Raw genomic sequence first — 266,499 nt, forward strand, 5'->3', positions numbered from 1 at the left:
TTGTTCAGCCTGGAGAAGAGAAGGCTCCGGGGAGACCTTACTATGGCCTTTCAATACTTAAAGGGGGCTTATAAGAAAGATGGGGATAAACTGTTTAGCAGGGCCTGTAGCTATAGGACGAGGGGTAATGGTTTTAAACTAAAAAAGGGTAGATTTCAACTAGATGTAAGGAAGAAATTTTTTGTACTGAGGGTGGTAAAACACTGGCATAGGTTGTCCAGGGAGGTGGTAGATGTGCCATCCCTGGAGACATTCAGGGTCAGGTTAGACAGGGCTCTGAACAACCTGATCTAGTTGAAGATGTCCCTGCTCATGGCAGGGAAGGTGGACTAGATGACCTTTAAAGGTCAAACTATCCTATGATTCTATGATATATACATATTCCCACTAGTGGACTATATGATATATATATTCCCAACTAGAGGCTGTTGGTGCCGTCTGTGTTCATGTGAGTGCTCTGAGTGTCTGTGATTTGTGCGACTCGCCATGTGTCTGTGTTTGTATGTGGTGCGTGCATGTTGCCTGTGTGCCTGTGCCTGCTGGGAATACGTTTTCAGCCTTGCTACTAGTTGGACCTGGGGACAGGGAGCCGCAGCAGCCTCACCTCTCTCAGGCTGTTGCCTCTGGGGCAACATGAGATGTTTTCCTCTACCAGAAAAAATTCCACTGGTTTTAGCTTCCAGAGATTACTGTAGAGGCTTTTGTTCCTATGGGTTTTAAATCTGTGCTGGGGAAATGACTTCCCTTAAAACCAGAATGGCACTCTGACGTTTAACCTCATAACATGAATGTATTCCTAGCAGGTTTTTATTTTTTCTGAGAAGTTACTTCTCTACAGAGGAAAAATAAGCTCTGTGCATAAGGCTGGTTGTGACTTTCTATTAAAGCTGTACCAGCATAGGGTTTTAAAACAGAAATACACAGATTGATATGAATGCAGCATGAATGGAACTACGTGCATGTGAAAGCACCAGAAGAAACAGCAGAATGGCCTGTATTGCCAATGCAGATCCGTGTTCCCAGGATACAGCTCCTGTGACTGTCCTGCGACAGACAATCCTGTCCAGTTTGACTTCACAGAACACGAGCTCCTGTAACAAGCCTCTGCTCTTTGTTTTCTTCATTAGCAAAAGGGTCTTTCCTGAAGCCCAAACCCTCTTTCCCCCTCTGTTCTGTAGCCCCCCAGCTGTCTTCCCATAACCATGGCAAAGGGAACAAGAGCTACAAAGACAGATTACAAGCCACCTAGGACAGTAGCTGGAAAGAAAATGTAAGGCAGACCCTAATCCTGCTCATCCTGGTTGACATGGAATCTCTCTTCCAAATATGTTTAAAGTGGTAAAGGTGGTTGTCACTTTGTAAGCAATTGTTGATTTTCCTGCAGTTACATATCTATAAGGATATCAATAAATAAATATAGGCACTTAATAACTCTCTACAAATAAACGTGTCACTTGTGAGCTTCATGCAGTCATTTGCAGAGGTGGCAGAGAAATGTATTGTTTTCCTGCTGCTCAGCTAGCTAAATGTATTCTGTTACGTGGCATTTTCCATCTTCTTCAGAAGCACCAGTGTATGGCAGCAACTAGACCTCAAGGTTACCGCACCCCAAAGAGAAGTGGGAGCACAAGGGTCACAGTGAGTGTGTTTGGGGAACAGCACAGCAGAGGAGGCTCTGTCACTTCCTCTGTAGAAGCAGCACAGTTTGGGGCTGAGCTCTAATGCCTGTACACAAGTGCACGCAGCATGGGGAACAAACAGGAGGAGTCAGAAGTCCACGAGTAGTTGCAGAGTTGATGTCATTGAGATTACAGAGTCATGGTGGGATGGCTCTCCTGACTGGAGCATTGCAACCAGTGGATAGAAGCGTTTTGGAAAAGACAGAGTAGGAAAGCAAAGAGGAGGTTATACACCTACTGTCCACCAACATGGAAGAACTGATTGAAGATGTGAAGGTCAAGAGCAGCCTTTTCTGCACTGTGGAGTTCAAGATCCTGAGAGGAATGAGCAATACAAACAGCAGAATTATAACCCTGGACTTCCCAAGGGTCCCAGTTCCGAGGATTTTGGCCTGTTCAGGGACCTGCTTGGCAGAATCCCGTGTGAAAGTGGCCTGGAAGGGGAAGGAGCCCAGTGGAACTGGTTGATCATCAAGGACAACAACCTCAGAGCCCAAGAGCGGCCCATTACAGTGTGCAGAAAGTTGAGCAGGCATGGCAGAAAGCCAGTGTGGGTGAATGTGGAGCTCCAGACTGAGCCAAAACACAAAAAGGAAGGAAACAGAAGGTGGAAGCAGGGACAGGTTGGGAGTAATACAAGCATTTAGAAATGTGGTGATGAATGCCAAAGCTTAGCTGGAGCTGGAATTAGCAAGGGAGGTGAAGGGCAGCAAGAAGGGTTTCTGTAAAGACGTTGATAGCAAAAGGAAGGCCAAGAAGAGTGTGTACATACTGGTCAATGGGGAAGGAGACCTAGTGAAAAGTGGTATGGAAAAGGCTGAGATTCACAATGCCTTTTTTTTTGCCTCAATTTGCACTGGTAGGGTTTGCCCTAAGGTCTCTCAAGTCTCTGAGCCTCTTATCGGAGTCCATGGGCATGAAGCAGTACCCGCAGCAGAGGAAGATGACGTTAGGGGTCACTTAGACCACTTGGACATACAGGACACCATGGACCAGAGCAGATGGGTCCAAGGGTGGTGAAAGAGCCGCCTGATGTCATTGCAAGACTGCTCTCTGTCGTCTTCAAAAGGTCATGGCAGCTGGGGGAGATTCCTGATCACTGGCAAAAGGCAAATACCACACCCATCTGCAAGAAGGTAGCAAGGCAGATAATCCAGATCAATCAGCCTCACCGTGGTCCCTAGGAGGGTTGTAGAGCAAATCCTCATAGAAGCCATTTCCAGGCACGAGAAGGGCAAGAAGGTAACTGAGAGCCGTCCACATAGTTTTACTAAGGGCAAAGCATGCTCACCAACCTCATTGCTTTCTCTGACAAGGTAACTGTCCCTATGGACAAGGGGAAGGCAATGAATGTTGTATACCTTGCCTTTAGCAACGCCTTCGACATATTCTCCCATAGTTTCTGTTTAAACAAATATGGGCTGGGTAAGGGAATGATAAGATGGGTGGGGACTTGGCTGATCTGCTAATGACAGAAGTGTAATCAGTGCAAAGTCCAGCTGGCAACCAGCTGGACCGCAAGCCCAGCTTCTCAGCATCTTTTTGTGTTAGTATTGAAATTTGTGCTCCCGTATCTATTAAAAACTTCACCGATTGTCCTCGAGGACCAACTGGAATTAATAATATGTATTGGCCATCATCATTATCCACTGATAAGCCTCCACTTTCTGGACAGGCAGGCCCAATTGCCTTCCGGACATCATTCATTTTTTTTACTTCATGTCCTGCAATTCCTCCCTAGCTGCGAGAAAGGAATTATTCTCCCTTTAAAGCATTTGAAATACAGTTCTTGCTTTAACCGTTATCTTGTTTCTGGAATGCTTTAGTCAGACTCAAGATAATGCCAGTAGGCTGACCTTGAATCGCGGCTCTGGGAATGCCTGGGGCTAATGCTTTCCTCCATAACTCATTCCTCCATTCTCGAGACTCTGTTTGCGAGTTTTAAATTTTTTTCCCTTTGTTTTAATTTCTGTTCCCTGTTTCATGGGTCTTGCTTTGTGATCTCCTCCCCGGGATTTCTGGTTTTGTTTTTCAGCTGGTGCATCGTCCCAGCCCATTTCATGGCTGTAGTTAACAATGCCGTGCATGAATTCTGCCCATGCAGGGAGTTGCTTGGGAGCATTATTGCCCTGTTTATTATAATATTCAGTATCTCTTTTAATCTCATCCCGTTTCGCAACAAGATGGGGTTTCAGAATTGCTGGGGCTCCACTAATCAGTGGTTTTAACATTGCAAAATCTACTGTAACAGATAGTGAAACATCATGGCATCCTCATTCATGCGTGGCTTGTATACAAGCAGCTTTTGTGATGGCTGTAGATAGCTCACTTAGAGATTTAATGGGAATTATGGAGGGTTCACCCCGCTCCATGGTGTCGATTTCTCCATCCCAATAAGCTACTCGGCTGGTGATAGAATGGGGTGTATCTGTTGGGTCTAGTCCTAAATTTAAGAAAACTCCCAGACCCCCAATAGCCATTTGCTTCATCCTCACTCAACATTGTTCGGCATACTCTCCACAAGTATTCAGTTTCAGTTTCACCTGGGTTTCTGCCATACCTCTCTTGCAAACTGCCAATTGACAAGGATCATCGTCTTCTGGCTTGCTATCATTGGGATCACCCCAAATGTCTCCATCCCACTCTTCAGGGCATACCATTAGTTTCCTGATCCATTCAATGTCAGGGTGGTGGGGAGCCTGTATAAGCATTATTTCGACCTCATCTCCCAACTTTTGTCTTTTTCCCTTTTCTTCCTGGAATTGTTTTGCAGATGATAAATTTTTAAAGACGTCAGTAACTCAGTTGCCTTCCTACTCTCTGTTTCCTTCCCTAGGACTTTCTCCTTCCTATTTCTATTCTCCCTTTCTTGGTAAGTGGCTTCTAAACATCTTGCAGATAACTCCTTTCCCTTTTCCATCCTTTGCGTGGCCCCTAATTGCTTTTAAGTGCTCTTCAACGACTTTCCAATTGTGGCAATTGTCATGAGCCCATTCCCCTGAAAATTTGGGATTCGATTCACTCCATGCTTCTGTAAATAACCGGTGATACTACTTGCCATCCTGTTGAATATGCCAATCTGTCTCGGGTGGAGTGATTCACTTCACTCGTAAGAAAGAAGCAGCAAAATATTTCTTGATATAAAACAGTGATTGAACAAATTTTCTTAGTAAATGCAACAGTGTTTTAGCAAGATTTGATAGCAAGGCACACTTGGTTATTTACTGCATAGAGGACACGGTCAGACAAAACTGTCAGGGAGACCCTCCCATTGAGTAGAGGTTGAGAAAGGACCCCCTTGCTTTCTAAACCCCTTCTCAGAGAGGAGTCTAGGTGCAGCTGGATCCAGTCCTGGTCCCAGACTTGGTCAGTGGTTTATGTCTAAAGGATTATGTATGTGCAATCGATCCTTTATATCACTTTTAGCTATAAACTGAGTTTAGCATGTTATAAACCACTTACCAAGGATCTGTTGCGGCAAGGAATTTCTTAACCTCAAGGAGTAACCTTGAGTGGCATCCCTACTCAAGGGGACATCCTGACGTACAGCCCACTGCCATTCAGGAGAGCTCCAAAGCCTCTTGGGCTGCTCACTGTTTGTGAGGGTACAATGATTGATTTATAGTCATATTTGCATCTTGACCACAGTACCAGTATTGCTTAAGTTAGCCCTTGGCTATTGTGCTGTTAGCTGTCTCCCCAAAACCACCTGTGAGCCCCGGGTGCTGCCATCATGACTAGATGCACCCATTATGACCACCACGGGTGGTTATCACTTAGGCAGGGTTACGGGAGAAAAAGGTAAGGTTGGGGCCCGGGGGGAGCACACAATCACAACTTGCAGAATAAAATAATGGGACATAAGCTTAACACAGTTTCTAATCATCATGAAAGATTTCATGAAAAACCAAACCCTTAGCAGATCTTCTAACCACTCCTTCAGAATTGGCAAATATAAGAGATAGGATATATGTTTGAGCTTTCTCCTAAGGAAAGGAGATTCTCTCTTTAAGCATGTTTTATGCATGTGCATTTTTAAACAAAATCCAGCAGCTAGTTCCTTCACACTAGACTCGTAAATCTTTTTCTGTGGGAATACAGTAACTTCGGAGCATTGCACTTCAGTTATTATATCACTAGAGGCATAGTGTTGTCAAAGACCAAACCTTTAGATATATTGGAAAACGCTCCCTATTGTGCTATTGCTTTTGAAGAACACTTGATGTTAAAACATCTCCAGAACCTATTGTACATACTCTACAAGGTTGGCTGCTCTTATTACTCCATTAATAGGGACTGTATAACCTTTCTTACCTTAAACCATTACATGCTTACTTCGCTCTCAGTTTGGTTGCTCTCAGTTCAGAACCCAGCTGTCCAACTTAACAACGGTAACTTGCTGACTGTTGACCCCTGCAGATCCTTCAGCTCAACTTCTCTCAAACAAAACTGGTTTCTGCTTGTGTAGCTGTTCATAAGTGGTATAAGCGAGAGTACCTTAATGCGTTCCCTAGACTAAGGGATCTAACCATGCCCTCCCTCCGTTACACAGTACTCTTCCTGCAGCTGTGACTGCAGGGTTATAAGTAACCATCAGAGCCCTGGCAGCATTCACTCCCCACCCCATGGCTGCCTGGACTCTAGGCCAGTGCTGATAAGCAGCTGCCTGGCCTTGAACAGAGCTCCTGAGACAAAGCTGGCCGGCATTTCTGTGGGGGCTGCCCTTGCTTCTTTTGGGAACCATGTTTAACCCAAGCGTCTCGTCCCTCACCCCTACCTGTGAATGGGCTGCAGCTGCATTGGCAGTCATGCCTGTGCCTGGCCACTGGCAAGTGGTGTGCAGTGGTGGCGACTTGTATGGCTACGGCTTCTCTCGCTCTCTGGCTGCTGCGTTGCACCGCAGGCATCAGGGAGTCAAGGGAAGGGGAGCCAGCAGCATGGTGTGGCAGCGAGGGGAGCCAGCCATGAACAATCCACCGACAGGGAGCCCCAGTGCAGAACGGCAAGTCCAGGTTGGGATCAGGGCTGGAGACAGCAGTCAGGGTCAGACACAGCTCAGGGCAAGTGACGGGGTAGGTCCCAGGTCAAGCAAGGAAGCAGAGCTCCTGGGTCTGGGTCAGGGCCAGACCAGTGAAGGTCTGTACCAAGCATGGATGTAGCTTCTGCCCAGCTGCAATGTAATGCAGGCAGGGGCCAGCGGTAAAGCCTGAGCTTAAAATCAGTTCCCAAGGGAAAGGCCCTCACTTCCAGCTTTCTTCACAGCAGCTCTGGTCAGCGAAGGAGCTGGCCTTGGACTCGGCCAGCTAAACTGTTTCCTGTGACCAATTAAATGACTAGAAGGGGGATGACATCAGGATGTTGTGGCTAGTAACGCTGTCTGTAGCAGTTCTGTGCCAGCAGTCTGTGCTGTTGCCGTGAGGGGTTTGTTTGTGCCCTTCCTTACTAGGAGTAGAAGAAAAATTATGACCAATAAGGTGAAGCGATAGTGCACTCCTATTCAGGTGTATTCGTGTAGTGTGGCCTCATGCTAGCCCATGACATGAGAATGTTGCTGACACTTGTTTCTTACTCCAAAGCTACTTTAATTCCTTTGGCACTGTTCATGGCTGATGTTTGCCTGAAGGTCTTGCTTCACATTGCCTGGATTTTCTTGAATAACTTTCCAGAAAGCTCAGATACCCCTTCTTTCTGTAGTCAGTGACATGACCAAGCTTCCAGCCTGAAGCAACCCAACTGCCACCCCTCTTGCGCGTGCTGTAGTGTGGTGGTTTGTGGGAGCGAGAACGGGACGCGTCTGGCTAGTGCTGATGCCTCAAGAACAACACAGTGGGGCGGGTATTCTTAGTCACTGCGGCTTTTGTGGGTTGGTCCCAACAGTCAGCAATGAAAATAAACCACAATGTTAGGACTGGTGGATCACCATTGAGCCATTCAGGGAGATTCTTCCATGGTGAAGACCAAACCTACCCTGCTGACAGCTCCCAGGCTGGATTTGGTCCATGGATACTTCTATCAAATCCCCTTTTTTCTTGAAAAAGCTTACTCTCCCTCTCCCCCATGCTTTGGGACATCTCCTGTGCCTGTCAGGGCCCTGTCACTGTGCCTGTGCTACACTAGGAGCCATCGTGTCTAACATGGCACCCCAGCAAGGAAAAAAGGAAGTTGTAGCACATGCAAAACAAAGTCCCAATGAAAAATCCACCAAAAGAGGAAAATTTAACCATATGGCCCCAAGTCACCAGGCTGATCAGATGCTGTGGCAGACATACCTGTTTTTTTGGTTTTCAGTACCCTTTTTTTAATAGAAGAGACGACTTCTTTTCAGCCATAAGACTTATTTTGCACAAAAATAAGCATGCTGTCATGCAAAGCATACACTTTTTGAAAAGGTTAGCTGAGTCAGAAACTACCAAAGCCAATTTTGACAGAGTTTTCAGCCACCCCCCTGTTTTTACTAGGAGGAAGACCCAGATTAGAAACTTCTTTTGTAGAGCAGCCAAGTCTGGCACTAAATCACTCCAGCCTTTCCCTAGTGGGTGGGGGATTACCCTTACTCAGAGTTAGTTATAAAATATTATCCCTTTGCCATGTGGACCATTCCTACAACCTCTGCAGAATCTAGAGTCACTGTAGCTAAAACTGCTTTGTCAGCAAAGACTGTGCAAATTTAAGCCTACGATTCATGGGGAAGTCTGTTCAGAAACCTCTGGCTTGCTTTTGAACTATTTCCAGTCACTGTTTTTGTTGGCTTCATGGTGGAAGTGAATTTTAATATCTGTCTTTAGCGACCTTTATTTTGTGCATTGCATACCAACCGGTCTTTTCATTCATCTGTTCAGTTCTTTCTGGACTAGCAGCTCTCTACAAATTTTCTAGTTCAGAAAGTTAATTTTTTCTGTTTATTGACATTTAGAAAATCTGAATTCCTTTGCAATCACTAATGAGGAAAAGTTTTTTCTCTAGTGCTGCTCACTACGGGGAATACTTGTATTGGAGAAGCTTTTCTGGAGGAACTCATGTTGTCCAGGGGATGTATTAATTACACAGGCAATGGACTTTCTACAGCTTCAACTGATGTTCTGCCCATAGGTTCGACAGGGCATGACAGACAATGCCACAGCTTATAAATATGAGTCCTTTTCCTTTTGTCAGCTGTGTGCTATTCCAGTCTTTGTAATAGATGACCCAGTTATGGGTAGAGCTATCAGCCATTAATATGTTAAACAAGCAGACATTTAAGGAGATATTCACACCATCTAAAGTAAAGCATCTTTCTTAGACAGTGCTTCAGCTGGACACTCCGGGACTACACAAGGAGCTTGGGAGAGCTGACTGAAGCACCCTGTTCTGTGTAGTTAGGCAGATAAAAGCTGGTGATGCAAAGACAGTGCCAAACAGCCAAGGGGCCAGAATCATTTTCTTGGCTTTCTCCCTGGACACTTGGAAGCTCAGGGGGCAGACGATAGCGTAGAATCGATCCATGCATACTAAGAGGAGCACGTATATCTGGACTCCAGGGGTGAGGTACTGTATGTTCCTTACCAGCTTGCACAACATGTTCCCTAGCATCCACCTGCCTCAGGTAAACTGGAGCAGCATGAAGGGCACGCTTGCAACACTGATGAGAAGGTCTGCACAAGCCATGGAGACAACAAAATAGTTGCTGGTGGATTGTGTCCTCCTGCTTCTGTGGATCACTAAGCAAATGAGGGAGTTTCCAAAGACAGAAACCAGCCACAACACTCCCAAAACCATGGCGAAATGAGCTGTTGGATGAAGTTCCTCATCTCTGCAACCTCTACCATAACTGTTTCACTGTATTTGGTTTCTAGTGTTATTATTTTGGGGTTTTCACTTTCCTCTTTCAGCCTAAGATAGAGCCACAGAGGCCCAGCAGCAATGTACATCACCACATTTACTAAATGCATAGTGACATTCATGGCCTGACCTCTGCTTGAGATGCCCTCTATCATAGAAGGCAGAGATCATTGTTAGAAGGTTGATGCAACTGGGCTAATCCTTGCTGTGAGCGTTGTCTCAGGGAAGAAGTGCTCAGTTCAAATAATTTAAATAAAAATTAGGATCAAAGTATTACTAATTTCAAGAAATTATAGTTGCACACACAGAGTGTTACACAGGTATATGCACAAACCTCTCCTCTCACAGGACAAGCCACCTCCCTGCCCCCATCCTTCTGGAAGTAAGGGTTCTCCTACTTGCACTTACATTTCTCCAGCTTTATGGGTACCCATGCCACCTCCTACCACCTCCTGGTCCCCAGGCCAGTGAGAAAGCTCCCCACAGGCTCACATACACAGACCCAGGTGTCATCCCCACTGGCTGCATCGTGTGGTGACTCTGCTGTCTGGGTGCAGGCTCCTCATGGCGCCCGAGAGGGATGCTGCTCTCTCTGGCCAAAGCAGGAGTTGGGATGCCGATTGGGTGACTTCTGGGAGTGCCAAACTTCCAGATTTTGGCTCCTGTGGTTTCCAGTACAAGTTGTCTCCCTCTTGTCACAAATTTTCATGCTTCTCTTTTACGTCTTTTCATGCTGCTTCTTTGTTTCAAAAAAGATCCTTGAAATTCCCTGATTACTCTTTGATCTGGGTGATGATCACATTCCCCTTTAACATAATCAGTTTTGGGCACCTACATTCTAGATAATTTTTATATTTGATCCATGCACTCCCTGTATGCACTCATATTTTTGTTCTAACAACAGGTGAGTTTCTTCAGGTCATTTGCCAAGGCTTGGCCATGAGCCTCCCAAAATGGGTCTTGCTGTCATAGTTACAACTGCAAATCCTCCAGGTAAGCTTATGTCAGCCAAGGAAGACTTTGTGCCAGTTAAACCAAAAAGCAATTTTTCCAATATAAATGACATTGTCATGGTTGGTGGTAGTAGTAAAAGAGGGGGGAAATTTCATCCCTGGATCCCGTTTTTCTCAACCTTTCTGAGGAAAGAGGTACTAGGGAAAACTTCACAGTGCAAGCCCTTAAATGAAGCAATGTTGAAACACCCTGCATGTAGAAATAATCTCAGCTCAAGCTGCAGTCTCCTGGATGGTTGTGGAACAAATCCTCCTGGAAATTCATTTCACATGGTGTTTAATGTTTTATTAAATAATGAACACACCATTATCAAGCTCACAGGTCACTGGGAGGAGCAATTGCTACACTGAGAAGTAGGTCTGCTACCCAGAGGGCTCTTGACAGGCTGGAGAAATGGGCTGACGGGAACCTCATGAAGTTCAAGAAGACCAAACGCAAAGTCCTGCACAGGGAAGGGAGTAACCATTTGCCCCATTTAGGCGGAGGCTGACTGTCTAGCAAGCAGATCTACAGAAAAGAACCTGGGGGTCCTAGTGGACAAGCAGTTGACCATGAGCCAGCGATATGACCTTGAGGCAAAGAAGCCCATCAGCACCTGGGCTGTGTTACTAAAACTGTAGCTAGCAGGCCCAGGGAAGTGGTCTTTCTCCTCTGCCTGGCGCATGTGAGACCATGTTTGGTGTTCTGTGCCCAGTTTTGGGCTCCCCAGGACAAGAAGGATAGTGACATACTGGCACAAGAGTAATGGGAGACCACCAAGGTGGTTGAGGCTCTAGCATGTGATGTGTGAGGAAAGGCTGAAAGAGCTTGGACTGTCCAGCCTGGAGCAGAGAAGGCAAAGCTGAGACCTTATTGTATACTCTACTATGATAAGCGTGGAGGGAGATGGTTAGACAGAAGAAGGATCCAGACTCTCAAGATGCACACGGAAAGGACAAGAGCCAACAGACATGAATAAGAGATATTCCAATTAGGTATCAGGAAAAAACTCTTCCCAGTGAGGGTGATCAAACACAGGGACAGGTGTCCAGAGAGGATGTTGGATCTCCATCCTTGGAGTTATTCAAAGCTTGACTAAGAAAGGCCCTGAGCAAAATCCATCTAATCTTGAAGGTGGCTCTGCTGTGAACAGAAGGCTGGGTGAGCAGACCCCCAGAGGTCCCCTCCAGCCTGAATTATTCTGTGATTCTATAAGGAGGGGAGGATGTTGGTAATAGCTCCCACCCCCCATTAAAGATTTTGGCTTGAAACCTCAGATAGTTTACTAACAACTGTTACGCTGCAGTCATACAAAGACTAGACAGCAGGACAGTGTGGAAAGGATGTGTGGTTCTCATCAGCCCTGTCTGGTAAAGCACATTCCGTGTTCTGTTACAGGGGCTAATCCTTCTAGCGCTGCCTATTGCCTCCTCCAACACCATACCCACACCTGGGCCCCGCTGTACTGCATTGCCTCGGGCCTCCGCGTAGCTTTCTATGACCTGCCTTGTTACAGATGCCCGTTTTTCTGGGCTTCCGGGTTCTCTTGCTTTCTTGAAAAGGTCCTCTTTCAAGGCCAGCTGACCTTGTGTCCTGCTCTATCTATCTATCTATCTATCTATCTATCTACACGCCTACCTACCTGTCTTTGAACTTCTGAAGGACAAACAGACTGTCCTTTATATTCCAGTGTTCCCATTAGCCAGGTCCCTTTTGTCTGCATTGTCCAAGATTACAATTTCCTCCTAGTGCTCTAGTTCTGCACAGGCCAAAACCCTCCAGCCATCAGCTAAAGGTGCTTGTTACAGTGGCCAGCATGCTCTGCTGCTGCCATTTTATCCCAGTTGCTCATTTGCTCCGTTAGTAGTCTTTAAAAGCTTTACCTAATATTTACTAGTTGGTAGCATGAGCCTGAATTCACAAGAGTTAACAGTACACTGAAGGCAGCATGGCGAATCTCTTGAGCTCCTCAGTCTCTCTTCAGTAATCCCCCTTGCTGTCAGACAGTGGGATGCTGGAAATCTGCAGGAGTTGCTTGCAACTCTTTGGGCTAGATGAAAGATTGCTATGAGTTAGAGACTATGGACTAAGCAATAGTAGAGGAATATGATAAGAATTTAAAGAAAAGGAAAAATTAAGGTAATGAAAATGAAGCTAAGCTCCAACCCAAACCAAATATTTAGATTGTAAGAAAAAAAAAAAATCCACAAAATTTCCAGTCGTAAAGGATGTAAACTGAATGAAAAAAACCCCATCAGCAATAACAGGGCAATTTGCAGACTAGATTGTTCTCTGCTTAATATCAGACCCATCAAATCTCATGCTTTCAGTGCAAAGTACAAGAATTTTTCACTTAAGTCTTCCTAATCTCTTTTTCCAGCAGCAGAACCAGGATCTGGCACAGCTGTGGTACCAGGCTGGAGCTTTTCTCCTCACTGTAGGCCTCCTGGCCCACGAGCGGGGACAGAGCTAAAGCAGTGTCTGGGAGGCAGAAGGCCTGTGGGTGTCAATGGGTCAGAAAGCCAAGGGGTCAAAGACTGGTCATAAATTAAGTTAGGGACCAAACATGCAGTGATGACATAGCAAAAATTGTGTTATGTCACAGCTACATGGCTGCTCCTGAGTGAGAGGGATGGAATAAAAGCAGCCCATTGGAGACATGGCTGATGGTGAGTTTATAACCACCAGATGGAGCCCAAAGTCTTCGCATTAATTCCTTCATCAGCTGTAGGGAGTCAGTCCTGATTCTAGGTGAGGTTGTGGCTCTGCAGCAGAGTGTCAACACCTGTGCTCTGTAGCATAAGGCAGTTATGGAAATACAGTGAGTGCTCCGAAAATACGGGTAATTCATTTACTCCGGTGGGCAAGGGCACTGAACGTTTTACGTCCAAACCATGGAAATGTTACTGGTTCCTAGTGGCTGGCACAAAAGCCTCTGATGATTTGATGACAGAGCGCTGGGATACATCCTCTGTTAGACAAACCACCAGTACATGATTTTGGGTAAGTCGGCAAACCTGACTGCAGCTTGGTTCCCCCTTTGCTAAAGTGAGTTTTGGAACTATCTGCATTGAAGTGTGCCGAGTGTCCAATGCGTTATTCTTGAAATGATTTAATACTCTTAGGTGGGGTACCTCATGCCAACACAGTGGCAGACAAAAACGTTGTCATCTAGAAACTGCTGATCTACCACAAATCCTGCACTCTGCTGTCTTACAGGGTCTGGGCTGAGGAAGAGGAGATTCCAGACTTATTTTCTGATACCCTGCTAAATAAAAAAAAAAAAAAAAAGGAGACTGACCACTCATTTCTGAAAAGCTTATAATGTTTAATTATTATTAAAGAATAACCAATATAACAAAGTCTGGAGGCCTCAGGCGAGATCAGGTCTCTGTTGTACTGTGTCTTGTACAAACACAGAGTAAGAGGAATTCCTTCCCTTAAGCAGCTTACAGTCTTCATAGAAAAAAAGTACCTGGGGACAAAGAAAGCAAGCAGTGCCCTAGTAAATGCAAACAAGCCATCGCTTTATGTAAGGGAATTCAGAGGAAAAAGAGTAGCTCAGCAGCTGGTGTGAAGCTGACAGAGCACCACTGATGCTGTGAGTTTACAGCAATTTATGCCAGCTGAGGGTATGCCTAAGGTAGTCGAAGTGACTTTCTTAATGTCACATTCAAAGCCTCGCCTGGAGTTCAGAATCCTAATCACAAGGCTTTCCTTGTCATGTGCTTGCTTTCCCACCGGCCAGCTCCTGGAAGAGCGGCTTGCTTGTCTCAGATTGCGGTCCTCGAGGACTCAGACAAAACATCAGTGCGCACAGCTTGTAGGAACCCAGTTGGGACTTTAGATGGGCACACAGTATCGCGGAGAAAGACTGGTTCGGATCTAAAAAAAAGAGACTGAAAAATTCTAATTCGTGGTTTTAAAGGAGTGTCAGGTGGAAGACAAGTAGAATTCTCGCTATTACCAAGCAACCTTTAAAGATAAATGCGTATTTTATTCGATGTTTGATTATTAAATGTTGTCTTTTTTTCACTGAATACGGTGTGATATATTGCTTTCTAACCTTTTATCAGACAATTGAGTTGTGTATTAATTGAATATATTGTTCCAGATGAATTAGGAGCCTGTAAAAGTCAGAAAAGATTATTTTGCCTTACCTGCATTGGGGTGATATTGTGACTATATTAGTAGCAGCCGTGCAACACAGTGCAGTATGGAGATACCTGGTTTCTCAAGACACTTGGGAGGCAGATGGCTCCAAAATATTGCTTGACAGTTACTTTGCATTTCAAATAAAATAAAATAATACACCACCACCACCCCCCAGGAATAACTGGTAGTTATTCTGAGAAATGTTTATAAGGTATCCAGCTGAAGAGTAAAAAGAGATCATTTTTATCAATTTGTATGTATAAATAAAAGGCACACCACGAAACCAGCGAAAACCACCAGAATATTGAAAATGGAGCAGAAAAACCTACTCCCTTAGTAGGAGACTAAGGATCCCTCTAGTATACTGTCCTACAGGGAAAGAAAAGCCAAACCTCCCACAAGTACGTTTTGCTGTGCAGGGGAAGTCACGGGGAAGTTAGTTCCCAATTTAGTTTGTCGATTAATTGGTAGCTTATATAAAATGCATTCATTGATAGTGGAGCAGTCTAAAACTCTAACTTAAGCGTTTGTAGAGCGCTTGGTCTTTTAGAGTTGCAAATTCAGCCAGTGGGTTTAACAGGAACAGTTTACAGAACCTAATTCGAAGCTGGTGCAGTTTCCTTTGGAGGGGGTTCAACTAGGAGGGTAAAACTCCAGATCAGAAGTTACCAAGCAGAGTTGCACCAGTCACACAAAAAAGGTATAGAAGAAGACAGAGGATGAGCACTATGCAAGCCGCAAGCCAGTCCTCCTGATTCACAGGCCAAGCAAAGGACGTTACTTTCCCACTTTTGTCATTTCTTCCTGTCTGTGTGGTGTTATTAAAGCAAGACGCCAAACTTTCGCTTTGCAATGCTAGTGACTGGAGGAAGATGAGTCAAATGAGATACTTGAATTGAGAATAGGTTGAACAAGGTTTGGATTTTTTTTTTCTTTTAATTGAAGTTTTGCTCCGCACATGAATTCTGAATTTCTTGGCTTTGGTGAGTGCTCTTCTTCTGTTTCACAAATGCTAATAACAGAACAACTCCATCCTCCAGCTCTTGGAAAAAAGCAGTTTGCCTCAGAGACTTTCTGCAGTATCCTCGGAATTAAGGGCAGAAATTAAATGAAGCAAGCAAATGGCTTGTGGAAAGGGAGTAGCAGGGTGGTTGTAGCAGTCTCAGCATATAAAAGCTTGTAATGATACATTTTATTAATCTGATATAAAGTGTCAAAATTCTAAAACAGTAACGAACATTTTAACGACGCATTGCTGATCCTCCTAAGAGAGTAAATAATAAACGCCCATTGAGCTCTTTTTTCACTTTCATAAAACTGTTTTTTACACTGACCACGCAGAAATATTGTCTTCCAGATTGAGACTACTGACACGCATTCACAAGTTGTGCTTAATTATGAAATCCCTGTGGTCTTGGCTGGAGACAGTTTTCCTAGACTTTGGGCTTGATTATCTTCTGTGATATGCAGGCATCTGTTTATTGGAGGGCACAAGTCCGTATTAAGAAAGCCTGTTACTGATGTGCAACATTCGCAAGTGATTAAGGCTTTAAATTTAGTTTAATCCTGTTTCTATTCTGGAATAGTTTTGCCTCCAGGAAGGGCCAGATAGCTGATTTTAGTTTTCCAAATAATAGTTTAACAACAATTTTAAAAATTAAATATAGGATCATGTGTTTCTCCAAGTGCACTGTACTCTCATGCTTGGGAAGAAATTGGAAATTGCATGGGGGTTACATACTACTAAAGTGTGATCTTGCTAGCTCCAGGATGCTTTCAGTTCCAGCTCTGAATGCCTGCAAAGACAAAGTGAGAAGATGGTGAGTGCTGGATCAGAAACAGAAAGGGGAGCGAGACGAGTTAGTTTTGGTGATTCCAACAAAAAAACCCAAATGGTGTGGATTTTGTGAAGTTTTTTTTCTATTTAGCCATCAGTTGTGATTATAAGCCAGAATTTACAACACGAGTTGACACAGTCCCTTTATGTATTGTGCAGCTCCATCCCACTAGAGTAGGACCAGTGACAAGGTTCTGTAGGTGGGACTGAGTTCAAGGAGTTGTGCATGATGCCTGTGCTCCCCTGGTCTCCATAGTCAACTTAGTTCTAGATGATGTAACTGAAGCATCCCAGAGGGTGACTCATCTGACGAGCCCATGAAGTGACTTCTTTAGGGTGAGGTGAACTGTTCTTTAGTCTCCCTTGACCATATTGACTAGGAGAACAATTCAGTGTCTCGATCCCAGATACCGAGGGCCATCTGAGATGTCATGCCATATGTGTCAGCTTTCCAGCCAACGCTAAAGGAGGTCACTGAGCCTCCCACAGACCTTGTGTCACATCCAGCAGTCCCAATACCCTGTTATCTCAGCTTGCTTAGGTCACACGTACAAACTGACAGATGCGTATAGGTGTGTGTCTTTATCTGGAGGCAAATTTCCACCGTTTTTCACATTAATGTTATGAGGCCAACACCACCTTGAAAGTCCAACCTTTGCATGCAGAGCAGTGACACTTCAAGTCAAAAGCATTGTGCATTTGGTGTGCATTTGGGCCACAGTGTGACAATATCACAGAGGAGCTCTGTACTTCCCTAAATGTTGAATGAACAGAAAGATGAATAGAAAGAACTACCTTAGACCACTGACTCAAGCCAAAAAAACCTTAAAGCCCCAAATCTTCATTTCATAAAATACGAAGTATGGTTGACTAATAAAGGCAAAACTGGAAGCTTTGGTCTGAATCAGGTGTCATAAAAAATGAAAGGTGGCTCAAAACTTTTCCTATGCCATGGTGACTGATGGAGAACAAGAGCGCGGTAATCATTTGCAAACCAGTCCTGGAAACCTCTTGACTGTTCTGAGGTGCAGAAACTTGACCTGAGGATGATGCAATAGTAATCAACATTTTACCTGAAAAATATTACCAACAGTCTCTTCTTTGGAGGCTGAAATGATAGGAAATATAAATATGGCAAACTCATGTATGTTAGAATGGACAAAAAGCTGAAAATGAAGAGGAAAATATCAAGCTGATGGCAGCATTTACTCTGGATTAAAAGGCATTGGTGTTTTTCAGGCTCATAGGAAATCACCAAGCCACTGTAGTGTAGGACAGATTAAAGTTGTGGCAAAAAACTGGAATCAGCATTTGAAGTTTTTCGTTTTCCTGCAATATTCCTTTAGATTTGGTCATCGCTTGGACAGGTTTTTACCTATATTTATATACCTAAATATCTAAAGACACACTTAGAGTTGTTTATGAGAGTTTTTAGGGGTTTTTTTTTGGCAAATCTGGCACACTTTCCTGCGGCTGTGAGCATCCTGTGGCTAAGTGGAAAGGTGTCCTTTCTTGTTGTTTGTCATGTGTTGTGCCAAAGCAGCAGGGCTGTTCAGGATCAGAGCCTCAGTGGTTATGCCAGTTCACAGAATCATGGAATGGTTCGGGTTGGAAGGGACCTTAAAGACCATCTAGTTCCAACCCCCCTGCCATGGGCAGGGTCACCTCCCACTAGACCAGGCTGCTCAGTTCAGTGCCTGTAAGCACTACGCAGACTAGCCACTGTGGCTGCGCCTGTACTAGCCGTTTAAACAGTGCCAGGGAACATCCCCAGCTATGGGAACAGAGTCACCTACCCCGTTCAGTCGTTAGAGAAGTCCTTGGTGGCACCTGTTGGTTTGTGCCAACCAGCAGGCTCCTGAGCAAAGCCCGGGCATGGTTCAGGAGTTAGCGTGGGACAGGGACCATTCCTCAAAGGAGGTTTGGGTGCAACCAGACTGATTTTGAGGGGTGAGCTTAACAGTGGGGCTGTCAGCTGTCCCGTGACAGTTGGCAGCAGGGCCAAAGAACTGTCTCGGGGACACTATGTTTACTGGTATACACGTTAGCTGAGAGTACCAGATACAGTCTGGATGCACTGGCTAATTAACCTTGCTGGGAAAGGGAAGATATTATCCCAATTAAATCGCCACACTAACAAGGTTGCAGCACCTCCATTACCTGCAGTGCCCTCAGCATCTCTAGATGTCCCATCATGACAGGCACTGTCCAGACACAGATCGTTTCTGCCTGTCAGTGGGCAGGAAGGCTTTGCATCCAGCAGCTTCCCTCAAGACTGGCGCCATGTGCCAAGGTAGCATATTTTTTAGCATCCCATCTGTGGACGAACATAGACTTTTGCAGCACTGAATGTGTATGATATGATCGACTGGAGTTCTTTGTCAACATTTGCAGGAATGAAGGAAACAAACCCTCCTGTCCCATAAGCTATATCACCCTTAAGCTCCTGGTGACACTCGCCAGCTTTCTCTGCTCTCAGACAGAGCACACAGGGCTTTCTCCAGGGCTCAGGCTTTCTCCTACGCTGTCGACAGGCCAGCAAATTAGCCCCTAGACATCTCTCTTGGCTTTCATCCCTTTCTAGCTTAGGCGAAACTAACAGATGTGCCCTTTTGCTGTTCTGCTCTGAGCTCATTACAGGTTTCCAGGCAGGGGAAATTAGCAAAGTCTCCTTAGCATCTGCCTTTTCCAGCCAAAGAGGAGTCAACACACAGACAAGCTCCTCAGCCCTGGCTATCTGATCTTATTTGGGCACAGATCCCTGTAAGTTCGCCACCCAAACCGTCCCTTTCCTTTGTGACTTGTGCCAGCCCCAGCTGGTCCTCCCGGATGTGTGTGCCTTTTGTCTCACGGGGAAAACGAAGTTGCTGTGCTTCAAGAAGTCAGGGCCTTTGTGGCGCTGCTCCGGAGAATTTGCAACTGGTTTAGATGAGGAGTCAGAAAACTGGAAAAAAACCTCTAAGGCTTTAGGTATATTTCTTTAACAGTGGTAAAAGAAACCATGAACCTGTTGTCAATCTGTTGCCATGGTTATTTATTTTTCTTAAAGCCTCAGGTCCTACAGCCCAGTAATTACCTGAGAAACTTGGTTCTTGCTTTAAAAGAAATAATAATAACAGCTGTGGATAAAGGCATGGAAATATTCTAACAGGCAAAGCAAGAAAGTTAAAAAAACCAAAACAACAGGACAACAGGGGCAGATGCATGCATGTAAAGGAGGGAGGATGGCAGCTGACTGGGCCACATGCTGGGTGGCATGTCCACACACCAGATCGTCTGATGAGGAACAACCTCAGTGTCAATTCATGCAACAAGGGCCCATGCCAGACCCAGCCCTATGACAGAGAAGGGGAACACCATCCTCTCTGCCAGGCCACACGCCGAAGGCCAGGCCATCCAGTTACGCAAAGAGGAAGGTCTCGTCCTCCTCCTCCCCTCTGGCTGCGTCGCCTATTCTGGCTCCTGCAGAGGCAGGCTGTCATGTCGGGCTTTGACCCGGAGACTTATGAGCACTTACACCAGGGAGCAGTAGGCAGGGGAGGGCAGGTTAATCACAGACCCCTCATCTGGGAAGGAAACATCATGAAGTAAATTTTGCTGGTGATATTTTCGAGCTTGCTGGTTTTAAGTAAGCGTCTACCTGGGGAGAAAACCCTTCATCATTGATCAACCATTATCATGACTGATAATCACAGGGACCGTTAACACTGTTAACATCATGGCGGTGCCTTAGCAAAACGTATGTTCTGTAATGTGAGACAACACCTTTGCAGTTCTTGTTCACTTGTAGCAACTTCAATGTTAACAATGAATTCTAGAAAAAAGCTTTACACCTGTATCTTTCACCAGCAGAATCACTGGGAATCAAGATGGTATTATGACAGTGTCTGATAATGGGGCAATGAGCTATAGGAGGTTCTTCCTAGGATGTGGAAGAGTTAACTCACAATGCGGGGGGCAGCGGGGGGCAGGCTTTGAACCAAGAAAAGATATTAATTTTCTGAAGGAGTTGGTCTTATTGAGCCTCAAACTGTTAAAGCTCGGTGTAGGAGTTATCAAGGGAAGTCTATACATCCTGTAAAATGCATTGGGGTGGACAAGATAATCATAACAGAAGTAGGGGCTGATGAAGTCACTGGAGCTTACTCCAGTTTTATGTCGATATAAATCCTCCTATGCTAAGCCACTGGCCTTATTACAAGAGATGCCGTGATCCTGTAACTGTTTGCGCCTCAGAGGGAGCCAGACAGCACCGCTTCCTCTGCTAGATATATTTTTAGCCTTGGAGCAGTGACGGACCTGCCACGGTAATATGAAGCAAAGGCGAATACCCTGCAAGCACAAATGGGACAGCCTGGAATATATGTTTGCATGATGCTGGCTAACTGCTTAAACTCCTGCTATAGTCAGTGGCGACAAAGAGATAACTCGCCCGTTCCTCTGACCCATTTCAGACACCTGTGGTAGGATGAGATGAACTTCCAGTCACTAAAGTAGGATCTTTCCCTCTCAGTGCCACAAAGTGACAGGGGTACAACTGACGTGGACCCCCAGCTCTATTGAGCGCAATGGGTGTTTGCTTTTTTTCTTGGTATCCATCGGTAAAGGTGACAGCAGAATTAAACCCCATTCGAGGAAGGAAAGGGCATCGGAATTTGGTATGTTCTTTTTCTACTTTGAATTCTGCTTGGTCATATTAAGAACTGATCATTACTGAATGAGTCAACAGAGGTAGGAAATTCAGGAAATATTCAGGTATCAGAACAAACAGATAAGAATATTAATATTGCAATTAACCATTCAGATTGTGTGAGTGGGAAATTATATAAACTGAAATCTGGAAAGACAAGATAAACGTGGTAAATTTGACATTACAACAGTGATCGCTGCACTGGGTCAGTGGCTGCTCCATGAGCTGTGCCAACGGCGACTCCATATGGGCTACTTCTGAAATGCTAGACGACAGACTTTGGCCTTTTTGAGGCAAATTGAAAAAAATATCCAACAAATTGTAATTAATCAAATTATATGATGGTCAAAACAAAGAAAAGATGAAACTCTCCCATTTAAAATTAAATCAAATGCCTTGTAATATGACACTGATAAATACTTCACAATTACGGGATGCAACATCCGTGCCCGTAGGGAAATACAGAACAATATATTTCCAATGCCAGACACTCGAGAGACTAGTTATTTAAATTGCATGAAGATTTACACTCCACTAATCTCATTACGAACCATACATAGGAAACATGGGTTGAAGCACATTATACAATGAAATTGGACCTTATAAGATTATCACATTTGTAAGGATCTTCTCCTAAATAAAGGTAGCAAGACACTTCATATTTTGCAACACCTGGCTCCAGAGAGTAATGCTGTTAGAAAACACTAATGCTGTTAGACTTGTTTAACGAGCAATTTCTCTACCAGGATTCCTTTTTCAATTGAAAGCCATCATTAACACCTGTCAGATCCATATAAACATGTTCACCTTTCAAATCATGTGACCTAGCTGTATTATAGCTTACGTGCGTTCTGAATTCGTGTCTCTGAGGGCAGTAAATTAGTGACAAAATAAACCTTTTCTCCTATGCAACGATAGTATCTAGCTCCTGTGCTGTCTTTTTCCTCGTATGTGCTCAGCTGCTTTCCTGCTATTCTCATTTATGTTTTGTGACAAAGCTGTAACAGCCAGGTGAACTCCCATGCACAAATTTCCCCCAGCAAGGTAGTAAACCCCAAACTGTTGTGTTCTCTGGCACCCTGGAGGTGAGGGTGGCACTGTAGTACCACACTGCTGATGACACCGTGACAGTTGTACGATCTGGCGCTCTGGGGCTGACCAATGCCTCCAGGCACATTGGAAAATGTAAGATCAGCAGTGGGCAAAGTGGCAGCTTTGGTTTAAAATCATGCGCCTATTTGAAACGACCGAGCAGCTGTTCCCATCTTGTTTTATCAGCTGTCCCATTGGCATTGCCCAGCGGGGCACTTCACCCACTGTGGCTCACTGCGTCCAGGTAATAATATTTTTTTACAGAATTGTCAGACACGTGGATCTGTCTATTCTCATCAGGCCGCATCAGCACATGCTCTGCACAGGCATCTCAAACTGCTTCAGCTCCTGGAGCCCAGATCAAAGCTTTGTATTTTCCACCTGGTGCAAAGAGGCCAAGGAGATCCTCCCACAGATAGGCATGTTTCAGCATAAACACTGCTGGAACATGAAACGTGCACATGCCTGATCTATCTCCTAATTATCTTATCTATAGAATCAGGGTATGTGTACATCCATCATGTTGCAATGCAGTTTGGGCCTCGGTAAATACCAAAGTAAGCGTTGGGAGAGCCATGGCAATTAATTCAAGGTTCTGGCCTGGTTCAAGGACAGAGAGCTGCCAAGTCTCACAAGGAGAGCGTGAAATTCATGCCCCTGTTTTATCAGCCCCTCTTGCAGCCTTTGCTGCCGCTTCTTTGCTTTTTGCCCAGGGGCCACCGACCTGCTGGTGGTGTGCTGGTGACCACCGACCTGCTGACCCACCACACGTGGCCTGCAGGCTCTGAAGCTGTGTCCGGCAGTTGCAGACCCACGTCGGGGAGAGGATGATAAGAAACCTCCCTCAGGTCCAAAGTGACCCGCTATGGAGGGACTCAGCTCCTGTCCTGTCAGGTGGCCAGGAACGTGACTTTGGTGACCATAGGCTCATGAGATCAGAAGATATGGTTAGTGAAGGACATCACCTCTAGAGCCATTATGCCTGTGGCTCTTGCCTGCACATTTATTCCCATTTGTACCTGTGCCTTTGCCTCAGGAAATCTTATGTCACATCGACTGGGAGTTTAGAGTGTAGACAGGCAAGGACCATGATTTGAATGACTGAATAATAATACTAAATTTATTAAAGGAGGTCCATTGAATTAGACTCACTCATATGCAAAATAGATTAAAATACCTTGACAAGATCAGCTGTTTCAGTTTTTCTTCTCTAGAAAATAACATAAGATTGCAGCATTTTCCTTCGTAAACTATCTCTGGTTCCCAAAGACAAATTAAATTCATAAAAGTCTCAGTGCGCGGAGAAATCGCCTCTTGTACACCTTAAGAGAGTCTTCATGGATCCATGTAACTTACTTTTTTACAAACAGCTTGAGGTAACTTCTTTTCTATTTGCTGTAACTGAACCATCTATAAACTGAGGATTTATAGACAATTTGTATTTTAAAACACCAAATTATGAAACAAGCTGCTTCTATATTTCCATCTCCCTGGGAGTCCAATAGGACTCTGCTGGTCTTGCTGCCAGCCATTTAGCCTCTGGAAGAAGTTGAAGTGTTATTTCATAAAGGAGCAGCTAAACTTTATTCTGATATTATTACTTTTTTGAAAATATTGGCAGATTTTTCACAACTGATTTAGGTCACTTGATGCTTTTAGTTAAATTAAAGCAATAAATACTCTTAAGTTTGGGCTTTTCCTGCCCACTTTTTTGCTTTCATCTTTTTTGATTGGGAAAAGAGATGAAAAATCTCATAAAAGTCAGCTTCTGATTTTTATTTTCATTTGGAGTGAATGTTTTTTTCTCACTTGAGCACATACACATCTCCATAAAAGCAAACTGCAGAAAGTCTTGTCACTCATCAAGCACTCATGGCACTGACCTCTGGAGTTTTGCATGATTTGAGTTCTGTCTCACGCAAACGAGGAAGCCACCTTTCAATCAGCTTCTTTTTTTGTATAATAATGTGGCAGTTGGCATCAAACAAGGCATTTTAAATAGAGCCAGCTGGTGGAAAGTATTTTCAGGGAGGAAGCCTTGGACTTGTGATTTTCCTCACTTTCCTCATTACAGATTTGATATCTTTAAACTGTAATGCTTATCGATTTTCTCCATCCTTCCCTCTATGCCGTGTTGGTCAGACTTGCTGGCTGGTGAGTACCTAGAAGGGTTTGGGGCTCAATAAACAATATAGGAGCCAGCCTATTGATTTGGGATCTTCGGAGACAAAGGTATTGTAGAAATTATACAAGCTGCTGGGGGAGGGGGGGGGGAGAAAAAAGTTATTTCTGTTGCAAAGACATTCTGAAGTTTTCCAGCTTGTAAGGAAGTTTGAGAAAGGACTCTCTACATCTTGGGAGATTCGTTTGTGGGAAGGTGTATCTAGGAGGGGCATCTAGGACATGCCCTCTTCACCTCTGCTCTCTGGGCAAGTTTTGATGAAAGACATCTATCTACCTGTGAAGCACGAGGTTGTGTCATTCAGCCTTGTACATGTTTTTATCCACTCAGCTAGTGAGAGATTTAGAGTAATAGAGCAAGAGAAACCAATCCCTTATCTTGGTTACAAATAGGTGGTGTAATTTCCATCAAATGTAATAAATGAAGTAGAGCACCCGTCTCCCAAAAGGAACAGACATCATCTGAGAAAATAAGCTGCAGCATGGGAAATCCTTTACTGATGAACTTAATCTTCTTTACTGGATGATTAAGTTGTGTTATTTTGGGGTTTTATTATTTAAGGCATCATGTCATCAGCATTAGAAAGTGGCTTAAGCAGCAGTGCCCCCAAAGTCAAACTATGGCATAGAGAGCCAATAGATTTACTTGCCTGAAAGGGATTTATCATCACCTGAAGATACACACTTGCTGTTGGTCCCCGGAGAGGAACCAAAGTTAAAGTACAGTCTTTGTAGAAAGTTCCTTCACCTTTGAAATTTGTTCCTTTCCACAGCCTGTGACATGCCAGTTTTGGTCATTGAAAATCGTGATGCAGGATGCCTCAGTTTGCCATGGCTCCCTCTTCATCTGGGCAGGTAGCCAGTATCTCTCTTGTGGGTGGAGGTGAAAAAGGGAACGATGAGTTCTGATGTGTCAAGAGCTGCTGCTTTGAAAGTTGTTTGGTTTTAATTTTGTGAAGCCCATTTCCATAGCAAAAAGATGTGGTTTGTTTTCTATTTGTTTTTGTTCTTTAAATAAATGAGCACTTGGTTATGGACAGATGGGTAGATGAGAGGAAAATAAGGGGTAGTTTATTTTTGAGAAGTGTTAGAGATGCTACTGGACTTTTCTCTTTTTTTTTTCAAAGGGGAAAAGTCTGTGAGTTGCTTAGTATTCAGATATGGACAGAGATTAATTTATATACATTTGTCTCCTGAATTTTACTAATGTCAGCCTAGCACACAAAATTTACACCTCTATACAAGGGCCCTCCTCTAGAAGAGAAGGAAAGAGATAAAAGAAAGAAAGAAAGAAATAATTTATGTCTTTACGTGTCACAGGTGGCCAGAGTCTCTGGGCAGTGATTGGGAGTGATCCGAATTTGTGAAAAATGAGCCTGGTGTTGATCTCAGTATATCCACATCCACCTGTTGGAAACTATGGACCTACTCGGCTATACGCTGTTATATATGAGATAATATATGTGTGGTACAGTGGCCTTGGTATAGTGAATAGCAACTGTGCATAAAACTACCGTTGCATTTGGATAGGTTTGCTTCCCACAGTGCAAGTGGCTGCCCAGTGGGGAATCGACAACACATGACGAGCTGATGTTTGTGTTTATGTCTCTTCAGCTCAGCAAGCTATGGTAATGAGACCTGCTCCTGACAGACTGGGATGCTGAAGTACCTCTGGTTTCCCTGGGAAGGGCAGGGGGATATAACAGAGGTCTATACTAACCATGAATACCATTGACAGAGTGAATAAATCTACTCTTTTTTACCTTTTCCATTACAAGAGCCAGGGGCCACCGGATGACGCTTTTAGGAGCCAGGCTGGGAACAAACAAATGGAGGTCATGTGGGTGTTGGTAAACCTCTGGCACTCCTTGCTAAAGCATGTAGTGCATGCAAAAACCTTACAGGAGCTCAAGAAGCAATTAGTCAACTACTTGGAAGAAAACTCCATTAAGGGCTGCTGACAAATGACATGAGGTTCAGAAGATGCTCTGAGCTAAAAATAGTCAAAGCTTGGGAAGCAACTCAGGGGAAGCATCACATGTACTTCTCCTGTTATTACTCTTCCCTAGGTGTCTGCTTATGGACCCTCTTGGAAATAAGATGCTGCACTAGGTGGATCCTTGTTCTGAGCCAGTACAGTTGTTCTTATGTTTTTATATTCCTCTTGAGGCAGCCTTGGAGTGCCGCACCACCTGCAAGTGTGGTGTCTGAATGGAAATTGGCTGCTTGGGAACTTTTGCTTTCTGAGACTTTCCTGTGTCTGGAAGGGGAAGAATGTAACAAACCGGTCTCCATTTCCATTGCTTTCTAGTGCCAGGCCCACAGGACTACCCAGAGGCTCTCTAAACAAAGAGATTCCTGATCAGTGAGAACTTATGGTACTAGCAACCCCAGACAGGATCTTTTTTTTTCGGTCAGCTGTTTGGATCAGACCCGTTTCTGGTGGGAAATCCAGGGTGGGGAACACAGAATAGTTCCCTTTCCCAAGGACATGTCAACTGCTACAAATGGAGACACTGTTCATAAGATACAATGGAAATTGAGAGTCCTCCCACTTTGAACCTAAGAAGTGAAATAGCATTTCACTTCTATTCAGTTCATTTCACTTCTATTCACTTCTATTCAATAGCATTGCTGGTACTCAGGGGTTGTCTACACGTAGAAATTGTAGGACTTCAACTGTCCTGCCCTTGGGACAGTAGTTTTAAACTTCTAATATGGATTTGTGAACATGTGTATAAAAATACTAATGCCTATATAGCCGTTATCAGGCAAAAAATAGACCATACACTATGGATACACTTTCGTTGGAATATTGGTGTCCACACAGAGAGTTGTACCATAATATTATTGCACCAAAAAAAAAAAAAACCAAACAACCAAACAAACCACTTCCAGCATGAATTGCTCTGCCAATAGAAAAATCTATGCACAGGTTTAAATGACTTACCGGGGCAGCTAAAATCTTACCTGATTGAAATAGCCATTCCTGACATCTTACTGAACCAGGTTCTTTACAGGGTCACTGAGATGTGGCCCTGTGTGCTTCCACTTGGCTCCCACCTGTATGCTGCTCTCACAAACCTAATAGTGTCTTTAAAGAGATTTTGGAGAGCCAAGTGAGGAGTCTGGGTGAAGCTGCAGTGACCACTAGACAGTCGAAGCCCTCCTTGTAGCCTTACCCTCAATGCTGGTAGGAAAGGGTGTGCAGACCTGTCACCTGTAAGGAGGGGCTGTAACAAGGACATGATAAAGAACAATGGATGCTTTCACTGCTCCTTCAAACAAACATGGCCAGAGCGATCCTCCATCACTCCTAAAGACCTGTAAAGCTGGTATGATTCTGAAGGAAAGCACTTTGTCACAAAGCTCCCCACGCTTCCTTGTCCTATAATGTTTGAAAACAGACCTACGGTTTGTTTGCCACCATAAAAACATCATGCTGGAATTTGCCCTTTGAATTTTGAAGCGATCTTTTTGCTTCTGTGCCTGTTTTTCCCTCTATGTCTGCTTCCATTGCATAAATGCATAAAATAGGAAAAGTCGGGATTTTTTCAGCAAAATAAGTTCAGTCTTCTGACATAGTAGCAGTAAGCAAAATAGCTTTCATATTCTAAGTACTTCGGGCTTTGGTCACAAATTCTTTTGTAATCTTCCAGTCCTTCCCACCCTGTAACTTCTTGCTGCTCTTTGGGAAATGAGCTAGTGGTCTCAGTGCAGCTTCTGGTGGGCAGAAGGTGCCCCCACTGACAAATACCTCTCCAAGGAGTCTCAGTGTTGGTAGTGCCAGTTCGGCTTACCAGTGTAGGCACGGACAGGCTGCTCCACAACTTGGCATTTTTATATCTTCATGCCCATGCAATCAAAACCACTAATGAATTCATTGCGGCAACATCCATGTACAAGAGCTAAGGTGTACAATCTTTGTTTTACAGCTGTGCAGCTCAGGTGCTGAAAGACAAAGTGTCTTGCTCGGAGTACGATGGGAAGTACCATTCTAACACTTTAAGCTCAAAATAACCCTGGAACGTCTCATCCCACAAGAGACACTCTCTAAGTAGGAACCAGCCACCATTCTAATATGGATGGTGGGTCCTTACAAGGAGTCATGAGGAAATTAACCCACCGGCCACGTGCACTGGACCATGGAGGACCCACACATTTGTAAGTGTCGACCTTTGCATCCTTCACCCAGATGAAATCTCTTTACAGAAGCAAGTGGCCAAAACAGGTGTTGTGTAGAGCTGCATCGGAAACCGTAAATCACTGTCACTCTTTACTGGGTGCACGGAAAGGCAGTTTTTATCTCACAGAGAAGATGTTTGAGGCAGATGATTGAGTGCAGGGCACTCCTGCAGATGGAGGACTGTGGTGTTGACGGTGGCCAGAGGGTGGTAGCACTGCACAGCTGAAGTGCCACAGCTCTCTGCACCAGGAGGAAGGAGGGGTGGGGTGAGGGAGCCTCTGATGCTCCTGAGGAGCTAAGGAAGAAGAAGAGGTGATGAAGCTGGAATAGACGGTGGAAACTTTAATACCAAAAAAGTGTTACTAAAAACAGGCCTTATCTTTTACAGTCCTTTTTCCTAATTCCTTCGGTATATGTGTTACACTGGTTTCTTCTCTTACTTTATACTGGAGGATGCTTCTCTGCCCCCCTCAAGCTAAGGTAAAAATAGCTGTGGCTTCTTCAATTCTTGTGACGAAAAGGAGGAAGAAGAGGTGAGTAAAGGTGCTTTTTGAAATGAAGAGGAACTTTTCCAAAAGCATCTCACTTCCTTATGCCCTAAAAAACCTGTGCTACCTCAGACAGTACAATCCACCAGTAATGCCGGTGGCTCTTTTCTGGGGTTTTGCTTTTTGAGATGACATTCCTTCTGGTGTGGCAGCCACAGGCTGTCAGACATATAGTTTCTGTCCTGTGGCACATAACGACCACAAACAAATGACCCCACCAGGATGGTGGACATGTGCGGCTTCTGGACAAGGAATCTCAAAGCACTTTCAGAACCTACTTGGCGTTGTGAAAGTCTCCTGGAGTACAGGTGTGTCTCCATTTTGTAGGTAAGAATCGTTACCTTAATTTTGCTGAAAGGAGGAACCTGAGGAAATAACTTGTCTAAGAGCACAGACCACACCAACGCCAGCGTCAGGGCTATTGTGCGCATGCCTATTTGTGCGCGACTGCATCTATCAGCGTGTCTGCCTGTTGGTATTCCCTAGCTTGTAGTTTAAAGCACAGAGGATCCAAATGTCACAGCCTCCACCTGTAATTTTACTTGTCTTTATGTATTCCAAAGCTATAAAAAATAGATCTGGGCTGCTGACATCTCTTCTCTTTTTCTCTCCTATGCCACTGAGAAATGTGTGTCCCTGTCTGTCCCACTTGTATTTCAAGTTGCATTTATCATAATAGTTTAAACTGGGATAATGCGTTGGCCTCGCTGTGTGACCATAGGCAAGTGCCTTCACTGCTCCTCACCTTGGTTCTCCCATAGGTGAAATGAAAGTAGTGATGCTTACCCGCCTCTGTGGAGGGCTCCGAGGGCTCCAGCTGCTGTGCAAGCGACAATAGTGTGGTTATAATTGCCCAGGCACTGTAAGACCCCACACTCAGTGGCATTTCTTTGTCTGTCTCTTAACACAACAGATTTCAAATGCCGCCGTGCACATTCTCATTGGATTTTTTTCTTCTTCCCCATCCCCTTATTGCTCTTTCCTTTCCTGATGCCTCCCCTCCTCTCCCCTAGGCCCCTCTCAAGAAAATCTACCTTCTTTGTTGACCCATTTTCCTCCCCTGGTTTGTTGGCTGCCTTCCCTTCGTAGCCACTCGTACCAATAGTTACTTCACCACCATCCCCTTTCCCGCTCCCCTCCTCCAAAATTCTCCCTCAGCCCTGACGCTTTCTCTAGAAAAAGCCGGAGGCTATTCCTAACCTTCCTTCTCTCATCAAAGCGCTTGAGAAATCAGCTCGCTTTCATCTCTCAGCAGGGAGGCTGCCATGCCGCTGCGGTTGCCGGGCTGGGCTGGGAACTGGGAGCTCCTCGTTGGTGATGGCAGCACCGCCACTGACTCACCCCCCGGCCCCTGGCAAGCCGCTTGGCCTCTCTCCTCTCCTAGCTTTAAAACAGGAGTGATAATCACGCACTTACCTCACATGGGTGTTGCAAAAATTTAATTGCCGCTTGTAAGATGCTATCTGAGAGTTAAATGTGTCTTTATCTCTCGTGGTGGTAGCTGTGACCACCGCAATCTGCACTTAGTTCAGGCCCTGGCATATAAAACTGTCTTCCCCGGGCAACCAAAGCCTTCCCTTCTTCTGGTCACAAAGGTCCCGGTGCCATAGTCCTCTGACACAGAGGAGTCTCCCTGGCCATGGGCCATTCTCCCTGGATAACAGGCAGAGAGGCTGAATTCCCCTCCAGTCAAGGTCACCTATCCAGCCACTCCTCCGATCACCCTGTCCCTCTGTCTCCCCTTGAAACAGCTGGTGAGGCCTCTCCTGAGCCAAGATCCCAGTCCTCCTCTCCTCTTGACTGCCTTTTCCATCCTCACCCATTGCCTCAGTCTTCCTCTCCCCTCTGCTATGGCTGACAGGACCTGTCCAAGCTGCCCTCCCTGCTCGTGGGACTCCTCCTTCCTGGCTGCCCTCTCAGCCTGTCTCAACCGGTAGAGCCCAAGATCTGTCTAGTGAGATGCTGTCCACCTGTGAGGGTGGGAAGGGGCGGTGGACCACGTGCCGAGTGCACAGCAGCGGTGGTGCTGCCATCCCACCGCTGTCGGAGTGACGAACCATAGGTTGTGAGGACAGTGTAAGGCAGTGAGCAACACTTCAGAGGCCAACACCTCTGTCCTTCTATGCACGCGCATGGGCGGTCCACAGTCTGGTCCTCCAGCACCACCCATGCCCAACATTAAGTAGGAGCAGAGGCATCCTCAGATACTACCCCCTGCTTGTTGCACAGAAAAAGGACACAAAACCCACTAAGGTTGAAGTTGCCAAGAACAGTCCTCAAGCTGAAATCCAGAGGAAGGGGCTGGGGACCCTCTGTAACCACCAGAGACCTGTGCAGAGTTGGCCCCAATAAGGTCAGGCCTTGGCACCCAGGTCCACCCACCTCTGCGCCTCTTCTCAGTCATCTCCTGAGCTAATATTGGGGTCAGCTTGAATTTCTGGTCTTAATTACACCACTCGCTACAGGTACCAAAAAAAAATCGTCAGCAATTTGGGCTGATTACCACCTCTTTTCTGTGAGAGGGCTATCTGTTTGCGGTGATGGAGACTGCAGAATATGCAGCGCCTGACGAAGCTGCAGTTAACCCTTCTGGGTGCCGACTGGCTTTTTTGGGAATGGAAGACAACAACAGAAATAAAGGCCACTCTAGATCAGGGCAATCTGAATGAACTGTAACTCAACAGGAATAAAAAAGTTGTTTCTTTTTTGTATTCTTGGCCAAAATCTTTGTCTTTGTGGTGTATTTGGCAGTTTCTGAGCTAAAGGTCGTGAGGATGGAGTAAGACCTGTGAGTGAAAACTGCTGCTTAGCTATAGAGAGGCTACTGCCTATCCATAATGCATGCACTCTAAACTATATCCATAAACGTCAGGCATGATTTAATAGGCTATAAAATCCTACATCATGATGCCACTGGAACTATTGAAAATAAAAGCAGATAAATCACAATTCTGCGCAACAAGCCGTACTCACGCTGCTTTTTTTCATTTGCTGGGGTTTCATTCTGCTGTTTACTGAGCACTCACTGGTCTCACTCAACCCTGTTAAGTTTCCGTTTCCTTTTCCTTTTCCTTTTCCATTTCTGAGCTTGAGTTTCCATTTCAGCCCACTGGCTTTGCAGCTGTGTGGTCACGCCGCTGTAAGCCCCTGCCCCAGGGGGTGCAGAATTGGGCAGAAAGGTGCTGAGCTTCCACAGGATTGGAGCAGCAGTACCCAATTTTTTTTTCCCCCAGCAGTACCGGGCCATCGTTGTAAGCAGATTGACTGCTGTTGCTCATATAATGTTATTCCTCACATTAGATTATGAGCATTAAATCTACTAGACAATGTTTATCTGGCAGGAAAACAATTTGTGTCACTCTTTTACTGCCAGCAAGATATAGAGTTACAATGACATGGATGACAGAGTGTGCACCACAACTCGGAACAGGCACGACAGCTGTAATCCTGTCACCCCGTGGAGAAAATGATGCTGAAAAAGGAAGAAGGGAGGCAATCCTGTGAAAATATTACTAATAGGGAGGATTGGGTTTTGAGAAAAGTTTGCTTCACTTCTGCAGCTGAGGTGAGTGAACCGGAGAAGTAAAAACCAACCATAGTACATGCAAAATGTAAGTGAATTTGGACTTACCTGACACAGAATTTGAGCTCTGCTCCTTCAGCTTCTATTTCTTTGTTTATTTTTGTTTAGAATGCTTTGCAGAAACAGCAGCTTGATGGGGTTTTTGACTTTTACCTTAAGTTTCATCATATATGTTATTACTCCTTAATTTTCCTGGTCTGAATCATGTAATTACACACGAAATAGGAAGGCAGGTGGGAAGGCAAGAAGGGAGGGATGGAGGGAGGGAGGGAGGAAAGGACAGAGAAAAATAAACAGAAGAAAGAAGAAAAGAAGGAAAGAAAGAGAAGAAAGAAGTTTTCTGGCATTCAAAATTTGGGGGAAAAGTTTGAAAACTTGTACTTTACAAGACAAAATCCAGAGACAAGATAAGAAAATGCAGACACATAAAATTCACATAATTCTTGGAAATAATTTTTCCCCTCAAAGTCTTGTAGTTTTGGGGTGAGAGACAACTAACTCATTATTTTGAATTCCTGAGGTTGTCAATATTGTCAGGCACTTCACTGTTCTGGCCTAGGCAAGAACAATGAATGAAGGTATAGCTTATGTCTGAAATTGATAGCTGGGGATCTAGTGCTTTGCAGAATTTTCTTCCAGAAATCCTATTTTTGGTAACCTTTTTTGCTTTCCCTCATTTACCGGTGGTTTTGCGCACCCTGCAGAGCCCTGCCTGCTCAAGAAATGAGCCCATGTCCACAGTAATCTCTCTGTGGCATTGAGGACCTTGGTCCTTGGCTACACAAATGCTTGGCTGGTGTAGCCCTGCCCCTGTCACTACGTGTCTTCAGGTGATGCCAGGAAGTTCCTCACATATCTGCAGAGATTTAAATTCCATTTAAACAAACACCCCTGCTAAAGTAGGTCGAGCAGGGAAGTTTCGCCCGGGACAGGCCAGCCTCTTACCCCAGCTCCTCTGCAGACCCTTGCTACCAATCTTCCCCCAGAAGACTTCCCTCCGTTCCTCTCAGCCCTCCCAGGCTCAGGAGCCGCTCTCCCTCCTCCGGCGAGACTCCGACACAGCCTGCCTGGCCTTGCCCATCTCCAGCCACAGGCAGAGGTCCCCTGCTTTTAGTCCTTGGCCCTTGCATGCCTGGCAACCCTTCCACACTTTCTGTCGGGGCAAGATTTTATAGGGTCAGGGCAAGGAGTGGTGCCTGGCCAAGCCTCTCGTCTCTTTGGTGGTGAGCAAGAGAGCTACAGGCATGAGCTGAGCTGCATCCGTGACTTTGAGGGACCACAAGATTCCAGTTCAAGGTATCCCTGCCAGTCTCCATCTGCTTGCACCACAGCAAAGGGAACTGAGCTGGCTTTAAACACAGGGGCACGCACACACACAGGCACACAGACGATATATTCCTTGTGCCTTTTCGCAGGGCTAAAGGCAGCTGCTGGCACGGCCAAAGGAGAGTGTGCCGCGACCTGCGCAGCACAGCAGTGTGGGATGGGGCACTTCTACAGGGTGCTAGCCCTGGCAACTTTTCTTTGTGGCACCACACTGTAGCTACAACACTAGAAGAGGTAGGCAAGGACTTGGCTGTAGCAGCCTCCTGGTGCCACGGTGTTGCTCCAGAGTGGTATGAGAGGGGCCCATGGTCCCATGCAGCTTAGCCCAACCTGATAGTCAGGTTTAGCTATTGCCAGGTTGGTATCACTGGCGTTAGCGCTCTCAGGAGCTCTGTCAGGGCCACTCACTGCCTCATTTTTACGTGCTGCAACATGAAAGTACGTACCAGGAGTAGCACTGTCAACATGTGCCTAAGCAGTCACTTGTGCAATGAAATCTGCTTCTCAAACGTGACTCTAAACTTGTCTCTCAGGAGACGCTGCACTGCTTTGAACAACAAAGGGGTTAAATCAGCACAGTCCTCGATCCCCCTTCCCCTTTCTCCCAGCAGAATAGTTACACTTACAGCAGTAGAAAAACATTTCTCTTATTTACAGAAGCAATATACTAAGTGATTCAAAACAATCCAGTATATGACAATGTGTGAGGATGATATAGCTTAGAGCATCAAGCATGTTCAGGGTTACTTTTTTATGTATATTTGCTGCTGGATGAATAGGTGTCATACTGGGATTTTTGTGTTTCCATTCTGACTGTTGTGGGTTTCTGAAATGGGAAAGGTATGTATGTGAGTGCCTATTTAAATTGTACAAGCATCTTTATATCAAAATGCCTGCAGCGTTAGGGAATGCACTAGTATTACTATTTTGATTTAAAAAAACAAATAAACAAACACTAAACAAACCTTTTACCAAAATCATTATACTGGTGCAAATCCTATTCATAGAGCCACCCCTGAGCACTTAGAAGACCATTGAATCTCAAAGAAGATTAGGCTCTTAGGTGAACATACAACAACGCAGATAATATGCATATAGCAATTCTCACTCTTACACCTTCCTAAAAAGCCAAGGATCTGGGACTTCTACCACAAGAAACATTAACTTGTCTGAATCTTGGAAAAAGGACTTGCCTGAGAACACGAAGTGAAAGCTGATCTTACTGGTAATGATAAGAAGCATCATGACTGATGCACACTATGGCCATAAAATGCAATTAGGTTTCAGAAACCAGTTTGGTAAGGGGAAAAGAACTGCAGTGCTAAATGTGCAATGGGGATCACTGACACAGAACCTCTGTGCATCAGCTCTCATGAATTTCCTGGTGTGTCCTCAGGACTAAAAACTCTGTTGCACGCTAACATCAATGTATCCTTGCATGTTCTTGGAAATTACTACTGTCTCCTACCGCATTTTGTTCCTTAAAAGCTTGATCCTGTCCTTCAATCTGGAAGAGCCATCTCTGTGGAGGCTCAGTATTGTCAGCAGGCCCATCAAGTCACGTTGACTATTTGTATCTGCTCAAACATTGGAAGACAAAAATAAAACTAGTAATACAAATGAAGCAAAGAAGCGAGCACTAAATAAGTGAGTCAGTTAAGTTGTGCTGGGGAAAGATAAAGGGAAGGAAAAGATAACAGTGGAGAAAGAGTAGAATGAGTTAATGATAACTGGGCAGTGGAAACTAATGAGTGCCTTTGCAAATATAAAGAGGAAAGAAAAAATACTACCATGAACAAAGTCTCCCTAATAAAAGTGAGGCGAAGTCAATGATTATTGCAAACATCTGAGGTACTGCTCTACACTGCTGAAACCAGACAACCAGTACAAAAAAGAAGAAATTAAAATCTTGGTTTTCAGCTGGATGTAAGTTCCCAAGTTGTCTAACTCCTTTGGGAAAAAGGCTCCAATATCCTCTAGGGACAAATGAAAAAAACTAGCCTAGCTGTTGAGAAAGCGCAGGTAGGAAGACATTGGGAGTCTCATGGCTGTAGAAGAGGCCCCAGGTGACAGATGACCAGTGGAAGCTGGTATGCGGATGCACCACAGTGGACAGAAAGTGAAAAGTCACAATGAAAGGTTGGTTTGTCTCCTTTTTTTCAGGGCTTGCTCTGTTTTCAGGGACAAACTCTAGACCAGAAAATACAAACATCCAAAGACAGATTTTCAGGCTGCTACGAGGAGAAAGAACATACTTCTGCCTATGGGTTTTCTCATCCTACTGCTGTCCCCCAAATGCGCCACCCACCTCCCTTTCCTGGGAGCGCCCTAAGCAAGGCAGGAACTTGGCCTCACTTCACAGGCCAGAGTATGGTTACAGGTTTTGCCATATCAGTATTGCTGCCATCTATCCGAGCAAAAAGTTAGGGTATTTCTGGCTAGGGTGCTGATGAAAGGTGGCTCTGCAGGATCATAAATCCTGCTGTTAACTAAAGGGTCCTCCCTGGAGATAAGCTAAGCAGTAGCCTCTAGGTGAGAGGGAAGGAAACTAACTGGGAGCCTGTTCAAGGTTTAATATGAGATAATGGACTTCCTTTCCGCTCTGTGCAATCTCCACGCGGAGCAGAGCTAAAGGGGAGCTGACAGCTGGAGAAGCTTTCTCCTCACATTTCCAGAGCAACTGCCCCACAACCACAGGCCATCCTGCTCATCAGGAGATTTGGTAGCGTTTTCTGTCTCCTGCAAGAGCAGCAGCTCGGACCACATAGTTTGAGGTCTCCAGAGATGCAAGTAATGAGAGGAACTGTGGGAAATCAGGTCAGAGAAATAAGGGCAGAACAAAGAGCTAACAAAGCACAAGGATGTTCTTCAGTCACTATGCTAGCACCCGGCTAGCATGGTTGCGGCGTATTTACTTCTCGAAGTATGGGCAGACTACAGGCGGTGTGGCATGTGTTTCGTCCAGCCATGTTTCCTTTCCCAGATTTCTTACAGCAGCTTCAGTGGGATTGACTTCCAGCTGGAAAGGTGCTGCACTCACCATTTCTCTCCCTACCTTTTCTCATTACCATCCACCACACTCACATGAGTAGTGGGAAAAAAAGAACATAAGGAGCTGGAAGAGAACAGCTCTAAACCAGGTTGTGATCTTGGACAGATACTTGCAACCTTTCATACTGGTTGAGAGGTCTGCCAAGGTGGATCAAGACCTGTATTCTTTAGGATTGTTAATCAAAGTGGAACAGCAGACATCAGTGACCCCAGAAAGAGCAGATGTTAAAACTCCAGGCAGAAAAATGAGACTTGGGACACATAGCTTCACCACAATCTCCGTGGAGAAAAACAGATTGCAGTTGCACTGCAAGAGGGAACACTGACCAGGAGTAACAGGACCAGATCTGATTCAGGACGACGGCAGGTGACAAATTTTTTACAAGCTTCTGAGGCAACTTGGAATCAAACTAAACTGTGATGGGGTTTTGGCTGCATTCACAAAGGATCAGGCAGACACTTGTCCCTAAATGCAGGCACTCGTGGAGTGAGGAGATGATGATCAATTGGGTGGGAATCAGAGAAGACCAGCGGCAATGATAAAGTGGCTGCAGGGGCAGATTAATGAAAGGAGATAAAAAGAATGAATGGCAATGGCTAGGAAACGAAGTGATACCTGGGTGCAGGCACAAAGAGACAGAGAGGAGAAAAACGGTTCAGGGGAGTACAATACATGGTCATAATGAGGAGTAATTGGGTGAAACTGGACAAATGAAAATATAGGCCAAATATCTTCCTGACCACGGGATTTGTTGGACCGGCAAATAGTCTCGGAAAGAAAGCGGTGGAAGCCCCATAACCTGAGGCATTTAAAACAAAAGCGGACAAACCAATCAAGCATGTGCTGTAAATCCTCTGCCATCAGGGGAGCGGAGTAAATGACCTAACAGGTCTTTTCCATCTCTAATTTCTACATTTAATATAAGGAATCACAAAAACCCCCAACTTGCCATGAGATACAGAATAATGACTCAGCACTTGGGGAAAGCCAGTGGTAACTGTGCAGGTAGAAAGGGAAAATGTCACAGTGATGAAGCAGAGAGAATAATAGGGGAGAGAGCGGCATTGTAAAAGCAACAGAGATGCAACAACTCTACTCCAGCAATTCAGCCATGCTGAGGGAAGATGGCTAAATATGAAACCTTTATTATTGAGTTGGCCCTATATTAAAAAAAGGGTCATTGGTTGCTAGGCTGAGGGGGAATAGTACCTTCCCTCCTTCTTCCTTGTTTAGTTTCAGGGACTGGCCAAAACGAAGCTGTAGGAGGCTGTGGGGACCTCATCCCGGTTTGCAAAATGGGCCTGTGGTAGCCCACCAAGGGATGCCTACCGGGAGATCCCAGCAGTCTTGCCTCTTGCCCACACAGGCGAAGCGGCACCACATTCGATGCAAGCATGCCACGCTTAAGCAGACGCCACGTAACGTGAGCCAAGGCTTGCATCAAAACACCGTGGTAGCATTCCCTCTCCTTTGCTATTTTTGTTAGCACCGAAGCATTTGGTAGGAGCCTATTCTATCCCAAGGCACAGCATCCTTATGGCAGACTCCAGAGGTGGTTCTGCCTTGCAGTGACATGGGCACGGGCAGGACCAGGCTCTCAGGCCCCCTGGGGACTTGCAAGACAGCAGCCGCCTCCAAAGGCCTGCCAGGACACCCCAAACTGTCCTTAAAAACCGCAAAGACTCAGATCAAGAGGTGGCCAAGTTGCCTTTTTGCCTTCCCCCCGCCCCGTTTTTCAGCCCCTCCGTCAGGAGGGCTGAGGCTGTACCCAAGTCCTCCGGCTCTAGGAGCTGGAGAGTGAAGGACAACAGCGTCACGCCACCGCAGGTGGGGACAACCCGCGTTATACACAGGATGTCTCCCATACAGTGCGGGTGATGCAACTCCCCCCCCCCCGCCCCCGACCTCAGCGCTGCGCTCCGTGCGACCCGCTCCGGGCTCTAACCCCCGGCGGAGCGCCGGGGACTTCCCTCCCCGCCTGGCAGGAGGGGATCCCCGGGGGTGGCCGGTCCCCCGCCGGGGCAGGGGCTGGAGGGGCCGGGGGGACCACCTCCCGCCCCCCACCCCCCCCGGGGGCCCCTTTGGCTTTGCAGGCACGGAGGCGGCGGGGGGAGGTTTGTGTTCGGCGGGGTGACGGGCCGGGCCACTCTGCGCGTAGGCTCCTGGGGACACACGGGCCGGCGGTGCCCCCCCCGCCGCTCGCCCGCCCCGGACTTCCCGTGCCCCGCGGTAACCCGAGCCTCATTTCCTGGTCGGGGCTCTTAAAGGGGCAGCCCCGGCAGCGGAACAAAGGCCATTGTGCTGCCCGCGGGCCAGCGCTTCCCCCCCCCTCCGGCTCCTCGCCCACCCCCCTGCCCGGAGCTGAAGGCCGGTGCGCGGCGTTTAAAGGGCCCGGGCGACACATTCCCCCCCACCCCCCCATCCACCGCCGCCCCCCGCCAAGGCAAACGAAAACGAAATAAGCCGCCGCGGCCCGGCTGCGCCCTCCCAGCCTCCCTTCCGCTTTAGCTGGCCCGCACCGGCACCCGGGGGCGCCGGCGTCTCGCCACGCTCCCCGGGAGGGGGCACTGCCACCGCCCCGCCTTCCCCTCGTCCCTCCCCTCCGGCGGCGGAGGCAAGTTCCTGTCGGCGCAGCCCCTTTAAGGGGCGGAGCCGGCTGCCGGGAACCCACGTCAGTTTCGGCCCCCGAAACTCCCGATCAATGAGCGGCGCGGGGCGGGGCGGGGCGTAGCGCCCGGCCAGGCCCGGCCCGGCCCGGCCCCCGCCGCCGCCGCCGCCTTTCGGTTTCTCTCTTTCCAGGAAGGAAAACACCGGCGGGCAGCGGGGACCCCTCCCCCTTCCTCCCTCCTCCTCCTTCTCCCCCCCCTCCGCATCCCGGTGCCCCGCGCGCGCCCCCGGGCTCACGCGCGGGCAGAGCGCGCGCAGTTACACACGCATACACACACGCGCGCACGGAGAGCTCCAGGCGCGCGCGGAGGGACTGTTGCGGAGGGGGGGCGGGCGGGGGGAGCGATCGCGCGCGCCCCCAGAGGAGCGGCGGCGGCGGCGGCGCTGAGGAGGGGACACCGGCGGCGGGGCGCCTCCCCCCGGGCAGCTCCGCGCCCGCCGCCCGCCCGCCCGGGCGATGGTGGCGGCAGTAACTTCCCCTTGAGGGGACGGGCCGGGTCGGGCCCCGCCGCGCCGAGCGGAGCCGCCGGGCCGGGAGAGGAGCGGAAAGTGGGGAAAGCCCGAGAACTTCCCGCCCGCGCCCGCCCCGCCGGGCTTCGCCGTTTCCCTCCTGAGAGATGTCTGAGGCTCCTGCTCAGTGTTGCATCAAGGTAAAGCTCCGTCCGCCCCTCGGTCCGGCCCGCCGGCCGGCCGGCCCCTGTCAGCGCGGGACGCCTCCGGGCGCTGCGTTTCGCTCCTGGTTATTTGGGTGAAAATAACTATTTCTTCCTCTTCTTTTTATTTATTTATTTTTAATGTCCCCGCGTGAAGGGCGGTCGCGGGGTGGGGGGGGGGCGGTGTGTGTGTGTGTGGTGGGGTCAGGGTCCCCCCGCGTTGAACCCCGGCGGTGGGGGGGCCGCGGGAGGCGGGCAGCGGCTCCCGCCGGTTGTCAGCCCCGGTGGGGGTGGGATGGGGTGGGGGACGGACGGGACACCCGCACCGTAAAGCCGCCGCGGCCGGCCAGGTTTTGGCGGCGGGGGCTCTTCGATGGCAGGAGCCGGCGGCCGGCTGGGCTCTTTAAAGGCAGCCCCGGAGCCCGGCCCGGCCCGGCCTCCCGCGGCGGGTCTGGCCGCCCGCCGTCCCCCGCCGGTAACTTGGCAGAAAGTTTCCTGCCGTCGGGGAGATGCGGCCGCCGCTGCTTCCACCAACAGATTGGGCTGTGGGGCTTGCTTTTTCCTATTTTGCCCCCTTTTTATTCTTTTTTTTTTTTTTAAATATCCGTATTATTGTTGTTATTTATTTTTATTCGCTGCCCGTACTGGCACCGCTCGCCCCGTCAGCAGGTCGGGGAGCCAGGGCTGCTCTGCCGGGGCCCGGGGGAAGTGTTTCTCCCTTGCCCGTGGCCTGTCGAAGGAAGGGGTTGCCCCGTGAAGTTTCTGGATTTAAGTGGAGGCGGTATGAAGCTGAGACAATGGAAACAAAATTGAGTTTCCTTTTTTGTCCAGACCCTTCCTATCTAGCAGCCTACTAGAAGTAGGACTTTCCTCTCTCCCTCCCTCGGTTTTCTCTCAATCATGCGTTTTCCTCAGGAGTGGCTTTGCCTTCTTGCCAGCCAGGAATCTCCCTTCTGCCCGCAACTAACTCTGCCGAGTAAGAGTGCTTTAGTGGTTGTCTCTCCCTGCCTGGAAGGAAAAGGTGACTTCCAGACTCTCTCTAAGGGGAAGAGCCTGGAATAAACGCTTATATATTCAGATTAAAAGCACGATGCTTTTTTTGTTTGCTTGTCCCGTGTGTATGTGTGTACATTTACGGTGGGAGTCTTCCGATTTGTACAGTGTGACCACAATTTGAAAACTTCTGGGTGTATTTTCTCTTGCTGAGGTAAATGTGTTTAGGCCTGTGTCCCGTGAAGTCTCGTGGCTTAGAGAGTCTAGTTTGACTTTTCATAACACAGATGGACAAATTGAATAATGGGGTATTGTATGCACGTTACAGGATGGCAAAATGCTAATGCAGGCAAAATGTGTACAATTAACTAAGCAGATCCCTATATATATATATAAACTGAAATATAACTACTGTTTTTTTTTCTGGTAAAGGTAGGCTGTGTTCTTTGGACAGAAGAACACAAATGAATATCATGAAAAAATAGTACCATATAAATTGTGTTTGCTTGTTTTTGACATGTGTCATTTTGAAAATATGAAGCTGGCTTCTGCGCTTACTGAAATCAGCAACAACACAACTTTTAATTTCGGGAACAGTAAAACTGGTCCTTCCCTACCCTCACTAGGCTATGTTACAGAGTCATATTGTAAGGGATCAGCTACATAACAGGAGAGATACAAGCAAACTTCTGTTTGAGTCTTGAAATGATTAAATGCCCATTTTTCATTATGTTCAGAGAGATATTGGGAAACTGATTTTTTTTTTTTTTAAGTAACTTTCTAAACATCGTGGTCTGAACTTATTTTTATTTTTTAATGTGTGATTTGTTTACATGCTGTTATCTTACAGAAACTACTGTTGTTGGCTTCTCTGTTGCTGATTATTTTAATAGCTTCAAATATAGACAGTACATGTTTTCAAAGAGAAATGTGAATTTCAAATGATAGTATTTCTTCACCAGTCAAACCATTCCTGGTAACTTTCTCTTCAGTTTTTCTAACTACCATTGTTTTTTGGATGCTTGTTTCAACTAGGCAGAGTTAAAGGTGATTGCATTCAGCAGCTGGATTTAAGAGGGTTGATTAAATGGTAGTGTGATTGTACAGGTACGATCGATTATTTCCTCAGCATGCCAGTCCGGCTCGCAGTGTGGAGCGTGGGTTCAAGGCAAAGGAGCAAGCTCTCCTTCTTCACAGCTTCACTCCCAACTTCACGGCTAAGCTTGTTCTGAAAAGTAGCCAAGTATTGTGCTGTGAGGGTGTTGCAGAGTTTCATTAGGAGCCTGTGAACTGGAAACGGTGCTGTCGGTGGATGTATTCTGTATTTATTTATTTTTTTCTCCTTCCTCCTCCAACACGGGGCAAGGGTGCGTGCAGTAAATGCCACGGCAACTGGGGTGATGAGCCATGGAAAGCTTCAGCGGAGGGAGTGAAGGCTAGTGCTATGTTTGTGCCTGAGCTGCTCATTGCATGGTCTCTCTCTCCTTATTAGAGAAGCTCTCTAATAAGATTTAGGAAAACTTTGAGGAGGTGAAGTTTTTGGTATATATTTAACTACTGGTGATCAATATAAACTTGCAGTAATATCTTTGTTCGTGTCAAATATTTATCAGTATGTATGCATGATTGTATATTTATACGTGTTTGTTTTGCGGCAAGTATGTGTGCTTACTTACATTAACTCTTTCCCTGAGAGAGGAGAAATATAATGCCTAATATCCTGATCTTGCCAACACTTGGGTGTGTTCTTGCCTAGCTGATGGCAAGCAGACCCGTTGTGGCAAGGAAGTTAAGCGCGTGTGTAAAGTGCTCAAAGCTGTGGAGAGAAGCCATCGCTGGGTTCAGAAAATAAGATCTCGGGACATCAGAGGTGAGCATGAAGGTTGGACCCTCCATGTTCACTACAACTTAAGGTATCAGCGCACTCTCTGCATGAACTAATAGGCTTCAAGCTTGTGGCAGACTTCAGGGTGGGTTAGGAAGGGACATCTGGTGTGGTTGTCCTATTCAGGTACTTTTTTAATCTCAGCTGTTGGGAGGTCTACGTTGGTAGTAAACCCGTTCCTCTGATCCTGAGCCATAGTAGTTAGGTGATTATATTATTGTAAATACTGCTACGACATTGGCACTCATTACAGTATTGGCAAGTGATCCTCATGGCGTCACCTCTCCTCCTCCGGCTGGGAGAACTGAGGCACAGGGAGAGCGTAAATGTCTTGGCAAAGGCTTACATGAGAGCAAAAACTCAAAGGGAGACAGGACTAGAAGTTTAGACACAGGTGTGATGATTTTTGTGATTAATTAAGGTCCATAGTGTGATGAGTTCTGTTTAAAACCTCACCTGGAGCTTTCTGATTGTGAGGTACTGCCTATTTTTTTCCTGAAATTATACTACCTTGCGAATATCACTGTGGTCTCATGTGTAGGCTCAAAATTCAGCAGGCAAATAGAAGAGTCCCAAAGGGCACAGTTTTATTTTCCTTTTTATAAATCTGGCACTTGCAGTTGCTTAGTCTGATTTACCATGCCACCGTACATACAATTGTGCTGGCACGAGTGTGGAGTTGCAGGCAAACTAGAACTGGGAATATGGGGGGAAATCAGCTGATTTAGGTCTGCCAAACCAGCGCTTCTCCGCGCCCAGGCTCCCTTGCATGCTCCCATCTGATGCTTGAGACGAGAGTGCTTTCTGTGGGCAGCACTGAAGGCAGGGAATCTTCCTGCGAGTCGGGTTTCACAACTGGCTCCAGTGGAGATTTTATGCAGCTGTATGCTGGTGGATGTGAGCGCTTTCTCTCGCAGTGAGCTGTACGTAGCGGCCCTTGTGATTGCATGGGCACCGCAGGAGTCGGCACAGAACCCTCTAGCTCGAGGACTTGTCTCACTGTTGCTCATTTCAGATTCGAGGATGTACTTTGTAATCATTTAAAAAAAAAAAAAAAGGCGGAGGAAAAAAAGACTGATCACGTAAGATGAAGGGCAGAGAATCAGCATAGTGTTTGAGCTTTCTATCTTAACAGGCTTCCCCAGATTTACTTAAAAATTAAGTCATGCGTTATGTCTCCTAATACCTCACTGATGCTGTTTTTGCAAAGAGCTCTTTCCTACTGAGGGCTTCCCATGCTGAGGGACTGTTCAGCACCATGCAGACAGATCCCTGTTACCCTTAACCAAGGCTGAGTATCTGTTAGTGCAGAATACGTTCTTTAATGTTTATTAGCGAACTTGTGTACTAGGAGGAAAATCCTTCCTCTGTAATTGTCAATGACAAAACTCTCATTAAGTTCAGTGGGTGTAGGATTGAATGGGAGAAGACCAGTAGAAGTACATACTATTTAACACCTGATTAATCACTTAACTCCTTGGCACCAGCTAAATTTAATCCCTCTGAAGCAAAATTTTACTAACACTGCCCCAATTAAACACTGGTCATTACTGTTCACTGTGTCATTACAGGTCAAGTCAGTTTCCTGGGAGGCAACCCATTAAAACAGCAGCCCCAATCTGAAATGCCCCAATTAAACAGAGGATACTTTAATGATAATTTACATGCATATTGCAGCATGCATCTCAAAGTGCCTTTTGGAGGGAGGCGGCTAAGCAGCACTTTGCTGATAGAAATGATGATAAGCGGGAGATGAAGTCTTGTACAGTTACACACAAGTGAGGTTTCTGCCTTTTAGAAAAGTTATCTATCTGAGTCCTTGAGTGCTTGCCTTCTGAAGCCTTCTGATAAAAGCTTTCATAATAACCTGCTTACTGAGAGAAAGGGGAGCTAAGGCAACCTGTGGCTTTGGTCAGTAGTGTGGTTCTGACCTACAGTCCAAAAATCGGCTAATTTGGGGGTTTTTTGCATGCGTTTATTTTGGAGTGTTTGTGGTTCAGTGCCTTCAGATGGGCATCCCCAGAGCGACAGCAATTCAAAAGAAAGTGCTTTTGAAAATGTTCATGTTAGCCTTTGCTTTCCCTATGTGTGAAACGGGCATAAAAATTGCAATGTCCTTACCTCTGCAGGGCAGTAGCGAGGCTTAGTATTTGTAATGCAGCATGGAAACAAATTGTTTTTATTATAGAAATCATGACGGAGTGATCTGATTTGTTGCTGGCTTTTTAGTTTAAGGGCGGTGGGGTGGAGGAGTCTGTTGTTTTTTGGCTGTTGGCCTTTTTGGTAGGGGCCACTTGCCTCTGCTGAGTGGTTGGAGAGAGCAAGATATTACTGCTTCACTATGTCGCTGTGGCTGGATCAGCCATGCGCAGGCAGCATGGTGTTATTTTTTCCTGGGAGTGGGAGGGCATCCCTCTGTGTTAGGTCAGAAACACCTTCATCTGACCAAGGGCGGACCAGCTGGTGAAGGCAGTGGCTGGTAGCACTGTCACAACAATTAATTTTTAGGTCGTAATGTGTCCCTGTGCCTCCTGAGGTAAGGAGGCCACCCAGGACAGCCTGTGGGTGGGATGATCCTCTGAGCAATCGTGAAAAAGCCAAATTGAGCCCAGGCACATGCTCAGGTCCAGACTGAGCAAAGAGACCAGACAGGCCACTGAAACTCCTGTGCCTTTGGCAACAGAGTTGTGGCAATTGTTTGTGGGTTATCGTGGGTTATTTTTTTAGATCTACAACCCAAGCCAAATTTAAACCATATTGGTTCTGGTGTTGCTGACTTGTCTTCAGGCAGTGTTTTGTTGGACCACAGAGGACAGCTACTCTCTTTATCTACTTCTTTACTAACATATGGAACTGAAGCCTAGATTATACTGATTTTTTTTTTTTTCCCTTTTCCAAAAATGCCACAGGTGGCAGGAAAATAAATGCAGAAAACTCCAGCTGAAGTTCAACTTGTTTATGGAATGTCTGGAGCAGTGGTAAATAAAGGATTTTGAAAGGAGAGATGATATTGCTTCTCTTCTGTAATGCTACTGAGCTCCAGAGTGAACTGGATATAACAATTAAGGAAAGCTATAAATGATTCTTCATCTAAATGATTTTCCAAAGGTTATTCCTTGTTAAACTACATGCAGTTTCTTTGGTTCAGTGTTGTTCTTGTACAGTTTGCAAATACTGTTCTGGTTAAGACAGTCTGGAGAGAAAATGGGTATGAAAGAGAGAGTGTCTCTCTGCGGTATTTATGTTGGTATTCTATGGAATGTTTGCACACGGAAATAAATAGCGTCGTAAATCATTTTAAAGATGTGTATAAAGCCAAGAGTAGCATTGGGTGTGACTGCAAGAGTTAAGTGTTAGTATAATTCCACAAAAATACTTTTAATGTGACAACTGGACTTAACATGTTAAGCTATTAACAGCTAGCTAATATTAAATCCAGGGTTTGAAAGTTTGATTTTAAAATAAAATCAAATATGGTTATAAATAGGAATGATGAATCATTTCTTGGTGGTTTTTTTTTTTGAGGGAGGGCATTGTTTGGTGTTTTTTTGTCTGCTTTTGTTGTAGGTTTTTTTGTTTTGTTTTGTTTTTTCTAGCTAGCTCAGGTAGGGTCTGATCAAGCATGGAAATTATGTATTTTGAAAAGTCTTGAGAGTTTAATCTGGAGGAAACCAGCTAGCATCCAGTAAGGAGTATCCTTAAAACTGATGGAATGCAGCAGACAGTGAGATTCTTTATATAGTTTGAATTTCAACAGAGTATGGCTGAAGTGATTTTTTCCATTATGTCTTCAGTGGGATCCTCCAAAACATCTATTAACAGAAACTAGGACTGTTTTCTAAATGGTATGGGATTCTGTGGAAATCCAGGAGCTTGGAGTTCTACCAGATAAATGAAATGTTTAATAGAAGTGCCAGAGATAGTAGTACTAGAATTCAGAGACAGATTTATCCAGTTAATAGGGCTACAACAAGGCATTCAGTATCTGCAAACCACATTTTCCTTTTCTCTTTCTCTTTTTTTTCCTAAAAAGGACTTCACATAAAAGTGGCTTCTGTCATTGATGGAGCACTGTGAAGCCCTGTTGATGTGCTTGGAGGTCAAATGGAGCAAACCCAGCAATACTGGGGAGCTCTGTCCCACTTTCTAGGAACTCATCTGAGGTCTGTGTTGGGATTCCCCTCCGTGACAGAAGTAATCTTTTTTTCTTCTGGTGGATTAGGACTGGAGATTGTTGTTCCACCATGTTCCCTCTTGAACAGGGAGTTTTCATCTTCCTACTTGCCCTGTGCTTTAAAACACAGGCAAAGTTAAGCTTTCTCAGACCTGTCCAGGAGTTCAGGTTCAAGGTGGTAGGGTGTGAGGAACCAGAGGTGCTGGGGTGAGGGTGTTGGTCCCAGTTATCACTGGAGCGCTACCTGAAAAAAAGTTCCTTGGCAGATGGGTCCTCCCTGGCATGTCTGTGAGAAGCTGCTTGGATTATTTCCAGTGGGGGCACTACTGTGTGAGACTGGCTGCAACTTGAAGCCTGCAGAGCGATGGAGGTAGCGCTGATGGGCCAGAGTCGTCTGTGCTACTGCCTTTCTGCCACGGTGGCTCTGGTCCCAGCAACCTCACCCCAGCTCCAGAGGACCAGCTCCCTCTGTTTGAGCACTGTTGTGCTGGGTTGAGCATCCTGGTGGAGGCACATGTTGGTGCCAGGTGCCCGAATGGGGCTATGCTGTGACTGTGGAATGATGGACCCATGGCACATCTCCCTGGGGGTGAGGAAACGAAGGCTGAACTGTTTTTGCAGAGGGATGAGGATGCACTCCTTCTTGCTAAGTCCCAGGGTGCCAGGAAGGGCACCAGGTTGCAGGAACAGGTGCGCTGATGGGTGTAAAAGATATTTCTCAGTTGGTGGTGTGAGTGGTTGTGCCACTGTCAAATGCCTTGAGCAAATGGGTTCTCTGGAAGAGGACTCGGGGAAGACTGTGGGAGCGGCTTCCAGGCAAAGAAAGTTATGGGCTGTAAAATATTTCATGGCATGTGGCCTGAGATATGTATCGCACGTTGCACAGTAAACAGTGGGCTCAAACACACTGGAGATAGTGTCTTCGCAGGCTACCTCACACCAGCTGAGTCATCAGGGCCGTCCGTGACTGACCGTGTGCTAGCTTTTATTACCTCCCAACTGGGACAAATTACAACTTCTTTTAAACCTCAGAGTAAGAAGAGAGTGAATTAATAGTGTATACACAGCCAATTAGCACAGCCAACTGAACCATGTTGATGGGCAGTGGCTGAGTTTTGCAGGCTTGGAGAAGTGTGCAGAAAGTGCAGTATTTTATTTTTTTTTTCCCTCTTTGTAGTTTTGAGTGAGGATCTGTCACGGTGCTATTGCTTAACAGAAACAGTGAGGTCTCTTAGAGCTGTTTGGTCCTGTTTGCTGACAGATGTCCCAGAACTAGTCTGGGAGTTGGGATCATATTTTAGGAAATTATTTCGTTGGTGAATAAAAGAGAAAACTGAGCTCCGTTTTCAATTTAAAGTCAAACAGGCAAATAAAACGGTAGTGGGAAGGGAACAGGGGATAAAATAGAAATTATTGATATATTGCAGTTTGAATCCATGCTGTGTATCGGTTGGTTCTGATTACAGCGTGCTTTCCTGATTATTAGGGAGGTTTGTAGTGGCACTGAAAAATATACAGAAATGAGCAGTGAAGTTGCCTGGGGAAACTTCCACAGGAAGAGAAGCTACGTTGCCTAGAACTCTTCGGCTTGGAAAGCAGACTGCTGAGGGAGATATAATAGAAATCTGTAAAATCACACAGTAGTGTAGTATGGGGAGCAATTATTTCTGATAGTACAAAACAACAGCAGGCAACGAAATTACCAGCCAGCAAGATTAAAACAAGTACCTCTTCCATCTGTGTTAAATTACGGAACTCACTGCTGCAGGACACTGTGGAGGCCAAAAGTACAAATGGATTTTAAAAAGAGGGTAGAATAATATTTTAAAAGGCATGGATTTGATGGATGGACCACTTGGTGGATAAGGAACTGGCTAGATGGCCGCATTCAAAGGGTTGTGGTCAATGGCTCAATGTCCAAGTGGAAACGAGTGACGAGTGGCGCTCCTCAGGGGTCAGTACTGGGACTGGTGCTGTTTAACGTCTTTGTCGGTGACATGGACAGTGAGATTGAGTGCACCCTCAGCAAGTTTGCTGATCACACCAAGCTGTGTGGTGTGGTTGACACACTGGAGGGAAGGGATGCCATCCAGAGGGACCTTGACAGGCTTGAGAGGTGGGCCCGTGCAAACCTCATGAAGTTCAACCAGGGCAAGTGCAAGATCCTGCACCTGGGTCGTGGCAATCCCAGGCAAAGACAGGCTGGGCAGAGAATGGCTTGAGAGCAGCCCCGAGGAGAAGGACTTGGGGATGCTGGTGGACGAGAAGCTCAACATGAGCTGGCAATGTGCGCTCGCAGCCCAGAAAGCCAACCGCATCCTGGGCTGCATCAAAAGAAGTGTGGCCAGCAGGTCAAGGGAGGTGATTCTGCCCCCTGCTCCGCTCTGGTGAGACCCCACCTGGAGTACTGCGTCCAGCTCTGGAGTCCTCAGCACATGGACCTGTTGGAATGGGTCCAGAGGAGGGCCACAAAGATGATCAGAGGGCTGGAGCACCTATGCTATAAGGACGGGCTGAGAGAGTTGAGTTTGTTCAGCCTGGAGAAGAGGAGGCTCCAGGGAGACCTTATAGCAGCTTTCCAGTACCTAAAAGGGGGCCTACAGGAAAGATGGGGAGGGACTCTTTATCAGGGAGTGTTAATGATAGGATGAGGGATAACAGTTTCAAACTGAAAGAGGGGAGATTTAGATTGGATATTAGGAAGAAATTCTTTACTGTGAGGGTGGTGAGACACTGGCACAGGTTGCCCAGGGAAGTTGTTGATGCCCCGTCCCTGGAAGTGTTCAAGGCCAGGCTGGATGGGGCTTTGAGCAGCCTGGTCTAGTGGGAGGTGTCCCTCCCTATGTCAGGGGGGCTGGGAACTAGATGATCTTTAAGGTCCCTTCCAAGCCGAATCATTCTATGATTCTATAATATGGGGAAGATATTAAGCCGAACAACCTGTATGGGGAAAAAAAAGCCCTATAATTACACAGGGGAAAGATTGCTTTTTCTGTCTGTTAAGCCTTTCCTGAAACAGAGACTTCTTGTCTTTTGGGGACAAGATCCCAGGCAAGATAGACTTGCTCTGATGATGTATAGGCATTCAGGTGCTTCACTATAAAATTTTGCACCCTGGAAGGCTGGTCTCAAGTGTTTATTAGTCTCCTCTGGATTATTTTTTAAGTCTCAGCCCCAGCAGTCTTGATTTCAAGAACACTAATTAATTGTAAGTGGGAATAGAGCTAAAGAAGAATTTGTTTCTGTGACTTGGAGAGATTTGTGAAGTCTGGATTGCTAGGACTAGCAAGAGATTGGCTTTGTTACTTTAATTACCCAAACTCAACTGAAAGAGGGGAAAACCTTCAGGAAATACATGGAAGAGGAATTACAGATTAGCGTTTGAAAAAAGGGAAGTTTTCTGGTTACGGGGAAGAGATGTTGTTTGCTTCTAGGAGCCAAATGTGTGTTGACCTATGCTTTTCCAAAGGTCTCCCAGTTCCCATTATCACCTTTGTGAAATGTGTTCCTGAAGCATTACTTCTTTTGCACATACGTGACAAACAGTGTCCCAACCGGAGCTTGCAGCCATGGGCATGAGAGCTACTGCTTTCACTGCCTGGCCAAATGTTGCAAGCAGTTACTGAATTGTCTCAGTCGCTGAGAAATGCTGTCATCTTGCATCATACTTTGATCGTGACTTTTTTTTTTTAATGGCAAACAGAAGAATGGATGTACAAAATCAATTCCGATACCATTTTGCATGTGTGCTTTTTAGTTATTTTTCCTAAAGAGAGAGTGATTCACAGTGCTGGATAGCCATTACAACATATTGATGTGCAACTAAATATGGCCTTTAACCTAAATTTAGTTCTCCTTTCTGATAATCTATACAATGTCCACAACTATCTATTTAAGTAATTGAATAGCCTCATACAGCTGTAGTTAGGTTTTTATTTTGGAAAATAACAAATTACTTTATTTGCTGGCTGATTGATTTTTTTTTTTTTTTTTTCATTTTATGTGCTGTTTATGACAGACTGCACTTGGCTTTGCAGTAAAATGTAATTACAAATGCAGTCTCCCCCATCAAAACTCTGAGCATTAGAAGTAGTGCTTTAAAAGAAAAAAAAAAAGTTTTGATAATTGTACGTGACAAGGGAGTATCTGGTACATTCTGAGGTAATATTACTTAATAAATAACAAGGGTTTTTATTAAGCAAATGAAATAGTTGGGTTTTTTTGAATTGCACTGATTGTTTCTTGTCATATTGATCTAGTATTAGTCGATTTTTTTTTTTCCTCCCTCACCCCTCATTTTTATTTGTTGACTGGAGGAAGAAAACAAGGTTCCTGTTTCTGCAATTCTGAAGCATTTTCCAACTGGGGGTAAACTAGTCATTGTAATGAACTAATTGACTAAACTGAAAGAAGAAAATATTCTCTCTGTATCTGTTGCCAAAAGCTGGCTTGACTCTTTGGCAGGCTTGGGCTCTAGGTGTATAGTAGTGGGTTGTTCGGATGGTAGAACTTTCATGCTTTGGCACAAAGTTTTGTACTTGGGATTTACCTTTGAAATTGTTTTCTCCTTTTATAGTTATGAGTGGATCTCAATACACTTTAGTTTCACATTTTTTAGGGTTTTTTTAAAATAAAAAAAAAAACCTTAAAATTGAAATTTTAAAGAAGTGGCTTAGAAAAATTATACATGTTTAGACATAATGCCTTGGTGGATCTTGAATACAGTGCTAGTCAGAACCTCTTTCTGTCTTCTGCATGTTTTCCTCTATACTAAGTTCTCATTTGATGCTCTAGTGGTGAGACCCATCTTCTCTATCCACAGAGAGCTGAAACAATGGAAAATCAGATGACATGAGGGGTATTTGTCCAGTTTAGCTTGAAGCTTTGGCTTTGCAAAGAAGAGGGGAAGCCATCGTAGATGTAGAACAAGCGAACAAGCCTCCTGGTTCCAAATGAAACCAAAATTCTTATAGCATTAGTGCTCTTGGAAGGAAAAGACTCTGAAAAAACAGATTTTTAACTTGCGTCCGGTAGTAGAGGTGTCTGTATGCTTTCTAAGATACTCAAAAGTTTCCATTAGCTCAATGTTTTAATATGTTTGCTGTCACAGCCAGTTCCCTGTGAGGCGGGGAACTAGGATCGCCCTGCTTCACAGATGGGGAGCGTAGTGTCTTCATGTAGTCTCTCGGTAGCTATAGCTGCAGCAAAATAATGCTGTGCTTTTCCAACACGGTCTCCTTGGGCCCTTTCCCTTCCCCTGCCTGGGACTCCCCTTCACTATTTGCTTGGCAGATGATACTGTGCTTAGGTTGGCCTGTCCCATCACACATGCTTGCTTTTCCTGCTTGCTGGGGTGAGAACCTCACGGTGGTCCTGCGTATCCCTAGGAGGTGAAGAGTTATGTTACTATCCCTTCAGCTCGTCCAGTTATAAGGTGAACTTAAATATTGATGAAAGAGAGGGCTAGTTGCCTTCAGTCTAGGCTGGAGTTTCCTAATTCCGTGTCCCTTTCCCATCCATTTCCCGCTGACATATTCAAAATACTCATTCAGCTGTATTGGCCTCCTTTTTGTTGCAAAAGAGGAAAAAACCCTCCCCCAAACAACAACTGAAGCTCTGTCACTTTCTTAACCTCAATTAAATAATAAACAGAGGTAGACCCAGATTGTCAGCAGATGGTTGGTGCAGTGGTGAAGAAAGTGTGAAAGCTGTGGATTGAAGACATCGAGATTGCTCCTTGGATGATTTGTGTCCAAAGGACACGGAGCAGCTGGCCTGGAGTGGGGCTTGGTTTTAGAGCATGTTTAAATGTAAGCATTACAGTGAACACATGCATGGTTAAAATTTCATCTTCTAAAGTGAAAAAAACCAAACGAACGAAACCCAAAATGAATTAAAGGAATTAATTAGTAGAATTAGTAGAGGTGGTTGGAATGATAACTTTTGGGGACGGAGGAAGTTCCATTTTTGGCTTGCTTTCCATGTAACACCTGAGAAACAGAGCCAGCCTGAACAGTCTTGACTGGTCAGGAAGACTTTACTTGCCCACTACTCAAACTACTTGCTTGCAAACACGAATTGCTTGGTTGGTATCTACGCTTCTGGAAATGAAATAATCACTTATACTTGAAAAACAGACATTATTTGTTCAGAATTTGTCCCTGTGGGTTTTCTGAGAAAACATTTTCTTATAATCTTGAAAGCTCTGACAAACTGGTCACCTGCAGGATTTTCTAGACACACGGTGGTGGTGGTGGTAAAAGTCCAGGTGAGCAGTCCTGCACTTTAGTGTTGGAGTTTCTGTCTTGATTTCCAGTAGGGCTCCCAGAGTATGCTGCTCTCAGCCCATTTACCTTCACATCCAGACACACGGAAATTTAAAGATACTTGTCACTGCTGCAAGATGTGAGCTTTGACGTGTGTTGGCTCTTCATGCCTATGTAGATAGGGAGCTGTTTGAACCAAACAGAGATCTGGTATCTATATTTCTATACACCTACTCTAAGCTATGGGACTGGAGGTTAATGGAAGAAGTAAAACAGGAGCCAGGGAAATAGGGTGGGATTGAGAGTGAAGGAATTAAGAAATGAGGGGGAGGAGTTTTCCGTGGCAGCAACTGTAAGGAGCTGGGCCCATTGCAGACTCTGGTGGAAATCATAAAAAATTGCTTTAGAAGGTCATGAGAGGCAGAGGCAGGGAGAAGCTGAATCGGGAAGGGTTATTTCTCATTGTATGGGAACAGGGAAGATCAGATGGAAGCATCCGGCAGCTATAAATAGGGGGAAGTATGTTTTCACACAACATACAGTGAGGTTACCAAACTTACTGCCAGAAGTTGTAATGTAGGGCCCAACAGGCAATTGATTTCAAAAGATGTTTCGTAGTAGATGGATCTGTTTGGGACCATTAATTGCAAAGATACAGCTGCGGTCCTTGGCTCAGAAAGCCCCTAACCAGAGGGTTGCTGGAGGAGTGTGCAAGGGAGAGTTTATTGCTTGTGCTCTTTCCCTGAGCATTTCCTGCTGGGTGTTGCTGGAGATGTGGAACTTAAACAGACCTTTGGGCTGACCAGAACTACTGTGTTTTTCCGTTTTCATTTAGGCCTTTCATACTTTGGTGCTGGACTCCCTACAGATGCCTCTGACAAGTGGAAAAATAATAGTTGAGAAAACCTCTCATGTGGATCATAGAATCAGACCTTCTGCTCTGTGATTTTTCGTCAGCAGAGGTAACCTGACCTTCTGAAATTCATGAGACAAATGTTCTTCAGGTTATGAAGGACCTCCCAGTGAATTTTGTTCGGGAAAATTCTTGGGGATTTTCCTGTCCTTGACTCTCCTCTTGGGCTGTGATGCCATTTATTGGCATAAAGTGCCCTGACCTATTTTATTTCTCTAGGTTTTTCCAAAGATCTGGCTGTCAGAGGGTGGAAAAAATAATTAGATTCGTAGATAATTCAAAGACTACGTGCTGTGTCAGCCGCACCTCTTCTGATGGCTGATAAGAGGCAAGAGAGCACAGTTCCTTGCAGGACGAGGATGCGTTTGTTTGGATGGCACAAACACATAACCACATGACTGTGTGGCTAATGAACAGGTGTTATACAATACAGGGACAATTCCAGTCCTTCCATTAACTTATTCCATCAGCACACCTGAAACTTGCTTTGGACTGACTACCTTGATTTGATAGTTCAATCTCTTTGCCTTTCAATCCCTGACTCTTCCTTTCAAGCTCCTAATAACTGAGAAAATTGAGGAGGAAGTGTTGTTTACTGAGTGCCTGAACTTTATTTTTCTACACATAATGATTAAGAAATGAGTAAACCGGCAGACAGGACCTTCTCGTGCAACCCAGTGTACACCAAATATTTTCCTTTGGTGCAAGCTGAGCTATTTCTCAAATGACGCTTGTCCTGCGATAATGCAGTTAGTGGGCAATTAGAACTCAAAAGGTAAGCGGACTAAAAGGAAAAAAAACCAAACAAACAAAACCCCTGCAAATGATTGTGAGTCCTTTACCAAGCCCCAGATCTAGAGTGATGTACTACAGCAGGCAGATGCCATAGCAGCTTGCTCTCATGTGGTATATAGTGGTTTGTCTAGGCTGCACTTAGTTGCAATGTCCATGCTGCACAACCTGCTCACCTTTAACTGTCTCCTGAGGTCCTGTCCCCCCACACCAGCTTGGACGGTCCCTCTGGGAGTTCCCAAGTGCTGGCTATAGACCCTGAATGTCTGAAGACATTATATCCGCCACCAACACAGTAAAACAGAAGCAAAAGTTCCCAAAAGATGCTGATAGCTGAAGGAATTCTGTTTTCCCAGTGTTAAACACAAACAAGTTAATTTCATCATTCCATATAAAAGTATGTCCATGTACCACATGCAGAGTCTGGACATGCACTTTCCTAGCGCAGTGTGCAAGCACAGCAGTAACATGATCCTGTGACCAAGGACTCTATTATTTGCCCAGGTTTTGTAGATTATCTTTAATTTCTTTCTTAGTGATATCCTAGCTGTTCGCACTCAACTGCTTAACTCCTGAATTTCCTGCTCCAGCTTTGTGTATCAGTATGGTTCATGGTGCTGCAGGAGTGGGTGCTGGAATGCCATCCATGGACAAATGAACAGTGAACGATGCACTCTTGAATGCAGCCCTCGTTTTAGGCTGGCTGAAGCAGGGCTAATTTTTCTCATGCCTGCCTTTTGCAGTTCTCAGACTGCCCCTTTCTCACGTTTCCAAATGGATAGCCTATTCGTTCATGCAGTTGCCATGCTGGGTTTTCCTTCAGGTTTGTACCTCAAGTTTTACCTCACCTTTCAAACGTTTGAAACCACAGTCCTTAAAAGTGGTGGTGACAAGGCTACTGGGAAAACACAACCCTTGGAGATTGCAAAGTCCGTTTGTTCTTCAAGTCACTTGAAATAGGAGCTAAATGATATGCCTGGTTTTAGAAAGCAGCAGTATGCTATCTGATCTTGTCCTTCCAGTGGAAAAAAAGACGAGGGTTTGATAATATATATGGCAGTACAGTGGTAAACTTGGAGTGATTTAGACCATTAATGGAAAGTCCTTTAACTTTGATTTCTTAACAGTGTGTCAGATGAAAGGATAATCTTAGCCTGTCTGATTTCCCATTGCTGCTGGCTTGCATAGCGTCTGCCTAAAATGAAAAGGCAGTGCACAGATCCCAGTGTGCAGAAGTAGCAGGCTGCTCGCGTGGCCAGGTCGTTAACTTCCTTCCCTCCATTTCTTGCTCTCAAGTCTTGCTGCCGTCCATTGTTAATTATTCTGGCTGTGGGCTCGTTAAGAAGCCCTGAACACAGAGCATTTTTCCAGGCACAAGTCATTTGTGCAGAGATGTTTGTTTCTCCCGTGGCTAACTACTGTCTAGCCTCCCCATGTTTTGCCTCTGACTTCTATGCTCTGTCATTGCCCTTTTCACAGGGTAAGGGTATTCCCAAATTCTGCCCTAACTATTTGTGGGTGTAAAGTGTGCGTAGGAGATCGTGGACTATGTTTTCAAGCTATGCTATAATCTTTTTTTTTTTTTTTTTTTTTTTTTTTAAGTATAGTGGGATTTGGCATCATTTGGGGTGAGGCTCTTTAAGCATGACATGAAGGAGAGTCCTGCTCAAGATATGGTGAGGCAAGTGAAAACTGTGACTTGAGCAGGGGTCCTGGGTCTTCATCCTAGGTTGGGCCTGCTTGTTCCTGAATGGTGTGGTTGTATGATACTGTCGTAACATCCTTCCCTGCCTCTGGCAGTGTCTCTCTGAAGGCGTATTTGCTCGTATCCAACTTTGGGCTGATGTGAAGCTGGTTACTTCTCTGCAGATTTTTAACCATTCTTTAAGGCACTACAAAAGTGCATCATTGTTATTTTGCTTAAGAAATAGTTTGATGAGATTCTTAATTTCAAGATAAGGTGGTAGCACCCTGAAAGATCTTATCCCACCCTTCCCTTTCCTCCTCCCTTGGGCTGGCACAAATCCTTGGGCGGACGTGTGCTTGATAGGGCAGCAGATCTGGATTAAAATGGACACCTTGTGCTAGCGCAAGGCAGAGCACAGTGTGGAGGTGGGAATGAGCAGCTGGGAACGTGAGGAGGGCAGGGCACGTTTTTTCAGTGGCGGTGCCAGTTGATGTGGGATTAAAGCGTTGATGATACTCAGAATAAAGCTTTGGAGAGCTCTGTGTTACCTGACATCAGAACCAAAGCCTGTCTGACAAGCACTGTCCCTCTAGGCTAGATAGAGTAGCTACAGGAAAAGTGGCCACTGGTTCAGGAAAACACGGTGGTTCTTGTGCTGAGAAGCCATCTCTCCTTTTCTTATGCCAGCAGACACCAAGCATCTGAAGCAGCATGAGTTGGTCTTCTGGTCTGAAGGGTAGAGCTGTCACCTGGAGGTGTGAATGCACCTTCTGGTATCAGTGTGAAGCCCCGCTGCTGTCATCTGCAGACTTCCAACCGTGCTATGACTGGCTTTGCATTTCTGAATACACCTTGGCTGTGCCGTTTAGGTTTAATTGTAGGAGAACGCTGCTTTAATAAATGGAGGCACTTGCATGTGTTGAGTCTTCTGAGACAGACTGAGAACACTGAATGCCAACCCCCCCACTTTGATTGCAAATTTATGCTGTTCTGTACCGCTGGTGCTGACAGACAGTCTGGACCTGTTTAACCATGCAGCAAAGTGTGAAGCCTCTCTGGGTCAGGGGAGGAAGTTCGTCCCACGTGCGTAATCTAGAGGTCATTTCAGAGTTTCAATTATCTATTAAAATTGTGTCCTCGAAACATGCAAACACGGAAATGGTATGTTCAGTCCATAAATGCTGTCTCTTTATGAGCCATGTTCACCACAGCTTTCCTGGGAACTCGGTATATATGCCCTGTATTGGATTTGGCGTGAAAGGCATGGCATCCTTTCTATAGAAAACTAGGCCATGTCATAGATCTTGTTTTATTTTTCTTCTATATCTTCTATGCTGGCCTTGCAAAATGGTTATAAAAATATACCATCTTGCTGCATATACTCATTATCCTGGACAGGGAGGATAGGCTTGGGTTAAAGGTACTATATGGAGATCTAGGAGGTTTTAGTTCACCCCCTGCTCTGCCACTGCATTCTCTGTGACCTTGAAGTCATGTAATGTGATTGTCCCTCCATAAAGTGTTAACACCTAGCAAAAGGGAGTCAGATCACGTGTGGAAGCTGCTTGTGCTTCTGTAATACAAATAATTAATAATGATCTTGCCATAACCCCTTGCTGGGATGACTAATATTGTAGGATTACCAGCAGTAGGACCCAGAGTTTAACAGTACTGGGATATTTTTTTGGCTAGCTTGCTTTTTTTTTTTTTTGTAAAAAAAAAAAACAAAAAACAAACCCTTCTGTTTTGAACTCTGTCTGAAGAACTCCTAAAGATACCCCTGTGTTGGTTAATGCATAAAAGGAGGCCTGAACCATGGCTAGGATAATGAACTTAAAATGTAATGAGAATTAATATCAAAATCTGCACAGGGTAGAACTGCTGAGCTATCAGTTTGGTATTACCCCAACATTGGTGATTTGGGTAGATTTTAGTGAAATGGTTCCTTCCGGCTGATAGCAGTGTAAATGATCGTTGTGGTAAAGACTTGAGAAATTCTCCTCCCTGCTCTAAAGTTACTTGCAAAACTAAATAAACTTTTGCAGTTAAAGGAGGAAAGAAGTCACTCTTCAAGACCCAAGTATTTACCAGAGATTATAAGGCAATCATGTTTTATTGGACCTGATCTCTATGCTCCGCTGAGTTCAAGAGGATGTGTTATAACTGAGAAAGAGATAACTGATAAAGGAAAACTGATTATTAGTCAGTGGCACTGGCCATAATGAAAGCTAGTTAAGAAATGGATTTTGTCACACAGGTAACATCGCTACTTTTAATTGATTTTCTGAAAGTTCAAACATGGGAGGAAAAAAGTCTTTGGTTTTAAAAAAAACACCACCAACAAACCTTTAGAAGTCTGGTCAGATTCCTAGGGTTTTGTTAACAGCAAGGTCACTTTGTCTCTTATTTTCTTACTCTTATTTTTTATTTTGAGGTATTCTCATACAAAGTGGAATGATTCAGCATTTCAGAACTCCATTCTGCATTTGTTTTTTCCTGACTCAGCTTGAGGAAGTTGACTGAAACGCCACCTTTCCCTCAGAATACAGACAACCTGTTTTCTAATAATGATAATTTCTGATTGGCAGGTGGTGGCACCAACAGCAACAAAATAGGCCAGAGGGGCTGGTAAGAAGCCATGAGCTGAGTCCATTGTATCTCTTTAACCAGTGTTTTACATCTTACCCATCACACTTTACGGCAGGCAGATGACAAACCCTCCAGATTTTTTTGCTGTCGACTCACCCCACCCAGCTACCTGGCCATATCCCACATCCAGTCTCAAGTAACACTAGCGACTGCCTGAAACTGTGTAGATGCTGTATCTCTTGAGCCTGTGTGATGTCTCTGTCTGACAGGCAGCCTGGTTGGGGAGGAGAGCAACTCACTGACCATTCTTGCTCCCAAACAGTGGGTAGCACCGATGCTGTTGCTTTCCTGCAGCTGCAAGAGGTGACTTGCTGTCTGATTGCCTGTCTCCTCCCCTGCACCAGCTCAAGACTTTGCAACTTGAGGCTCAACAGATTTTAAGGCTGACCTTGCCCAGATGAGTCATCTCTCTGATGTGTGTGCGCTATTGATGGGAGAGAAAGGAGGCAGGGACACTCACTGGCTGTGATACAAGACTGCTTTCCAGTGCCCTGTCTCAGTGTATCAGATGGAGGCATCTTTTCCTCCCAAGCCTCTGCATTGCCTGCAAGTTGGAACTCAGATACTGAGGAAGGGTTTGTATTCTCCCCACCCCCTGCAAAACGTAAAACATTCAGGGCACCTCTAACAAGTATGGAACTGGTGCAGGAGCTACTTCATTAGTTTGGTTGACTGCTGTCCACCTGTCTTCCATTCATCTGGCTATTATTTTATTATCATTTCCTTGTGTGTACTGTGATTGGAAGAAATCTCCATTTGTTGTTAAATCCCTTTAGGATTTTTTTAAAGTTCTTGTCTGTCGTGGTTTTGTCTCTTGTCCCATCTCAGAGATGTGATTTCCTCTCTCTTCTGCCACGTCTTGCCAAACGCTTTGCACCATACATAGGTACCTAGATACCAAGGTACGCTAGTAGTACTATAGACCTTTTCAGCATGGACTGAGTGGACATCAGCCAGTGAAGAGGTTCGATGCTGAATGTTTTTGTTTTGTTTAATTTAAAAAAGGAAGGAAGCCTTAGCTAAAACACTTCCTTATGAATAGATAGCCATTAACTCTTGGAACATTGTAATTACCAAGGAGAACTCCTAAATATCTGAAAATGAGGTTTTTATATTTTTCTTTTGAGTGGAAACAAATTATGTAAGAATGGAAATCCTTGCTTTAGAAATGTAGCTTCTGCACTAGTCCTGGATAGCTGCGCATCACCCTCCCTGCTTCTCTGAAATAAGTCCTGCTGGTGCTGCTGCGTCACTGGTAGTGTGGACTCTCAGCTCTGTTACAGGACAGTGGCTCTGACCTCACAGTCAACTCCTGGGTATTACTCCCTTCCTTTTCTTTTTCTAGGCTGAAATGGTCAATGTTTGCCACCTTGTTTGTGAACAGGCACTTTCCAAGCTGCAGTAGCTGTTTGCTCAGAATCTACATCCCTCTTAGGTTATTTGAGCAGCTGGACAGAGGACTTTGGAGCTGCCCATGCTGGGCTTGCTTAAGTTTCTGAGAGTCGTTTTTGTTGGATCCATCCTTGAATTAGATCAGCTCAAGCAATGTTATTGTGCAATTTTTACTTGGGACCAATAGAGCAGACAAGGAAAGGTGTGTGTATATGTGTGGGAGGATGTTTTCAATCCTGTAAATAATAGTCTCCAGCTCTTCACAGGTCACTTCTTTCTTTCTTCTCCCCTTACTCCCAAAGATTGTTCCTGCATGTTTTACTGGTGAGATGAGGTTTGCTTTGGAAGTTAGGTGCCAATTTGAGCTTCACTCAGAAGCTTTACGTAAAGGTGGTTGAAATGCTGGGGGAGGGAGCTCCCTTTGAGCATCTTCCCTTGCCTGCGGGTTATCCCTGTGAAGAACTGCAGGTTCTTAAATGCCTTGAGAAAGGGCAGAGGGATAGGTTCCTGGAAGAGTTTTCTTTCCCTGGGGGACCCCTCAGGAATTTTGCTTGCACTTGTAGCCACTTTGTGGTGAGTACAAATGCACCTCACTCTGCACTTCTTGGAACTGGGGCTTGCTCACCACTTACATCTCAAGTAGCGATGCTGCGTGTTTTTTGTGTACCCCTCCTGACTCCCACGGTCCTGTGGTTGTGGTGGATTTTTGGCCACCTGTGGTTTGAAGCAGAGTTGCTGAGGACTCTGTGTGTGTATAGGAATAGCAGATCAGAAAATGAGAGGTTGAGAGGCTCAAAGAGCTTCCTGAAAGTGTGGGAGTACAGGCCAGAGAAAGGAAGAGAGATCTTTTTGAAGCTATATCAGTGCTTTACACGGACAAGAATAGCACACAGAGCATATTGACAGAACGGTCTGAGGATAATTGTGGCCATGTAGCACAGTGTCAGTGATGTAAAAATCACCACTGTCCACTAGCGAAACAAATTCTTCCAGCATGAGTGCAGTTTTACTGGTATGGTTGGGTCCACAGTATGTACTTTTGCTGGCCTAGCTATGTTAGTCAAACCTGATGGACATTGGTAGGTCTGCACGTGTCTGTAGTGTATGTGCAGCCCTTTTCTTTCAAAGTTATGGAGGAGGTGCGAGGAGCAACTCAGATCACATCTTGTGACATGCACTGACCCTGGGAGGAGAGAGGAGGTAGCTGGGTATTCTCCAATTGCAGATCGGTAACGTGTATGGTTCATGCTGGGTACTGGTCCATTGGTGCTTGGATCCTTCCTCCAGCTCGTTTAAGTTCCTTTCTGAGAAGGATTAAACTCCTTGCCTTAAAGCTTATAGTGGGCAGTAACCAGGTCTTGGTGGGTCCTTGGTACCCACCAAAGTAGGCCCAGCTTTTGTTTCATGTTTCAGCCACTGTTTCCAAAGGCTCTACAAAGCAAATCAGTGTAATTTTCTCTGTTTTTTCTAATAGGGAAACTGAGGCAGGGAGGAGCAGTGGTGAAAGGGGAACAGCTTATTTAGTATCTGCCATCCTAAGATAAGAATAGAAACCTGTTTTGTTCTAGCCCAGTGTTTTGGGCACTTGTTCAACAACATTTAAGCACATGCTTAATGATAAATGTGGCAATAGCTCCCTTACCATTCCCTCTTTTCAGAGCATCATGAACAGTACTGCTCACTGAACCTAAACTGCAGGGCCGTTCCCACTTATGCCAACCCATTAGCATTACCCAAGCTGTCAATCGGGAGAAAGCTGTATTTGCTGGTGTAAAGGATGTCAACATCTGGCTCATAGAATCTGTGTTATCATTAAGGATGCAGGAGATAGAGCAAAGAGTCATCTTTACACTGAAGAAGTGCTACCAATTGCGTTGCAGGAGATGGAGACAAATAAACTTGCTCTTACAGTTGGCTCTTGGATGGAGCTGACTTGAAAAGAAACTCCTGAACCTCCAGGTGGGCTCAGAACAGTCACACAAAGGCAGCACAGGGTCACCAAGCAAACACTTTCATGTAGCACTGTAATGATCCCTGTTACTCAAGCCTTGAGCATGTAAGTGATGTAGTACCTCAGTTGGGGGAAAAAAAAACAATGAACCCAACAAAACCCAACCTAAAACAGCAATAAACCCCAAACCAATTGACCAATGACTGTTCCAGTACATCCACTCGCCTGTCTTCAGAGAGAGCTTCAGTCTTTGCAATTGTCCTGGCATAAAATGATTATTCTAAAAGGCAGACTTAGGTCAGTGTTGGAAGCTGCTTTAATGAACACCAAGGTCTGACAGCCAACCTAGCTTTTGTACAAGCAGCAATTTATTGTTGCCAAGAAAATTACCTTTTCCAGGATCTCAACTCAGGAGCTGTTTGCAGGGTGGTGGGATTACAGTGCTTAGAAAGAGTGTTGCAACTCCATTTGCTGCTTGAGTTCTTCTCATATATCATGTGAGACACTGCTCATTTTTTTTCCTCTGTAGGCCAGCCTCAGTTCAGTATATCCCTCCAGGCATTTTGATCATCTTGGGGTATTTGCCACTGATTTTGGAAGGATATGATTCAGAACTTTCACCTGGCTTGGATTTTCTCAATGAGATTGTTTATGAGAGAACGAGTTTCAGGATCATATCTCAGGAATTTATGTACTTGTGTTTCTTTCCATCTATAGATCCAGGATTTTTGTGAGTGTTGCAATATTAACATCAGGACTTAATCCATTCCGATTAGAACCAATGGGAGTTTCCATTACTGATTGCCACTGACATAAATTCCAGCTCATAAATTTGGCATCAAAATGTGTGTTGTGTATGTTGTGTATGTTATTGTTATATGCTACATTAAGTGCAATATATATATATATTATGTATATCATAATGTTATGTGCAATATATCCTGTTACATTTACTTTTAAGTAATGTTATTTTCTAAAATTAGAGGCTACTGTATGCTCTCTAAAGAGGTAGTCTGAAGTGGATTTTTTGTCCAGTTCTGCAGACAGCTGGATTTTCTTATGGGTGACTCCTTGAGCTCCCTGTGTGCTCCTTGTCTGTACCTCAGTATCCCCTGTGTTTTGTGTTTTGGTTTTTTTTTTTTTTTTTTTTTTTTTTTTTAAAAGAAGGAGAAATGCTGCTGTAATGCCTTGTAGTGCTGGGAGGCTTTAACTGTGCTGCTGCCTGTACAGCATGCAGCAATCTTCAAACATCTTGTTCCACAGAATATAAGCACAAGCTAGTAGCAACGATGGACTGATGTTGTCTGTGATGTTTGAAACATGTAGATAACTCAGTTTCCACAGAGGAGAAGCAAATTCTATGAAGGACTGAAGGAGATGAATCCACGCCTAAAGATAAGTGAAAAGTGAAAGGGAAGACCGATACATGGAAGGAGAAGAGAAGTTGGTCACTGCCATAAAGGTACTACCAAATTGTGAAGCACTGGGTTAACATCTAATTCCATAGCCAGAAGGGTTAAGAATGACTTAAACAGTATCTAAATAGTGATTTATTAAATGGTTACATGATTTATTAAAAGGTTAAACTAAATTTGTTAAATGGTTAGTAAAAAGCTAGAGCCGTAATACAAGGAACGTTTTCTCATTTTTCTCTTTTGTTTTGGGAGATGCACAGGGCAGATGGAACTGACGGTTCAGGAAGGGATTGCTCATCTCTGCAACACCTCATAAGGTCAGGAATAGCAACTACCAGAGCCCGGCTGAAGAAAGAGAAAGGAACATACTCCCCCTCTTAGAAACTTGCATTTGTGATGCAAATTGAGGGGAGACACGTATACCAATTTTGAAACTTGCCCTTAGCTCACCCACATAATTGCCATACATGAAATTTGCATCAAAAATTTTGCTAAACTTTCATAACCAAATTAGCAGAATTGTGCAAAATTTGTGTGATCTAAGGCTTTGGGATTTTCAGCCTGGGTCCTGTGAATATCTAATGAGATTTTTCTGGACTTGCATTTAGTTTTGGCCAAATATAGGTTGAGCATTTTGATGGTTTGATGGTGAAATAATTGAAAACTTTTATATTTACAGTGATGATCATGGCTAAAAGACTAAAACAACAGCTCTTGATCTGAACATTCCCAAATTTGGAAGTCTGAAATCCACATCTGGTTAGAATTTTTAGATGGAAAGATTTTATCCTAAAAAAAAAAGAAATTAAAAACAAAAAATTACTGATGCTTAAACTTAAAACAACCACAAAATAAATCCCTCAGGAAAGAGAAAACATTGTATGGAGTGAATTTTTTTCATAAGGAATTGATTGCAGTGCTTGTCACCTTGATGTCCTTAATTCACACTACTAATTTCATATTGCTCAGGTTAAAAAGGGGATGGTAGATTAATGCAAGGTGTATTTCGTGGTTGAACATGCTTTGAAACTTTCTCTTGGACTGCCTCTCAGTGAGAAAGTTGAGGGTTAATAATTTGCTCAGTCTGCTCTTGATGTATAGATGTAGTCTTCACACACCAAGAACACAGTTCTACAAATGCACATGGGTCCCACTGGGTTTGGTGGGATTACTCACGTGTCTGAATGCCTGCAGGCTTGCAGCTCAGTTTTATATGATTTTTTTTTTTTTTTTTTAGAATCCTTTTTAAAAATACACAGGAATTAAGCAATTTCCTTCACACAGTGCCTCAGCCAAAGCCCACTGAAGTCATTGGGAAGACTCCCACTGTTTTTTAGCTAGCATTTGGGTCTATCCCTTATTCCCTATGGCCTAGTCTACTGAGTATGTGTATGGGGGTGTATACCCATCTTAGTTCTTCTAGAATGGCTATCCTGCTGTAATTTAGTTACCATGGAATAGATTGCCCACGTTACTAGCAGCATAATTATTCTGGAACAAAAATACTTTGATTCCAGAATTGTCTCACTGTGGGGAGCTACACCGGAATAAAAATCGAGCAATGGCTTCATCAGCAATAGCTGTGCTACTTGGTTGCTTTCTGTAGGCAAGGTGCTTTAAACAGAGGTGGAAGGCAGGAATGTGCATCCCTTTTTACATCATCACAGCCAGTCTGCTGTGAACTTTTGCTGAGTTGGAGTTATCCTAGTTTTTATAAACAAAACAAAGCATCCAGCCCCTCCAAACCCCAAGTGTGGACAAGCCCTTACTATGGACTCCAGCCAAACTCCTGATCCCGCAATCAGATCTGCGTAGGTGGACCTCTGTGCCTGTGACTTCAGTGGGACTCCCTATACGTACAGATACCCACCTACGCAGATCTGATGTCAGGATTGTGACCCCACACTGGTAGGAGAGCACAAGCGTTGCCCTTTGTTTAAGGATGAGTGCACGGGAAACGTGGGGATACAACCCAGGTGGTTAAAAGCATTGGAAGTGTGGTGTCTTTGAGATCCCTGAGCAAACCTACCCGCTCTCGCATTTTAATGGGAGCCCTATTTATGGAGAATGTTGATAAGCAATCTGGAAGAAAAGCTTTATCTGTCATTGCCTTTTTGCACTAGTACAGATGAAGCAAAACACTCAGTAAATAACTCTTTTTGCAATGTATGTATGGATCCTATGAATGGATTTGGAGCAGACTCCAAGGCTGAGATTTTAGTTTCCATGTTTGGTGCCTGAACACATGCATCTAACAAGACACGTAGGCCTACATTGAAAATTAGGCTCATTTTCAAAGCTGCTATATTACTCTTGTCTATTTAGCTGTTCCTTTAACACTGTAACTTTTCTATTAACGTGAGTACTGGCTAATACACTAAACATATGCACATATACAATATTAATTCCAGACATTTCACAAGACCGTTTTTAGAAATTCACCCACATGATGATGTGTTAACTTTAAAGCATGCACTTCAGAAATAAAGCAGGAGTTTAAATAAGAAAAAAAGAAAAGGGTTAAAGTGAGACTTATTCAGTCCGTTTCTTTGTAGTACATCAATTCATGCACAAATATGGAATTTGCAGGAGGAGATGAGTTAGTGTTTCTCTGCCTTTTTTTTTTTTTAATAAACCAAATACATTGGATGTGGTGTGTGTTCTTACATCTGTGTAGTGTGTTTATTACATAGAAATAGAACTGGTATTAAGTGGCATTTCCTATGAAAAATGTCAAAAGAAATGATTTTTTAATAGATTTTTCCTTTGTAATGAAAAATAGTTCTTTTATATCCATTTTCAGAAGAAACACATTTTTCCATAAACACACAGACTTATTTTGTTAACCACAAACAGAAAATCAGACACTTCTCTGTATTACTTCCCATCTTAAGATCTGTGCTATGAATGACTGTCCTAAAAACTGTTGAGTGTCCTCAACTCTCATTAATTAAAATAGATATGGAAGCTTATCAGCATGTCATTGGATTGGACTCGGAGAAATCTGGTTCAGGACCTGGTCAGATGTGATGTTCTGGCTGCAATTAATCCAGACTGAAGAGGTGCTGCCTCAAGTACTTAACACTATATTATTTGTCCCTTCCACCTCCACCCCACCTGCCTACAAAAAGCTCTTATTTGCTTAGCTTTGCCTCTGTAGTTGCTTCCTGACCCATTCTATCAAAATTACCAGACTTAGCGGTTTGGGTTTGTTTTTTTATTTCCTTAATGTATTCTGACTATCAGATATTATTAATTTTTAGTTAGAAAGTTGTCACTTTCTTTAAATGGTGAAATTGGGAAGAGATTACCATCTCAGTGGGATTTACCTCCCACTGGTCCTGGGGTCTGTTGTGGTTTCCTGAGCCAGATTTTCCATATATCTAAAGCCTGTTTTCTTAGCAGCATCTACATATTGAGGTAAAGATGTTGATTAAAAAGCAAAGAAGTTAAGACTGCAAAATAATTCTGTTTTAAAAATAGCAGAGAATCTATTTTTCCATTATAGAGAAATATGGAAAGCAGATGGTAGGAATTTTTGGCAGTGGGAGTTACTTTATTTGTTGGTGGAAAAGGGCTTGTTCTGGAGAGGGTGTGTGGGGAGGGGGCCGGGACTTGGTTCTCGCGCGCTGATGCTGCAGAGCCATCCCAGATATATTTTGACCCTCGCTGCGGCCAAAGCTGGAAGTGGTTCAGAGAGGCTGCCTAGATGAGGTGTGCTGGGCAGCAGCCGCCTGCCTTCTCAGGTTGTGCTTGTATAAGCAAAAGCCAGCCCAGACCTCGCTGTTTGTCGAACTTTCATCTCTGTATTTTCTTCAGAAGCTGAAGCATCTTCACTGTGAGGCTGCAGCACCCTGGAGCAGCGGCCATCCCTACAGCAGGCTGGGTGTGTTCCCCCTCTTCTGAAACACACCTGCCATGCTTTGGCATCCCTACGCGTGTCATGGCCATGCAGGGGTGAGGGTGAGAGGGAGCTGGGCCGCTTCCCTTGGCTCTGCCACTGGCCAGAGAGGTGAACTGGGAAACACACTTCGCTTGTTTGCGCCCTGGTAAGGTGGGTGTAAAATGTGGGTCTCCTGTGAAAGACACTGCATGGAGAAGGGGGCAGTGCTGCTGACGTGTTGTGCCTGAAATCTGCCCAGGACCTAATTGGTGTAAAAGGGATGTTTTGCTGAGAGTCTCCACGTTTTCACATCCACAGAGGCTGAAGCCAGCATAACAAGCTGCCGGTTGTCCTTCCATTGGCCGGGCACGTGGGGCAATTCCATGTGCCTGGCTTCATTCCGCCCCAGGCCTTGCAGGTGCAGTCTCTCAGCATTTCTAGTACAGGGTTTGCCTTGCAGCAGAGTCCCCTTGTTCTGTGGGTAGGTGGGGACAAAGAGACTCCTCTGCCTGGTAGCCTAAACCCTGCGACGAACTAACTTACCACTGGCACACGGCTTGGTTTAGGAGCTGTACAGATGAGGTGCCATTCCCGTCTGCCTGTAGGCTGGGTTTCAGGTTTGGGTAATTGAAATTATCCCCTAGCAGCTTTCATCAGCAGGTAGTTCATGGCCGTGATGTATTTTGTGATCCCAGCGTTGCTCGGGCTGACCTGCTGCCAGCTGTCTGCTGGCTTGATTGGGCAGAGTTACTGCCGGGGGTCGGGGAGGTCTTCCCTTCCAACCTGGGCTCCTCTGCCTCTCCTGCTAGTAGGCATGTACTCTGTATGTTAATGTTCATCACCCTCCATCACAAGCCTGGCAACATCTGCTCAGCTCAGTTTTTGTCCCCCTGCTAGCTAGCGCGGAAGTGACTGCGCTTTCCAGAAGGGCAGGGGAAGGAAGGGAGGGAGGAAAAGAGGTAAAGCAAACCATCTCGTGAGCCTGGTGATGCAAAGCGTCCCTTCTTTCAGGCCCTCTCTTTTGTACTAAATTTAACTGCTGTTGCGAACGAGCAGGCTTGTGCTCGGCAGCAGCGTGTAGTCTGTAAACCGTCTCTGTTTCCTGCTGATTTCATGTTTTGCTAGGAAGGACGCGGCGCAGGACTTGAGATAGGATTAAGCAATGAGCATGGGCGTTAGTGGAATGACCGTAGTGAGAGACAGGCTTGTTCTCTCTCAGCTCTGTCCAAAGGGAGGTAGCTGTGACCTATCATGTAACAACAGGCTTTTCCTTCAGTGCTGGAGCCGTTCTCTTGTGCCACGGTTTAGTTGCCTCCCAAAATTGCCTGGTGCTGAAGATTTATTAAGGGCTCCATGACCAAATGTTCGTGGTTTGACAGAAGCAGCTGACACTGGTTTAAAAGGAAATGTGTTATAATATTTCCCCCATAGAGCCACTGATGAGAAACTTCGGACAAGATTTTTACTCGACAAAATTCTGCTTTGACATAGCTGAGAGAGGCAGGAGATTTTTCCCGTGGCTTTTCATTACAAATGACACCATCACGAGAGTAGCGTCTTTCGCGTCTTTGAGAATCTGTCTGCCCTTGCTGCTAATTCCCCACCTGAAATCTTAATTTACCGTGGGTAACATTGGACACACTTCCTCAGCGGCAGGCTGTGAAGAGAAGTGTGAACAGCCATGCCCATGGTAAGGAGATTAAGAAGAGTCAAAGTTTGTTTAAGGTTCAAGTACTTTTAAAGGTACGAAACCATGTCCAAGTTTATCTGGAAGCCTGTTTTCTGCATGAAACTTGGAGAAAATGAGGCTAAAGTTCAGGTAGACTTTGGGAGTTTACAGTGGTGAAGGAGTTCTGTTGCGTCAGTGTAAGTAAAATTTAACTGAAGAAATAATTTCTGGTTTTTTCTGTAAGATTTTTTTTTCCTCCCGTTGGCTTCAGAGGTCTTTGAATAAAGATTTAGATTTCTGAATTCTAGCTGAATGACAGCAGCAAAACAGCATATGACACCCACTGTTTGTACAGTCATCCTTAAAGTGCACATATATCACACGGAATAATCAGGTAAGGATTCTTTTATATAGACCTGAAGTTTTCTGAAGTCTGAGATGGCATTTTGGCCCAAGATTGTATAGACGCCGCAGAGAATCATAACCCCAAGTGTAGCGCAAGAACAGAGAGGATTACCGAGACTGACCACTAAAGATTTGTCCTCACTGCTCTGGCAGAATACCTTATAACTCCAGTTTCCCCACTGCTCTTTCTCCTGTTTATATGTGCATCCTTACATCCACTAGAGTGTTGCTTTTTCCTTGAGCTTAAGTGGTTGAAACTCCTTGTCGCCAAAGCTCAAGTTACAAAAATAGTAGAGAGTGAGCAATCCTAGTTACATTAACTCTGCAGCAGCTGCTGATGTAGTCACTGTGTGTAGCTAATCAAATGCCTCTGTTTAACCTGAGGGTCACTTTTGCTTGGTCTTGAGCCCCCAGTGGCTTCAGGTAAGCCCCTGGACTTTGTTCTGGAGCGGATAAAGAGCACTCATGCATTCCCTTCTGCCTAGTCTGCTTCGGGATTGTAACACCTGGTGGCAGGGTGGTAAGGAACAGCAATTAAATCCCTGCAATTGTTTACTAAACCCTGAGCTTTAACTACAGGGGAATTTGTGGTCCAGTATAAATTGAAATGAAGAGATTGCAATTGACTCCCGCTAACTAACACAGTTGTAAAATTTACTAGCCAACATTTGCTTCAGGATGACTACTTTGGCTAATTTTCCTAGGCTGATATGCTACTTTTGAGACCAATGGCATGCCATGTGTTTGGTGCAGGATCTGTGTAGTGTCTGTTCTCATGAGTATTGAGACAAGTTAGTTTGTATTAATACAGGACCAAAAAAAACCTTTCGATGACCCCTAGCATAGTAATGAGTTTTATCACAAGATTAGCATTGAGTTATGTCTCTCTAAAGAATGGGGGAGGCTTTGTCTAAGTAACGTTTCAGATGCGGCTGATGCTAATGGATCTACGGTGACCAAAAGAAATCTCCCAGTTTTGGTTTAATCAGGACGACTAATTTTGCTAGTGTTTGAGGGCTGAATAAAGTGTTTTTCATTTAGAAAAAAAAAGTCTGCTTTCTTCATTGTATTAATAGGCACCTGTAGGTATTCTGAATACTGAACACACACTTACTTTGGTCTCTGTTCTCTAGGATTTGCTGAGGTATTTGGATTTGCAGTTGTTGCGTCTGAACTCTGCGCACTCAGTGCCCTTAGAACTTTGTGTTTCCATAGAGAGGGGGGGAAAAACTCACCACCTTTAATAAAAAAGATGTTTAGGCTTTTTCTGATTTTCATATCTTTTATAGATAAACCTTGTAAGAGTATTTGCTGCTTTTACAGACCAGGGAGCTCGTGGTTTTTCCTGCTACTTGCTCTCATGGGTGCCTTGTGTTTCCTTTCCATCCTCATCGATGAGGTATGATTCTTTTCCATGTTCTTTGCTATATTTGGGGCTGTCAGTGTTTCCCATTTTTATTTTCTCCCATGTGCTGGAGAATTTGTGCCCCTAAATTCTCACCTGTTTCTTAGTAACAGGCTTCCCCATTCTCTCCCCAAACTAGGAGCTCTGTGTACATCTAATCATTTCTATTGTGCTAAGGGTGCTATATGCATCTCCCAACAGGGTTGATGCATTTTTTTTCAGCTATTCTGTAATTATGGGCTTAGCTATGGCAAGAGGTATTGTCATGTTGCAGTGTATCACAGACTATGTCACCAGCCAGCTATTGCAAGTAATAGGAGCAGGTAGTTCTGCTCACTAAAGATACCAGTATCTCCATTTCCCACTTTTGCAATTTCCAGTGTACAGCAAAACCTGTAGTTCCCTGTGTCAGTAGAAATGTGCGTGCTTGCTCACAGTTTTCTTAAGATTAGTTCATGCGACACGATTAAGATCTTGCATTTATTTTTAGACATTTGCAGGTTGGGATGAGTTTCAGCACAGGATCCTGATTATTACTATAAATTTTGACATTAAGGTTAACATCGCAATGGCGATATGTAACAATATGCATATATAACATAAACGTATGTGCATGCACGCGCACATGTGTTGAAAGATAGCAGAGCTTTGCCTGGAAGCCTGTCCACTCTTCCACCTACATCAACTAATCCAACAAAAAGTTTTAGGTTTCTGTACAAACCAGCCCATTCTGCTTTTAAATGCATTAGTAGCTTTAGCATTTCCAGTCTGGGGCCCTCGATCATTGTATTTTTATTGCTAGGATTCCAGTCTGGATGGGGATAGGAAGAGGAGAAGCTTTTAGGGTAAATAAATGAAGAAGTGTAGTTTTCTGTGCCAGCTCACAAAGTTATGTAATTTTAGCACTGGGTTACCAGGCAGGAGGCAAGTGGAGTGGTTGCCGGTTGCATGATGAATGCAGTTTGTTGCGTGGATATCATCCCTTTGCGCACACAGCATGTACCATTCTGTCCAGTGCAGACTGGATTCTCCTAGGTGCAAAGAACCACACTTGCCGTCAGTGGGACATCTGGATGTCTGAGTCTAAAAGCGGCTTGAGGATGCATGCTGTAGAGGAGTAGTCTGTGTAGGATGTCTGCATTATGCCCGTAATGTCTGATCCACACAAGTTATAAGTGTCCAGGCTGTTACAAGGGATCATTTCTCACACTGCTATGTGCTTATGTTATGATATTACTATTGAACCCCTCCATGGTGGCCACAGAGGGAGCTGGACCAGCTCATACAGCTTACAACCATACAGGATGGTGTTTCTGTGGGGCTTGCAGGGTCAGGAGGACTGGCTGTTCTCATTTAAGCTGATTTTAAGGGCTCCCAAACAGCTGCCTTTCTAGTGTAACTGGAACCTGGTGAATGATTTTATTTTTTTTTTGCTTGCAGGTGTGTAAGCAGTGGTGCCCATTCACTTGTGCAGTGAGCTTGTAAATCCCTCATAAATTGTTCGTAAATCGCTTTGGGATCCTTCTGGCTGACAGGCAGATCCTGTATAAGCACATCACCCAGCCCTGCTGAGGCAGCCCTGCAAAGCGCAAGCCTTCGGGAGCAAAACCAGTTGCCAAAGAAGCAGGTGTGTCAGCTCAAAGTGGCCCGTGAGGAGCTGCTGTAAGCTCGAACTTTGCCCATTTATTTGCTCAAGGTTTTATCTCATCCTTTATTATACAGCCCAGTGAAAATGAATATTTACCGTGTCAGTTAAACCGGGGCCATCTGAGTGGCAGGCTCCCCATGTGCTAGGTGGCCTCACGGGCGAGAGAGCGGAGTATATGCGAGTGTTGGAGGGGAAGGCCGTGCCTTCTGTGCCATTGGAGAAGATAGGGACACCTGAGTAAACAGTGGGCACCCAGGGCTGTGTGGGTAGGGTGACTGATTTGGTACACTCAATTGATTTTTTTATTTCCTTCTTTTTTTTTTCTCATGCCCATAGCATTTTCATTCTGTGGGGAAATTCTGACATCGACAGAGCAAGATAAGAGCACTCCGAATGGAAAGCTAAACTTGCGTGTTATTCTTCATTTTGCTTTAGGATTTTAAATGTGGATAGTAAAATTAATACCAAAACAGAAATTTCTTCTGAATCAAAGACCAAATGTTCCACTTGGAAAGTGTAGCAGCACAGCGTGCTGCTGCACTTGAGATAAGTTATTCTGAAAAAACCCCAACAAGCCTCAACATTAAAAAAAAAACAAAACAAAACAAAAACCTATGTAGTAATTGAAAGGGCTATTTTTGGTGCAATGTTTTGAGTTTTAGCAAGATCGTGTGTATTGAGGGAAATGTTTACTATAAAATTTATTACCACTTCTGGTCTTCAGATCCCTGGCAACTGACTTACAGCCAGGCAGCAGCAATTGATGAATTATTTTTTGTGTAGCGTGTTATAGGAGGATGAAGCAGGATAATTTTCTGGGATTAGGAACTGTTTGGTGTTGGAGGTAAGGTGTCCATATGCACATACAGTAGCCCAGCCTTGGTTAGGAATTAGGCACGCATACATAGGGGAAGTGGCATGACCTAATATGCAGGGAGCTAGGTGGATGCTCAGAGGACCTCCTCTCTGTCCCTGGCTCTGCCTACCTTGAGCAGTTCATTTGGCTCCTCTATGCATTAGTTTCTCATTTTATCTGCTGCATAACTCATCTATTTAGATTTGAACAATTTGAAATGGGACTGCCTCTTGCTATTCAGAACAACTGATCTACTTCAACACAGTCTTAATAATAAATGTAAACAACATTTGGATATTCAAAATAAATTTAGGAAGATTCTGGTTAATTTTTGATTTTTCAACTGTATTACCAAGGGTTGATCTTTGGACCTATACAACCAAACTTTTTTCTTATTTGCTTTCTGTTATTCTGCCTTTCGAAGGACTTTGTGGAAAAGAAAGCAGCATAAAAATCACACAACCGGTTTGGCAGGTCCTGTATAAACAGGAGAAATGCCAGGAAAAGTCTCACGTCTTTGTTGCCAGCTTTAAAAAAAAAAAAAATTCAAAAAAATTCTGGTTAATTTTCCCCTAACAAAAACCTCAACTGTCGCTATGTGTGAGCAGGACTGTGTGGAAGGGCATGTAGTGGAAGGGGCTGGGGGATGCTTGCTAGAAGGAACATGTGTGTCCTCAAATGCTGGAAATGTTCCTATTCTTGGGCAATTGTCCCAGTCACCTTCTTGGCTGTAGGAACAGAAGAAGTGTTTTGTCATGCTTCTTGTAAGCAGGTTTGTTTTTTTTCCTTCCCCCATCTCCTCTGACAGTCTCACAGCTCAGCTCGAGTGTTAAACACACCCTGCTTGATTAGACGGGGGTGATTGATGCTCCCCTGTTTTGCTTCGCCTGTGCCAGCAGAAAGCTGTGCTGGTTTTTGAGGCCGTTTAGCTGTGAGTTGGGTCGGGTAAGGAGAGCTGCCTTCCTAACTGGATCTGTGCCGTTGTGTAACCGTGGGAAGGGTTGGAGTGCCTCTGTCCTGATTCTTGCGGCAGAGGAGGGATGTGTTTCTGGAACGGGTTCACAGCTCTTTTCTGATGCAGGCCATCTCCACTACAACTTGTGAGTCGAAAGATTTCAGTCAATGCTTTGACAAGGAGGAGCATTTAGAGATCAGAAGTGCTCATGGGGAGGGTATTGAAAATCAGTGCTAATATGCAAAGTTAAATGATGCCTTCTCGGAGCTTTTGTGTGATGTCCATGTCATTTTACTTCTCTCTTGTGGTTCATCCTTCTGTTTCCAGAGCAGCAATGTAACCCCAGAATCACGGCTACGCGGGTAGAGGGTCAAAATGGGATTTAGGCAACTTGCTGCTTCTTCATGCACCTCTGTTCCTAATTGTAAAATAGGATTTTAAAAGATCCTTCTTCTGGTGCTTCTCTGTCTTTACTATTTTGGCTTTGAGCTCTTCAGGGGTGTCCTCTGCTCGGTGTTTCTCTGGTGCTGTGGATAATGGCCCCATGGTTCAGTTTGCCCCGAGTGCTATCACTGTAGAAACATCAGATCCTAACAGTTGGGTTCAGATCCTAATGAAGTTCTTAGGAGAGAATATTATTTTCTAAGGAAGTAGGTTTTTGCTCAGCCTCTGTGCTCCTGATGGGCTGATCACCTAATCTACATATGTTTTGGTTCCTCCACTTGTAAAGGTGAGTGTAGTAACGCTTTTCTTCATTGCAGGAGAGTGGTAAAGGTATTATAGGACATATTTAAATAGTTTAATAATGAGAACCGTGAACAAGGCTTCAGATTGAGTCAAAACAGGCCCAGGACTAGTACTTTCCCCTTTTTCTTAAAGATGGCTGCAAAATTGACCATTTCAACTGGCTTGGTTCCCAAGCTTATCACTTATGTAGTGAGGCAATTATTTGCAGCTCATAAGCAGCTAAGGGTGGAGTGGCTCTCGCTACAGTGGCCATTCAGTTGGGAACCAGCAATGCTTAGCTGTGAAAACAAGCCAAAGATAACCAGAGTGAAACTTCAGCGCTTCTCTTCTGCCAGGAGCAACATCATAACCAATGCTTTGTGACTATGAGCTAAAACAAAATAATAATTTGAGGAAGAACAAAAAGCAATGCAAAGGTTGAAAGGAACAATTAAAACAATTGCTGAACTTAACGAACAGGAAAAGCTATGGCAGGAGGAGAGCAGCTAAACTGAGATTTTTGTGCTTAGCCATCCGAGGGCTTGACAGACCTGTGTGCTCAGCATTATCCCATTGCCGTGTTGGCACAACCAAGGGGACGAGGGCTGTGGTAATGTCACAGCTTGTTTTGGAGAGTCGGTAGCATGTCCGTGAACAGACTCCTGTCCTTCTCACCGTTCCTCTTCAAACCTCTTCTTGCAGAGCTTGTTTTTTTCCGGTGCTTTGTGGTGTTGCATCTGCCTCCCAGCCCCGCACAGCAGCACTATGCAGGGGGTGATCCACTTCTTGTTCCCCTTCTGCATGCTGGGAGTGCCGCTGGAATTTCCAGAGTGGAAGAATAAGGGCTGTGTGGGATGTACCCTGTCACATGGACAGGTCGTACCTGGAAGGCATTGCTTGTTTTCAGTGCAGTTGGGAAAGGATTGCTAATAGCTCTCCTTACACAACAGAATATTCACCCGCTTAGTTCATTACTTATTAGCTCCAGGCAGGGACATTGCAGATTTGTTAATGGTAATGGCCAAATCATTAGAGTGTGCAGCATTAATGGAGGAGAAAGCATTTAATAAAGAGCCATCACTCAACCCTGTCATTGTCCCTGGAATATGGACCATATTGTCGAATTCAGGCTCTGCTCTCCTTCTGTCACCTACCCGTTCTTAAAAGGATGGCTTGCTCGGGAGCTTCCAACATTCAGCTTCTTTTCAAACACATATGAAAGCTCATCTTTTCTTCTTTTGAATCAGCTATGCTGTACCATGACCAGCTGTTTCTGTACAAATATATTTTAAAATTCTTCTTAAAGGTCTGCCAATCCCAACAGTTCTGCGCTGGCAGAGAAGGAAATTTAGAGGAAATAAAAGATTTTGCTATGCCTCAAGCTATCCCCCAGGTGGTTTGTTTACTTTTTCTAAGTGAAATTTTGCGTCTGATGCATTGATCAGCAAAACATTCAGTTCTTCTAGTTTGCATTCTCATAACCATCAACTGATGACTCGAGAAACCTTCCAAAAGCTGATAAGTAGCTTGTTAGATAAATTGTAAAAAAAATAACCTGATTCTTGTACAAGTTGACCTTTCTGCAGATTTTATTTCTTTTGATGTAATGCAGCTTTGTTCAGTGGTCTCTCATTGCATCTTAACATTTTAATCACAGCTTCTTATTAGCTCATACTTCTGCAATATGTCTTCCAGATTATCTTTCCTTTCCTCCGTTTTTATTTCCTTTTGGCTGTTGGGCTGTATCTGTCATATCTCTTTCCGTCTCTGTAGCTCCTTTATTCCTTCCGTATAAGCTAGACCTTCTGACTTATTTAAAATTTGTCTGTCTTGCATATATAGATGTGTGTGTGTACATATATGATGCAGAATGAAGAGCCTGCAAGTGTGCAGGATGCAATATTCTAAGTGAAATCCTACCAGCTGTTTTTTATGTGCTCTCCTTTGTCAGCTAGAGTTTCCTTTTTCAGTCACACTGGTCTCATGTTGTTCACGTTGCAGTAAGTGGCCGGGGTAGGTGAAAGATAGTGGGAGAGGAAGATCGTAATTTGATGTTTCTTCCATATCCAGTTTCTGTATGGTAGACAAGGTCAGCACAAGTATGGTCCTTTTTAGGAACTCCCTCTGCATTTAATATGCTGGGAGTCAAATAATCTAAGTCCTTCTGGTATTTTATAGTGGCAAACATCCATTGCCACTTGTTTTTGGACTAGCTTATTAAGGCAGTCTTTGAGAATGGGTATTTTATTTGGCTGTCTTTCTCTCTTTGTGGATTCTGTTCAGTTCTCCTGAGCACCCAAGTGGATCTGCCCATTTTTTCACGAACAACTCTTATTATAGCTGTCCTCTTCCAGGGCTGACCTAGATTCCCTCTGCAAGTTGCCTTTACCTACTTAGATGTGGTGTTGAATACGGGGATATATAGTACACTCCCTGCCATGCTGTGCAGGCTGGCTTACTTTCGCACTGCTTGAACCTTTAGGACCAGCAACTGTAAGGTGTAGGGTTAGACCTCATCATGGCACCCCCAGGTTTCTCTGTGTATTTGGTATGTCCTTTTTCATGGAAAATCTGCCAGAAGTCTGAAGTGTGATGAAATGCTGACATGAAAGCATGGTGGTGCTAAGTATGACAATGGTGTTTTGTTTTGCCAATGAGGAAAGTTGTAAAGATGTCAACCTTGCAGGGTTAAACTGTTGTTTCACAAGATAATAAGTAGGTACACCAGTTCTCTGGTCTGAAATGGTCTTCCAGTGCCAGAACCCAAGCCTGCAATCAGGGTTGCCTTCTCAGTGCCTCCGGTGGTGGATAACTTTTCTTTGTAGAGGAGAGACGTTCTCATGCTTACCAGGGTAGGCACCTACGTGATCAAACATAAACAACTTTTTTCCAGTTTGTTATAGTAGCTGATTTTTGGGTGTGCCTATATTTTCAAATTGTAACAGATATAAGATAATTATAGCATATCATGATGCAATTTATTTCCAAACAGGCATATATACACACTGTTCACACTCAGGTTCAAACTGATTTCGTGTAGATAAAGAGAGAGAGTAAACTTAAGTGACTGAACTGGAGAAGATAAAGATTGAGGCCCATATGTGGATTTTACTTTCACTAATGTAAATCAGAACCAGAATAATTGTTTTTAAAAAATAGCTGGAGAATTTTGCAGGTATAGATGAGAGCAGAGTCCAGCCATGCAATGGGACCCAGAAAGGTCATTTCTTGTATTTTTAAATTGTGTTTTTACAATTTTTATTTTTTTTAAAACGTGTATTTCATTTGTTTCCAGCAGTGACTGAGGATTAAAAGAAGCTATGACTTTTATGTGAATTACTCTACCGTGATTTTTCCACTACTTAACTGATGGGCATGTAGATAATCCATGGCGGTGAATGAGTTGACCTTGTCCGTGTGACAGTTCTGACCTGTGGTTCATGCTATGGAAATATTTGATGTCCCCAGTTGTGAAGGATCCTGTTCATAGTATTTGTAGCTTCACTAAAAATGTTCAGAAAGCGACACTCATCCCTTGTACAAAGACCAGGAATGATGCTTGAATGTGTTTGAATACGTAGTAGTGTCGCAGCTTGCCAGTACAGTGACAGCTCCATAACGCAACCCCGTGAAAACACCTGTGCTGCCATGCCAGCCCTGAGACGCTGCAGAGTAGCTCTAGGATTCTCCTTTCCCATGACACGTGAGAGGGCAGCTCCCTGTACACCCCTTAGTTTTCCCATCTTAGTTTCGTGGCCTCCAGGAATTTTGCACTGAAATGAGTGCATGACTCTAATCATGGGTGTTCAGGGTGTGAATTCCCACGCGGACAGGCAGGGTTGTACAACCACCGAATGTTACGGAGATGAGGCTCACCAGCACTCCCTGTTTTAGAAAAGAGAACACAAAAAAAAGATGCAGTGAAATATCTCTTGATGTGCAGATATCTAAGCCTGGAAAGTTTTTCTCTGTTGCCCTCTCTGCTTCTCTGCAGCTTACTCACTGCCCACAATACTTCAAAGCCTCACGTGTTTTTTTTTTTTTCTAGCTGTGCAATAAACTCTCTCTCTTAGCCTTCTGTGGTGCTTTGTGCTAAATGAGTGTGCTAACAAAATCATGATGTAGGCACAAAAGGGGTTGCCCTGTGGATCAGAGTGGTGGCCCACCTTTCTCCTTGCCCTGCTTAAACAGAGGTCAGTAGCAAGTTCTTCAGAGGAACGTTGTAGTGACAACCCCATAATGCAAATTTTGGAGTTGTGTGTGGAAAGGAGCCAGGGGCAGACAGTTTCATAACATCAGGCGGTTGAATCCATGGTTGACTTCTGCTTTGAAGTAGTAGGTCAGGTGGGCCAAGTCCCAGCCTTACTGCCTCTTCTTAGAGCCTCACTGCAGAAGGGTGGGTGGAAGAGTCTCCCACTTCAAATTGGTAAGGCTTTACTCACATTTTGAAGTGCAACAGTTCCACTTCCAAATTCTGAACCAGAATCTGCCTCCCATATGTATTTTGTGCTGCCTGGCTGTGATATCTATAGATAACATTCTTTATTATTAATATAAATGACTAATCCTTTCTTGAATCTTATTAAGCTCTTTGCCTTAGTATTATCTTGTAGTTGTACCTGATATTATCTTCCCACAGCCGGTTTCTACTCTCTATTCCCCCATATTATCTGTGACTTCAGCAAAGAAATACTTTTTGAGAATGTGGTTCAGATAGATTTTTTTTTTTCCTTCATTTATATTTGCTAATTTGAGATATTTTGCAGTGCTTAGACAATAATGGAATTGTGTCGTGGCATTTTCAACAACAACATTGACCTCTGCAATCTGCTTTTTCAAAACACTTGACTGCATCAATGTTGCTGTCTGTAAGATTTTAACTTAATTAGAGCAGCGACTGTAATCATTTTGGGAGAAGCATGGACTTCCCCACTGTCTTCCTTTCCCCTTCCTTTTTCTGATGAACTGCTGCACCTCTGTGTTGGTTTTTTTTACTTGCTTGAGTAGAAATTGAGAGGTGAGAGGGTAGCCATCTCCTGCCCCTGTGCCGGGAGGTTCATCAGAAGCAGGATGAAGGGAGGAGGCAGGGAGGAACTGAACTTCATAAAGTCACTAAGGTCATGGAGACAATCTCTGCTCTCTGTGCACAGGAAATGAGATGTTAATCTTTTCCCAGTGCTGCTTTGCATAAGGTCCATTCCAGAGAGCTGTGTTTGTTTTAATTTCTCTAATTACTGATAGTGTGCTGATTATGCTGCTATAGATTTGACGTGAATTGCTATATTAATGGGATCAAAAATGAGAAGTCTGCCATGGAAATTAAGAAGATGACAGCAACTGGGGGAAGCGAGGCAAGTGGACAGTTTAATTCATACCCTGGTACTGCAGAGCTGTCCTTTGCTTTTTCTGGAGCCTGATCCTTTGTTGGTGGCAGAAGCTGAAGTATGCATTGACAAAAATCCCAAAATGTTTTAATTGTGTACCCGGTGCCATACAGTCTCTTAGGGAATCTGATTTCCCTTCTCCTCCCTATGTTAGACACTGTAACTCATCTCATAGCGATCTCTCGGACTTTTGTATCCAACTGTAGTGTTGCATACAAAACACCGGTGAACACTGCATATGTCTTCCTTCCCTTTCCTCTTGCCCCCACTTGCTTCCCTAATGATTAACTTACTCGAGTCTCCTGCTGTTGTCCGCTGTGCTACTCTGCAGCTGGTTTGCTGGCATTGCCCTGCTGAGTGTCCAGATGTGCAGGGCCTTCTGAATCTTTCCTGGAAGCACCTTATTTTCCTCAACAACTCTTTTTTCTAAGGCTGTTTTTTCCCCTCTACCGTACCCAAGGCACCTACTCCTAGGAGGATCCACAGTAGCAAAACCAGCCCTGCCCCCCACCCCCCCATTCTCCCCACAGCTACCTTGTCCCTTGGCTTGTCTTTCCACTTTCCCTGCCTCAGTGTGTTTCCTGAGAGAGATAGCAGCCCTTGGTCCTGTGTCCTTGCAGAGCTGAACATCCTCCGTGATTTGGGGTGTACACTGTTCTGTCTAGAACACCAGCTTTCCTGAGAGCTGGAAGCATACATTTCAAACCTGGATTTGCACAAGGCAAGGGCATGTTACTCAGGGGTCTTTAAGCCTAGGTCTTCCTCAAAAATCTAAGAGGGCACCAGAATGTTTGCACACCTCTCAGAGCACACGTCCCACAGGCGAGGAGTTGGAGCAGGGTGATGGGATGATACCCAGGGAGCTGGAAGCTTCCTTTAAAGCAGCATCCCACTGCCACTGTTCTGTGAGTAAGCAAGAATGGCTTGTGAGGGCAGGACAGATAACTTTCTCCCATTTTATGTTTTTGTCTTTTTTTTTTTTAAACAGTTGGGTTCCCAATAGTTACGAATGCACAGATCTCTGTATCTCCACCTTGCAGTAACACCTGCTTCTCTGGGGAGCAGGGGGAGTCTGGGCCATTTAGAGAAGTGAAGTTGAACTGCAAATACAAAAGGGAGGTGCAGAGTGGCACACATACACCAGCAGCCTGGGGGGCAAGCACATGCCAGCTTTCACTCTTGGTTAACTTCACCCAGGGTAGTATAATTACATGCAATATAGGAGTAGGTTTTTACGTAGTGATCAGAGGCAGCTGCTTTTTATGTCCAGCGTGTAGGGTATTTGCAGACCATGTTGGTCATTCTGGCTTCCTGAAAACTGCTGCATCGGTAATGTGTTTCTTTGCTTTATCAGTTAAAAAAAGTAATTTTAGCATACCATCCTATCCAACTATTGAAGTAGTCATGTAAGTGGAACAACACGAGGGCTTGCTTAGCATGCTTTATTACATATTTTACTTTCGTTTCTGCAAAACATGTATGTCCTTTGTGCCTGCCATCTGAGTGGAGTTAATAAAGGGACAAAAAGACTATGAAACTGCAAGCTGGAGAACGTTCACAATGAAGGCTGCTGCTTAGAGTTTAGAAGGGTGTAATTTTAGCGAAAGAGTGAAGCTGTTTTTACTTGCAGCCTCACTCATCCTCAACTCTTAGACTTTAATTTTTTAAAGGTGACTACAAATTTAATTTTGCAATTTTGACTTTTTAAAAAATTGTTATTATTTTAGCAATATGAATTATTTGTGTTCTAACAGAATTTTCTAACTGTTCAAGTAGATTTTGTGAGTAAAGGATCTACCCCAATTCTTCATAATGAAATCAGTGTGTGTTTTGATGTCTTTGGGAGTCTAGTCAGGTGTTACATACACTCCTACTAGATAGTCATGATCAATATACTTTTTGAGTTACCTTGCTTTTTTTAAAGACAGGATGGTTTGATCTAACGTTTTCTCAGCACCTGGATATTTAGTGTTTTGTACTTCTATAGTATAAAGAGAACAAAACCATAGCTTGTCTTGGTTCTTAACCATGTATTTCAATCTGTCCCTGCTAGATGGGGCAGGTGAAAGCATGCCCCTGTCTAAGCATACCTGGCTGGTTGTCTGGGCGGCACAGTTGGAGCACCAGCCACTACCAGAGTAAACCCCAAGGGTCTCTGTAAAAGTTGACTTAATGCATCTCTTCAGTTATTGTACTCAAGGTGAAATTTCATGGTGAAACTTTCCTGACTCACTGTGTGCTGAAGAAGCCTTTCAGAAATGATGACAGCAAACAATATGCCAACTGTTTTATCCACCTCATTGTGGCTACTGGCAAAGTACTAGGGAGCTGCTATTTTGAAGTTGCTTGTAGATGGCAGTTGTTCGGGGCTGAGCGTTTGGTCACTTGTGGGTTTAAATGTTTATAGAGTCCCCTGGCAGGCAGCGAATCTGGAATGTGGTAATGCCAAGCTCTTTCCTAGCACTCATCACCAATAATCTCGAGGGACCACACCAAATGCATATTGATTGAGTCTCTTTGGCCAGTAGACTAAGCTGCAGCAAGGCTGTTTGCTCAAGTACACACAAGATTCATGTTGGTTCTGCTACCAGCACTACCTATCCTTCCTCCCAAGCTGTTGCTTGAACAGCCCTATCATTGAGCCATCTATTCTTGGCCTTAATGCAAAGGGAAATATTAAACTGACTGGTTAGGAAACTCTTTCAGAAAAAATCCTTGTGGCAGAGCATCTGGTTGCATAACCTTAGAAGCATGGGATCCCAGACATGTTTTTGTTTGATGGATCCCATAGAGAGAAGCCCTGGCCAGTTCTGGAGTTATGAAGATTAAAGCAAATGTGTTCTCCGTGGTGCGAGCGCAACAGGTACCTCCTGGAAGCGTGACTCTAAAAAGCCTCAAAAAGCCTGGGGGAGCAAATGTGACCTTGTGCCTTCACACGTCTGTGTAGGCCAGGAGCTGCGTGTGGCTGAAGCAGGTCGGTTGCAGAACTGGACTGATGTTTGCAGTTCTGCTTCCAGCCATGTTACTGACTCATGCTGTAAACAGGGATGAAGCTCATTTTTCCATAAGCCCAGTGCCTTGACCTCCTTGTGACATTACCATTCCACACCTTTTGGAAATGTGGCCAGGACAGTTAAAAGGGCTGCTCTTTTAGGATGCACTTGTTAAATGTTTTGCCCTTGAGAGGTACAGGCTGTCCTTTTTTTGAGACAGCTTAACTCTGAAATCACTTAGCTTGTTTGAGCTTTGCTCTTTCTGTAACTCAGGTTGTCTGTGAGTCTAATAAAAAGAAAAAGACTTACCTAATGTCTGTAAATTGCTTTGATATTTGGGTTAAAGGTGCTGGAAAAAAATGCAGGATTAGTAAGAGAGGGCATTTCAAAGGCACTAATAAGAGTCAGATAGCTAACTCCCCTTTGTGCCTTGCAAAATGTGTTCTGCAAATATTACCAATTCATGCATTACTGTGGACATCCAAGACGTGTGGAAAAAGCAACTGCATTTCCACGACTTCTTTTTGGTTTTTACAGTCCTGTTCTCATGAATACTAGGAAACAATGAACCAAATGTATTAATTTATAACAGTAAATCTCAATGAAACTGTCTAGGTATAAATCAGGTTACCGTTTAGGAGGTTGCTGAGTGCGGAGAGAAAGGCAGCAAGTACTGTAAGCTTCGTGTCTTAGTTTGATACCACACCTCCTGAGTGCTGAGGGAAGAGCATGGGGTTATGGATTTAATTTTGTCTTCTGCTTGCGCTTTTCTTCTGCTGTTGGCCAGTGAGAAGGCCCTTTGAAGCCACTTAGTCCATGTCTTTGCAGCAGTGATTCAGTATTTTTGTGAGCATGAAACGTGACCTGAGGTTGGACTGTATCCTGCGTTCTGCAGGAGGGAGGAAAAGGACTTTGGGTCTCCCATCTATCCTCTGGTGCCTGTTTGCAGAGGCAGGCATCTGTGTGGCTATGTTTCAGAAGCGTTCCTCTTTTTATAAATATCTCATTCAATAAACAAAATGAGCAGCTGCAGTGTGGTTCGATTATCTGAGCTGCGGATCGCAGCAGGAAACGCTCGGAAGTATCTGGTCTCATTGCGAATCACTGGTATTTGAACCGGTGGTGCGAAGATGCAGATGGGCAGCGAGACTGCAGGATGGGCACAGAGAGCTGCACCTCACAGGAACACGAAGCGCAGTCAGCCCTTTCAGGTCAGGGAAGGAGTTGCCCAAGTTGAAAGCAGAATAAAGTTTTGTAGCTCTGCAGGTGCGTCTTTCACCACGTCTCAATGACTATTCCTGTTTGCTAACTAAGAAAAACAGAAATAAAAACATAGTGGTGGTGGACTGAATCAGGCCTGCCTTCCCGCTCCGTCTAAACCCATGATAGTTAGTGTTGAGGTGGACTACTTATTCTCCACATGTCGTCAGTCTTCTCTGACATGACTGTCAGCAGTGGTGGCTATAGCATAGCGGTGGGACTCCGGACGTGGAGGCGAAACTTCTCTTTCTGCACGAGCTCCTGAGCAGGAAGCTGATAGCAGCACCTTGTGCTAGAATGAGCTGGGCTTGCTTTGAAGTGGTGGCAGAGAGATGCAAGACTTTCTAGGTGCTCCACATCCCATTTCTTTTTGGACACGTCACCTAGTCTGCCTGAAGAGTTTTCTGCTTTGGTACATTTCGTTATTTGCGCATGTTGTACAAACCTCTCCTTCCCTTTGCTGGTAGTGAGGGTGCTAACATTATGTTCCACAGGTGCCTCTATCAGCCTCAGCCTAGTTCCCTACCGCATGGCCATGATAGCGTTGTGGTTCGTAATGGAAGTAATTACCTTCTCTTGCTCCAGCGCCGTTAGTCTTTTCCATTTGCCAGAGATCGGGGTCAGAGTGGGGAGCTGCACATGTGCTTTCCTGCAAATGCTGAGATATGAAGGTAGCTCCTTTTGTTTCTGTATGTATGTGGATGTAAATCCACGCCGTTTGTACTGCCATCATTAAATGTCAGCAGCACGGTTTTGGGGAATAACAAGCATTGCTTTCCGGGAAGCATATGATAATGATTTTTTTTATGCTCCTGTAAAATTGTGGCTATGTTTATTTACAAAGTGTGTAATTTGTGCTGTGATTGGAGTACAGGCTTAGAATATGTAAGAATTTTCCCGTCAGATCGGATGAAATTTCAGTCTTAAGTTTCTTGGCAGACGTTTTCAGGAATAAAAACCTAACACTGACAATTATGAAACTAATGCAACATTCACAAATTGCCCTTTAACTCTATTTGACTGCCCTTGCATAGCTGCTTTCTGTATGCTGGCTGATTTATTTGGTTGCAAGTTAAACTACTTCAAAGAAAGTGCTAGTAACTAGTTTAGGCAAGAAAAGAAAATACTACATTACTCAATGGTAAATAGAGTAGTTTTTAGTGATAGTATGGTTTGCTGCAGCAAAGACAAAACTATTTGTTTATTGTCTTTATAATGCTATGAAGGAATAAAATGTTAAATACTTAATAAATGTGCTCAGATAATGACTGGTTTGTTAGCATGGCACTGGTTTTTGGCACTTTGGGTAAGGGTACTCATGCATGTATCATGGAGTTGCTGTCAGATTTTCACCAACATGAAACCCTCAGAGTCTCCCCACTTGTGTGCCACTTCCCTTTCCTCCCACGGCAAATTTCTCAGAAGACCCTTGGAAACTTTCTGGACCTTCTGAAAATTAAACCTGTCACCCTAAAAAGCTGTTTGGCCTCTCTGGCCACAGCGCCAGGCAGCACGTCACCCGTGGCCAGGTTCGAAGCTCCGTGGCTCCCTGGGCAGCGGGCTCATTACTGGTGCTGTTGGCCCCCACCATGCGCGTACTTCCTTCCTTCCTTCCTTCCCACCCACTTCCCCCTCCCCTGCCTTTGGTTTCACACCTCTGTTCCAAAGTTCACGTTGTCCTCTCTCTTTCTCTCTCCCCCTCCCCTCACCCTGCTTTCTGTTCAACAGCAGGAAAGAATTTCCTACACACCTCCAGTGAGCCCGGTACCAAATTACACTTCCTCGTCACCACTACATGTCCCAGTGCCTCGAGCGATCAGGATGGAGGAAGACACGATCAGACTGCCAGCACACCTGCGTGAGTGTCAGCGCCGAGGCTTCTTATGTTCTTGGATTGAGGAGGGTGCGGGGTGGGGTGAAGAGGTGTTTCTGTTTTTATGGAACAGCCCCCTGGCTTTAGACTTCTTTTTTTTTCCTCTTTTATTTCCTTTTTTTTTCTTCTATTTTTTTTAAAGCTCTTGCTGGTTTCATTTTTGTGGATACTGTTTTAAACCTAAGGAAATTACTCTTAAATGCAGTACACTACTCCTGCCTGCTGCCCCCTATCCCCAGCACCCACTGTCAAGGATTTTGCTTATTTCCCATGACACACATAGATGTGGAGGTTTTATTTTGATGGGAAGTGCTATGTTTCTCTTCATGGTATAGGAACTGCTCAGCAATGTGCTGCAACATAAGGTCAGAGTTTCACAAACTGTGGCAAGTGGAGTGCATTTGTGCCGTGGGTATTTTTCACGTTGTTATGGGTCTCAGTATTAAATGCTCCTGGTACACAGGCTTTCTACTACAAAGCATGTGTGCTGACAAAGGCAACGGGAAAGGAGGAAGAGTGAGCTTAGCTGTGCACAAAAGGATGCTGCAAAGGAGGAAGGGCATATCACTGACATTGGAACAAAAACTGGAGCTGGGGGCAAGGCGAGAGCCAGGCACTTCCTTGCTGAGATGATTTAATGTTTGAGGAATAGGAAAGGCCAAGGGCTGTTGGCCAGCAAGAGGTGCATTTGTGAGATAGGATGGGGACAAAGTAGAGTGGAATTTTCCTTTTTGGAGGGGAAGCAGTTCTGATGTAAATCAGGACGTTTTAAGTAAACTTTTGGCAGGTGTTACATTCCTGGGGTACTTCAGCGACAATGAGCAACAGGGCCAGAAGCAAACGTAACTTTGTGCATTGCCATCTGACAAATGGGCTTGGGATTTCAGAGGGAGGAAAAAAAGGTCCATGTTTATCTCAAGACATTCTCATTCCTGTCTTCAGCTGTCTTCCAGGGACTCTCCTTTTCTGGATGCAAACTGTGCTCTCAGTGCTTCTGTAATCCCATGCTCGCTCCCTTGCTGGCTACTGAGTTGCACTTCCCAGGGTCAGTTGTTGCCTGCGCAGTCCTGTTTTTGCCTACTGCTGCCTCTAAACTCTCTTCTGCCTGTCCTGTGGTGTAGCCCAGCTTATACCTTTTCTGTGCCTTCTGACAGGAATTGGAGCTGGTGCTGCAGCATTTCTGACCGTCTGGTTGCTGCCTGAGCATCCCCGAGCTCCCAGGCCCTGCTTGCCCTTGTGGGTGCCTGCTGGCCTGTTTCTCCAGCCCAGGGAGGACTTGCTGCCACACTTACAGGGCATTTCTATGCTTTACCGAAAACTTGGACACAAACAAACCAACACAGAAGTGTTTCTTCTCAAGCAGTTCTTTTCCCCACTGTGTTTTTTAATCCCTGAGATCTTTATTTATTTTCACGGAATCACAGAATGGTAGGGGTTGGAAGGGACCTCTGGAGATCATCTAGTCCAACCCCCCTGCCAGAGCAGGGTCACCTAGAGCAGGTTGCACAGGAACGCGTCCAGGCGGGTTTTGAATATCTACAGAGACGGAGACTCCACCACCTCTACCTGGGCAGCCTGTTCCAGTGCTCTGCCACCCTCAGGGTAAAGAAGTTCCTCCTCATGTTTAGGTGGAACTTCCTATGTTCAAGTTTGTGCCCTCATTGCATCCTCATTGCATTAGTTGGTATTATCTACTTCTGGCTGGCTGGCTTTCCAATTACTTATTGCCTTCTCCACTGGGTCTGACAGATGTTCAAGGCAGGAAGGCAGAGACCCTTAATACTGACAGGGGTGGAACACTGTGTTTACTACCTGCTTCCTTCCCGTCAGCTAGCCAGCATGCTACGTAGTATGAAGCTTAGAAGGCTTCTTCTCAGTGAAAACTTTTTATCCAGTATTTTTAGGTGTGATCCAGCCTTTCATCTTGATTTTTGTTTTGGTTTTTCTTTTCTTATGATTGGCACATTTCTAAACTTGCAAGGAGTCTTCTTTGCTATTAGTATTTCCACACCAGTCTGACTTGTTGTAGTGTAAAAACACAGATGATAAATCATTAAATATCTCTGGAACAGTCTTCCACAAAGTTAGCGTCTTAGGTCAGAAACAACATGGAGCATGTTTCCATAGTCTTACTAGTTGTAGTCCCTAGCAGTATAGTATTTTGTAGCTCAGTATGCTGTCAATATTGACCCAAACACTGTCACCAACCAACTGACCCAAACACTGTTAGAACCACTGTTTAAAGTATACAGATTCATAGCTAGGCCAGGAGGGACAATTATGAATTCCTAAAACGATCTCTGGTATAACTTGAGTTACAGAACTTCACTCAGTAACTCCTGTGTTTAGGTCCAGTAACTGTTTGAGCTACAACGGGTTATGCAGAAAGATTTCTGCTCTTCATGTAAAGACTTCAGTGATGGGGAGGATATAAGGTCTTTAGACGTTCTTTCAATGCTTAATTATCCTCCTTATTTGCCTTATTTTTTTAAGTGCCCTATTTATAGTTTGAATTAGTCAAGCTTCAGTTTCCAACTATTAGATCTCATTATCTCCTTTCCTGATAAATATTGTCAAAAGACTACTCCTGATATGGGTTCTTTTAGATAAAGTCACTTCTTAACCTTTTCTTGGCTAAACTGGATAGGAAGAGAGGTTCTTAAGGCTGTCAGTCTTCCCGTAAAGCTTCCAGATTTCAAATTCTGTTTGTATCATCTCTGCGAACCATTTCCCACTTCAGACATCCTTCTTACAGTGAGAACAACAGAAGTGAAGATCATATTTCAGGAGTAGTCTTCTGAATACCAGCTATAGAAATAACCAAGTACCTTTTGGATCTCGGGTCATGAGGTTTAAGAGGTATTAACATGGGATTTTGTAATTCCTGCATGGACTCCTCTCATTTTTTACATTTATTTATTTATTTAGAGATGTGTCTGAGAGACAGCTTTGGTCCTAAATCCAAACTGCTATAGAAGTCAGGCGGAGTAGCTAATTTCTAGTTCAGGCTGTGGTACTGTGTGTTTGGGTTTATATCCACAAAGTCTGAGGGTTGTCTAGATCTGAGATTCTGTTTGGTTCCAGCCTTATTGTTGTTTTTCTTGCGCTCATTCCAGTGCAACAGGGAGCTACGTTAAGTTTCTCCAGTCATACACAGAGCTGATAGCTGGTCAGACTTCCACTCATTCTCTGTTTCCATGACATTCTGATGGCATTTACCAAAATAAAGGCAGAGTTCAGTCCTAACCCGTACATCTTCATTTCTGCTAGCTTGTAAGTTCAAGAGCTATGCTATAGGTGCAGCTGAAAACAGTAGTTGGCCCAAGTGAAGGCAGAACCAAGAGACAAACATTTCAGATGGAACATGAAGTGCACTCTGTGGATTCAGACAGTGTTTTATGCCTTCCTATTAGAAATTTCACTGTTTCTAATGTTAAAGAGCACTCTGAAGGGGCTAACAGCCAATAGTATCAGGACAATTAGAGCAATTTCCTTTGCTGCAAGAAATTATTTCTCACTGTTTGGTGGGCAAATGGGTCTCAGCTATGCTGAGCTGATTTGATCCAGATACTGGAAAAGGAAGAAGTGCAAAGTTTAGAAGGGTGGAATGCAGATCCCTCTTTGCTATAAGCACACAGAGGAGGACTCCTTCTCTCTGATCAACACAGCTAGAAATACAGAGGAACCCCTTTTCCTGGGGGTGATGTGAAGGCACTTTCCCCTTCTCACACAGTCTTTCTTGTTTTAATTAGCTGCTTTCTTCCCAGCCTGTCCTATTCCTATAGTGTAGAAGTACAATGTAGTCAGTCTTAACTTTAAAGCTCTGGGAGAGTAAGAATAATTTTCTGGTAATACACACCTATCTCTGATGCTCTGTAAGGGACTTTTGACTCATAATTCTAAACATACTTGTTTGCGTAACATCCACTTCTTACCTACTAACTGACTACGGGGGACATTGTAAACAAATGATCAGCGGGGAGCTGGAGAATATGTTCTCCTCTATTTCAGGTACGTAGTCAAAAAGTACAGTGATCTCCAGTTCGCTATCTGTCTCTGGTGTGTATGCTGTGGTAGCTTTGCAGCATATGGGATCTCCACTGGACTGCACTCATGTCAGATAGGAGTGTTTGGAAAATGGAGATGTTTACCGAGGATTCAAGAGAAGCAAGTTCAGCTCTCACACAAGGCTCTGCCCTTGGTGCCTTCTGTGACCTTGGACATCTTGTTTTAGTTTCCCCACTGTAAAATGAAAAAAACATGAGTGCAAAGACTCTTAAAGGTTGTGAAAATTAGTAGTGACTGCCCAGATAATTGTGATAATAAAGAACGCTGAGATAAGTGGAAGTCCTGAAACTATTTGCATACGCCTTATCTCTGAGGAAACGTACTCCATATTACCACAGAGAGAAAGTTCTCTCTTTTTTTTTTTTTTTTTTCTAAATTAAAACCAATCTTTTTGTCTTGTCTGGTACAATGTCATTAGTTACTCATTTTGTGCTGTGGCCAATACCTTGTGGTAAAAAGTTCTTGGAACTGAATAGAGGATACAGCATTTAAGAGATGGATATGAGAACCCTTCCCTGTGTCTATTAATATGCTCTGAATCAGAGAGAAAATAGCTTTTTCCTTTTTTGTAATATGGAAGATGAAAATAAGGTGGTTTGCCTTCTACAACGGCAACTGTAAATATGTGCTAAAGGCTTTGTGGTTTTCTTTGTCTCCTTCAACATAAAACTGCTTCAACAAGAGAAACAGAAATATCAGTGCTGAAAAAGGACTTGTTGCATGGTCTGATCCTGTGCAGCAGCATTCCCCCTTGCACGTTTCTGTTGATTTGTACACTCTGATTTTTATCTCTGAAGGGCATCTTCCTTTGGGAACGCGTGTGTGTTTGTTTAGGGAGATGGACCTCATGGGCAAAGATTTCACAGTGTTTTCTATTGATACAAGCATGAACACGAGTTCATTTCTTCCTCTGAGCTAATTACTCTTTCTTTAGTGTTGGCATCCTTCATACACCTGCAGCCCATTGTCATAGCAAGGCACACTGCACATGCTTCTCTGTACTTTTCTCTATACATGAAGCAATTATTCTTGGCAGCAACTAATTTTTCTTGCTGTTGCTTTCTTCTGAACCCCCAACAGCCTGCACCGATGTTCAGAGTAAAATGATGCTCCAGGTGCCAGGATACCTCATAAGGGAGAACTTCTATATTGGGACTGCAGTGGTGGTGGTTGTCGTCTTGGCTGCACTCACTTTTTGGGGGGTCGTGGTGCTAGGGAAAGCTAAGGACCTATTTGTAAAATCATTTGAGTACTTTTTGTTTCAAATGTAGGCTTTGCTTCTGGTCTTTGGTTTTCCACTGTGCGATATGTTCTGGGCTGCAGCTGATTTTGATGAACTTCAGAATATCCAGACCTGGTTACATATAGCTAGTGGGATCACGTTTTTTATTTCAGTGTTTCTGTGCCCCTTGTAATTACTGTCTGTTCTATAGCCTTTGTTAAGGAGTACAGAAGGGAAATTTATTTAGTTTTCTGCAATGATTATATTAAAGGCTTTAAGTTTTTAGTGAGCGTTTCATAGCAATCTTTCTGCATGCCTATTTATATTGGTGTTTGATACTCGGATTTGGTGGGCACCAGTTCAGTGGCTCTGTATTGATCCGACATCTTTGTGACCCTAGCTGTACCACATTCTCAAAAAAAGCCCTCTGTATAACCCTCAAGTATGGACATGAGAGTAGGGCAGGCCAGGCAGTTGGGCTCTCAGTTGGGCAGGCTCTTCAAACTAAGGCATTACTAAGACCTGAAAGCAGTTTATTATGAGTTTCTTGAGTTTCTTTCTCCTGATCACACATTGTTGCTTATATGCATCATTTGTGTTTTAAGGGCACCAGAGGGTTTTTCTTGTGTTTTTTTTTGGGTGTGTGTTTTGTTTTTTTTTTAAAGGAATGCAGGAAACAATTAAGAGAAGGAGGAGGAAACACCACCACTGTCAGGGTTGCCAAGGATCCATTTTTTTCTGTATAGTGTCTATTAATTATGCTGCTCCTTTTATTAATCCTTTGGCACCTGTTAATTATTCTACAATTTTGGCTAGCAGCTGGAAAGCCACTTCGAAGCATTAAGCATATTGTTATTTAGTTACTAGAATATTCAATGCATTGAACTGAAAGTATGTCGTGAGACGGGAAAAAAAGCCCTTCACCCTAAGCCACATTTAGAGCAGCAAGCAATAAAAATATTTGCTTTGGAAGGATCTTTGTGGAACAAAACTGACTGACGCACATACAGGGAAAATAAAATAAAAGCTGTATAAGACAAAAGGACTGTGAGAGGTGGCCAGAATGTCAAATTAATGACTCTGAGACTAATCCTGGTCCCACTGAAATGAGTGCTTAATTTCCAGCTGATTTTAGTGGGGTCTGGATTGGCCTTTCTCAGATGATTGGCTTCTTCCAGCCCCCTCTTTGCTCTTCTCTGACATTATGGCCACTTAAGCCTTGTTCCTCTCCCTTGCTGTCCTTTATATGCTTGCCTTTCCTCGTAGTCTCCTTTTCACTTTATACTTCATTCTCTTTCTGCATAGCTAGTCCTTTCCTAATCCCAACCCACTATTAAAAATAAATAAATAAATAAATAAAGCCAGGACAGTGGCCCTGCTTGCTACCACCTAACTGTTTGCAGCATTTCATCTTCTTAATGTTGCATCTTCCTCCTTCACCATGGGCTTTTCTTGCATGTTTATATTGCGAGCTATGCAGGGCAGGGCCCATCTACTTCCTCTGTTCAGCAGTGCCTGCTGGTCTTTCAATTCATAGCTAGTAATAATCTACTGACAGGTTGGCTGGACTGTGGACATCCCAGCCAGCCGTCCTGTGGACATCCCAGCCAGCCATCCTGTCATCCTTGGTGACCATTACTTTGGTCAACCCTAGTGAAGTGACTGGGCCTGACCCCTTCATGATCGTGAGTTACACCCAGTGGTTAGGCAAACAGGATGAAAATCATGAGCCAGGGAGACATTGGTTATGTCTGCCTCTTACCTAAGGTGGCCTCTTCCACAGGCAGCCTCAGGTGCTCATCTGAATTCAACTCATCTACTCCAGCCTTCCCCCTGGGTGTTTCTTACAGTAAATCTCAGGCCAGCTTGGAAGACAGGCAATTTGGATGGGTGGGAAGCCCGGTCTCAGGTTCTTTCTTGCACCATGGCTGGGCACAACATAGATGCTTCTGTTGTACTTGAGAGAGCTTTATTTGGAATACGTTGGGCTGGGAAGAGTGAAACCTCATCAGTGATCCAGCTGGGAATGCTGTGGCCTTTACATTTTTCTGGCATGGTCTTTGTTCATCACCTGTGGGAAACTGAGCCCCTTGTCACTGGGTTTGCATCGGGGTGACTCAGGGACACTTCACTTGTCACCCGTGATGTAAGCAGCTGGTAAGTTGAACCCTAAATCTGCTAGCTCCTTACTGCTTCCTGGTGACTGAGGCAGAGGCATCCAGGTTAAGTGTGAAAAAACTTGCTGTAAAGGGCCAGTGCTGTGAGCTGGTTTCTGCTTCTTGAGAGAGTATTTTAGAGTCAAGTGCTTTTTTTTTTTTTTTTTTTTTAATGTACCTGGTTGTTACCCAGCTGGAGTTAACACAGCAGTTCCCTGCACCGACAATTTACAGTGGAAGTGTGTAGAGGGATGAGATCCTTCCTGCCCCGGTGGGAACTCGTAAAGCAGTCCTGAGGTGGGAGGGTGAGAGACCTGTGCTTCAGGGTGCGGAGAGCCTGCAAGTGTGGGAGTCCCAGTGGTGCTAAGCCAGTCTTTTACCCTCCTGGAAAGCTTCACTTCAGGGTTTTAAATCTTCAAAACACAGACTCACCTCTGTTTGGAGGGGAAAGGGAGCCATGTCGCTTTAATCTGGGATTCAGGCCGATCCCTTGTGGAATTCCCCTGGAAAGTGTGGGGAGGAATAAGAAGCAAAAGCAGCAGGACATTTATGGTATTGCTGGGTTTGAAGCATTTTTAGCTTTGTCTTAAAGGGCCACTGTCAAGATCAGTGAACCTAAAATTAGCTTGCTTTTCTCTTTCCATCCCAAATGTGTCTCTTTAATTTTTCATGTGTGTTATGTTATAAATGCTTCCATGTTCTTTTTTTTAAAAAAAATAAAATTAACGTAAAGAACCCAGTGTTCATAAATAGGCCTACAATTAAAGAAAACACAGAAGAGAAACTGCGTGTAAGCCATGACTAACCACTCCACAATAACAAACCATTGTGTGGTGAGCGCCTTGCAACAAAACACAAGTGTGGTAGAAAACCCTGCAGAAACAACATAGCATGCATGCGATGTCCACTGCCCTAATAAAAAACAGAGCTGAGCCTCTGAATGTTGGAAGAAAGCACCACTGTCCATCATGGAGAGGGACACATAGTGTGTGAGGAGAAACCTGCTGCAGCTTCAGGGTACCAGGGAATAACGTAATAGGTTGTGTGTATATACACACACAGAGAAAACAATTATTTGATGCCCTTTATGAGAGGCTGGATTTCCTTCTGCTGTACTTATGTGTCTTCTCTCTGCTGTGCTGGCACTCCTTCTGGTGCCTAACAGATACAGCCTGACAAAATCTCCATTATACATGGGATTTTACACCCAGTTTACAACTCCCCATTTTTCTGCTGGAGCAGAAGGACTAAATGATTTCTAAGTTTGTCAAAGAAATTTTTGGGAAAATGATTCCATGCAGATTTGGAGGCCCAGTCCGACACCTCTGCCAAGAGCCTCTTCTCAAGATTGCTTTCCAAAGATGCTTGGGAGGGGGAAGCACTTGTGCATCAGCCATTCCACTGTTGTGGATGCCTGTGCGCTATCTGTCTTTTATGGGACGAATGTGCTTGTATGTGCTCACTCATGTAAAATGTTTTGTGCAGGACTAGCACGCTGCTAATTATGTAGTAGTGATCCTTGTTCAAGAAGTTATGAGTTATTTATATATTTAATAGGCACGTGGTTGGTGGTGATGTGAGTTAATAAACAGTCAGCATTGATTGGATTTTTAGAGTCAAAGCATTAGGATACTTGCTCAGCTCTGAATCTTTACTTATGAGTCTTTATGCATAAAAATCGTACCCCAGGAATAGCCTTAAGCACCCTGCTTTATTTACTGCATATGCCTGTCTGGTTTTGATCCCCATATACTGTTGTATCCCACTGTAAAAAAGTGTCCATCTGCACTGGCAGCAGGGTCAAGTAGCTCTATGGCAATTACACAGACCAGAAAATGAAAATGTTAAATTACACCGTGACAAGTTAAAATGAAATTAATGTCTCTAATGATTAACCAACATATCCTTCCTGCCTTTAGAGTCCACAGGCATTGTATGGCTTGTTCTCCAATCAGTGGAGAGGTAGGATGAGGGACTCTGCAGCAAAATCCTGTTATGGGGGTTGATTTGGAGACAGTGCAAGTCTTCCTATTTGAGATTTTACCGAGTGGATCCTTGTAGCCATAGATTTCAAGAGTTACGTGTAGGACAAGATTCCATGTGCCAGGAAAAACTGGACCTCTCCTGTGGGCAAACAATATCCTATACATGTCCTACATGGCCTTTGCCCTGTCCTGGTGCTGTGACATGCAGAAGGGGATGGTACCCCAATACAGGCTTTTGGCATTACATACTCCCTTCTCAAAGGAAGAGCGATAGTTTCACTGGCTTTTGGACTATGCACCACCGGGCATGCCATGAGGGTGGAGGAGGAAGCAGTGCATTGGGCAACAGGAGTTCAGTCGGGAGGGTCTGACAACTACCCTGACCACAATAAAGACCTGGTCTGAAGACCTGGTCTGAACAAACCAGTTGTAGTCAGCACCATGAGAGTCAGCTCTTTGCCAGAGTGATAAATTTTGCAAATGCTTTCTGGTAAGGATAAGCTCTAGGAACACGCTCATTTTGGAGGAAGATACTATAATGCTGGTAATGAAATTGCACTATCTCAGCATCCTGCAAAAAAGGTTTATTTTCTTAACTTATTAATATGTTCTCAGCATTCTCCCTCTTTCAGTTCTCTAGAAGCATATTTTTATGTTCCCCTCAGGTGTCTTAAAGCTTCTTGTTTGCAGAACAAACCTCCCAAAGGGGCTGTGACCTGGTCAGAGCACTGACATTTTATTTTAAACCCACCAGCAGCAAAAAAACACAGAATATTTTTGAAGGGAAATTTCCTTTTTGGGTTTTTGTATCCCTGAAAGAATTTCCGATGTAGGCAGACAGTAATTCCCAGCTACATACTTCCTGATAAGGAAACAGCTCCAATAAATGCAGCTATAAATAGCTACCTTTTTGTTTTTTAGAAATGTAGGGAGATTTGTTTAGCGTTTCTTTCAAACTGTTGAAAGAAAGAGACGGTGTAGAAACAGAGTCTTAGTTTTGGCACCCATTGACTCTCCAGATCAACAAATTAAGCTTTTAATCTGCATCTCTACATTTAATTCTGTAAAGTTTAGTTGTCTGTTTATGGTTGGTCATCCCTCTCACAACACTGTAAAAGAAAAAAACAGCTCCATTTTATATGGTAAACATAAATTCCATTTTGCCTTCTTCATGAGGGGAGAGTATTACCTGATTTAAGCGGAATTCACAATGCTTTTGGTATGTGCCTATATTTTAGTGCTTCTTTTTCTCTACATAGTTTAAGGTGCTTTGTCATCTCAGAGTAAGTAGCATGATCTTCAGCTACATTTTTTCATGTTTACTGTGGATGTGCTGTAGCAAATTCACAGTTAGACATAAATTCATTTTTTCTAAAAGTAACTTGCTGGGACAATTTTTTGCAGTTAGTTTATAAATCTTCTGATTTTTCTGTGTTATCAGACCCTTTTTATGGTTCTGTTTCATGTATTTTTAATTTCATGACTTTTACTTTGGACTCCTGCTAAAATTTTCCTTTGGCAGTCCTGTTTTTCTTTGTTCTTTTAACAACACCAAACACACAGTACCTTTAGAGAAACAAATAATCATTTACATACACAACAATTTATAGACATGGATAAATTTTGTGCAAGTTAGTGTGAAAATATCTTTGCAGGTTAGATTTCAGGCCAACTCTACCTGTCATTCAGATTACAATTGGAAATATATATGTATCCACTAGCTTGATTGTTTTATAGAGGATGAGCATGCTTTGTAAATCACCTTGATCAGCACTTAGACCTTAGTTAGACCCCGTTTTCTGTCCTACAGCGGGGAAGGGTCCGTGGGTCTGCTTGCAGGCTGGCGTGTCCTACCTGGCTGCTTTTGGGGCAGGTGTCTCCAGCCAAATCCTGAGGCATGTCTGGGGACAGGCTTCTTCACAGGGGGTGTTAGTGGCAGGGGCATCCTCTTTTCTTACTTGTTCCTGTCGTGAGCGCTCTCCCTAATCTTCCTGGGGGGAGCGAGGTGCCCATGGTGGGCTCCCTGCCAGGGGCTGCCAAAGCCCCTGGAAGGGCCAGGGTGCAACTTCCTCGGTGCCGAGAGTCATCAGGGAGTTGAGGGCCAGCACAGCAGAGAGGAGGTTGAATAATCTCCCTTTTCCTCCCCCTCCTCCTCCTCCTTTCTCCTTCCAGTGATTTCACAGGATCTTATGACTCGTGGCCAAATCCTACCCACAAGGGCACTGAGCTGCTGTGGGCCCCTCCTCTTGGCCCGCTGGTTGTGCTTCCAGCTGGCCCAGAGCCGAACAGATTGCACAAGGGTGCAGCTGGTGGAAGATCCCTCCTTGCCCATATCGTTTGTCGTTCGCTGGAGCGCCATGGCAGGGCTCAGCCCATGCCCCTCCTCAAACCTTGGTTGCGTGGCCCCTGAGCACATCGCTTGTACTCCGCTTTCCTTTGTAGGTGTCCAAAGGGGTTTTACCTTCTCCCTCCTGTGCTCCTCTCTTCACTGCAGCAAGGGAAGGTTGATCTGCATGTGCAGGCCTTGCCACACCTCCTCAACAGGCCTGTGGAACATGCACAATTAATACGGTATTAATTAATTATGGGGAGAAGTCGCTGCTGGCACAAGAACCAAGGCTTGCAGCTTATAAAGTGAATGCTTTGATGCTGAACTTTAAAGAACGTTTCCATCAACTTAAGCCAGCAGAGAGATTCTGTGATATTTAAACCCTCCCTCCGTGCATACTCCAGAGCTTGGGGTTCTGCCACCCTGGGCACTAACAACAAAAATAGTGGTGGCAAAGGAAGGTTCAGAAAGCAGAACTGGAGATTGGACCCTCTTGAGTCAAATTGCACAAGTCCTAGGTGGAAATGTTGGGGCTGAACCAGAAATGGTTTGTTGAGCCAGCTTAATAGATGCTTGCAGTGTGAAAAAAGAGTGACCTCCTGGACCTGCTGAAACGAATAGGCGGTGTCTCACTGTCTTCAGCGGCTCCCACAGTTTTATCCAGAATATGTGTGTGTGTGAGTAAATGTGTAGGTTTGCGCTGTGCTTCTACTTATTTGGCCAATGTTTGGGGGAAGAGAGATGAAGGAACGACTGTGCCTCTTTGGTTTTGTGCAATACTGAGAATTTCTCCCTTTCTACTTCCTCCTTCTTGGTAGTGCAGAAGGAAGTAGCCCCGGTCCCTGCTGGTCCACAAACCAGTTACTCATTTCAGTTCTGCCGCTTGAGTGGGTCCTGGTGTATTTCCTAGTGGGGGAAATCTCCCTTTATATATATAAGTTCCTCCCTCCTATTCTCTCTTTCGTTCTAATTTCTTCCAAGCAATCTGTCTCCTTCAATTTTTAACCTCCTTGCTGGCTTTCGCTTCCTCTCCGTGCTTCACTGAAGGCATTTTGTCAGAAAAACCCCTCTGTACACAGATACTTCTTTGTTCCCCTTTTTTTTTGTGTGTCATACTTCTTTATGTCTCGCTTCCTTGGAAACTTCCTTAGTAGTCTTATTACCTCTGGGCTTTTAGCTGCATTTCTCTGGGTAGTAATTACTGTGTTGCTGGGTGTATAATTGTTTAAGGCACCTTGATCTTTTTATTAGAGGTTGGTTTTTTTTTTTTTTACTGCTTTTTAAATACTAATAGGCAGTGGTGACAAATATTGTTATTAAATACACAGGGCTTGTTTCATCACTGCTCTACAGCTTGCTTGGTGGTTTTCACTTGTTGAAAGTGAGTGTAACCAAATCACAGGAGTCATTCTCTACTTCCACTTAGTGTTGTTCTCAGGGATGCAATCGTGGTGTGGGGTAGTGGTGAATGGGTCACACGTAGTAGAAGAAACTCAAGGTTCAGTGCAGGATTGAAGCCTTGGAGCTCACCAAAATAGGAACAAGGGACAGCACTCAATGTCTGTTGGAGCTGGAACACTTACAGTCCTCCTCCAAATTTTACACTCTCTCTCAGTTTTACGATCATGCAGAATGAAAAACAAGCGGAGGGACTAGGAGCAACAGCAAAGGTAACAGTGACAGTGAGCCGAGCTGTGTTTGTGATGGGCAGACCTGAAGCAGCTGGGCCGTTAAAGGAGTCAGTATTTGCTGTTGGCCTCCTGCCACACCATTATCAGCGTGTACAATTGCAATGGCTGAATCGCAAAAAGTTTGGTGGCTGATTCAGTTCAACAGAACACCCAGAAGTAAATCCAGATGTCTTTCAAATTGGTTGGATATGCAGTGTTGTGGTGAGTTCTCCGTAATTATGATTTACTTGTGAGAGTTCTGGGAGAATCCAGCTAGTCCAGAATAACCCTGAGAGCAGAGCTTTTCACCCACAGCCTTTCTGGTGCACCATCATTTGCAGTAAGAACATGTGAGATCTCAGAAAAGAGTTAACAATCAAAATTTATTTCAAAGCTGAGAAGTTTTGAATTTTTTGTAAAAGCTGACACATGTCATGTATCTCTGTGTACATGTACATATTTAGATCCTGCAGAAGGAGGCTTGCTCAAGTACTTAGGTTTTATGCACGGAGAGTGTTACTCTTCCTCTTTCTCTTGGAGCTAATTAACAATTACAACGTGTTACAACCATTTCTTTTAGGCAGAGTTGTAAAATTACTGCCTACGATCAGAAAAAATGGATGCAGAAGATAGTGGAAGGCGCCTTTCGTTCCACATGGGCTGCCCAGTAGGCCCACAATGCTGTCCTCCCCCACATATCTGCTGCATCCAACAGGCGCCAGAGAGGTAGCCTGTGTTTGAGACTAGAGGCCCAGGTTTGAACTGGTCTTTCAATCTGTTTTTACCAGGTCAAATGTACAGAGTCAGCAGTATTGTATATGGTTTGAAATCTGTAAGCTGGAAGATGAGGCTCAGTCAGCTGCATTTAATGCGTTCTTACTGAGTGCACTCCATGGGCCACTTCCCGAAGACTGCTAGTGTGAAGGCTAATCCACAAACAGTCTTGGCACCGCTTTGGAAACTGAAATAATCAATCAGAGTGGTGTAACCTATTGTGAATAAAGGTAGCTCACGCTGATAATGTTATCCTGAAATGACTGGGCTCCCACTCTGAAGCATTTTCACAGTACAATTTTATAAGTCAATGTAACATCAACAGTGTGAGGGCTGTAAAAATACAGTTAGGGATACAAAACCTGTCTCTTAACCAGCTTTAAATTACACATATGCTTTGTATAATTTGAGCCTCGGGTCAGCCACCCTTTAATAGATCCTGACAACTGGAAGAGCAGGGACATCATCTTTCCCTGTATGAATAAAATGCCCAGCGTGTCTTTACCACTTGAAGTTATGGCCATCTACTAAATTAACTGCTCTCAGTGTCACTTAGAATTGGGATGAAAGTAAATTATTCTTATTTTAATAATATTTTCTCAATTCTTCTTGAGAGACAGCAACTCATTCATATGGGACCACAGTAAAGGGAAATCTCATCCAGAAGGATGTTGTGGTTGTTCAGCAGAAAACAATTATTGATGTGAGTAGCTCGTGACTTTTTCATGTGGTTTTACAGTAAAATCTGTGAATGTCCCTTAACTGTAGAGTTAAGCAAAGATATTTGTCAAAAATCAGTCACCAGTCTCAACTTAGGCTGTGGTGGTCTCACCCACACGGTCATTTTTAATATGATAGGGGACATAGCTAGAACAGACTAATTCCCCAGTTTTCCTGTTCCCAGGAGACTAGAGTGGGGCATAGGACTCTGTAGTTTGAGGAAAAGACAGGTTTTTAAGTGAATGGGTTGGCAGGGAGAATGTTGTCATGTGGCTATGAAATCATACTTGGTATGGAGAAGGTGAACAGGGAATGATTATTCACAGTTCCTCACAGAACAGCAGATCCAGAGATCTGAGATAAATCATTAGGCAACACGTCTAAAAGAAACAAGAATGAGGATGCATCATTACATGAAAGAAATCATTGCAGGAAGATGTTTTAAGGGGTGAAAATGTAAATAGATCTCTAAAAGGAACCAAATAAACCTGTACAGAAAGGGACAAGCCATTTGGTCAGTATGAAAACAGTGGCCTGGATGCAATCACAGCTCATGACATCCTTAAACCACAGGTTACCAGAGACTGAAGCAAGCAATATATATTGTAGAAGAGATTGCTTAATGTTTCCTTATTCCTTATACTTTTTGCTTATGCAGCCACTACTGAAGACATTTGGCTGGATGGGTCGGCAGTCTTTTCTAGTATGGCAGTTTTTATGTTTTACCCCATCTCGTAATCATCTCCAGTGATTTGACAGTAGTGTGGATGCCATCCAAGCAGATATATATTCGGTATGCATATGCTACGCCAGAGGGCTCTTTTAGGTGATAACTAACTCATCAGCTAGAGGCCACGGATAAAAGTTAAGTGGGGGGATTTGCCTTTAAGCAATTCTGACAAAAGTCTCTTTACACAACAGCTGACTGAATCGCTGAATGTAATGCCAAGGGCAGCAATAGAAAAAAAGTCATGTAAATTAGCTGGCGAGAGAACAGGGTAAAGCTATCTGGTGAAGGAGGGAATGGGAGAGGAGGGCAGGCAGCCACCTGCTGGAGCTTCAGCTTCAAGGACCAGATCTCCCACATCAAGTATTTGAAAAACAAATTCTGAAGTTGAGACTGAGGGGGAAACGTGGAGGGTCTCTCTCCCTAGCCTATAGGCCTCCAGAGGATTGTGATCACCCCTGTACGCGATTCTGTTATCCCTAGCATTTGTTTCTCCCACATGCCATCAAAGGGTCGCTTTCATTTTCCTGCTGTCGTCCAGCCCAAGATCCAGTTCAGCCCATGCCCTTTCTGTGGCCCTGTCTCATCCATATAATGTGTAACATGAATTTCAGTTCTGCTTCCTCTCTTGCCCCAAACAACAGTTTGGGTTTCTGGGCGTAGTCATTAAAAAAAGTTATTATTCAGTATTACTTGTGATTTGAAATGGTAAATTAAAAACTTACTGGAAGTCTGGCAGTGCTTCTGATCTGTGTCCCCTTTGCTAAGGTGCTTCATAAAATACCGTATGTTGTTATTCACTCTGGCCTGGATGTTCTTGGCTCTCTCCCACTTAGTGATTCACAAGATGTCTGTGAGATTCATTTTTGTAAATGTGGTTCCCCCCCTTCCCTCGCTGTATTCTCCCCTCCCTTCTCCTTTGCTTGAGATTCTTCACTGCAAAAGTTCATTAAATAAAAGCCATAGTTTGTGTGAGGGATGGAGTGCAGTCTCCGGCATGCCATCAGAAGAGATCTAAGATATGATGCGAATTTTCCCCCTGATTTCCAGGGGGGAAAAATTTGGTCATTTGGGAAGCTTTTCTACAGCTTCCCCTCCTCTTCCCCTGCTCTTTCTCAGCTGTCTCTGCGTGCCCTGTGCCTCTCTCCTGAATAGGTAGATTTTTTTTGCTACTAAAAGCTCAGCAACCCGTCTCCTCCGAATGCTCCTGGCTGTCTTTGGGGAGGGGGGAGCAGGAGAAGGGCCGTGTGCGGTGGGGTCTCTGCGTGCCTGTGCAAGGGCAGTGCCGCTGATGCCGGCACGCCGGCTGCAGAGAGCAGGCAGGGGTGTTTGCGGGGCTTGCATGCCAGAGTCTCTTCAAACAGCTCTGCTCAAAGGCATGAGCTGGGCTCACTTCTGAGGGAAATTTCCTTTTTGGGGAAGTTGCTGCAAAGGAATTTCCTGTGTGGGCAGACAGAGCTTCCTGACTTGAAGGCTTCTTGGAAGGGAAACCGTTTCATAATGAAATGATAAATTAAAGACATACCAGCCTGGTTCGCTTCAAAACAGCTATTGAGAGAGCTCAGGCAGTGCACCATTATACTCCCGCGCAGAATGAAAATAAATTGCATCCTGACAGGATTCTCCGTAGTGGAGCATATCCTTCCCCGCAGCCTTCCTCCCTGTACGTCTCGCTTTCCTACCCTCCCTCCCCCTTTCCCTCTCCCTCTCCCCTGCTATTTGCTGCCCTCTCATCTATCTTTTGCAGTCCCCTTCAACCAACAGGGTGTGATGTTGGAGATGGTTTGCTAAATGGGTGAGCCATGGTACTCCTTTCCCTATGAAGTGGGCAGCTCTGGTTTAAGCCCTGCTGTGCCGGTTGCCACAGTGGGGACCCCAGATGTAGGTCCTAGAAATGGCACGTGGCTGCTGATGCGGTTGTGGTAAGGAGAAACTAGGGGTACCAGCAGAGTTTAAGTCAGTGCATATAATAAGGAATGTCTTGGTGCGGTCACGAAAATAGCTGGGAGGAAGGGCTGCAGATATCTATTTCCTGTTAAATAAGAGGAAAAAAGGACCTTTGCTCTATCCCAGCCAAGACACAATGGAGGGAGGGCATCCCCAGAGAGCTCAGGCTGTTACAGACACGAACTGGCACTGACATTATTTCCCTGCTCTGCACCATCCCAATCTATTGAAAAGTGAATGGGAGCACTTGTGGGTCTCTGTGCCCTCAGGAGTGCCTGTAGGTGCGAGCTCAGGTGAACTGGGTTGCCAAACGAGGGGTAGGGAGAACAAACAAGCAAGAGTTTAATGTCACCTTTCTCTGTCTCAACTATATTGTCTGTAAACTTGATGGGTGATTCTGCCCACAGTACCTAGTTCCACGAAGTGGTCTGACGTGCACTGCTACAAGTATGGCATCAGCATTTTCCTTTCTCCCTTTATTCCCTTCCTCCTATTCAGCTGGCAATTAAAACTGTTTTAATTCTTTGCGAGAGTGCCCTGGATTGGTGTGCGTTATGTGCCTTGTTCTGCCATGAAGGCCTTACCCCTTGCCGTTGCTTAGATAGTTTCTTAGGAGTTTTTAAACACTAAAATCTCCAGCAGAACATTGCATTATTTTATAGTGAGTGTTGCAGTTTTGGGAAGTTTTTCTTAAAAATAGATCTGCTGGAGTCACATGTAAATGACAGAATTTGAGTTTTTATTTCTATTTTTTTTTAGAGCAAGTTTCTGGCCTGCATAAAGAAAAGCTAACAAAGGTGATTCACAAGGCTCAAGTCAGATACAAAGGACCCTGAACAAAAACATGTATGAATGTGATCATATGTATATGATGTATTTTTTTTTTAGCTTTGGCAGTTTTTACCTTCTCTTTGTTGAAGGCATGTTGCCTCACTTTCAGATTCTTGGAATTGGTAGTCCTGGAGGTATTCAAGGAACAGGACTCCAGTACTAATTTGTGCAGTTATCATCTCATCAATATCTATGTGTAGTCATTCCTCATATTGTGCAGATATGCAAAGTGTAAGGTCTGAAGCGTAGAACTTTGCTTGTTTTGATTGGCGTACCACAGCACGGCACATGCCCACGATGCATGACAGCACCATGAAGGCAAATCTGACGCTGTGCTGTGGCCAGGTCTGTGTTACAGTGGTCCGAAGAGACGGTGCTGCTGCTTAAATGACAGTTAGGAAGGATCTGTCCTGAGAAGCCTGTACTAGGGACATGCCAGCCTCAGAGCTACAGCATACGGGAGGTCCTTGGAGAAACAGACTTCTGCTGTGTGGTACTGGACTCTCTTCTTCATTCAGGTGTATCATTGGGCCAGACTGGGTTGAAAACTAAACGGTTCAGAGCAGAAAGATCCTCACCATGGCTTGCATTTTGAGGTATTGTCTTTCCTAAAGTGATAAAAGTTGTGTGGAAATACTCAAATGGCAACGCTCAATATAATTTTAACTAGTACTGGTTTTAAGAAGACAGTTTCTGTAGTCAAGGTAGAGATCAGCAAAGAATAGTATGGAAATGCCTACTTTACTTTAAATCTGTTTTTGTAAGACACCTGGTAATTTTTACATTACTTCTAGAGGTAGATGAGGAGTTGAGGATGGTCTCTCAGAAACAGCCATGATTCCACGCCAGATACAGTGCCTGTTCAGCTTGAAAGGGCTAGAGGCTAAATTGTTAGCATTTGCCTAATGTGGATGACATACCTTGGATGGAGCCCTGTGTGGGACGTTGGGCAGGCTTACTAGTCAGCTTGTTTCGTTTTGAGTTGTGAGGCACCCAGAAGTGTACCGGGCAGTCTGACTACAAAGGGTGAATAAACACTGGGCTCAGGACTTTTATGCTGTCGCCACCTTTTGATAGCATTAAATTAATGATTAAAATCAACATGCCACATACTGTTTGCATTAAGTTGCTCCTCTTTCTGTCCTTGCTGATCTATTTTGTTCAGCTAACCTCCACCTAAAGAAACTTCATTGCATTGTTTTATTGCCTGCCTCTTTCTTAGGCTAGGGTGCTGTGAGCCTCTCTCTTTGTGTGCCTGACACAAGCTCAACTACTTCTGGGATTTGCCTTCCCTCCTTCCCAGACTGTGAACTCCCAATCTCTCATCGTTCCCCAAAAAGAACAGGGACCTCATTTCTGTTGCCTTTTTTTTTTTTTTAAAGTGAAAACTAAACAGAAAACTTCTAATCTACTAAGAACTAAAATCTAGGTAACATCCTGCAATGGCGGCAGCCGTAGCCACGCCAGGAGGAAATCTGAGTGGGACCACAATTGTTGAGCTGCACGTAGGACAGAACAGTTCCACCACAGCTTTTTTTTGTAACAAAGGTTTGCATTGTTAACCAGGTGCCACTCCAAGCTCACTGTTCAGCTTAATGATAGCGAGTTCCAGTAAAATGCGGGTGGGAGGACACTGGTTTTTTATTGCTTTAAACGCACACGCTGTTTGTTCTTGGCATGATATCAAAAGAGTGCTGGAAGGAAATGAGGTAGAAAAAGGACATGAAAATCACAACCGCACGACTGATCTCTAAGGGTATTGTTCTTACTTCCACGTGGAAAGCCCAGAGATTCCTAGTAGACATTCTTGTTGGGTTGGTAGAAGATGGAAATCTTATATTTCATTTCTGGCAATAGTGGGTCAATAGGGATTTCTCTGATCAGCAAAAAACTAGCAGTGATGGAGTTTAAATAAATTGTAGGTAATTATTCATATCATAGGAAAAGCTCCTACAATGCAAAGTCTTTGAGGCAAAGGAAAGACCGGAGAGCTGAGGTAGGATGCATCTTACTCCCTGCCTCTTGCAGGTGACGTTCTAGTGCCTTATCTTGAGCTCTGTCCCTCCGTGTAGTGTGTATTTCTGCTTGAAATAAGAAAGCTAGAGATGGCGAGGGGTATAGCACACGTTCCCCCTCCAGACCTGTTCATTTCATTATATGCTTGTCTGCTTTTGTGGAATTTCTGTGACTTCCCTTGTGAGACAATTCAGTCTTGCCCATAGGAGGATGGCCTTCAGCCTCCATTTTGCTTTGATTCAGCTAAGTTTCTGTCTTCTGAATTACAGCAACTCAGACCACTCTAAATCTCTGCTTGTGGGGTGATTATACCAAGTATTAGCAGGCATTTCCATCGCTACACTGCCTGCTTCTCCTACAGTGCTGCATGAAGTATGTGCAATGTTTTTGAAACTCAGAAGATTTGGTTTCAGAAAAGTTGTGGAAGGAATATATGATTCTTCAGATTCTTCTACTGCTTTGACTCGCCGGCTGTCCGAAGAGTAACTGGTATTTTATCAAGCTGGATCTCGCCCTGATCATTTGAAATGCTTCCTTTTTCACCTCAGTGTAATTTACAATCGCAGATCTATTGCAGCAAGAAAGGTTAACAGGAAAGAAATGTAAACATTCTGACTGTGTTTGACTTCCTCTAAATATCTATATGTTTGTCTTGAGGGAGTTATTCAATTAAGAATAAAATAAAGCTTTCAGTCAACCCTGGGAGAGCCTAACTTTGAGATAGGTTCATCTCTTGGGGATCTGGAGGGAGAGAGAATTACGTGTGCAGCAGTGCTAGTTGGTACGTTGCCCAGGCTGTCACTATGACAGCATTTCAACATGGCATCAGAGACAGCTCTACACCAGCTGCATTTGCTTCCCTTGAGAAAGTGGATTTGCATGGAGGACCCTGAGGTTGAAAGTGAAAATTATGGACACGAGTTTCCTCTCTTGCACAATCCCTATTTAGGGGTTTTCAATTTCTATGCCTGATTGTATATGAAAATGCTTAACTCCTTAACTGCTGAAGGGATGTAATGATTTTCTCCAGGAAGTCTGCTCTCTGTATTTGAACAAATGTTACTTGAAGGGAGAGGGTGAAAAAAGATGCAGCTCCCCACATACCTCGCTTTACTACAGCGTGGATAACATAGCGAATCAGTGCACTACTTTTTTTAAGAGTGAAATCCTGGATTAAAATTCATCATAAGGCATAGATAAGATAGACAAAGTCAGGCTCTTCGTAGTCTTTAGTAATTTGCAGGGTTTTTTCAATGCTGCTCTTTTAATTTTTTTCCAGGGCAACCAGCGTATAGCTAAGCAAGGCATATTGACAGTAGGTTTACTTTTTCAGTTATCTTTTGAAGCTTTCTTGGAAATAGTTCAAAAGACTCCCTGAAATCCACAGACTGGAATTTGAAAAGGAAGTATTTGTCCTTTTTACAGAATGTCTTCTCAGTTCAGCAGCCTTGGGACTGTAGTAGTACGGCAGGAATTGTGGCAGGCTCACCCTGAAGAGTAGTCTCAAAACATACAGACCGGGAGCTGGAGTACTTGAAACCATAGTCACCCGAATTTCCCTTGTCCGTTTTACACATGTCAGAGATTCAGCTCTGCCTAACTAGACTGCTGTGACCATAACTGACTGGTTTAAATGTTTTCTGGGGATGGACAAGTTAGCCTTTCTGAAGCAGGTGAAGAGGGGTGATCTCTCTCTTCATGCTAACGCTAATTGCTTATACCTGTGAAAAACTGTAAGAGACACAAAGTAATATTTTTCTTAGGGAAATTTCCTTTCTAAGGAAGTTAGTCATATAAAATAATTATTATTATTTTTAAATCCAGTATGAGTCGAGGGAGTGCCCTGATTACACATTTCCTGGAAAAGGCCATTTGTGACGTACCATTGACTAATGAAAACTCGCCAGTTAGAAGTAGCTCTTTTCTGTTAACTATTTGAAAAGGCAAGAGTATTTTAAAAGTACAGGTCTTCGACATTCCCTTGTTCTTTCTTTTTTAACCCACCATCACTGAGTCTGTTTACATCATTAGCAGCTACAGATTCATGGCACTGATTGGAAAATACTAAACTATTCTGATATAACAAAATAAGCAAAAGCAAAGCCTGCTTGCCATCCCATTGCCAGTAATGCAGCTATGCAGCTTAATGCTACAACCTCAAATGCAGAAAGGAAAAAGAGAAGCAAAAAAAGAGGCACAACGAGCATGACAGCAGATCGGTCAGATTTCCCATGAAAATCAGGATGATGCTTTAGCTACTAGTGAGTGGCAGCCCTTAAAAAACTCTGTCGTCCCTGGCTAGGGGTTAAGGGTGGAGTTTTGTGCCTGTATGAGAAATCCTGGGCAGGAATGAGAACAGTGGTAGAATTGAACTCCTGTATTCCATCACTACTAATTCAGATTTCTCTAGCATGTGTTAAACCAGTGTCCAGGAAATCTGGGAGCGGATGAGCCAGAACTTCTAAATACCATTTGAGCTGTTATGTCTAAGACTCTGGGAATTGTGTTGCTTATGCTCAGAAGAGCATGACTTGTGACTGCAATTTGTTCAACTCAAAATGACCTCCAAGCCTTACTGGAAGTCAACTTAAAAAAGAAAGAAAAATCCGCCCCCCCCCTGCTTCTACCAAATGAGATTTTTCAGTTTTAAAATCATCATCGTGCAACATTTTGTTTTGAGCTTAACCCCAGCAATATCAACATGGCAGAATTATGCAAACAAGGAAATTTCCATGGGCTGAATTGCACAATTTCAAGAAACAATCTTGACTTACTAAATAGACGTGAGTGCTGATGCCTTAGCATTGTAGGGCTGTGCACTCTCTGTAGCTGTTGGAGCAGAGAGAATAAATATACCTTTCTTCTTCCCTGTTCATTGACTGAACACAGAAGTGGGTATGAATAGTACCTGGCTAAGTGTTTGTGTGCGGTGCCAAACCACAGGGGTTGTTTGGAAGGCTAGTGCATGAGATTTACTGTTCAGTCAAAGTAGTAGCACAAAGAGGGAGATATGAGCAATGCTGCTATGGGTGTTAAATCTATGCAATGAGAGTCTAAAGTGTTTCCTAGTGCATTACAGATTTTCCTTTGTACTTCCATAGGATTCTGTATGGTCTGTGATGACAGCTACCTCTAGGATATAATAAGAATTTCCAGTTCCACCACAAAGATTTCTGTGAAAGATGCAACACAGGCACCAACCCGGCAATGATCTGCACTTCAGCTTTCAGCAACATGCTGTGGACTTAAATCAAATAATGTTATATTCTCACCTAGAAACCTTAAGCTTTCCCACCAGGCTATATCCTAGGTGTGCTCCCATAAATGAATTACTCGGCTGTATTGTTTTACTGGTGTTTCCACTGTATAAATTCACATCAGGCCCTGTCACGCATGTTATGCCTGTAAGGGCAGAATACCTTTTCGTCTCTCAGTACTATAGCTTTCATTATTATAAGGGTGCTCAACTATGGCAGGGATGAGTCTTAGAGAAATTAAGATAATTAAGTGATTAAGGTAAGTAAAAACTCAGTACCAACCTCTGACTTCGCATGAATGAAAACAAAAACCAGTAATGGTCATGAACAAATTGACCTAGGATATGTAAGGTGTATAGCTGTCGGAGGAGAGAGATTCTACAAGAGCCATCCAGCAGGATTAATGGCTCAAGCAGTCTAAGCAGCTGATGGAGCTGGTACTATTTTAAACAGGATTATTATAGAGAGGATTCAATTTGGGGATACTTTCTGAAGGGTGATCCACTTAGAGGTCCCTTCTAAACCAATGCCTTGTGGCCTTAAAGCTCTCTCTTTACTTGCACAAATCTGTAGTTCTTGATGAAGTCAAGGTTTACGAGGGTGCCTGAGATGTGTGCAAAACCTGAGATTTATTGACTTTCCTATGGTTATCACATACCTCAAAAATCTTTGTCCCATGCAGACTGTAGGTGTGTATATTTGTGGAGGGGATTAGAGTTGAGACTGAGAAGATGAGAGAGAGGTGAGATGAGCAAAAGGATTACATCTGGAGTTAGGGAATTATAGAGTAGGTGTTTTCTGTGAAACCAAAAGGGGAGTGTAGGCAAGATACCTCCAGTCTGCTCTATGAAAAAAAGAAAAACAGGGATCCAGGCATAAGCTACCTGCATTGGGACAGAAGAGTGGCATATTTGACATCACGTCACTTACAAACGCATGCAAAACACATTATTGCAGCATAAGTTGTTGATTTTCTGAAGGCTTAGTCAATGAATATGAATGAATCGATATACTCTTACATTTTATTGGGTGATAATCAGCTGCTGAGGCTCATCAGCAGAATGACGGATGTGGTTTCTTTATCTCACTGTCAAACAGAGAGTTTATGTGTCATTCTTCACTTACGTGAGTTTGCCCAAGGCTTGCATTATTGGTAAAAACTGTCCCATTTGCTGTGTTTAATGATCTACAGGTTATCAAGCCTCCTGCAATCCTTTACTGGCTGTGACACTTTATTGCATGATGCTACTTACTTTCCCTACCTAGAAAAAGGTCCTTTGCAAGGATAAACACATTAATTTTTAGAAAATATTCTGAAATTTGCTGATGAAAAGTGCTTCTTTCCACTATCTCCAGAGTATTAGCGATAATTCTGTCTGAAGAAGATGGAAGAATAGGGAATACGGGTCAAAAGGCATTGAAAATTAGTTGTTTATCTAACAGGCCTGCCTTCAGTGTAGAAGAGCTGCGAGGGAGGGTAACTGAATGCAGGAGCATGCCTTTGCACTGAGCAATGCTGAGAGAGCCTGGAGCCCCGTAATATCTTATCTCACCACATCTGTGTTTCCAAAGTCTGCCCTAGATGGATGGCAAGTCTGTAGCATACAACAATAACTTGGGAGAGCACAGAAAGCAAACAAACTGTGATCCAGGGAGATCTTTCCTCATTTGTAGTTATCAGGACTTTGAATTCTGTGTCTACATTGTTGTTGGCAGCTTAATTCTGCTCCATGGTCCATCCCCAAAATGGTCAAAAGAGCCTGTGTACACCGACAAAGATGATGGCTGCACTTTGGAAAATGTTCTGGCACAATTTCTGTAAGCGAGACTAGTTGGCTTGGTTTTGTACTTCTAGTGGTGAATGCGCACGCTGGGAACTTCAGAAAGAGTAGCTCTGACATTGTTTCCTGTGTGGGATTTTGTTGCAAATTTCTCTTCAAGCACGTAAAAAACAAATTCAGATCTTGTATTTTCCACAGGGTTTTTGTAGTATGAAAGGCAATATATTTGACTGTGATTTGACTACGTTTGATGTAAAGGTGATTTCGATCTTACTGATGTCCTTGCAGAAGGACAGCAATTGAACAGATCTGCAGCAATGCAGAACTTGTGTAAAAGGAAAAGGAGAATTAAGCTTTGGTATTTGAGACCAGTACCAATATTTATCTTTTGTCTTATTTTAAAGGCCTTGACATGTATTACTTTCCTTTTGTTACCTCACATTAGTTTACTGATAGTTTACTGATCTGGGTGGTTTCTATCAATCATAGACTTCCAACTGTTTACTTTCCAGGTAAACGTAAAGATGACTACTAAACGTACAAGTATAAAGAGATGACTATTAAAAGAAAGTAACTGTCTTTGAAAAGCCAAGTTCCTTGGCAGTGACACAGAGGTGTCTTCAACTTTAGAAGACTGACTGAATTAGGAAAGACATAAAGTTGTTGCTACTTGAGGGCTATCTGGTTGTTTTAAGTGAGACTCAACAGAATCGGTCCAGTAACACACAAAAATTTCCAGCTTAAGTAAGCCATAGTAAGTGGAGGACACAAGCTTTTCATAGTCAGGTATCTTCAAGAGCTTTAGAAAACAACGAAACAGTGTTGCTGGGGTTGGTTCAGAGCCCTTATTACCAGTCCGCTCTTTACCATGAGCCTCTCTGGTGTTCTTAAGGTTACAGGAAACTAGGAAGTTCCGTCTGAGTCGTCTACTCCTGTGGCCCTGGTTGTCCTGGACCAGGTCCTGCTTCATCATATTCTGTGCTTTTTGTGAGAGAAACAAGGTACTGAAACTGGAATCTCCTTTGCACAGATAATAAAGAAGATAGATGAGGGAATCTCAGGCTGCACTGAAGGAATTGTTCCAGTGAGATGATCCATGTCCTCTGACTCTAAATCTCTCATGCATCCATAGGCAGGGACACTGAACAGCTTCAGCTGGATAAGCTCTGGTTGCAAGAACTGAAGCTGCTGCTTCAACAGCTTTTTCTGACTCATCCCTTTCCCCCTTCTTCTCCTGTACCTCCAAACACACTGGAATTCAAATGTGTTTTGAAGATGGGGTTCCGTATGCCTTAGTCCTCCTATCTGTTGGGTTTTTTTAACTTTTTTATTCTGTCCTTATTGTTTAGGCTTTGTTTGATCAGCACCACACCAACTCCACTTCTCCAAAACCCAAAAGATGGCCTAGCAGATGGGGTATGAAACCCATGTACATCACAGACCCACTAAACATCAATTTTTATTCCAGTCATGGATCATCCTGGGGGGAGAAAAGGGGAGGGGGGACAGTGAGCAGAGAGTACAAGCTGGCTCAGAGGAACGCTAATAGATCTGGTTTGAGTCCAAATCATGCTAGCAGTGATCATAAATAAACACTTGATGGTGATTCAGTGGCTTCTGTTAAATGAACGGATGGTCTCTGTCCTGTCCTCAGTGAAGAACCGTCCATGCGCATCCATCCTGCATCATTACACCAACTGTAGGTGTAGCCATGAGCTCGGGGCTAATCTGCCAGGCCTGGGGGAATCAGAGAGTGAAACAGGTTCCCACAGCTCAAGATGGCCTCTCCGTGTCAGGGTTAGCCCATGGATGAGGCAAAGTCACATAAACGAGCTGTTCTAGGTGAGGCAAGGCGGGGAGCCAGCAGAACTGCCACCTTGGATTTCCGAAGGGCAGACTTTACCCTGTTTAGGAGCATGGTCGAGAGTGTCCCTTGGGAGGCAGTGTTGAAGAGCAAAGGTGCCCAGGAAGGCTGGTCATACTTCAAGCAGGTGCTCTTAGAAGCACAGGAGAAGGCCATCCCCATGTCTCGAAAAACGAGCCGACGGGGAAGAAGACCAGCCTGGCTAAATAGAGAGCTTTGGCTGGACCTCAGGAAAAAAAGGAAAGCTTACATTCTCTGGAAAAAGGGATTGGCAACTTATGAGGATTATCAAGATATAACAAAGCTATGTAGGGGGAAAATTAGAAGGGCCAAAGCTCAATCGGAACTCAGTTTGGCCACTGCACTTAAAGACAATAAGAAGAGATTCTTTCAGTATATCAATAGAAAAAGGAAGACTAGGGAAAATGTAGGCCCACTGATGAATGAGACGGGTGCCCTAGTGGTGGAAGACACAGAGAAGGCAGAGCTACTGAATGCCTTCTTTTCTTTGGTCTTCACTGATAAAGCCGCCTCTCACGAATCCCATACCCTGGAGGCAAGGGGGAAGGTCTGGAGAGAGGAAGATTTTCCTTCAGTTGAGGAGGACCGGGTCAGAGACCACTTGGCCAATCTGGACATTCATAAGTCCATGGGCCCTGATGGGATGCACCTGCGAGTGCTGAGAGAGCTGACAGGTGTTATTGCTAGACCACTCTCCATTGTTTTTGAAAGGTCATGGGGAACAGGAGAGGTGCCTGTGGACTGGAGGAAGGCTGACATCACTCCAATCTTTAAAAAAGGCAAGAAGGAGGAGCCAGGGAACTACAGACCAGTTAGTCTCACCTCTGTCCCTGGGAAGGTAATGGAGCGACTCATTCTGGATGTCATCTCCAAACACGTTGAGGAACAGGAAGTCATTGGAAGTGGTCAACATGGATTTACCAAGGGTAAATCATGCTTGACCGATCTGATAGCTTTCAGTGATGTTATAACGGGTTGGCTGGATGAGGGGAGAGCCGTAGATGTCATCTACCTTGACTTTAGCAAGGCTTTTGACACTGTCTCCCATAACATCCTCATTAGGAAGCTGAGGAAGTATGGGCTAGATGAGGTGATGGTGAGGTGGATCGAGAGCTGGCTGTGTGACAGAACTCAGAGGGTTGTGATCAGCAGCATAGAGTCTAGTTGGAGGCCTGTAACCAGTGGTGTCCCCCAGGGGTCAATACTCGGTCCAATTTTGTTCAGTATATTCATTAATGACCTGGATGATGGGACAGAGTGTATCCTCAGCAAGTTCGCTGATGATACCAAACTGGGAGGGGTGGCTGACACTCCGGAGGGCTGTGCTGCCATCCAGCGTGACCTGGACAGGCTGGAGAGCTGGGCAGAGAAGAACCCAATGAGGTTCAACAAAAGCAAGTGCAAGGTCCTCCACCTGGGGAGGAAAAATGCTAAGCACCAGTATAGGTTAGGGGTGGACCTGCTGGGAAGTAGTTCTGAGGAGAAGGATCTGGGCGTCCTGGTAGACAGTAAATTATCCATGAGCCAACAATGTGCCCTTGTTGCCAAAAAGGCCAATGGAATCCTGGGCTGCATAGGGAAGAGTGTGGCCAGTAGGTCGAAGGAGGTCATTCTCCCCCTCTACTCTGCACTGGTGAGGCCACAACTGGAATACTGCATCCAGTTTTGGGCTCCCCAGTTCAAGAGGGACAGGGAACTGCTGGAGCAGGTCCAGCGTAGGGCAACTAAGATGATTGAGGGACTGGAGCATCTCCCTTATGAGGAAAGGCTGAGAGAGCTGGGACTCTTTAGCCTGGAGAAGAGAAGGCTGAGGGGAGACCTTATTATGGCATATAAGTATCTAAAGGGAGGGTTGAAGGAGGATGGAGCCAGACTCTTTTCAATGGTTCCCAGTGACAGGACGAGGGGCAACGGGCACAAGTTAGAACATAGGAAGTTCCGTTCAAATACACGGAAAAACTTCTTTACAGTGAGGGTGACAGAGCACTGGAACAGGCTGCCCAGGGAGGTTGTGGAGTCCCCTTCTCTGGAGATTTTCAAGACCCGCCTGGATGCAGTCCTGAGTGATGTGCTCTAGGCAGTCCTGCTTTAGCAGGGGAGTTGGACTAGATGATCTCTAGAGGTCCCTTCCAACTCTGAAGTTTCTGTGATTCTGTGATTCTCTAGTCTACATGGTAGAGGCCTTATTGATCACACCACACTTCAGAATTGGTCCTTCATGCTTTCCCACAGCATTGACTTCCCTAGTGATACGGAAGTGTCATGGAAAGTGATAGAGAAAACTTAACTGAATGGTGTAGCATCAGAAGGGGGAGGGGAGCCAAGAAAAACCCCACTTGTCAGCTGAACAAATGAAAAAATTAGAAAACTCAGCATTTTGTCAGTCACTCCACCCCCCAGCATTTCCTTCACGGTTAGGACTTTAATCATCAATAAAACAATAATAACAAAACATGTACAAGGAGTCCAACTATCAACTATCATAATTTCCTTCAACACAGCAAGACGCTCTTCAACAAATAACCATTAAGAGATTAAGCCTCTTTTATGAATAAATTGTTTGGTATGCCGGTGGCAATTTGTTTGACATTATTTTTGCAGGATTAAGGAGTCGAAGACCTTGACAACATGCTAATTGTCTATACCTGGCATAGAGGCAATATTAAAACCTTGGTAATATTCCACACCATTGACAAAAGTGTCATTCACAGGAGATCATTTGCTAATGTAGTCCTTGGTTTGGCTGCTAATAAAAGCAAGTGATGATGCTGTTCATCCCAAGATCCCCAAATACCATTTTTGCTGAGGGTCTTCCAAAATTCATATAGTCCCCCTGAGGGAGGCGATATTACTGTTATTACTGTTGTCCGTTTCAGAGAAGGGGAAAATCGAGGCTGCAGCTTCCCAAAGTACTGTAAACCAGGGAAATGTAGTGCCACTGATGAAAAATGCCAGTCCTGCCCTTCCGTTGCCCTGGCTGTTCTTCTCGCCTGCATGCTGGCTGCTGGCAGAATTTCTTTTTCTGCTGTGCAAATATTCAGACTGAGAAATTCCGCTGGGTTAAAACTAATGTTGGGAGAAAATAGTTATGGTTGTTTGGGTTTTTTTTATTTATTTTCCCTGGGTCATTTCCTTGATCACGCTGCTTGTACAGCTACTTGAACGCTAACAAGGTTTCAAGGGAGCTGTATGAAAACTGGAACACGAGATGGGAGTAGGTAGGACTGATTTATTGTGACAGTGCCACTTTAAACCAACCTAAAGTGCTCATAAAACTGTGGCCCGAGGTACAGTTAAATAGCCTGTTTAGGGGCTTGCTCACACCACTCTTGTGGGCTTCCCCAAGTCAGCTTTAGTCTAGTGAGCTAGCATGCACAGGGGCCGGGTCAAATTGAGTCTTTTGCATCTGAATTGTAGCTAGCCTGGCTATCCCACACCAGCTGCAGCTGAAGCAGTGAGTGCAGAGCAGAGGTGTCATCAATAGTGCAGGATGCAGAATGCAGTAATCCTCATCTGTGTTCTCCAAAACAGTGAAAAACATACTCCCCACAACTTGATAACAGTACTTAATCAGTTATGATGTTTTTCCTTTCTTTTTAAAACAGCTGATTTACAGGCGTGAAGCCTCTACTCCTCAAAAGTAAGAGCAGCTGGGGAAAAAAAGGACAAGGAAGCAATTTTTCCTGAAGCTTATTTCCTGGCAAGGCACGGTTTTCAGCTTTAGAAGGATGTATGGGGCAGAGAGAAGTCCTGTAAACATGTTCACATTTGCTAAAGCTCCTTGAGCTGTTGCCTTAGCCTAAATCTCACAGGACACACTGACTGCGGTTCATTGTCCTCTCAGAGGAACTTGGTATTAAATTGTAAATTCCATACACACACAAAGTAGAAAAAGAGAAAAGGAGTGAGGCTGTATCAGATGTAATAAAAAGCCCTGATTCTTCATTATTTCCTCCCCCTCCTTTCTGAAACGCTTTTAATCTAAAAATCATGGAAGCTGAGATGATCCCAAGGAAAGTTAGAATAAACATGACTGCAAAAGGCCCCTTGGGAAGATGTCTCAATCTCCTGCTGCTGTGTGATTGTAAAAGCCTTCTGCCTTGTCTCCGCAGCTGGATAGGTATCAATAAAGTACACAGCTCAGAAGAATGAGACAACTTCACTTGCTTAGAAGTGTGATGGGGGATCAAAAGAAGTCAAGTGGCAATAAACTGTGTAGCAATTTGCTTTACTGTGTATCTGGGCAGCATCTTTTTTTTTTTTTTTTAAGTATACTGCAGGAAAAAAACTGCTACGTTGCTTTATTCAGGCAAGGTCCTTGTTTCGCTGCGTTATAAAAGCATTAGTTGGTGCGTGTATGAATTGTTGGTGTATGGGTGTGTGCATGGGCATGTTTAACATTGAACATTGGGTCTCAATGTTCTGACTTTTGCTGATGACACAAAGCAAATAATGTCACATCCCCCTGAGCTGGATGTAGAGGCAGGTACCACACACCTAGCCAGCATAGAAGATGTCCGCTGCAGCTTGTCAAAGGAAGCTCATCTGAAATTCAGGAGTTCATATCCCTGGTGCTGGTCATCACTGTACAGTCAGCCTCACTCAAGCTGCTGTCACGTAAATGAGGGGCATCATGGTTTTTAACTGCAAAGCTGACCCCTGTGCTTTGGATGCTGAAGGTTCTGGCCTTAACTCTTAGGTCTACTATGAGGGAGGCTGCTCACCTCCTCTACTACTGTGATTTATGGCCACTTTTTGGTTTAGATAAGAGTAACAGCTTTTAGGAAGCAGAGAATAGATAGCTGAGGTTATTAATTTTGAGATTGCAGCAAGTAACTTATTTGCAAGTGACATCCCAGGCCTGGGAGAGGCTGAAGAACGTGAACACTTTTCCTAAGCCCACCTAGGACTGTCGGAAGACCACTGCACTGAGCTCAGGTATTGCTGTGGGTGGGATGGTGTCAGGGAATAAAAGAGTAGGGCAAGGAACTCCGGTGGCACCGGGCTTCTGTAGCCGCATGCTATCCCTCTGGGTTTTACAGCTAGTGAAGGCTTCTGTTTGTCACTATCTGGAGGATGGGTCAGGAGCTGTCTCGTCCTGCTCCTTCACTCTAAAACAAATCCAAGTTCTTGGCAAAATACTGTTAGGTGCAGAGAAGAAAATACTATAGTATTTTCCTCCTGCCAGGCCTACTTCCTGGTGGTTTTCTTAGGAGGGCACGTTTTGGCAGTCACAGGCTGTAATCTCCAAGATTACTGTGCCCGGCTCTGAGAGCACTTCTTGCAACACAACCCCTGTTCACAGCTCTAAACATATTTAATCATGTCTCAGCTTTTGTTCTGTCTTTCAATTCAGGGGACTGGTCTTAGAAAGTGTTATGATTGTTAATAGTAAGCTTTGACCATTAGGACTTCACTCTAAACACCAGGAGTCTTGTTTTTCTGAAACAGGAATGAGGTGCTGAATGAGGTCACCCTACCAATAACTCTTCTCACTTATTGATTGTCTGATGTGTTCGTTTATCCGCAGCTGATAAATAAGCGAGAAGGATTTTGTTGTGATGTAGATCACAGCAGGTCTCAGAGTCAGTCAGCTATTTTTTGTCAGCGGGAAGGAGCGAAGGGTTTATCAGTATATGCACTTAATACATCCACGTTCTCGGTTTATAGCTGGATGTGCTGATGGAGTTCTTTAGGTCATTCAATGTGTGTGTGTGTATACATCTGCTTCATCAACTATTGGTGATTTGCAGAAATTTGTTGCTGCCTACCGTGGATTTTAAAAGATGGATCTTGATCAAATAGCCAGTCATCATCCTGGCTACCTGACGCATTTTATCTATTCTATGTACTATGCCCACTTTGGAAACTGCAGTCATCCCCATGCTACTTTGCACTATATTCTTCTTTCTTTCTCTGTTTTACTTGCAGACGGGTGTGTTTAAGTATATATTTAAAATTCAGTGCCTTTATGTCTCACTGTCTGAGAATGGGAGAGGAAGATAGGGAGCTGCCAATGAGGAAATAATGTCTGAAATTTAGAAGAATGGAAATAGTGAGAAGCCAGGCACATTTTTAGGGAGATGTAATGGGGAAAACAAAATCCTGTTACAAATCTAAATGTCCCTAAAAGTCTTGGAACTCCGAATGGAAACTAACCCCAGGTACTTGCATATGTAGAAACGATCCGTATATCAAATTCCAAGTCCTCTACAGATTGTACAGTGCCCATGGCAGATTTTTTTAAAAATGTGCAAGGGTAATGACTTTTACTGGATAGGGTGTAACACTGGCACTTTCAACATAACAAATTGTCTGGTCCAGGGAGCAAAATATTCCAGGAAATGGTGCAATTGTATATTCAAAGTATAATAAAGAGATCATGAAAGCTTTCATGGCATTATTAGACGTTCAGGACAATAAGAAAGCACTGAACTGACTGAAACTGTTGTCCAGCTGGCAGTCGTGGGTGCCATGGCCTGAATCTATCTTCCAGGACAGTTCTCTGTCACACTGCCTTCCTAGGAAATGGGAAACATCTTTGGTAGTACCTGCGGTTTTAACTGTCTGACACTTCTCCTTACTGCCTTGAATGGCTGAGTATATGCAGAGCAAGCTGCAGCCATCACTATGATGTGGGAGGATAGCTGAAGCCTGGGTGATGCACTGATACCTGCAAAGTCCATCAGGGCTTGCTTAGTGACTCTCCAAAGAGACTTCCTCTTGCAGGAGCAAGGTTAGCTCTAAAGTCTTGTCATTGCCTTGGGGATTTTCTGATTTTTCTTTTTTTTTCCTTTCTTTTTTTTTTCTTCTTTTTTTTTCTTTTTTTTTCTTTTTTTTTTCTTTTTTTCTGTTTCTTTTGGCAAAGACCTTCTCCAAAGCAAAACACCTCTAAAAAAATGACTTGGTCTTTATTCTTAGTGATCTAGAAAAGAAGCAGGACCCTGCATGCTGATCTTGACTGACCTGATCTAATGTTTGATATTAGGATGTAACATTTCTATTGGTAGCTTAGAAACATATCATTTGTTCTGCCTCAGTCTCCGAGATATGCCAGCAGCATCTTGGACTGCATAAGGCAGAGCCTTGCCAGCAGATCAAGGGAGGAGATCCTTCCCCTCAGCTCAGCCCTGGTGAGACCATATCTGTGGTCCAGTCTGCGGTTCCCCAGTATGAGAGGGACATAAACATTCTGGAGGAAGTCCAGTGAAGGGCCATGAAGTTGATTAAGGGACTGGAGCATCTAACAAGTGAGGAGAGGCTGAGAGAGCTGCAGCTATTTAGCCTCAAGAAAAGGAGGCTTGGAGGTAACTTATCAGTGTCTATAAATATTTGATGGGAAAGAGTAGAGAAGACAGAGTCAGACTCTTCTCAGTGGCGTGCGATGACAGTGGGGACAAACTGAAATACAAAATGTTCCATTTAAACATAAAAACTTCTTTTCTGGGAGTCTGATCAAACGTCGCAACAGGCTGCCCGGAAAGGATCTGGAATCTCTATCTTTGGAGATACTCAAAACCCACTGGATGTGGTCCTGAGCAACCTGTCTAACTGACCCTGTTTTGATCACGGGTTGAACTTGGAGGGGATCTCTGAAGGTGCTTTCCAACCTCAACTATTCTGTGATATATGCAGGCTGATGAACTCTGGGAAAGCTATAAGAACTTTGTACACCACTGTAGCATGGTACCTTGCAGGATTTATGAGACATTGCTAGTCAGCCTGTACTCTCCAGTAGAGTTTTCCAAGCTGGGAAAAGCTTACAGTAAGGAACCTCATGCTGCTGTTGACTGTTATCCTTAGTTTGCTGGAAGGTTAAAGTAAACCAAGCAAAAGCACTTGATGAAATAGGGAGGTGAGGAATGAATGGGACTGTAGTTGCTAACCGAGTTTCAGAACAGTCTTATAGTAAGAAATACTGTGGCCAGCAGGACTAGGGAAGTGGTTGTACCTCTGTACTCAGAGGTGAGGCTGCACCTCGAGTATTGTGTTACGTTTTGGGCCCCTCACTACAGGAGGGACATTGAGGTTCTGGAGTGTGTTCAGAGAAGGACAACAAAGCTGGTGAGGGGGTCTGGAGAACAAGTCTTATGAGGAGCAGCTGAGGAGGGTGTTTAGCCTGGAGAAAAGGAGGCTGAGGGGAGACCTTATTGCTCTCTACAGCCACCTGAAAGGAGGTTGTAGTGAGGTGGATGTCGGTCTCTTCTCCCAAGTAACAGGCAATAGGACAAGAGGAAATGGCCTCAAGTTGTGCCAGGGGAGGTTTAGATTGGATATTAGGAACAGTTTCTTCACAGAAAGGGTCATCAAGCATTGGAACAGGCTGCCCAGGAAAGTGGTTGAGTCGCCATCCCTAGAAGTATTTAAAAGATGTGTAGATGTCGTCCTGAGGGACATGGTTTAGTGGTGGACTTGGCAGTGCTGGGTTAACAGTTGGACTTTATGATCTTAAAGGTCTCTTCCAACCAAAACGATTCTATGATTCCATGAATTTATTTGAAGACCTAGTTCACAGGATATTATCTATTCCCTTTATGTTCCTAGTTCACTGAAGTTCATTCAAAAATTCTGTATTTTAGATGGGAAAGTAAGCTCTAACTTTCTCTCCCCTTGCCATTTAAGAAAAATTATAGGCTGAAGTAATGTCAAATTAGGACTTTAAAGGACAATGGGTCACATTTACAGAGGTATTAAGGATCACTGAATAATTTAAATTAGAAGGGACCTCAGGAGGTCTCTATTCCTACCTCCTGCTAAGACAGCAGGGACAGCTACAAGGCCAGGCAAATTCCCTCAGAGCTTTATCAAGTTGGGTCTTTTAAACCTCCAAGGATGGAGATTGCACATGATCACTGGGCAGCCTGCCCCAGTGCTTGAGTGTCCTCATGGTGAAAAAGATTTTCCAGTCCAAATCTTTTGCTCTTCAACTTTTTTTTTTCTTGGTGAATGAAGGTTACATAGGTGCCTTTTGGGTTTTTCAGAAGTGTGTAAGCAATGTAGGTCTCTTACCATCTTGGTCACTTCTAGAAGTTCCCCTAGGCCCTTACCTTTATTTTGAAGTATGAAAGCGTATCTGAAAATCTTACCCAGTGTCTCCTGGGCTTCATAACTTTAAGAATTTGGAAACTTGAAACTGAAGTCTCTTCTCTTTCCAAAATTTTGTTGATTTTCTTGTGTTTATGAGCAATGATTTAGGATTTGGAGAGGCTTTGATTACAAGAGGGTGTGTCTGGTGAAATATAACCAAAGCTTTTCTTTTTGAGCATTTCCTTCTGTTAACTTTGCTGATGTTAATAGTGATGAGGTACGTTCAGAACTAGGGCCATAATTACATGAAACTTGCAAGAAGAGGAAAGATTCAGAATTCCCTTCACACTGCCTAGCACATTTCTAGGAAACTGCATCAGTAAGATGTTTTGAAAAGGCAAAGAAAACTTGTGTGAAAAACTTATGAAAACTTAAAAACATTGCATCTGTGTGCATCAAACAGGTTTTATTTCTGAATAATGTTTTAGGTAGAAAACCCGACAAGTCAGCTCCAATAGTGTATATTTTCATGTGTGACAGAGACTAATTTGGTCATGGTTGTTACCCCAACCATAACTGCTTTTTTTTTTTTTTTTAAGGCAGTGTTTGCTTTTGCTCTGTCCGTTTCTTGTTGTTCTTAAGAACAGATATTTGCCAAAACAAATGTATGCGAGTGATAAAAGCCAAGAGGAATGTCTGTTGGACCACAGGAAATTTCCTGTGCAGGAAGAGATCTTGGGAACTTCCTGTGGTGCAGAGCATTGTGGGTGTGTTGGCAGAAGTCCCTTTACCACAGCTGCAATTAACTAGAATAGGGTGGAAAACAGTCGGTGCTGCCTTTTGCAGTCATATAGTTCAAGAGCCAAGCCTGAACTAGACAGTTAAAAAACCCACTGCATGATCAAACGTTAAATCGGAGTTGTCTACTTGCAGATGATTACTCTCATAGCCAAAAAACAAGGAAGTAAGTGTGGTGCAGAATTACAGGTCACTGATTCTCATACTGCTGTACTTTGTGCCCACCCCATAGACTAACTTGGTGTAGATGGGAGTATCCCAAGGTTTGGTGCCACTAGAAGTAGACCTCTTCAAGTTTGGTCCCACATGCCCATGTGCTTTGTCCTTGCATTTTGTACACCACTGTAGCCTGGTACCTTGCAGTATTTATGAGACATTGCTAGTCAGGCTGTACTCTCCAGCGGGGTTTTCCCATGTCAGTACTGTCCCAGACAAGTTCAAATCTTCGACTGAGCCATATGCCATGTGTTGCATTAAATCTGCCTGATGCCAGAAACTTGCATTGAATGCCAGGTGTTCAGCATGGAAGACCCTTATATTTGGGTCATTTTTACTTTTGCCTCTAGCAGACGTGCATCTCTTTCCCAACCTCTCTGAGATGACACTTGCAGGGTGCAGGGGAACTGCTTCTGGAGAGAGAAGTGAGGAGACAAAGACTGAGGAGGGATACAGGATGCTAACATAAAATGCTATAGTGAAAAAGGAGGGGAGAGACAACTGGATAATAGGAAGAAATGAGTGTAGTTCAAAGGGCAGAAAGAGTAGAGGAGAGAAAGAAAAAGATACCAGAAGCACAGATTTTATAAATAGGGAAACTGGACAGTCTGGAGAGAAATGTATTTTTTCTAATAGTATGTACAGAGCATGATTAGATCCTACATGAGGCGGGATTTGTGGGCAGGCGGTGTCAAACCCATTATTATGTGATGGCAAAACGGGCTTGATATGGACACTTGGCAATACATCCTAGACTGCAGTCCCAACTTCATCTGTAAAGACAATTGTATGCCCTCTGCCTGTACCCAGTCCTTGGCCTTGCTGGAGAAGATGCCATGGAAAAGGCCACTGAAATGGTACTTGAGGTTGTGGTCTGTGCTCTCTGCAGCCCTGTGTTAAATGGAGCGTTAAGGCTGTTGACTCTTCAGAGAGCTCAAACAGCAGCTGACCATAACATTTGAACTTCAGCCTTGCGAGCCCAACTTCAGCATAATGATCTCACCTGGTGATTTCAAAGCCCAGCCTCTCAGGTAGCATGGTTCTCCTCACAGAGTCTGGGTCCTGGAACCTAGCACCCTTACCCGCACTTCTTCAGCATTTATTTTTTTTTTCTTACAGCTGTATGCGTACCAAGGAACTCTTTGTTTGCTTACTAAGTGCTTCCCCACAGGAAATTTCCTGTGATGGAAAACTCTGGGGAAGCTTCCTGTTAGACGAGATGCTGCAGGGGCAGATAACGGAGACGCTTGAGCCCGCAAACCGCAGCAGCTGAGGAGGCGTTGTCACCTGGTGCTTTCTGCCGGAGGAGGCTGGGCGGCAGGAAGAGTCAACCACTTTCTTGAGTGATCTGGGGCGATAGGACAGGGGAACTGCTTGCTGGAAAACCCATGACTGCTGTTGACTGATGAAGTCTTTACTAAGGCTGGGCACTGCCGTTTGGTGTTGTGGAACTCAGGTCCCGGGAAGCTATGGATTAATTTTTATCACAGAGCGACTCCTTATGGGTCAGTTAGGTCAGCTTTTCTCAGGGTCTGAAGAAGGCCTGTAGTTAAATGTCCCATTGCGAGCTGGGTACCAAGTGTGGCTCTGAAGCTCACAACCAGTTGAGGAAAAAGCCATTGCCTCATGGAAGAACCCCATCTTTTGATGATGTTGCCCATCTCCTACCCATTGCTTTCCTGAAGATGGAGGTCCTGCAGCCATACTGGTTTTGAGCCCATGGCTGTCCCTGGCAGTCTGTGGAGAACCACTTTGTTTCACTTGCTGGGATTTGCTCTTAACATTGGTACAGAAAGAGTGGTCTGGCGGTCGAGTAACTGTTACTATGAATGTCACCCCACGCTCCAGCAGTGACCTCTTATCATTTCAGGTGGGAGTTATGGCTTGGCAAGACTAGAGCTTGGTGACCTCCTAGGAGCTGTGGCCTGTGACTGTGCAACAGTGGTTCAGTCAGTCCAAGGCTGGCAGTATGAAACTTACTTGAGGAAACCCATAATTAAATGTTACCCAATAACGTAACTGAAAATGACCTACACCCTTCCACAGTTCTTGCCATTTAGCCTTTCAATGCTTCAGATTCTTCATATATGATGTCATGATGCTAGTGCTTCTTTATGTCCCCATTGACATCTCCTCTGTCAAGAGCAGTGATAGCTGAGTGTATGAGGAGGTAGGACTTTAGAGTTGTCAGTCTGTCAGCACAGAGGTGTGCCTGCCCCATAGACAATGCTTTGAGCTTCTCTCTCACCAAACTACCCTTTGCTCTCCACAGTGTCCCTTTCAGCTCTTCAAAATGTTTCTTCTGCCCCTACAATACCTCAGCTTTCCATGCTGTCTGCTGTATCATACAATGATTTTTACAATTCCCCCCCCAAAGTTACTGGTTCCTGGTAACATTCCTTAAACCACATTTTTGGTAGTACTCTCGTCTCCATTTGTGATCAATTGCCTAAATATTGCCTACACAATGGGATTTGTTGTTTGCTTGCACAATGGATTTGTTGGTTGCTTGTAATTCTTCTGTATGTTGATTTGTGCCAGGAACCCATGGCAATTTTTTACCAAAAGATGGAAAAGAGAATAATCTTCCAGAAATTTTGACCTGAATGTTCCCGTTTTTCTTCAGAGCCCATCCTCTCGAATCTGGTGAAGGCACTTCCATTTGCTTCATTACTTTTCTCTTTGTCTTATTTTAGAAATTCAAGTTGAGATCATATTAAATTGAACTACGAAGTCCTGGAGGAATTTCTTTAGGTCTGCTTCCCCTAGGCTACAAAAGACAGACATTTTAAGCCTTTAGTTTTTAAGTTATTGTTAACTGTTACTGTATTGTTAACTATTGTTACTGTATAATACAGTATAATTTCAATACAACCTTCATTCAGCCAGCAGTAACTGTTTCAGTTTGATTAATAGACTAGACTCATAAATGTGTGCAGGCTGGCCCGCTGGCCCAGCCAGCCAGTCACTGGGTTGCAGAGATCGCCCAGCTGGCTGTCATTTCTTGGCTGATAGGGCACCCCAAATTACAAGTGCTGCTTCTCAGCTATGGGGCAGACAGGAATGAGGCACTGCTTTTAGTCCCCTGGTAGGGCAAAGAAACAGCTTCATGGTTATAGGTAGCCATCAGTCCCTATGTTCTGTAACCTACCATGGATCGAAGGCATCCGGGAAAAATGACAAGCTCTTTTTGTGGGGTGAATGGTTGCACCACTTGTTTTTCAGGTTTCCAGACACTTCCCATGATAAGAACTTGTTTTTGATAGTTTTACAGCTTTTCTACTTTTTTACTGCTGTGGTTGTTAATTTCTTTGTCAGGACAGAGAACAACACATCGGTGTTGAACTCTTGAAATGTCTAATGCCCTAAGATCTGGAACAGGCTTGAAGGAAGGGAGGTAGTCTCTCCTGTGCTCTGAATACCCTTCTGCTGGGCCTTGTGGATGGGAGAGGAGTTTGCCTGTTCACAGGCAAAAATGAGAAGAGCTCAAACTTGGGGGTCGAAGGAAGAGCCTGGAGCAAGGAGGCTAGTCAAAGAGACTGGTATTGCAGACTGGCACAATTAGAAGTGGAGAGAGAAGGACATGAACTTGAGGATGGATTTCTTAACCATGCCCTTCCTCTGCTGTCACATACATCTGCGGCCCAACCTGGTGGCAAAATGAGTCAGGGTTATGGCAAGGTGTCTCATGCCCTCCTACCAGTGTTGGTTCCTACAGCAAACGACGGTGTATTCCTGCTGCTGTCAGTTGCCTCCTTGGCAAAAAGTGGCAAAGGTCTGTAGGTTTGATCTAAAAGTGCTAGCCCTGCTGCTGACCCATGCAGGTTTCATTATGATGCCATGGTGGAATTTCTGAGGTTTTTTTTCACCATTACTGATACTTTAAAAACAAGGGAAAAAATTACACTCAATATATATATTCCGCGTTACAGCTACTAAGGTTGCAAAGATGAAGAAATGTCAGAATTAACATTGCCTGTATGTACATTGATCATTCAATTACACAAGCTTTGCATATGCATCAACACATTCAGCATCTAGCAAAGTGGGGACTCTGGGGACTGCATGAATGACTTTACTAAATACTGATAAAGATGAAAGGGGATGAACCTATAGCTAGCAGAGAGGATAACTGCAGGAGAATGCTATTAAATCTGCAGGGACTCTTGGTCTGCTCGTTGGTATCTGAGAGTGAATAGTGTTTTTGCAGCAGACACATGGACAACCTGTCCATAACCACATCAGCTTTGGTAACTAGAGCTGGGATGAAATGGTTGTCTTGAAGTGTGTGAGAGTTTCTTCCTGGCTGTATTCAGTATGTGTGGGTTTCCTAGGTCAGAAGTGGTTTGTACCAAATCACATAGGAGGCCTGCGGCTGAACTTGGGTTTTCCTGGTCCCTTGACCAGTGTCTTCCTTGCTAGAAGCTTCTTCCTTCTGCAGCAGCGCACAGACCTACCTTCCCTTCCATTCACATTCAGTATCCCTGTGGCAAATAACTCAGCTGTTTACGTGGGAAAGTAATCGTAGGAAAGTATTTATTATATTTTTAGCAGTCTGTAATGTAATTTAGCAGATGGAAAAAACGAGGAGGAGAGCCAGCTTTCTGCAGACCACCAATATGTGCTTTGCAGGCGGGAGCTGGACGATTGGTAAGCTAAACTAACTGAGACAGTGCAAAGGTTGCTGAACAGATGCACATACTGTCAAGCTGGAAGTGCACTCATGAGCAGACCTGCAGTTAAAATCACTCAAATCAGGACTAAGCTCTTCCACTGAGTGTAGCAGGCTTTGGGTTAAACCCCATTAGGTCCTAAGATGTTTGTTTGGGAGATCCGCATAGTATGGCATGTTTTTTTAAAATGTGTTTGTCATGCTGTGGAGGCAATACGTGAACCTCACCATGTACTTGGACAAACTGAGTAAGCGTTCTACGCAAAGTCCAGGAAAAAGCACTGTATTGTTCATTCAATAAATTTAGTTTGTATTTATAATGCTTAATAATACACTAGGAAATCTTCTGTAATATACTGTGTAAACATAATAAAGTCTTGGGAAAACTAGAGTTCAGTACAGATTGGCTATTAAATATTTTCAGTGAAGTAAAGTGAAACCGCTCAAGGCTGCAAAAAATGATCCAACTGGCAGATTAGTAAACTGAGAATTCGCACTGTTAATTTGTAAATATAAATAGTGAAGTTCAGAAGTTAAATCACTAATAGAGCTTATATGTCAGTAAACTTTCTTGACTTTAATTTTTAATAATATAAAAGCATCTGTCTTTGAAACAAAATTTTTCTTAGAAGAGGTCAACACTATAAAATTTTTACTGTTATTCCAAAATATTATAAGTTGAAAAAAAAGAGCTTTTAGCAATGATTATCAAATTGATTCTCATAACAATTATGTAAAATTTTGCTTACCCCAAAACCTGGCTTACCCCAAAACTCAAAGTAGACATTACAGTAACTGTTGTGAAACCAAAGCACCAAAAAGTGGTTGCATCTTGAATGCAGTGGATTAATGCCAACCTTGAAATATTGCACTTTTTTCCTTTTTCTTTTTTTCACTGAATCTGATTTTGTATATTCAAACGAACTTTGTTAGGAGCTCACCAGTCTCCTGGGTGCCATGCACTGCCAATGCAGTCTCCTGGGTGCTATTTTTTTGCTTTTTCCCTCACCCCATTGCCTATGGAGACAAAGATGCTGCCTCTTATAGCAAAATCTATGGTGTTACCCCATAATTTCTGTTTTCTTTAGCTTTTATGAGCTGGAGATTTGGGAAAAATACCAATAAACTACATCCTCTTGCATAGAGATTACAATCTAAGGGAACTCTGGACAAAAATATAATTTCTCTCCTGCTTGTGTGCGTTACCAAGCTCACTGGGGTCCTGGTTTATGATTGCAACTGAGACACTACAATTATGCAGAATAATAAATGCAGGCCTGTTGAATTAGATGATGAAGATCATTTGATTTCAATTAGGACAGCACCTCCTGGCCCTTCACATGGAGCAGAGCCTCATCATGTGAGCCGCTGTAGTTAGTGAAATAACTGCATTCTGTCTTTCTGTACAAACAGGCCCACTGACTGATAGATACTAGATATTTTTAAGCTGCTATGAAAAACAAGGTGAGGGCTTGTATTGTTAGTGAGAACTTCAGAATGTGTCAAAATTTCAGTGTAATCCTTTCCAGAAGAAAAAATTTGGAAATAAAGAGACACCACCTCTCAGGTTAAAAATATGTATTTAAAAAAAAAACAAACTTAAACCAAGAAAAGGACATATTTTTCAGCCCTTTCTTTCCCTGGAAGGCAGTTATCCAAGTGAGACGTCCTGCTAAAATCACCGGAACGGCTTGTGTAAGTAAATGCTCACAAGAACATGGGTTAAACTGTCCAGCCCTCAGTGTCTTGTTACTTCAATGTCATATTTACTTAAATTGATGCACTTTGGTATTCATCTTCCTTTCCACTATTTATGAGGGTTGCTTTGCAATTTTACATTTATCTCAGTTTTGACAATGCAAGTATGAATATCACCTATACTTTTGTTTAGTATTGCTTTTAGTTTGAACAAATTTAAATTGTTTAATTTAAACAAATGTCCTTAGGAAGCTTTCATTTAAAAGCGGAACGAAAACGCACAGCCATTTTGACTGAATGTGAAAGAAACCTATACAGAGAAAGCAGAATTCTTTTTGCATTAACAGCACAATTGTCTTTATTTAGCATTGTGCAAATAAGAATAGAGTTACCAAAATGTACACTGGCTCTTTACAAGATATAAAAATAAATCAATAAGTGTATAATAGAATGAATATTGGGATTAACTACAGATAAGGCCTTTCTAGGGCTTCTCTGACACAAGGAGAAATGTCTGAGAACTGATGAAGTAGAGAGAGAAGGAAAAAGAAGAGAAAAAATATATGCAAAGCCACTTGGGTAGAGTTATGCAAATGACCTTATCAGGGCAAGCAAAAGGCTCCTCCATTGTGCTTGCCAATTAGGAAAGAGCAGCCATGGACATACTCAACTCCCTCTTCCTGAGGAGGTGCAGCTTTGGCCTGTGATATTGGCAACCACACCGTGAAAGGAGATTAAAAATTGTCTCCTCTTTTATGTCTTTTTAAGAGGTTGGCAGAGATGCTAAATGAATCCTGGACAGGGCAAGCACCCTGATGGTATGCCAGTACCATTTTTAAAATTTCATACGGATTCTAGCAAACCAAGAGAGCAAAGAAACCACCAGGCTTTGACAGAGGTACAGAAATGGTCCCAGATTTCTTTGAAGGCACTGGTGTCCCTCCATCCTGACTCCCATTCTGATGAGAGAAGGGAAGATGAGCAGTCCTGCTGTTCAGCCCAACTCAGCCTGCCCGGTCCAGGTGTGCTGCTCTCTCTTTCTCTTACCTCTTATGATTAAAACCACTTGCACAGTGGGTCAAGCTGAATGGAAACACAGGAAAGCAGCATTGAATCTTATACAGTGTTTTCCAAACACCAAAGTGGTTTGATAATTAACACGAAAGGAAGACCTTATGTTCAAAATGAGTAATGTGAGCCTTCTGGTACTCTGGGAAACTTTTCTCTCCCTTTTGTTGCCTTACATACTACTCTTAGTGCTGCAGCTAAATTGTCAAGATTACCACTGATTTCCACAGGAGACGCAGACATGCTTTTCAGGATTGAAAGCCAGTGTTTTCAAAACGTAGAGCAGGCATTATCTGATCACTCGTTTAACGTTCAGCTGGGTGGAATAAGCTCATGGTCAATATGATGTGTTCAGGAGAATCTTTCATAGCTAGGATTTGACTATGCCCAAATTGTTTGGAGGCGGCTGGAGGGTATGGTGAGATGAATGGGTCGTCTGAAGTGTTACGCTCTGGACTGGGTGCACACCCTGAGGGTGCATCCAGTGTGTTAATGCTGCTTTATTCAAGTGTCTGCTTCCCAGGCTTAAAAGATAACCGTGTGAGTAGCATCACGTAAGCAAGAGGGCAAAGACTGAAAAACCAGTGTGATCTTTCTGCAGGTTAAAGTAGAGCACCATGCAAAAATAAGAACTCAAACATTTTGTCTTTCTCTCCTTATCCCCATGGTGAGAGAAGGAACGTCCTGAGTGGAAGAACAGGATTTAGTGGAGGCTAATAGTTGGCAGAAACGTACGTGCATTGGAGCTGCCAGGGTGTAGAGTTGTGGGACCAACCAACCTGGTGGGAAGCTGCAACGGGAGGCATTCCTCTGTACACAACAAAAGCTCTGAGCCTTGAAGGTCTTTCTTGTTGCATGGAGATGCAGGCTGTGCCAAAACAATATCAACTCAGGCCTTCAAAATGATCAGTGAATTGAATTAGAGAGAGAACTAGAAAGTTTGATGCAGAGGAGCTGTGCTCCTTCTTCCCCAGTCAGGGTCAACAGTGCATCTGTCACTGAACAATACAGTCTGGGGGCTGTGTTCGTGTGTTCGTTAGCTGAAAAACAAAAACAGCAGAAAAGGAACTATGTCTCAAGAAAAGCTGGTACTTCACGTGCAGCTTTGGGCTAAGTTCTCTGCTGATTTGCCCTCTGCCATGAAAATCCCTTCTCTGGACACAAAACTAAAGAGACAGCAATATGCCCAGATACACAGAAAAATCTCCGCATGCACTGTCTTGGACTCTTTGGCTTTAGTAATGCATGTCTCAGCCCGTTCTTCTAGATCCATTCTTTGTTGTTATGTTATGTTTTTCTTATTTTATTCACAGCTAGTTCCTATCTGGAGTTTTTAATGCCCCTTAGTGAGAACAACCTGTTTCCCAGTATCATTTCTCCAGGTTAGCAATTGTTATAATTGCTGCAAGAATGCTGTTTAGCAACGAAGGGGAGGCAGTGAAGCGACACTTGTTCTGCATGCCAGCCTTTCTCTTACACACAGGGTTACTTATAGTTCTGGGAGAGACGAGGGGAAAAGCTGAATAGCAGTGCTGTGATTTCTTTTTGTTCAACACACACTGCTCACTCCTTGTTTTCTTTCTGATAACACCAAGGTATTGACGTGCAAACAAAAGACTCCTCTTGCCGTATCAGCCTCCTCCTACCTGATTCCGTCAGCAGAGTTGCAAAAGCATGACTGTGACAGCACGAAATGAATAAGGGTGAGGTTGGGCTGAGAAAAGACATCTCATCTTCACACGCTGTGCACACCTCAGGGGTAGCAGGGGGAAGAAGAAACGTAGAAAAAGTTCAAAACGAGGCATCAACGAAACATCTTGTTAAAAATTAATCATAGTGCTTTCTTTTGAGAGTTAATCTGCAAGTGAAGTAGTGTTTCAGGACCGAGATTAACAAAATTGGTTAGAGGAGGGAAGAGATAATACTAAACAGGACCAACCTAACAGTTGCCCATTCCAGCTGCTTCAGAGGAAGGTATAAGAAAGAAATGCTACAATTTATTAAGGAATAAACCATCCCACAAATAACCCTTTTTCTGAATTTCCATTGTTTGGTTATCCAAACACCTGAATAACAAGAGTGTAAATCTTTTCTGAAATTGCATTCATGTCCTCAGAAATTCTACATGGTGTCAAACAGAGAACTGTGTTTTCATGAACATACAGTATTTGAGTCCATATGCTCTGTGTTTATTATCTGCCAGAGTGGTGTGAGACATCTAGAGTCTGCAGATTTTTTCAGGGCTTCACGGGAAAATTTTTGGCACTTTGCATTCCCTAATGTCATTTTGTGTGAAATTGCTGAAGAAGACTTCTCCCCCTCGCCACGCCAAATTGACAATGTGCCCATGTCTGCATTTCTGTACCATGCTGTCAGTGCTAAGCCAGTTGACCCCAGCCATGTGAAAAAATCAAAATCACATTAATAAGCAAAGCATTTCAGAAAAGTAGTTTTCCACTTGTAGCTTGTTAAGAAAAAAGGAAAGACCTGGAATGTCAACTTGCTTTGCACTGACCACGTGTATCTATTAGCTTAGTAATTTCTGTAATGTGGGAATTATAAAAACAGGCACGAAGGGAAAAGTTAGGGCAACCTGAAAAGTTAGGTTACAAGGTATCCTTTCTTCAAAACATAGTTCACTGTCCTTCCCGAATGTGCACATTTGCTTCCTACTATCTTTACTTCTCAAGTCTGTCTTTCTACTCACCCCACTCCCTGCCATCTCCCGCTCATAAACATGCACACTCTGATCCACAGCCTGAGAGGCTTATAAGCTGTGCACTCCTGTTGCGATCTGGCTTTGACTCCTGTGCTCTAGTTACCGATAAACTTCCCCTCCTCCGATCTAATACTAAACAGCATTTCCAAAAATTGCTATTGCTGGTACGGTTGGCAAAAACAGCTTTCATGGATACTTAATTTGTGACACAGTGGGCTTAACCAAAGGGGATATCCAGGCAAGTGTTTCTTAGTAGGACAGAAAATATGGCATCAGGGATGGCCAAGTTCAGACAAGTCCAGGCACATGACCAGCAGGTCCAAATGGTGAATTTTTAAAAAGATGTTCCATCTTGTGCAGGTTGGTTGTGAATCAGTCTTCCCAGAAGAGCAGAAACTTGAGATGATTTGGAAGTTGTGATGCAAAAGAATGAAGCTAAACTGGTTTGGACTTTGTAAATCAAGCAAGTCTTGAACATCGAAAGAATAGAAAGGAAATTACTACTTTATAGAGACACTTCTGTTCCTTTCCTGATTTCAACATGATTGTGATTGTCCAAGTTTTTGTGAATAGAAGTGGTGTGTGAACAGATACGCCTAGAAATCTGGATTTCTGCAAGAGATAAGATAAGTAATTTGACAAGTGTCCTTCAGAGAGCTGGATGAAATTTGCCAAAATATGGGGGAGCACTACTATGAAAATTTTAATTAGACAAGTTGATGAAAAAGTATTTCAACTACATTTTCACAGTATCCACTTATTTAAAAGTGTGGGGGCATTCCAGTAGTTTCAGTTGGTTCCCAGGGGGACCGGTATTGTAAGCACATCATCGTGCTGCTCACTTTGCTTGTACATTCAATCCCTTCCCTCTCCTGTCTGTTTATATTGTAATGTCCTCCAGGCAGGGACTCCTCCTTATTCAATGTTTTATACTGCCTGGCACAACTGTCAGCCAGGTAAAGAAGCCATTAGATATTACTAAATATTTCTGACAGGTGATATCAGTTGATTCTCTTTCACAATTCTTAAGCTAAGATAAATAAGGTTGCTAGCCCTCACCCCTTCAAGAGAGGGGCTGCTGTTAGTGAGACTGAGAGGGGTAACTTTCTCAGCCCTCCCTGCTGCCACAGCTCCACAGCCGATCCCAACTCAGCTCTGGGACTCCCAGCTGTAGCACACGATGCTCATCTCAAGAGACAGAGGTCCCCTTTCCCCAGGCACATCTGCAAGTAGTTTGTTGGCAACGGCAAGCACAGGGATGCCCATCCTTCCTGTGGGAAAGGAAGGGTGGAAAGAAGCACAGCACAAGATAGCTTCACTGATGTCGAGGTCACTAGGTGTCTATAATAGCATAATAACTTTTCAGAGTATTAAGAATTGTGAATCTGTGATGGTATCAGTTACCCATTGTTACTAGGTATGCAGTCTCTCTCACAGCACCTTTACCTTTGCAAGAAACCTGAAAAGCAGGATGAGACAGAACCTCCATGTGAATTATCTCATCCATTTGTTTTCCTTTTCATTCAAAGCTTGATCCTCTAGTGGGATGTGTAGGTAAATTATTTGCCTCTATTGACATTGCAATAATTTTTCCAGCCCTGGAAGCAAGCCTTTCTCGGTGACTTCATCAAGATTAAACTCAAGTAATACAGTGAGCCCATGCATTTTTCAGTGACATGACATGTTCTATAACAATACTAGCTGAAGCATTTCCTCCCTTCTCTGTCACCGCATCCAGCTGTTATTCTTTTTTGCAATTTGCCACCTCCCTGCCAGTTGCGTTGACCTAACTGTTACTGCAGTTGTGCTCTTAATCAGCTCAGAAAGCTGATCTGGCAGAAACCAATGTACCTATATACTTAAATACAGATTATCTCTCTCATCAAGATCACAGCATAGCCACTCCACCAATTGCATTGGCACATTGAAGGGGTGTCCATAAAACAATACTAAGTCAGCACTGTCACTGAACACTACATATTGTTGAGCTGTGGCCTGAAAGGAGCTCGTTTGGAGGACAGTATAGTGATTACAGACATCCCAGCACTGAGATAGAAATTACCATCTTTGTTCTCTCTTCTTCTTACCAGACAGAATAATAGAAAGGGATTCCAATATACCCAGTTCAGGAGGGAGAATATTTCCCTCGAGCACAGGACTCCAGCAAGACACCTGTGAAGCCAGAGGGGAGAAACTGTAAGTGTGTATTTCTGAGATCTGAGGCTCTCACAGAGAGGTAGCTATAGCCAACACAAGCTTGTATCTGCACTGCAGTCAGAGGTGAGTCGGTGTCACAGCTGCCCAAGAATTTGCCGAAGCCATAGTACCCACAGACCTCAGCATGAACTAGCTCCCACGGTGTCAGGCAGGCTGTGCTGAACATGCAGCGTATGCTTGAGCCCTTGTTGTGGTTGGCACCACAGGGAGCTAGTTCAGAGGGCACCCCGGGGATGACTGCAAGTGCTGCAGCCGTGCCTCTGACTGCAGGATGCACACGCCTTTGAGACACACAGTGCAGCATCCTAGCTCCAATCTGACAAGCTCCCAAACAGATTCTTGCCTGCCGTCCCAATTAATAAAGTTGATTTCTGATTCCTTGGGCAATGTTTTTAAGTAGCCCCAAATAGAAGAAATGCCACAACTTCATAGGACTGGCACAGAAATAAGCGGAAGCCAGTTTTTGGGTAGGCCAAATATGAGAAGTTAGTGAGTGTGCTGATTAGCTTCAGAGCAAGCAGGAGTTAAACCCTGGAGAGGAAGCAATTCTCAAGCTGCAGCAAAGATAATCATGATAATTTATCATCTGATAATCAAAGAGCATACACTTAATTTGTTCTCATTATCAATGTATTTCAAGCACAAGTACCTTAGTACAAGAAGCCTGTCTGTGTGCAAGTTGCACTGGAAGGGTAGAGATAAAGAGCCCCATGCGAATGCAATGCAGTTACTTCTTCTGTATGGGTGATGTGTTGTAGTGCAGTCTGGAGTCCATCTCAGTGGCCTCCTTGGCCCCCTGGATGTGGAAAAGGACCCCCGGCATCTAGAGCTGTTGTTTTAAGCACTTGACCTTTCTCTAGGACAGCAGTGTCTTCTTGGAGAAATGACTGACAGTTTGTAAGAGCTGCAGGGATTTGGTTCATTAAGGAACCATCAAGAAATGAAGCTAAATCTTGAGTTTTAAGCATGTCAGAACTCTGGTTTGCAACATCTTGGGAGCAGGAAATGTCTGCAGCATGCTAAGAGTGGTCTTTTACCTTCAAAGCCCAAGATGCGGTTCAGAACTGAACACAGCATGCAGTCTCCAGAGCTGTAATTTGCACCATTTCCCCCAATTATTTAATATTTAATGTCACCTGAAGGCAGGTCTTTGCATAAAGCATAGAAGAACTCATATACTGGTGGATTGAAGCAGGCTTTTATAACCCTCCTGGGTTAGGAGTCTGAAGGAGGATGCCTGCATAAGCAAGAGACAGAGGTCCAAAACTGAAATCCGTTATAGTAGAAGTATGACATGCTTTTACCACATGCTGGTGGTAAAATTTTCTCTACACTGATTTGCTTAATGGTTACAGGCAAAGTAAGCCACGGTTCTGGCTGTGCTGCCAGTATCTGCTTTTACAGTAGCAGCGCAAGTGCAGCTGCAGCTCGCAAGGCTTGGAGCCCCAGTGCAGAGGAAGCCAACAGATGACATCTTGCTGTCACGCCGTAGACCGTTCTGTAGTGGAACCGGCCTCACGTTCCCTGGAAACAGCCTGGAAAACATGCTCTTTGTGTACACGCTCCCCCCTCCCCAGCTCTCACAATCGCAGTTGAGTTAGGAAACAAAGTCCCAGCCAAAATTCCTCAAGGGAAAGGGACCCAACTTCTTCAGGATGTGAGCCTCTGAGAACAAAATCTCCTTGTGAGAAGAAAGCAGCTTCTTAATACAGGAGGATTACAATGTCTTGCTATGTTGGTGGTGGTGTTTTGTTGGCATGTGAAACTGAGATTTCAAAACTTTCCACTTGATTCAGCTGTACAAAAAGGGCTTCCTAACTTCTCTCTTCCGAAATGGTAGAATCACTTCTAAGTTTGCAGCCACTGGAAGATCGAGGTGACCTAGCTGATGATAGGTTAAAATGATAAATTGCTGAAAGGAACCATCTTAATTTTACCAGCTGTATTCATTGCAGCTAGCAACTATTTCTTCAGTGTTTCACGTCTTCCTGGAGTGTTGATCAGGTACCTAAAACCGGAGCTTTCAGTTTGATCACCGGCATTACTGTTGCATAGCATTAGCATGGTAATAATCTGAGCACCCCTCTCCACTGTACAGAAATTAGGCAGCATGCAAAAGACCCAGAGGGGTCGGCTGGGACCCAACCAAGTTCTTTCCTGAGTGTGGCAACGGCGGTAGCAGCTGAGCAGCCATAGTCAGCTGAACGGTAAAACCCTTTACTTAAGGTAAAACCGTATGTAGGTCAAGACTACCAAGATCAATTTATTTCTAATTACTTACAAATCTTCAACACCCCAGCCAGGGATCAAGGCCGTATTGTGTTAAAAGAAAGAAACAGCATGTATTGACAATTAATTCTAACGCAGGGTGGGTTTTTTTACCTTAAAATTACTGTTGCCAGGATGCAGCAAGTGACCCAAGAAGTGGGAAGGAAAACTAGGCGTTAAGGGTGTAAAGATACTCTGCATTTGTCCAGTTGTAAAAAGGAGCAGAATATACTTCCTGGATTCGATCCCTCCTATAACAGATTCAGTGTATGGGCAAGTGTCCAATGACTTTGTGCCTCAGTTGTATAAAACAGATTTAACAATCTAATCTGTCTGCAGTTGAAAGGCACTCTGTACCGTAAATGTGCAAGTATTACTAATAGTAGTATCAACAGTGGCCGTATCCAATACAGGAAAACTGTAGAGAATGTTTTTTAGACCTGAATTTTCACCTGGATTAAGATAAATTGGTTTGAAACAATAAAGAGTTGCTGAGAAGAAAAATTAAGTTTTTATAATTTCCTTGACTTCTGGTTGCAAAACTGCTTGCTTCTGGCAGCTTGGACTTTTGAGCTAGCTAACCCGTGCCATTGTCAGGGCTCAGCTAGTTTTGTTTAGGATATGGTTTGTGCACATACAAGGGAAAAAGCAACAGAAGACATTTCTTTCAGCTCCTTTTGGAAGGGAGCAGTAGGAAAGCAATGTCTGCTCCATGGAAAATGGCCAAAAATTGGTTGAGAAGAAGTCAGGAGTGGATTAAGACTATAACTGGGAGCAGATCCAAACCAACATTTCCCCATTCCCCATCCCCCTGCCAGCTGCTTGTGTTGCACAAGCCGCTCTGGTAGGAATCCTGTGGTCACCTGCCCTATGATAGGCACAAAATGAGCAAAGAGAGGGGGTCGTCTGGGACCCAAGCAAGTTCTTTCCTGAGTGCAGCAACGGCAGTAGCAGCTGAGCAGCCGTAGTCAGCTGAACGGCATTGTGCTGCCCGCGGCTCACCGACTCACTGTTAGGCTCTGGCCGCCTCTGAATGTGGTGCCCAGATGCAAAAAGCCAGCCTTCTCCCTGCCTGGAAGGAGAGCTCTTGTCAGTCTTCTAGGAGGGCTTTGCAAACAACACGAAAGGACGCTGGAGCCGTCCTGCACGGTTCTTGAAAGCCCTTGGACATGGCTCATGGAATGAATGCCTAGAAAACAGGCTGGTCTTTTCATCACCTCTGCGGTTGCTCGCTGCTTTGGCTGGTAGCTTTTCCCTTACAGAACTTCAAACCCTGGCCACTTCACGCATACCAGCACCATTTACCTAGGCTGGTTTGCCCCGTCCTGGGTGAATTCTCTTTTCAGGCCACAAGCTGCTTGTCAGCAGCAGGTAGACTGCTCCAGCGTTATAACATTTTTTTGTGACTAATTCCAAAATGGGGCAGCTCACAGAGGAAAAAGGGCTACATCCTAAGGTCCACTTTTTCTCCAGGCTGACTCCAGATGATGCAGATGGAAACAGAAAGGAGAGAGGCAGCTGCTATGGGTCAAATACTGATTTCAGTTACAAGAAATGCAGCACAACTGGCCACGTTAAATGACTGGGATTGTACTTGAGGCTTTATTCTGACATCAGGTACAACTCTAGGGACTTCAGGAATTGATCTGCAGTGTTCAGGGACTTTTCTGTTACTGGGGCAGGGGGTCTTAGACATAGCTGAGTAATTTCGTGTCAGAGAGTTACTTCATTTATTAGCCTGTATCAGCAAAGGAAAAGGGTTAGGCTATAGAGTGAGAAAGAATATGTTTTTCATGTTGAATTCTGTAGAGTGCGGCCTTTCCTCCCTCATTTCCCGCTTACACGGACTTCAAATTTTGTGGGGTTTTTGTACCAGTGACTTCATCTGCCATCATTAATCAGCGAGCTATCTCAGCCCAGCAAGCTAATTTAGAGTCCTGCTTGTGCATTTGATCAGCAAATGCAAACCATGTGTAATGTCAGCAGGTCAGGGGAGGTGATGGAACATGGGATTTTCACCTCAGTTCCAGAAAGGGCCATCGTTGCTTCCAGGAAGCTGAGCTTGGCACTGGGTGTGGGGAATTGAAAAGATTTATTTCCCTGTATGAGAGCTTAGAGCTTGATCATTCTAATCAAGCATTTTTCCAATCAATATGTTTCTCACGGGCTTTCCAAAGACTGCATTAGAAAAGCAATTTTATTTATTTTATGACCCTGAAGCCCTAAGGGGTTCGGGTGCGTCAACTTCCCAGGGTCTCTGTACAGACAGTGCGAAGAGGAGGGCTGGGTCACAGGGCACCCCGCTAGCAAACTCAGCGTGGCAGAAACCCGTCCCAGCCCTTCGCTGGGTTCGTTTCTGTAGACGTCTGTGTACACAGAGGCCCCAGAGCAGACACAGTGCACACAGCATTACCCTCACTTGTGCTCTACCGGTAATACCCTGTTCAACAGGACAGCAGGAGACATGAGCCTATGCCTTTTATTTCAGATTACTACTGAAAAAGCTGTTTCGCCCTCTGTTCCCAGCAGTGTGTGAAGCTTCCCAAAGCCTTGTCATTCTGATTACAGGCAGTTTCAGACCTTTTTAAAGGACACGCAAGCCTCACTGGGGTCTCTCTTCCTGCCCATCACACGACTCCTCTGTTCCCTATCCAATCGTTTTTTCCTTAACAAGACCTCTAAAGGCGCATTTTCAACTGCTGCCATCCATTTCCCGTGTACCAGTTTGTACTCACCTCCCAAATAATTCTCTCTGAGGATTAGCCAGGATTAACCTTCTCCTCCTTTTTTACCTTTGCTTATCTCTGGGCCTTCAAACTGCAGAGCCAGCTCTTTACCGTAGGATGGGGCAATCCCTGTGGGCCAGCAGCAATGAATGGCCACTGCTTCTCCACTACCTGGGTCAAGTGGCACCTGCTGGAAAGGGCAAGTGGTCAGGCACGTCACCGCACACCAGATCTCTGTCCCCTGCTCGTGACAGCAAATGCACAGACCACCAGCGATACAGGGTTTATCCTGTGGTAGGTCTGTATCTTCCATACGTATACCAACCCAAGAGCAGTCTCAGAAGGCACTTATTTAGGCTGTCCATCTGCACGGGGATAGCTAAGCATGCCACAGCTGTCTTTCGCCTGTTCCCCTCCTCTGAGGAATTAGAAAGGCTTCCTGAGAAACCAAGGGCCTTAATCTTCCTGCCTTTACCTTCCACAGCAGCAGAGGTAGTCCTGAAGATCTGCTGAGCGCCCTGTGGGTGGGAGCCTGCCAGCTCTGGTAGCTATGGGGAAGGCACTTGCGGTGAGAGATCGGCGCGGTATCTCCTGCAGAGATAGCATAAAATTCCTGCCTCAGGAGGACCTCAGCGCCCAGATTGGGCTTTAATTTGAAATCGCCTTCAGCGTGGTCGGCACACTGCTGTTGAGCTCAGCGCTGCAGCCCTTCTTGGGGAGCAGCACATCATGGTTTGTGCTGGCAGGTTCAAGCACGATACCAGAACAAGGGGCCTGGTCTGCAGCAACAATCAATGACCTCTGAACAGGGAACTAGAGAGCAACAGGGAACTAGAGAGCAGCAGAGACAGCACCGCGGGACTATTGAACCATAGTCATTTGAAGCAGCTGTGCAGCGTTTTGCACTTTCGAAGCATTTCAGATTTTAACTGGCCAACCCCCATGACACCTTTTTGCATTTTGGTAGTCTGGCTTTCCAAATGAAGAAGTGAGACAGAAGGAGGGGACTTTTAAAAAGTTGCTGTGGCAGGGCCTGGGAGAAGGATTTGAATCTAATTCTACGTGTTTCCTCCAGACCATGTTGCCTTTACACAGAAACGCAGAGAAAAACACAACCTCATGCCCCTCTCCTGCTTGACGTACACTATCATAGGCAGAACCACGTATTATGCTTTATGGATCGCATGGAAGAATTTTGTTAAGTAATAACAAAAAGGAGAGTTTCATTTCCTAAAGGGCTAGTTGATAGCAGACATTCAAGTCTTCTGAACTTCTCCAGCATCATTTTCCCACTGAAGGCTCAAGTACTGTCCTATAGTCAGAGCTGGCCTGCCTGATGCTCCCAGTGATGATGCATCTGTCCCTGGGTGTTTGGAAACCAGCTGCTGATTTGCATGCGCCGGCCCCTTTGCTGTTTGCCCAACTGCGCGAACTAGTTTTCGGCGTGGGAGTGAGAACAATTCTGCCTGCCCCGCCGAAAGCAGAGATAAATGAGAAATCTGTCTTTACCCCCTTCTCGCCTCGTCATCCTGCCTGCCAGGCAGCCAGGCGTAAGGATGGAGTGCCCGACCAAAGTGGAACAAAAAGTTAGGTGAAACTCACTGCGACTGCTGTTTCCGTCATGCATGCTGTCGTGTGGCTGCATCCTCATATCGAAACTAAAACGGAACAGCAGTTCTCAGTGGTACTGTACATCACACTTTGCATTGGAATTGTGTCTTCAGATTGTTCCAAAATGAGTCAAGGTGAAAACAGCCTACAGTACATTATACCTCATGTTTTAGATCTATCTGTTACATACACTATACATAGCAACTCATACTGTAAAATGCATACCCTGTCTTCCAAAGCAAAGAAGGAGATGCTGAACACGAGTGCTTTGCAAGATTCAAGGTTGGCTACATCTCTTCAAAAAACAAAGTTGTGACCCCACCAGAAGTTTGTGGTCAGATGCAAATATTGCTGGCTGTGTAGTTTTATGTGCAGAAGGTTATACGAGGTGAGCAGAGCACTCTGTTTTTCCAACCTCAAAGCCTGACCATGCTTAAGTTTCCTGAGGGGCTCACTGTCAAAAGGAGTGAACTCTTTAGAGACCATCAGCTTAAACTCCTCTTCAACATTCTGCTGCGTGCACGTGTGTGTGTTTACATGTGCTTGAACGAACAAGTTTACTGGCTACTTCAAGGTGTAAATTACCCCATTGGCCCCTCTTCATTGTACTTGGTTTTGCTGCGCAAGAATAGAAAGGAACAGAGAGTGGATTTCTTCTGCAGTCCAGAGTGTTATCAGCTAGTGCCCTGGAGCATGAGAATTGATTGCTCCCACCATTTATAAGGTAGCTAGTGTAACAGGTGTTAGAAACAGGACTTCAGGTGAGGAATAAGCATCAGAAGTAGATAATCTATTAAGACACCAGTGCTCCAGCCTGCGGCACTAGAAAGGTGAGCATGAATTTTGCTCCCTGTTTAATGCATATGAAGCTGTCAGATTATAAACGTGTCTATAAATTATTGTGTTTTACTCTGTGGGAGGTGGTGCTTGGAAGCTGACAGAAGACAGACTAGAGAATATGCTGGCATCTCGCAGAGCTGGATTCTGACGGTTTACATGGCTTTGTCTAACTTGCTTTCAGCTATTGAGTTCAAGCAGGTTTTGCTGTTTATTTTTACACTGCGCAGGTAGGGAGACCAAGGCTGGTCTGGGAAAGTCTGCCAGATTTCAGCCAGCGGAGCAATGCCACAGATGGGTGCAGCGCCAGGTCTGACTCCCAGGTCAAAATTCACCCTCTGAAGTCCATGGCGACGCTGGCCGCCGAGAGGGCAGATTGGGAGAAAGGCAGCATCCCCTGTGTCTGATCCACACCTACTGAAACCAGCAAAGCCTTCCCACTGATTTCAACAGTCAGTTCAGCAGGCAAAACTCTTTTCTTCGTTTTGTAACACAGCACTCATTTTCCGTACTTTATTCTGATTGGTAAATATCTTTGTTAGTTGAAGACAATGCTGTTAGCTTTCACAGAGAATAAAACTGGAGAGATAAAAAGAGCCCATTTTCCTCCACTGTGGGCACGACAATAAAAGAGAAGATGGAGAGGGGAAAATAAGAAACAGCATCCAAAAAAGAAAAACTGTATAAGCAGGATTAATTTTTCTTTCATGGAGAGTATAGGAATGCATTTTCAGGACCTACTGATAGCTATGTATGCTGTGCTGTAAAATCCCTTCACCTGCAAAGCCAACCCTATCATGCCCTTGTTTTCACAAAATCAAATGCTTCTTTTCAAGAAAGGGCAAAGAAGGTGGGGTACAAGTTTAGTAAATGCTGTAGTGCACATGAAAGAATTATTTTTTGAATGGTGGTTTCTGAAGCACTTTTAGCAACACCAGTCTGTGCCCCCAGAAAAGCCTCCTGTGACTGAACTGGTTCAGCCTCAGGAAGCAATGGGCATGCAGTGGAGGCGGGCAACCAAAGGGGCTTTTTTGGAGAAACTAACTTCCCAGGAAAGCGCCAGGGCAGGGAGGGAGGGAAGTGAGAGAAGAGGGAATCCATCTACGGAAAAGTTAGCTTATAGTAAACTTATTTTAACTTATCATAAGTTAACTTATTTTATGGCATGTTATATCTTCCAAACACAATGTTAATTGTTTAATTATTGTATCACCCCATGGGTGGAGAGATGTGGCGCGTCCGCCCACTCATTTTAGCGATAGCCAAACTGAATTAGAAAGGCTGTTTGCTCATTTCTCAGTAACTCGAAGACAAGTGGTCCTGGGTCATACTACTTTGAGGCTCTTCTCACAAGCTTTGGAGATGCTGCTGAACCCCAGCAGAGACCTGATTTGCAGTGTGAAGCGTTGGGTCTGTTTCAGGGTTGCCAGCAGAGCACACGTGGTTTCTCCCAGTGCACGTAGCTGATTTGGCTGTTCTGAGTCTAAGTGCTGATCAATCTAAAACTCTCTTTAGACATGGTACTTTTGTATTAGTTGAACTTAAGGCAAAAATACACTGTCGCCAGCACATGGGAAACTTTGATCTATGTTTGTACAGGGAGTGATTTATTAATTGTGTTGTTATGTATAAGGGAGCATGCGCATCATGTGAAGTTATCATATAGTCCATGTTGGCCTGATTTTCCCAGTGATGTTTTGTTTTGTTTCATGCCTCATCTTGTGAAGTGTACATCAGAAGTCCAGTTAGATTTCCACATGACAGTGCTCCTTTGGGCAATTTATTACTTGCATGGCATGGCAAAGGGGGAGGTAAAAGAAACCACGCATGGGCATTTCAAGCACTCCTCAGATGGTCTTTTAAACCCTTTCATGAGTTGTGGTCTGTCTGCATCAACTCTGACTTCTTTCTTGTTTAGCTGCAGTCAAAGTGCATGCTGCCCAGCAGCAGCCCAGGGTCTGGAGTGTGTTTTCTGCAGGAATAACCCTGTATTCAGCAAAAGATGAACCTCACTGGCATTTTAGATGACGGTTTGCATGTTTCTGAGCAGATCTACACCTCACCCCAGGCCCTTCAAAAAGAAAGGTCCTACAGAAAACTCTGACCCCAGTAATCCTAATTCAACAGGGGGAAGAGAATTTAAGTCCTTCATAAATAAATAAATGCTACTTCTTGTTTCTGTGTGGCACATAATACAGTGCTACAGGGGCAGTTGAAAGCTGATGGAAATTCTTGCTGCTGCCATGCAGATGTCCCTTCCTTAGGTCAGCTCTGACCCTTTCTCAGGCTCGATCTCAGTTCTTTTTCCGACTGAGATTCAGTTCTGTATGCAGTTGTGGCTCTGGGACTTTCCAAAGCTGCTGTCTGGGAATCTGGCATAGCAGCAGAATGCAATTCACTGCATGTGACCTCTTGCTAAAACAGAAGAAAGGGTTGCCTATCTGTTAAAGGAGCAAAAACCAAAACAAAACAGAGCGGTACAACTCTCCCAGGTTTCTTTTAGTGCTTGGTAGGAGGAGGGTAATCAGATCTCAGAGTACGGCATGCCAGGAAGGAAATTTCTTCCCATGCGCAGCATACAATCAGCCAGGTGCAATATGAGGAAGGGAGGTTCGTCTTCCTCTGAAGCATAAGGTACTAGCTCCTGCCAGAGGCTGTGTACCAGAGATCTGATCAGATACGGCAAATTTTATGTTCCTATGCACAGTGTGAAGCTTTCACTTCTACACAACACATTGTGGCAAGTCAAACAATGAGTCATCTCACGAGGGGGAAAAGGAAAGAAAGCTTTTATCTCCCAGTGGATTGGAGATAATCTCTCTACCTGGATATAAACAGCTCTTCACCGTGCTGCCTTCTCTCCAGGGGAAGGAAGGTATTTTAAATTTGTCTGTAAAACAGATATTGAATTGTCACACCTCCCAGGCCACTCTGCCTGGATGCAATAAAGGTAGGAGGCAAACGGTCTTTGACTTTCATGGTAACTTGGTTGGGCCCCTGTGAGTAAACAGTCTAGGCAGTATATGCTGTAGGAGCTGGCTGGGAGAAAGGGAGTGCCAGATTCTCCTTGAAGCCCTGGAAAATCCGTGCCCAAAACGAACATACCTATTTTACTGTAGAATGGCATGCCACCGTTATATAGATAGAGTTACATGGGTAATATTTTATCACTGTGTAGGAGACAAGCTAAAGCAGTGCTAAAGGTGCCACAGCCTCAGTGCTTATTTTCCTTTCCAGCATGGGAACAGCATCTGCTAGTGTAATGGCATCTGCAGGAGGGGGTGGGCCAGTCTGAATACACCATTCTGAACCACTGATAACCTCACTGATAACCAATACACACCATTACAGAGGCCGTGTGAAGCAGCCCTTCTTTACAGACCTCAGTTACCTAGAGGGAAGTATTGCCATAGCTCTCTTGCATCTGACTACTTTGCATTATTCTTGATCAGTGGTAAGGGGCACGAAAAGAGGGCACATCTCCCTTCTACGAAAGGATACACAACGAGGATGGATGGGGCCAAGGACTTTGCCTCCTGCCTGCTCTGCACCTCGGAAGGAGCAGCTGGAGGAAACTCCCATTTCACAGTGGAAACCTGGAATGAAATAATGTCCTAGAAGCTTTTTCAGGGTGCTGAGGCAGTTCTTGTTTCTCGACACCTCACAGATAAACCAAGGTGCCTAAACTAGTGAAGGGTTTCACAGTCCAGTGCTTAAGTAAATCTGCGTCAACGTGACATTCCGTTCCTACACCTTCCCCTGAAACTTTGCACATTATGGTGTGGGGAGAAAGGGTTTGCCTGTATTCCCATGATTCCATGATTCACTGATGCTTGCCTATACTCCCATGTCTCGTCTCAATTTGGTAACACGATCATGGTCTCTTCCTGCCACAGGTTTGCAGCCCGTTTACTGGAGCAGGGATGATGTGGCACAGTGGCTCAGGTGGGCGGAGAAGGAGTTTTCCTTGAGGCCGATTGAGAGCAACACTTTTGAGATGAACGGCAAGGCTCTGCTGCTCCTGACCAAAGAGGACTTTCGATACAGGTCTCCTCATTCAGGTGAGGATTACTTACAGAAGCTGTGATTGAAAAGAGAGGGGAAGCTACAACGAAATCTGGAGAGGGTCAGAGGAGGAAACAGTCACATTTTTGGGGGGGGACTGGGCAAGGGGAGAAGAGAGAGGACCGACACACTTGTATGAGGCAAGGACAAAAACGACAAGGAGGGAATGAAATCCTAATACACCTGAGTTGTAGGCAAATTTGAAGGCAAATCCAAACCCAAACCCAAACATCCAACCTGTTTCTAGTTAAAACTCCCTGCAGAACTCCCAGAAAGCAAGTTTCTCTGGCAGCACTTTGTGACTTCCAGCTCTTCCCTGTAAAGGCTTATCTTTTCACAGACCCAACTACAGCAGCAAGTTAATCAAGTGCCCTAGCCTCTTAAGAAGCCCGTATTAGCATTCTGCCTCCCAGTTGGCTTGGCTGACGCCCTGCTAAAAGTGACTGCAAAACTCCTCCCTGGGGGATCTTTCCTCCATTTTACAGCCCCCGTGGGCTTTGCTTTACTTCACCATATTCTCTCACGTGCTGGAGTCCAGCCCAAGGCACAGCACAGACAGGTGTGTGAATCAGTCTGCCTATTGCTCACATTATGTCTTCATTTATTACAAAGAAGCTTTAGAAATGTGTATGTTGCCTGCCTGTATTTATATCCCCTGCGGTCTGTCTGCTCCAGTTTTACAGTCAGAGTAAGCCTCTGCCCTCCTTTGTCAGGGATGTTTAACTAAATATGAGTTATTGGTTCTAAATAAGAGTTGTGAGCTTTTCTTTTGTGACCATACAAGGTGCTCCTGCTAAATATAAAATCTTGTAACTCAATCACTATAGGTGATCAAAGAGTTTGGACCAAGCAATGACAGAATTGCTGTTAGGAGGCTTCCAGCGCAAGGCTCACTAGGTGCAGAAGTACAGCTGGTGCTGCTTAGATCCAGCTGATAAACAAGCCGTGGCACTAATTCTGCATCAAGCTGCTTGAACACACCCCCACAACCATCCTTCAGCAGAATCTGCCTCACAAACTGTGGCTTATATTTAGTGGATATGAAGTTTTTTAGGCATGTGCCTGAAATCCAGGACTAATTTTGTATGGAAGGAGATTCCAAATATTAATGTTTATTGCCAGTGTAATACAGTAGTAAAAACTGAAGCCTAGAAACATCTTTTTTTTTTTTTTTAATTCTGGGACAGAAGAATAATTTAATTTAAAAATTAGCCCTCCTTAAGGCAAGAGGAGTATTGAAAGTTGGGGATGTGGGCAAGGACTGTAAGGGACACCTTTGAGTATCTTGTCTGCAGCTCTCCTTATCATCCCGATACCTTTCTGCCTACAAGTTATGCCCCTCTTCTTCCCCTTGTGTGCTGTGAGGGCACTTGAAATGAGTAGGATTAAAATGTTTGTAGGCTGGAGGTAGAGCATTCCCAGAGAAGAGCCTCTGGCTTGCAAATCCTCACTGTATGCAGAAGGTTAAGCTCTTATTTAGCTAAATTTGGAATGAAGTAACCAAACTAAAGGCTTCCTCCCTTGCTTTTCCTCTCCTCCTCGCCAGGTATTCCTCGCTGATATAAAAGCCTTTTAGAGGATATCCGAGTCAGTCCCTAAAAATTTAGATGACGGTAGGTAAAGGGACATTACCTCAACTTTTCCCAGAAATGAACTATATGTGAAATTTAAGAACTATGAATTAATGTTTGCCATAGAGGCATTAAGTTTTTCAAGAGCGTAGCTACGTAAAAGCCATATCCTTTCCCTCATGGTTAAAGGAGGAGAACCACATCCACTCCCCCCAGTGGTCCTAGCAATAAAGTGGGCTGATAGCCCCACAGCTATTCTGTTGAGGGCTGGCCAGAGAAGGGAGACAGCAGAGGAGGGAGAGAGTGAAAAACGCTTTTCACTTTCTGAACTAGCATCACTGCATCTGGGTGGTGCAGAAGCATAACTGTTTTGTTAGGTAAAAAAAAAGGCGGCCAGCTTTATGGGCGTTTTCACTGGTCTGTCAGGCCAAGTCAAAAGAGGTACGAATTTGCTACCTTACTACTTGGAGTGTTACGGCACTAGTAGCACTAGATTATGCCACTATTGCATTCAAAGATGCAAATTATGTGGTAAAATCACTTTTTAGCCTTTCATGTTCTAAACATGGAAAAGGTAACTGGTTCTCGAGGCTTTGTTTTTAATTAGATTTTCAGGTATTGCAATCACCTTTTAAAAATGCCCTAAAGTCACTGCTGAGACAGTAAAAGCAGCCAAGATGCTAAGAATAAAGGAAGCTGAACTATGGAAAGCAGGATGGCTTTAACTGTTTTAAGCTAAGACACTAAACTTGCCCACAAATAGAGCATTGGCAGTTTAAAGAGACAAGGGACAAATGGTGCAAAGCATACAATCTCTAGCAAACAGCTGCTAAAAAAACCCCCACACACTTGAGAAAACTTTCCCATAAAATCCAAGGTTTCCTAAGTGAAACTTCACTAGTTTCCTTTTTAGATAATATGTTATTGATGCAACCTGTTCTTCTGTAATACAAGCAGTGACAAAAAGAAGACAGCAAGCAGAATTAAAAGTCAAGAGACTTCCTACCCTGTGTTGTACATTTTCACTTTGAAATGTGCAACCAGTTACATCAGACAAAATGTATAAGTACCTAGGTGTTTCATGTAGATGTTGTTGGAGGAAGGGCATTGGTAGAAGATGTAATACATAAAAAGACACAAAATAAGCAGTTGGTCCGTTGGTCTCCTAGATATTGCGGTGGTATGTTCCACTGAGGAAAGATACAACAATTCTGGTGCCAGGGAATGGGGCAGGGGGAAGCGAGAAACTGCCTGCCTTTACCCCAAAAAGAAACAAGCCTCTAGATCAGTTCATGCAAGCACATTAGTGGCTAGAAAGCTGCCCAGCAGAAAAGGACCTGGGGGTGCTGGTGGAGCCAGCTTAACATGAGCCAGCAGTGTGCCCAGGTGGCCAAGAAGGCCAACAGCATTCTGGCTTGTATCAGGAATAGCGTGGCCAGCAGTGGTAGGGAAGCGATCGTGCCTCTGTACTCGGCACTTCTGAGGCCTCACCTCGAGTGCTGTGTTCAGTTCTGGGCCCCTCTGTACAAGAGGGACACTGAAGTGCTGGAGCGGGTCCAGAGGAGAGCTACCAGGCTGGTGAGGCGTCTGGAGACCAGGTCATATGAGGAGAGGCTGAGGGAGCTGGGCATGTTTAGTTTGGAGAAGAGGAGGCTGAGGGGAGACCTCATTGCCCTCTACAGCTACCTGAAAGGAAACTGTAGAGAGGTGGGGGTTGGCCTCTTCTCCCAGGTGAATAATGACAGGACCAGAGGAAATGGTCTGAAGCTGCGGCAGGGGAGGTTTAGATTAGACATTAAGAAGAATTACTTTACTGAAAGAGTGGTCAGGCACTGGAACAGCCTGCCCAGGGAGGTGGTTGAGTCACCATCCCTAGAGGTGTTTAAGAAACGTCTAGATTTGGCACTTCAGGGCATGCTCTAGTGACAGAGATTGTAGGGGGTTTTTTTTGTGTGTGTATGGTTGGACTTGATGATCTCAAAGGTCCTTTCCAACCGTGAAGATTCTATGATTCTATGATTCTGTGTCAGCTTGGTGCAGTGCAATGTGCTGCAGACATTTCTGTGGAAGAATCATACAGTAGCAGCTAACAGGCTATATTTGCCCATACAGACCACCAAGTCTGCTGCATTTTGTTCCTTAGTCTGCATCTTATCCGTGGTCTAATATTGCCTGTTTCAGTGAGCTCCATACAGATTCCAGTAGCTAGAAATAACTGCCTTTGGGATCCCATTTGGGCTTTTCAGGAGTCCAGCCCATGACACCAAGAGTGCAATACAGAAGTTCCTAAGGCACCTATAGCACTCGAGTATCTCCAGGAGTTGTCACCACAGCAAAGGGTGTTCAGGATGGTTAAATCTTTCAGTTCTTTTCAAGTCTTTGACTCTGTCCCAAAGTAATTTCTCAAAGTGAGAGTTCTTCCTCCTGTGGATTTCCTAGAATGGAGTATCTTGGTAGCACGCTGCCTCTGGCCTTGAGGCACTGGTGTTGCACAGAGAGGCTTTACAGCATCTTCTGTCTCCTCCACCCATAAAGCCTAAATTGCTCAGTAATTAAAGAAAAGCACCATCTTTGCTTCCAGAAACTCACTGCATAAATCATGGACTCTACATTTAAGAATTCTGTGTCCTAAGTTGTCTATCTGAAAAATTGAGGCTATGATGAGAGGAGGTAGGACGCTGAACTAACTACTGCTTGTAAAGTTTTGGAGCTCTTGGATGATCAGTCATATAGCCTGAGAAAAACTCTGTTTTGGTGTAATAAAAGCCATGTCTTGTCATCCTCCCATTTTTCCACAGTCACACACAGAGGCATGACGTGCAGCTTTTCTTTTTCTTTCCTTTCCTTTCAGGGAAGAACCTTGCAAAACAGTAAATTGTAGGATTTTACTGCAAGCATTTTGGGTTCTGAAAATAGCACCCAGGAGCCATGAATTCATGCATCAGATGGCAAAATGAGTCTTCTCAGCAGTATGCAGGTTTTCATTTCCTTTCTCCTGCTGTTTGTCTTTCAGGTGATGTTTTATACGAACTCCTTCAGCATATCCTGAAGCAAAGGAAAGCTCGTATGCTCTTCACACCTTTCTTCCACCCTGGGAACTCTATCCATGCTCAGCCAGAGGTCATATTACACCAGAATCATGATGAAGGTAACTCTGTCTCATTCTTATGGGAGCTGCCATTATAGAGGCGAGTAGGGTAAGGCTGTGAGGAATTATGTAATTTTCTTGCTCCAAAGTTACTTATATAAAAGCTACTGTCCTCCCTCTGTCTCCGTAGCTTTAGAGCAATCAACTGGTCTGGAGAGTCAACTGTCCATTCTCCGTTTATCTTCTATTATCTTGCCCTGTTTCCAAAGCCTGCTTAAAAGCTATGCCAGATGCATATTTAACAAATACCAGAAAGTTTTATTGACCCCATTGATTCATTTTTTCTCACTCCCAATAAGGTAGCCAAAGATGCTTCATGGGCTTTTAGTATCCTGGAGATGCAATTAGATGCAATTGTTTGCAGAGCAAGGGAGAAGGCAGCCTCAGAGAGGAACATCTAACTCAAAGTCACTTCAGCTCACAGTCTGTCATCACATCATGCCAGAGTTCCTAGCACTGAGACCATCTTGTTGCTCAGCTTTTGAGCTTATTGAGCAATTCATGTTGAGAGAAGGTTTTTTCTGCAGGTTTTCTCTGATTTTTAGTATCAGAATTACTTGCTTATGTTATTATCTAGCCTTCTAGTACTGTCTACACATACCATGGCTGTCAGAGGCGCTGAAGAAAGAATAGAAACGTTTGTGGAATTGCAGATTTGGGCTTATTTTACTCATTATTAGTTCAGATCAAAATGTAAGTATGCTTCCTTCAGTGGAAAATTGAGGGTTTATTTTCTTTAAAAATATACACACTAAAGTGCATCTTGGTTTTCTCCAATAACAGATAAATATAAAGCCTAAGCCTTTTAAAAGGTCCTTTCCATGAAAGCATCAGGCAGAATTCACTTTTTCAATTAAAAAGAAATTCCAGGAAAAAGTAGTGTTACTCCTTTTCAAGTAAAGAGGAGAAGAGAACAGAAGTGAGTTAGGATATTGCCCTAGTGTCTGCTAACTAAGATGCATGAAGTATTTCAAGATTCAACGTGGGATTGCAAGAGAGGATTCAGGGGTACTCTCAGACCTGTTCAGGTTGCCCATGGCGAGCCTGAGCAAGCCAGAATCAAATGGCACCAGCAAAACTCTGAGACTAAGCCAAGAGCAGGACAGCAGCAGGTGGGATAAGGACGCTCCAAAGTGTTTCCACACAGCTGTGTAAATATTTCAGATTACAAGAGGGTGCTATAGGTCAGGATGAGGTTGAATTGGCCGAGTTGTGCAAGAGACAGTTACCTAGTGTATTAAGATAGGCACTTTCCAGAGACCATTATGAAAATCTCAATTTTTTTCCTGAAGCTTGGCATTCACCCACAAATGTTCCCTTTCTAAATTTCAAACATAAATACTAGCTGCTCTCTCAGACACCCCTACATTAAAGATATGGAGCAACTTTTACTCTAGAGAGGTTTTCACAGGGATGTTGAGTTGGCCTTTCATGTGCGTCACTTAAAACGTAAGTCCTGTGCAGTCTAGTCCAACTTCTGTCAGAGCACAGGATGATTAAGAAACAGCTTTGATTTCTTCCTCACAATACTCTGGCTGCTGATAGTGCCACTGTATTTGCTTAGAGAGCTCTGCGCTATTACTTAACACTTCATAATGAAAAAAATTAGTTCTTGTTTTGCTGGGAGAAGAACTTCAAAACAAGCAAAAGAAACTATACTTTGCCTGCCACAAGACTCTGAGCAATCAGAAACTCTCTATGCCAAGAATTTATGGTCAGGTGAATTTATTTATTTATGTATTTTGCCATTCCTTCTTTCTTCTTCCTGTTTCATAGAGTTGCTTGGGAGAACCTAGCACAATTAAGTTTACCATTTTCCCTCAGCAAAATGCAACTTAGTGAAAAAAGGAGAATGAATGTGAGAAGCAAAACTTAACCCTGCCAAACTCACAAACTGTAACAGGGGGTTCAAGTGTTACTTTGGCACAATTTTGAATGGCCAAACTTCATAGGTGATGGATCTTTTTTAGAATCCCTTCTTACTCCAGTGATCTTTTTCCATTTTCTTCTACTTTCCATTTTTCTTCTACTATTCTTCCATTTCCTAATAGATTATATACTTATGATCCTGCTTCTAAATGCTTTCATTTTAAGTTAGTTAATCCAGAGTCAGATGAGACCAACATTTACATCTAGTGGCTTTTTACTAGCTTAAGCAAAGTGGGTTTGACTGTTGGAAATCAGTTGACAGAGGTGCAGGATTCCTCCAAGATGCATTGGCCTTGGCTTGGAATCTGCCCTGGGGGCATTGGTCTCTGACCCTGTAGAGGGATGAGCAATGGAGAGTGAATTACCTACATCTCCAGTGGTCCTTCTGACTCAGCACTGAGAGTCATTTGATGGGATGCCATACAGGAAGCTTACGCCGTCATTCCCTGCACTTCTTTTATGGGTAAGCAAAGAGTGCCAATCTTTGGGATTGTCAGGCCAGCAATTGCTCACTCCCAGAGTGAGTGCAGCCCCACCCATCCCTGTATGGATCAGATCGGTCAGCAATTTTCCTGGGAGCTGAATTCCCTTTCACAGCTTTCCCTTCGAGAAAAGAGTGTTGGTCACTCAGAACGAAGAGCCAGACTGATGAGTGAACCTATTCCCACAGGAAATGATATACCATATGTGCTCAACTTACAGTCATCAAATGTGCCAAGGAATGAATGTGATGAGGATTTTATTCTGTTCAGGGTCATTTGTGGCAGTGGAACTGCTTGGAGCTGAGTTTCAATTGTTTTATGGTAAACAGCAACTTCAGCCATGAGGGGATTCTTTAGTTAAGTATTTAAAGAGAAAGATCTTGGAAGAAAGCGAACACTAGTGTGTATCTATTTGTGGTTTTTCCTCTTGCTGCTTTTTAAGGAGTTCCTTGATCTCTACGTTCTCTTCACGCTGTCCTGGTTCAGGATCACCATGGTTTGGGAGCAGACAAATAGGTCTGCTTCTGTTTGGAGCTTGACAGAGCCAACTAATGGTTGCAGAGAGCTTGGTGGAAAGCACAGCAAGGCAGTCCTTTCTGCTGTCAGGATAGCTGTTCCCCACAGCCAAGGCACTTTAAATTAGTAGGACAAACAATACAGTATTCTGGTCTATATTTACAGGCCAAGAATAACTACAGTGCATGTACATGAGTGGGGGTGGATGGTCTGTAGAAGACAGGACACTGAGTAAAACGGGGCTTGGTTTTCTTTCTATTATGGCAAAGAAATGAGACTTTAAGAAACGACAGCCACAGAGGTAGGTACAGTTGTAAATTAATTTCTCTTTGATCTTCACGTCAGTTGGTCTATCCCACATTAGCTGGCCACATTATATTTAAAGTTGTTTGGGTTTAAACAAGAACAATATATAGCTCTGGAGTTTCATGTCCTCCAGCTGTTTCATTGTGAATACCTTAAATAGCTCTGTGAATGCATTTTTCTTGTCTAGGACCACAACTGTGTGAAATAAGTCTTCTGGAGCCATGTAGTTTCTGCCTAGAATTTCAGGTTTTCCTGTAGACTGTATCATCCTTGTATAGATGAACAGCCCATTGAGTAGGCAAAAGTGTTGGTGCTATGTCACTGCCTGGCACTACATTTTCTCAGGACTAGAGCTTTTCCTGTTCAGGCATTTCCCAGAGTAAGTGCTGATCCCTCTTTTGATGCCTGCCTGAGTTCCAGGGCAGCAGGAGCCCCTGGGTCTTCACCTCGACAGGGTCTTCAACAAGAATCGCTGCCTTGACAAGGGAGCAAGAGGATAGTTAAAGAGGATCAGAGCAAATGGAGTGAACAAACAGGCAGCCACAAATAGGCAGCTACTTTTTTCAGTTGTTGACATGTACCCAGCAGTTTCCTTCTCTTATCATCCAAGGCTTTCAACAAACAGCACTGAAATTTGATCTTTGTTTTTCAGATAAAAACCTGTTAGTCACTGCACTCTGGTGGTATTTGCCTCTTTTGTCAGTAATTTCACAAGTCAAAATTGATGGCCCTAGCTAAGCTGAAAGTTTGCACTGTTTATGTCAAGCATTTCATTTTGTGAGAAGATTGTTAGTATGTGAAGACATTGACCTAGAGCCATGATTTATCTCCCCCCTGCTGTTAAGAATCACAGCTGGGGAAGTATGCTCATGCAAAAGTGCTGCTAGAAGTTCTCTTGATGAAGAAATGTGTTTATATGGGAAAACCCATCAGTAGACAGCAGAGACTAAATAAAACAAGTTGAAAATATCCTTATGAAAATGTTACATGCTCTAAAAATCAAAGCAGCAATAAAATTTAGCTAGTGTTTCACAAAGAGCTTCCTACCAGTGGCTTTTTCTAGGTAACTCAGTCCGTATTTCAGACTAAGATATTCCCTACCTTCGCCCAAGCCTCTACCATCTAAAACTTACTAACCAATATTTTCCTGGAGACATTTTCCCTTGTTATCTCTGCCCTCTACCTCACAGTGCTCATCACGGTACAATAACAGGAACCACATGTAGAGACATGAATGTCAGTAGACAAGTTTCAAAGCATGTGCACAGAAACACAGTTAATACAGCTGAATCAGGTAGTACTTTCTTCACTTGTGTTCCAGTCACATTCTCAAAATGGGACTTCTCTTGACACGTTCCCCCAGGAACTACCTTTACATGGTGGTGGAGGGACATTGTTTTCACGGTACTGATTTCATTCTGTGCAGTAATATCTGCATTTGTATGGTGTTTTTCTGGGCATCTATAGGTCACACAAATGAAAACATTTCCAAGCTGACAGCAATACCCAGTAAGCCCAGGTACCAGTTTGACAGTTAGATCCTACACCTTGATCACAATATACACAATCTGTTTGGTTTTTTTTCTCCACAGATAGCTTTGTCCAGAGACCTTCAAGACCATCCACAGAAACAGTCCACCACAACCCCCCAACCATTGAACTGTTGCATCGTTCTAGATCACCCATCACCAACAACCACCGTCCATCACCAGATCCCGATCAGCGGCCACTGAAGTCCCCTATGGACAACACTATCCGTCGCCTCTCCCCAGCTGACAGGGTGCCAGGGACAAGGCATCAGCAAGAGAACAACCACCAGGAGCCCTATCCTCTCTCAGTGTCCCCGATAGAAAACAACCACTGCCCGCCTCCTTCTGAGGTGCTCCAGAAGCCCTCCAGCCCTCGCCAGGAGAACACCAGGGTCATCCAGTTGATGCCCAGCCCTATCATGCATCCTTTGATACTGAACCCCAGGCACTCCGATTTCAAACCACCAAGGTTGTCCGAGGATGGGCTGCACAGGGAGGTAAAGCCAATCAACCTGTCCCACCGAGAAGAGTTAGCTTATATGAACCACATCATGGTGTCTGTATCCCCTCCTGAGGACCATGCAATGCCAATTGGAAGAATAGCAGGTAAGTGACATTCTCTAAGCTACACCAAAGTTGACGCTCTTCATTCATAACTAACTATGCTGTATATTAAGAGCTTCTCATTTCCTTTTGCTACTCTGTAACCTCAAGAGTTTACTGGCATTCTGCAAGTTTCACCACATCTGTGGTTTAGACAGTTAAATATGATTAAACCAGTTTCATGGCAGGTAAGCAAAGGTACAGAGTGAGTTGCTTGTGACCACAGAATGCGTAATTGGTATTGAAACATTTGTGTCCTGACACTCACTGCCTCTCTACCCACTCGCAATCCATTTCTTTCCCAAGATACCTATCTCCAAAGCCTTGTCCTTCAAAGAGGTAATTTTCCAACAGTTGCATTCATGGTAGTGTCCAGTCCTATGGAAAGAAAAAAACCCTCTGTCAGTAACCTTTGAGATAATGCAGTGTCAAGCCTGCTGTTATGTAGATGGCGGGACTAATGAAATATCACCTCAGAGTCCTACTTCATAGGCTTTCCTGTGCTTCTCACACTAGGATTGTCCCTTTTTACAGAAACAAGGTTGCCTTTGTCCCACGCAAACCACAGGCATAGTCTCACTTTTGTTATCGTAAATAACTGACATCACAACAGCTGAATCAGGAAGCTGAGGTTACAGAAAATGTTTTTTGTACTTGAAAGGGAACTGTAAATAGATAGGGAGAGGGGAAAGGGGAATCCAACCACTTCAGAAATATGCTGAATGCGCCAGTAACCAATTTCTTTTGAGAGATGTAAATACACACCACACCCAAAAACATTCCATGCATTTATGTCAGTTATGTGATACCCAGCTCCTGTGGGGTATTACACATGTCTACAGGGGTACATTTTATAACACCTTGTTCTTTTTTGTCCTTACATGCCTTAAATTTTTTACAGATGTGGTGCTGCCTCAGCTTTAATGAGGAAGATTTTCTATTTTCTTAAGACTTACCACTTTAAATTCAAAAGGTACATATCTCTCCACCTAGTCAAATATCAAGCACAACAAGGGCCATGATCCTTTCACGTATCAGAGAGATGGGTTACGGAAGTCTAATCTTCTGACATTTTTGCCTGGCTGACATTTGTCTCTCTTCTTTTGATTTTTATTACCCACACTCTTCTCAGCAAGTTAAGAAATAGGCTTAATGTTGTGGCAGAGACGATACCCTACCGGTTGCATCACTGGAGATTTCCTTTCCATAAAGTACTATTGGAAAATCAGGGGGATTGTTAATTTTTATTTTTCAGAAGGAAATGTTCTCTAAAAATGAAGCCTAGACCAAAAAGAATGTAAGAAAAAATATGGGGAGCAGGTGGTGGTGTAATTTTTTAATTTGAACCCGAGAGTTTTCTTACATAATTGGGAATCTTTGGTTTCTGCACGTAGTGCACTGGGTCCGGTGACATCAGTCCAGTAACTAGTAGTCCCACATCCTTCTCATTTCTATGTTGTTTGCAGGGCAACAGAGCCCAAGCCCATGGATATTTGGGCCTAATGCAGTTGCTTGGCAAATATATGTAGCAGTTTAAAGGGTTATACACGGGCTACAGTTGCATGCTTAGCTGCTTTGGCTTAGACCCACCAGCATGGTGGCATGTCTTAAAGGGCTGGTGAAGTATTTCATGCCAAAAAGACCTGAGGTGTACTCAAGCATTCAGTTCAGATGAGAGCAGTGCAGGGGTTTGGGGGATTACATAGCTGGTGGTTGCCAGCGTCTTAGATTTCTATTGATACACTTGCCAGCGTACTTCCATCAGTACCCCATGTCCTTCAACTGTAAATGCCACCAAGCCTCACTTGCTGTACCAGCACAAGCTAGTGCTATTCTGGTTGGGTTGTAATGGCTCCTGAACTGTAGCTGGCCCCTGTAAAAGGTTCACAGCCAATTTAAAGGTGACAAAACCCAGATTACTACCAAAAATGTAGACAGCCCATGCTTCATACCTGAAGTCAGCTTCATCGGTGCTATTGAATTCAATGGCAGCCTACTTAGCCCCCTAGAAAGAAAATACACACCTTTCTACCTGCTTCCCCCCATCTTACAGCCTTCATTTAGATTAAGTAAGTGATTTCATTTTAAAAGCATTTCTTTTTTATGTCAGCATAAATCCATTTTCCACCTGAGTCTCCTTGTCTTCACTGACACTGCTATAGTTGAGATGGAGGCTTTTGACCAACCATGGCTCACCACTGCAAATTGAGAGAGACCATGAAAATTATAACACTTAAACTGCGAATGTGCATCAATACAGCTGTATTGTTAAAAAGGGCTTTTTAAAAATCACTGGCATAATTTCTATTTTATGGATGAGCAAGACTGATGGGTTGGGTAATGAAAGGCTTTACAGGTAGACCAGTGCCAGAGCTAAGTGCTTATCTGTTTACACTGGTGAGGAGAGATCCTTGACTTTCTGCTGGCTTAACCATTTGCATGCAGGTGATTTTCAGGGGAGATAGCGATGAGGAGCAGCTACCAGGGAAGCCCCATGGGCTGCTGACTAAAACACTGGGCTAAGCTCCAAAACATGTTCTATTCCCAGCTCAGATATTTTAAATTGTAAAAGGAATTCTTCCTGGACGTAAGATACCTCACAGCCTCATAAACCTGTTTACTTGTAGATAGAGTCTGTTTTTAAATGCAGTGTGCAATTACTTGGTGCTGAGAAAGAAAACAATGTTTTCGCTTGCTGCTATCCACAAATACTCTGTTTTCAGGAGGTCAATCAATAGAGCTCTGGACTTCCTGTCAGACAAAATAATGACCTCTACTCACCATCTGACTAATCTTTCCTACTTTTTTATGTAATATAGCTTCTCAAAATATTAATTTTACTGGTAAAGCACTTTCCCTTTTACAGCAAAGAATTTCAAGTTGAAGGTCGTACTCCCTTTTCCTCTAAGGCCATTTTACACTTCTCTAGCAAAGCAAGAAGCATAAAGTATCTTTATGTTACTCATTAAGGTCCCATATATTATTCGTCAGTGGCTAGAGTTGATTTAGCTATCTTCTCACAATATGCACGAGTCTTTTCTGTAACTTCATCAGAACTAGAGGTCATCGTGTTGGGATGATCCAAAGGCAGACTTGCATCCCTTGTAAATACACCAGGGAAGGGTTAAGCTAATGTAACTCAGGCATGAATAGTCATCTAGCTATGACAGCATTTAAAAGTATTAAAAATACCTCAGAAGGGGAGTTCAGCAGAGTGGTGTAATCGACAATTTTCACCACTGGAACTGCTGATTCAAAACGGCAACAGTGTTTGTTGGTAGTCAGCTCCTAACTTGGACTAGCAAACAGGCAGACTATCTGGCATACTTTTACCTCTGAATTTTTTTAATAGTCTGTCATGGTTCACCCCCAAATAGCTTCCAAGAATTTCGTTCTCTGGGGAAAAAGAATATACTTTATACCTATCTTTTTTTTTTAATGCAGTTGCAGTTTCAATCAAGAGAGGCACCTGAAATGAGCTCTTCTGCAGAATGGAAATTCCACTCCCCATACACCCCTGACTGGGAGGGTTTTGTTATCAAATATTTTAGGACTTTGATATCTCATAAAAGGTACTTCCCCAAGGTACAAGGAGAGGCAGGGGTTATTGCGTTGGCAGGCATTCATAGCATATCATGGCTGAGGCATGCACTGCAGCCCTGGTGGAACCAGAGCCACCAGAAACTGTCCCTGCAGCTGTCCTGAAGTTCTGCCCCCATGGCTTTCCTTGGGAGCTCTGCCGTTGACTTCAACCAGTGCAGGTTTTCATCATAAAACTTTATTTAGGTGTCAAAAATGTCCTTTTTTCAGATGTCCCGGTCCACCTCGGCTTCTTAGCATGAAGGAAAAGGGGAACTGACATATTAGATCTCACCAGAAACCTGTTGGTTGCCTACAGACACAGAAGTCCCTTCAAGAGGCAGTTATGGGATTATCCAACTACAATAGAGTTGGTTTTGTCCTAACTTTTATCACATAGAGGTTGGTTTAGAAACATCCAAATTAATCTAAGACATGCTGGAGTTCACCTCCCTTTTGATTCAGTCGCCTAAAACTCGCTAACACAATTCTGGGTGTTTCTTGTGAGGGAAAATATATTGCTGAGCAGGTTCCTGAGATTTCCAGTTCCCAGCGTCTTTGTTTTTCCTATACTAGCTCTCTGGGACTGAAAGGCGTGTTCACTAATCCACAGCAAATGCTGGCTGTGAAACTTTGGGATATAGATCCCCCTTTACTCAAGCACTGCCCAGTACAGGTGGAAACCGAATAACTGCATGGGTGTGAAAGCCAGGTGCCGGAGCGCAGTGGTAGGTGCAGCAGGACTCTCCCCAGGGGCTTCCTGTGCTGTTGGAATTGGGAGCCACTAAACCCCATTAAGCTCAGGGTTTGCTCTGTGCGTGTCTGAGGCAGATCTATCCCGTTCGTACAAGCAGCTTGGAAGGGCGAGCATTGCTATTCCTCTGCAGAGCCCCACCCTGCCTACTGCTTTTGATTCTGCTCTACATTTGGGGGGGGGGGGGGGGGGAATCTAGAGGCAGGTGAGCCGTGAGCCTGTTGTTGTCTATTAGTGTGCTGTTCTTATCAGCTGGGTTGCCTTAGCAACTGGGCTGTATTTGACTTTATGAGCTGCCAGATTTGTTTCTTCCCCTTCAGGAGTATGAGGAAAAGCCAGATAATGTTTAAATTGTTCAGAGGCACATTGTCTACCACTGTATTGGTTTGGCCCATAAAACTATTGACTGCTGTTGGAATGAGGACAGGCAAGATTCTTACCCTGCCAAAGTCATGAAAGAGATCTACCTCCATCTCTGCTTCTGACTCGCTATCCCTCCCTCGGTGTGCCACACATCCAGAGAGTACAGGGGCGTAGCGTGAACCCCACAGATTTGTAGCAAGACACGAATAAGTGACTTCTCAATAAAAACAGTCTGACTGTCGAAACTGAAAATCCCATCCCCTACTAAGAGCACGTCAGCTATGAATGACTCACATTCTACTAAAATCTACAAAATAGCACTTACGATGGGTGTAGGCTATTTGCTAGCTCTGAGCATGGGGACGTCTTTCACCCCAAAGCTCTGTAAAGATAGTAGTTTGGTTGTTTTGTGTGGGGAGAGAGGTTGGAGGGGGAACAGTACCAGGGATTCTCCTCCCCCTTTGTTTGAAAAACTTAATCACTTCTCATAAACTTGCGTGGGAGGGGAGAAGACAGGAGGAGTTAGTTGAGTGAATCTTTCACAAACAATGCTTAAAAAAACTGCTAATCAACTGAGACTTAACTTTTTCCTTTGGAATTAAGATGGAAAGTTTCCTTTAAAGGAGGATAAGGAGAACAAACTTAGCTGATCAAGCTATTAGATTCGTAACACTAAGCACTTAGAGCTTAAACATCACAAGTCACCCCACTTCAAAACCTAGCACCTTGGTCATCAGTGTGTCTGCAACTTACCTACTAGGACCAGAGCTCCAGTGCCCGCATTGCCCACCCGCATTTGCTCCAGATGTGTTCATGTGTCATTTATGACTGTGTCAAGCTGTAGGATGATCTTTTTTTTAAACTGTTACACCAGTAACATCCTTTGTGCAAATGCAGTTACACCACATTAATTTATTTCCCTTTCTGTACAAAATAGCTGTACAGGCACAGTTACTATGCAATGCCATATGCTGGGTGGGAGGGAGGGAGGGTGGGAAAGCAGGCAAAGAAGAGTATAGTAAAGGGGGTTAAAAAACTACAACTAAGCACAACTTAGAAGTTTTGCAGCAGCTAATACTGTTAGCCATCACATAAGGGATGCAGCTTCCTCTTCCATTTGATATTTAGTGTTTGCAATACAGTAGTATCTATAGGCTCTATTGTGCTACAGTCCCTGCCCCGGAGAGTTCACTATCCAAACAGACAAGGTAAATATAAAGAAAGGGAAGGCACACAAAGGTGAAAAGTGTTTTCAAGAGTTCTAGCACTGATCAGGGTTGGAAAGAGAGAGCTGTACAGCATAGCAGAATAAAATTATGCATTACAATGTATCAGTAGACACTACCTGACCAGTCCCCCACTCAAAACTGTAGGTTAAATTTTCTTCCGGATTTTGGTGATTAGTAACACCGTTAGGTATGCTATAATGCCTCACATCTACAGGTTCCAATTTGTTTAAAAATATATTTTATCCAATTCAAAATTGGAACAACCAACACCCTGCACTACTGGTCAGTCTGGTATTTCCCTGTTTTGGTTCTTCACTAAATGTCTTATCATGACAGCAACCCAAGCTAGCCATAAACTCAAGAGGCTGGGTACATAACTAACACCCAAGCGACCTGCGGCTGCTTTTGTCTGTTGCAGCATTTAAAGCCAGTCGTAATGTTTCTGTGATACAGCCACTTCTCTGTCGATGTTGCAGTCACATCCCCCAAGCAAAAGCAAAACCTGCCCAGCTGTGCCCATCTACTACTGGGACAATAACCTGGATTCTTGGACCCAAATCAGTCTTTCTGGTCTTTTTTTTTGGGAAGGGCATGAATTGTCTACGTGTGGAAGGCAGTGAGTACAACGGTTGTTAGTAGTAAAGGTTTGAACCTAATTTCCTCATATAGTCATTTGGTGTTGGTAGGTGACTTTATTCCAGAATGACAATACTGCTTTGCAAGTAGAAACCTTCTTGTAGAAGAAAGTCACTTAGGTGGACACACATGGCCACACAGACCTGCTGGGGCATTTCATATTAGGAAACGCCTACGGCAGTCAGGTTCTCTGCGTACACCAGCCCCCAAGCTAGCTGTCCATTCAGTGATGTGCATCACTGTTTCATTCATTACTATCCCCCCTTCCAAAGTTGCATCATGAGCTTCACTGTGGTGAATTCTTATCTAAACTGAAAATTATTGGTCTGTCCTTTGTAGAGGTTGACTGCTGACAAACTAAGCTTTAGAGACTTAGCTTTTGGTGTGTGCTTCCTTAGGGGTATTCTGATTTTTTAAGATGGCAGCCATCATTGCTAATGCCATAGCAATTTTTTAATGCCATAGGAGCCTATCTGTGTACATGCCTGAGACTGCCAAGGCTATCTTCACCGCTGTCGTGAGGCGTGATCCCAGCAGGGTTTGACAGCATGTGGTACTGACTGGTTGGCTTTTTTGAAGCACAGACTTGTGAGGCAACTGTGACAAGACAGTCTCAGAAGCTGAAGAGTTGTAAGTTACAGCCTGGCAAGCTACAGAAAACCAAAACTGTGGTTCACTTTAGCATACTAAGTTGTAAGTGGTGGGGGTTCAATGCCTGCTTTCCAGGCAGTTGACCCTCCTTCCCCATAGGGTAGCAGTTCATACAGATAGACTGGAGCCTTGAAAGAACCTGGAAATCTTAGTATAGGCATAGCCTGTCACTCCCATTTGGATATGACAATGATAATGTCACTGGCCTTGTTGAATCACTTGCCCTTGCAGTCATGTATGCTTTTACATTTGCAGTATATACCACATCTATTTCAAACCCCTTGTGGAAAGTCAGACTACTATAAAGAGACTGAAGTATGGATAAGAATCAAGCTCATCGAGTTCCTATTCATAGGACAAGTTTTCATTATAACCTTGAGAGTCATCTTAACATGGCATTAACAATTAATTTCAGCATGAAAGTGTGCCTTCCCTGCCAATTTAATTAATGACACTCAAGCAATAGCTGAATGGCAATGCTTGGATAGGTGGTTGCAGATTTTATGTGAAGTGTCTTGCTTTACAGCCGCCTCCATTCTTACTGCACAGTTACAGGAGCAGAAATTGCAGTCAGGGTTTCTTCTGGTCCACTCAGAAGCCAGGACTGACCAAGCCATAGCAAAGCTCAGTCATTTAGATTTCATCTTTCTCATTACTGCACTGCAGCACCTACACGCTGTGGCTAGACAGATGTACTAAGTGGGTTCAGAGTACCCTCAGCCTCCATTGGAGTCAGCAGGATGTTAAACACTTTTATAAGAAACTCGCCTTTTAATGAAAACATGCCCTTTATTTTCCCTGTATCTTGCACGCGTTCTTCAGGCTGGAGTTGTGTCGGAAATTCAGATTTTCTTCTACAAAGCAAGCTTGCATCACTTTGAACCCTCTTAGTTAAACCAGGAAATATACTGTAGTGTTGACACTACACTTCGCTGTCTTCAGAGACAGGCCTATTTAAGTCTAGTTTTAATACTAATAGGTCAGAAGTGGCATACAAAAGTTTGCATGAGTTTGTGTTAACTCAAACGCACACCTTTAAAGTGGTAAGACTACTATTTTCCGTCTTTGTTGAGGAGAGGGAAAGGGGAAGAAGAGAGCTGGAGTTTGTCTGTGTCTAAATTTGGAGATTTGACCCCAAGAAGGGGAGGTCACATTTCAGTTTTCTGCAAGTGGCCTCTCAGAAGTTGCGAGTTTACAGCTAATGAAGTCCCTTCAGGAGAGGCTTCCTGGGAACACACTAGGAGCCATGTCCATCAGCCACGCTCACACCTCTCAGAGTTCTCTGGGCTTTCTAATGGAGCACAGAAGTGAGGTTCTTGGGCAGTAGTCCCCTACAGACAATTATTTTATGCTGTTGAAAAAAAAAAAACAAAACAGAAGTCTAAACCTGAAGGGTGAACTGAGCTTGTGACAGAAGGTACTGGAGATTCTCATATTGTGGGGTCAAAATTATTACACGTGTTGGGAATGCCTTTGCTGTAGTTAAGTCATTCCTGTCTTTGCCGGCTTCTCTAGAGTACAATTCAGAAGATAAAGCTTCATCTGTAATTCTTGAATTCCCATCATTAAAGTCTTTGGCCAGTTTTCCAATGTCAAAGTGGTTGTGAGGTGTTTGTACGGTGTGCACGTGAACAGGCAGAGGCTGAATTTCTTTCCGTTTTCCTAGTCATTGCCCTTCCTGAGCAGTAAAGGTGAGGAAAAGCCACAGGAGGATCAGGGGCAGGTTTCTTTAGCAAGATGAACGGATGAGTGCTTTCTACCACTGTGGTGGAGCAGGAAAAGAACAACACTTGAAGCTAATGGAGCTACTGGAAATACCTGTCTGGTGGGGTTAGGGGGATGGAGCAGGAGAACAGGACAGGGAAAAAAGAAGACATTTTTTAATCCAACAGACTTTAGCTTGCAAAGTCTTCATCTATCAGACTGTCTCTGTCCCATCCTTTACATATTCTTTGTGATTTGAGTGCTCTTTTCTACAACCACATGAAGGATATGAACCTTTTGGATCCTGTTTCCCCTTACTGGTTTTTATTGCCAAAGACAGAGCTTGGCCTCGTCTTGCTGTGTTACTTTTACAACCTCACAGCACAACTGTTTGCAGCATGATAGTCTCAGGTTTCTGCTCTCCTTCTGCCTGATCTCCCACATGGCATTTGGGTACAAGACAGAAGCAACATACAACTGTTGTATTGTGCGATCTGGCAACCTCTTTCCTCAGCCCCAGCTTGAATTTACTGAGTTGAACAAACAGTTGTCTGTCAAGAGGTTTCTCCACATAGAAACATTGGCTTTACTGTACTGGCTTATCATCCTGCTTCCAACAGCAGCCAACATTCACGGAAAGAAAACTCTTATCCCTCAGTAACCTGGACATGGATTACCACAAAGGGACGAGCAGGACTGCTCCATCTCAGGATCAATGCTCCCTCAGTCCTCAGAGCCATTTAACCCCTTAATCACAAGACTTGGTTACTTTTTTATTGTAGTTTTGTCTGCTAAAATAAGTATGTCATACTCCTGAAACAAGTAACAGTATCAGCCAGCCTGATGAGCTTCAGGTAGCAGTTAGATAGCCAGAAGGTCCATTTGCCTTGTCCAGAAAGCTGTTGCACCGTATAGGATGTGGTTAAAATGCAATTAGAGCTCATCTCCATGGCAAGCATAAACCAAGTCAGGAATTAGGAGTTGTCTCCCAGTCATCTCTTTTATTTTCCGTACAAGTGAACAGCCATTAACCTTTGTGATTCCTTGGTTCTGGCTACAGTTTAAACAAATCCAGATGCCCCAAAGTAACTTTGTCTTCTGAGAGACTTATTGACCTTCTCCACCAAGGAGGATGATCACAGACAGTAGGCTGAAGGTCCACGGGACCTTCTGGGACTCTCCCTCTTTCCTCCCCATCCTCACCTGCTCTCTGCCAGTGTAGGCTTGCCACCTTCTTTGTGCTGGCATTAGCATTCACTAGATCTTCCTGCATGCAGGTTCAGCTCTCAAATAGCAGAAAGTCGGCTGATGTTTTTTTGTAGGGTTTGTTTTCTTCAGTTTAAGTGATTTAAGTCGGTTCACGGAGAAATCTAACAACAGAGCCAGCACGAGGTAAGCAGCACGAGGCGAGGAGGATAAAATGGAGATCAGGACCTTCTTCTTGCAGCAGCTATGGCCAGCTGAAGTTCACCAGCTCATCATTTCGATATCGTGAGCATCACCACGTTAGCTATCCTAACCACACTCCGGGTGTCCTTACTACAACCAGTGTACCAGAGAACTTCTAGAGAAGTTCTGTTCATTAGTCTCAGCTGTGAACAGCCATTGTTTGCTTCACTGTGAACAAATGCAGTTGAAGCTCAAACCACCTTGTAAAATAAAGGGGCCTGAGCTTGGGAGAACTCTTCAGCTGGTAGAAATCACAGAACCATTTAAGTCAAATGATATCATGCTGGAGAAATTTTCGGCTAACCTACTCAGCAAGGGGTAAGGCCTCAGCTGATGTCAGAGGGAGTATGACAACGTTACTTTGGCATGATCTCTTCCTCTGTGAAGCCATGTTAGTTTCCAAGTCAGTCATCAGCCAGACTGAATGCATTTTATATAATGATCTTCAGTGCAAGATGTGGGTGGGTCTCGCAAAACTTCTCTGTGGTTAAGAGAGGATTTTGGTGGTTGTTACATGAAGAAGGCCAGCCCTGCTTCTGCGCCACGGGCCTCACTTAAACAACAGGGGTCTCAGACGCAGTGTGTGTTTTAGGAAATGTTGCAGTGCAGGGGAATGTTGTATTCTGAACAAAAGAGGTCTTTAGCATGTACACGCCTATGCTGTTAACTGCATTATTTAGTCTAAGGGAGCACAGATAAAAGACCTCTCACTACCGCAACATCAAGACTACCTTGGCCAAGTGATACTAGAGAAGTCATTTGTAATGGCTGGACAAGTGTCAAAATACTAGGAACCTAAGATCCATAATGTTTAATTTATAGATCATTCTGAAATGGTATTTCAGTTCCAAGGGACGTGTATTACTACCATGTAGCCATTAGGAAGTATTTATATGCCAGTGTTCTTTAGGTGTATATTTAGAAGACTGTGCCTATAGACTTAAAGGATACTTGAAATGAAGAATCTGTAACATGTGCTTCCACTCACACAGTGTCTATTTGACTGTCACAAGGGATTCTTAATGACAATATTACAGTCTCCCCTTTTTTGTAACGTTATCCAAGCAGTGCTGTAAGTGTGGGCAGTAAACAGAACTTTTCAGCCAGAGAAGCGAAATTGAGTTTTACCATCCAAGAAGGAGTGGCTGAGGTTTGGGCACTTCTGCCTCGTAAAAGGAGGGGTCAAAACTAGAGTGAGGAGGCAAGACTGCTGCTATCGGTGGGGTTTAAAGCCAGCAATTGCTGTTTACAGAAGAGATTTCTTTCTACTCCTCAAAGCCCAACCACTCTGTCTCCTCTCCCCTACCCTCTCCAGAGCTGTGCAGCTGCCTGTTTTTCTTGTGCCAACCAGCAGCCAGCAGACTGAGCGGGGAGGCAGCCCCCAAGGCTTCACTCTCGCTGTGCCCACCTCGGGACTGTACAATGCATGGCTGTTATTAGCAGGAGTGTGAAACTGTTTCCTTGTGCACATGTAGGGCAGCGCTTATGGGGGACATTTTGAGAGCCAGCTCAGTACTCTACACCTGATCGCTACCTTGTGCCTAACTATGAAAATCCCTCTAGAAGCATTAACTCCAGGAAGAAAGTTGTAGCCGTGCCTCTCCATTTGAAGGCACAGTTTGCCCTAATTTCCAGCTAATTATGTAGTTCGCTCTTGCCCAGTAGTACAGCTGAGAAAATGGTGGGACACGGAAATGCGTGCCACATTGCTGGGAGCCGTTCACCACCTTCCCACTTCGGCTGGGTTGTTTGATACTGCATCGCCTTAAAGCCTCTCAGTCCCAGCTCTCTCCACAGCTAAATGCCTTTACCTTCAGATTGTACGAAGTTCATCCATCTGAATTCACTTTTAAAAAAAAGTACATGGGTGTGTTAGGGGGAAATGATGTTTCCTTGTGCTACAGAGATGTAGTTACTTTCTAAGTAAGCTTATTTTAGCCAAAAGGTAGGAAATTGCAGCATGCCCAAACAATTTATGTACCAGCCCCGACTCGACTCAACTCCCCTATTGAATCTCCCACACTTGTAAGCTTGCTGGGCCTCAGCAACACCCGTGTGCTTTCTCGCCATCGCTCACTAGCCAACACACACCCTGTGGAGAGTCCCCCTCCATGTGACTGCTCCTTTGGAGGCCTTCTGACAGCCAAGGAAGTGATGTAGTCTTCATGGACTCATTCACACCATCCAGACTTTCCTCAAACAAGTGATTTACGCTTACAAAACAACCATCCACATAAAAGTCCCTCTGTTCATTTCTCCATCCTTCCTGAAAATACACGTAACAGTTTTGACCTTCCTGGGGGATGCGACTTTCTGTATTGTCTTTACCAGCCTTCTGTGGAGGTGTCTCTTTTCCCAGTGGAGAAGCTCCTTTTAATAGCATTTTCTAGCATTGCCTCTTCTTGGGTTTTCACCAGTTTCATCAGCTGCAGTTTGCTCCAGATGGGCTCTACTATACTCCAAATTCATTACACTCGCTAAGAGTGATCAGGTGGTCTTTGACCTGTAGTCTGTATTGTCCTATTAAAGATGGCCTCTACTGGCCTAATAATGGTAGATTATTTAGTGTCTCCTCCTGTCAGTCAGGGAGACCCCTACAGAACCTCATAGTTTTTTACTGTGCAGTCTGTGGAGAGAGATACCCAGGGCGTAAATCATTTGTGATTAAAAACCAAAAAAAAACCTCAGAGTGCCTATGCTCAGGATCCTAAAGGTCTCCCATGTGAAACTTGAAAGAAGACAAACTGATTTAGGTACTCTGCAAACAGAGCTCATACATTTAACTAAATTGCGCTGCCAAGCATCAGCTAGTCCATAATAGCTGACAGTGTGCATAGCTTTGACAGTGTCATAGCTTTCTGCAGAGGTGAGAGCAAATGCAGCGAGCCTAAATCTTTTCTACGGGTGTTTAAAGCTAATGCTTTTTATTTCCTCTTTGCAGTGGCTTGAGACAGAGTGGCCACAGTTGCCTTGATGCATGCCAGCTCATTAAATTATTGCAACTCAGTCATATATGTAAATTTGCTGATAGACAAGTTTTAAGTGGTTGTTGGAGCCAAGCAGAACTTTCAAGAATTTTCAATTTTCTTGTTGAACCAAACAGATTTAGAGGTCTAAGATACTTGGGTGGTTGGGGTTTTTTTTTTGCAAATTCCACCAGCCTACTAAATACCTCTGCAAGTCTGAGCAGCTCAGTCAGTTTAGAATATGGGATGGGGCCCTTGATCACTTGGGACTTTTCTTGTGAAGATCTCAAGATGCAGATTGAGTTCTTCTCATTTGAGGAATATTTATATTCAAGCTTAGCCTGAATCCATTCTAAAAAGTAGGTGAACAACAAAAAACAAATCTGCACTTGAATCCTACCTCATCTCAGAGTTTGAAACTCTGTTGTTAGTCCAATAATTTGCCACTCAGACATCTTGGGCTGAATGTTTTTGTGCTTTCTTGTTTTTGCGAAGGAGGAGGGCACTGTGTGTGTGTGAAGTAACGATAGCCAATGGAAAATAACCAAAGCTATTAGATTCGACTAGGATTTACTTGCTAGCCACGCTGAGGTGAATGTGCAGCCCTGGCACAGTGCAATGCACATTGCATGTGCAATTCCAGTCAGGTGTCAAGGAGTCATCAGCTCCATGAAACTCTTCCAGGGGCCACTGTAGAGAGGATCTTAGGGGTCTGCCATCCCCATCGGTAAGAGTTCTGTTTATACACTTGGACATTTTCTAGAGCAGTTAATGGCAGTACACAACTGATTAAAAGTCACATTACATATGGCAAATAATGAGGTGAAAATAAAGTTTAGGGTAAATCATATCTCTGCAGAACTCTGAATATTAGCTATGAGTTACTGTAGTCAAAAGGTGTCTGCCCAGGGCTGCACATTCAAGAATATGACAGAGCCTGACATTGACCTGCCTCTGCGGGAGCGCCGTCCCTGCAGCAGACCCCAAGGTGGGGCTGCTCCTTCCAGGACTAGCAGTAGCGGCACCAGCAAAACCAAATGACTGAAATTGGGATGCCGAATTCCTGCATCACTCTCCCGATGGGGCCATATGTCAACCAACCACCTCAGCAAACTTCTAGCACAGTCCAAAAGTGCTGGTTCAACAACTGACCCATACATCCTTCCTCTTTTCCCTCAGGTTTCTAATATATTCCTACCTTGGTCCCAAAGTGTCTCTTAGTTCCTCGATGAATATCGTCTAAGTCAGTGTTTTCTGATTTGAAACTGCTCCCGCCAAGACAGACCTCTCTTGCAGATGGGGGCGGGGGCAGCCTGAGCCCACCACAGGTGTTTAGCCCACTACTGACCACTGATGGTGGTGGTGAATGGATTCACTGGGGGACCTAGACAATCACATCACCTTTACAGTGATTTTAATGAAGGACTGGACAGAAAGAAACCATGGAGATCTTTGAGAAATGCTGGTCCAAACCAGTGAATTCAGCATGAATTGTTGACATAGGCTATGCAGGTTTTGTTGTTAAAGTTATCACAGATTATACAGGTTGATGGAAAAAAAAAAGGTAGTTTTTGGAATGCAGTGGTATTACCTACTCTGATGAACTGATAAAATATGCCCTGGGGAGTCAGAGCTAGACGAATAGAAGGAAAAGGAAATAAAAAAAAAAGACAGTTAAAGGTTTTGTTGGCTTTTTTTTTTTTTAATTAAGATTCTTGACTAACAATTCATTTTCTGTACAACCTTTAATTGAAAGAGTTTGGGAATGAATTGCACGTGTGTCAAGGAACCCCTTACATGGGCCTTACTACCCTATTATCTGAGCACCTCCCACATTATTAAAAGGCACAAACCAGTAGAGCAATATAATCTCCCTTCCTTTCTTCCTTATAAATGAAGTCTAGAAAAGAAGGATTTTTTCTAATATGTGCGTGTCTAAGAGACTAAGAGTGTGTGTGTGTGTGTGTGTGTGTGTCTGAAAAATTATTGATGGAAGGGTGATGGAAGAACTGGGGTTTGTGAATTTGTGAGAGGAAAGATGACAGAAATTGAAGTGTTAGTCTGAGACGTTTAATTTCATGGTCTTCTACAGACCACCCTGCGTAGTCCAGGGGAAGTCACTTGTGCCCAGAGCCGCACAAGGGGATCGCTACAGCAGTGTTCGGCATTGCAGCGTTTCATTGCAGCCAGCTACCCGCTTGGTATCTGCTATGTATGCGACTTGGGGTGGGGGGACAGGGAAAGGAAGGCTTATCCGCATCCCTGTGCCAAGAAGGGACCCATCTAGGCAAATGCATGCCGAGGAGAATTATTTTCTGTCCTGGTCCCAGCGGCAGGTACCTTATTCTGCTTGAGAGAGAGGAAGCTATCACTGAACAACATTTGTATCCATGAATGAAAAAAATGGAAACTGGTTTCATTTTTTTAAATTAAAACACAGAAAAATGTCAAATGGGAATGGACATTTTTTTCTGTGAAAAATGTTAATGAAAATAAGGTTTTTCCAACCAAAAAAGCTGACTGCCTCTTTCCTTTCACATTCCTCCTCTTGTAGATGTCACAGATGAGGTGACCATTGGGGAAGCTACAATTTTTGCCAGATGCCATCTCTTCAAAATGCACTGTTTTGTTCTCGGTAGGGCTGGCAGGGAGAGAATAGTAAGGGCACTGGCAAACTAAACTCTGGTTTTAGAGACAGTACAGGTTTCAGAGATACTCTTTAGAGTTTGAAAATGGGAAATACCATCAATAGTATCTCTAACCATTTCAGGTGTGCTCATTAAATGTGTTACTCATATCCCTTTTCAAAAAGCATTTCATATTTTTATACTGAACATGTCATCATCCCCATTGTAACACATACCAAACCCAGACAGACAGGAATAGAAAGACGGGCTGACAAGAATCCATTTTAGCACCTAGAAGCTAGATGTCTTTGGTTCCCTGCCCTTCAACCACCCTAACAAGCCATCTCTCAGAGATTGGTTTTGCTTTCAGAGTCAAATGCAACTACACGGCCCATCTTAGTGATCTGGATGGTTGAGCTATAAAAACTCCGTTGTTTCTGACAGCAGCAGAACCCCCAGCTCTGTGCAATTCGCTTTCCGTATTCCGTAGTTGCCAGTTATTATGCCGTGCTGCGCACACACACGCTTACTGCAAGCAGGAAGTAGGAGCAGCTCAGCTCTTGGCTTCCCCAGTCTCAAGAGACTGCCATGAAACTGAAAAACACTAAACTAAAACCTAAGTATCTGTTAGACCTTTAATTAGCGACCTAAGGAGTGTTTGCCAGGAGGAAATTTGAATTCAATTATCCAAATAGAAAGTATTTAACCTCTCAGTTGCACTCAAGTAATTATAATACTTGGGGGTTTTTTCAGGAACCTTAAAAAATAAAACAAAAAGCAAATTCGAAAATGATAAAGGTGTCAATTTTATATCACATGGTGTATGTAAAGGAGAGGTGTGACATTGCCCAGGCTTTAGACCCCTCATGTTAGCACAGGAAGGGGCAGCCTCAAGCAGGGAGAGCAGGTTGCAGGGTTCTTGCTTTCCCCACTGAAACAGCCAGCAACAGTGTCAGGGCCAACAGTGGTGGGTTTATGTGCATCAGAACAGTAATAAAAACACAACTAAGATCAGCAGGTCATCTCACACAGCTCTTAGTGTGATAAAGATGCTCAGTCAGTGTCAGAAGGACCAGGACGCATCAGAAGAAGCTCTATATTGCAGTATATTTTGCAAACATCAGTCGATACCAACCAAGCCGTTTGCATTTCACATTGCAGCAGCTGTTTCAGCCCTCATCCCAACTGTCCTTTCACTACACATCCACCCAAAAGTTTCCAGAATTAATCACAAGGTAAAAAAGTCAATATTTTCTTGCTCCTCTCTTCACAGACTGTAGGTTGCTTTGGGATTATGTTTATCAGCTGCTTTCTGACAGCCGGTACGAAAATTTCATCCGATGGGAAGATAAGGAATCCAAAATATTTCGGATAGTGGATCCCAACGGGCTGGCCCGGCTGTGGGGAAACCACAAGGTAAGGAAGCAATGCAGTTTTCCTCCTATGGCACTTCACCTCTTGTAACATCACAGGATTCACTTATAAACAGGGGAAAAAGGAAGAAAGCCTGTGCATATAAACTGCTGCTGGAAAGCTGTGATCTTTCATTCTACGCACATTAGAAGTATAAATCATCCAGCCTCAAGCACTAAAACCTATCCTTCATATAGAGAACCTGTTGGTTTGGTTTAAAGGCATTTAGTTATAAAAGCATTTAATTATAAAATTAGGAGGAGTGCAAGAATTAACGGTCCTTCTCTCTCAAGGCATCTCATTTCTTCACGAAACCTGATGCTAAGGGTGTTCTGGTTAGATGTGGTTTACAAGGAGCTGTATGCCACTTCTCGGCAGGATCTTTCTATCTGTGTTCCTGTTTGCACCAACATTCAGCTTTCACACGCTGTCCTGTGACAGACACCAAATGCTGCAGGATTATGTATTTCCTTTTAAGAGGGTGATTCTGCTTTGTTCTCTGGAAAGCAGTTACTGATTTTTGCAGTCTGGGTCTGAGTATGTATAGATATATCTATATGAGTGTATGCATATGAGTATATTCATATGAGTATATGAGCAGTCAGCATGGATTTACATAGGGGAACTCATGCTTGACCACCCTGACATCCATCTATGATTAAATGATTAGCTTGGTGGATGCAGGGAGAACAGTGGATGTAGCTTACCTTGACTTTAGAAAGGCTTTTGAGACCGTCTGTCACGGACAAACTAATGAAGTATGACCTAGACAAGAATACGGTGAGGTAGACGGAAGACTGGCTGAACTACCGAGCTGAAAAGGTTGTAATCAACGGCACAAAATACAGTCACTAGTCATGTTGCCCTGGGGATTGATTCTGGAGCCAATACCGTTTAACGTGTTCATTAGTGACCTGGGTGATGGGATGGAGCGCACCCTCAGCAAGTTCTCAGACAATACAAAAAGTGGGAGGAGTGGCTGACAGACCAGAGGGTTGTGCTGCCATCCAGAGGGACCTGGACATGGTGGAGAAATGGGCTAATGGTAATTTCATGAAACTTACCAAGGGGCAATGTAAAGTTCCCCGCCTGGGGAAGAATGACCTTAGGAGGTGTGTCACTTGACATTTCCCCTTGTTAGGTTTCATGAGACCCCAGGTGTGAGACTGTTTTACTAGGAAAGTGGTCACACACTGGAGCAGGTTGCCCAGAGGAGGCGCTGGAGTTTCCATTCTTGGAGATGTTCAAAACCCAACTGGACACAGTCCTGAGCAACCACCTCTGGTTGACCATCCTTTGAGCAGAGGAACTGGACTAGGTGATCTCCAGAGATGCCTTCCAACCTCAACTATTCCGTGATTCTGTATATGAGTATACATAGCCTATAATCTTGATAAGGTCAAGATTTTCTCATGTGACTCAGGGCTTACAAGAACAAGATCTGTCTTTGAGGTCTTGGGCTGCAACACATGGAGTGGAGAGTTCTGCCCTTCCCCCCACCTCCATGCTAATAATCAGGCCTTGTCGTCGTGTCTCATGCTGGGTGTCTGAAACTGAAGCTATTTCAGACCACTAGCCACTTGGGAAATGCAGTGGCCTTTTAGCACGTAAGAAATGGAAAAAGCACACATGCTGTTTCAGGGGGCTTCCCAATGAGCGGAATCTAGATTTTGCAGGGAAAACATTGTCATTGCTAGTGTTTAATTGCCACAGGAGCTCTTTAAATGGCCTCCCTTGGCAGGGCAGTTGCTGTCAGGGCAAGCAGAGGAGATCCGCTCTTAGGGGGCATTTTAGACAGGTGGATCAGTCTCACTTAATGAAGCCAGGTCAACGCTACAGACTTCTGCCTGATCTTGGACTGACAGAGCTGTGCCAAGCCAAACTCCTCTAACATGGAGACTCACAGAGCAAAAGCATGCTTCTACTAGTTTGGCATGTTTTGCCCATGGCAAGGCGGCTGCTTAATACTCGTGCAAACACAGCTTTGCCAGTATAGTTGTCTTTCTGCTGGAAGTTTCTTTGCCAGCATAGTAACCAGTGCTCCTTGTACCAGAAAAACGCTCTTCATGCAGACGTAGCCTAAGGGAGTGATCCTTCTACCCCACGTCAGTACTATGGGGCTGCCCACATACAGCTCTGCCAGTGCCCATCACTTCTGCCTCGTGATACTCAGCTTCAGCAGGGCCATACCTCAGTCACCACGCAGTGCTCTGGATATGGCCTTTGAGGTTAGAAGATCCCAAAATGAAGGGGAAGCTCCATCGTAGAAGCAGATATACCACCTAATGGGGTTCTTGATTTAGACCTGTATAACAAGAGGAGAAACAGGCTCTCAGTCTCCACTATGCTCTGTAAGCATTAACTAGTTAATGGAGGGGAATGCCAGAGGAACAGCACTCTTAACAGGGGTTGCTGACAGATTCAGTCATTAGCCACCGTTCTTACCTTTTTACAAAAGGCGGTTTCGTTAAGAACAGGCCTGTCACATCCCACTTGGCATGAGTGTCTCCCTCCAGCTAATGTCTCCCTTTGTGGCTGATGAAACCTTTTGTTCTTTGTGATCCAAGAAACTGTAGAAAACGCTCATTTTGAATTTTTGTTGGACTTACTTGCTTAAATTGCCCTGAATGAAAAGAGACCCATAAAAATTTGGGTCCTGCAACCAGCAGAAGAGTGGAACATGTAATTTCTTGAACTGACTTGGTTACTTCAGCTAGCTTTGATAGTTCTGCAACTCCTTTTGGGGCTTAGGAAGGTTTTAATGAATCATCTCACCACATTTTTCCTTTTTCTTTTGAAAAAAACAGAACAGAACAAATATGACTTATGAGAAAATGTCCAGAGCCCTACGCCACTACTACAAACTAAATATTATCCGGAAGGAGCCAGGACAAAGGCTTTTGTTCAGGTAATTTTTTTCTTTTCTTTGCCATTCCTTTCTACAGACAATTAGTTTTTGAAGATGGAGGATGGAATTGTGTGTGGGATACTTCATTGCCACAGCTATAACACAGGTGACAATGGGCATATATTTGTAAAAGTTGTCTAGACCAGTGCTTCCCAGCTTCCAAGGCAACTGCACCAATTTACAAAAATACGGGCCTGTTTCAATGATCAGTGGAGTCAACAGAAGCCTTTTCAATTGCTTCAAGCAGGCTGCACCATTGTTTAAGACCTTAGCTAAATGATTCATGATCTCAGCCAAAGTACTGGAAAACCCACTCCAAATTCACTTCTCAGACACAGCTGCTGGTGAAAGCCAAGCAGGGATCAGGCATTTCCTCAAGTACATCGGCATCACAGGAGAGAAGTGCTGATGACCGTGCCTTCAGCAGTGCTGACTTCAAGAAGAGAGGGACCTGCAAGAGCTGTTAGTAAAAGCTAACGCATCGGATTGGGTGATACAACCAAGAATTTAGGAAATAGTGCTTGAAACAGCATTAAAGCGGGGAGTTACTTGTCTGAACTTGAGTGCGGCTGGCAGAGAGTGACAGCACTCCAGTTCTCTTCAGACAAGACCGGCGAATCCTAGTGCGTATGTCTGCCCCACAGAGCACTGAACTCGGACCAAAGACTGCTTTGATGTCAGTGGTCTGGATCTAGTAATGTGCTTAGAAATTATATCAATAGGAAGGCAGTCTTGGAGTTTGTTTTCTTAAATAGCTAACAGAACTGCATTAGCACTCAAACTATCTACAGCTGAAAAGGTTTCTGTGGAACGTCTTGTTTATGTCAGCTCTTAGAAGGAGACTTAGGCGGGGGAAGGAGAGTGAAGGGAAGAAGGAATCACAGGCAAAATCGACTGTGTGATTTTAATTTTTTTTGCGTAAAGTTAAAACAAAGCTGCTCCATCAGCAGCAGTTCCAAGGAAGGCAGGCTGGATTGTGATGGCCTTGTGTGAAGACTGTGCTGCCCCGGGGGAATTCTGTGATGCCGAACAGTGAATGTGCTTATCTTGGAGCCTCTCCTTTGGTGGAGGCACAAACAAAACAGGAGTCCGTCTCTTCTCAACCAGGCTGCCTATTTTCTCAAAACTGTAGAAACTTTATGCCCTTGGAGACCTCAGTTCCTCTGTCAGACTTGCACAAAATTGACCAACAGATTCAAAGGTCACCAGGGAGCATAAAACATGAGCATATAAACCTCATTTCCTTCGGAAACTGGAAAAAAAAACAACAAAGCATTTTTTGCACAATTCCCAATAAAAACTTATTGATGTTGTTTTCTTAGACCTATTTATATCTGAAAAGAACAGCTGCAAAAAATCAAGCCATTAATGTGCCTTTCTTGGCTATTTCTCGCAAGCACAGAAATAATAGGAAATAAGACTTTATAAGTAACGTGCAGGCAGTTGTCATCTGCAGATATCTGTACGGAGCTTTAAGTAAAATGGAGTCAGAGAAGGGATTTCTAATAGGTTGCCTGAGTGTCTTCTGCAACAAAAGAGGTCACAGATACTGTTTCTTTATTAGCTTGTATTTCTGGGTTGGTTTTTTAAAATTTAATCAAATGCTATTACAAATACCCATGCTGTTAGTTCCTTGACATGACTTAAAACACAGAGCAGAAAGAATACCCGAAGTACTGTGGTACCATTCACATCAGCCCATTTCCCACGTCGTTTAGGAAACAGATCAGACGGAAGGTAGGGAGGGCAGTGGGATCACTCTCTGTTTTGATTTCATCCTCACGCAAGGTCAACAAGACAAGCACAGGGTTTAAATCAGGGCACAGTCTGGCCCGTAGGCTTTGGTGTGTTTTCCCCGTGTAGCCTGGGACTGATTCACTGCTTCTGTATGCTAGTTTTGCAGCACCGTAACACCATTTAGATCAGCAGCGTTCTTCCAGCATACAAATGGGAGTGACACAGCAGTGAGTCACAGCCCTTTTTTTTTTTTTTTCCCCTAAATGCATATGTGCACATGATTTCCAAAATTAGAAGGGATGGCAAAAGGTTAGTTCCAGGCTGTGCTGTGCGTTTGCTGAGAGACTTCACATTTTTCAGAAGGAGAGCCCTCAGCTTTATAACCTCAGAGGCAGAAGAGGAGGCAAGTCTTGCCCATTAGCTTCAGCACTGATTTTTCTGGGTCAGTGATAGTAATGAGGCCCCTGTCAGTTGGTTTTGTTTTCACTGGGGCAAGAATACTGAGCATATCATCAACCTGAAATAAAATCAGCTCCTCTGATTAACACATTTTGTACTGCTGAATGTTAGCCAGTACATCGTTAATGAAAGACTGTGAAATTTTGTATCACTTCCAGCATAAACATCTTTCATCCTAATTTCTCCAGAAGTACTTATGAGTTAGGAAAGTGATTTGTGTTTAAACTAGAATGTCATCCTTTTGGTGCCGCTCTCTCTTCCTACGCCATTAAATCCAGAAAGAAAAAGCAGAGCTTTTCCGTGCTATCTCTGTGCAGTAGGACGCAAAAGCATCCTGGCAAAGATCAAGACTGCAGACTTGATCTGCAGGCTGGTGGATGTCCTTTCCCATTTCCTACTCCTGCCATGCCTCCCCAGAGGCAGTTTCTGTTTCTAGCCCCCTGCAGACTTACTGCATCAAGACATTAGTGCTGGGAGCCATGGCATTCATTTACGGAGGACGCTGCTTCATTACAATTACGCTTGCTACAATCACACAGGAAGAGACTGTCTTTGCTTACAGTTCCCTCCCCAAAAGCTTTTTCTTTCAGGGCTTTTTCCATTTCCCAGAACTTGTTGTGACTTGGTCCTTGTTTTTTTCCACCACCGTTCCTTTAGTGTTTCATGTTCCTCTTCACTCACCTAACGCACAAGCCTGCACAAACCAGTAGCTCTCTGCTTCCGCACACCTTGCAAGTGCTTTTGCTTTGAAATGTGCTGGCCATAAAGGTCTTCAATGTGCCTGTCACCAGACACCATAAATGACTGTCCCTGTGGCATCTTACACAACAACAGCAAACAATATGAGGGAGAAGAAGTAAATATCATGGAAAAGGCTATGGGGTTTAGTTGTTCAAATTTGGACTTTCAAGGAGGAGGGGTAAATGCCTGGGAGTTTTTTTGGTTTCTTTTCAAGGTATGGAGGAGGGAAGACACCAGTAGGCTGAGGAGAAGCTGGGAAATACTAAGGCATTGGGAGGATACAGGAAAGATGATCTGGGGAACTGTAAAGCTCAGGGCCCTCAACGTCTTGATGAAGGTAAAAGCTGAGACTACTGGGAAATCAGCTTGTTTCTCTGTTTTGCAGGTTCATGAAGACCCCAGATGAGATTATGAGTGGCCGAACAGACCGCCTCGAGCACCTTGAATCCCAGGAACTGGATGAACAAATATACCAAGAAGATGAGTGCTGAAGGGAACTGGTGCACCGCCTCTGTGGGTCCATGGCAGAAACATCTGCCCGGATGGCCGGCACACTTTGGGAAGGGAAGCAACAACACAGAAGCAGTACTTGGGGTTGCCGCTTAGCTTGAAGACCACGCAGGACCTGAAGCACCTTAACAAAACAAACTAACAGGCAGAAGTGGTGCTGGCAGAAAAGTGAAGGGGAGAAAGCCTGGACTTATGCACTACTTCACTGTTCCTACAAAGTCTCCCTTGAGTTCTTTCTTTCTTTTTGGTTTGTTTCAGTTTTGGGGGTTTTTTTGTTGTTTTTTTTCCCTAATAAACATGCAGTTTGACTTCCCTTATCTCACATAGGACAAGACGTCAGATTATGCTTTTTTTTTTTTTTTTGGAAGGCTTTCCTATGGAAATAGAGCGCTTTTATTTTCTGTGCAAGTCTCATGTCATAACACCGCATAAAACAATAGCAACACAGAAGGGATTTGCTCAAGGGTTCCAGTTTGCTCGGATCAATTTAACATGTGCTGCCACTGGGAAATGTGTTGAAGCTCCCGAAAGAATTTGCCACGCATACCTGTCAAATGAAGAGGAGTCACCCTTCACGTGTGGGGTGGGATATCAGCCCAGCATAGTTTGGGCTCACAACGAGTCCTGCGAGTGGCCATTAACTGCTGGAATATGGACCAAAACCAATCACCTAAGTGCTCCGGGGAGGAGAAAAATAAATGTGACAAACCTCTGCAACAGACTGATGTTGACGTTTTCCCTCCCTCTAGCAAAGAAGTGATAGAATGGAGCGGGAGGGAGGGGTGGTGGGGACAAATATATATATATGTGTGTGTGTGTAGAGAGAGAAATGTTTCACATACATATATATATATATACACGTAACCCACACAATATATCCACAATGCAGAATTTCAGCTCAAAGCCTTCTATAAAAAAGCAAAGGCTGAAGCATCTGTAATTACAAAAGGGAGGGGTATTTTTCATACCTGCTAGCAATTTTGGGGTGAAAGGTGAAGGACTGTTCCTTACATCGTAGGGAGAAAGCAAAAGGAACCCATTGCATGGTTTGTATTACTGAGAAACCTCTCCGGGATCATTTTGTGCTGCTGGAGAGGTAGATGATTCACCAATCTGAAAACTGATGGTAGAGAACTAGAGACCAAATAGCTATACTTATATCTTGTAATTGATTTTGGCTTTGTTTTGGGATTTGTTTTTTTTTATGCCTCCCGCTACCCTCCCCCCCTCCACCCCACCCCCGAGCTCTGCCATCAAGGGAGCTTCTCTCAGCTTGCCTGTTTTTAACATGATTTAAAAGACAAGAAAAAAAGAAACCCTACAGCTGTCTTGCTTTCTTGGGTTTTGGTTTTGTTCTGGTTGCAAGGTGCCCCATTTTTTACACCCCCAATTTGGTTTGCTGCACTGAGGGCGCTTTGCGTGAGGCGAAGAGCTCTGCCTGGTTGGTCGCAGGAAGCTCAGCAGTCCTTGATGCCCCAATACAAGAGAAATTACTGGCCTTTTTCATTTCACGTTGCTTGGACCGCCATGTCAGGAAAGTCTGTGGTGTTCAGGTGTCCAGCAATCCATCATCAGTGGTCCTTTTAATGGAAGGAAAATCTAGCAGCAGAAATGATGCTTGCAAAGAGAGAAGTTTCTCTCCTGCACAGAGAAACTGTGCAGGAATCACATGGTGTCTGGAAGAAAGCACGTCCTCTTTTATGGGAACACGCATACTAGAAATGTCAAAAATCAGCGGGCTAATCTAATCCATTTCAACCAAAAAACAAGGTACATTCCCATGATAGAGCTTTTATCGGCTATTAAACCAACACAACATTTGATCTCGCCACATATTTAACAAGAGGGTTACTCTATCCAGGAAAAAATGGCACTCGGCAATGAATAGTGTCCCCTATGTTTAAACAGAGATAGTCCAATCTCACAAAAGACTTAATACTGAGTCACAGGTCGTAGAAGGAACAGCTTTGTTAAGGAGGCAGATAGGCATCATACAAAGAGGGGAGATTTTTCAGAGCCAGTATCTGATGAGGAACGACAGGACGTACATCTCTCCCTAAGCTTTTCCCAGCCACATTTTTTTGTTAAATCATAGTCAATGTGTTACAAGCCCCAGCACACCACGTACTTGACGTTTTCTGCCTCGAAAGAAAAGACAAGACACAAGAGCGTGTATCAGAAAGATGAGCAGACACCCTGTCACCTCTCTCTGCCGTGACTCTGAAGTCCTTGGAGCTCAGGAGGTGTGAGATTGGGCAACACCGGGAGACTTCAGTGGTCGCAGATCTGAAACCAAAGGTCCCTTGAAACCAAGGGGCCAGGGAATTACTCTGCTCTGTCACCCTGCTCAAGGGCACCCAGGCTGCGGCCACGGCTTAGGAGCTGGGGTGAAGAGGGTGTGGTGAAGAGGTGAATATGAATGACAGATGAAGTGTGATCAGAAGTATCAATGTAAAGAAAGGCTCTTGCTGGTTTCCCGTGTTTCTTAGGGTGTTCAGTGGTAGAAAAACCAAGTTTGTGCAGAGAATGATTCATATCCTTTACTGCTCTGGCTCTGACAACTGCATAACTGCATCATTTTCATTTGCCTGCTGCAGCTACTGTTACAAGATGGTGAGGAGGAGAAAAAAAAAAGACAATAGGGACCTTCTACATAAAGTGCTCTGCTGAGCCACAGGTTTTTGTCATGGTCAAGGTGCACACTGCAAAATAGAAAGAACGAGAGACAATCCACAGCCGATATGGTCACTGTGTATACTAGCAAACAAGGTTTGTCCTCAGCACTGGGTAAGACAGGAGAAAGCAAAGAATCCTGAAATCACACATATTGTCCCATAGGGAAATTTTGTAGAGGAAATGTTCGCCTTTACCAAAAATGCAATCACTTTCACCTGCAGCATCTAAGTCAAAGGGGAAAAAAATACTTGGTGGCTGTTGGAAACTCTTCCAGTTCACACGTATAGGACATCTTAAGGCAACTTCTTCTCCACCGCAACGATAGAGAAGAAGTTCTCTCAAGGCTGGTGCTAGTTGGAATGAAAATAGCCTTTGAACTTGGAGCAGGCCAATCCCATAGAGGACCTTGCTGGCTGGTGCTGTCCCCTGCCCTCCGGCCAGTCTTGCCTGACGCAGCAGTGAGTGGCTCAGGTGACGCTGCAGCTGCCAGAACCTCAAGGGCTTGGGTCCTGATGTGGGAGCTGCAGGATTTGAACTGTTCTTGGGGTCTTGGAAGCAAGTTTACCAGCTATGACTGAACAAAATAAAACCAGGTTAGAGCAGCTGCAGTAGACGGGGTCCCTTCTACCTCACATCCAAATGGCAGATACAAGGAGCAAACAGAGCATTAATGTACTGAGCTATAGGAACACTTGACTGCCTGTCTGGGCTAGCAAAGGTAACGCTGTCTTTCCACCAACCCTGATGCCCACCTCCCTTTCCCAATTTCTGGTTTCCCAGTGTAGAATTTGCCAGCAGCAAAGCAGACAAGCTCTCTGCCTTTGCCACCAAAGCAAGTGGGAAAAAGGAGAGTCTCATCCTTGGAGACATGCAAAAGCCATCTGGACATGGTCCTGGGCAACTGGCCCTAGGTGGCCCTGCTTGAGCAGGGGGGTTGGGCCAGGTGACTTCCAGAAGTCCCTTCCAACCTCAGCACCCAAGAAAGGATCTTCACACTGTGCAGTTAAATGGGACCTTCATTGCTGTCAGCTTGCTACAAATCTGAACAAGCCACAAGCCAGTCAGGTAGGACACGCTGCAGTTCCACAGCAGAACATCTTCTTGACTTAAGTCTGAAACCCTTTGACTGCCTCTCCATCCAAAGAACACTACTGGGGCCCCTTCTGTGAACACTAAGTCGCTGCCACCCTCCCCAGATTTCAAACTCCACGCATGCATTCTCCAGATCTCTTTGTCAGACTGCAACCGTGTGCAAATCCAGAATGCATCAGTTCAAGGTCGTTTTTTTGGTGTTTTTTTTTTTTTTTTTTAAATAAAATTCTAGTCTTTTTATTGATGATGGCTTTTTGTTTTTTTAAGGTGTGGGGCTAAGGGACTGAATCAAATGAATGTAACAAAACAAAAACAAACAAAAAAGCCTATTCTCAGGGCCAGTGAGTTGCAAATAATTTTTAAAATGCCTGTAATTACATCATCTCAATAAAAAAAATTTAATATAAAAGTGGGAATGCCAGATTTTGTTGGTGCAATCATTGCTACAAGGTCCTTTCTTTTTAAAAACTATGATTAAGGCTGTCCTTTGGATTATTTACTTTGCCGCCTGTCCTTGGAGAGGAGCAGAGCACCTCTCTAGTGCCCAGATGGGTGTTCCTGGTTCTCCTCCCTTCTCTTGGTGAGGCTGTAGAAGCAAAGAAACCAAAATGAAGCCATGCAATGACTCTGTTGCAGCTTTTTTGTCCTGCTAAACCCACGATAATCTGGCTGATGCGTAGGTTATCCACTCAGCTGCTCCTTGCTCACTATTTGTTCTTGGTTTGTTTTGTTTTTTAATTTGTTGTTTTTAAACCACAAGGCAAAGGAATAAGCACTAAACAAACCCCACTCTCAACCAAGAAGTAAACCAAGTGTGTTGCTCTGTAATTCAGTCCCTTCAGGCCATTTCCCTTAATTTTAGAAGAGGAAATAGATGTGTTCTACACCCTCTCACAGTTTTCTGTGCACTCTGAACAATAGCAAACGCTACAGGTTAAAGGGCTACGGAGGAAGTTCTTGGTGGTTTTGGTTATCGCTCCAGTGAGGATGAGACTTAGCTCAAGAATTAGTCTTGAGCCCAGAGAGACATTAGAGAGCATCTTTTGGAGGCTGCAGGACAGAAGAGGCCTAGCAGCATATGTGCTCCCATTTTCCTCTCCCACTTTCAAAATTAATTCAGCTGTAAAGGATCATGGATGATGCACAAATACAGGCTGGGCAGAAAATGGCTTGAGAGCAGCCCCGAGGAGAAGGACTTGGGGATGCTGGTGGACGAGAAGCTCAACATGAGCCGTCAATGTGCGCTCGCAGCCCAGAAAGCCAACCACATCCTGGGCTGCATCAAAAGAAGTGTGGCCAGCAGGTCGAGGGAGGTGATTCTGCCCTTCTGCTCCGCTCTGGTGAGACCTCACCTGGAGTACTGCGTCCAGCTCTGGAGTCCTCAGCACAAGAAGGACACGGACCTATTGGAGCAAGTCTAGAGGAGGGCCACGAAGATGATCAGAGGGCTGGAGCACCTCTCCTATGAGGACAGACTGAGAGCTGAGGTTGTTCAGCCTGGAGAAGAGAAGGCTCCGGGGAGACCTTATAGCAGCCTTCCAGTACCTAAAGGGGGCCTACAGGAAAGATGGGGAGGTAGTGTAGTGATAGGACAAGGGGTAACAGTTTCAAACTGAAAGAGGGTGGATTTAGAATAGACATAAGGAAGAAATTCTTTACTGTGAGGGTGGTGAGACACTGGCACAGGTTGCCCAGGGAAGCTGTGGATGCCCCATCCCTGGAGGTGTTCAAGGCCAGGTTGGATGAAGCTTGAGCAACCTGGTTTAGTGGAAGGTGTCCCTGTCCAGGGCAGGGGTGTGGGAACTAGATGATCTTTAAGTTCCCTTCCAACTCTAACCATTCTATGATTCTATGAACCTGTTTGCTTATTGACGGGCTCTCTGCCCACCCTGTGCCCCTGGTTAGATTGCCCACTGAAGGGTAAGGCTTATGTTGTGTGTCGTGTTTTGCTCTGCAGGACACCAGTTTCTTCTTGCGATTCTTGTCAGACTGAGGCAGGCTAAACATACAAACAGGAAAAAAAGTAGTCTGGCAATTGCTATAGAGAATTGGGGCAGTGAACACGTTTATTTCAATGTTGTCCGTTTGTCAACCAAAGCAAGTGCATGCATCTCTGCCAGCATCAGTATATTCCAGTACAGGAACCAGGCTGAGATACCAATTTAACACCATGCAGACAGACCCTTTTTCTGTGACTGCACTAAGCTGGCTCCCACAAATTACAACCAACATTTAGGAAAAAAAAAAAGAAAACAGAGCACCCTCCCATAAGACAATAGAGGTCTTATGACCGATATGATCAGTTGTAAAACCTGCAGGGACACATCAATCTTTCTGCCTCCTGCAAACACCTGTGCATAAAGTTTCTCAGCATCTCAAAGTGCTGGAGAACAGCCGCAACAGGAAGAACGATAACTGTTCAGGAATTAGAATTGATCTCCTGCTGCCTGATAAACACTGTTAGCCTGGGGTTGTTGACTTGAAGCCAAGCTCTGCTAAATGGACAAAGTTTTCAAGCCAGCCCTTCCTGGTGGTTGACAAGGTAAAGGGAAGGAAGTGGAGTGAAGACAGCTCAAACAAAGCAGGTATTGTTTCCTGTGGGCTCCATAAAGATGTGAGCATACGAGCCATAAGAAGAAAGTGAGGAAAAGAAGCAGGGATGGCATGAAAGTGGAGGCAAGCAAAGAGTCAGTTCAGAAGATCATGAAGATGAAAGATGTGAGTGTTTACCTCATGCCTTCGACTTGCCTTCCCAAGGGCAGGGACAAGGTCAGAAACTTTTGCTTGGCTAATGCATGCTCACAGGATATGAACCAGTCCCAATTCAAAGACCTGTGGAATGAGGGCTCCACCTGCACTGTACCAAAGGTTAATCATCCCCTGCATTAAAATCTATCCCTTCCTTTCCATTTAACTGCGTCTTAATTCCACTTCCAATCATTAGCTCTCATTATGCTTTTCTTCACTAAATTCCTGTAAACCGTAGTATTCCCATCCATATGTGAAGATCCTTACTGACTGCAACCAGTGCAACTCATACTCTTTTTTTTTTTTTTTTTCCCAACTAAATAAGCAGAATGGAAGAGAGGAAATGAAGCTCCATTGTACAAGGGCTTCCTGGAGGGGTTGCTCCTGGCTTGGAGAGCTGCAGGACACAGCCACACTTGTTTCTTGGGGTTCTGTCTGGGCCACTCCTGCAGGAAAGGCTCCAGAGAGCACATCCTTCCCTTGAGAAGTGGGTGATGTGAAACAGAAAGGGAAAAGGGACAACAAGGTGCCATTTTGGTCCCATGAGAGCTCAGGTAACCTGACAACTGTGTGTCTTCCAAACCTCCAGCTACGGTGGGAGGTTTTCCCCAGGCCTGGGAACGACCCTGCAAATACAGTAGCAAATACATCAGCAAAAGAGGCTTCCCGTTTCCTTATTTCTTTTCAAAATGTTCTTATGGTTGGTGAATCTCTTGGGAACAGATGAAAAAAAAAAATCTCACAGATGAAGGTTTCTTCCTCATCACATGCCTCCCCAGCTCACATCCCAGTTCGCTCCTAAAAAATTCAGTGGAATCAGCAAGCAAGAATAACAGGCAACCAAATTTCACACAGCCAGGACTTCACCCAGCATTCACAGAATCCCAGAATGGTAGGGGTTGGAAGGGACCTCTGCAGATCATCCAGTCCAACCCCCCGCCAGAGCAGGGTCACCTAGAGCAGGTTGCACAGGAACATGTCCAGGCGGGTTTTGAATGTCTCCAGAGACGGAGACTCCACCACCTCTCTGGGCAGCCTGTTCCAGTGCTCTGCCATCCTCAGGGTAAAGAAGTTCCTCCTCATGTTTGGATGGAACTTCCTGTGTTCAAGTTTGTGCCCGTTACCTCTTGTCCTGTTGCTGGGCAGCACTGAAAAGAGCCTGGCCCCATCCTCCTGACACCCACCTTTTAAGTATTTATAAGTGTTGATAAGGTCCCCCCTCAGCCGTCTTTTTTCCAGACTGAAGAGACCCAAATCCCTCAGCCTTTCTTCATAAGAGAGGTGTTCCAGTCCCCTAATCATCTTGGTAGCCCTTTGCTGCACCCTCTCCAGCAGTTCCCTGTCCCTCTTGAACCGGGGAGCCCAGAACTGGACACAGTACTCCAGATGTGGCCTTACCAAGGCAGAGTAGAGGGGGAGGATGACCTCCGTTGACCTGCTGGCCACACTCTTCTTGATGCACCCCAGGATGCCATTGGCCTTCTTGGCCACGAGGGCACATTGCTGGCTCATGGTCACCCTGTTGTCCACCAGGACTCCCAGGTCTCTTTCCACAGAGCTGCTCTCCAGCAGGTCAGCCCCCAACCTGCACTGGTGCATGGGGTTATTCCTCCCCAGGTGCAGCACCCTACACTTGCCCTTGTTGAATTTCATAAGGTTCCTCTTTGCCCAAATCTCCAGCCTGTCCAGGTCTCTCTGTATTGTGGCACAGCCTTCCGGTGTGTCAGCCACCCCTCCCGGCTTTGTGTCATCGGCAGACTTGCTGAGGGTGCACTCTATCCCTTCATCCAGGTCATTGATGGATATAGTGAACAGGACAATTCACATAGTTCAACCCACTGCTGAAATTTCCTCAACATTACACAGAACAGGTGGAAACAGCAGTGTGCCCAGGTTGGGCACTGGTGAGGCCTCACCTCGAGTGCTGTGTTCAGTTCTGGGTCCCTCTGTACAAGAGGGACATTGAAGTGCTGGAGCGGGTCCAGAGGAGAGCTACCAGGCTGGTGAGGGGTCTGGAAACCAAGCCATATGAGGAGAGGCTGAGGGAGCTGGGCATGTTTAGTTTGGAGAAGAGGAGGCTGAGAGGAGACCTCATTGCCCTCTACAACTACCTGAAAGGAGGTTGTAGAGAGGTGGGTGTTGGCCTCTTCTCCCAGGTGAAGAATGACAGGACCAGAGGAAATGGTCTGAAGTTGCGGCAGGGGAGGTTTATGTTAGATATTAGGAAGAATTACTTTACTGAAAGAGTGGTCAGGCACTGGAACAGCCTGCCCAGGGAGCTGGTTGAGTCATCATCCCTAGAGGTATTTAAGAAACGTCTAGATGTGGCACTTCAGGGCATGCTCTGAAGGGCAGAGATTGTAGGTTGTTTGGTTGGACTCAATGATCTTAAGGGTCCTTTCCAACCATGAAGATTCTGTGATTCTGTGAAAATGGGCCAGACAGATCCATCGGTCCAGTGTGTTGTGGTTTAACCCCAGCCAGCAACTAGAACCATGCAGCCGCTTTCTCATCCTCTCTTCCCCTACACCCCCCGAAGGGTGGGGAGAAGAGAGGAAAAAAAGGAAGGCAAAAGCAGGAAAAAACCCTCCTGGGTTGAGATAAAGACAGTTTAATAGAAACAATAACCGAAAAGGAATAATAATAATAATAATAATAATAATAATAATAATAATAATAATAATAATAATAATAATAATAATAATAATAATAATAATGACATAGGTCACTCTCACCACCTGGTGAATTGGCACTGTCCCAAGCAGTGATTGCAGATTCCTGCCTCTCGGCTAACCCCCATTTATATACTGAGCATGACATCTATGGAATGGAATATTTCATTGGCCATTCCATCGTTCTGTCTATGCTTCTATGGGAAGCTGAAAAAAAAGTCCTTGAATAGTATAAACATCACTTACCAACAACTTAAACCAATAGGTATTATTTACATTCCTTTCACAGCAATTACTGGAAAGAAAAATAACTCTTTCCCAGCTGAAACCAGGACACAGTGCTAACAATTTCATGCATGAAGCAACACCTTTAGTCTGCTAAAGCCAGTGGAAATCAGGGCTGTATAAAGTCTGTGCAATGGAGAGATCTGAGTGATGTCCACAGAAAATATCCTACCAGGAAAAATTGAGGGTTTGCTACAAAAATAAAACTTAACCCCTACAACAATCTCCTCAACCAAGCCATTTCCCACTCTGGAGACAAAACCAGAACAATTTGTTTTGATGGTACTTTGCAGAGAGCTGGCTTCAGTGCTGACATCCATCAGCTCCCAACACAGATGAACGGACAGCACAAAATCAGGCTCAGGCCCAGTTATCAAAGACTTGCGTGTCCAGGGTTGTCAAGTCATGTGTTTTCCAATTTGAAGAATTTCATTAGAAATGTTTTCAGACCAAAGGATAAGTCTGGTGTACAGAAAAGAAAGACTTCATAAAATTAAGCCAAATCCATCTCAAGGCATAAGAGCATACTGCTCCATTTCCAAAAGAACTGATCCAAACTGATCCAAAAGAATCCAGAGTTTTCACTGAAATCAACAGAAATTTGCAATTTCATTTGGAAATCAGACTGCTCCTTTAGGCTCCTACGTCCATTGATCCTTTATTTGCACACATTATTAAGGGTCCCCTGCATTGCTCTTTCTAAAGTGCTCGGATCTAGCAGCTTTGCAGAGTTTTCCTTGCCTGATGTCAAACCCCCACCACATCTGCAGGCTCAGCTGGCCTCTGCCGCAGCCCTTGCAGGAGCCTGTCTTGGGGAGCAGCGCTCAGTGGTGGACAAGGGATGGGGCAAGCGCCGCCCCTTGGAAAAGCTCAGCACAACGGCTGGTCTCTACAGAGGAAGGACAGGAGCAAAACACAGGTGCCACCTGAGATAGCCAAGACATCTGCACCGGCCTGGTGGGACATGCTGGAGATGTGCATCCTTCTGGTTTCACAAACGCTTCTGGTTTGGGAAGTGCAGGTGACAAAGACACACTAGCAAGGGAAGATAAAACCAGCCTTCTACCTTCATGTCAGGCATGACCCAACAAAGACGTTTTTTAAGTGATATGTGAGAGAATAAACAGTGAGTTGCCTTGGGATGAATCCAGCTCTCATGCTCCAGAACATCAGCAGAAGTGTTGGGGTGATCCCCTACGTGCAGCGCCTGTGTCCGAAGCAGACGCGCGCAGCACGGCAAGGCACGGAGGGAAAGACACCCAGTCCCTGCTGAAAAGCAAACAATGGAGCATGGCTATGGGTGTGAGACGCCAATTGAAAAAGGGTAAATGTACATCCGAGAGAATTTTAGAAAGAAGGAAACATTTTTCGTTTGGTTGGAAGTCTTTCAGGAAATTATTCATTTTTCCAATGAAAACATTTTCTTTAAATTCAAAACAACACTTTTTCTCCTGGCTTTCGTTTATGAAAGAAGGAAGAGTTTCAGCTCTGCCCTTTTTCACCCGTCATCCACAAAATGTCAACCAAGCTTCATGTCTTAGGTTGAGAAGTCATCTTTCAAAAACGGAAAAAAAAAAAAAAAAAAAAAAAAAAGACGTGTTGTTAGTAGGCTTTGCTGAGCAGCTGTAGCTGCTGCTGCGGACAGGAGGGCAGAGCGATCCTGCTCCCTCCACCTGTTGGAGATGGGCGCGAGGTTATTTGTAATGAGCTCGTTAGAGTCAAAGGCTGACTGCCAGAAAAGCAAAGGGGAAAAACAATTGATTCACCTCTTCAAGAGCCATTTAAGCAGTCCTACTCAGAAAACAAGCATCTTCTGTCTACAGTTCACTCCTGCTTTTTCCACTTTGAGACTCTTTATTTCAGACAGGTGCGTCTTGTGGGTCTCAGCCACATACACAGGGCCTCTATGCAACGAGTGAGACATCTCCAGGTCACAAAATAACTGTCCTGTTGTCTTTTGCTCTTTTATCTCCTGTTCTATAGTGTCGCCAGCATCCCTAGCAAGCCACAACAAATTTTCACGGGCCTTGTGCTGTGACTGTGGGCCAGTAACCTGGTCCATCGCTAAGCCCAGCTTCCCCAAGCTGTTTGTTCCTCAGAGGAGACATCTGCCCCTGTCCTCCACTGGGACTCAAACCAAGAGGTGTTACCTCGGGCTTCACAGATTATCTCAGCTGTTGTGGTAATAACATGACCTATCAAGACAAACTATTTGGCTGTAATTTAAATCTTATGAATTCTGAAAAAAAAAAAAACAAAATTGAATATAAATCACGGGCCATGGACACAGGAACTCTCCCTGAGCATTTAAGCCACCTTTTGCATCTGCGAAAATTAACAGTGTCTTAACGTGCAACAAAATTGAGAACATATCATGGCAAATCCATCCAAATAGAGGAATGGATGTGCCTGTGTGGGAAAGAAGAGGTGTCAGCCCACCGGCAAGCCTGAGTTGTTACAAACCAGCAGGAGACAGCACACTGCTTCCAGGAGCAGCTGCCGAAACAAGACGTGCACACAGCTGCAACGGAGGCTAACAAGGGGGAAAAAAAGGACAAAAATATGGTGGGGAACCAGCTTCCCGGCTCTGACCGCTCCTGTGACCCATCCTCTGGGGCAGCCAATGCAACCTGGCTTACCCTAATTGCCAGCAAGGAGCCGCTCTCCCACATCTTTGTGCCACAAATGTCAGTCTGGTAAACCCAGGTCCTCCCGCGTGTTCCCACCACCCTCCCGTTTGCAGCACCAGCCCTTTGGCAGCCACCACACACCCCGACCCAGGCAAAAACAGCCTCAACAGAAAAAAGAGGCTGGTTTTCAGCCACTTCATCGCCGCTATCTGACTTACCACCCGACTGCACAAACAGCAAGTGGGAGAGCTGCGTCCCAAAGAGCGAAGAGGGGAGGACTCCAGTCTGCTAAAAGGAACTGGGAAACCGCAGCCCAGATAGATCCCCACTTGGGCCAGCTCGTTGTCACCGTCTGCTTCCCATGGAGCTTCATGCTGCCATTTTCTCCGTGTTTTCTGTCATCTAACCACCTGTCCCTACCCAACATAGCTCCACAGCAATTCACTTTCGAGCAAACCAGGCTGGAGAACTGAACTCCTGGGGCAGCGCATGATCTTTGCACACTGCAGAGCAGCAAAGCTAGTGGCTGTCCTGCTACCTGAGCAGGTGCAGGCAGCTGGCTGTTGCTCATATGCGCACAGCTCTCCGAGGCTTTCAACTGCAGCCCTCGCCATTTATTTTCTCCCTTTTCAGTTATGTCCCCCCAATATTGTTCTTTGCAAGCATCTGAGAGCGGCCAACAAACCCAACAGGCCTGCTTTAAAAGAGCCTGTAGCTCCTCTGTCCGGGGGTTAATGACTTCTGTGGCTGGGCAGAGGAACGAGAGCGGGGCAGAGGAACACCGAAGCCACAAGCAGCAGCACGGGGCACTCCTGTGGTTCGTACGGGAAGCCCCAGGTCCCAAGGCTGGACCCTGCTGTCTTTCACAGGCACTGCCCCTTTACTCACCAGGGAGCACCGCATCTCCCCAGACAACACCATTGCCCTCCACTGGTGGTCTTCTGTGGCAAGACCACCCTACGTGTAGGCTTTAGAGAGAAGCCCCAACCTTTTCAAGATAAAAATCGCCAGAAAGAGAGTTCAGTTCAGTACAAGTTACATCTGATTATCCAAAACACATCACAGTCTCCTGGCTGCTTCCTTGGCACTGCGACACGCACTTCTAGCACCCTCCAAAAACCAGCCCTTTCGTCTTGGATAAGGAGTTGGCCACAGAAGTAACCACCTCCACACAAGATTGCTGTAATTCCCAGGCTCTGAAATCCCCAGGATATTCACTTGCCAGCTCCCACCACTATTTTGATCTTTGCAGCCTTGGTGAACATGAGCTGGGGGAAGACGATGGGTGTTGCAAGCTAGACGGGTGTTGTTCTGCTCACAGAGGCAGCGGGTACTTTCCTAATGTCCTCGATTGCCTCTGAGCAATTCCCCCTCCCTTTGAGCCCTTCTGCTCCTTCGCTGCATGGTGCAGTCCAAGAAAAACACCAAGGGGATTTTGGGGGCTTCAGTTTTGTCGTTCAGCATCACGTGAGGAGCTTCAATTGCCACAACCTCATGTGGCAGCTGCCTCCAGAAATCCCCGAAGCGTGACCACTTGCTCGTGCAGGAGGCACACGGGCAGCAGAGCCACACCACGCTGAGACCTTCTGCCTCAGCATTTCTCCTGGTGTGCACCCCAGCACCACCCGGATTTGACTTATTCAAGCCCATGATGAATCACTTTGCCAAGCCAACAATGCAACCAAATAGTCCTGACTCCTGGTCCCTACGCTCTGTTTCTCCCCCTAAACTTATCACGTTCATTAATTTAATTTAACCCTGCAGGCTGCTTAGGTTTTTTTGGCCCTTTGCACAGATGTTACACTAGGTGTGCAGACCTTTTTTTGCATTTGTAGTCGACAACTTTAGTCTCCTCTTCTGAGCCCTACAGAAAAGCACAAACACCTGCCAAAGACAAATTGTTTTCGTTCTCTTCCCTCCCCCTACAAGGAGGTGAGAAGGATATTGCAATAGGTGTTGTACTCCCCACCCACATTTTTTTTCTCACTGCCAAACACATTGCATCAGGAACAATTAGAAAATTTTTCTTTGTGTGGGCCTGAAGACTATATGTAAAATGCAGAAACATTTCTCTTCTCAAAAAACAAACAAAACAAAAAACCACCTCCTGAATGATCTTTGGACCAGCTTTCAGAGTTCAGCTGACAAGGTGAAGAGCACCACTGGTGTGACAGCTACAGTCGCAGATGCAGAGTGGATCTCCAAACCTTAGAAGTGGGGAAAGGATGCTCAGGAGCTGTTTATTCCACCAAGGAGGCAAAGATACAAGGAGAAAGAGCTTTTTGAAAGTTACAGCTGCGTGTACTCACCACAGAGGGAGACAGATAGCGAAAAATACAGCCTAGGTCTGCAACAGCTTCTGCTTCTGCCAACACTGTTGTGTTGTTCCCCAAAGCGCCTTCCCAGGAAGCAGGGCCCTATAACTCAGTGTGATGCACTGGCACAGCAAGAATGAAACCAGATTGACATTCATCAAACACCTGACCTAAGACAGGAACCGCAACATCCATTACCACCATTGCATGCAGAAGCACAACCTCAGTAGACGTCGGCATGAGAGCCCAGCTAAGATCACTGCGTGGCACTTACCAGACTGACTGAAAGCAGTACGTGACAGTTCATATCCAGACATTCGGGCAGGTGCAGGCAGTGCCCTTCCAAAGCAACATCCTTGGCTAGAAGAGGTGCTTCGTTTGCGATCTGACCTGTGTCTTGGGATGCATGGTCCGGACAAAGAAAGACTGCATGTATAGAATCATAGAAATTTTTTGGTTGGAAGAGACCTTTAAGATCATCAAGTCCAACCTTTAACCTAGCACTGACAAGTTACCACTAAGCCGTGTCCCTCAGCACCACGTCCACCTGTCTTTTAAATACCTCCAGCGATGGAGACTCCACCACTTCCCTGGGCAGCCTGTTCCAATGCTGCCAACCCTTTCAGTGAAGAAATTTTTCCTAATATCCAATCTAAACCTCTCCTAGCACAACTTGAGGCCATTTCCTCTTGTCCTATCGGCTGTTACTTGGGAAAAGAGACCAATCCATAATACTCCATAAGCAGTTGCACCAACTATTTCAAACAGTAGCTTAATTTTGTTTCATGCAGTCACTCTTTAAGGTGGGTTAGTACTCAGACCTGTCCTGCACGCCTATATAAAGCACACGCTAGCTCCCACTGCCACTCTGTCCACATGCAGCAGGACTTCACAGGAGTTTCAGTTACCAGTAGCTGAACTGCTGGGATGGAAGTTCATACTCTTGGGGGTCTAACTGGAGTCAGTAACTCCAGCGGCGTGGGGCTGTGGGCTGGGTGTGGACTGCCAGGACTGCAAGGGGAGAGGGATGCATTGGCAAGGTCCACCTGGAGGTGAGGCCAGAGAGATGAGGTTTAGCCCCAGCTCTGCATCCAGGACGCCAAGGAGATTCCCCCCTGCTGTCCTCCCCAAAGCCAGATTTTGTTCAGGGTGAGATATGTACAAGCTCTTCATTCCAGAGCTACGGCTGTGATGCGGTGGAGCTGAGCAGGGCAGAAGCCCTCGCTCACTGCTCGAGCGCCTCCGCCTCCAGCCCCGGGTGGATGGCTGAGCCCGGCAGCCTTCACCCTTGAGCTGCTGTGCCTGCGCCAGCCCCTCCCCTCCTTGCCAAGGGGCCTCTGGGGTCCCGCGCTTCTCCAGCTCCAACACACCTCCACACAGCACTGCTGGCAGCAGCAGCAGCAGTGGTGGCCCCAGCAAGCAGTAGACACCCATCTATCACAGCGGTTTATCACTTTCTCTCCTCTGACACAAAGTAAAATACTCCCCACCTTGCTGCCAGCAACCCTAACCACATCACAAACAAGGAGGAATCTACAGAAGTATTCAAAACATCTGGATGTTGTGCCACCACGGCAATTAAATCCACACTCACTTTCTCACACAGCGCCTGGAGGGAAACCGACTGCATGGCGGGGCATAAGAGGACATGCCGTGGTAATCTCGGCTTCCTCATAGCCCAGCTTCATGTTGCAACCTCCAAAACCATCCTTAGCGCCAGGCCTTGCTCCGGGAGCCCGGTCCACCCTCTCCAGCGGGTGGGGTCCCTCTCTTTGGAGGACATGCCATGCCAGAAATGGCCCAGGAGGGACTGCAATGCCCAGGGTGGCCCTACTTCTCCTGGCACCCGCCTTTAGCTGCTGTTTTGGAGCCAGGGTGAAGCAGTGGCTGAACGGGGCTGGGGAAGGGCAATATCCTCCTGGGCATGGCCAGCAGGTTTGTGCTTCGAGAGATGGCTGTGCCATGCTGGGCTCCTCTCCCCTGCCTGGCTGAGCCCCCTGCCCCAGAGCTGCGGCTGCTGCCTCCCGCACGAGGAGGGCATCGGTGCAGCTGAGGTACTCACAAGCATGCCATCCCCTGCAGCCTGCCAGAACAGGTCTGTCGGCTCCTTCCTTCCTTGTGCGCACCGCAGAGCAGGGCTCTGCCAGCCGCCCTGCCTGGGGGTACCTGCGTGCCAATGGCACCCCCCCTCCATGCAAAGTTTCTCATGGATCTCATTTCCATCAGAAAAAAAAGGCAGTGTGCCACAGCGCGATGGGGCTGCAGCAGTGCCTTGACTTTGGTGGCATCTCAGAGGGCTCGAGGCGGGTTCCCACCAGCCCTTTGGGCAGCCCAGGTGTGCTGCCTGCGTCCCTGCTGCCTGCGCTGCCTGCGGTGTGGCACAGCTGGCCTGAGGGGGCAGCTGGGCTGTCCAATGACCAGACTTTCCAACCCACATGCTGCAGGCTCCTGCCTTGAACCGGCCCAAAACAACCTGCTTGGAAATTCCCCATCACCACCACCACCACCACCACCCACATTTATTTTCTGCTTCAGAAACACAACAGAAAAGAAAATGCAAAAGGGGCATTTAATTAATCGCATTTTGATGTCCAATCTTTTCTATCACCAGTGCCAAATTTCCAGTGAGGGAGTCGAAGAGAAGAATAACACCGCTCTGAAGACAGGGAAGAGGGCATGTAGTGATAGGGAGAGGGGTAATGGCTTCAAACTAGAAGAGGGGAGATTTAGATTAGATATCAGGAAGAAATTTTTCACTATGGGTGTGGTGAGGCACTGGAACAGGCTGCCCAGGGAGGTTGTGGATGCCCCATCCCTGGAAGTGTTCAAGGCCAGGCTGGATGGGGCTTTGAGCAGCCTGGTCTAGTGGGAGGTGTCCCTGTCCATGGCAGGGGGTTGGAACCAGGTGATCTTTAAGATCCCTTCCAACCCAAACCATTCCATGATTCTGTGATTCTGTGATTCTGTGAAGAGATTCCTGCTGGAGGGCTGCACAGGATCTCCCCAGCACACTTGCTGCCTGCTCCCCACGAATAAAAAGCCAAGCCGGAATCTAAATGTAACTCGCGTTACCTCCCAGTCTCTCACCCTTACGCTCCTGTTGCTTTCAATGCCTTTGGAGGAGGCACATACTCTCTCAACTGTCTTTTCAGCAGAAGCTTCTAGTTTATTTGCAGCCCACAAATACCTTTTTGTTCCAGCTGATTTCATTACTTGGTAGAAGTACGCTCTTTGCAGCATGGGTAAGCTTGGCTTTACATGGATGTGTGGTGCCTAATAAAACAAGGCCCTGCTTACTCACAGGAGTTCCTAGAAGTTCATTCAATAGAAATAAAGAACAATTTGGCAACTTGGCTACCAGGCTACAGGCTGCCGGCCAGTTTACAAATCAGCAACCAACTACATGGGACTAAAATCCTCTGCTTCGGTTCAGCTGGATGAACTATGTTCGTGAACACTGTATTTTCTGGGACAATGGCATTTCAGATGGACTGACAAGAACTGCAAGCTCAGGTCAAGTGAAGCAAATAGTTTCAGCAGGGAAAGCAGGGAAAAAAAAATTAAAGCCTTGAAAAAGTTTAGTCTGGCAGAATCAAAAATTATTTGTTCCAGAAACGTCTAGTGGAAACTTTTTGACTTTTCCCTTCAGGATGGAAATTTTCATTTAAAAATTGACCTAAATTTATAAAAGCAAGATATTAAATAACAGGAATAAGAAGGAGACTATACCACCCTGGATCAGGGTGGTATAGAATTTTATATAGGATATAGATTTTTAAGATAATAAGAAATATTTTGGTTTCTTTTATCATTTTTTCTGGGGGAAAAAAAAATCCTGATCTTCTTTGCCTTTAAGCAGCACTTCTCCCCAAATCATTCACCTTAGCCACCGAGCAAAACCAGGGTCACCTCTCCACTAGGTTTTGCAAGCATTAAGTGTTCTTAATGTGCTCGTAGCGCATCTTCAAGATAAGCACTTGTGGTATGGACAACCAGGACCACAGAGCAATGACTCGATATGTTCAGGGACCCGGGATGGGCAAGGACAATCAGAAGGAAACTTTAGGTCTTTGATCCTCATTTTCTTGTCAATAATATAGTGGATGTCACTCACTGGGGTGTTTTTTTTTCTCCTGCTAAAGGGTCGCTTAACTCTCTTCCCAGGGTCCGTTTGAGGAGTGTTTTAGAGTCACGGCATTATCAACATGGGAAAGTGAAACGCAGAGAGATTTTTGAGCTGCGTTTACATAATAAGCAGCCTGCAAATTTGGGGCGCCTGTGTTTTTGGCTGCCTGACTTCAGATACCCGCAGCCTGATTTGCATGAGTATTATGCACCCAGAACTCCTACTGAGATCAAAAAACTAACTCGATGTCTCTGCAAAAACAGGTTGCTGGCATCCAAAACTGGAGGCACACAAATTCAGCGCATTTTTCCAAAATCTGGGTCTGCTCCCCTCGTCCAAGGCAGCCGCTGAGTCAAATGCAGAGTTCGGCTTCAGCGGTTCCTGGCAGGATAAAACCCAATTTCCACCTCTACAAAAATCCAGTGAAACCCCTCTTACAATTTTGGAGGCTGCCCGCTGCCCTCTGCTCCCTGATTTTTTTTTAATCACCAGCATTTCTTCTAGAGCCTGGAAGTACTAAATTTGCTCCACACTCGCTGTGTGCCACCTATACGGCCCAGATGGGCGTACCCATACATAAGTAGAAACGCAGTCAGTTTGGAGCAGACACCATGAGGTTTTGCCAAGGAGAAGAAGGAGTTGAAGCCGAAGAAGGAGCATCAAAGTTGAAGGAGGAGCCCATTTTGGCCGTGGGCTTTCGCCGTGCTGCGAGGTGGGTGCTGACCAGGCTCAGCAGCCCCAGGGTGCTCGTGCTCTCTGCGCTCACCACCCCTCCGGCAGAAAGCTGCAGCAAACAGAGGTAAAGGTAGACAACGTGCCATCAGTCTGCGGCCAAAAGAAAAAAAAGAAAGAAGATTTAGCAACACTTCCTGCTTTTCTGGGAGCAAGGTGGGCTCCAGAACATTCTGCACCGACTGTCTGCAGTGTCTACCTGTGGGGTTTTGCTTGTTGGGTGTTTTTTTTTTCAAGTGGATGGAGGCGTCTGTATTTGGCTCAGAGAAGGAGCATACCTTGCCAGAAAGGGCAATGTCATGCCCATGTAGTTAGTCTAACAACGGCTGGGCTCCATCCAGCTGTGGCAGGACTGCTGGGTGGTTGCTTTCATGTGCTTTTTGTTTCGTGTTCATCACCCTGGCATCCGAGCAGTTTGCTTCTTGGTTTAGCAAAGGTTTAACCACAAGAGCTCTCTTCTTGCAAGGAGGGGGAAGGGCGGGAGGCTGAGTGCTTTACGGAGGGTGGGGTACAGAAATGAGCCGAGCAGATTTCATCTAGCCTTGTTTTCGACTCTGATGTTCATCAAACGCAGCTCGATAGGCAGGCAAATCTGCCGCAGGCCGTGGAAAGGCAGCGGCAGGGTCATCACACCAGGACGGCGGTGGCCGGGGGAGCTGCGCCAGGCTGGGCTCCAGCTGCAGGTGCCAACGACGCTGCAGAGGGACCACTTCTCAAGGTGCTCAGCAGCTTTGCACCCTTTGCCTTGTGGCAGGCAGCGTTAAAAGCTACGGTTCGCTTTCGAAGAGGACGACAGGCAGAAAGCTGGGAGAAGGTGTTAAGAAAAGAAATCTAACCATTTATAAAAAGCAGCTTAACCCAGGTGGCCATAGGTACTCTGACAATCTGTTCTGGGCAAGAATTGTATTTCCTGCAAGTTCTTTCACTTATGTCAGTCTGTGTTTCAAATCAGCTTTGACACAACCTCGCTGACAAAGGCTTTGAAGTCTGAACTAAATGTGCTACAGAGATCATTATTCATAACCACTCAGACGGAGAGGGAATATTTTCCTTTTGAAAGGTCTTGCCAAACCTGTCCTGTGCTTTGTTTGCTTTCAGAGGCACCGTGGTCATTCTTTGGGAGGAAAGAGCGCTACTGGATGGAGGAAAGAAAAGGCGATAACAGCCTGGCAGGCAACAGCCTTCAAAAAATCACTGATCAAAAATTCACTAATTAAGAAAGTATGGGGACCAGCCCAGGTGGAAACCACTGCTTCACATGGACTCCATCTAAAGGACCTTTGTGCAGAACCTCTCCCGGGGAGCAGCCTTGAGCCCAACTCTGGGACACCTTGATCTGTGTCTATTTTACTGAGAGTTAAGCAGCAGTACTTTGCAGGTCAGTGGCTCTATTTGCAGTGTCAAGGTGCGACCCAAACAGCGCGTGTTTACACACTTGGAGAGCATAAATCCAAGTCAATCCCCAGGGAGAGCAGTAATCATCTAGGATTTTATAGTACAGGGATTAGCAGGGATGGGGCTGCGTACATACGTCTCAGAACGGCTTTGAAGATGTATAATTTTTACATAGGAGTTATGAGAATGGGGTTTGGCTAAAGTTTCACTTCAAATGCCCCGGGGCCCAACCCGCTCCTGTTAAAGTCTCTGGAAAGACTCCAAGGCAGCAAGCCGAGACCCTTGCTCTCTGTGCCTACTTTTCTTTTAGTGCCTTTCCTCTGTTCATTTGTCCTCCACTTATTGCTGCTTTTTGGGGTTTTTGGGTTTGTTTTTTTTTTCCTTTCTGAACATTTCTGTTGCTGGGTTCAACTAAACTTTCCTCTGGCACAGTGTCATTCCTTAAAACATTGTCAGCGTTTGTTTCCTGAACCCATGCTCTTCTTTTCTCTGGATTTGTCTCTCTTTAGGGTTTTCTCCTCAAGCTTTTTAGTATTGCCACTGGACCTTCTCTCCCAGATGCCCATATGGTAACATTTCAAATGCATCCTTCCTTCCCGGTGGCTTCTACCTGCCTGCCCACTTACAAGCACTTCTCTGATAAACATCATATTGCCTCCTGCTGCTCTCTTCTGTATTTATCTTTCCTCCACTTCCACCTCTTAACTTCATTTCTGCCTCAGGACCTCTGCATCCTTCCCACTACCTCATCTCATCTCCTGTTTTTCCTTCCCTACCCACATCACCCCAGACTTCTCTTCCTCATCTCCCATCAGTTTCTCTCCTTGCCCCTTCGTACCAGCACCTGCCTTTCTTTCTCTGCTACACACATAATTTCCCGATACTTTCTTTCTCAGAGAAGAAGCTGCCATAGAGAAGAAGGTGAAGAAGCCGCAGGGAGATATTTTTATTACTTAAGTTAGATAAATAAGCTCCCTATGCAGTTGGTGGAGAAGTGTAGGACAACTTAGGAGGTTTATTAGATGTCGTCTTCCTTTACTGAATCTGTAGGGAGCCTAACTCACTCCACATAATTTAGTAGCCTGGAATTAATGAAGCCACGTGAATATCCTCTGCACAATCTCACTTTTGTTTAGGCCCATGTGAAGGAGAGAGGGACGGACAAGGTATCAATAACACAAGGAAGCTATTTGCCAGCGACCAGGCAGCCTCAGCTCCTGGTGTACCTGGTAGGCACTGGTGGGTGCAGGGAGTGGTGGCTTTTCAGAGATCCAAAGGAGAGGAAAATGGTTTTGCAGATGTCTAGGTGGGCTTTGGGCTGTGAGAGCCAGGTCCCCTTTGAAAAAGGGCCACGAGGGATAGATCTGTTAGATGAGAAGGGCAGGGTCAGATGACTCTTGAGGGGACCTGAAAAGCAAAAGTGGGGAGGAGTCGTGCAGCAGAGGGAAGCAAAGAGATGAGCAATGTGGTGGTCAAAGCAGCGAGCCAAAAGGGGAGGTTTTAGCACCACGTTGTTTAGGAGGCTTGAGAGGATCAGTGTCGCGGGCACCCAGGCTACTGCAATAGCAGTGAAGGGGGGTAATACCAAGGGCCCTCATCTAGATTTTCGTTGTATTGGCTGACAGACAAGGAGATGCTGGATTTGAGAGACGATGCAGGCAGAAGCCCCAGGAAGGGAGAACAGCCTGGATGCTGGAGTCCAGCGAGACAGCTGAATCAAAGATGAACAGCTTGCTACTTTAATTCCCCACTCTGGGGACCTCCCCAGGCCATCTGCGCACCTGGGTATACCTCTAATATTTCCTCTGCTTTATTTCCTATGTCCCCACCAGGTCCTGGGCTACAGCTGCTCTTGTAACACTTAGTATATGCTCACCGAGGACAGAGCTGAACGGAGTAAGACACTGCGTCTGCTTCAGGGTCATAAAATATTGCTCCAAACAGGACACTGGTTGGGAACCTATTCCTAGCTTCCCATATTTTTCACATTGTTTGCCTTGACAAGCCCACTGAAAGCCCGTGAGCATTTGGGTGAGTGAAAAAGTATATTAATCTGGTACAACACAAAGGCTGGAGGACAGAGGGGTAGGAAGCTCGAAGGCTGTGCACCCTTTCACAGCTGATGTCTTTATTCTTACTTCCATTTCTTTAGGTGACTTCCAAGGCTATTAGATAATATTCTCTTGCCAAAGCCAAATAATCTTTTTTCTGAAATGACCAAACCCACCCCTATCCTTTACTGAAAACCACCAGCAGCTCTTGTCGTTTCACCCATGTAGAAATGGAAGCATTAGATTTTCCTTTCTTTTTTTTTTTTAATGAAGGACAACCCCCCAACTCCAGCTTTTCTGACGATACACAGAGCGACAAGGGTGGTGGGAAGGCTCTCAATACTCCACTAGTGAACAGACATGGGAATTTTCCAAACCAATTAAGAGCCAAGAGGTACAAGAAGACAAATATCACGGCAACTATGGACATTTTAAAAGACAATCAGTCTTTGCTCTGAGAAAAAACCACCCAAGATTCTTAAAGGTTTCCCAGGGTAAGTGTTTTTCCTCCCGCCCTGCTATTTTCCCTCCTCCTCAGCAACAGTATACAAGCACCTTGCTCTGTCGAAACTACCAAGCGTTTTGTGGACAATGCATCCCAAGTGACTCCAGAATAAAACAAGAAAAACCTTTCAGCACAAGGACTTGCGGAGGTGGGGGCAGAACAAAAAGCGCGAAAGCCCTGTGAGAGATTGGAGGAGAAGCTGCTTTGAGTGCGCCAAGAGAAGGAGCCCTCACCCTTTCTGAGGCTTTCTCGTGTAGCCGCAAAGCTGCTCTCTGACTTCCAGCCCTGTGAATTTCCACTCCAGCCTTGCTGTTTATAACCAGTACACAAAGCCCTTATCTTCCAAGCACAGCTTTAGATTATAGAGAGGGCATGCTGTCAAGAGAGACTGTCAAGGCTAATGAGCACGGGGTTAAACCAGTGCTGCAGCAATGGGACACGGCTTGAGGAGCTGCTCGGCAGCAAGGCTGTGTTTTCAGCACATCCAGATGCACATTTATGTCTGTTTTTCCCCTCGCCCTGCTTAGCTCCTGTTGCTCTGAAGCTATAGCTTGACCACCTGATCTCTGAATAGCTAGGCAACAATACAATTCTTGGGAGCCCGCAGGAACACAGTGCTTGCTGTACCCCGGCAGCCACGAGCGTCCGGCGGGATGGGGAAGAACTTGCGGGGATGGGAGGTGCGTGCTTCTCAAAATATTGTCACTGTAAACTTTTTTTGGTGTGTGTATAGCTTTGTGTTTTTCTTTTAGCATGGGTACCGGGGCTTTTAAGCATTCCAGTTAAACAACCAGGGGAATTCACATTCTGGCAGCCAATTTTGATGGCAAATGCAAGCGGCTCACATAATCCACATGGGAATTTATAAAAGCCACGTGCCTCCAAGGAGAACGCTGAGCTTCTTCCCAATGTAGTAAAGAAGGAGCAACCTACTGAGGTGACACCCCCAAATCCAATATGACAACCTTCTGCCCTATGCGTTAGCCAGCCAGAAGGTGAGAATTTCCACCAAAACTATTGCTTATTCTGAGAAAAAGACTCCTATTCCTCTGTGCTCTACGGTTACTGCTTCACAGCACAGATTAGGAAAGGTAAAGTTGGTAGAGTGGAAAAAAGAGCAACCTGGGAATAAATTAGTCTATCATCACTATAAATGGAAGGCAGCTTAAGACTGTCGAATGTGGAAATCACAAACATCCTGGTACATATTTTTCCGTTCATATCATACATTCAGATAAATTGAAAGTGATCTTTTGTATCATACTTCCCCCGCCTATCCAATGCAGTCATTTCCTCTAATAAACTTCCTAGTGCTTTGTGTGGTCGAGTGTTAGATGTCCCCAAGGGACAAAGTTTCCACCACTTCCTTGCAAGGCATTGCACATCTCTCCATCAAGGAGATTCTTGATATTCAGTTAAATGTTCCTTTTCTCAGAGCACTGCCATTACTGCTGATTACCCCCCTGCATACAGGCTTAAGTAAGTCTGTTTAGCATTTACTTTTTTCTAGCTGTGGCCACAGTTACCGCATTCCCTCTTTGTCATCTTTTGACTACTTTATGGAAAAAAAATCTGGGATCGCATATTCACAGACAACCTCTCCCCCTTTTTTTTTTCGGTTGCTGTTCTTGAATCCCCTCCAGCATGCCTCTGTTTGCCTAGGAGTGCAGTACCTAGGACTCAGGGCAATACTCCACATGCTCTGCCTTCCCACATGTAAGAGGGTGCCTTCCCACACATTGCCCACTCCTGCAGCTTCAGAAATATCACTTCCAATCAGCCAGCCGCTATCATTCCTCAATCTCTTCTACGCTATTTATTCCTGCTGCATATTTGAGTTTCAAGTTGTTTTTCTCCAGTTTGCATTTTTCCAAGCTGGAACTTGCATTGTTGTTCTCCAACCATTCTTTAATCTCTCTTGAATTGCTTCATATCGCTTTCCTGTCTATGAGGGTGTTCACAGGATTTCCCAATGCAGCATTGTCGTGTCTTTCGCTTCTTGCAAAAAAATTAAAAAGTATATATACACAAACCATCGGAACAGCTAGGTACCTGCCATGAAGGACTACATTTGCACAACACGCAAGATCTAGCTCTATTCCTCCTCTACTGCTCTGCTTGTTTTCTAAAACTCAAACCACCACTAAAAGGCTCACAAACTGTGTAAGAGAATGCATCCCAACTGCAAGTCACAGCAGTCATCCATCATCCATGGGTTTCACTCAAGTGCTGCTTACTCTGTTTGGCATGGGGAAGCCACCACCATCCCCACTGAGGCTGCCAGTATAGCAATCTAAGGACACTCGTGTTCATAGAGCTCATTTCCATAAATTTACAATACAAAGTTTAGGAATAAAAACTGGATGTTCCCCGCAGAACACGTTAAGTCAGTCTCAATTTATCACCAAACCCTTGTGGTATGTGTTTACACACCCGCTCCACACCAGCCTGCTGCCAGACCACTACATTACCACAGTCCAGTCCGGGTGTTGCAGGCTGGCTTTGACCCTGCGGCCGAGATGACCACCTGGAGCTAATCTGAATGGGGATGATGGTGAATTTGACACCTGATGACAGGAGCTGAGGTTGCCCCAGGGAGAGGTGACCCATGCAGCTGAGCAGAGCCTGCACGCCAACTTCAGCAGCCTCTGTGCGTGCACGTGCACACATGTGCCCTGCGCGCGGAGATCGCTGCAGCTCCAACCATGCAAAGCAGTCAAGGCGAAATCAGACCAGCTTACCTTCCACCACCGTTCCGAAAAAGTATTTTCGTTTCTTAAAACATATAGGCAACCTCCGTCATGTGATATTTCTTTTGGGATTAGTATTTTGAGGTCTTCTCAGAACCTCTGCTAACAAATTACACTATTAAAGCATTTGGTGAAGCAGATTGCATATCCTTTTCTGCCTTTCTGGAACACCAGCTTACCAATAAAAGGACTTTTTGTCACGTGTAAGCAGAGGACTTGGTCAGGCTGGCATGACTTTGTGCTCAGCACCTTAACTCTAGAGACCATGCCACAAAATAATTACAACGCTAGGCCTGCGGCCATTCATGTATTACTTCACTTCACGCAAACAAGTGGTACGTGTAAGGTGAGATTATGCACAGGCACGGACCAAAGCACATGCTTAGTATGACTACGGTGCAATTTGTCAGCTGCACGCATATACTCAAACTGGCTTTACACTCGGCTCCTTCTAGCAGCGTAGAAGCAGCAATGCACTGCTGAGATGCTAATGAAATACCTGGGTGGTGAGGAGATCCGCGTGGCCACATGCCAGCAGACTGTCAGCACGGTCTCTTCAGAGCCACCCCCAGAACTAGCCCAGCAGCACAGACGTACCCTGCCTCGGCGGCTACCATCCGGCTGAGGCTGGGGGAGGTCCACGGATAACTTCAGAGAAGTCCAGGAGAAGCACCTCAATTTTAGTGCTCACAGCAGTGCACTTCCAGTGGAAAATATCTGGATACTCACCCATTTAAGTTAAAACCACTGCCTGAAATAGATCCATACTTGTGTCATAGATTACAATAAGAAACCCTGGGTAGGAGAACAAAGTAAGAGTTTTCTGAGTATGTGGTTTAAGAGCTAGCTCCTTCCCCAGCTGGCAGGCACAGAGGGATTTTCGCTGCTTTGCCTCTCAGTGGCCTATTAGATGAGCACCGTTACTTGTAGCTTGCCACCTGCCTCGACTTTATCACCTGCCAGGGTCCCGTGAACATCACCTTGGCAATTACTCTTCAGAAGGAAGCACAAAGTAGTTGCTTTATTGATTTTTGTTCTTTTTTTTTTTTTGTGGGAAGAGAGTTCCACCTGAAAAAAAAAAAAAAAGCATCTAAAGTATCTGAGTAAAACACATGTATTCCCTTCTGGTTTTTGTTAGCTGCACAAGTCTCAGAGCCCGGAAGAGGCCGGGCCTGCATGAGGCTCTTACATCATGCTTCCTCATGGCCGAACAGCTTTTTGCACAGAGATGGCCATCACCAGCAGCAAGTTCAGAAATTACATCACTTTTGGTTCATTTTCACAGGCATGCTGAGAAAAAGGATCCGCAGGACCTGAGATTTACAGGCAAACAAAATAGGAGCCACTCTTCTCCTTCCCTCCTTCCCTTTCTCCAGAGGCCACCAGGGCTCTCTTCAGGCTGCTGCCCTTCTGCTGTCCCTGCTTTCACACCCTTTTGTTCTAGGTGATCTCCGCCCTTGCTGGCTGAGGCAGCTCCAGTGCGTTTTTCCCCAGGGAATGAGCGTGCCACCCCACGGGGCCTGGGAAAGCAATCCTTGCTGACCCCACGCTTCTGGGGTTTTGTGCTGGAGGTGGTGGAGCTGTTGCTCATTTACTTCTTTCCTATCTTTTCCTCTTCTTTTTCCATTTCCTTCAAGAACCCTTAAAATTGTGCAGCTCCCCACCAGTGGAGACCTCCATCTCTGGACTAGGGCATAAGAGCTGAAGAACATTATCAAACAGTTTGGAGCCAGGGTTGAGGAGAAGTATGTTGTCCAGCAGGAAGACGTCTATAAGTAAGCAAACCAAATACAGAAACCCAGCCTGCGACTTGGCCAGGACAGTACCTTCGGACTCACGCCCCTGTGCTTTTTTCTTTTTCTTTTTTTTTTTTTTTCAATAAAATTGCCAGGAAATGTTCTGTTACCACATGTGGGCAAGGCGAAAACAGCCTGCACCCCGGGCAGGGAAACCTTCGTCAGCTCAGCATCACCCAGGCACCGCGCCGTGGCGGCGCTGGCAGAGTGCACAGTACCACCTACTGCTGAATGGGATCACTGCCTGAAACGGCTTCAGCAGCCTGTCCTTGGAGGCCTCCTGTCCACGCTCTGATCCAGCCCAACACGGCTTAACTTCTGACAGGATCACAGCACAGGGACGCACGTGCCTGCAGGCAAATAATCACACCAGAGGCTGCAACATGACAGTGCCGAGAATTAACCTAACCACCAAGCCTAGTGTGGGTGCAGCTCCCTGTCATCTTGCGGCTCCCAGAATTAATGAACTTAGCAGTGCGACACGATGGGCACGTAAGCGGGATCGTTCGTACCCACCTCACATCCTCAACAAGATGGATCAAAGCAACACGCTGCGCCGAGGTGCTTGTGCCCATCTGCCAGCCTACCTGCAACAGCCAGCCCGGAGACCGGCAGCACAACAACGTAAAGGGACCGAGTGTGAACCAGGAGACGGAGGCTATAGCAAAATGGAAGACAGCACATTAAAAATGCAGCGCTGATCTTCCCTAGCAGCCTTTGCCGCTGATTTATTGAGCCAGCACGATTCATCTATCCAGGCTACCTTCATTTTATTGTTATTAATTGTTACGAGTTTTTTTGGCAGGGATGGGGAAGCTTGTCTGATTAAAAATAGCTTTGGGGACGGCAGCTGGCAGAGTCACAATGAGAGAAGGATCCAGCTCCAGATCTTTTTACAAAGAGCGTGTTCTCAGCAAGTAATTGGGTGCAATCAAGTGCAGAGATAAACAGTAGCACTTCCCAAGGTGTAGCTCAAGGCCCTGATCCTACCAGTCGCTGTTTCAGAAAGGCCAAAGACCTGCTCAAGTCTCTGCAGACTTTCTGTTGGTGCCCAACTGCTTTGCAAGGCTGGAGAGAAGAGATTTTTCTACACAGACCAGGACTCCTTAGCAGGGTGGGCTTTTGGATGTACAAAATACACCACACTGGTATGAAAACCATGCAGCGTTAAGGGCTGAGAATCTGGTTCTGTGAAGGCATGTGCATCTTCACCCTTTGTGGCTGACGCACTTGTGTTTCTGCAGGGCCCCCATCGTCACGCTCCAAGCAGCTTCCACAGCTTTCTCACCCTGCATTCTGCATTCAAGCAAGTTTCCACAACCAAAAAGGAAAATCAGCAGCAGGAAAGAACAGGCACTCTCACTGAACAGTGTGTGCTGAGAGCTGGAACTACACTTTTCTCTTTCATCCCTTTTTCGTGTCCAATGATGATTTTACTGCAGATCCTTACTCCTCATTTCCAGTTCATGCCAGTACACATCGGACCTCCACCTGAACACAAACCTGAGCTTGTCTCTAGGTCACAGACGTTTTGATTTCCTCTGCCTGACCTACCAGTGTGGTGTTGCAAGGATGGCTCTCAAGCAGTTTAAGCAAGCTGGTGCTTAAACTTTGAGGGCTGTACTCGTACGTTTTAGCTAGCAGGGTCCAAGATCCTCACTGTGGGACTGAGCAAGCCAGCTTTCCAGCATCCAAGTGCTCACCCCATCAACCAGCTTCACTTCCAGCCAAGCCAGAGAGCAGCAGGACTTCTGGAGAACTGCCCTCATCGGTAGCCTTTGAACTTCTCATGGAGGTCTCTGCTGCCATCACCGCCCACCGGCTGTCTGAAGCATTCGTTTCTTGCGGCTCTTGGGCGCATGAACATTGTGTTACGCAGCCCCACAGACCAGGAGGGCTGGCCTACCTTTAATATGTTGCTTTCTAATGTATTTCTGTGCTCACTTCCAGGAAAGTTTTGGCAATCTGTGAAGCTCTTTCTTTGGAAAACATCTCACACTGTGTCATTAGGTGGAAATGGCCTCCGGAACAGCTGAAAAACCAAAGCATTTGCCCACATATCCTATTTGCAGGAGGAAAGTGGCCTCTATGCTGCTTTTTTTTTCCCTTTCACCCCAGTACGCATGATGAAAACATCTGAAACGGTGAGAATTTATATAGGCAGATTTGGCAGCCTTTTGAGACTTAGTTGGACTGTGACTTACAATTTAATTTTGGAGCTTGCTTGTTTGCTTCCTGAATATGCACTCTGTAATCAGACAAAGTTTTAGCAGCTCAGACAGAAAGCACGGCCGCTGCGGTCGGCCTGTGCTGACAATAGGCAGGTGCTCGTTGCTGTAAACCAATGCAGCTACACTGAAATCAATAAACCACAACAATTTATACTTGCTGAAGTTCCGGCCCCGTATTTTGATGAATTTTTTTTTTTTACTGTTTTCTTTTCTTCCTTTGTCACTTTAGCACATTTGCTCACGATTGCCTCGACCAAACCCAGCACATCATGCCAGGGACACGCTGAGCCCTGAGTCAGAGCAGAGAGTGCCACCTACTGAAACCTGAATTTTCCATGACCGGTTTCTCCCCCCCTTCACATCCCCCCCTAGCTTCCTCCAGGTCCTGGGATACACTTCCAAAAGACACAAAAGAGCAGGAAAGAGGATTTAAGTTGTTTATAAGGCCATCACCCCTCTTTTAATAGGCAAAACCTCGGGGAGAGGGGAAGAAGAGGATTTGTTTTCCAGGTTTTCAGTCCGCCTTAAGCAGAAAGGTACACAAAAGAGAGTAAAAAGTCCCGGCTGGAAAAACATTTCCTTTTAAATGGCATGATATGCCTTTAAGGGGAAGGTAGCAGGCAATGATCCATCTTCACCACATACAGACTTGCCTTGTTCTTCCATTTCTGGCTGAGTGATAAAACGTTAAATGTCATTTCCTGTATCAGTGGTTAACCGCTAGATGCTGGATCAGAGATTTACCAGAAGTGCAATATTCAAAAGTGGACCTGCTGCTTTCAATAACCCTTTCTTGCACCCTGTGGGAACCATTTAACCTTTGAGAGAAAGAAAAAAAACAACAAAACAACAACAACAAAAACCCCAAACCAAACAAAACTACCCTGGATTTGGGTAGGAAGAGCTATCTTGAGCTTTGTGCCAATGGCTCACACGTTGTACAGGCAGTCGTAGGGATAAATCCTTCCCCAGCCCCAGTCTGGCACAACACCGGGGCTTGTGAGAAAGCGAAGCCACTGCGTGGGTTGTTTAGGAGCCCTCGGTTCTATCACTGCAGATCAGGCACCGGGGGATGCAGCCGTTTGTTTTGCACTGATTTTCTTCTACTAGAAGCCAGCATATTTAGCAAATGGGCTAAATGGACTGACACCAGAATCCAAAACATGTACTCCCTACCAGCGCTTACTTTGCATTTATTTCACACTGCAGAGGCAAGCATTTTATCTGCCCAGGCTGTATTCAATTTATTACCATCATCGCAGTCAGTTATGGGGTTGAGGGGATTAAAAATCATTTCGGGAAGAGCAGTTGGGAGAGTTAGGAGCAGATAAGGAAATTTCAGTTGAGGCTACATTTCCAAAGGATGGATTTTGAACATGTGGTTGTGCAATTACCTGTGCAAATAGAGAGTTATTTTCCTAATTACATAATATTTGTAAAGCACTCAGAACATAAAATGGCTAAGCACACATCGAGAAATACTAGTTAGAGAAAGTTGTGGCCAAATAGTGGTGACAAGCATCTAGAAATAATAGAGGCAGGTCCTTTGGACATACACTTGATGTCTAAACTGCCTATGCATAGCACTCGGTTGCAGCAATACTCCTCGCTTTACCCTCTGGCTCCCATATCATCTCAGTATCCCTGCTCTCAAAGAGCTCAAACAACTCAGCTCAGTTGGAGAACGCCCTTTCTCAGGGTGGGGAATGGCTCTGCCTTTGCTGCCTGCATGTGCTTCGCACGACAGAGCCCTTGTCCCTGAAGGCAGTCTGCAGGCAGTATTGCAAGTCAAATAATAAATAGTAATAACCTCAGAGTTGAGGTACCTCACTCCTTTCTTCCTCAGCCAACAGGAAACCCCCACATCTCTTCTGTCATTACTATTTACTCATTTGCACCCAGCTGACTCAGTCGTGAACCTGAACCCAGCCATGCTAGGTGCTGCGCAAAACACTCTGCGGCCACACAGAGCTGATGCTCTCAGACATGAAAAGGAAATGCTCCCAGCATCCCCGGCCAGGCACACCTTGACTGGTACCTGTGCTCTACACAGAGTTTAGAGGCAATAGGAATTGTACAGCTTGGATCCCGGGCTTTCCAGGCAAACGAGGGCAGAGAACAGTGTTTGCACAGCGCAGCTTGCCTTGCTCTTGAGCAGTATTCACCGGCCACTGAGCAGTGATAAACAAACCAGCGCTGAGTCCGGGGGAGAGGCCTTCTGTGCCGCTCAGGGGAAAACTGGGACGGTGGAAGATCCAAGAAGATTCCCCCAAAAGGCGATGTGTTTTTTCTCTTCACTCCAAAAGTCACAGGAAATCTCCAGATTACTCATCCTTTCCCAGGAACCCTGGCTGGAAAAAAATCAAGGGGCCTCACTATTTTCCTACAAACACACACACACACACACACGCACGCACAAAGGAGCCCTGCAAAGACCTTAACACCAGCTGTGCTTGCCCTTGCCAGAACTTCCTGAATCCACCCCCGTTTACCCTAGCTTGCCAAGCAATGCAAATATTTGAGAGGCCACCTCGTTTCCGCAGTGTCTGATGTAAAAATCCGCATCGAATCCAAGCAGTAAAGGCTGTGACTCACAGCTACTCAGCAGCCAGAAGTCCTGTCAGGCAGGCCAAGCTTTTATATAGCAGGAGGTCACTGGAACACACTCTGGCTCACCTCTCTCATCGATCAAAAGAGCGCAACCACTTAGAAACATCTCCTGCTTGTCTTCCCTTTTTAAAGTCAAATGCTAAGAAGCTGCTTCCTAGTAGGCAGAGAACTGGATGACACAGATACGGTATCCTGGGGAAAGAAAATGAAGTTTTGTCTCAGCAACTGCTGAAACTTATAGCACAAATGAGTTCTGCTGTGTAACCCGGAGACTGCAGCCAAGAGAAACTTGACTCAGAAGACCTGATTTCAGTTCCTGCCTCCGCTACTGCCCCGCTGTTTGATCTTGGGTTAGTCACTTAACCGCCCCTGGAAATAAAGTCCTCCTCTGATGACTACTGCTTGGGAACAGCCTGGACATCGGCAAGAATGTGGAAGAGTCAGGTGACATCTGCAGCTGAGTCCCAGACTGGGCAGAAAATAACAGCATCCTGCTGCAAGGTTAAATGGAAGATAGGTGGTGAGGAAGGAGTGGCATAGAAACCGGTGCTTTGATAGCTATCGAGGTTTTTAAAAAAGAATTAACAAAATGGGGACACCTCTCTCCCCCACACATACATACACTGGGAACACAGGTCTTCTGGGCTTCCAATATGCTGCACAAGCAAGACATGCCTCATCCCAGAGTCCCCCTGGGATGTGACTTGCCTTTCGTGCATTAAGGGCCAAATCTTTGACCACATCAGCAGTCCCACACATTCAGGAACCATGAATCAGGGCATCAGAAGCTGCTAGTCTGACTTCAACTTCCCAAAGTTTCCAAAGCACGCCCTTGCACACTTTTTCTTTTTTTATGCGAGCACCCAGATTATTTTCCCTATTTAATTGACTCCAGAAGCTGAAACTAATGATTTGTTTGTCAGGGCATATAATAATCTGGAGAGTATGGCCCCCTTCAGTCTTAATATTTGAAAAGCTTTCTCTCCTGCTCTCTAGTTCTGTAATGGACCACACCTACCGCACAGAGGAAATAATTCCTGGCTAGCTAAAGAATAAGAAAAGACATAATCATCTACTGAGATTTATTTTTTTTTTCTTCTTGTTTATACCTCAGGATTGTACTGGTTTTAAGTTAGTTCATGGCAGACTGAGGACACACAAGTTCATTAAACCATGTAAAATCAAATGTCCCAATTTTAAGAACACCTTAAAATGCATTTAGCCTTGACCAGGAATGGCAAATTTAGCCCTGGACACCTACATTTTCATACGTAACCTTTCAAGGTGGTTTCTCCACCCTTCAAAAGCACACCTTGCTTACTTGCACACAACACACAGATGCAGGCTTAAGCATCAAGCTCAACTTCCCCCTCTGCACATCCAAATGGGCTACGCAGATGTATCTCACTGCACTGGTGAATGTGCTGGGTGAATGTGCTGAAACTGGTTCAAAGTGGTCTTGCAGCATCTTAGATGAATTCTGATCCAGCCACCCTTCTCCATGCCTTCACATCTGTCTTTCCAAATCTCCCTTCACACCTGCAGGGAAGGGTTGCATTGTCATTCAAAGGCATACAGAAGCTGAGGCCAAGGAACCTAAGAGAAACACAAGGCGAGGCTGTCACACCCCTGTGGCAATCACAAGTAAATATCCCCTCAGGTTGGCTTTAAATAGTGAATAAAGGAAAGCAAATCCTCCTTGTCCGGAGGCTGTTTCCACAGGTATAATCATAACAACCCCCCCGAGGAAGAGTAGGGAAAATCTGACAACATCATGTTCATTCATGAAGACTTATGCTCGTGTTGATGTTCTCCTGCAAGGCCCCAAGTTGAGCTACGGTGCTTTTCTCTCCAGCAAAAAGGAGCCGTAGTAAGCAGCCTGGTGCATGTCTCCTCCTTTATACACTGATCCAGTTATATATCCTACTACAACATGTAAACCTTAGGTGTATACTGCTTGGACGGTCAAGACTCTGACACGTGACATAAATCTCAAGGGCAAAACACGGACTTAGAACACCCCTCTCTGTGTTTGCAGGAAGTCTAAAGTGGAGCCATGGTCACCCCTGGAATGGAAATTAATTTCTCGATCAGCGGTTTCTGATGCAAATAGCTTCTAGCATTAAACGTTGACAGGTTCGGCTGCCTTGAAGTTATTAAACTACGGAACTGAAATGAGTGGTATATCCCTGAATGAGGTACAGCTGAGTTATGCTGGACAAGCACATTAAGACATTTTTGAACTTGCCAAAGGAAGGCAAAGATAGCTTTATGGGGGGAAACGCAGAGCTGGGTATTTCTTAAGAAAAGTGTCTTGCAGAAGAGACTCAGAATTAAGAGCTTATACTTTCAGAGATTCTGAGCATTTTCATTTCCCATAATACTCTCTATAAAGGGCAACGTCAGGGACAGTTTTTCTTTTAAATCCAGGTTTTTCTTTATTGACGCAGACCATGCTTTGCAGCAAGTCTATTCTTACCACTGCGTATGTATCCGTTCGACTAGTAGACTGTAGAGCACTGTAGGCTGTGACCTAAGCAGTCAAAAATGTGCTGAAATGTAAACTAACATATTTGGTAGGGATGTAACACAAAAGAGTTACAGAGGTTATTAAAGTTTTGCAGATATGGACACAACAGAGAAGCAGCTCCTTCCATGGTATTGCAAACCCTCAGGGCTTACACATTATGAATTGGCTCCAAAAGCTAAGAGACAAAAATAATTCCCATAATATTTCTTTTTTTTAATTTGCCTTCTACCGTTTACATTTTCAAGATTTTCTCTTTAAGCTCAAGGGTTATGAGTTTACATTAAAAATATAGTGGAAGTTTAATCACGTGACGCCAGGAACAAGGGTTTAATGGGGAAAAAAACCCTACATTTTTTTCCAGTATGTAACTCATACCAGTTAACCATCAATACTTTAAAAGTAGCATTCCTTGCAAGTAAAACCTGGGATAAGCTAGAGACAGAAGGCAGCAGTGCTCTGCAGGAGGTGGGCAGGCTGTTGGGCAGAGACAAAAAGGAGGTGTATCGGGCAAAACTGGCAGGGTTTGGGAGAAGGAGGCACACTGGGCGAGACTGGCAGGTTTTCAGTAGCAGGGGCTGGTTGGGTGACCTGTGTGGCAGGAGGCCATGAACTGCCCTGGGCCAGTTATAGCTGCCTCCTGTGGCTTTGAAACAGATGGGACTGGCCCATGGTGAGTCAAAACTCCAACCGAAGGAGCACGTGGCACCTCCACTCAAACGTATTTAAGCGTGAATGGCAATCATTAGGAGAGAAGTTAAGTGAGAAGAAGTGTTTGGAGACAGGTGACGAGATACAGAGGAAACATGGAGAAAACATGCAAGGAGATATGTGAAGAGGAACATTAGGACAATGTGGAGGGAGACAATGTTGGGGACATGGCTGATGACACAAGAAGGCAGCCCACACTGGGGTAGCAACACTGGGAAGCCTGGAGGAAGACTCACTAGGAAGCAAAGAGCAGCAGATAAAAACCATTAAGCACACCACCACAATGTCCTGTGCCACCTGCCACCTCACCGAAAGGATTGGGAGGGACTGCATGCAACCTGCAGTGAAAACGAGGGGAGCTGAGCCTTGGAAGTGGGGAGGAAAGGTGTTTGACAGGAGATGAACATGGGGGAGGGGGAGGAAAGGTGAATGCTGCCATCCTGCTGGTGAATAACAGGGGGGACTTCTTTTTTCCATTCCTTAAAAAAAAGACAAATGGAACATGGTTTATCCACATCATAGCTTATTACATGACCTACAAAACTGTTTCATCCCGTTTCCTGCCTCAAGCTGGTGGAAAACACAATCATCTAGTAAGCCTTTCTAGGTCTAGTCCTCTAAATTTGGTGAGGCCACGCAGCTATTCCCTTATAAGGTTCATTTTGCAACTACCCTCTTCTTGCGATGCCTCCCTGCCTTCCAACTATTTTATTTTCCCCAAACTTTCCTTACTTCTTTCCAGCAAATAGGGTAAAGTCTCCCAAGTAGCTTTGTTTCTTTAAATTTGTCACTCATTCCCTCATAGACCTGAAATTATAAACAGCTGTCTACAAAAACACAATTGCTTCTAGAGTAACCAACGTAAAGGACGCCCAGGGAGGGTTATGACTTCAGCCTCCGTACAGGGACAGAGACAGGGGTGCCGGAAACAAAGATCCTGTTTCAGTGCAGATTATCCCAGCATGAACAATAGAGGGACATATGGGATGTACAGCCAATTCCTTATATAGAAAACGCCTCTCGGTTTATTCAGGAGGCTCCAGAAAACCAAAAGAAAAAAAAAAACAGTAAAGCAGGCCCCCCACTGCACCCCCAGGTACCTGGCCATGTGATGGAAAGACAAACTATGCAGAGCCACCTCTGCAGATGCCCATGGAGCTTGCCAAGGAGCAGATGCCTTGGGCAGTGAAATTAGCTTCTATAGCTTGGCCTCTGGGGCCGTATGACTGCCATCCAAAACCGCCGAGATGAGGGGAGAGGGTCACTGGCATCGAGCACTAGTCTGAGTAGCACCTGGCCACTATCAGCTGTTTTCGTAAGAAATGTTGTTGCATTAACCCATCTGGTGTTCAGGAGTCAAGCTTTTCCAGACTTACACATAAGCGAGAGAAAACCATAAAGGTTATTTATGTTAGCAAAAATCAGCTCTAAATAAAAGCCAAAGCTATTTCCCTGCAAACTTTCAGGAATGTCCTGTGGAGAAACGCAACTACTAAATGAGAAACATGATTGACTGTTAGTGTGAATGCTTTCAAGGTTTAACTTCTGCGTAACTGTTTAAATGAGCGTACTAATTTGAACTTGGATTTTTCCTACCAGTGCACTGATGTCTCTGGCCAAGCGATCCTCAATGTTTCCCATCTGCCAATATCCATGTGTCTTCAGCATTTCTATTCACAAAACCGGTGCCCACTCTGGTCCTTCTGTCTATCCGAGGACAGCTCTTTTCTGTCAGACAGCCACAACTGCCATATTATAAGCTTGAAAACAGAAGATACCAACTTAAAAATGATTGTAACAAAATCTCAGCAACAAACATTACCTGGCTTAAAAAGCAAAGTCTATCGGTCTGCTTTCACTCCTTAAAAACTATTTATATTTTCACTCATGAGACAAAGCACCTAATCTCCTGCAAAAGGTATTCCCTACATGTGATCACTGCCTGGCAGATAGATCTCTAGCAAACTGTTCTTCTGAAACAAATGGGTATATGTTTGTTTTCCATGCAGGAAAGACAGGCAGGCAGAACACATATACCCCCTACCCCCTTTGTCACTCATTCATTTAATAACTTTAGAAAATCTTGGAAATTGTAAGTTTATAATGGAAACAGAAGGCAAGTAAATTCTGAACTGTGTTATTGCAGGACTTTAGATGCAGGTTTCATTAAAGTATCTAGCACAATGCAACTGTCTCATGATAAAGATGTCTCCAGCCTCGGATGAAACTGAGCACTGTCTGCAGAAGTGCTGTTTTCCTTATGTTTAGACAGGCCATACAGTGCGTTGTAAAGAGAAGAAACATCTGTTTTCATCTTATAATCTAGTAACAAATAAAGAACAAAAGCAAAATCTTCACAAGAATCAACAGGGCACCGTTCCCTTCTCTCTCTAAGGTCCATCTGTATATTGCCACAGGAAGGGGAGAGGGGAAAGGGAAGTAGAAAAGACTTCTCCATTTAATGGTGCAGCACTAGAAAAACAATCCAGGAATAGAATAGCCATATTTTAAAAACTGACATGTTTGGGGGTTTTGGTTTGGGGTGTTCTTTCTTTATCTTTCTTTCTTTCTTTCTTTCTTTCTTTCTTTCTTTCTTTCTTTCTTTCTTTCTTTCTTTCTTCCTTTCTTTCTTTCTTCCTTTCTTTTTCCTTTTCTTTCTTTCTTTTTCTTCCTTCCTTCCTTCCTTCCTTCCTTCCTTCCTTCCTTCCTTCCTTCCTTCCTTCCTTCCTTCCTTTCTTTCTTCTCCTTCCTTCCTTCCTTCCTTCCTTCCTTCCTTCCTTCCTTCCTTCCTTCCTTCCTTCCTCCCTCCCTCCCTCCCTCCCTCCCCTCCTTTTCTTTTTTTCTTTCTTTTCTTTCTCTCTTTCTGTGTCTCTCTCTATAAAAAGAGTTCTGAGTATATATTTCACGGAAAAAAACCCACTGCATTGCTACAACCACTACCGGCTCCTCCATTTCTATCTCACTGGATAAGCCCAGAAATGTCTAGGTGTGGAAGGCTATGGCTCAACAACTTTCATGTCAAGAGCCCTCAGGGTATCTTTTGACATACAAGTTTCCAGTAGCAGTTTTAGCTGATGTGGACACTGTGTTCCCTCCTTGCCCACGCTGTTTGTTCCTGTGCCCAGGCCAAGTCCTCTGTTTTGCTTATTCAAGTGTTTGGAGCAAGGCATTGATCGCACTGAAAATTAACATTCCTCCCCCCAACTCTGGCTCTCAGCAGGATCCGATCACCGATGTGCTTCACTGTGCAATCACTCAAAGGCTAGTGCCAGCAACTGGAGGGGGTGGGAGGCAAGGATTGGGCCGCTCCTCTTGGTGCCAGTGACACCAGCTGGACTGACAGTGAAACTAGACCATAGGCAGGCACAAACCACTACTCAGAAAAATAAAAAAAACATCATTCATCGCTCATTTCACACTGTTGGACATCCCACTCCAGGCAAACACCCATCAGGTTCTGTATGGCAAAGTGCAGTGCATCACATAAACAATTTAGAGCAAAATCAAACTGTTTTGAAATGGACTGACATAGGACACTTCGTGTCCCTGCAGTGGCACTCCACAAGCCTGTGGCAGAAATGAGGGAAGACCAATGTGGGCTGTGAAAGAACTGCAAAAATCCCTTTGGGTTTGCTCTTCCACGTGGCTTCTCCACTCCACCATTATACAAGGTAGGTCCTTTATGTTTTGGTGACTGATCCACTGCTCCCGCTTGATAGAAACTGCCAGGGGTGGGGTGGGGGGTTTGGGGGGAGGAAGGCAGAATTTGATCCTAGGAAGTCTGTGGTGTGAGGCTTTAAACTAAAATCAGTAAGAAAACAGCGAAGCACAGCGCCTGAATGGACAACAGGTAATGGCAGCTACAACCACATTGTGTGAGAGCAGGAGCAGAGGTGCTGGAAAAAGTAGCCTGTGGGCAGACACACAGGTAAAACAAGGTGCAGTTTTCTCTCCAATTAATATAAATCAAAAACCAACCATTCTCCCCTTTCTCTCCTCTATCACAACACCGAACAGCACCCAAGGCAAAGCCTGTCTTTCCAAGACAGACCCACCACACAGGCAATTTCTCCCACACATTCTCTTTCAATGCCGATTTTGAACCCTCACGATGCAGTTTTAGAGGGAAACAGCTCCGTGTTTCCCCGTGGATCTCCGGATGGGGGGCAGGCCCCCTGTCATGAGGCTCCTGGCACAGGTGGACTGTGCCCGTGTGGAAGTGGGAAGCACCAGCCGACACCGACACCCCCAGATCCTGCCTCCTCCCCAAAACAACCCTGCGGCCCCAAGGGCCCCTCGCAGCAGCTTCGGCTTCTCCGAGCCACAGCAACTCCCCCCCCGCCCCCGGGAAGCCCTTGACGGACCCCGGCGGCCACCGCCATGCCGGGACAACTAATCCTGCCCAAAGCCCCGCCGCCGCCACCGCTGCCCGGCGGGGTCCAGCGTACTCCCCCGGCCCGGTGGTGTCTCGACGGGGCCCCGGGCGGGGCCCCAGCCGTGTCTCCGCGAGGCCCCGGTGGTACGTCGGCGAGGCCCCGGGCAAGGCCTCGCCGCCCGCTGCCCGCCAAGGGCCGCTCACGCCGGCATGGCGCCACCTGGCGCCGCCGGCGGGGGATGCGGAGGCCTCCCGAGTCAATTAAAATTTAAAAATTAATTGAAAACAAACCAAAACAAACAAACAAAGAAAAAAAACCCCAAAACAATAAAAAACAACCCAAGCCAACAACACAAAAATTAAAAATTAAAATATGTTTACAAAAAAATCAAACAAATCCTTGGGAGCCTAAGTCTCAGCTTTTACCCAGTCCTCCTGCCGTACAGTGAGCCGTCAAAGCACCCCTGTCGCCTTGGGAAACGGCGAATTAAAGCGCTTAAAAGCGCTGTTGGTCTTCCCAAGAATTTCGTCAACGAGGCGGCATATTCAGAAACGCGGCGCCGTCAGCTGAGGCTGCCTGGCTGCCTGCCACCCCCAACTCACAGAGGAAAGCCCCGAAAAAAGGCCCTTCCGCCCCAGAAATGGAGCATCCATCCTGCCCCGTGGGTGCCATGTTGGGCACTGGGCACAGAGAGGGAGGGTGTCCAGTCAGGAGATGTCCTCCCACAGATTAGTCCTGAGCCCTGAAAAAAGGGCCTTTTCCCCCCAAAACCGAGTGGCCATCCTGCCCCATGGGTGCCATGTTGGGAACCGTGCACAAAGAGGGAGGGTGTCCAGTCAGGAGATGTTCCCCTCCACAAAGCAGTCCTGAGCCAGGGCCCTGCCACATTCCTGCAAGGAAAAAGGGGTGTCACACTGTTCGCCAAAGTGCCATCTCTTAGAGAAGTCGTGCTGCAAGTGTGAAGACCATCCCGCTCTTCCACGCCAGCAGGCTGGAGATTTTTGGGCTCATTGAGTTGGGCTTTTTTGCTGTCAGAAGGGCAGCATACTCTGTGGAAAGCAGAAATAATGGGCAAACTACCCTCTCCCCAGTGATTTTCTTCTTATCTGTGACTAATTGCTTGCTGTGTGATTTTTCTACACCTAAGCAGTGGAGGGGGCATTTGTAAGCTATGTTTGCAACAGTGAAATATTGTACATGTTATTACTCAGTCATGAATTTCATGTTTCTAAAACGTGATGTAAAAACCACGGTGCCTAAAGGTTGGGATGTCAATGGACCCAGCTGTACCCAGCTATGGAGGTTCCTAAGCGGAGCTCCATCCAGGCTGCAGATGAGACTTCAGCAGAAGAAAGACAGGATGAATTTCTTTCCATGTTTCTGATGAGGCAACAAAACAAACACTCCAGACTTGAGGATGATGATGACATTTGCAAATCCCGTGTAAATAAGACAGAGTTGCTGCAGGTCTGAGAGAGCACGCTGCAACTGAGTGTGCAATTCAGCTTCCAAAGGTTGTGCTCCTACAGAAGACATCGGTCCACTGCCCTGCAGTCCATGCAAGGCTGGCGTCCAGCACACCATGCTGCAAGTCGCTATGAAAAGCAAGGGAAACAAAGCTTATGAAGCTCACTTCTGACTTTCTGGACCACATACAAAAGAAAAGTGATTAAATTTCCTCAGGCATCAGTGCTTCATGACATCAAAATGATAATTGACTCAGAGCAGCTTGATTCTGCTTTGGAAATCTGCAGATTCCCTCGCCTTTCAAACATCTTTGATTGGCAACCAAATGGTTAATGTTACATTTAAGCAAATGCTGGGCAACCAAATTCATTCTCATGGAGGAATAAGGACTGGTCACAACGTGCCATGCTCAATTGCTGCAACAGCTACCAAGTAAGTTTTTGCGTGTGTTTTTTTTTAATCATAAGAAAAGCTACAGCATGAAGCTGCAAGATTTAAAAAAAGCAGAAATCTTCCTGTACGCAATGTAATCTAAAATACAAAATATTCTGTAATATAGCCATTCACTAAGTAAAAGTGTCTTAAAGTCTTAAAAGTTCCAAATAGAAATCCAACATGATTCAAGCATCACCTTCAATTTAACCAAGGGAAAGCTTTCCTGGTAGATACATTTGGTCAGTCAAAGGCTATTAGTGTCAAAAGTTCAGCCAGGTAAATGTATGTCGCTTATGCCGAAGGGAACGTCTGAGTATATATAATATAATTGGCCAGTTCTGGCCTTGAAAACAGAGGTCCATGAAACATCAAGAAGCAACAAGGGGTAGGGGAGGAAACCACTCCACAGGGGAGGACAAGCCAGGAGCTGATGGTGACTACAACATAGGCAGTGCCCTCACACACACCCCCAGCACAGTCCCACAGGACCCAAACACTGACCATGAACAGGACCCAACCAGGTTATGTGACGAACAAGCTCCAGGGCCTGATGAGGAGATAAGGCAATAATATAGTTCCACGGTCTACCCAGGAGACAGGACAGAAGAAAGATACAGCTACAGCATACTGCAGACAGGCACTCACCATTCAGTTCAATCCCTGTTCAGAAGAGTTTGGCTCTGCCTTTCAGGTACTTGCGAGTAGATGTTAGACAACACCTTAACCTCCTCCTTGCTAGAATAACATGACGATCTCTCTCAATCTCTCTTCATAGGACATCAACTTGAGGCTCCTCATCATCCAGTAACCTTCTGATGGGTCCTTTTCAGTTTCTCCACATTCTTCTTCGGACATACTCTTCCAGGTGGGGGCTAGGCTGCACTGAGCAGGAGATAGGAACTTACCGTGGTCTCCTGGCCATGTTTCTCCCAAAGTGATCTAATGTTCAGTTTGTCTTACTTGCAGTGAGAGTGCCCTGTCAGCTCACATTCAGCCGGCATCCACCATAACAAGCAGAATTGCTGCTCAGCCAGTTGCTGATAAGTAGGACAATTCTGCCCCAGTGTGGAACTTCACAGGAGTCATTACTGGAGTCCCACAGAAGGTCTTTGTTGGTCCTTTTCTTGAGGTTATTGAGGTCTCTCTGGATTGAGTGTCTGCCGTTAGTCTCTGCCACTGTCCCTGCTTTGGTGTTACCTGCAGAGATGCTGAGGCTGTACACTGTGTTCTCCTCCTGGTCACTGCTAAAGGTGTTGAACAATATTAGCCTCAGTGTTGACTCCTGGGCTACCCATTACCAGCCACAAGTCAGGTGTTGAGTCATTGATCACTATCCTTTGAATTTGGCAATCCAGCCAATTTTCCCAGCAATCCTTTTTTTTACCCCATACTTCCCCAGCATCAAAATGAGAATGTTGTAGGAGACACTATAGGGAAGCCTCACTAAAGTCAAGTTACCTCCACCCTCCCTCTCCTCACCCACAAAACCAGACATTTCCTTAATGCCCATTGCTGGCTTTATCTCAAGCTGAGCTTTGGCTGTCTGTGTTTTGTGTCTAAGTAGCTAAGCAATGCTTTTATAAATTCTCTTTTGCCACAAAATAAAATGCATCTTGTAAAATTCCCTGTCTTCCTCAACAATGGGATGCTGCATCCCTGAGTTCTCCAGAACTTCTCTTTATAAATCAGCCAGATCTCCTAAGCATCTTTCTTCTTCACGGCTAATTCCCAGGGACCCTACCTTTAAATTCCCCATGTGAAGCAAACCCCACTCTCCTGAGTGGAGCATGCAAACTACTGTTCACCTTCCCAGCCTCCCTCCAGTTCCTGAACTCCAGCAGAGGGCACAGCGGGCAGCTGAGACTAGTCCTGCCTTGAGTCACCACAGCACATTTCCTTAAAGTCCTCAGGAGATGACAGCATCTGCTTTAGGACAAAGTAAAGGGAAAAAAAAAAAATTTTTAGTTAAGTTACCCCACTTGGAATTTTCCTGCCTTGCTCTCAGTAACAGAAGTACAGAGATCTTTAAAGCTGCACATGGGCAGTGCTAGGGCTGATTTGTCAGAGGGGGAAGAAAAGGAAATTCCCAGTGAATTCTCCAAGGAGAAAGGGATGAGAAATTTAATGGTTCGTTAACGGCCAGGCTGCTCATATGGAGTTTGTAAGGGGAAAATCAATTTTTACTTGTCAAATTATTGGCCACTGTATCTGAAGAAAGTGGTAAAAGATGCTATTTGTCATGTAGCCCTTTGGCTGTGATTAGGGGTAGCAGCCCGGCAGCTTCCAGCAGCTTTCCTCATTCACACAGTAATCAACCCTGTTCTGCTGCAGGGAGCTGCGGCGGAGGTAACAGAAAATATCCTAGACTGGGGGAGACAGTACTGTTTCTGTCTCTGATATGCTGTGTGACCTCTGTGAATGCATCCCATGCCTCCTTTTTGTCCCGTTGGCTAAGGTTTTGCTGTCAAGGATTAATGGCTGGTACAGAAGGTGGTACAGGTGGACTTTGGTGCATTGACACTGCATCATTGCAACAGTGGCAAGATAGCTGGCATGATCGAAATCACGGTGCTGAACCTAAATAAAACAATGCTGTATGGTATACGCTTTTTGTCCCACTATTAAAGAGGCAGCAATTTTAGTTCTTGCTTCCTTCCTTCCCCCCAGGTCCCCCATATGATCCTCCCTTCTGCCACAAACAGGCTGTATCCATCTTATTATTCCGAAAGGTTTACTAGACAGAACATATAAGTCACTGGGGGAAATGCTGTCATTAGAAAACCATCGCTATCAGTCCTACTACCACAGAAATATCTATTGATGGAGCAGGAAAGCAGCAGCTGGAACTGTACTTGGATGCGGGGAACCAGGTGTTCTTCTTCCTCCTGAGATGAAGGAATGCAACAGAAGATCTTAGTCAGGCTGCAAGGACTGCAGTCCAAATAAAAGCTACTAGCAAACCGCTCTTTTCCCTGCGCTGTGATACAAGTACAAAAATAAATCTGTTGCTAACTCCAGAGAGAAGAGGTTGATCTTTAAAAACAAAAGGCTCAGTGACTGTGGGAAAGGGGACCTGTGTCTTTAAAGCTAGGTATGGAGGAAGCTACAGCTCATTACTTTATTTTTATAGCCATTATTATTTTCTGGGTTGTTTAACAGCATGCATATGTTTGAAGGGCCTATTCCGCCTTCAGACAATAAAATGTTTTTTTCTTTGCCGGTGACTGCAAGATTTTCAGGAAAGGGCAAGCGTCCTCTTGTGTGTGTGAGCAGCATTCAGCACATGATAAATATTACTCGAACATAAATGATTTGTATGAAAACTGGTAGCAGCCTGACTTGGTTAATAGCACTGTTCTTACTGACAAATTCTAGACGCTCTCAAGCTAAAGAAGTGAATTTTAAATATTTAATAGTGAATCTTTGAACTTTATTTGTTTAATATCCAAAGCTGGATTGAGCCATACTTCTATAAGACATGAAGATAAATTGCTTTAACCATAAAAGCAATGCTTATTTAAAACCTGGATTATTTTTTTTATCTAAAGAATCCATTATAAAGCTAATCTCCGGCAGCTGTCAGAAAATCTCTTCAACATTTTCAGTGTCTCTGTTCAGTGAGTAGAACTTGTTGCACGTCTCCTTTTTTGACCACCTGTTAACAAAACAAAACAAAACCCCACCAAAATTGTACAACCCACTGAGAAACAGTGAAACCTGCGAATCCTAGGAGCTGTCAGTTATGAAAAAAATTAAAATATAATATTCTCCTTACGTATAGACACATAAATTTCTATTTAAAATAACTTGAAAGTCACTTTGAAATTCAAATAGTTCTCACCATATCTATCAAGAGGTTTGAGACTTCAGCACAGAAGTGACTTACACCTGATATTCTACTAATTAAGTCAATTAGAAAGGCTTCTCCTAATCACTAATTAGGATCCTAATTTCTGTTTTCAGTTCGTTGGGTGCTGCAGACTGTAAGTTATTTCTGAAAGTTAGACTTGGTGTCTTGAATACTTACAAATGTAAGAACTTAGTATCATTTCTCAAAAAAACCCTCTTAATGTCCAGAGTACATACCTCTCTTCACCCTGAAGACGAAATGTAATTAATCTTGGACGAAAAAAAAGAAGCACCAATACGGCACAGCACCTTTGGGCGTACAGTGGGAATTGGGGTAAATGAAAAACAGAGCTTGTATGTTGTCAGAAATTCTGCTATTTCAGTATCTTGTTTTCTCCCAACTTGGGATGGAGAGCCGAAGAGAATTTTTCATTGAATAAAATATCTTAGGTGAAACCAAAACTAAGTATTTTCCTGAACTGCATTTCTGCATTGCTATGCATTGCCCCATATAGCCCTTACATATCTCCCGACCAGCCCAGCCAGAGGGGAGGGGCTGTTTTCCGGGGAATCAAAACCAGGGCACAAAATGGGACCTAAACTACAACTCCCGTGAAGCAAAGCAACACCAGGCAAGGCAGTTATATGTAATTGAAAACATGTCAATGTAATTGAAAACATGTGTCTGAACATATGTTAGTCCAAAGAGATAAAATACAACAATTTGGTTTGGGGGGAAAAAGAAGTTTCATTTCAATCCCATATTCCCCTTCACGGACTTTTTCAGGTATTCAGCAAAACTGAAATAATTTAAATGGGAAACCCCTTGCCAAATTTTATGGGTAACAAGGTGCTCCACGTGTTCTGTGTCTGTATCTGGGTAAATAATGTCATTAAATAACCTCACAAAGAGCACTAGATTCAGTTTCAGTAAAACAAGTTATAACACTTCGTAAAGGCTTCTTTTTCGCCTCTTGAGTGAACAGAGGTTCCAAACATCGTCACAGATGTAGGCTCTTCCTTGCCATCACCTACATCTTAGAGTTCCCAGCTGGAAAAAAGTGTGGAGGACAACACTCTTACCAGGAGGGACTGCACCTCAGGCCTCAGACCCACTTGCATTTTTGGGAGTCCCTGCTGTTTTCCGTGGGGCTCTGCCCAAGCCCAGTGATCCACCCACTGAAATTAATTTATAGAATGAAGGCCCTCATGGTAGCAGGGAGTTTTGGAGATTTACAGCACTGCAGGAGTGCTAAATCTTGTGATTAATGGGCTAACAAATGCCAGAGAAGTAGGAAGATTGGAAACCCAGTATCTCTGTCTCGGAGGAAAAGACCCTTATGCACACAGATGGTTGGTTTTAAGTTAAATGGAACAAGCAGCTTTTATTGTTAAGGTAAAAAAAAAAAAAAAAAAAAAGGTAGTAATTCCCAAAGGATTGCACAAAATGGATATCCCAAAATTCAGAAACCATGCTTCTTCCTCAGGAAGCCAAGGATTTTATTCCACGTATTCCTTTGGGAATTATTATCCCTAATTTGACACAAAATGATACATTCTTAATCTTTTAATTATTGAGGCTTATAGATCTGCCATCTGTGTTATCCACCAAGGCTCTTTCCACCCTCTAGGAGCTGTGTAAAGCACAGCAGTTCAGCTCGTTTTGGGGTGCTTTTTATTGTGCTGCAGTGTTTTTCTCTGGCTGGAAATCTTGCTAAAATACCGCTCTTCTGGAAAGAAATCCTGATCAAAGTATTTATTCCCTTTGACCTGTGAGGATAACATAGACTGTTACTGCAACTGCGTTGGCCTCTGAGCCCCTTGATTCATACAGTTTCATTCAGCTCATGGTTTCCAGTCCCATGCTTCCCACTCGAAAACATTTTTGCCCTCACAGCTATTAGCTACAGTGAGTCAAGTGTATAAGAACACTATACGTATTTCCTACCTTACGCTCAAGAAAGTTTTCCATTTTAGAAAGGAAAAAGAAACGCCCTATGCATTCTTACATAAGGATATGTTCCTAACGCTTCAAATCTCAGCAAAACAGGAGCAGCAGCAAACAGCAAACAGCAGCAAACCCTTGGGCTGAGGTACACCACAGCCAGTGAGTTTGCCTCTACCAGCTGAGCTGGACATCCAGCTCAGCTGGACATTTTAGCACTCCTTTTTATCTACATGTGTGAAGAACACACTTAGGAAGTTGCTGAAACTCTTTCAATGCATATGAAGTAATTAGCTATTACATGGAATCATAGAAGGAATCATAGAAGGGGTTGGGTTGGAAGGGACATTTGGAGATTGCATAGTCCAACCCCCCTGCCACGGCCCGGGACACCTTGCACTATATCAGGTTGCTCAAAGCCCCAACCAACCTGACCTTGAACACATTCTATGATGGGGCATCCACAACTTCTCTGGGCAACCTTTTCCAGTGTCTCGTCACCCTCATTGTAAAAAATTTCTTCCTTATGTCCAATCTAAATCTACCCTCTTTCAGTTTAAAACCATTGTCCCTTGTCCTGTCACTACAGGCCTTGGTAAAAAGTCTCTCTCCATCTTTCTTATAAGCCCACTTTATATATTGAAAGGCCACAATAAGGTCTCCCTGGAGACTTCTCCTTTCCAAGCTGAACAACCGCAGCGCTCTCAGTTGTTTTGCGCAGGAGAGGTGTTCCAGCCCCCTGATCATTTTTGTGGCCCTCCTCAGGACCCACTTGAGCAGCTCTATGTCTGTCTTATGGTGGGTGCTACAGAGCTGGAGACAGTACTCCGGGTGGGGTCTCATGCAAGTAGGGTAGAGGGGGACAATCACCTCCCTCGACCTGCTGGCCACAATAATGAAATGTAAATACTCAAAAGTATGCACAAAAGGGATATATGATTGCAGATAACACAAGCACCTGAAGCAGCTCAGTGTCATTAGGAAAATATTCTTCTGTGGGTGGGTGATTTGGGGCAGGACTAGTATGGTACAATATGCACATTCCCAGATGTGTACAGTGCTGTTCTGGTTTGCCAGAACCACAAAGCTGCTGGTGAAATAAATTCACCTGGCTGGAGAAGGATCTGTATGCCACTCGATTTCCATGTAGGTCTATAGGGTTTGCAATGGCCCTTCCTCAGCTGAATTTCATCCCAGTCCGAGACTTTGCCCACGCTTGGGATCAGCCCTGAGTTCAACACAGGACGTAGCTGCTCCACTGCAGGGTCCAAGTTGTCATGGGAATGGTCACCCAGTTGTATCATGATATTGTGCTGAAGGAGGTACACCAGTGGCTGGGGTGCAGTAACTCAGTGCCTTAAGATGGTTTTTAGCTTTGTTAGACACTGGGGTTTATTCTGCACAGTTGACTCCAAAGGCTATTGCCCCAACCATAATTCAAGTGTGAAAATACTTTCCAAAGACAGCCATATATGATTTTTTTAGTCTACGCTTATCTCATATTTCACTATTAATCCAGAAACTTAAACATTTTGTGGTTTGGTTTCTTTCTCATAGAAAATAAAGGGATTAAGAAAAACTTGCTTAGAGGGATTTTTGGCTCAGTGGCTCTTAGGCAAACTCTACTTACTGTCTTATTGAAAAGGCTGGGAGAAAAGAGGATGATACTCAAACTGCCATGCTATGCTGACTCCCAGGCTCTGGAATGTATCCTTGGCACTCAGGACAGATCATAGCCTACAGCATCCTAAACCAAACTGCTTTAAGGACAGGGTAGTGAGAGACTGGAAAAAGTGCCTTTACCTTATACCACCTGAACTGCGCTGAGCTGCCAGGCAGGTGCTGGACCAGAAGTGACTGTAAATAACCAGAAAAATAAAAGGACCTGGATTTTCCCCACTCAGTGTACCAAAATAAATACAGTCCAGAATTACTTTTCTACTGACAGCCTCATGGCACAACTTGAAGACCTAGAGAGTGCCTGGGAGCTGCCAGAGCAGGCTGCTTCACAGGGGAAAGCGAGCTGGGAGCTGAGGGCGGCAGCAAGCAGCCCAAAGCAGCGTCCTCATGGGCACGGGGCAGCCCCGTGGTACTTGTGTGTCCTAGTTGGAGTGACACAGGATCAACAGAATCATTTCATACCATGAACGTCCCATTCAATATAAACTAGAAAGTTTGCTGAGGAGTTCTCTCTCCTCTATGATGGCTGCAATCCAGAGAACTTCTTGCGCCGGTGCCAGACCCCTGAGCCTTTCCCTTTCTCCCGAAGCCATAGCGCTCACAGCGTCTGACGTTTGCTGTCCACTGCTGGGAGTGCACAGCTTCCTGCTGATTTCATGGGGTGAGTATAATCCTTGCATATTTTATATTGGTATTGAGATCAATATTGGTTCTTTAGTGTTATTAATGCTAATTATCTAGCCTTATTCTATTAAATCTGTTTGTATTTCAACCCTTGGGTTTCCTTGTTTTTTCTGTTTCCCTTTCTTGGGTAGGGAGGGGTCATCAGGTGATAGAATAATTGTCTAAATGACAACAAATTGTTGTGGGTTTCTCAAACCAGAACACTGTGCAAAGCAAGCAGAGCAGGCTTGGTGATCCTAACAAAGTGCAGCCAGGAGTCCCACCATTCCCAGAGAGGTCTGCAGCGAGGAGGCAGGTGCGAAGCAAAACTAGGAGCTCAGGGTCAGGTTCTGGATCGTCAGGTTTGTGGCCGCAGAACCAAGGGCGAGGGCATCTCAAGACTGAGACACAACCCTTGAGCAGAGCGGGGAGGCTCCCGGCAAGACCTCTCACGGGGGCTCTTTCCCTGGCATCGGGTCCAGCGTCACCCAGCTGCACCACATCAGAGCTGGCCCCAGGGAGGAGCGGGAGGAAGCCAGAGGGTTAAAAGGGGAGGACAGCAGTGCCTCTCTGACCACAAACCTCCCCCTTGCCCCTCACCACTCACTCCATTGCAACACATGGTAAGAAGGAGAGGCAAAACACTTTTTGAAAAAGCTGCATCATGTGGTAACTTACAATAAAAATTATTTTCCACCTAAACCAAACAAGCGAGGGTAGCAGCACTGCTCGGAAAGAAACCTTAACACCCCGTGTAGTTTTGTGCAATCTCCCTTTCCAAATTTCACTTTTGGTTCACAGTTATACGCGCCAGGAATGAAACACGGCCGGTTTTCGGTTCCTGAATCTTCCCTAAAACTCAGACTCCGTTGTGCCCACACAAGCGTCGATTTGGTAATCTCAGGCAGAAGCGCCAAGGGCCTTTTCGCCTTGTCGGCCGCATTATTTGCCAGCCGTGCCATCACCGGCAGCACCTCTCACCTCAGCCTGCCGGGGTGAATAAATTAATTCACCATTAATTTATTTTGGGGGCGCTCGCCCCAGCCCGTGGAAGCGGCTTCTAGGGGGGGCCGCGGCCGCCGGGTGTCGCTGCCCGACGCCGGTTCCCCGCCCGCACCGCCGCCTGTCGGGCAGGGCAGGGGGGGGACCTGCCCGCTTCCCCCCCACCACCACAACAGCCCCCGCCTTCACCTTCCCAGGGTCGATGCTTCTAGATGCGCTGCTATGGGGGGCATCCCGCCTCAGCTGGAATCGTTTCCCCCCCCTAAAGGCAGCCTGATGTTCCCCGCTTGCTGCCAGCCTCCCATCCCTCTGAGGAGCGATCCCTTGAGCGGTCTGAAAGCCCGCAGTCTGCGTGGCAGCAGCCCTTTTGTACCGAAAAAGATGCGGATGTTTCTCAGCAGATGATGTGGGGGGGCACCGCTTACCCACCTGGAGTCCGTCCCTGCTATGCCCAGCTTCTGCTCGAAGGCCCCCGGAGCTGCCAGAAGCTCCTTTAATTCATGACTGTTTTCTGAAGTTTGGCTGATGACTGGGGTAGATTGGTCTGCCTTGTTTGATGGGTCTTTGGGGTTTTTTTTCTCTTCTACCCTTCTTTGGTGTAAGGAGCCAGTTTCTAGATTTCACAGTCAGAAAAAGCTCCTTTAGGTAGAATGACCTGGTCACATTACCCTCATCCGTTTCAAACTTGCAGGGCAAGAACTAATTAAATACTGAAATTGCTTTATATCTTTTAAACTCAGAATGGACAAATGCCGAAGTTGTTCCTAGTGGGGAAAAAAAAAAAAAACCAAACAAAAAAACAAAACACAAGCCTTTCCATCTCTCAAAACAGGTTTTTTCCTCTTTGCTTTATTTTTGCCTCCTGGAAAAAAACTAGTTTCTCTCAGCAGAGATCACAAGCTCTTCCCAGTTTTTGAGGGGAATATTCTTATAGTTTTGGCTCAATACACATCATAAAAATCAATCCTCACAGGCACTCTGAAAGTCAGTGGAAACAATGGTTTATAAGTGTCCATTTACAGACTCTGCAAAACGAAGGTTGCGATATCAAGGATTTTAGGCTGGAAAATAAGGAGAAACAAAACCGAAACTAGCTTATAACAGACCTAAGTTTGCCCAAGGTGGGAAATGAAAAAAACTCTTAAAGCAGCTTATCCCCTTTGGAGAACTGCGTAAGTCAACATCAAGTGTTTGGCTGGGTTAGCTGAAGGTAAATGAGGCAGTTATAAAAGGACTGGAGGATTTAGATAAGATAGATGGCAACAGAAAAGGTAAGAAACGTAAGAAGATAATATAAGGGTTTTCCAGGAAATTAAAATCCATGATACAAAATCCACAATACAAGCAAGACAGAGAATCTAGTTTGAGTCTTAATGGGAGAAAATCACTAAGGGACTGAGAACCGAAAGAGAAACCAAATGTGAACCTCCTGTAAAAGCAGGGAATTACACTGCCATTATTCAGACTGTTTGCTATTCTCTCCACTTCCAGGAAAGGCTATTAAAATAAAACTTCTTTGGCAGACAAAGCAGTGGGAGGAAAATAGAGAAGCACAATGAAGCAAAAATAATTAAAACGCATTAAAAATATACTGTATTTTATCTCTGAGAGTTTCCCTTTTACATCCATCGTGCCTCCTCTGGGACTGTTTCCAGTTCTGTTTGTTTGAAAAAGCTACTGCCAAAATGAAAAAAGGAGTCCTGGTCAGAGTGAGCCTTCCCTTACACCCACATCTGCTCAGGCTGGCTGTAACACGCTTAGAAATATCCCTGTTCCTAGTATTGCTCCGTAAGGGACAAAGTCAGGCCCCCTCTACCCAGAGATTTTAGGAACCCAGAGCCAAGGCAGAAAACTGGCTACAGATTTTCCTGCGTGCAGACGGGGCTCACAATTTGCCGCACTCTTTCCTAAATACCACCAGGGGTTTAAAAGAGTCCAGGTATTTTGATTTCTCAGCAGTTTTATATGATGACCGGACCGGCTACTCTCAAGGCTATAGGGATATTCTGTGTCTGAGGCGGAAAATGGCAGAGACTGATGGAAGCGATGGGTGAGTAGCTGTATGCTGGAAGAGGTCATTGCTCCATGGGTAGTGATGCTGCCTCAATCAAATCAGATCAAATCAAATCAAAACTTGGATTTGCCAGTATATTTCAAAAGTTATGCGGGGCTAAACACCCAGCTCCAGTTATAAGGCCAACGCAAGTCCTGAGTGGAAAATGACTAATTTTTGCCTGCTTTGTCATGTTGTAACACAGAAGGAGAATGCAATAATTTCTATAGTAACAGAAGAGATATAATGGAGCAGAGTTAATGTTAGATTGTTTTTTCTCATTCCTCTCATTTTCCGATTGGTGCTATAAAATACAAAATCTCACTTTTAAAGGGGTGGTTGTTCAGCTCTTCTTTCATGCTTCCAGCAGTCTACTCTTCCCTTTTCTGGGCCTCGAATACTGCTTTTTTTTCCCCTCTTGCTATTGAAGAAAGTATATTCTGCATTGGAGTACGGCATATGTTTGAAAAGAAAACGAAAATTGAAATTTTTGCAGTCCACGGAATGACAGATCATTAATAATCCGTAATACGCAGGCTTTCCATCTGCTATTATTGCTCTCAGGTCAGTTGGCCCTAGGAAAGCAGGAAGGAAATGGAAAGCTTCAGTGAACACGAACAAAAAAGCTTCTATAAGCCTGCAACGTATAAGTGAACTCCAAGCTGCTATTCCCTGGAAACGCCAAAGTTGGCTCTGCTTATATTTCTGTTTCTACTAGTAAATTCCTCCCTTCGCAGGAAAGGCACCAGACAGACCTTTTCCGTACAACGGCCTCAGACGAAGGCGCAGCCTCAAGTGCCTTTGTTCCCGAGAAGGGGTCTCCTCCCAGTCAGAAACCCCTCTGTACCTCCTAAAACCATTTCTCTTCCACAGATAAATGCAAGCATTCACCCTCTTCGGCTCTTGCATCTGCATCGGACCCCTCCTAGCTTGCACCTTCATCTCCAAGCTTATTTCGAAAATGGAAGATGGTGAAAAGCCCTCTTAAAATGGATGTGTGCTTCTGATCCGACTAACTTGGGTTTAGTTATACGGGTAACAAAATCACAATTTTGGTCCATGAGTTACATGAGCAATACCACCATGCTGTAACAGGTGTCTTACCAATCTTATCTAATTAATGTTTAACATGATTTTGAAAAAAAATATGCAACAACATATGAAAAAATGTACACTAGTTTATAGAGGAAGAGATACAACTTTCCAAAACACTTAAAAAACCCCTTCCTGTATGAAAGCAATGATTTGATTTGACCTGTACCATGGAGAAAAAGAGGTTTCAGAAGAAAAAAAAAAAAGATAGCATTTGGCAAGAAGCCCCAAAGAAGCATAGACTTTTTCCCCTTGCCTTGTGCACTGCTGAGAACAAGTCACGTGCAGGAGAGGCCAGCCCTATCATTTCTGCTTTTTTATAAGCGAGCTGACATGCTTGAACGTTGTTCTCATAAGGAAGTACACGGGGCACTTTTTTTTTATTGCAAGTGCAGTGCCCTTCTTAGTGAAAGCTTATGAACATATGTTTTGATGAAAGACTGAAAATATTAAATAAAAGAAGTTAACTTCAGGTTTCCGAAGGGAAGTGCTGTGCTTGCAAAGCTGGCTCTAGCGAAACAAGCCTAACCACTGGAAGAGGAGGACAAAGAATTGAGATCAGCAGGCACCCAGGGCTGCTGGTGCAATAGACTTGGAAGGTAATAAACCCCCCTTTTCTTCTCTGAACTTGGTTTCTCCTGTATAATGTTTGTCTGTCTATAACCTAGCACAAGACTCTCAGAATCTTAGTTGTATATGGATTAAATGGCTATATTTATCATTGTAATTTTAGGTACCAAACAATGTACTTTCAGGTTTAGCTGTGGTGTCAAAAATGGTAAGAACTGCCCTGGGACTTCTGGAGCTGCCATACGAGCTTTGCTGCTGTTGGCTGTATGCCTTTGAAAGAAGATATTGACATACCTAGCCAAAGACAGCAAGGTCCTTCTCTGCCAACCACACTACAGTTAGTTGTGGAAGGTTGAATTTTAAATTTGTGACGAGCCCAGCGTATTCATGTAGACTTAAATCCTCACCACCTTGTTCTTGCAGGTCAGCCCGGTACAAGCTAGGTGACCTCTTGCTGGTAAGATGCCTTCATTTACAACTGAAAGAAACTCTAATCCAAGCAAGTAAATGGTGGAGGTGTGTCAATAGGGGACATGCTCCCTTAAAGTCATCAGTAAGCAGATCTGTTCTTCCCTTTTTGCTCCCAGGTCTTTGCTGCACAGTCATAGCTGATTTAGTCTACTGGAGGTCATAAATACGTGCCTTACCATTTCTGCTGGTGATGAAAGCCAAGTAGCGCATCACTTCTCTCCTAGAGGCTGAGTCTTTGTCAGCTTCTCAGCTTTGAATATAAGAAATACTTCTGGACAGCTGCAGGCTAGCATAAAACTTGTCTTCTGAAAGACGTGTATCAGCATAGACCTTTTTTATATAGCACGCGTTGTATCTGTTGCACAACAGTGCTCATGAAAAATCTGTTGCCACTAGGGAGGTTTTCCTAGTGTAACTCTGCCTTCACTAATTATGTTGTGTCCTATTTAGTTAAGATTAAATAAGGGGCACACAGTCCTTCAGCTTGCAAGTTATTGCTTTCCATCCTAGAGGCAACTGTATTGGAGTAGACGTGGAGAAGGCCTTTCTGGTGGGCTGGTGTGTAAAACCAGCTTTCCACGGCATGTGTACAATTTAAACCAGTTCAGCCTCTCTTGCACAGACAGCACATATCTGGTAAGGCTTTTTTGAGAATGACTGACTCAATATGTACAAAATACTTCTTCAGCGAAGCGTGTTGCTTTACATAATAATGAACTCTGGAGACCCGTGATGGTTCTGCTTTTCTCCACGAAAACTATCAGTAAGTTAGGGTCACCCACCCAGAGGAATGGATCTACCTTGAAGAGCTGGGAGAGGAATCCTGGCCATTGCTTTACCTTGCACAGGAGCCTCCACTATGATGTGCCCCAATCTGCTCCTCTGCATGTGAGAGCAGAGCTGAAGGGAAGGACCCGCACGTGGGATGGGTCAATAAGGTAAACAGTGGTCCTTTTATTGTTAGCGCCTTTCTCCAGCATTGCCTCAAAAATAGAGTGTTCTATTTAGGACTGGTCTCCCAGGCAAGCAACTGCATTTCTGTCTTTGCTGGTTGAGAGAGAAAGACCAGACCAGACCGAATAACTTAGACTAACAATCATTTTTCGGGGGCCTCTCTCACTTCTCCTTTCTTTGTCTATTCAGCCTTTCAGGGCAGGCTCTGCCTCTTGCTGCAGAGCCATCTTCACCTACCTGAGCTTCCCTGGGCTTTGCTAGTGCCGGCGACAGTGTATGTGACGGGGAATCGAGACAAACAACAGGGTCAGTGCTGACATTGCCTCTGCTTAGCCAAGGTCCCTAAGTCTTTTGGAGGTAAATGCCAGGGCTGTGCATGAGGCAGTGAGATGAACCTTCCCGTGAAAGAAATAGTGGTAGAGCTTGTCAGTGCTATGTGGGCACCTGAGGAGGAAGGACAGGAGGCACGCCAGCAGGGTTAGGAGGCACGCCAGCAGGGTTAGGAGGCGAGGAGGGGCTGGGAAAGCATGAGCGCAGCACCCAGGTGTGGGCTCAGGTGGATTCTGTGGTGAGCACCAGCCAAGAGGCCTGGTAGAGTTAGCCACCATGGTGGTTTGCTGCTATGTAGGCAACTATATATTAATAAATAACACCACTTGGTGCAGTTTTGTCGAACACTGGCCCTCCAAATCAGCAGTTATTTCGTCTGCTTTTGAACCTCCAGGCTAGATTTCCCCCTGACAAAGATTAAACAGTCCCATTGCTAGTTTTATCTCTTTTTTTTTATTGTTTCTTTTCTGTATCCCACACACTCAGCCTCATATAATAAACTTCTCAAGCTTCTAGTTGACTATCATTGCAATTGGCCCACGGTGGTGTTACAGTGCAGCAATTTTGGAGGGTATTTTTGTGGACTTGGGCAAGTTTAGCCAGTATTGGCTCTCAGGGACTCCACAGGAAAGCAGGTTTTGTTGGTTGTGCTGCTCACAGAAGTCCATCTGTGTTTTTGCCAAATTTCTCATTCCTGGCAGATAATTCTTGAAGCGAGTGGAAGGTTATAGGTAAATGTACTGCTATGAGCGTTGGCCGTTCAATTTCCATTTTCTGGGAAATGGTGTGTTGATGTAGCATTCGACAATGGGAGGAAAAGGTCCGGAGGAGAGTAAAGAGGGAGTGGGTAACGCTGCTGCCTCAGAGCCTGCAAGCTCCAGAAGATAAATAATTTAGACCAGAGTTTTTAAGTAGACAGAACGAGACCGTGCTGCTACTCTCCATAATCTGATCCTCTGAGTTTCTTTTAATCATCCTAGGAAATAATACGCAGTTTCGGGTTTTAGCAGGACTTCCAAGTACTTGTCAAATTGAATCAATGCTTGCATAAAAAAAAATGTTCTTTATAGAAACTCATTTCTGAGAGAGAGTTCGTGCAAAGTGAGTGCTGCTGCTTCTGCAAAAGGCCTGGCTTGTCTCTGGCCCATACCAGATGGGATTTTGGAAAAATAAAGTGGGTTTAGTCTGAAGAAGTAAGTCTCAAGAGAGATGTAATCACCAATTAGGATTTCAAACTAAAATGGACTAAAAAACAAGTTAGCTACTGGCAGTCTCCTTTATAAATGCTTGCCAGCATGCGGTGATATCTCCTTTTCTTGCTATCTATAATTAATGGCATACATGAGCTATAAACTATGAGCCCTTGTTCTTTTTTTATGCTCCTCTGGCCTTGTTGTTTACACAGGGGTGAGATTTCTTACCGAGACATCAGTGCTCAAAAAAGTACCGGTAAGGAAGCTCCCATACCACATTTTTACCAACATAATTTCTTTCATTTCTCAGAGGTTCCCCATCAGATCGAGGTGCAGGCTTAGCCGTACAGCTGCATCTGATGTGCAAGTGCTTATTTGAGGTTATGTGCTAGCCAGCTGTAATAATACCCTACCTCCTGCTACTGGTCTGCACTTCGCCTCGTTTAGGAGACCAACCTTTGAACTCTTATTTGATTTTTGTCTGTTCAGCCACCTTGGGTAGGGCTGTTCTCAATGTATAAGTAACAGCCCACTGTAAAGGGCTGTAAGGGTTTTTTAATACTGCTACTGGTAATTCCTCTTGCTGTTTGGGAATGAATGTTTATATTATTTTATATAATTACTTTATAATTTATAGATATAGTTTTTTATATATATATAGTTTGTCTATTTTTAGATTGTTATTTGTATTTTTATATTAGTGAAAAATGAGTATGTATGAATGTTACACAATTTTTTTTTAGATCTATAAAGAGTACCCATGGTGGGAAAGGCTATGCTTTTTTAAGTAGCGTCGGTGTCTGATCTGAAGGGTGACGTTAGATCTTTTCAAGGAGAAACTTGAGTTTGAATGAGGTATTAAATAATTGAAAAGAATGGCATAGCCTTTAAAATTTTCTCTCTGTGTCTGGACAAACTTCAGAATGAAATAAATGCTTGGTCTGGTTTCTGGGGCAAAGGGCAGTGCCAGTTCCTGGGCTCATTGACCAGCTGAAGGGACTCGCTGTAGCCTTGCTTTCTGTGCAGCGGACACACTGAGAAATGCAGTGCAGCTTAAGACACTCTTTAAACTGCTCTGGTTTGGACTGGAAGATGGTCTCAAACAATCAGGGGGCACGGAAAAGGTCTTAGCTTTGCTCCCCTGCATCACGAGGGTGGTATGCACATCGGTGCTCCCTTCCTAGGCACAGCAACCAAGAGGCAGCAGCCCCATGCCTGTCTTGCATCTGCGTTTCAGTTCTCCTTTGTTTTCTCTGTATTTCTAGCTCCCACTTCTTTTTCTCCACTTACTTCATTTCTTGTAACAGTCTCTTGCAGATATTTTCCTGCTGGGCTTTCAGTTTCCCTTGCAGGTTCATTAAAGCTGCCTACATGAACGTGGTGAGAAGACACAAAGCTCCTGCTGACCCCTTCAATATCTCAAGAAAGTAACTAGCAAGAGAAGGGGAACTTGTGCCCTCTTCTCCGGCCTCCAAAGTGCCCTGGCCATGTCCAGCAAACAGGGACTCACCTTCACATGACCTTGTGAGCAAGACGTCTCAGTGCAGTACTGGGCCCTTCACAGGACAGGGCTCCTGCTGAGGCCCAGAAGGCTGTTTGAAGGCAACGTAGTTGCTTGTACCTTGGATGCTATCGGGATAAATTCTCTTCCAAGCACAGTGGGATGCTTTGCCACATGAAGTTTAGTATAGATTTCTAAACATTCAGTTGGAAAACTGAGCAAGCTGACACCCAGGCTTGCACTGGGAAGAAAATTTCAGAGAGGCTGTTGCCATGTGTTTGAGACAGGCTGTTGGAGGCTGGGGGTGGGGTGGTGGTGTGTCAATAGCTTAACTTGAGCATGGTTGGGAAATTACATTTTGGCCCACACATGGAGTGACTTAACACAGCAGCTCCCTGAGAGATAAACAAGTCATCTTTCCCTTTTCTACCAGTGGCTGTGCTGGGTTTTTTCCCCCTAGTTTTTTCCCCCTTCTCCCTATTACACTATTACCATTCTCATTTCTTTAGCGACTGTCCTAAAGTGAAAGTGGAAGCCAGTGCTATCGCGGAGCAGCATCTGGAACAGTGCTTTCTCTTGAAGGAAAAATAGAGTCTCTAAAACGGGATGCAAACTGTGGGGTGCATAGATACATTTAGCAGTGCAAGGTTAGAGGAACTATCACGTTGGACCTATGATGCAACAGTTCCAGGTTTCTTCCTCCCCAACCCTTTCCCTTTCTTCTTTCCCTTCCTCCTCTCCTTCCTCTTCCCCTTTTCTTTCCTCGTCCCTTTTCCCTTCCCTGGTAAGGACAATGCTGAACTAAGAGCACAGGTAAGCCACGGGTTTGGAGTTGGTCTAATTTCTGATGCTCGTACATACGTTCCTTTTTTTCCCCTCTGTTTTCTCAACACCGCCACCAAAAACCAATTTAGCTTAGCATGGTGGAAGTAAAAGTGGCTTATCTAAGTTTTGTAATATTGCTTGCTTTTTTTTTTGCAGCTCATGGAAAAACAGCAGAGTGCCACAAAAGTGGGTTTTTTTAACTTAAATGGTTACAAATGTGAAACTTCACCAAAATGAAGTTAAAATCTTACAATAAAAGTAGTATTGAAAACAAGATGACACATCAGCTGATCTTTGTTTCTTTCCATACCTTGCTGGGGCAGGGAAATCTTTTTTGACTAATCAGCCACTTCCAACTTTTTTATTAACCCCCTTTAAGTGTGTCAGTCCTAACACCACCTATATCCAGAAGACAAAGGGTATCCTTAGCCTGAGCAGTGAAATGAGATGCATGTGAGGTGAGGTGTCTGTTCCAAATAGAGGTGTTCAGAAGTTTAAAGCCAGAGTTTTGCTAAAGGTGAGCCAGTATCCTCCTGTGGGTTTTCAGGGGACTAGGATCGTTTATACCAGATGAAGATTTGGTGCTTTGTACATACATATATGACTTATTTCACCCTCATACTTAGGAAAAAGAAAGTTTTATGGTGAGTAACAGGTGGGTCACAACGCAACAACTTGTAGTTTTCTGGAGTTTGAAGGAAGCAGGTAGTACCTTCAGACCTCTGCACAGTAAAGACAGATGATCTGCAATTAAAGTGCAGCCTGGCAATCTCCCTGCTTCTGAGCATTGCCTCCCAGCACCTGTGAAGAAACAGGATGCCCAGGTGCCTTCATACACCATTGCTGTGCCTGGAGACCCCTGCAGGAACAGGCTGTGCTAGAAAGCTGCCTCCTACAGAACAGCCGCTCTGCTGTTGTGAATTAGGGGGGATGGCTTGCTCTTATCCCAGTGGCAGAAGTTAAAAATACAAGGGGGAGCAAGGCACCTCCTTCCCACTGACTTTCCTTTGGACTGGGGGGGTCTGTGGTGTGTGTTTAACTCCCAAATGTGAGTCTCTGTGCTTAGGATTTAACTGTCCTGTTGGATACATATGAGCAATAGTGTTAGATTCAAATAGCAGAATGATATTCCAGGCGGGAAGAAATTAGCTTAAATTTGTTTCTCTCAGCCTGAGAGCATAGTGTGTGTGAATTTGGTACTTGTTTAAGACAGGGCAGTGAGGACAGAAGCCTCCTATTTTGGCTTGTCAGCAAGAGAGACCCCAGTGACAGGTTCTGGATATGTGCATAGTTTTGTTCAATTTTATGAGGGTCATTGAAGAGAGGTGTCACGAGAGCCTGCCATCGGTGGTTGGGGCTGCCCGCTCAAACATCTAAAACCTCACCTGGGCTCTGCAGAAGAGACCTTTTTGGGTCACTGCATCACAGCTGATCCCTCCCGTGTCTTTCTCTTGTTTTTCTGGCTTCAGGAAGGCCAGGTGGAAATGGGTCTAGTGAAAAGCAAAAATCTAAGAGTGTTTTGCACTGTGGCTTGGTAAGCTACGAAGCGTTAGGGAAACAGGAAGATGGCAAAATGCACGTACATGCTGTGGGATTGGTGTGTTTATCTGGACAAGAACAAATTACACTAGATAAGTGCCACCGCACCATCCATTGCATGCAGTCAAACACGCAAGATTGTTGATTCAGGTCCCCTAAAGTGAAAGGACAGTTGAGAACGTTATGATATGTAAATATGATATTTTTTCCTAGTGTTTGGGCTAGTTCTCATTTGCATTCCTACCTAGAGCACTCAGGGCCCAAATTTGCTAAAGCTTCCTCCGAAAGCACAGTTCTCATGTATTTACATGCTTGCTCATTTGAGCCAGAGTATAGGCTTTTCCTTTGCAATGCTTTGATGAATTTTCTTTCCATACTGAGAACCAGTTCTTGTTGTTATGGGCTTTCCTCTTTTCCTGCACTATACCCTGACCATTGAATACTCCTTGAATTTCCTCATCTTTCTTGCCTAAGCCACCACATGCAGTTAAGACCAATGTAGCAGATCTCTTGTTCCCGTTCTTCAATGGCCTCGAATGCCGCCTGAGGTATTTCTCAGTAACAAAATTCTCTAACTCTCTTTCCAGAAAACAGTGCTTCTCTGGCTCGCGGATACTGCAATATTTTTCATATCACTGAAGTTTATAAGGTGTTTGGTGAAAGGTTCTGAAGAAATGTCGAGTACTGGTTGGTATTCATGAAAAACAGGCAATTCCCTAAGCCATTAAAACTAAGAATATGTTCTTGCAGGGACCAAGATGTCTTTGCCAAATGATGTCAGTATGGAAGAAATACCGCTGGAAGATGATGAGCGAGACAGCATAGAATACAAGATCCTAATGGCCTACGCCCAGCGGCGGTTGTCTGTCAGTAAATATAGGAAACTTTTGAAAAATGAGGCCAATGTGCAGAAGTCGTCGTCGTTAATCAGGAGAAAAGCGGAGATTGACCACCAAAGGGATAAAAAGGGACCAACACTAACAGCAGTTTTTCAGGGTGGCGTGACTGAACAGCACAGCAAAAAGCAATCGAAAAGAAAGTACTTGCCAGGATATTGTCTGCCTTTTCTCTGCGGCGGAGCAGCTCAGGAAAAGTCTTCAACACCACCAGTGCAACAAGGGCACACTGAGGCACGATCTAAGATCATTCTAGAAGGGAATTCTCAGCATCAGACAAGTATGTCTTAGTTCTTTCCTTTTGCTGTTTGTCTTCAAATCTCTCTCTAGATAGCTTAAATGGCTGATGGCCTGTGGAAAGGCAGGAGAAGGAATGTTTCTGTCACTATTTGGTATCTAGCTCTATTGATTTCCAATTAGGACGGTAGATTGCCAGACCTTCAGTAGTGCTTGCACACGCAAGATGCGTGCTTGTGACTGGCTTTTCTGTTTTTGATTGTATGGTGGTAAGTATAGTACAACTGTACAGATTGTTTTTTCTGAGCATTGGCTTTTTCTTTTTTGTACCTGGTTAGAAAGAAAACATAAAACACTGGTCAGACTGAAGACCCCCACACTAAAATCAGGGAAGAGAAGTTCTTTGAAGGCCCGTTCAAATCATGCAATATATATTCTACACTAGATCGAAGTGCCAGACTCTGCTTGAAACGCTGGTGCTAAGCAGTTGGCAGTATCCAGCCTCAAGAACAGAGCAGCCCATGTCTCTGGGCCACCTCTTCTATCTTAAATGGAAACAGTCTTTTGGAGTTATCTAAATCTCCTTCACACATTGCTATTATATTAAGTCTGAACCTGCCCTCTCATGCTGGAAGAAGAGCTGATAGTTGGCTGTGACCCATCTGACATCCGGGGATCCCATCCACATAAACATCTTGTACCCCAGCCACCAAAGCCAGCCCCACGTCAACTACTGCACTGCAGGCAATGGGATTTTACCTTTTGTACTCTGGAAAATAACTAACTAATATAAATATAAAATAACTTTTCATACAAGACTGAGAGAGGAGGATGAGGTATCCCCATTAAGTTGCCATATACAGTATATGATAGGTTGCCATATTGCTTTCGTATACATAAGGTAAGGGGTTATTTGCTTAATTCGTCACAGCCTAGATACTGTTGGTGTTGCAGCAATTCTCCCCTTTCACCACATCTAAAGATATTACTAACAATTATCCATCACCTACTCCTCCAGATGAATGCCCCATCCCTGATCAGTTTAACTGTCCTGGGCCAGCTCCTACTCACCAAGCCCATAATTTTCCCTCCTGACAAATCCAGCTGCATCTCTCAAGAAATGGTCCCTGCCTCAGCCCAGTGCCTTTTGCTAGGGAGAAATAACTACAACTTTCCATTGTTTGATTGCCAGGGACATTCGTCTGCATCTGGATATCTGTTTTTATATCCATTTTATTTTCACATTGCCAAGGAAAGCACTCAACAGTTTGGGTGCAATCACTTGACAGCCCTGCCAGTAAATTGCCGTGTTCCCTGCAGCACGGGTGGCAGCATGGCGTCAAGGAAAAACCTCCCCGTGTTGGGTGTTAACCTCCCTGGGGATCCTGCCTGGCTTCAAATATTGGCTTTACCTGCCCTTCAGCCAGTTGCTGGACCAATTCCTACAACATTATTATTATTATTTGTCACTTACACTGCTAGCAGCTGCACTGCAAACTTGCCCAGGCCATTCTGGAGAAAATGGGGATGCTGTTGGGGACTACCCATCTAAATTGAAGGCCTGTCCTGTTGCCCAGTCTTAGGTTTCCGAAGTAATGAACAGCCTGATCCCCTTCCTAGAAGTTTAGCAGCTCCCTGACAAGCTCTGCAGCAGACAAGGGGATGGAAATGTCTTGGGGTTCATTCACCAGCCTTGAAATGCAGGTTTTATTGGCTGCATTAACCCCTGCGGCCCTCACAGTAAACTCTGCTTGTGAATTTTATGTGTCTTATGGGTCAGGCCACTCCTGAGCTTGTCTTGATGCCTGATGGTCACGCAGGAGCTGCCACTTGGCAGTTGTGGTGGGGAGATGGGGCTTTGCATCCCAAGCTTTGTTAGGCAAATTGTAAGGAAGGCCACACTGTAGATGAAATGAACCTTGTAACAGCTCCTGCTGCTCTCTTTGCTATAGCAGGATCCCCGTTGGAGTCCCCTCAGTGAGGCACGCCTTCAGCCAGTGAGGGTCCTGAACAGGGTCATTACACAAGGTGGATAAAGCCAGCCTGGTTGCCGAGTTCTCCAAATATTCATGCCTGCTTAATACAGCAGTGTCAAGGACAGGAGAAGCTATTGTGCTAGAGGTGCCTCTGAAGTGAAGTCTGCTTCTCCTTTCCCAGGATTAGACCATGGGAACAAGGAAAGAGCATTCAAATACACCATTTTTTTCTGAATCTGGACCTATAGATGAACCTAATCACGGGCAATACCACTCTCACAGTAAGGTCTGAGATTCACAGTCCTGTAGAGCAGTGCTCTCGTGGTTCTCAACACACGGCGTGCTTCTGGCTCGCAAGGATGTACACTGGTGAACAACACTCACACTTGCCTCTGTATGGCCTCTGTATAGTTAGCTGCTGCTCAAATACCAGAGAGGGGCTGTACTGCTCTACTTGTCTCTCTAAATTATTACCAGCCGATCTCAAGAAATAGCAAAGCCCCAGTGTGGGGAAATGTATCTCCTGATATCCTATGGGCACTTCCACCTCAGGCGGCATGTAAACGAGTAAATCACTGAATTATTTCCTGGAAAGATTAATTGCCTTCTTTATTTCCCACCCTCCTTCCCAATCAGGTGAAACAACAGATGTCAACCACATTGCAGACAAACTTGCCAAGCTTGTTACTTCCAGATCCCAGGAATCTCCTTCAGATGTGTCATTCAAGATAATGTCTCAAGGCCCGCGTCAGGAACAAGACGATAGTGATCCTGGTGGTGAAACTGAGGGCGAGGAACATGGTAAGGGTGAAGAATTTCATGCTCCCGGGCAGCATGTCAGGCTGGGATTGCACACTGAGGCATTTTGTCTAGACATGGTGAAGTGGTCAGGGCTTCTGTGAAGGACGTTTGCTCTGCTGGTTCTTGCTCTGTCGCCCACATTTCAGGGGCTGTTCTTGCAATCCTCTAACGAGTCCTGCCTGCCACTGCAATTAAAGGAAGCACCCTTAAAAATCCAAGGAGGTGTGCCATGAGAAAAAGAGGATAAAGGTAAAGGGACATAAGGTGTCAGAGCAGCAGTAGGAGTGGCAGGACTGAGGGCAGAGAAATACACTGGGCCTCTAATGCCAAAGACCAGTCCCTGGGGCAATAATGTCTTGGTCAATCCCTCTTCAGTGATGGGACAACATTGCTCAACAATCTGTTATAAGTCTGAACTGCTTGTCTTCCAGGACGTCTGCAGAGATTTAGTTTTAATGCAAGCTTTCTATGGATTTCTGGTGACAAGGGGGATCCTTCCATACTTGCATTTTCTTTAATCTGGCAAACCCAGAGTTTGTCCTAATGAGTTGCAGAAGGTATAAATGTCAATGGTGAGGGATTTTTTTTTTTCCTAATTTTAAGTCCATTTTCATGGGCTACCCCTAGGCGCTCTTTTGTTCTGGCTTGTTATCAGAAATATCTCAAAGCCCAAAGGGCTGGCAGTGGGATGTTAAAGCCCCTGCTCTTTCCCAGATTCTTAATTGAAGCAAAACATCGGGCAGATGGAGAAACAGCATTGCTTACTCCACGCAGACTAGAACAGTGAGCTTCTGCTTAAAGCCTGAATGCACACCTCATTGTGAATTTGCCACAAAATAGCAGCTGTTTTCGTGATTAAGTGACACAAAGGCTTTTGCCATAGTTTACTATCTGAATGCTACTAGAAGGCTGAGATATTTATGTTAACTTTTTTCTTTAACAGATGAAGAAAAGATAATACGAAGAGTAGTTGCACTGTTAAGACAATCAGGGGACCAACTAGAAGAAAAGGTAACTCCTCCTATTTTCAGGAGCTCCTTCGGTTTTCAGGAGCTACACAGTTTAGAGTGTGAGAGAGAGATTTACTTCTCCTGGGAGTGAATGTTTTGTAACCTGGTGCGCTCTGTCTCTATCCTGAACTTCTCTTTCCACATTTAGGTCTTTCCGAAACCTTCACCATTCACCCTGAAATCTTTCTCAAGACCAGAGGACTAGCAGAGATCTCTGCTGGGGGGGGGTGCGGGAGGAAGACAACAAAAATGTACATTTCAAAGAGCAGTCACTTTCCTTGTTCCTGTTGACTTTTGTGGCATGTAAGCACTTGAGTCACTCTGAGAAACTCTTGTGTTCACATTAAATTTGGCATACAAATTGTTCCCAGTTGGAGGGACAGAAATGCTACAGCTTTGAGAGTTGCTGGAGGGAAATAAATCTTCTGAGCACATTTTGAAAGCCCTGCCCAAAAGCTATAGAAGAACCCCCACATGAGTTCATTAGTTGGAGTGGAATTTTTCTCTATTAAAAGTATACGTACCTGTTCCCTTTACTCCCTTTTTAGCTGCCCCCAGCCTAAAAAGGTATACTCCCACATGGAGGACGTGCTCAGCTCCTGCAGCAGAGAGGTATACAAATGCAGTAAGAAGCATCACAAAGACCATGACTGAGCAAATGGAGCTTAGCATGGCAGCTGTTGCCAGCATCTTCCATAACCTTGCTTTTACTGTCACCTTCCCGCTGCTCCTGTATTCCCATGTCCCCTCACCTGCAGGTCTCAGTATCAGTGTCACACTTGTTTTGCTTTCTCTCTCTCTGCTTCTCTTATTCACAGCCAAAAAAACTGGAGATTTTTTTTTTTTTAGGAAAAAACATGAAGTGACCTCCAGAGCCTAAAGTAGCAGTTTTGCAGCGAGTTGTGGGGTTTGTGTGTCATCTCTTGCATTCAACACCACAATTTGACTATACTGCATGTAATACTTAGAGATGCTCTCCTTTCCCGATAAGACGAGGAAAGCAATTCCAACAAAAGCAGCTCAATTTAATCAATCCTTATTCTTAATTTCAGATCAAAAAGGACCGTGCTTTCTGTCAGCATTTTAAAGACATGCTGTCCTACACCTTCTTTGAGAGGATCACTGATTTGTTCCTGGAGGATGTCTCAGCAGTTTCAACAAGTGAGCCAGGAGGCCAAGTACAATGTACAAAAGTTGCCTTTACAATGGAAGTTGTCACCAGACTTACTGCTGTGGACAACCATCCTATGAACCTGGTCTTGGGCTTTGGATTAAAGTACCTTAGAGAACACTTCAAGCCGTGGATTCAGGACCAGGGTGGCTGGGTATGTGTTTTGCCTCCATTGACTTGTGCATAGCCTTAGGCACCTTGAAGCAGCACACTTTCACAGAACTAACACGGGCCAGATGCAAACCAAACCAAACCAAACTGCATATTCTTTAATGCAGCGTGTACCCCAGCTATGGAAATACTTGTTACAAGGCATCTTCTATGCCTCAAGCTTTTCATTTACATAGGTCCAAAAAAAACCAACAGGAGACATGCATGGAGAGTTATTAAGTACAAAACGCTGTTCCAGGCACAGACAGTCTCTCCACCACGAATAGCTGAAGGCTGGGAGAAACACCAGAAAACTTTATGCTTGCCCTAGTCCTATACTTCTCCCTGTAAGTCTGCCGTTGGCAGGTTCTGGGGGCAGCATATTAGTTCAGCAGTTAATAGAGTCCGCCCTTACGGCGTGGTATCCTTCCACCTTCCCCGTACACAAAGGCATCTGTTTATCTTCATATCCCTCTTTCAAAGTCAGTTGTGCCAGGTGCCCTTTTGTCAGCAGTGACACTGAGCTGCTGCCCTTCGTAGCTCCTTTACCTGAATTTGCTGGGAGGCACTTGCAACGGAGATCCTAGTCCTTTTGTGCTTCGTGAGATGAATGGAAACGTTCAGCAGCTGTACAGCCTGTGTCCATTGGAACAGATAGCATGCGAGGTCAGGAAATCCTACTGGCAAGCCTACTGTCTGACCTCAGCAGATTTGAAATTAGGGTGAAGGTCTTCGTTACTTTCATAATTGTAAGTTTTCTTTCTACGTTACAGGATAAGGTTTTGACTTCACTGGATGAGGAAGAAGTAGAGTAACCATGTCTGAATCCATTCCTCAGGGTGCAGGAGCCTTCGCTTAAGGGACACAAAGGATCTTACCACAATCTGATGCCAGGATGATTAGTGGCTGCGTATTTTTATTTTTAACACGGAAGGTTGGAAAGTTGCATGGCTAAATTTGTTGGGTACAATTGCACTTTCTTAAAGTTGGCATTGATGTAGAAGTGTTCTTCAGTGGATATGAAGGCACTTTCAACTCCCCTGGAGCATTCAGTGCCATGGATAGTGATTTTAAGTATCTTTCTGAGTAGAGATGCCTGCCACTACTCCTATGGATGGATGTTAAAGTGCAAACTGGACAAAAATATCCAAATATGCAATCAAGAACCACTGGACTGTGATCAACCATCAACCAAGTGAGACAAGTGCTGCCAGCTTTTTGTAGTTCATAGAGGTACCACCTGTTATCAATTCCACAGTCCCTTGTTAGAAGGTACACCTACACACTGCTACCAGTTTCCTCTCTCTCCCCACCTCCTTCTCTGAGTAGGTTCTCCAAAGTATTGATGCCATTTTATACTTCTGAAAGGGACTGAGTAGGGTTAATGAGGGCCTTTTACTCCACTGCCTTCCCCACTCCCCCAAGAAAATAGACTTGATCTACCTATAGATTCTTTTAATTTGAACTCTTCTCTGTAACACCCTTCAAAGCACGGCACAAGAGATGTTGACTTTTACAGCATTATTTTGTCCATTAATGTGGAAGATACAAATGTTGTGGGAGCTTTGTAGTCCAAGAAATGTAAAATTTATCCTACTGTACCAGTTTTCCTCCTTATTCAAAAGCAGCTCGATGCTATGTATAATCTCAGGGATTTCTCTGTAAACTGAACTGACCCTTCGGCCATTGAAAACAAGTGATCTGGTTAGAGTTCTTGAATCCGTCTGTGTGGCAGTGGAAGGAATAACAGCACATCATTTAGAGTAGAGGTGGATGCCAGTGAAACTATTCATGATTTTGAGGCTTGGTTTGTGGCCTTTTCAGCTGATGACCTTTGGATTTCTGTCCCCTGCAAATCCCCAGTGGAGACAGGGGGAACTCGGGACGTCTGCTGAAGCCATAAAACCATGGCATCGCTTCTGTGACTTTCCAGTACAGACAGGTAATGTTTCCTGAAGAGGCTCCCTGCCTCTCAGTAAGATGCCCTTCCACTACAGGTACCCATTCTGTGTGTATAAGTACGTTAACTACAAAGATTACGTGTAGAACTTAGCAACAAATCATGAATTTGAATGAAAGTGATAAAAAGCATTTTAACCGGATGTATAAAATATGCAGTGCTATCAAAGATCAAGTAATTTTCTAATAAACCTTAAACTTTAAATTCATGTGTAGCAAACTGTGCCTCTGTTTGGACACGAATGTGTGAAACAAAAGACAGAGACGTTGGAAGTGAGTTACCTTTGTTTCCCTTTTTGAAAGGAGCTGGGAAATACTTGAGATATCTCTACACTGTAAATCTAAGGTTCCCTTAGTTTTTAAGAACATCCACTCTTTCTGATCACTTCAGGTGTCCCCAGAGGTGGGGATGATTTGTGGGGGAAAGGCAAGCACTTACCCGAACGTTCAAAATATCGTTCGTCTCCTTCTGTCTCTTGCTCCAACAACTTTTTCCTATGGAAAAAAAAAATCGTGAGGCATTGTACCCTCCCACACATTGGAGGCTGCTGCTTTATTATAGATTTGATTGGTTTCTAAAGCAGGCTTGTTAGCTAGATCTTGGCTCCGAAGAGCTGGATCTGATTCCATTTTAATTACACTACAACTAGACTTGATCTGCTAGCGTACATCGGTTTGCCATTAGTTGGGCACTAGCTTACGGAATTCACTTTTTAAACTTTTTCTGCTAGAATAACAGCCTGCTATTTAGCGAGGTGCAAATTCTGTGTTCGTGAGTGCAGTTTTCAAGCCGAAGGTTTAGCAGCCCTAAAGCCACACTTGTCCCTCATCCCCAGTTCGGTACCTCAGGGCCAGTTTCATGCCGAGAGCGGAGCCAACAGCAAAATAGACTGTCTTTGAATGGGAATGTGAGAACTAGCCATCCAAGAAAAGATATTCAGCTGGTTTTTATTTTCCTCTGTGTTGTTAAGATGGATTTTTTTCAGTAGCAGTAGGGGCCAGCATAGGAAATCAGCCAAGCGAGCTGTTTCTTATTTAGTCATTCTTACATTTGTCATCTGCATTAGTTAGATTTTAAGAGCAATCTACTCCTTTTATGGCAGGGATCCGTGGTAACCTCCTTGCTGGAACGATGGCTTTGGCTTATTCTAAGAGCAGTCAGCAAGGCTGAGCTCTTGCCACTGCTGCTGCCTGGCACGAATTAACAAAGCTCTACTACTGGCTCAACCAGTCTTCGTCTTGCTGTCTTTTTTAAATCTGTGATGACTAAACTAGCGGCAGACAAATACGTGCGCTTTGGGTGCAAAAGGAAGGGGAAGGGATGTTGTGATGGGGGGCGACTGGCCATGCCTTCATTTTATGTTACTTTCTCGCAAGACATCTTCGTCTGTGTTTAGCTGTAGGACCTTCTGGGGCCTATTTGGGGTGTTACTGTAAAAGACAGAGGTTTACTGTTAAACCCAGAAGTGTCATTTGGGATTTTTTTTATTGTATATCTACCCAGGTTAGTGTCACGCTATTTGTTATATCAACAAGTTTAATTTTACAATGAACAGTTTTCACTGTGCATTAAGGTGGCAACAACAGAGCTTAGCCCCACGCAGGTGTCGCCGGGATTTATTTTTAAAGGACACTAGAAGTGTCCTGCACCTGCCTTCTGCGCTTTGTTAAAGCCACTCAGACCACTGGGGCAGCCTGTGTTAGCACCTGGGAGCTGCCGTCCCAGCCTAACATCACCCTCCGAGAGCCGGGGCTCCAGCAGCGAGTGGGACCTGCCCCGGTGGGCTTTCCCTGGAGCAGCTAAAGGCACCAGGTAAGAAAATCCCACTGCCCACGTGTGGCACAAAGGAGCTCTGCCCTGGCCCCTGGCTGCAGTGCCCCTTGCTCCGGTCCGTAAGCAGGAGGCAGAAATAGTAGAAAACAGCCCTGAGCCTTCACCCAAACCCAAACATTTTACTTGTCTGTTACTTACCTTTGCCTGTGGTCAGAGGGTTGGATTTCTTTCAGCTCTCAGGAAATGCTGCCAAATCCAGCGTTTCTCCAAAATAGGCTGATGATATAGAGGCATCCTTGGGTCTTCTCGCCACATCGCATGGTCTCCCTCTTTTTCAACCTGCTTCTCCTATCTCTCCTTCCCACAGGTGAGTAGCAAGCCACTGCTGCCACCGATACACACATTTGAGTAGACAGAAAAGCAGCAGGTGGACAGAAAGTGAATTGCAGCGAGGCACCGAGGGGAGTAGCTCAAGAGACACCATTGTCTGAAAAGTGGATTTACTGCCTATGACTCCTCTGCTGTAGAGGCCCACAGTCTGGAACACATTCAGGTTAAAAGTTCACAGCTGGGGTGTTGTAGTGTGAGAACCAAGCAGAAAACATTAAAGCTGATTGACTTGCCTTTTTGTTATCTGCGGCTGTGATGTTCTTGCCAGGGATGGTGTAAACCCCAGAAAAGAGACAGAAACTCTAGCTCTATTGGATGATACCTAGCACAGCAGGTTGTGGGGTGGGGTTAGGAGACGTTCCAGGATTTGAGCTACTGTGATCCATCCAAGCCAACCCACAGAGAAGGTTTCTCCTGTGTCCCATGACTTTCTCCACTGTATGTCAGGCCCTGGTTCTCATGGGGGACTTCAACCACCCTGGTATTTGCTGGAAAGGTGACACAGCCAGGCATGCACAGTCCGGGAGGTTTCTGCAGAGCATTGATGACAACTTTTTGGCACAGGTGGTGGAAGACCCAATGAGGATAGGTGTGCTGCTGGACCTTGCACTAACCAACAAAGAAGGACTGGTAAGGGATGTGGAGGCTGCAGTGGATGATGCAGTAATGATGGTGGAGTTCAGGATCCAGTGTGAAAGAAGCAGGGCAAAAAGTAGGATTACAGCCCTGGATGTCAGGAGAGCTGACTTTGGCCTCTTCAAAGACCTACTTGGAGGAGTCTTATGGGTTAGGGCTCTAGAAGGTAGGGGAGTCCAAGAGAGCTGGTTAATATTCAAGGACCCCTTCCTCAAAGCCCAAGATCTGTTCATCCCTATGAGTAAGAAATCAGGCAAAGGAGGCAGGAGACCTGTATGGATGAGTAAGGAGCTCCTGGAAAAACTCAAATGGAAGGAGGAAGTTTACAGAATGTGGAAAAAGGGACTGACCACTTGGGAGGAATATAGGAACATTGTCAGATTACGCAGGGTTGCAACAAGGAAGGCTAAGGCCCACTTGGAATTAAACTTGGCAAGAGATGTCAAGGACAACAATTAGCATCAAGTACAGCATTCAAGTACATCAGTAGCAAAAGGAAGACTAGAGAAAATGTGGGCCCGCTGCTGAATGAGGTGGGTGCCCTGGTGATGGAGGATGCGGAGAAGGTGGAGTTACCAAATGCCTTCTTTGCTTCAGTCTTTACTGCTAAGGCCAGTCCCCAGGAATCCCAGACCCTGGAGGTAAGGGAAAAAGTCTGGAGAAAGGAAGACTTTCCCTTGGTTCAGGAGGATCAGGTTAGAGATCATGTAGGCAAACTCGACACCCACAGATCCATGGGAGGCACCCACAAGTGCTGAGGGAGCTGGCAGATGTTATTGCTCAGCCACTCTCCATCATCTTTGAAAGATCATGAAGAACAGGAGAGGTGCCTGAGGACTGGAGGAAAGCCACCGTCACTCCAGTCTTCAAAAAGGGCATGAAGAAGGACTTAGGAAACCACAGGCCAGTCAGCGTCACCTCAGTCCCTGGAAAGGTGATAGAACAGCTCATTCTGGGTGTCATCTCTAAGCATGTGGAGGAAAAGAAGGTTATCAGGAGTGTTCAACATGGATTCACCAAGGGGAAATCACGCTTGACCAATCTGATAGCCTTCTATGGCGGCATGACTGGCTGTGTAGATGAGGGGAGAGCAGTGGACATTGTCTACCTCGACTTAAAAGCTTTTGACACTGTTTCCCATAACATCCTCATAGGCAAGCTTAGGAAGTGGGGGTTAGATGAGTAGACAGTGAGGTGGATTGAGAACTGGCTGAATGGCAGAGCTCAGAGGGTTGTGATCAGCAGCTCAGAGGCCTGCAGCTAGCCGTGTTCCCCAGGGGTCAGTACTAGCGCCTGTAGTAAAATTAAAATCTTGGACATCATCTTTGACCAGCCAGAGGCAGCAATATTAGCCATACTGGGATACAGGAAAAACTACACACACGTCCTGTATTTAAAGTAGCTGTGTGTGCCTTGTTTCAGCTGGCGTGATTGGTTTCTTTCATCAAACCTTTGCATCTTGGGAAAGGTACCTTCCTGGGAGCACCTGAGTTAGAAAGATTTTCTGTGGGGTGGGGGATATGGGAGCTGCTTCAGCCATGATCATCGTGTTGAGCATCAGAGAAAAGGTGAGGGTGACCTTGTGATTGACCTACTCTGGCAAAGCTGTGGAAGGCTGTGGAATAGCAGCCAAGTTTTGTGTTTTGCCTTGCCAACCCCAATATCAAAAAGCCCTGAGCGAGCTCCTCAGTGTCTCCCAGAAAAAAACCTGAAAGATTTCAGGTGGCGTTCAGGCACCTCTCAGGTGGCGTTCAGGGGTTTTCCAAATTGTTCTAGAGGCTGGGTGTCATCTGTGCCTTCTGTATTTTACCCTTTCAGGTAAATGCAGATCACTTGGTTGCTTTCTCTCCAGAAGGAAGAGAGTCAAGTCTTTTAACAGAAAGCTGAGCTCTCCGATCCCACCCTCTCCGGGACCTGGAGACTAAGGAAAATGCTGAATGCTATGTAAAAGCCACAGCACTTAGACTTGAAAAATACTGATGAAATTTAGAGATGAGGTGTCCCATAGCGGAGATGTATTCCCTCGTGCTCATCCGTAACTTCTCTGTAGAAATAATTACAACAAAACCACACTGCACAAACAGGGTGTATGGAGAGACAATTTCTGCGTGTTTTCTTTTTTCCCAAGCCAGCGCTCACATAAGGAAAGCTCAGCTCTTTCTGCAGGAGCGGGGAGCGTTCACCACCACCCCTACCTAGCCTGTCCCACTTCTTTTATCTGTTGCGCAGAGAACACGCCTTCAGCCACTCACTGACTCCTGGTTTGCATCCATCTATACAAAGGCACCCACCTGTATCCTGGTTTGGGGTACTGGAGTGATTATTACCAAGACATGGGACAGAATTTGCTCTGCTTTCACTGTGGCCAGTCCAGAATAACCATTGCTGTGCCCTCCCAGCTCACAAAGAAACTTTTGAGGGTTGCTGACCAAGCGAGGTCCTGCGCAGGCTCAAGACATAAACACCCACAGCAAAGTCCCAGATTTAGCTATAAAAGGACATGGGTTTAAAAAAAAAACAAACCAACAACCCACAAACAAAACAACAACAAAACAACTTAAAAGTTTAAACACCTGACCCCAAACCTGAAAGCAGGCTGGATATCAAGTAGACCTCAGAATATCTATTACAACCTGGGTCCTCCCTGAAAATGGATTTCTGCGCATCCGGAGGGCGGAGCGCACAAGCCAGAGGAGGTCATGCAGGAGGTGCTGTGGCTACAAAATGCACGTGCCCGTGGAAACATTCGCCCGGCCCAAATCTGCTCCTGTTTTCCCGTGGCTGTGCCCAGTGGTACCACCTCATGCACCCGATCCCTCTTCCCTCGGTGCATCCCTGCAGGTGAAGGGCCAGCCCTACTGAAGCATGGAGGAACCTCCCGCTGACTAAATGAAACTTGCTTTTAATAACAAACAAACAAACAAATAGGCGATGTCAGCCAGCCAGGAACTTGCACATGCTCTGCCAAGCCTTAGCGTGAAGTGATGTGTAAAAGTATTAGGAAGGAATAGGGCAGAGTTCAGTGTTGGGGTCAGGCCTCTGCTTTTAATTAAGGCAAGTAGGAGTTAGGAAAGACAATATCCCATTATTGAGTGGGTAGTGCCTGTCATGTTAGATGCAGTGTCTGCATCCAATTAAAGGAGGCAAATTAGCCTTTAGTGCCAGAAGAAAAACCAAAACGAGAGCCAGTTTGATGGACCAAAATTAAATGTAGAGACAGGAAGAATTTATCATCCCCACAAAAACGTTTGGAATACACACTGGAAATAAACTTCAAGAAATCCATGGAAATTCTTTGAAGGGGAGTGACTCACAGTCACTTTGAAGGCTAAGTTTTCTTTCTACTTTCTGCTTTTGAAAAAGGTTTTAAGATTCATAAACTATATTTTGCTCTAAGTGGGGAGGCCTGGGATAACCATCTTCTCCCCACTCCCTCAAATGCTACTAAGCAAACTGCTTATCCTCTTTGCTTACCACCGGGCCCTTGAAGGGTGATGCTCAGCATCCCATCCCGAGCACTGTTTTGTGACCCCAGCGGTGGGGAAAGCAAGCAGCTGCTCCAGAATGAGCCTGCCATCTCTTCTCCTGTTTGGACAGACCACAGGACGAAGCATAGGAAAATATGCAGATACATCTGCGTGGGTATTCGAAAAGCATGGATTTGATGGATGGACCACTTGGTGGATAAGGAACTGGCTAGATGGCCGCATTCAAAGGGTTGTGGTCAATGGCTCAATGTCCAAGTGGAAACCAGTGATGAGTGGCGCTCCTCAGAGGTCAGTACTGGGACTGGTGCTGTTTAACGTCTTTGTCGGCGACATGGACAGTGAGATTGAGTGCACCCTCAGCAAGTTTGCTGATGACACCAAGCTGTGTGGTGCAATCGACACGCTGGAGGGAAGGGATGCCATGCAGAGAGACCTGGACAGGCTTGAGAGGTGGGCCCGTGCAAACCTCATGAAGTTCAACCAGGGCAAGTACAAGTTCCTGTGCCTGGGTCGTGGCAATCCCAGGCACAAATACAGGCTGGGCAGAGAATGGCTTGAGAGCAGCCCCGAGGAGAAGGACTTGGGAGTGCTGGTGGACGAGAAGCTCAACATGAGCAGGCAATGTGCGCTCGCAGCCCAGAAAGCCAACCGCATCCTGGGCTGCATCAAAAGAAGAGTGCAGCACGTTGAGGAAGGTGATTCTGCCTCTCTACTCTGCTCTGGTGAGACCCCACCTGGAGTACTGCGTCCAGCTCTGGAGTCCTCAGCACATGAAGGACATGGACCTGTTGGAACGGGTCCAGAGGAGGGCCACAAAGATGATCCGAGGGCTGGAGCACCTATGCTGTGAGGACAGACTGAGACAGTTGGGGTTGTTCAGCCTGGAGAAGAGGAGGCTCCAAGGAGACCTTGTAGTGGCCTTCCAGTACCTAAAGGGGGCCTACAGGAAGGGTGGGGAGGGACTCTTTATCAGGGAGTGTAATGATAGGGCAAGGGGTAACAGTTTAAAACTAAAAGAAAGGAGATCTAGATTAGATATTAGGAAGAAATTCTTTACCCTGAGGGTGGTGAGACGCTGGCACAGGTTGCCCAGGGAAGTTGTTGATGCCCTGTCCCTGGAAGTGTTCAAGGCCAGGCTGGATGGGGCTTTGAGCAGCCTGGTCTAGTGGGAGGTGTCCCTGCCCATGGCAGGGGGTTGGAACTAGATGATCTTTAAGGTCCCTTCCAACCCAAACCATTCTGTGATTCTATGATATGTACACCAGGGTCTCTCATACAGGGCAGAGGAGAAGGGAAACCTGCAAAACACTGCAATTACCAGCATTAAATGGCCTGCTTGCCCTGCTGCTACTAATATTTTTCAAAGAAAGGGTTGGAAAGTATCGTATTATTTTACCTACAGATAGTCACTCAAGCAAAGCAAGTTTAAAACCACCACAGCAACCATTTGCTTTGAGTACTATGCATGTGAGTTTGCAGTTCAGTCATGAGGCTTCGGTACGGACATTATGAAGCATCTCAGCTCAAAAGTAAGTTGGTTAATTACCTTCTGGCCTCTGGGTCCTTCTTTCTAGCAGCCCAAGGATGGGTGAAGGTTGACTCTTTCACAGCTATTACAACGTTGAGTATTTTGCTGCAGTTGCTCCCAAGAAGGATGGGCTGTCACCTTCTTTGTGCACATACTAAAATAAAATACACAAACCCCCCAAAATCCAGTATTTGTGTTTTTTCCTGAAAAAGTTGCAATGAAAACAAGTGGAGGCAGCTGTAACTACAAATAAGGTACTGAGCTCTTCTAGGTATATAATAATATATTTTCTTTTATATATATATATAAATATTAAAAACTCAGAAAGATGTAAGAGGTACATCAGATCACTGAACCTATTCTGTCTGGAAGGAACAGATGTAGAAATCATTAAATAGAAAACCAACACCACAGTTGCAATGCAACAGTAACAGATAGAGGGAGAGGAGTAGATTCTTACTTTTGGTGCTGCATGTGAAATTCAATTCCTTCTAAGGACTTTTAGACTTACAAGTAGCAAAGCTTTTGGGCAGAAGGGAGGGATCTTCATATTTAATATGATCCTTGCTTGCAGTGCATTTTTATTTCGCCCCCAAGTCTTCCATGTCACAAAATAATACAGGAATCGGACTGGCCAGGGATCATTTCAAATACGAAGTGTATCTCACACAGCTATGCAATAAAGACGAGCATCTTGCCAAAAACAAAATCAAAACTCAACCCAAAGCCTTCTCTGAAACAATCCTTTTGATGACTTAGAGTTGGCTCCCAGCAGCACGCTGGAGTCAGGAGACCAAATCCACCAAGTCCCTGCTTACAGCAACAGTGGCTCATCGTGCACAACGGCAAGACAAATGCCAGGTAAATTGGAAACAAATGTTGGAGAAATCCTGCAGTAAACGATGAATCTGAATTGCCAAGCCCTCTTAGCTCTACAGGTGCCTTGCCTGTTGCCTTTTACAGTCATGGAAAGAGATGGGTTTTATTACTAACATAAAATTAACTCAAGGAAATGAACAACAGGGGCATAAGGATTACGTCTCCTGTCTGTCTTCTTGGTCCCCTCCTTCTGGAGCTATCTAAAGCTGAAGGATGATTCAAACATCAGATGAGAAGAGAGAAAAACACGCGTGTGGTAGAAGGAGACAAGTATCCTAAAGCAGCAGAAAAAACATCTCTCTTTCCCACCTATTCCCATGTCCCTGGACTGAGAGACTGACCTACGCTTTCTACAAAGACCTGGGAAAACCAAGAGCAACTCTTCCCTACCTGGTACCGTTCACCAAAAACTTTTCCCTTGGATTCTGGCTTTATGACAAGCCCATACTGCTGTCTAACTTTTGATTTCTGAACATTTTTTTTCTCTTCTGAGGAGAAAGAGGGATGCCAGTGGCTCAATTACTCTAGTTTAACTGATGTCAGCCCTTTTCCCCAGCTGTTGAGGAAACCCCAGGACGTGGGGATGTGGGAGTGCCTGCAGAGAAGCGGTTCTGGGTTTCCTGCTCCGTCGGCAAACCATCGAACAGCCCATCACACGTGTGCTCCTCTTCCCATGTGCCTCACCACCCCCCCGGCTCCTCTCTCCCGGAGGGAGCATCTGCGCCTGTCTCCCCCCTGACCACCTCCCACCTTGCTCCTCACATGCGCAAACGCCAGAGCCCACCTGCCCCAAAGGGGGACAAGTGGACCTTGGTTCCTCATCCACCACGTGTGGTTGACCACGTTCCTCAGCTCCAGCCTCCTTCAACTCCCGCTTCAGCCCAGTACTGGATGCGCTGCCTTTTGAGTGGCCAAGGCCAAGAGGGATGGGGCAGGGAGCTGGGGGGGTGGTTTTGGGGAGGCAGATGCAATGCAGAAACAGCGTGGAGAGGACGTATGGTCAGCACACTGGAAGGACAGGAGAGAGAAGTACATTCTTTAAAAAAGTCAGCCTTTGTTATTAGTGCTGCTGGTGGAACAACTTTTTATTAGAGGCATCTGAAAGCGGTTTTCTTCCATCAAGTAATTCATCCCTAACAGCTGTGCTTCAGCACAACAGCCCGCATAAGCACAGCAACGCTGCAGCCACAGGCGTTCTCAAAACATTCTCAGGGTGGAAAGAAGAAAGCGGCGTCGAGGGAGGAATCACCCTGTCTCCAGCAAACAGAGCATGCCTGAAAAACATAAAATTAGGAATAATATACCGATGGATGGGGTTATTTTTAAAACGTCTATTGCCTCATGAGCCATTTTAATACAAAATTAATTTACAAACCTTCCTCCTGTCCACAGTAGGGGTCATTTTCTGATCTCTTCTTCCTTGGCTTTTCAGCGCTGTGCATATTTGCCTAAAATCTGGATCTTTGATCCGCAGGACTCACCTGCTGCTCGCTTCCCACCTGAAGTCAAGTCGGCGTGTCCGCAACACCACGCTCATTTCCACAGCGGCCAAATGCGATTTCACAGCGAGGACAACGGCGGCCTGCGCTAAGGAACGAGGCACAAAAGCTCGTTACATGCCCTTGGAGGCCGAGGTCTGGTTTTCATTAGGGCACCCCACGTAACGAGAGCCAGGGGAGGTGCAAGACAGGAAAGAGGCCGTCCACAGGCGCAGCTCACAGGAGGATTTTACAACGCTTTTTCACAAGCGAGAGGCTCTGAGCTGATTCCCCATATGCATCGCCCCGATCGCCACCTCCTCCTCCAGCTCACCGGCTGCCCTCCGGCCAGCCCCAAACCCTGGCGAATGACAACTCTTGCCAGCATGATAGCGCCTTGCCGCCGAAAACCTGCCATCAGGGCAGTGCACAAGAGGGATTACCCCCACCAGGAAGCCTTTACAGTCTCACGAAGAGCCCAGCGCAGACACGTTTTCCGCCCCATCAAGCCACGATGCTGATTTCTGTGCTGCTGCTCCGCTCTTAGGGACAAAAGCGGGGCGGCTGGCTTCTTGTGAGCCAAATCAAGGAAGGCCCGAGCAGAAAGCAGCTTATCTCACCACATTATCATCACCGGCTCCCTCAGCCGCGAAGCGATGCCTTTCCCTGCTGCCTCACCTGCCAGTGGCACGGGGGTTTCTCTGGCTTGGCTTCAGAAAAGCCTCTTTGCTTCCAGGGTGTTTTCTCCTCCTGCTTTGAAGGCCAAATGGAGGCAGGGAGAAGCTGAGCATGTCTCCAAGGTCACCAAATCAGCAAGTGTCTCACACTGGCTCTCTGCAAGGCTTTATCCAGTGCCGGACCTGGGCAGCCCTGGCATTTTCCTCTCCGACCTTCTGCTACACAGCCGACGACTCTCCTTTCCCCTCTTTATTCCCATGTTTTTTCCCCCCCCAGTGCCCAGAGTACGAGCACTTCATTCTGCCACCTCAGGCTCTGTGCTCAGACCAATGCCCAGCCTTGGCTTTCACCACTGTCCTTATCCCATTCGCGTGGCTGCCGCATCACCCAAATAAACCCCAGTTGCAGACAATGAAAAGACATTCTCAGCTGGAACAACTTATCGATGTGACCCTTTCCCAGCCTCACCTCATCCGTACCTTGCCATTCGTTATGCTGTGCGTCCCTGCCCATGGCAGGGTGGTCGGACTAGATGATCTTTAAGGCCCCTTGTGACCCAAAGCATCCCGTGACTCTGGTTTTCTGCAAGTGACATCAGGCAGAAAGCAGCTGCATAAAACACCTCACAGCCACTTAGCGCAAAGAGCAGGTGGATTTCACACATTATGATAGAGCTAGAGGACTGATGTTACTTAAGAAGGTTTGACTGGTTTCTGGTTTGTTTATTTTAAAGGGGAACCAATCTGGGAAAAAGCTGGAAGGTGATCAGCTGTGGGGGCGAATGCAAGGGAATGCTCTTGGCTTCTTCAGCATGTCCCTTCTCCCCACCCCGTACTGAGATATGGGCGTGGAAAGAGGGGTGTTTATGTACGGGATGGGTAGGAGAGGCCTCTCATAAATTGGCTCCTCTGCTCCGTCCTCAACTGATCTTGTCTGGCCCCACAGGAGTCAGGGCCCTTAATGGTTATTTCATTGCTAGCACAGATGGGGTGCAGAGAACACAGGACTCTCTGCTTTTCAATCAGACTCCTCTGGCTCCTCACCTTGAGCTGCCCAACCTGTTCCTTTTCTCCACCCTTACCAGGTTATTCCCTCTGGGGTCCCTGCCACGCCAACCAGGCACTTTGTTCTTAGGGCAATGCTGAGGAGCAATCGCTGTGTTCCTGAGCGACTTGAGAGAGCCACCTCTAACATTATCCTTTCTTCTTATTGCCACACACTTCCAGGACCCTTCCTACCACATGCCCTGCATCCTTTATTCATCTTTTTTTAAGCTCTAATTTCCTAATACCCCTCAATGTGCATCCTTGGAGAGGAACGAGGGGCCTGGCACACAAACACTACACCTCTCCTCTCTCCCCACGGTCCTTCCAACCACATTGGTCCTCTCTGCCCATCTCTGATTGACACCATTTTCCTACTACTCTTTCCCTGCACGGGCAACTGGCCCAGGAAACTGGGAGCAGCTCTTACAGCACCTGAGCTGCAGGTAAAAGCTCCTGGGCTTTCCTCCCAGGATGTCGGATGCCTCACCACGGGCTCCCGGCACCCCAGTAGCCATAAGAGGTGCCTGTAGCTCTTTAATTCATCAAACCACCAGCAGGGAACATCAGTGGTTTGAAACGTGTTCCCCATGCAGGGGAAGCTTGGTGCCAGGCCACTCGGTCACTTAGTCATTCCTCTCCAGCCAGCTGCTCTGCAGGTTAAGGTGGTTACTGGTTTCTTGGCAAGGATATAGGGATAAGAATTTTGGCAACGCTGCCAAATAGAAAACACCACATCAAATCCTTTCATCTCCTCAGACCCAAGCGCTATTCTTTATGTGTCCTCAGAGAAGCAAACGTCGTCGTTTCTGCAGAGCATTGCCCTTAAACTCCTGAAAAAGGTATCTTGCTGTGAAAGCAAAGCTGGGGTGAGATCACTGCTGTGCCACACCAAGCCAGGAGACCCAAGGGTCAGACCTTTCCTACTGAACACTGTTGCTCTTTATGCAACAGAGGGTGCAAGCAGGAGAGGGCCGGCAGCTCCCGATCTCTCCTACGAACAGGGGGTTTGCATTAGCTGCCACCATAGATCTTGTGGTGACCAAGGGCAAGGTAAAGCTTATTTACCCAGACATGCAGTTTCTACAGGAGAAAGGATTTTTTTGTTGTTATTGTTTTACTTTTAAAAGAGGCACTAAGCCCACCAACGGGTATCTTATGTTCCCAACCCGATGCACCAGGAAGAGGGATGCAGGAATAGCTGCTCCACACGGCAGGTTCAATACAAGGTGAAACTTCACCCTTGTCTGGTGCCTCCTTTTCAGTAGGCGGCTCTACCAAATGTGCCTTGATTCCCATGCAAAGGTTTCTCAGCTAGGTACAAAATCTCCTCCGTGGAAACAAGTTAAACACGTTCAGCAGTTCCCCTCCAGGAATAAGCATGTGATTTTGTGTTCTCACCTTCTTAGGGAAGCGCTGACGATACTGGTGCATCAAAAAAAAAAAAAAAAAAAAAAATCTTGTTTGTATGCTCTTAACGAAGGGTTCTCCCCACTATCAAAACAACAATGCAGTGCGTTTTGTCCCTCCTCTAGGACAAAACGAATCGCAGGATTCCAGCGCTCGCAGCCACCTCTGTTCACGTGCGCGTGCGCAAGGAAAGACACAGAATCACGCAAAGGATGTCAATTCTTTTCAGACTTCCAAGTGTTCTTTTCTCAGACGGGCAGGGAATATTATATTTTTTTTTTTAAATGATGGAAAATACCCCATTGTCCTTTACTATGCCTGCTGCCCCTTGGCGCCTGGTAAACGCGATTTCAGCAGCTCTGCCATCTCTGGAGGCCTTGGTAACTGGCACAGGTAAGACACATGGTGGAGCTGCAGCTAAAACAAAACTTCTGTTTCCTGGGCTACGTGCTCTCCCTCTAAAG

At 44.9% G+C, this 266,499-nt stretch overlaps 2 protein-coding genes across 6 annotated transcripts; both read left to right on the forward strand.

Annotated features, from left to right (window-relative positions):
* Positions 1 to 39,942: 39,942 nt before the first annotated feature.
* ETV6 (ETS variant transcription factor 6) lies at positions 39,943 to 183,060 on the forward strand. Of its 4 annotated transcripts, XM_063355398.1 has the most exons (9): positions 39,943 to 40,457; positions 54,614 to 54,740; positions 87,490 to 87,619; positions 148,756 to 148,920; positions 153,509 to 153,643; positions 158,469 to 159,011; positions 176,240 to 176,382; positions 179,187 to 179,287; positions 182,610 to 183,060. In XM_063355398.1, the coding sequence occupies exons 2-9, from the start codon at positions 54,690 to 54,692 to the stop codon at positions 182,713 to 182,715; spliced, it is 1,374 nt and encodes a 457-aa protein (XP_063211468.1). In that variant the 5' UTR covers positions 39,943 to 40,457; positions 54,614 to 54,689; the 3' UTR covers positions 182,716 to 183,060. The 4 variants fall into 4 exon arrangements, with proteins under 4 accessions (XP_063211468.1, XP_063211476.1, XP_063211481.1 ...); XM_063355406.1 differs by lacking the exon at positions 54,614 to 54,740; XM_063355411.1 differs by lacking the exon at positions 54,614 to 54,740 and having other exon boundaries at positions 87,493 to 87,619.
* A 54,455-nt stretch (positions 183,061 to 237,515) lies between these two features.
* On the forward strand, positions 237,516 to 252,878 carry BCL2L14 (BCL2 like 14). Of its 2 annotated transcripts, none has more exons than XM_063322639.1 (6): positions 237,516 to 237,747; positions 245,282 to 245,707; positions 248,277 to 248,441; positions 249,385 to 249,452; positions 250,504 to 250,776; positions 251,546 to 252,878. In XM_063322639.1, the coding sequence occupies exons 2-6, from the start codon at positions 245,290 to 245,292 to the stop codon at positions 251,585 to 251,587; spliced, it is 966 nt and encodes a 321-aa protein (XP_063178709.1). In that variant the 5' UTR covers positions 237,516 to 237,747; positions 245,282 to 245,289; the 3' UTR covers positions 251,588 to 252,878. The 2 variants fall into 2 exon arrangements, with proteins under 2 accessions (XP_063178709.1, XP_063178716.1); XM_063322646.1 differs by lacking the exon at positions 237,516 to 237,747 and adding an exon at positions 239,012 to 239,127.
* The last annotated feature ends 13,621 nt before the right edge of the window (positions 252,879 to 266,499 follow it).

The sequence above is a fragment of the Chroicocephalus ridibundus genome, chromosome 1 (assembly GCF_963924245.1).
Source record: "Chroicocephalus ridibundus chromosome 1, bChrRid1.1, whole genome shotgun sequence".
Classification (NCBI taxonomy): Eukaryota; Metazoa; Chordata; class Aves; order Charadriiformes; family Laridae; genus Chroicocephalus; species Chroicocephalus ridibundus.

Coding starts and splice junctions, on each gene's coding strand:
- ETV6 (XM_063355398.1), top strand. CDS start 54,690: ATGTGGATCATAGAATCAGACCTTCTGCTCTGTGATTTTTCGTCAGCA. Junction 148,921..153,508: donor ATACAGGTCTCCTCATTCAG/GTGAGGATTACT, acceptor TTTGTCTTTCAG/GTGATGTTTTATACGAACTC. Junction 159,012..176,239: donor GCCAATTGGAAGAATAGCAG/GTAAGTGACATT, acceptor CTCTCTTCACAG/ACTGTAGGTTGCTTTGGGAT.
- BCL2L14 (XM_063322639.1), top strand. CDS start 245,290: ATGTCTTTGCCAAATGATGTCAGTATGGAAGAAATACCGCTGGAAGAT. Junction 249,453..250,503: donor GGGACCAACTAGAAGAAAAG/GTAACTCCTCCT, acceptor TCTTAATTTCAG/ATCAAAAAGGACCGTGCTTT. Junction 250,777..251,545: donor TTCAGGACCAGGGTGGCTGG/GTATGTGTTTTG, acceptor TCTACGTTACAG/GATAAGGTTTTGACTTCACT.